We start from the raw sequence: 287,658 nt of genomic DNA, 5'->3' as shown, positions 1-287,658 counted from the left end.
ACGCACTGATGGACGGACGGACGGACAGATGGACAGACGGATAGACAGACAGACAGACAGACAGACAGACAGACAGACGGACTGATGGACGGACGGACAGACAGACAGACAGACAGACGGACTGATGGACGGACGGACAGACAGCCAGACAGACAGACAGACAGACGGACTGATGGACGGACAGACAGACAGACAGACAGACAGACAGACAGACGGACTGATGGACGGACGGATGGACAGACGGACAGACAGACAGACGGACTGATGGACGGACGGACGGACAGACAGACAGACAGACAGACAGACAGACAGACAGACAGACAGACAGACAGACAGACAGACAGGGTGCTTCATGTGAAGAGGTTAATATTGCCATATTGCACGCTGGCAATTAACCACTCCTAAATAATGTGTGGATTAACACGTGCCAAGCCCTAAGCAACTCGAGCGCAATTTCTCAAAGGAACTGAAACTTACACCTCAGACGTAGACTGCAGGTTTGGCATGTCCGCGGGAAGCTTTTGTGGTAAAGCCAGCAGTTCACACCTTTAATGAAACGCATATGCTTAACATGTACGGTAGCAGCGCAAAGTTAATTCGCTTTAGCTTTGCGATATCGCGTTGCCAAAGCATGTCGCCAGAATGCGTCGACATAGGCGCTTACTGATGAATCGCACTGACATGAGCACGATTTCTGCTCAGGCAGTTCGTTTTAAAACTAAGTCGCTAGGCTGGTGCGAAGTCAGAGCCAAGGTTGGCCACCTTCTGCACGAAACTAAGAGCGCTCAGTTGCTGCACGAATGCCCAGGACCGCTATAGTGTACCGGCGTGGCGCGTTGCTGGAGAGAGCTCACGCATTCGAGCGTACACGAGCGATCGCGATCACGATCCGATATTGTCTGGACACGAACGCGACCTGCGCTTTTGTGAAGCCAATCCCCTTCCATACGAGCCCCAGCCGCAGTAGCGCGCTCAGCAGGAAGCAGGTCGCAACGGGCGAGATCACACACGTTGCGTACTCGGCGGGTCACTTCGTTCGTTCCCACGTCCGACTAAAGACCAATTGCGCCATGTTTAGCGCTTGAGCGTGACAAATAGCTGGTTGAGATTCGAAGTGGATCTAACAACAATGTGAGCAATTTCCTTTACCAAGGTCAGCTGGAACAGGAAACGGACGTTACATTTAGCCACTGCGCAAACTGTTCAGGTTCATTGCTACATGAGGTGGTCTGCCCTACAGTGGTTATGTTACGTTACGAACCGTCGAGTGTCACCGTGACCGCATGAACGCCAATGAGATATGCTAAGCCTAGTTGTTTGAGCTCACCGAGACACTTCGCTATGGTCTGAAGGATCAGTCTTACCGTTTCGTGCATTGTAGTCCCCGTTTTCTCTTAGGTGGCTACTGCGCGTTACAAGAAGCTCAGAAGACTGCGAGCGTGTACGATCTGGGGAACAAAATTTCTTCCTAGATAACTACCGTACCAGACTGAGGATTATTTGCTTCCAAATCAGCGACTCTGGTTTGTTACAACTGGTAACCAACTTGGTTCTACCTGACTAACCTCCCTGTCTTTTCCCTTACCACCTTTCTCTGTCGTCATCTGGCCCCAATGCGGCGAAAGGATTATTTATGCACGGCGAGAAATTCACTGTAATGCGACGCCCTCAAAGACGACGAAGCAGGCGGATTAGACAAAGTTCTATTATCGGCACTAAATTTGAAAAATAAAAGATGTATTGTAAATACCTGACAAGAAGAAAAAGCAAAAAAAAGCACGTAATTGGAGAGAATTAGGTGCAAATAACAACATAAATGAGACAGAGAGAGAGAAATAATACGTTTATGCCTGTAGTCGACAGGATTCTCAAAAAAACGTTTTCCACGGCAATGCAGGATGCTCTCCTGTGGTCATCTGACCCAGCATGAATGCTCCAAAGGAAATTGCAGGACGGGAACCTTCAAGAGCAAGGAAATTTCTATCATTCCCTCTCTCATTACTGTTTTTACTCCCGGAGCTTGTCTTGAGGTAAAATATGAAAAAGATGCCACGGCCAAGAATGGAAGACGCACGAGACTATAGTTCCCAAAGCTGCCAGCGCGGCTCGCCGTAACTGAATCGGGAACAAAAGAAAAATCTTCCTCACGAAAAACCAAAATTAGTTATCGAAGTTGACTGGGGTTATACATACTAGAGAGCCAATGGAATATTCTGGTGAAAGACAACGGCAGCGCTGTTGACCTTGGCGTGGGTCAACAGCAGCGCCCATTGGTGGACTTGGGATTTCAGAGCAGGGTGTATTTAACCTTTTCCTGAACTAAAAGAAACGTAAGTCGATGGGCCCTGACGAAATCCCGAATGCGTTTTTAAAGCGGTATATGTCACAATGGTTATTCTTGAAAGATCACTGTCTTCAGGAACTCTTCCTGACGAGTGGAAAATTTGCAAAATATTTCCAATCCAAATAGGCACCGATGCTCAATTAATTTCGAACTATAGGCCAACTGCCCTAACGTCAACATGCTGAACAGTGTTCTAACACATAGCCTCCAAATATATGAGGGAATTTTTGCATCGGGACAAGTTTGTCAGTGAGTTTCGGCACGGATGTAGTGATGGCCTATCGACAATGACACAGCTTGTGGAAACTACACACTTCTTCTGTGAAGTGTTTGATAAGTAGATTGACATCATTTACTTAGATTTTAAAAATGCGCGTGATAAGGTCAGTCATCATAAATTAATAATGAAATTGGGAGGGGTGTTGCGAAAGTGCAATGGCTGTTGGCTGAATTGAGGCCTTTCTAACTAATCGCCGGCAGCTCGTTACTATTCAAGAAAGTCACTCTGTCATAGGTAGTATTGTGCCTAGGATGCCGCAGGTTTCGGTGTTGGGACCCCTGCAATTCCTCATATTTATCAATGACCTCATATATATCCGCACCGGCTCAGGTCAGATTGTTCGCAGACGTCGGCGTAAGTTTTAGTGAAATCACATCGGTAGCCGACCAAGCTAAGCTCAACGAGTGCTTGCATAAAATTGATGAATGGCGTGAGAAATGGCAAATGTACATAAATTTGCAAAACAATATAAATCGTCTGCATGGCAGTGACGCACAAAAGTACGCCTCAGGAATTCCCTTAGCTCGGGCAACAAAATATAGCTACTTGGGCGTCACTGTGACTTCAAACCCGAACTCGACAAAGCATGTACACAAGGTTGTTGGTAAGGCAAATAAAAGATTGGGATTTTTCTTGCGCATTCTCAAACTCGCGCCCGGAGCGACCAAACTCACCGCGTTCGAAATGCTAATACGCCCAATCTGGGAACATATGGGTGTGAATTGCAGGGTCCGTATGAACCAAAAAGTGTCGTAAAGCTATGGCGCGTGCAACGACAGGGTTAGCTTTTCAGTATTTTTTAAATATTGTATGGACGACTCAGTGCCACCTTTTTTACGACGGAGCGTACCTCCCTTTACTGAAATTACGAAGCAAATGAATATGTTCGATCTCTCTTACGGCATCATAAATGAATGCGTGCTAGTAAACAAGCATAGCTATGTAAATGAAACGAAGTCAGAGGTGACAGGGAATAAACTTACCGGCTATAACAAGGAAATCAGGTTTTCCAAGCACTCTTTCTTTTTACGAATGGCCCGTTATCGGAATAATGTACCGGACTGTGGTAAGCGCGAATGGCCGAGAACAGTTTCCTTGTTTCCTAAAGAGTGCCCTCCTTAGTATAGGGAGTGTTTGTCCCGTCTGATTGCAGCGTTTCTGATTCGGGCTTGATACTTAGTGCCACAGACTGAGGCACAATTGTAATTGCTTCAAAATCTCGTATTCTCGTAGCGCTGTTGTGACATGTAATACTGTCGCAAATTGCAATATTGTTCGTTATACCATATTGTATTGTTTTGGTAGTCTATTACAACGCGTGATCTTGCAGCATGCGCTTTATGTAGTTATGGTACTGTCGCACAGATTACACACTGCAAATGTAACCCGCTCGTATCTAGGCTCTGTAAGGGGCTGATATCATGTCAGTATAAATAAACAAATCAATAAATTACTGAAGCGTGCAAAAAGCGCGTAAGTCACCAGGAAATTAAGCATTTTACAGCTCAGCCTATGAGAAGCTTATAGACTGTGTTGCAAATTATTCAAATCTCCTTTGGCCTTACGTGCTTTGTCCTAGGGAGTTCTCCTATGGAGTGTTCTAGGGAGTCTCTAGTATGTATAACCACGAGTAATTTTCGATAACTAATTTTGTTCGTGAAATATGATTGTTTTTGTTCTGTTGCCACACGTCCAGAAATCCCGAGGATGTGATGATGACACTTTATTTATTGGCATCATTAAATAATGATGGGGGCTAGGCCACGAACCGGGTGGTAATACGATAAAAAACGAACAATGGAGAAAAAGGTAATCGATGATGGGAAATAAATCGATAATGAATGAAATAAAATTGCCTGTAATAAGGTAGTCAGCTTTTCGTGTACGAGTAGAGTAACATGAACTTAATATTAAAATGCCTAAAGTAAAGTGTCGATGCAAAGAAAAAGTTAAATATTGAATAATAATATTAATAATATTATTACTTCTGAATTTGCCTCCTTTTTGCTATTTCAATTTTCCAATTTTCTAATTTATTGAAGGAGAAATAAATCAATCATGGGAAATTGGAAATATTAATAAGGTAATCTTTTGTTGCGGCATAGGTACTAATGAATGGTTCGGCAAACGTTCCTGTGGCTGTATCCTATCACTGACGCTCCAAGTAAGAGTAGAAGAGCACTGCATAAAGGCAGCCCTAGATCACAAAGTGGAATTCTCAAACATCGTTTTCGTTGAGTAGGAAACCGCCGGCACGATAGTAAAATGTGATCGATGGATTCCGGCTCCTTGCAGAGGTAGCACAAAGGGGATACCGCCAGACTACATCTGTGCAAGCAAAAATAAGTGGTGGGATAGGGCAACGCAGCCTTTTGAATGACACTTCGAATGGTCGGTTAGGACAGCGTTGTCGGTTACAAGAATAATGTAGATGCATAAAGTCCATAGATATTTCTAACGAGGGGCTTTTCTTGGGAAGGGGGAGGGGGGGCTTCGGTCAAAGAAAACTGCCTATACATAGCGGCAGTGGTGCACGTAGTTACCGGCAGCACCGATATCACTGGCTCGTGCTAGAGAATCGGTTGTTTCATAAAGATTAATGTCTCGGTGGCCTGGTATATATAGTAAATGAACTAAACTCAAGTGAAGACGTAACTAAGGCGTAAAATGTGCTCAAAGCTGCGGAGCTTATAGACGCGTTAGGCGCACTGCACATAGAAAGAGAATTTGCAGCAGTAACTACTTTTGTAGCATAAAGTGGTAACTTTCACAAATCAAGACCTATTGCCAGGAGTTTGGACTGAAAAATTGATGTATAATCTGGCAGGCGAAGTGAAAAAGACCACTCCAGGAATGGCGAGCAGATTCCCAAGCCTCCCTTCTCTTCACAAGGAAACATCTACACAAGGAAACATGAGGAAACATCAGTCGCTATAACATTTATTGAGAAATGGGTCAAATAGTCTCGCAAAAGGGCATTCAGATATGTTGGGTGCAGCAATTTAGCTTTGTTGGTAAAAATGTCTGGCAAATTCAATTTTGAACGACAACGTGGCCCTATCAAACGGAACTATTTTCCCAATACAAACATCTAAAGGTGCCAATTGTGCCTGCGCAAGTACAACGTGTGGGGCATGCAACCGCGGCTACGTGTTCTGAAAAAATGAATTTGATTCACAAATAAATGTATATTGTGTACGTCGTGGAGGTGATTCATAAATTCTTAAGTAGATTTGATCCGTAGGCATGCGGAATCTCCTGTGAAGAGAAGGTAAGCGCGCTTCCTGGTATAACACATTGTTTGCAACGAATTTAGGGACCTAAAGATAGTCGAAAAGCTTCTCTCTCTAAAAGAACAAGTGGTTTTATTTTATATTTTGCACTTCCGGACAACAAAGCCCAGCAATATCACAGAATCAGTCGTACATAGGAATGGTACATCAGGATTAGGGTGTCCCTTCGCATGTCGTAACGCCGGTTACTGATTCTACTTAATATACCTATGGCTTGTGTGTCCCTTTACAATATTTTCTATGTCCTAATACCAGTTAAGTTTTCCGTCACATGTGATACCCAGCTACTTAAGAAACTCTATCTGGGTAATGGTTCTCTGATCATATACTAATAATAAGGCTTGCATTTCTGTTTACCTTTAATGACAGATGAAGATAGTGAAGTCACGTCTCTAGGGTGCAGAGGGATGCTTGCAAAAACAGGTACAGGGAATTGATGTCTCCTGCTGCCGCGAAAAATGCGATGTTGTCTGCATAGACACACTGATGCACATCCTGGCGCAGCGTAATCGAACTCATGAACAGGGTAAACAGTGCATGAGACGGTACCGCCCCCTGGGGCACACCTCTTGCCCGCTTGTACATTGTTGACGAAAAGCCGTTTTGAAAACAATCAAATTCTCTGTTCCCTAAAAATTTAGGAATCCATGCCGTTTTATAGCTAGAAAAATTGTAGGAATCTATTCTGCCCAGCAGCAGTCTACCAGATCCTTTCCTAAGCCTCAGCAACCACTTCTTCCTTGTGGTCTCGTTCGTCAAAGGTATAATGGAGCATGCTTGTGGTACCTGCATAGAATTTCGCTCCTGATAAAATTAGACAATAATGAAATCTATAACTGCTGGGAGGAAGGTAAGACTCGAGAGAGAGAGAGAAAGGGAGAGCAAATGATAAATGAAAAGCAGGGAGCTAGGTTAACCAGGACTGAGCCCTGCTGGCCACCCTACACTGGGAAAAGGAAAAAGGGGAGGGAAGGATTAAAACAACAAGAGAAAGCCCACTGGCGATATCGATCGGTCACTCAGTCCGGATCACAGACGTTAACTCAATCCGGTAGCTTTCAAATATCACAGTAGCGCTTTTGTAGCCTTTTGTAGCTACGATATGCGAGGTCATGGTCCCAAAATCTTGCTCAAGGTAAACGGTTTTCAGCCTAACTGATTTAGACCTGTGCAGAGGTCGCGTCTTTCATTTTCAAAAGATGGGCAGTATCACAGTAGATATTCTATAGTCTTCTCGACACCACAGGCATTGCCCTCGGCGCTATCAGCCATTCCAATCAAACACGTATATGCATTGGTGAATGTGAGGGTCAAGCGTAAGCCACACAGCGTTGTTTCCAGTTGGTACTGCGCCGGCGAAGGAGGCAAAAATTGAAAAGTCGCTCGTGGTGGCGAATTAAGAAGGTAACAGAAAATTACAAACTCAGTGAAGAGAAGGCAGGCGTGGGCATTGTTTATCACCATATCTGAATTCGTCTTTTTCAAATCAACCACCTGACATCACGCCTATTTTTCAAGCCGAATTTCTGGCGAGTGTTTTAGCTTAACGCAAATTAACTTCATCTTTGTCAGCAGTAGTAACTTTAACAGGTCATCCTTTTGTTTGTTCTTCGCCAACCACACCTGCTTTATCATACGCCCATTGAAAGCGTTTCATTCGCTTGTCGTAAGACATTTATGACTCGTTCGTTTGGTGTGGTTACCGGAACAAAAAGGCCAAGTACTAAAGGAATCTGCTATTGAACTTGCAGTTGTATCACATGATGGTCCGGTAACCCCTATTTGCATTTATACAGCGGTGCGATTCAGAAAATTTCAGATAACTTCAGATAACTTCGAAAAGTCTTCATTTTCCGCCTCTGAATTCCAGCATGTAATTTTTTGTAACAGTAGATGGCGCTCCCCTAAAGGCTGTAGTGTCGTTTACGAGACTACGTTTGCTAGTCCCCCTCTGAGATTTTACCTTCACAGGTCTGGTTTGACAATGTCACCTTTGTGTCATTTCTGTAATAAGAGTGAATCTGTAAAACATTTTTTTTTTTTGGTGTCGCCGTTTTATGGTTGAAAGGAAAATATTGTTAAAAGAACCATTACGCAAACTTCGCTTGACTGATTCTCCCGGTGGTCCTTTCCCTACCGAACAGATTTTCAGCCTCAGAAACGTTTGTGATGTCTTCCGCAGTCTTCTGTGCGAGACGGAAAGAATTCAATGCTAAATATTTTTCGTTTCCTTTTTCTTTTTTGTTTTAAATTTTTACACTCTGTATACAACAGATTTCATATCTGTATCAGGTAAATCCTAATTAACACAAGTTACAGTTGCCAATTGTGACGGAAATAACTTTCTTAAAAAATCCTTACTATTTTTTTAACCATTGCACCGCTCGGTCACGGCCGATACCTCAGAGTGCGTTGCGCCGGGTCACTGAGGAACAACGACAGTGAAAGAGAACAAAGAAGCGGGGCGCCGCATGCGCAGCATGGCCGGCCATAGCAGTCCCATCCTTCCCGCGCCCTGCCCGTCGGCACGCCTGCAGACGCCGAAGCATGGCAAGCAGCGAAGGGACTACTTCCACTCACTTCCTTCCGTGCGTCCTGCGCAGTGTAACAGTTCGCGGCCGCGTCTGCCGGACGTTGAGGATGGGGCTGCCGCGTCGGCTGCCGCCACGCCCGGGCAGTACCATCCCGCGCTGTCCTCGGGCAGCGGCAAGAAGTCGCAAGACCTCGAGTCGTGGCACCCGCGGTCCGCGCGACAAATGGCGGCCAGCGATCGCAAGCCCGTCCGCGTGCCGGTTTCGTGGCCCCTGCGCGGCCCGGTAGAGGCGGCGGCAAAAACCTTCTCCTCACCATCCGGTGCCTTGTCGGGCGAACCGCTGGTGCCGGGGCGTGGGACGACCACCGATGACCGCGGGAAGCCAGACACCGCGAGGCAGCCGAAAGCCCTCTCGACGGTGGTGAAGACCGTGAACCTGGAGGCCTCCCTTCGTCTCGTGCCGCAGGCGACCTCCACTCCCACCGTCATCGCTCGCGCGGAGGATGCTAGCCAGGCGCCTTTGCAACGATCTCGTGGAGAAGCCGTCGGGGCATCGAGGTCGAAGAAGAAAACCTCTCGCAGCTCTTCCCGGCGGCAGAGCCAGTCCGAGAGACTCGGCGACGTGCGCTGGATAGACCGAGGTCCCGTTGTTTCACCCACGCACGCGGTGGTCCTGCGGAGCCCACTGAAGATCTGGAGGAAGGCTTCGTCCGTCGGGGAGCAGCAAGAAGGAGGCAAGGATGCATCCAGTCTGTCTGCTAGCCATAGAAGTCAGCAGAAAAGCGTAGTGAGCGTCAAGGCGAAGACCTGGCAGCATGACGAGGCAGCGCGACGTAGAACGGCCGGGACAGATTGCGTGAACGCCGTGCCCCTGTGTCTTTTACTCGTGGTTCTGTGCCTGCTCGGCTTGTGGGGACTGCACGTGCTCAGAGTTAACAGAGGCAAGAACGTCGCCTACTCGGCCCTGGGCGGTGGCAAGAGGGCACCAAGGCGATCTGCCGGAGTCGGAGACTCCCTGACCGTGCGTCCCGAGATAGACGACTCGGAGGCTGCCGTTGGAGCACGATACCGAAAATGGGCCCAAGAAGACAAGGACGAACACCTCGAGAGAGAAGGGGCCGTCATCAACAGCGCCCTCTCGCAACCGGATGACAGGTACCATGACGACAAGGAGGACGGGCGCCTCACACAAGAGGGCGTCGTCGTCAACAATGCCCTTTCGGGACTTGACGCCGGTGCCAGTGACCTCACTGGTGACAGTGGAGCCGATTCTCACGGAAACACAACAATGCACCCAAAATCAGAATGATGCATTTTGGTGCCAGTTTCATCGTCGTCCTTTGTGAAAGCCCGCTCGTGCTCATCGATGTGCACCTGTCGTGCTCCCCGTGTGCACCTGTCGAGTCCCTCATCCACCCTCCGTTTTGCTGCTGCATATTTCGCTTACGGGCTCCCGGAATACATCGTCGCGTATTCTCGCCAACCAAAATTGCCTTTGTTTCGCATAGATTACACGCCGTACACTTTGTTTAGTATTGCGGCTCTGAAGAGCATCTCACTGCTTGCATGGTGCCTTCAGGAGGACATTAAGCACAACTGATCTTTCTCATGCGGATACCAGGCTGCATGGCCAAGTGCTCCAGTGCCTGTTCAGTGCTCCAGTGCCTGTTCACTGCTGCAGTGCCAATTTTTTTCGGCGCTACAAATTAGCACCCCGGCGAACTCCCCGGTTATGCGCCCACAGGAACACGTAATAGTACGATAAAGGCAAAATGGCCTGAGCAGTTGCCACAAAATTCATGCTTAACTGCAATGTTCATGCGTGCGCGTGTAATCACGAAGGAGCTATATATATGGAGTGTATACGCATCGGTACGAGAAAGTGCCAAATGAGATGCGCCAACAGTTATGTCGTATATGTTCAATGAGTTTGACCTAGCATAGCTGTCATTTATCCAATTTAACTTTACCTGTGCGGTCGTGAATATTCGTGTGTCTGGTTTCCAGTCAGTCTGAAGTCATCGGTATCAAATGAGTAGTGGGAAAATGGCATGATGACATGTCATCACCTGAGAGGTACGGACAGTGGTAATGATGAGCTAGAATTAGGCCAAAGAGGCAAGTAGCGCGTTTGCCTGGCAAGTGCCGTGCGTGATAAGATGATAACGAGCATGAGCCCGTGTGACTTGGTTCCGCTGCATACGTCAGGCCTTGAAGAACAATATTCCCTTTCTATGGAATACTCGACAACGTTGCTCTACATTGTGTCACACCGAATTATATCGGACTACCTCGCGCGGGGCTTGTTACGACCGAAGAGATGCTTAGGCTACTCAGACCGCCATGACACAAAGTGAGTGTGAGCGTCCAGTCGTTCGATATACGGGTCTAAGCTCACCGACAGTGTGGCATGAGGATGGAATGGTAACCGTTGACCCAGCACAGACCCTAAATATCGAAAATTCACTTTCCTGGTAAAACTTCTACCACAGTGTTCGGGAAGTATCTAGAAAAAATTAAACGCTGATTTCGACCTAGCTATTCGCAAGCCACCGATGGTGCCAGCGTGGCGAAATACCAAGTTGTACATGTAGCACAGGCATATATATAAACGTGTTTGAATGTTTATTCTGAAAACAAATGACATATAGCGACGAAACGAGACTAAAAAATTCCGCAGGCACTCGATTTCTCTGTACCAGACATATATCTGCACTATATACGATATGACCCCACTATATGTAGTGATAGTTTTGCCCGTAGCAAATTTTGTGCATGGTACCGGGTCTGGCGTTTAAGCCTCGCCGTCACAAAGGCTACTTTAAAGCACAGCCTTCTTTGCCTCGTCTGGTGCTATGGTCCTCGTCCGCTACAATATTGCCCGCATTTGGACCCTGTGTAAATACATGCAGGTAACACGCAAGCGCACTAATCTCAGCTACGCATATTCGTTGTACTCAACCACCCTTTCCCAAGTTGAATCTTACCGTTATCTTGGAATTCACATCACCAGCAAACTCACCTGGTCCAAGCACATCACGAAGATTGCATCTGATGCATCGAAATCACTTGGGTTCATCAGACGGCACCTCAGCTTCTCCCCTCCCTCTATTCGCAGTCTAGCTTACAAAACTTTTGTCCGAACCAAACTAGAATTTGGCTCCCCGATTTGGAATCCACGTCAGGCTTACCTAATCGATAGCCTAGAATCCATTCAAAACCGTGGAGCCAGATATATTTCATCCGACTGCGACACTCACTCCAGCGTTACCAATATAAAATTATCGCTTGACATCGAGCCTCTGACACACAGGCGACAAATCGCCCGTTTGTCATTATTTCATAAGCTATACTTCTGTTTTCCATCGCTTCGGGACTCTCTTCTGCTACCGCCTCTCCGAACATCACGCCGTCTTTTCAACTCCATGAGCATTCTACGTCTGCACGGCTCCTCTAACGCATTTAACAAGTCATTCCTGCCTCTTGCAATTGAAGAATAGAATTCATTACCAGACCATATTGTAATAGAACGCGATCCATATAAGTTCCGGCAATTGCTGACATCCTATTTGAAAACATGATGTGGAAATTATTGCCTTCTTCTGTTTGCCTCTGTTTACTTTACTGTTGCTATTTTTATATTTGTTGATGCTTATTTAAACGGTTCTTGTACTCTTTTTTTCTGTATATATCCTGCTGATCACTGATTGTGACAATGTTTGACAGTGACCTGCGTTGTTGTGTTCAATGCTTCCCCCCCTTATGTAATGCCCCTTCCGGGGGTCTATAAGGACCAATAAATGCTGATGATGATGAAATGCGTGCATATACTACAAGAGTCGTCGAATAAGAGATGTTTCTGAAGCGAAAGCTTTGACTAAAGGATGTGTCTTTGTCAGGCCTGAAGACAAGACCTCCGGCGACAGTGATCACTTCGTGCCGATCTTCTCACGACACTACAGGCGAATCGGCAGTATTAAGATACGGCATACAGGCGAACCGAAGTGAATGAATAGACGTACCGATAGGCGCAGAATGAAGTAGGGCATCACGCTGTGCTAGGCGCCGCGAACCGGAACTCTCAAAGACGCAGAGGAATCTGGTGATCTGTTTCATGTGCGCCTGCACAGGCATGTGGGGGTATAACATGTTCAACCTTGCGGGAAAAATTAGCAAGCCACGCCGGAAACTCGTCAAAACGGGTCCATTATAACTGCCGCCATCAGCGGCTGGTGAATGGGAAATCTTAGCTTCACCTTGAGGTCCAATAATGTCGCAAGCGACGAATGCAAGAACAATGAAGGTGAATGGTATCCTTCGCTACACGCACAAAAGCTTATAAATAGATCAGTACTTTCCAGACGGTAATGTTAATTACCAACTTATGAGATAACTAAAGTTCAGCAAATAACTTTTTCATTGACAGACTGCCAGATCCGAGCACCAGTTTGGACAAACATGTCTTCAAAACCTGCAGAAAAATGCATTGCTTTTATAGTTAACACTCATCAGCAGTGTATTTTTCACGTTGCTAGGAAGTGATACCGTAGGGGGTGGGGAGGGGGGGGGGGGGGCTGTCATGTCTGTAAGTTGTGTGTAAGTCGTAGTTTACGATTTCTCCGCGAATATTAGCGTGATAAATTCAATTAGTTCAGCCAAATACTTGCATCACATGGAAAGCCTGGGTATGCGTGGGTCGAAAATAGTTTTGCCGACACGACGCCAGACGCCGACACCGGATTTTCTGCGATTGAATACACAAATGCTGACGCACTAATTTACACCCGCCGCAGTTGCTTAGTGGCTGTGGTGTTGGGCGCACGGGGTCGCAGCATCGGATCCCGGTCAAGGCGGCCGCATTTTGATCGCGGCAAAAGCACCCGTGTACTTAGATATAAGTGCACGTTAAAGAACCCCAGGTAGTCTATATTTCCTGAGCCCACCACTAAGGCGTACCTGATAATCAGATCGTGGTTATGGCATGTAAAACCCCATAATTTATTTTACGCATATTTGCATTAGGAATCGTCATTAAACGCTCATGCTGAACAGGCAGTCAACTATCACGTACAACGAGAATTCTTGTAAACACAATATCGATACAACCGTTATGAAAAGAACTGCACGAATATGCGCTTGACACCTTTAGATCCTGGTGTGCAAACGACCTTTCCAAGAATGACAGGCTGCTGTATGACAAACTTTCCAAGAATGCAAAATAAATAGTTAATGAAAAATCATCACAAGTTATGAAAACGGAAAACAAAAAGCTAATGAAGTATTTGTGTGCACTAGATGCAATAAAGGACCTGTTACATGGAAAAAATGACCCGTTGTAACATAAAGAATACATAAAAAACTGCTGCATGACTAGACTGCAAGAAAGACTCATTGGCAGGCCACAAGCAAAAATAGCTGGTTGTCATGTAGTGGACGAAAAGAAGGGGAACCGAGGAGACCGGTTTTTTAAAGACACCGTTTTTGTAAGAACGCTCGCACATATTTGTTAGACAACACCATTGAAACGAACAGACAATGAAGAAAAGGAAAAAATAGGCTACATTTGTAGGTTTTAATTGAAGTCGCCAACCTGCTGGAGCGGCTGGCTACTCGGCGCGGCCTAGGACAATCGCGTGACGCGAAACTGAACGAATAACGACCTCCGATCGCGCCTATGAGAGGCTAATTAAAGGAAGAAATAACGTGTTGACGTTGAGAACCGAGCCCACAATTTCCGCATTACGCGCGCGTTGCACTACCAATTGTGCTACAGAGACGGCAGTTCGCATGTCCATGCATTCTTGAGTATTTATGTATGTGTGTGCATGATCTAACCCAAATAGTGCTAACCTGCGCCAACTTCCACGGCACAACAAAAAAAAGCTTCCATATTACTGCTTTTGTTTCTGCATTGCTTCAGCATCTGTGTCGCTGTACTTCTGATAACTATAATTTGCCATACTTCGTTAGGCAGGTGGAGAACACTAACCCGATTTTAACAGTTGGCTCTTGCGAAACATTTTGTAAGTTTCGATATTTGAAAATACCGACTAGTTCATTTTGGAATACGAATAAAATATTGTACACCAACTATTCGTATTCGAAACTTCGAATATTCGCGCGACCTATAGTAAATACAATAGTAAAGCCAAAGGTATTAAAAGGTAATACAAAGTAAAGATAAAGCTAAACTAAAACTAAAGCAACCTGCTCCGTCAAGCTGATTGGAGGCGCTAAGATAGATGGCACACCAACATGGCTGCATTTCCGGCTTCTTCAAAAACTTGACGTCAGGGCCTCTCCTATTTCGTTTCTTTCTTCCTTGTTTGCATCGTTTTTGACTTTGATTCTGCCTTCATGAAGCTGTCTACTTTAAAGTTATCGTGTCAGTTGGAACAATACTTGGCCGCTGTCCGCGTAGCCGTCTACTTTGCCGTCTACGGCGAGTATTGGAACACAGCCTCTATGACATGTGCAGCCCTTTATGAATGCGCGTCGTATAGGGCGAAAAGACTGCGGCGTTACCGCCGGTAACCGTAATTGCCACCTTAACCGCGATTACGTAGGAACATGGCAGCACCGATGCAGCCCTGACCACCCTCTATACAATCCAAATTTGCGCTTGTTAGTGCCTTTGAGCCCTGACCGCAAGAAATGGTAACATCAGTCATCGCTTAGTGTAATTGCATGCAAAGGGCAAAGCATCAGGTATATTTTGTCCTTATTATTGAGATCAAATGTTTGTTTTGGTACTGCTAGGACTACACAGGTTCAGTCCAGCCGTAAAAGTGGTTTCACTTCCACTTAGGTGATGGTGCCACAGCAAAGGCACTGGTGATTCGTTGATGTAGTACTCTATAAAGGCCTATTTGTTCATTACATCATTAAGTTATTACTCCGCTCTACTGTGGTACGTGATGCCAGGCGAGCAAAAGCCAAATAGACGCCGAGCATACGACGCGGCATTTGTACAGGCGTTCGTCATTACTACTGGCTAAGGAGGCGGCAAGGAACTCCTGAGAAAGCGTATAGAAGACGCGGAGCACCGCTGACGCGTTCAAGTGAACGCAGCTTATGGTTAAACCACGAAAACATTTGTTGCGTCAATCCACCAACCGTGGAAGATGGCAGAGCAGACGCTGAGCAGACGACGCGGCGCGGGTGAGCATATCTTGAGGTGTGTTCGGCCCTCCTATTTTCTAAAATGGCCTGTAGCTTCCACAGTGTGGCAAGCAACTACCGAGATAGAATATAGAATGGTCTAGTACACTAAAATAAACACACGACGTACAGTGCGAATGGACAGATTTTTGCCGCGCTAAATTTAAATGACGACCATGATGATAATTTCCTTACAAAATGGCAAAAACAAAACTTTGGATGGTGGGCCAGGAATAAGTAGAAAAAAAGAACGTAGAGCAAGGAAAAAGCAATAAATGGACATTTTAAGAAGGAAGACCCCCAAGCCTATTATTGTTCTTCCCCTTAAATGCTTCATAGCGAATCGCTAGATGTAGGCAGGTTCCATTGTCCGAGATCATCATCAGCATGTGCACGTGAGCTGCTTCCGCATCAACCCAGCTGTAGATTTGGGCCACCAGATATTTCGCGGCCATGCCACCGAAGCGTTCTTACCTCGGTCTGTCAGCATCTCAAGCGCAAAAGCGGAGCCGTGGAGGTGGAACAGGGCAACCACGAGGAAGGCGTGAGCCGGCAGCTTCCTCTCCGACTCCAGGTGCGCGTCATCGCTACCCCCGAGTGGACTCACCGCCGGTGTCTACCGACACGTCAGACACGGTGCCAATATCGCTGTCCAGTGACGACGAGTCTGGAGTCGCTTCTTTCAACTATAGCGATGCTTGGGTCTCCTATCCATCGTCCAGTGATGAAGAGGACATAGAGACCATGCGATGCTCGTCATTCTGCGAGGGAGGCTCCGGTGTGGCAGCCATGGCGGGCTCCTTCAAGTATGACTCTCCTCCTCGGGTATTCGTGGCACCACCGTACCGTTTGTCAGGATATGGGCCCCTAAATTCTACAGTGCTCGAAGGTGAGGTGCCCATAGATATGATGCCCTCACCGAACACTTCTGCAATAGAAGTGCCACTTGCACCTTCTCCACAAGACGTCGAGGATGAGCCCAGCACTTCTGCAAGGGAAAGTCCACCCGTGCCTCCTTCACAAGACGTGGAACATGGACCCAGCACTTCTGCAGGGGCAACGTCACTCGCTCCTCCTCCCGAAGGCGAAGATGAACAGTCATCGACGATGACTGAGGCGATTCCACGATGTCCTTTCGGATTGCACCGGGAGATGCAGCTTCGCGAAATGGGACGCTATGGCGTACACTCAGCGGGTTTCTGCCGCGTAACAAATGATAACGTCGGTCAACGTGCAGCTTAATTTTTTTTCAGTCAATTGCAGCTTTTGTTTTGTTCTCTCAAACACGACATCATGCTCGAAGTGTGTTGCATTTCTTTGACGGCCCGGTTTTCCCGGTCGTGAGTCCAATTTTTCCTATGCGCGTCGAGGCTCCTCACTGCCCCAGCACCTTATTCAGCGCTTGTAGATGGCAGCCATCTTTTCCTAGGCACTGTGCGAAAACAGGCGAACGAGCGAGAAGGCTACGGCTGAGGATATACGTCATTGCCGCGTGTGCGGCGCGCAGTCACTCCAAGGGCCACGCCGACAGGTGGTGACTGAGGTCGACATTATGTGGTGTGCTTGCTCTAAGCGTCGCATTGAAATGCATCGCAGCGAAATCTAGGGAGCTGAAAAGCATTTTTATCAAAGGCACCCTCCTATACATTTTTGATGTCCGTGCCTCTAAATCCCTTTGATAATTTGGAAGTAGCGACACTCTCCTCCTCGATTCTCCTCGCCCGTCGGCTTCGCATGGCACGCTTTTAAAGCGAAAGCTTTACTGGCCGCGAACTTGCGATTTTGCCGTGGCGGTGCTCCGAGGAGACACATGACGCCAAAACGCGTGCCTCGCCGCGGATATCTTTCTCTCGCTCCCTAGTCACTACTGCGCATTCGCCACTAGTAGCACCGAGCCACAGGTGTTCCGCCGCTGCGCAGCGCCGCGCCTTTTCACCACCGGCGTTTGGTACGACATCACACTGCGTTCCTCGTCGCTGCGATCGCCTCCGCTCGCTTCGCCAGCTGCCTCGCATGCCTGATAACATGTCAGAGGGTTTAAAAGGAGAGCTCGCGTGCGCCGCAACCACAGTTGGGGTGGCAGTATGGACGGCGACAATTGTGATAAGCAGGAGGAGGCCTGGAATCGACATCGGATTGAGATGAAGAGGAAACGAATCGCCCAGGAAATAGATGAAAAGCGCGCCGAACGACTGGCTAAACGCCGCAACATAGCTAGAGAACCACACTAACCTGGACTTGCAATCAAGGTTAACCAATGGCAATCATGCAATGCCTTAGCTTTTGGTACGTATTTCCTGGCATAGCCGAGCTAAGCCACTGCCATTTTTTTTCTCCTGTGTTCCCGCGGATGGGCCGCAGCATTCTATGGAGGCGTGTCATTTTGGTCCAGATGCGCGCCCCAGTAGTGTCGAAAATTTTGAGAAATGCTAATAACAGCATCGATAATGCTGAAGCCAATGTTTATGAGGAGGTTGGCTTTTTTCTTAAACCTGTATGAACGGAGTATACTGATGTAAAAGGAGCTTTGAGGCGAGTTCTATACTCCAGACAATGTTTCTGCCACATGATGAGATGCTTTACTTCGTGCGTCTGATCAAGTATTGCTTTTGGCACACCCCTTCGTGTATGGCTCATTAAGCAATAGCCTTAGGTCTCTGTTTCAAGGTCGCTTTGCTAGCTACCGAAAATATAACGTGACCGAAATAAGGCTGAAAGCGAACCAAAGCACGTGCAGCCGTGTAAAGAGATGATTAATGATTAGCAAAGTAATGATTGATTAGTGATTGGATTAAGATGAATTAAGGTGAAGTAGGATTAAGCTGATGTAAGTGGAATTAAGATGGATCAAAGTCAATGAAGGTGAATTAGGGTGAATGAAGGTGGATTAAGCAGTGTTGGCGAAGATTATGGTGGAATAAAGTGAAGGAACAAGGGCTTAGAATGATTACAGTGAATTAAGAGGGATTAGGGTGAGATAAGGTGGATGAAGGGGGATTAGGATGGATGAAGGTAGAATCAAGTAGGTTATGGTTGATAAAAATGTAGTAAGGAGGATTATGGTGGACTAAAGTGGATGAATGAGGATTAGGGGGATTAAGGAGGATTAAAGTCGGTGAAGGCGAATTATGGTCAGTTACGGAGGATTATCGCGGATTAGGGTGGACTAAAGTGAATGAAGGAGGATGAGGGTGGATTAAGGTCATGGAGGATGAAGTTGGTATATGGTGGATTAACGTACAATAAGGAGGATTAAGGCCTATTAAGGTGGATTATGGATTAATATGGAATAAAGATTATTAGAGTGGTCGTTGCAACGTTCATCCACTTTAATCCTCATTTATCCTTGTTGATGCACCTTAATCCTCCTTATTACACCATAATGCACCTTAGTCCACCCTAAACCGTCTTAATACTGCTTCATCAACTCCAATTCACCTTTATCCGCTCTAATCCACCCTAATGTTCCTTCATCCACCTTAATCCTCTTTCCTACACCCTAATATTTATTCATGCAGCTTAATCCTGCTTAATACACCCTAATTCGCCTTAGTAAAAGCTGATCCACATCCATCAACGCTAGTCCACCTTAATCTACCCTAATATATCCTAATCAGTCTTAATCCTTGTTTACCAACCCTAATTCGCCTTAGCCTATCCTAATCAACCTTAATGCCCATTCATCAAACTTAATCCTCCCTAATCCGTGCTCATGCTCGCTAATCCATTCTTATCCACCCTAATCGGTGTTGATATTTCTTCATCAACCCTAATACACCTTTACCACCCTAATCCGCCTTAATCCTCCTTCATCCCCTTAATACTCTTTCATACAGCCTAATCCTTATTCATGCACCTTAATCCTCCTTTATGCACTCTAATCAACCCGCATCCTCCCTAATACATCGAGATTCAATCACTAATGAATCATTAATTGGCTAATCATTCTCTCATACAGGGTTGGACATGCTTTGGCTGAGGCTGAGTGGCTGAAGAATTCTATAGAAATTTATACAGTACCAGCGGCATCCACGACAATAATGGAAGGGGGAATGGTCTAGAGGAATTTCACCATTCCACAAGTAATGCCGAAAGAAGTAAAGAAAGCCTAGATAGCTGTGCAAAACTATGCAGCTGGGGAGGATCAGGTAACAGCAGATTTGTTGAAGTATGGCAGACAGATTGTTCTAGAAAAGCTGGCCACCCTGTATAGGCAATGCCTCGTGACCTCTAGCGTACCGAAATCTTGGAAGAACGCGAACATAATCTCAATCCATAAGAAAGGGAACGCCAAAGACTTGAAAAATTATAGACTGATCAGCTTACTGTCCATTGCCTTCAAAGTATTTACTAAGGTAATCGCAAATACAATCAGGAACGTTTTAGACTTCTGTCAGCCGAATTACCAGGCAGGATTTCGTAAAGGCTACTCGACAGTAGACCATATTCACACAATCAATGAGGTGATAGAGAAATGTGCGGAATACAACCAAGCCTTTTATATAGCTTTCATTGATTTGCGAGAAAGCGTTTGATTCAGTCGAAACCTCAGCAGTCATATAAGCCTTACGGAATCAGGGTGTAGACGAGCCGTATGTAAAAATACTGAAAGATATTTATAGCGGCTCCACAGCTACGATAGTCCTCCATAATGAAAGCAACAAAATCCCAATAAAGAAGGGCGCCAGGCAGGGAGATACGATCGCTCCAATGCTATTCACAGCGTATTTACAGGAGGCATTCAGAGACCTGGATTGGGAAGAATTGGGGATAAGAGTTAATGGAAAATACCTGAGTAACTTGCTATTCACCGATTATATTGCCTTACTAACTGAGGGGGCCAAATGCAATGCATGCTCACTGACATGGACAGGCAAAGCAGAAGGGTGTGTCTAAAGATTAATCAGCAGAAAACTAAAGTAATGTTTAACAGTCTCGGAAGAGAACAGCAGTCTACGATAGTTAGCGAGGCACTGGAAGTGGTAAAGGAATACATCTACTTAGGGCAGATAGGTGACCGCGGACCTGAATCATGAGACTGAAATATTCAGAAGAATAAGAAGGGCTGGGGTGCCTTTGGCAGGCGTTCTCAGATCATGAACAGCACGTTGCCATTATCCTTCAAGAGAAAAGGGAATAACAGCTGTGTCTTACCAGTACTCACCTACGGGGCAGAAACCTGGGAAAAGGGTTCTACTTAAATTGAGGACGACGGAACGAGCTATGGAAAGAAGAATGATGGGTGTAACGTTAAGGCGGGATAAGAAGAGAGAGCATTGGGTGAAGGAACAAGCGCGAGTTAATGACATCTTAGTTGAAATAAAGAAAAAGAAATGGGCATGGGCAGGGCATGTAATGAGGAGGGAAGATAACCGATGGTCTTTAAGGGTTACGGACTGGATTCCAAGAGAAGGGAAGCGTAGCAGAGGGCGGCAGAAAGTTAGGTGGACGGACGAGATTAAGAAGTTTGCAGGGACAACATGGCCACAATTAGCACATGACCGTGGCAGTTGGAGAAGTATGGGAGAGGCCTTTGCCCTGCAGTGGGCGTAGCCAGGCTGCTGCTGCTGATGATGGTGATGATGATTTCACAGACGGGGCATGTACGCTTGCGCGTAGAAATGATACGTGGATGGAGCAGATCCTACAGGAATTAATTGACAAGGACCATATAGCTGGGTCTCACAAAAGAGTTTCAAGCAACTTTGTCGCGCGAAAAGCAGGGCCACCGTGCTCCAGTATTTGAAAACACTTCGCAGTTTTGTATGCGTGCGCCTCAAAAAAGGTTTAACGAGCTATTTGAGTCGTTTGCGTAAGCCACGAAACGCATACACTCGTATATATTTTCAGTTCCAAGCTCTCACGAGCAAGTCCGTGAGGCATCGAGGAGACAGGATCTCCGGAACTCCTCGGGGGCGGCCTAGGCCCAGGCCACAAATTTGGCGGGTTTTCAAAAAAGTTGCTACTGCCACCAAGCTCTCACGATAAATTGGTGCATGATACATGTTGGCACTACCCTGCCGAAAGCGACATTGATCTGATCGCACGTTAACTTCTGTCGAGACCACTCAGCACGCCAAAGTGACAGGTCGGGTCAGTATAGCGAAGGACCTCGTTGGAGGACGCGACGTTGAAGAGCGTGTAACCGGGAAGGATATCAGAGAGGATAGAACGATAAAGAAGCGCATGATATATGTGGACTAGTGCAAAGAAGGAGCAGCGTTCCAGCGTTGTCCAAGAACGCATGCCCCTCGATCAAGCTTCTTTTGTAGCTGCGCACGCCGTCCACGTACTAGTTGCTGGTGTTTGGTGCTGCCAAATTTCGTGCTGTTTACACAATGCCGACCAATGCTGAGTTGTCAAAAGAAATGGACGCTTTACGGGCTGAGGTTGCTGTGATGCGTGACAGCCTGAACATGTTTAATGAACTTTTCGAGACGGTTAAGAAGCAGAATATAGATCTTGCTGTTGAAAACAGGGCTTTGAAAGATGAAAATGTCGACTTGGCGCGCAGGGTTTCTGAACTGGAACAGTACTCCCGACTAAATAACGTAGAAATAAAAGGTGTCCCTGCAACTAAAGGTGAAAGCTGTCTTGCGGTTGTTCAGTCTATGGGTGATGCTATAGGATGCAAAATCGCTCCTGAGGATATCGACACTGCACATCGTGTACCAGCTAAAAAGGAAACAAATATTATTGCACGCTTTTGCTCCCGAGAAAAAAAAACTGAGTTCGTGAAAAAGGCACGCAAGGCTCGCTTGACCACTGTGAACCTTGGGTTTCCACAAAAGGATCAGAAGCCTTTATACGTAAATGAACATCTTACGCAAGAAAGAAAGCGGCTGTTTGCACAAGCTCTTGAGCTGAAAAAGGCAAGAGGCTGGAAACACCTCTGGACAGACCACTACGTAATCAAGGCGCGAAAGACAGATGACAGCCGTGTGTACCGGATCTCTAGTGCGGGTGATCTTACTGTTTTCACCTAGCTTACTAGTGTTTGCGGCTGCATATCTTAAACCTGCGCAAGAATGTTTTCTTGTCAGGATCTTAAAAAACATTTCAGTGATGAAACTTCCAAGTTATCGCTAATACATTTCAATATTCGTAGTCTACGAAAAAACTATGACAGCCTCATAGCATTTCTTTCCATAACTAATCACAACTTCTCTTTTATCTGTCTATCTGAGACATGGTTGTCACCGGACGATAGAAATTTATATGCGCTACCAGAGTACAATGCAGAGTACTGCTATCGTGCTACGCCACGTGGCGGCGGATCTGCCATATTTATTAAATCATCATTGCCATACAAACGCCGCAATGATCTTGCCTTTTGTAATCTGATCTGCGAATCTATATGGTTAGAATTTGATCAGAGTGTTTTTTCAATTGATGGCCGGAACACAGTGTTAGCGTGCATTTATCGTTCACCATCATCGTCATACTCTGAGTTTTGTCTGCAGTTTGAAAAATTGTTGCACACTGTTGCGAACGAAAACAAAAATGTCATTATCTGCGGAGACATCAACATAAACATTATCGACCCTAATAGTCCATCATGTTCTGATTATCTTGCGTCTTTTCTTAGCTATGGCCTTGCTTCTCTAATCACTTCTCCAACTAGATGTGAGATGACAGGATCTAATACGTTAATTGATCACATACTAACCAACTTTACTACAGATCATACGGCAGGAGTCATCGAGCACAGCATAACCGACCACTACCCTGTATTTTTGACTTTAGCTGGAGAAAATTCTAAAGCGACTGAAAAGAAAGAGAAAGTACATTTCGACTCTCAAAAATTTATTTCTATGATACAGTCAAATGACTGGACCGCAGTACTCTGTGAATCTTCCGCGGAAGAGGCTTATCAGTTGTTCTTGGCTGAAGTTACACGCTGCATTCATGAATGCACTACTACATCTATCCTAACTCGTTTCTTCAGTTCCCCTCGAAAACCTTGGGTCACGAAAGCGCTACTTCGATGTATATTGAAGAAAAATCGGCTCCACAAAAAGGTAATTTGTCAACCATTTAACTGTGAACTTAAATCTCGTTTCAAAAAATATTCTAACACGCTTGCAGCAGCACTTAAATGTGCTAAACGAGATTACTTTCAGAACAAGATTTTGAATAATGCCAATAATACGAGGCGCAACTGGCAGGTCATTAACGAATTCTTAAATAATAAATGCCGTGAACATGTAACAAAAATAAAAACTGAGACACATACATACTGCCACCCAGCTGATATCGCGAATGCCTTCAGCGAGTATTTTAGCAGTACTTGCGATTCTCAAACAGATCCCCCATTACCGACATTGCCTCGTCATCTTCATTCTTTTTACTTGCGACCTACGAATGCAAAGGAAGTTCTTCATGTTATATCTTCGCTTAGGTCTACTGGACCTGGCCTAGACTCTGTTCACCCATCACGTATCAAGTTAGTTTCTAATGAACTATCTCCTATCATAGCCGATATTGTTAACAAAATGTTTAAAGCAGGCATAATTCCCAGTTCTCTGAAAGTTGTAAAATAACACCTGTTCACAAAAAAGGCAATCGTGAACTTCTGAATAACTACAGGCCTATTTGTATTCTTTCATTTTTCAGTAAAATCATTGAACGACTAGTTCATACACGTTTATCATCCTACCTAGCAAAATTTAATCTACTATCACCTAAACAGTATGGCTTTCGGCAGGGTTGCTCAACTGAGCTTGCGCTTCTAACCTTTGCCGACAAAGTCAAGAAGGCAATCGACCAAGGCCTGCTGGTTGGAAGTGTATTCATAGATTTAACAAAAGCCTTTGACACCATTAATCACAAAATTCTAATACATAAACTTGAATCTTACGGCATAACTGGCCCAGCACTTCAGCTTATTTCTAGCTACCTAACTAATCGTACTCAAGTTGTTCAGATTGACGGCAAACTCTCATCTGCTAAGAACATATATCAAGGCGTTCCTCAGGGCTCGATCCTTGGCCCGCTGCTGTTTCTGCTATTTATCAACGACCTACCTAATGTTCTAACCACTACAGACTGTATATTATATGCAGACGACACCAGTATTTTTACTTGTGCTAGCGATGTCGACGAGCTACAGCAAAATGTTAACGTTGATCTGCATAACATAACTTCCTGGTGTCAAAAGAACATGTTGTGCATCAATCCTCTGAAAACGGTTTTTATGGTTTTTCATTCCTTCCCGACACTAATTTCGAACTCTATATCGGTGCGTCTTGAAAACAACTTAATACCAATATCTGTTAGCACTAAGTTTCTTGGCGTAGTTTTAGACAGGCATCTGAAATTCAATCTTCATGCGCAGTCACTTGTCCGTAAGATATCGTTTGGAATACGCGCCATAATCAAAACCCGCTCGTACTTTCAGCCACACATTATCCATTCCCTTTATCATGCACACATTCACAGCCATTTATCTTACTGCATATCAGCCTGGGGAAACACATACCTCGCTCACCTTAGCCAACTTCAACGCATGCAGAATCAGGCGATTCGCCTCATGACTTTCAGCCATTTCCTATCCAATGCAACGCCACTTTATTGCAGTTTAAACATTCATCCTCTTCATCAGCTCTTTCAGTTAAAGTTAACAATCGTGATCTATAAGTTATTTCGTAATATTGCACACATAGATGGCTTTGTTACTGAAACTTTTGTAAATACTAACACTACTAGGTTCTCTGAACTCGATAATCGTCTTTTGCCTAAAGTGCGCACAAACTATGGTAAGTTCACGACCACATTTGCGGGAATAAAACTATGGAATTCTATTCCACATACCATAAAATCATCCCCCACAGAGCACATATTCAAGAATCAGGTTAAGAAATACTTTATGCAGCAACTCTCTTCATCCTAACCACTGCCTTTGTGATTGTAATCATAATTGACTTAGCTATTGTACTACGCGTTTATTACTCATATTTTTATTGTATTTTACATTTGCATTGCTTGTTCACTACAGAAATCTTCTTCGCAATTTTTTGCCTTACAGTTTTGAGTTCTTCTTTTTTCGCGCTGTTTCTTATTTAGTCTGTAATGCCACCGTAACCAATGTTTGATCTGTATTGTCTTTTTTATTTTTTCATGTATGGGAGTCCCCCTGACAGTTTGTAACTTTGGGACTCCCTGTGTAGTGTTCATTTTGCATACAATTCTTGTAAATCTGACATCACTGATGAATAAACTTGAACTTGAACTTGAACTTGTTTCCCTGCACAGTTCAATAATGGCAGCCCGCGAGCTCGCAGCCGTTAGGAGAAGACGACGAAGTGAGACACTGCCAGCAAAGATGCCCGGTCGCCGTCACCCCGTCCTCGCCGTCACCGGACCACTACCAAATCTGGCGTCTCCGTCGCCTAGGGGACAGCTGCCTTGCGACGGGTTTCTCTCTCTTCCCGCCCTGCAGCCGACGGAACGGGAGGGCGAGTGGTTCTCACTACGGCAAGAACACGCGGATGGTACAACAGCCGCGGCGACCAGATCGGACCCCGTCACGGCACAATCGACGAAGCCCGCGCAGTCGCATGACGTCTCGCCTCAACGCCCGCTATCTCCGCCATTACAGGTGGTCAAGAGGCGAGTACCGATAAGCGCGCCTTTTCTTCTGCACCGGAGCTACGTGCAGGAGGAGACGCTAGGAGCCGAGGGCGTTCTGCTGGCTACGTCGACGAAACCGCACGCGCGACCGCGGAAGTCCAAGCGAGTTTCGAGGGACGCCGTTCGCGTCAAAGAAGACCACGAATGGCCCGCATACACGCCGAAGTCGGCATATCTCGTGAACCTGGGCGCAACCATACCGTTAGAGCTACAAGTGATCGCCGCTCAGGTCACCCCTATTCCGGATAACAAGGACAGCCTGCAGTCTCAGAACCGCAGCAAGAACCCGGATACTTCAGTAGTTAGCCGCGCCGCCACGAAGGTGGTGCCCTCGGCAGACTCCAGCCATCGACGAGACAAAATTACAGAAACGCCACAGCAGGTGCGTGTCCTATCTATCGAGGGAGGATCTGTCGCCTGGTCAAAGCGTTCGGTCGTCCCCAGAATCCAGTCGAAACGCTGGGAAAAGTTCACACCCCCTGAGAAGGGACACTCTACGAACGACGACGTTGAGGTCCACCGGACGACCTCCTCGAATGTGGCGAGGGACAGCGGCACCACGGCCAAGGGCGAGCGTGCGCCGCAGACATCTCTGACGGGCTGCGTCAAATCGGTACCACTGTACATCCTGCTCGGGGCAACGCTTATGTTTTGCTTCTGGGTGATGCACGAAATTAAGGACGACTCTGGCGTCGCGCTCCCGGCATTTGCCGCAGGTTGGGGCAATCCTAGCGACGGCGCTGTAGAGGAAGGCTCGATTACCGTACCTCCCGAGAGCGACGTAGAGGCGGCCGTGCGAGAGCTCCGCGGAGGACGCGGCGACTGGAAGCGAAAACGCATCGTCATCGACGGCTTTCCGGGCCGCGAATCCGGCGTCGAAAATTTCACCGGCATCACCGACGACTACTTCAACGCCACCGTTTTATCATAGAGGAACACGACGCTGCGACTTGATAAGAATAAAGAAACGTCGCGTCGTATTTAGAGTTGTTGGCTGAAGCAACGAATGAGTCGCGTGCCGTATACGTTTGCGTCGCTTGCACCGGATTGCGCGACAGTTCGCGACACGCATTGGCTACCTCCACTTCTCTCGCCTGTGCTTGTAAACGAAATTCGCTCATCCTGCTATAGGAATGACGAGGTACGTAAGTGCTACTATTCCATGCATCCGCCAACGATTGTTTGTTGCGAATACACCGTACCTTGCCATAAAGTGTTATAGATTCCTATGCGATAACATCAACCAACGGCGTCATCATTTCGGTAAAGCGTGCATTCCAGTGCACTTTTTACACACGTGACGAATTATGTTACCTCCGACGGCTACCCGAGCTATGCTAGGGCAGGTATAAATGTATAGTGCATCGGTCGCTCGGAAGTACTCGTATATCGCCATCTTACGTGCTTTTACTGGATAGGTTTCAGAACAGAAAAGAAAATTAGGTCTGTCCTAATTTTAATATGCGAATGATTATTATTAACTCTAGCAAGGGCCTACTACGGAGTATAAGCCTGGAATCGGGTGACAGGAGCAAATATATAGAACCAAAAAGTAGCGCAAGCGAGATTTAGAAACGTAGAAAGTATTGACGCTTCTTTTTCAACTCTTCCGCGGCTTGAGGAGGTCATGAGGAGTGAATTCCTTGAACGCGTCCCACGTGACCATCCCCTGACAGGGCTCCTTCCAAATCCAACACGCTATATAGTGTACGCGCTCTAGCGGGCTGAAAACGAAGAAGACGAGCAATACAGTCGCAGCTCCGCCATTGGGCGAAACTGCGACTTTTATTTTGTAAAGTATGCCCTACCAAAATTTTATTGTCCTTGTGTAACGCAATGTTCCTTCCCTTTATGACTCTTAGTTTGTTTTTGTTGGAATTACTCTTCACAAGATCCTGTGTGGCCAATACGCCTCGTAGTTATGAGCCATATTTCAACGAAATAGAAAAGAATTTAGTGGCGATTTAGCCGTAAATGCGAGAGGAGGAGAGAAAAATAGAAGGCAGGGATGTTAACCAGGAATGCGTCTGATTGACTACCCTACGCTGGGGGACGATAAAGATGGAATAGAAACATGAGACAGAGAGAGGATCGGAGGAGGGGCGGGAGGGAGAGGAAAGACGCGGTGAGTTCTTGCACGCTCGCGCGGAGGGCACCCCAAGTCAAAGGCGTTCACACAGGTCAGTCGTCCTCAGGAAAGGCAAAAGTGCGCTAGCCATATGTCGCATCTCTTTGAGGCAACGCACCCATGATTTAAACCGCATTCACTAGATTGCAAAGTGTCCTGCCTCTTTGAGCAGTGGTCCAGAGCAGACCATATTTAGTTCCACAACAGGGTGTTACACGTAACCTTAGGCAAACCTTATGAATGAATAGAATTTATTGATTGGAAAGACAGAGAGGTCGACCTGAGCTAGTGCGCTCTAGTCTGCTACTCTGCACTGGGGAAGAGGGAAGGGGAGTGAAAGTATTGGGATGGATGATGATGATAAGAGAAGTGGTGAGTGCTTATGTATACATGAGACAGTTGCCTCGCTAGAGCCGCTCGTCGAGCTTGGTGTCCTGCAGGAACTTCAACAATACTTTTGTTGCACGCACTGAAACTGCAGTGTCGGGCCATGGGCCGAGGATAGCTTCCTCCGACCGTAGTTGTCTGCCCACGCTGGCTAGGAAACTGTCTAACGTCCTTCGCTCCAGCATATATGCTGTGCAGTCGCACAGTACGTGTTGCAGTGTTTCGGGCATCTGGCAGTGTACACAATCGGGGTTGTTCGATTGGCCGATGAGGTGTGCGTAGCGACGGGTGAAAGCAACACCGAGCCGAATCTTGTGTATCAATGATGTTTTGCTCCGTGTAAGCTTCGGGGGCAAACAGAATTTACCGTCTGGGTCAATCGTATGTAGACGTCTGTGAATATTGTCAGAGTGGGCTCTGTAAGCCTTTGTAAGGTCCTGCAATGAGTGCCTTGATCATGGAGTTGGTGTCAGGTCGCGAGTAGGCAATCCGTACTTCATCAGAGGAAGAGGAGGCCGATCTTGCCTCACTGTCAGCGAGTTCATTACCAAAGACACCACAATGGCTAGGCATCCATTGAAAGGTAATCACGTGGCCACTTAACTCGGCACTGTGACAAAGTTCGACGATTTCCAGCTCGAGCAGATAGTATGGTCCTCTCTTTAAAAAGTATTTTAGCGACTGTAGCGCTGATTTGGCATCGCACAATATCGTCCATTTATGGGGTGTCTGCGTTCTCATAAAACGGACAGCCTCTCGTATTCCCGCAAGTTCTGTAGCCGTAGATGTCGATTTGTGGTCTAATCGAAATCGTTGAGCGATTCCAAGTTGTGGGATGACAAATGCGGCCGTTGTGGCAGATGGCGTGACCGAACCATCGGTATATACTTGTACAGTCCCACTATATGATGTAAATATATGGGACAGGGTGAGCTGCTTCAAGCCAATGGAGGAAACGTGAGATTTCTTCCTAATTCCGGGTATCTGAAGCCTCACTAGTGGTCTTGGCAATGTCCATGGAGGTGTCACGGGGATGTCGGTGGCCTGGAATCTTGCAGGTAAAATGCTTGCGTGACATGCAATAGCTTTAGAAAAAGCACAGTCAAGGTTGGTGCTTGGAAGTGTTGACAGTGGATGGTGTGAGTGTCTGGTTAGCAGGCGAAGATAGGTTCGCACAGGTTCACAAGACCTGTATATGTCGATAGGACAAGCCCGTGCTTTCGCTATTGTGCCCTTAGTTGACGTGCAGCGTGGCAAGCCAAGACATATTCGTAGTGCTTGTGCCTGAAGGCTCTCCAGCGTGCTTATACAAGAGGACCCCATGTTAGATAACACAGGCATGCTGTAGCGTATGTAGCCCACAAAAAGTTCCTGGTACACTTGGAGCAAACTTCGCTCAGAGGGGCCCCATCTCAGTCCTGATATTACACGAAGAACGTGTATGAAGTTGGTCAGTTTAGCCCTAAGCGCAGTAACATGTTTGGTCCAGGAAAGGCTGCGGTCTATTATCACGCCAAGATATCTCTGGTGGGTGACTAAAGGGAGCGCTGTTCCGTCGACAACGATTGGATAATGTGACATTGATTTGCGCGTGAATGCCAGGACTGCACACTTAGTTGCTGAGAGTTGCAGGCCTCTACGGCGCAAGTACTTCGCCGTTATGGTAGCCGCACGTTGGAGTCTTGCACGCACTTGTGGACGTGTGACCCCAGATGACCAAATACAGATATCATCCGCGTACGTACTGATACGCACTGTTTCAGGTAGCTCGTCTGCAAGGCCCACCAGTATGATATTGAACAATATTGGGCTAAGGACACCACCCTGCGGAACACCCCTGCGAACGTCATGTCTATCAGTCTCGCCATCCGAAGTGGACATGAAAATGGTGCGGCCACTGAGGTAACTCTGCAGCCATGCATACATCCGGCCACCAACACCAATATCCTCAAGCGCCTGAAGAATCGAATGGTGGAAGACGTTGTCGTAGGCACTTTTGATGTCCAGAAAAATTGCGCATACCAGACGACGGCGTCTCTTTTCCTGTTGAACAGAAGATACTAGGTCGATCACACCGTCAATTGATGATCGGCCTCTTCTGAATCCATTGATGAAATCAGGAAGTGCACCACTTTTCTCGAGTAGCCATTCCAGTCTGCTCAGTACCATCTGCTCCATCACTTTACCGACACAGCTTGCCAAGGCTATTGGCCGATAATGTGAGAGATCATGTGGGCATTTCCCAGGTTTTAGTAAAGCCACAAGACGACTGCACTTCCAGTGATTAGGCACAGTTGCTGTGTCCCACGTAGAGTTGTAGAGCGCCAGGAGAATTTCTCGAGCTTCTACTCCAAGATGACAAATCGCGGAGTATGTAATTCCGTCTGGTCCTGGACAAGTTGACCGGCGGGAAGAAGATATCGCAGCGTCGAGCTCGTGCATAGTAAAAGGTGCGTCCAGACGGTGATCACTAGATGACGGGAAAGTCAGTCGTGAATGGGTTGGTATATCGTTCGAAGAGCTCACGAGTAATTTGCAGAAGTCATCGGCGACCTCAACTTCACGCCGGCCTTGCCGTATGGCCACAGCGCCGAACGGATGAAGCTGTTGTGGAGGCGAGCGAAGGCTTCGTACAATTTTCCAAATTCTAGAGAGAGGTTTTCTCGGATCCAGAGAGCCGCAGAATGATCTCCAGCGTTGTTTGTCAAGCTTGTCAAGGTGTCGCAGGACATGACGCTGAGCCCGGCGTGATGCAGTGACGTCTAATGGTGATTTGGTCCTTCTGTATTTCCGTTCTGCTCGACGCCGTATCGCGCGAAGTCGCTCGTAGTGGTCATCAATAGATGATCTCGGTGAGGGTGCGCTGAGGTGTTTTGTTCTGTCACGTAAAGTTGCCGCGATGACGTCTTCAATATTGGATGGTGCTTGGAAGGCTTGACATGCATTGGTCACAGATTCTCGAAATGTTGGCCAATCGATAGAACGCACAGTGTGAGGAGCTGGGGGACGTAACCATTTCAGCTGAACATATGTTGGTAGATGGTCACTTCCATGGGTGTCGAGATCAGTACACCATCGTGTAGCAGACAGCAGGCTTTTTGAAACAAACGCAATATCAAAACAACTGCTGTAGTTAGAGCCCCGAAGGTATGTTGGCGAGCCATCATTGATCACCATCAAGTCTTGACTAAGCATGAAATCAGCCAAGTCTCTACCGCGGGCGTTCGTCGAAGCAGAGCCCCACATGGGATGGTGGGCATTAAAGTCACCGATGAATATGTGGGGACCCGGACAAGCTTTCAGTATGGACAGCAAATATGAACAGTCTATGCTCGATGTTGGGGGTATATACCCGCCAATTACTGAGAGTGTGCGCCGCTTGTACTTCAGCGTTATGCAAACGTACTCGTTGGAAGCATGTGCAGGAATGTCTTTACGAAGGCACGTTAAATTCCGACGAACAAAAGTGAGCACTTTGCTTGAATTGTGATCATTCTTTGACCACAGTGGCACATATCCAGATACACGTAGTGAAGACGTCATGTTTGGTTCACATATTACAGCCACGGGAAACTGGTATTTAAACATCCATTGGCGAAAGTCTGCGAGGCGGCCTCGTAGGCCTCTGGCATTCCACTGCATTATTGCACATCTTCGTAATTGGTTTTCAAAAGATAGCGCCATGATGCCTTATTGTAGAGCCGCGAGGAGCGGTTCCAAAGCATCTAGAACATGTAGCGCGGTCTTAGCAACCGGCGTCTGTAGTCCGCAGAGAAGTGAACGCATCGTAGTTATCAGGTGTTTCAGCATACTTCGTACATTTTCATTTTCTGTCCTATCATTCTCAACCACCTTTGCAGACACATCACCCGACGCGTTTAAGCCTGTTTGTTTGGGTGGGAGCGACGGCCAGTCAATGTCAGAGTCGGTCGGCGGAGGCGTCGTTTTATGCAGCGCATGTGTTCCACGTGCTGCTGCCGAAGAAGGTACGTCAGGCCCGCATCTTGATCGCAGAAGCAAACTTGGCAAGCGAGGAGTTTGCCAAGCGGCCGATGGTCCATCTGTACGGGAAGCACTCTTGTCTTGCTGTCGTCTGTGTCGCGATCGACGTCTGCGGCGGCGTATCGATGTAGCAGCCTGTCTGTGAGTGGAGTTGTCCCGCACCATCTTTCGAAGCACTGACATTTCGTCCTTGATTTTCTGGCAGTCTTTTGATGTCGCTTCATGTGGACCGGCGCAATTGGGACATTTTAGGGCAGTAGCATCGCAGCTATCATTTTGATGGGCCCCTCCACACCATTGGCATGTTACGCCGCCCTTGCAAGCTGCGCTTACGTGTCCTATTTTGAAACACTTCCGACACTGCACCAGTTTTGGCACGTAAGGGCGCACACGGTGTCTTACGTATCCTACTTTTACGTAGTCAGGTAATGTTTCAGAGTCAAAGACTATTTTAATACACCGGGATTGACCGAAGCGGTGAATCTGCACTATTGGTGCGGTGGAATTCAAAAGCTTCTGGAGGTCAGTGTCTGCGATGTCTTTGTCCACATCAGAGATAACGCCAGTCGAGGTTCCTTTTCCATACGCAAAGAAGGAGCGCACTGGGATGTTTCCTAGTAGTGTGGCAGCCTTTAACGTATCCAGAATTGACTTGTTGTTCACGTCCACCGAAAGGATGTTCCTCCGAGCGTTAATTTAAGGCAAACCTTAAAAATATACAATGGCACGCAGCTGGACAGAACGAATGCAAAGTTGTTTGCCGTCGCTTAGAGATGCTCAGGTTATATCTCGCATTCCGCCTAATTACATAGTTAGTCTTAATTATTTAATAAGCTCCTCAAAAATTATAATTATAGGAAAAGTGTCAATGAGAGAATGGTAGAGCAACACGAAACACTCCCGATACACCTTACTCCCGATCCAGATTACGCAATGCACCAGCAACTTTTGAAAGGTTTATGGACACAGTGCTGCGCTGATTGAAATGGGCGATTTGCATGTGTTCCCTCGACGACGTAATCTTTTTGGAAAAACATTTGAGCACAATCAGCGACTTGGCGTCGTACTGGACCGCATGGACTGATTTTAAACTCAAAAAAGTGTCACTTCGGTGAGGGCCAGATTCTCGTGCTCGGTTTTCTCGTCGACACAGGTTGTATTCGACCTGACCCTGAAAAGATTGCTACAGTGCGTGATTTTAGCCAACCGAAGACAGCGAAAGACCTCCGTAGTTTCGTTGGCCTGTGTTCGCACTTCCGTCGGTTAATTAAGAGCTTCGCCCAACTTGCTCACCCACTCACGTGCCTCCTTCACAAAGAGATATGGACTACAGGGTACGAGGACGCGCGTTCCGTCCGCTGAAGTATCTACTAACTTCTGGGCCTGTGTTGCGCCATTTCGATCCCGAGGCCATGACTGAGCTGAACACTGATGCTAGCGCTGTCCATGGGCGTTGGCCCCGTCCTCGTTCAACTTCATCATGGGCGCCAGCACGTCGTTGCGTACGGAAGTCGGACACCGACGAGAGCGGAACGCAATTACACTGTCGCCGAATTGAAATCCCTGGCAGTAGCCTTCGCCATATAGAAGTTTCGGTCATAACTGTACGGTGGCCATTTCAAGATAGTGACGGATCATCATTCCCTTTGCTGGCTTGTTGGACTGGGGGATCCTTCTGGACGGCTAGCACGTTGGGCGTTACTCCTTCAAGAATATACCTTTCCTGTTGGCTATACAAGAGCGGTCGGTGTCACACCGATGCCGACTGCTTGTCTCGTCTCCCGTCGCCACACTGCACCCCTAACAATGGCGACTTCGACGGCTATAGTGCCAGCATTACCGAGTTACCTCGCCTCGGCACCTTTAAGTGTGAATAACGTCGTAATCGTACACTCATACAACTACTGGAGGCTGCTCGCATGTCAGGTCAGACAACGCCCTCATGCTGTGCGACGGCCTGCTTTACAAAAATGATTACTCTGCCGAAGGCGCTTCCTTGCTCCTAGTCGTTCCCGAACGCCTGTGTGCTGCTATTCTTCGCGCCATGCATGATGACATCACATCGGGCCACCTTGGCTTTGCTCGCACGCTTCATCAATTACGCCAGCGCTTTTACTGGCGTTCGATCCCACAACCTTCGCATGCGAAGGTTGTGGGATCGTTCCCCACCTGCGGCAAGTTTTTTCATCCACTTTAATTTCCATAAATTTATCGTTTTTCTTGATTTCATTAAGCACAAGTAATTTCCCCTATGTTGTCCTTGGTGTCAGTGTTTGTTGCCTTCATATGATACGACTAATATATTACGAAAACGCATTTCATTCAGTAGATATTCCAGCAGTCATAGAGGCATTACGTAATCAAGGAGTACAGACCGCTTACGTAAATACCTTGGAAAATATCTACAGAGGTTCCACAACTACCTTAATTCTACACAAGAAAAGCAGGAAGATACCTATAAAGAAAGGGGTCAGACAGGGAGTCACAGTGTCTCCAATGCTATTCACTGCGCGCTTGGAAGAAGTATTCAAGCTATTAAACTGGGAAGGCTTAGGAGTAAGGATCGAGGGCGAATATCCCAGCAACCTTCGGTTTGCCGACGACATTGTTCTATTCAGCAACAATGCAGACGAGTTAGAACAAGTGATTGAATACCTCAACAGAGAGATTGTAAGGGTGGTGTTGAATATTAATATGCAGAAGACAAATGTGATGGTGAATAGCCGGGCAAAGGAACAAGAGTTCAGGATCGCCAGTCAGCCTCTGGAGTCTGTGAAAGAGTACCTTTACCTAGGTCAATTAATCACAGGGAACTCTGATCATGAGAAGAAAATTCGTGGAAGAATAAAAATGGGTTGGATCGCATACGGCAGACATTGTCAGCTCCTCACTGGAAGCTTACCATTATCATTGAAAAGGAAGGTGTACAATCAGTGCATTTTACCAGTGCTGACATATGGGGCAGAGACTTGGAGACTGACAAATAAGCTTGTGAACAAGTTAAGGACCACGCAAAGAGCGGAAGGCAGTTCTGGGTGAACTGTCTGATTATTGACAGTATTAGAGAGTTCTATTTTTGCTTGGTACATGATACGTTACAGTCATACGTCGTAAATACCGCGAATTAGTGGCGGTGAGCAGACGACGCGGCGCAGACGAACACATCTTGTGGCCCTCGGCCTTCCTATTGTCCGAGGAGTTCTGCAGCTTCCACAGCGCTGCAAGTGACTTCTGAGACGGAGTATTGCATTCTTGATCTCCGCCCTTACGTTGCCCCCGACCAAGAATTCAGTGATACGATCTTGTATTACGCGAAGCTACACTTGAACTACGCGCGAAAAACAGTAGAGAGCTTCGAACAAGCATCGGGACGATTCCGCATACAGTGAAATACTAGTACACAGGCGTTCACCGCCTTCTGCTGCCACTGGAACGCGGCGCCGCGCTGTGACAGGGAATCGAACTCAGGACCTCGTGTGGCGAACACCACACGCGCTCAGCAACCGTGACGACAACGCGATAAATAAGGAAAGCGCACGTTTCGTCTATGCCGGAGCTGGTCAGCCGGAAACCATCAGGGACGTCAACACTGGCCCACTCCGGCCGACGCCTCCGGAATCTGTGCACGCACAGAAGCGTCGCACACGCGTGATTCGAGCAGCCGAGGGAAAAAAGACAAAAAGCACAAACGCCACCCGGCGTGTTCCCGTTCCTAATAGACCCATCAGACGGAGACCGCTCGCTTCATTAGGCGAACCGGGCGCCGCGCCCAACCATTAACATTCTCCGGCGGAGCCGTGGCTTCCCTGCTTCCCGCGTTGCGCGCACGACTCTAATTGCAACGGGGCTCGCTTAATCACCGCTAACGCGATGGCCCCGTCTGCGCGCGCGGATCTTCCCCGAGTCGCGGATATCGTGCGCATGCGCTGTGCGTGCGTGTGTGCGTGCGGGGCCGTCGAGGAAAGCTCGGCGTCGTCGGTTCGGGCGGGCGTAACACCGCGCCCCTCATCTGTGGATCTATATGGCCCCCGACCTCGTCGGTGCATATATACGCAACTGGCGTACCTATAACACGCGCACTCCGCGAGGCCATTACCGAAGGGCCATCATATGTACTAGACCCGAGAAATGCAATCAGGACCGCCGCTTGATCCGCCAACCATAATTGTTATACGCCATATGCGGTATGATGTTTATATATATATATATATATATATATATATATATATATATATATATATATATATATATATATATATATATATATATATATATATATATATATATATATATATATATATATGTTTGTCGGTATCTTCTAATTAGGGTGGGAAAAAAAAGAAAGTGAGGAACTCACCGTAACAATTAAGCAAGTTAAGTGAGGAACTTATGGTGCAGGCTTTGCAGTCGGCTAGAACAGTCGAGCCAGATCTCGCATTGCACGATTACTAAATTTTGCAAGAACTTATTTGTGTTTGTGCGCGGATATACGCGCGTGTGTTCTGGATGCAGAACTGTGAGACATACGTAGCACAGTTCTCGAAAGCATTCACGATGCCCGTCCTCCCAGCGAGACCCGTCGTGGTGCGTGGCCAAGAGCAGCGATGGTGCATCGTCCAGCAGCCGCAATCACCCGAAGTGGCTTCTATCTTCGTCTTTGCCGCTTTTGGATTCGTTGACTTCATTCCGTTATAGCGGCAACGACATCTGTAGGTGCCGGATATCTCTTCGATTTATCTGCTGTCATTTCCCCATCAATGGACGGGGGTCCCTCTATAGATAACGCGGTGATTCTACCCATTTCTGAGACAGCGCGTCGTCGGAGTTGGGTGCAGTGGCTTTCAGTGGATGTCCTTTATGAGCAGCATCGACTTGCTTTGGTCATTAGCGAAGATCATGCCGGTGAATTTTCTCTCCCAATCACAGGTGTCCCACTAGAGACATCCACAGCTTCACTGACGTCTCCCTGAAACGGCCATCATGTGCCTTGCCTGCACAGCACCTGACGCATGCTTTCGGGAGATGTCCATAGCGATGGCGCTTGGTGAAGCATGGCACCCTCAATTGCCATCCTAGATGTCCCAAACAACTGTCCCTCAAGCACAGCGATGGGCAGCCTGGGACCAGGATGAGTATCAGGCTAGTAGACACCCTGTCCTTTAGCGTGAACGTGCGTGAACGTCACATCATGGTTAGTGATCTGTCAGCCTTCCACGGTATCACAGCACCACTTTTCGCGCGCAACAGATTGAAATGTGTCATGAGGTACATTGGCGCTGCCACGACGCGCCTTTGCTTCAAGAAGTTTCATTTTTATGTCTCTGTTTGCCGGATGTATGAGAACGCATTTACGGCTCGTCACTTGGAGCTATAGGTCCGTGGCATGTGACGCAGGTATAACAAGTTACACGTGACTCGTTTAGTGTGGGCGAGCTCTGAGAATGTCCGTGGGGTCAAGCGCCTATAGGACAGCATCTAAAAATTACAAAGCGCGATATGACCGGCCAGCAGACAGTGTGCAAAGCAATAGGAAGTAAGTGTTCCCAGAATGTAAGCGATGCATTACGATCTTGTACATTGCTATATAGTTACCGCGTACTTTACACCGATGGCTAGCTGTTTCGATGAGAAAAAGCACAACGACACAACTGTCCGAAACGTCGTTTTACTTTGCTATAATGCAACATTCGCGTTTGGCGACCTTTGTGGGGCCTTACTTCAACGCGGACTCCCAGATTTTATGGACCAGGGGTTATACGAAAAAAAGTGAATTTATTTGCTGCACTGGTATACGACCTAAAACTGAAGATTGCAGGTCGGACTTGGCATTCCCAAATATCGCAGTGCATTCGTTCGTTTCTGGTTGTCAAAATGAGTAGAAAAGAATTAATTTTATTTTTGTTTTTGCGCAGATCCCCCGGTTCACATACTTTCGATCACGGGTGTACTAGCGAGGCCAGCACAGGCAGTACTGCAGACGGCGTTGTGTGCATCTAGAAGGAGTTGCTCTTTAGGAGGTGGCCGCGTCCACTGCTATAACCTCCTGCTGTCGCAGCAAATGAGCTGAGAAGAACAGCTGAAATGCGATGCTTTCTCTTTAAGCACACAATTCGGCGCGTCGCCTCTGTAAAAGAAAGATACTCAAGGTGGCCGGCCGGCTCGGTTGACACGAGCATTCACGTGCTTCGAACGGATCGGGGCCCGTACGTGTACACATGATAGGCAGGCGTCTGGCGGTCCACCACTCATGATGGCGATCGGGCTGAGAACGAGACAAGCGCTGCGATGAGTGCGAACAGCGAACTACGGTTGCAGAAGGTTTGTGAATGCGTGCCCAGCTGCTCTTTCTTTGCTTCCTCTTTTTACGATTTTGCTCAAACTCAATAGTCGTGTCGCACGCAGCAATCGTACATGTAGCATACACAGGTCACACATACACATTGCAAACGTGTCCCTAAGTTTCCTAGCATGAAGCCAATTAGTTTTCATATTTCCGTAGAAAAAAGAACACAGGAACCCGATTCACAACGATTTTCGTTCGTAAGTGTTGTCTGCATGCATTTGGCCAACCACCTCTAAAGATATATCGGACATTATGTTTGGCTGGCGTGTGGTCTTACGGCCAAGGGCGCAGGTTTGTTTTCAGGGAAACGCTGGTTAACCTGCCAAACTTCGCTTTAGCTATTTGCCACTACAAATGAGCTCTATCCGTCACGCAAACACGCACGCACACGCACGCACATTTGCTGACAATTGCCGCATCTCGAGATCATTTTGTACATGTACAGTCGACCAAAAAAGTTTACGGACCACGGGATCTGAGAAAATGCTAAAGATACGAGCAGCCCTTAGAATCAGCCTATAAAAGCGTGCATCACAATGTTGTTCGCACCTACCACTAAAGACTGGAAATGGGACTAACAAGCCGCGTTTTGAGGGTGAGGAGATATTCAGCTTTTTGTCAGATCTCTTGGTCCGTAAACTTTTTTGGTCGACTGTACGTACTCGTATGAGGCGTTCATTTATCAATTAATTTATTTATTTATATTATTAATTATTATCTACTCATTTGTTCACTATAACATCCATATCTCTAGCACCGCAATGCTTACTCGGTTAGCCTACTAGCAATTTTTTTCCCTTACAGTCATATGCCAGTTTCGCAGAGTATGACACTGACCCCTTTTTCTAACATTCGGCAGGTTCTGTCAGTGAGCTTAACTTGTCCTTACCGAAGATATCAACGCCAACACGAAAAGACAGATTTTCGTCAAGTCATGCGTTTCTCTGCTATTTCTGTTCTCCAACATACTAATACTCATATTTCCCAGTTCAGAGGACCACTGCTTTAACACATATTTATATACGCATATTAGACCTCTTCGCAGTCATACGCAGAGTGGTTTCCCGGCATAACGGCACTTGGAAAGCTGCTAGTCTAAGCTTACTGCCATTACTTCGTAGTAAGATGCCACTAAAGGCGGTTGTAAACAGCAAGACGGATGTTGTCGCGTACTATAGCTTGAGGGCGTTTGACAAGGCGTCCAACACACATGCCTTCTTGATCTGAAATTGCCGCTATGTAGACACGGCAGCGGATTGTGAACATATGATGAAGCCAAGAAAGCCTAGAGCGCCTTCGCCGTTCTTTTTTTTTTTTTCATTAAAATATGGGATTAATTGTCACTGATGAATAACTTTGCAATAACCTTTGCGCTTTCGTAAAAGGAAATGGAAAAAGAAAGTGGAAGTGGAAGAAAAAAAAAACAATCTGCTGCCGATGGGCGCCGGAGCCACAATTAACGCATGACGCGTGTAATGTTGTACCATGTAATTGAACTACGGTGGTGGCTGTCCCCCACCGCGTCCGCTTTCTTGTGTATTTGTGCCCACATTATTATAAACCTATAGTTTAGGGGATGTTCTCGTGGGGGCCTGTGGCTACGTGATGTCGTCAACTGTTTGCTCTGGTCTCCAGCATCATTTATGTGTTCGATGGAAATAAACTTATTCTTTATACAGTGCCAACGAAGATCGTGGTCTAAGCCTAATGTCGGAAGCCTGCAGTTTGGTATCGGCCGGTGTATAGGCACCGGGCGGCCGACGTATATAAGGCGCCAGCGGCACGTCAGCAACATGCCGGCGAATAGCGCCGCCCACGGCAGAAGTCAAAGCACTGTCATGTGAAGCAGACGACAGCACGAAGGCGCCCACAGAGCTTCCAGTGGTTTCGCATTGCGGGTTTTAGGGCCTAACGTACCGGAAAACGAATTTTAGTGTGCCTGCTTTTGAGAAAGGTCGCCACTTGTACGAGTCAGGCCACATCCACGGCACCAGGTAATATATAAAGCAGAAAACTATAGTGCAAATTGCGATGCAAATGCAACCCGCCAACAGAGCTCACAGCGGTGAGTTAGGACGTGGATCACCAGCATTTATATCCCAGATATTACCTTGCTGTGCACGTTAACATTGCCGCGAACTTAATCATGTAAATAGAGGAAGAGCAAAAAAAAAGATCATCGACGATATATGAAAAATGAACAAAATACATAACCACTGGGCCCCATACTACAACACAGACGATTGGGTATGTATTGTAGTATGGGGCCTCTGGGCGTGCATGTCACTGGGTATCTGCCCCAAGGACTAATGGGCATCTGCTGCTCTTCAATAAAACTTTTTGAAGTCAACTTGGGTCACTGCAAGTATCACTACAACATCACACCTACACGGTGAAATTCACGTAATGCGATCTCCTTTGGAAATGAGGGTCGGCGTCGACTTCTTTTTTTTTTCGGCTCTCAATAAGCGCGTTCTTCCCAAACACGACCTTCAAAATCACATTCGTGCTCTTTAAGGGCTTTGCATGGGAGATATTGACCTAAGAGGCGTTCGCTGCTACCGAAGCGGTTCATGAAGATTGTTCTCATTTTTACGATAATCATACTGTGACGAAGTATTTGTCAGAAGAATACAGAGACTACCAGAGCGACTGCAGTTGTTATGAACGATAACGTATAGGCTTGTGCGTGTATTGTTCGGCTCCACTAGCAGTGATGCAAATTGCAATATCGCGGTGGTTGGATCGAAATCCCTGACGCCGTAGGCACAGCAGCGCTATGTTCAAATTGTACGCAGGCTTCTCTCATTCCGGCCGAACACGTCTACAACGAACGCCTCTAGAAAAGGAGTAACTCTGTCCCTGTCCTTGTGTGAGCTGTGCGATGCGCGACCTTTACAATGAGGCGACCTCTATAACGAAGGATCCTTGCCCTTCCCTGTCAAAATGTACTGTCGCTATGTACATGACACTTTTGTCATCGTCGAAAAGAAAAACCTGCATGCCATGCATGAGGCGCTTAATGCCGTCCACCATGCCATTCAATTTACCTGCGAGACGGAGAAAAGTGGCAGCCTAGCCTTTCTGGATGTGCTGGTACGACGGAGCGAAGGAGGTTCAGTGGAGACAGCCGCATATCGCAAATCTTGCGATAGCGGTTGTGTGCTGAGTTTTGACTCTCACCACTCTACAGAACCCAAACATGCCGTGGTACGTACGCTCCTGTCCCGTTGCGATGCACTCTCGTCAACGCAAACTTTGAGGGAGCAAGAATTAACGAATGCTGTCCCTCTTTTGCATAAACGGAGTTACCCTCAGCGCTTTGTCAATGATACGCGACGCCGCATGCAGAGACCCCGCGTGAGCAAGGCCGAAAGGCCAGCATCCTTTGTGTGCATTCTGTATGTCCACAGTGTATCAGACGCAGTGCGCAGGGCTTTACGGCCTTTGGGTGTTCGAACTGTGTTCAAACCCTCGTACACATTGGAAAACGTGTTACCGAAGCCAAAGGACCGCGCACCTCCGGACGGACAAAATGGTGTAGTCTACAAGGTTCACTGCTCGGACTGTGGTGCCAGCTACATTGGCGAGACGGGGCGGCGACGTCGCACTCGACTGAAGGAACACTAAAGGGACGCTACGAAAGCCACACGTGCCAAGATGGAAATGGTGGATCATTGCTTAACAAAAAGGACACTTGTTCGATTTTGATAATGTAACCCCGTTAGCACAGGAACACCAACGGGGCCCATGAAAACTTGTGGAATAACGGTATCCGTCGCGATCAATCTGCATGCAATTCTAAGCGTGGCCCCCTGCCGGATGTTTACGGCAGTATCATACATAAATTGGATGTATTTTTCTGATTTGTTGCCATTTGCATACTGACGATGCCACCCGCATAGGTGGCGAAACGTCTATGTTTTTGTTATTTTATTGTTGAGTAAAGCCAGTGAAAACAACACGTTGAAGTATGAGTTCCCCTGGCTTTTGGAACATTTTTTTCAAAGGTTCTCGCTTTCTCTGTAAACTGTAATGGTTGGGGTCGGGCATGAAATAGATAGTGGCTGGCCCATGCCGTCGTCCAACTTATCCACGCTGAGGACGTTGTTGAAAGGAGGGACTTGTGCTCGTCGAGAACGAGGAATATGTGTTTATTTACAGTATTTACATGAGAACGTTACAATTCATCAGTCTAGCATTACTGAAAAAGGAATGCACACTGAGGAGCCACCAACGGCTCCTTGAATACACTCTGTCCTCCCTAGATCCCTAGGTGACGGAATAACGGCCGTTCGACCAAACGGAGCGTTCAAAGTCATCGTAGCGGACCCGCATTTTAGGGGGAGGGTTTACGCACTCACTCCGGCACAGGTTTCACTGACCACACCAAGGTGAGAGGGTTCTCGCAGACACGGGCCCTGCCCCGAGCAGGCGCCTCTTCATCCCAGTGTTGACCCTGCAGACAATGGTCGCCGCGTCTGTCCATGACTTCTAAGCCCCGTGAGACGGTCGCAAGACATCTTCTCCCAGGAGCTCCACCGCTTCTAGCAAGCCGTGGCGGCCACGGCGAATCCACTAACAATACTTGGTCTACCGGTTGCGTTTAGTCATAGCGGCGCCGAGGGGGTGTTGATGCGGCACATTGTCGTCCCTACAAAACGAGTCGCCGCAGAAGGTGGGGAAGAACTCCAAGGTCGCTTCTGGGAAACTCGTCACCTCCGCAGCTGCAACTGGCTGGGAAAATTTCGTAGGTCGGTACCGTTGCAGGCCGTTCGTAACAATACAACGATGCATCAGCTCGGTGTCCCCACCACTTACAGTCGGTGCAAAAAGCGCCGGCGACCATGCGCTTGGAGTATCGCGTTTCAACTGGCGAGCACCGTACGTACTGTGCAGACCGCGCGTATTCAGTGTTTCCACGGTTCCACCTATTGAGGCCGCTATGTAAAATTACTGAAATGAATGGCTTAGCCAGCTTCAGTCATGTTTCAGTAACTGTTTGTGCACCCGAAAACGCAGCATGTTTGATCACATTTGGTTTCACTTGGTGTTTTATCTCGGCAACACAAAACCGAAAAAAAAAATACAACGGAACATATTAAATGCAGTGCCTGCTGAGCCTGATGGCGACTTTACAATTGCTAGTATAAGTACAGCGGGGCGTGGGACTTCCGGAGGCGCCCGACGTTTGCGCGCATGCGAGAGTAAGAGCGGACGCGAGAGAGAAAATGTGGGGGCTTTTGCTCCTTGAATATATGAATCTGACTAAGCACTACGGAGAAATTTATTAGCGCGTGTTGTATGGGTTTATCCCTAGGCGTTCTTGCATTGCGGAGTGGGGTTGAGTTTGTTGGCGCGGCGCGGTGAAATAGGTGAAGCAGCGGGCACTGGCTACCACTGTGTCGGACAGACTGTATCGCGCCTGCGGCGCTTGTCGTAAGTCACTCGTGCTAGATCATAGCTTTCTCACGCCTTACGGCGATGTACCTTGAAAATAACATGACGGATGCTTCCGTGGGAGCAGCAGGGGCCGTAGTAAAGGCGGGCTGCATATATCGAAAATGTTGAAGGCAGAGCGGCTTAGCAACCCCCGTTGAACTCAAGTAGCTGAAAGGCTGCCGGTAACTACCGACGCCCTGCAACCGCTGTGAGACTACGCCGCGCCACCCTAACGGCTGTTACGCTAACCTAACCTAACCTCACGTAACCTAAACCTAGGATAATCTAACCTAACGCGGGCGAGACACAAAGTCATTCTTTCTCACCGTGTGATATCAGGCAGTGGCGTTCAGTGCTAAACGTACAGTGCTAAGCGCTGTACGTTTATTTTACTCAAAAATGCTCCTGAAAAGTCGTGGACAGCAGCATACGAAAATCCTGCCAAAAGCGAAGATACTGCACCGGGAGGGCAGGCCCGCCCTCTACTACAGCCCTTACTGCTCCCCCATAAAAATAACAGTGATGTTTGTAACGTAATGCAGCAATGCCAGCAGGCCAAGGGGACTAACACGTACACGACCAAGCCCAGTCGTCAAATGCTGTTACAGTGGTGGCGCCGCCGCACTGTAGGGGTTGGAGGACGGGACTTCGGGATGAAAACAAACTTGGGAGGGATTTATTCTACATTATGTACAAGGAGGTGAGCGACAAGTAACAGTCGTACAGTCATTACGGGCCGGCAGCAACTCGGACGCTGCGGCCCGCGGCAAGAAGTTCGAGAGAGGTGAATCAGGGAAACAGGGCATGTCCCAGAATGATCAGGTCTCTCTGGAAGGCTTCTTATAAACCCTTCGAGCACTGTAAGTCACGTCATGTTTGACCAATGGGAGAGTCCGCTCCGATGACGCCACTTTCAGCCAATGGTAGGCGCCCGTGTCGCGGTGTCGCACCTGGCGGCTCTCTGCGGTCTTGCCTCGCAGACTGGCAATCCACTTCTTCTAGGCTGGAGAAGGAGGGGGGGCGCTCATGCTTCATTGCACAAGGGCCCACCTGCACCCGGTGGCTCGGCTCCGCAGCGGTTGCAGATGCCTTCTTCAAAGCCGAAGGGGGACGATTGAGCTCCATTGTACGAGGCCCCCTTCTAATCCCGGCGACGCACGAACTTGTTGGCACGTGAACTTGTTGCCTTAAACTTGTTTGCTCGGCCGCTTCTCTGGAATGCACTTTCCTGCTTCTGCATTCCTCAATTAGCTGTGCTGCAATCCGATGTGGTCTGGGGAACTCGAAGTAATCGCAGGAAACAGCTCCATATCTAACAGCACGAAGGCGCCACTGGTTCAAACTCATCCCGTGCCCGGTGCCTACATCTGTTGTGAAATATGCACCACGTGCAACGAGTGCACATCATTCTTTCTCTGGTGGTCGTGTTCCAGGATATATACGACGCCCACGGAGTGACCGCTTTCAATCCGTGCTCGCTCCTCGTGCGTTCTGTGATTGGCACTGCGGGGATCATGCGTGGCGATATGCTCGGATTAAGTTATGTTGAAGCGAAGGTCGCTGCATGCCCGATGGTCGCACTAACTGCGCTTTTCTCTATATACGCCCAGAATCCAGATTTTCTCACAACACTTGTTAACAATTCAGATAGTTGTGTGAGCAAGTGTGTGGAAAGGGACAAGAATACGCAGCTGTGGGAAATAGCGCTATTCTCTAACATAAGTTGGGTTAATTGAGGAGGCTATGCTACTTGCACGTTGCACGATAAATGGCAGTGCTATGATATAGCTACAGAGATTCAATAAATGTTTCTTTTATTCACTTTACGGCACATGTCCCGATTGCGGAACTGAAGGCGAGCTAATCACTCGTCTTCAGTTGCGCGATCGGGACTAGAGTGTTAATTTAGAAATTCATGCATGCTCCACTCCACTTTTGCGAACAACGTCCTCCTGTAATTTGGTGGCTAAATGCATACTAGTGTTTCAACTGACACTTACTTCTCAGGATTGTATTTTTCCCCCATCTTAATCAGCGTTAAACGAAACGTGTCACCAGATTTGGAAGAAGTATTTCTCGAAACTGGTGCCAATGGCCCATGACCACGGCTTATGCTGAAAGAGTATACGACTTCATTCCTGCTTGTGGTAAATTCTGCAATTGGGACCTGCGCTCTTAAGTGCTCGCGCTGGCGCCTTGGGCAATTTCCAATCTTTTTTTTAAATATCGTGTAGGCTGTATCAGGGACACAGCTGTAGCTGAACAGCGCGTGAGATGGCTTGTGCGTGCTGCAGACCGTGTATACATGGGCACTAGGGTACAGAAATTATGTTCATGTTTATTTGCAAGAAGAATACAAAATTTTCTTGCGGGAGGCAAAGACTAAAGGCGAAAAAGCCTGACGAAGTCTTGGCACCCCGATCAATAATACAGACATCATATAATATACATTTCATCAATAAGATAGCGTATGTTTTTTTTTTTTTTTACGTGAGATCGCATGCGTATTTTATAGATGTGCATTTATCACGCTCTACATAATTATACGTCGAAAAACGTATACATTGGAATGGAATCAAGACAATTTTGCGGTATTTTATTATGATTTCCCGCAAAAATTCAACCAGAAAAAAATTTCAACTACATATATACAAACATAATTTGACAACATTTGTGGATCGACTATGAGATTAGTAGTGTGAAGGAATGATTGATAATGACGTTTGAGTTGCTTGGCCTGTAATGCAAGGTCAATATCCGATTACTGGAGGTTTATTAATTAGACTATTCAATGGGTATTCAAAGGCCTGCTTTGCCATAGTTTGCACGTATATTTTAGTTTTTCGGCTATAACTTCTGAGGCCATATCCTGTGGATACAGTGCTTAGGAAAGCACACTGTAGTTTGTGTCTACGTATGCCTTGCATCAGCTTTCGATTATATACTTTTTTAACACATAGGATTTCCTGTTTAAGAAAAAGTGCTTCAGTGACTAGGTCCTTGGCATGACCTTTATATTTTTCTAAGATACGAAGCACGCGCTTTTGCAAGATTATTAATCTATAATAATTGGTTTTTGTTGTTTTTCCCCACACCAACATTCCATATAGTAGTTTCGAGTGGGATAATGTGCAGTACAGTGATTTAGTTAACCATGAAAGGAGAAGAAAAGCGATCCTACTCAGACATCCTACAGAACGAGCTAGATCTACCAAGAAATGATTTACGTGCGGTGTCCATGACAGGTGTTCATGGAACCAGACTCCTAGGAATTCCTGTGCGCTTGTTCGAGGCGTTGGTCATTATAATAAATTATATTATCGCTGATGTGCTTGTTAATAAGCCTGAACATAATAAATTTAGTTTTTCCTGTGTATAGTTTCAGTTTCTTTTTTTTTAGCCAACCTGGGAGTTTGGAGACGTATAGATTTGTTGAAGCTTCTACTTCATGAATTGTGGATCCTGTGAAGAACAGGCTAGTGTCGTCAGCAAACATCATAGTTACCGATGTATGTCATTGTCACATTGACATGTAAATGACATTGTCACAATGTCATTTATATTTAGAAAGAAAAGCATGCGACCTAACATGGGTCCCTGTGTAACTTCTTTTTTTATGCTTAGGTACTGGGACACTTCATTGTCTATGCCAACAAATTGATATTTTGATAAGTAGCTTCTAAATAAGTCCAGGACAACACCACGAGTTCCGTAGCGGCTTGATTTCAGGAATAAGATAGTATGGCCAAGGGAATAAAAAGCTTTACGCAAGTCAATCCAACGTAAACTTTTTATTTTCAGTATTTTCTATTATACGGTTTTTAAAGCCTATTAGAGCTTCTTCCGTAGTTTTCTTTCTTCTTTTTCGAAAACCATTTTGATATGGCGACAGTAGATTTTGTTTGTCGATATATTTCGTGAGACGCTTATTTATACATACGTCATGTATTTTTGAGAATACAGGCACCACATATATCGGTCGATAATTTGTCAATCCACAAGCATTGCCGCCTTTATGAATGGGAGCAATTTTTGCCACATTTAGTTTTGTCGGGAAAGTTCCCATTAGAAATGAGAAATTTATAAAGATATGCTAATGATGGGCTAAGTATAGATGCGACAGTCTTAACTGGTGCCACCTTTACATTATCATACCGGCTTGAAACGTTGGTTCTGTGGTAGCGTGCGGCAACCGAGAAGCCGTACTCCAGAAAACGACAGTGGCCGGTGCAGAACAAGGAATCGACGTTTATTCTTTAGCACACGCTTTTCATAGGCAGCGGTTACTTATTCGCTGCTGATATCAGTGCCCGTGATGACGAAGTGGCACGGCATGCGCTTGGCGTTACGTCATCACAGGTTCTTAGTTTTTTTACGTATCTGTAGACCTCTTCTAGTGATACTTCGTGTAACACGAGAGAATTCAGCTGGTTATCTATTTCTATTTCATATTGAATTGTATCCTCATCATCGACAGCCAAATTCACAAAGTACTGGTTAATTCGCAGGCTCCCTACCCTTTAGAATAATATCGTTAACTTTTACTCGTTTAGGTTCATTGCATGGTACTGTTCTTCCAGTTAAAGAACTAACTTTCTTCCATATTTTTGCAGGATCCGACTTAATGCGCGAAAAAACGGCTTCATGATATGCTATTTTTTGCTTGTTTAGTATCGCTGTTTAACCAGTTTCGGAATTGATTGAACTCTCGCAGTAATGTAATATCTCTGCTAGCGAGAAATCTGTGAAAAGGTATGTTTTTTTATGCTTGATTCTTTTCAAGAGGTCGTTATTTATCCATGGCTTTCTATTTTTACCCTTTCTGATTTTGAACTGTTGTAGCAGAAAAGTAGTGTTGTAGCATTCAACGAAGATCTCTAGAAACATTTCATATGCTTTGATCTAGATTTTTTGCAGGTACACACGTGACCAGTCGGCTAGTTTAATTAATTCACTATACTTAAGCAGTGATTTGTCATTGATACATCTATATCGCGATGGGTTGGACGTTTATCTTTAAGGAACAAGTTTTGCGCACAAATATATATAGGTAGGTGGTCACTAAGGCCTGAGCCCAATATGCTTCCATTGTAGTCGTATTTGTTTAGGCTTGTTATACAAACTTCAATAGATGTGGAACTAGGATAAGTAACACGGGTAGGCTCTAATATAGCATTTTCAGATCCATAGGGTGCCGTGAGGTTTTTCAGATCAAGCGCATATAAATCTTCATCCATCATACCAATGTTCACATCCCCCACGATAAAATATGTTCTTTTCTCTATGTGAGTAAAAGAATGCAGAAGTTGTTCCAAATGACTTAAAAAACGGCGCTTATATCCACTTGGGGGTCTGTGCACTAGAGTAAGCAGAAACGAATTCGTTTGTGTTGGTAGGCATTCTATGTCACCATTACTAATAGCAAAAGCATCAAGTATTTGAAAGGAATGTTGGTGCTTCAGGTATACAGCTAACCCTCCTCCTCTACCGGCGCGATTCATTCGTACTCCAGAATAAGTGGTTAACTCGGGGGACATGTCAGTATTACACAGCCATGTCTCTGTAAACAGCATCGCATCAAGGTGTGCGTGAAGAGAACTCAAAAGTAAATCAAACACTTCCTTCTTATTCTTAATACTCCATATACTTTGATGTAGTATGCTGAAACCAGATCTAAAACAAACATCACTACTCATCGGTGTTGTTTTTTCCACTGACAAGAAAATGGAAGCAAAATTTTCCTCTCTTTTTTCTTCCTTTTTCCCCTAATGAAATCTAAGTGAGCAATGCTCGTTATCCGGATTACATCAGAAGTTCCATCTTCGCGTGCGAGAATTTTTCCTCCACTCATCCACACATGCGTCCATTTGCGTTTTTTTTTTTTTTTTGCTAAGGTTGATCCAAGGAGTTCCTTATTTTGCCGCGTCAGGTGCTCGTTAGCCTAGATGACACTTTCCGCGCTCGTGTGGCCGAAGTCTGTCGAAGCCATCTTTGACTGACTACGCTGCTCGCGTGATACGTTAGCAGCGTATTACGTTTTGTGCGTGAAATGAATCGCGGACAGCGTTTCGTTCATTCTTTTTTGCCGTGGATACCCTGTGGCAGATGCTGATATCGGTATCAGAGATAGGCTCGCCTACGAACTCACCGATCTTTTTTACCAATTACGAATAACATTTACGCAAATTATATTTATTCATGCGTTACAATGGTTCTACTTGCCTAACAGATGCTGCAGCTAGTGAGGGTCTCACGGTCTAATTTTGCAATCGTGCTCGCTCCTCATTCGTAGTGGGTTCACTTTCGTTGTTGTCGTTGTTGCCGAGGGTGTTTGGACACTACGGTAATGAAATGACCCTTCGTGGCTTCCGAGACTGCCCTGCGGCGCTCTAACTCGCCACACTCATAGATGGTTGGGGATTCTGTGCTTGCTCAATCTCCTTTACACTTGCTATTGAGAAGGACACGTTCCGTCATGGTCAAACTAACTGGCTGTCCCTCTGTCTTCCTGGCCGAGTCTCTCCATGCCATTTTTGGACCGTACGTGTCGAACGCACAAGGGAGGGGGGGGTCATAGTGGTGCAAGCGTGCGATTTGTGCAACGTATTGCAGACCTGTAAGCCTTACAACTCATGATGAACACCAGTTTGATCAATCATACCCACCATGGCACAGCGAGCTCTCTCAAACGCGACCATTCCTGCTCTGGGTGGACAAACAAACGTGCTGTCGAGCTCCGCCTCTCTACGCCCCGTTCATTGAACGCCAGCTAGCTCTTTCGCGATATACGTTTACATGAATGCGACAGTAGCGTATCGCATTCCTTAGCGCGTCACGGTGATTGCTAAGCGACAACGTTTACATGGGGGCGAATCCGCCCTCGTCCGAAACCTGTTTCAGGAGATCTGCATTCCACCGGCGACTGGAGGACAGCACATGGCGGCAGCCCTCTCTCTCTCTCTATCCCTCAATGCGACACGCCAGCGTTTATGCGCACCGCGCGAAACGAGTAGCCCCGTCTGGAACTACCCTCTCTTGTCGCACCGATGAGATTGGTCTTCCTAGCGCGTCGCCACTACTTACACGAATGCGATTCACCAGAAAAGCGATGCGATGCGCCACTCGTCGCATTCAACGCCGCTTCTATTTAGGCGAATGTGCTGTCGCTCGAGAGCTTAGTTGCGTCTCGGCCGGCCTGGGTTGCGTCCGGAGGTTTACATGCCGTGATCGGTGGCCGCGTTGTGTCACGTTCCTCCATCGCCTGGACCGACGTTTGCTGCGTGCGAATCGTCGCCGCAGTCCGCTATACGCGTCCTTTGTGGACAGGCGCCATTTCGTCTTGCCGGATCACCGCAGTTTCGCTTGGACCGACCCCCACAGCGTGTGGTATCTGCACGATTTGTTCTAACGCGTATAGTTCGGAGGAGTGTCTGGCCCAACGTGAAGGAAACGAACCGAGAAGGAACTGCAGATGCGCTGCCGTTGCCATGTCATCGTTGTCACGATGTTGTCGTTCCGTTATCGTCCTGCCACCGCGACGGGTTGCGTATCGAAATTGCGTTATCGTCAAGCTGTCTTGGTCACGCTGGCGACGCGCCACGCCATCTCTATCGTCGTCGCATTGTCACGCCATCGTATGCCAGAAGACGCTGACAATAATTTCTGTCGCCATCATCAAACACCTTTATTGACGGCAGCAGTATACTTCGGAAATATAGCTAATGTGTCATTTTGATATATGCGGTCCGCATGAGCTATTCGCTGACATGGACAATGATCTTCAAAGGTTTCATCATATATTTTCTTTTGGTGCTGCGAGCAAGAGGGTGTAAACAAATGTATAACATCAAGCTCGTTGTGTCCCACATGTGCTATAAGCAGTGTAATGGCGAAGGACGAAACGAGGACGGATGGCATGAGTCATCAAAGAAAAAAAAAACAGAAAAAGCTCGGAAAGCACGATATTTTGTCGTAAACTTCGCGTAATCAACTGCATTTTCTTTAGTTGACTCTATCGCTGTGCACCACGTGAGACAGACTCGTCTTCCTGCATGATGTGTCCTCGTTGAGCAACCGGACACTAGGCGCCGCGAGCGTAGTGGAAGCAAGGTCCCGACGGCATTATACGGGCGTGGTTTCGGCCGCTTTATAATGTTTACGTCCTTGAGGACTGGCACTGCGCCAGTGACATCGTTAGAGATGCCGTCACGGAACCCCCATCAGACTTATACATGATGCTCGTAAATATACTGAAGTGTGCACGTGCTTCGAGAGACTTAAAGTAGCGTTTTAATGCGACTATACTCTACAAAAATTTCACCTAGTTTGCGGTGTTTGTTTACCGTATCCAATCTCTTTCACATACCTTGTGACCCAAAATGTCCGTTAGCTTGGGCCATAAGTGTGTGCTAGCTGCCGTCTTCCCGAGCAGACAGCATAGGTTCACTGAGTATGTGCCCAAACAGTCGGCATTGCACATGTATTGATGTACGCCTATTCTTGAGTCCATACCCGAAATGATTCTGCTACGGTTACACAGGCGCTATGTCGCATTAAATGTATTGAAGTAATAGCGCTCCATCCGAAACCGAAACCTCCTCGTCGAGTGTGGCCGCTTGATGTACAGCCATTGCAATGAAGTTGCGTTATTAGGGATATAGTGGGGGCCGCTACACACTTTCAACTAGGGTGCAGCGATTAGTGTTGTGCGGGACGCGATGGGGGGCCGTGTTGTTGACTGCCTGCAGAGGCAATGTGTTCGGGCGCTTTCGGTCCGCGGGCGGTGCTGGGAGTACGCTCACTTCGGCGCCTGTGTCGACGAGGAAGCGGAAACCGCTGTTGCGGTCGGTTAGGAAAAAGACTGATGAGCGACGTTCCTGCACGGCAGAAGCGCTGGTCGCCCTCAGCGCCTGCTCGGGGCGTTTCCCAAGAACTCGCAGGGTGGTACGCATTTGCGTGTAGCATTGCCGAACTTGCGATGGTACCAACATAGTTTTTGGCGTTCCATATAGGTGACTGCGGAGCACTCCGACTGGTTGACCGTGACGCGGTATGGAGGGCGACCACGGAATCCACGAGACGCGAGATTTCGTTCTTCATCTCTCGAAGCTGCTCATGTGGAGACGGTTCGCTTGTGACGGCCGCGACAGATGTGGGAGCTATACCGCCGTGAGCTTGTCGGCTAACTCGGCCAGCTCCGATAGATCGTTCTGTTTTGAGGCAGTCATGACCATTCTGACGTTCGGGGGATTTTCTGTAGAAATATTTCTCGGAGTAGCAGGCTGTCAAGACCATCCACTTTGCTGCCCAATAATTGCTGCATATGACGCAGCAGCTGGCTTGGCGTTCTGTCGCCGAGGTTGGCTTCATGGAGAAGCTGTTGTAGCCGTTGGCTTTCGGGGGGCGTAATCCTGCGAATGAGTTTTGCCTTCAACGCCTCGTAAACGTTGTCTGCTGGTGGGGAAAGCAACAGGTCTCGAATTCGGCTAGCAGTTTTTGGGGGCAGACTGCTCACCACATATTGGTATTTCGTGGAATCTGTTGTGATGTTCCGTGCAGCGAATTGTCATTCTACCTGAATGAACAAATATGCACGTTCCGCAGTCTAAAACAGAGGCAGTTTGACGTCGACGCCGGTGCGTCGGAATTTCGGTGCCTCGAGGTGCGTCCATAGCACTTGCTGCTCGTCCGGGTCACCAATGTAGTGCGGGACGCGAGCGCGGCTGGAAATCAGCAGATAGAAGCAAGTAGCGCGTCCCTGAAGAACAAGCAACAACTGACTTTATTTTGATATCGTCCAGCATCTACGGCTCGGTTGCGCACCCTCGCACCACTTCCCTTTCCCGCACACAACGCGATAAGATTTTACCGAGTCAAAAAAAGGGGAAAGGTTGTCTGGCTGTTGCTGTGCGACCGTGAGGCCGCCACAACAGCAAGATGTACTGCGTCATGGTACCGTTCGGCATTGTGGCTGACAGCGAGATTGCCAATTCGTGTGTCTGCTGAAGTGCGACAAGGTTTCGCTATTCACAGATGGCACGGGGATGCGGCACGAAGATACAATAACCACCAGAATAATCAGCGTAATATATAAAACGTATCCTCACCAATTATACGCCTGTCATAAGAAAGATCAATAAACGCATTAACGTCGCCAATCATCCCTTAAAAATAGAAGGGCCAATTTTTTTTTTCTTTACAAAAGTTCTTGAGGCTGCACTAATGCGTTTGCGTGTTATATCTTTAATCGTGTTTAGCTGTTTTTATATGCGCGTGCCAGAAGTGGTGCAAGAAAGTGTTTTCACACTTTAGAGTAATAATAGAGTAACCATGCTAGGGTGTCTTGAGTGCGTGCTTTATTATTCTGCTTTTGTAATAATATGCACCCTGCATTGCAGAATACCTGAACGTTGAGGAAATTATTGGATTCCCCACTATTTTCTTCTTGATGGAACAAAGTAGGGTTGCCATGCGCATGCCTGGACAGGAAGCAACCCTAGCAACGAATATCATGCTCTCCGACTTCTCTTCACTAACGTCTCGATCCTGTCTTGACGCAAAGCGACATACAGGTAATGCTTTCATATGCATTATTATCTCAATTTACCTACTTTGTACATGCTATTGTTAATGAACCGGAAGTTTCGGCAAACACATTGGCAATTGACGTATTAGTTCTGCGAAAACCCGCAAGGTGGTGAAAATTATTAAAAGGAAAATCAGACATCCACCCGTTCGTAGCAATTGCTACAAAGGAAATCCATACGTGTTAATTGCTCGAAAGAAAAGCCTCGCAGTAGAAGAAAAAGTTGTGGTATCTGCATTTCTTTCTGCGACAATTTTTCTTCAAATGCGAGGCTTTTCTTTCGAGGAACCCATACGAGTTTCTTTTGTAGCAACTGCTATGAACGGGTGGATGTCAGATTTTCCCTTTAATAGCAGATTGACAATCAATCTAGATCTTGTTTGTCTGAACAAGTTGATTTACCTCGTTCCAGAAATTTTAAGACGAGAAGATCTGTGCCTCAGAGCATTAATGTGAGTAATGGATGCTAGAACTGTGTTCATAAAATGTGCTAGTGTGGAAAGATGCCCCCTGTCCCCAAGAGCCTGTTCAACACTACTACAATTTGCAAAGCAAGAGGAAACAAGGGACTTGGCGGGCGGATGTTACCTGCCTACAAAGATGCCTGCATAAGAACCTGTCTAAAGGTAATAATTCATTTAAGTCATCAGCATAAATATATTGCCAGGCATTGTGTGTACTCAATTGTGCACTTCTTATAGAAGTTTGCATGACACAAATTTCTCCATTGGTGGTATCAAAAAAAAAAAGCGTAGCACCACACAAAATGGGCAGTGAAGAATGTGCTAGAGCTGCAGCAACATTTGCATACAGAAAGTACCACTACACACATATGGGCAATAACCGAGCCAAGCAAGCTCGAAGAAACTCATGGGACAACAAAAAACAGTTCAACAGCTTTAGAATGTTATTATCGAAAACACTGTCAGAGAACACACAAGAAAGGAGGGAGAAAAGTGGTACAACGACAAAAATAACAATAGATGGATTCAGTACTATGCCATACCCTCATTCATACTGGCTGCAATGTATTTTTTTCTGTACTACTCTCCATATATATTACTTTTTCTAACAGTGCATTTTCCTTGAGGAGCCTGGCAACTGCAGTGTCGTAGTACTGAAGCAGAAGCATTCTAGGCTCATTTCGTTCCTTCGTTTACTTTCCCTGAATCATACGGTTCTTAACTCCAGTCTTCTGTTACTCTATACAATGTGAAAGAGGTCATGGTCGTGCAAAGCACGTAAGCAATCTGCACAGAGATAAACAAGAATCAATGGCGATACTAGCTACATACCCGCAGAACCGAAGCTTTTAATATACACACACTGTGATATACTCTTACCCTCAAATAACTGTACTTGCATGCGCCTTTGATCTTTAAAGTGACCGACAACAAATTTGCAAGGATGTCCTCACTTTTAGTGCACTGGAAAGTTCACTGTCTAAAGCATCTATAACCATGACAATTCATTAGAAAACATTCAGTAAATTTTGCAGATAAGATTTCTTGATCTCGATATTCTGAATAATTGTGTATGAACGTCAGCAACACAAATGGCTGATGGTGAAGGCAATAGCACACCACAAAGACATAGCGCCAGGAAACACATGCCGTTTTGGCATAAAAGGTGCAGATATTTATGAATCGATGTAACATCAACGCTCATATGCCTTCACAGCACAGCATATTCTTGGCATTCTAATATATTCACACTGCTCAGACAGTGCCTCAAACAAGTACAGCAATTATTCATACATGTTACCAGGTTATTAGGACACATTTATGCATTCTGTTCTCATGTGCAGAGAGTACAATTTTTAACTGACGCAATCAGCTTTTTACAATAACACAACTGAGAGCACAAATGCCATAAGAACATCAAAGGTTTTTTTTTTATCTGCAAGAAATCCATCTGAAAACAGCTGAGGCATCTACATTTAGGAAACCATACACATATTTAATGACAATGTTTAAGTGCAATCATCGCACATCATTTCGTGCAACATCATCGTCACACTGTTAGCACCAGGACCTCAAAACACAATATGGTCAGTTGTCGGTCCCTTTAACATCACTCGCCTTTTGTTTTACTGTCAGAACATGTACATGTGGTGTTACACAAAAATCAACACCTTGTGATATATGTTGCTGAAAGTGCACTTAACAGTCATCGCAGTTACCCAGACAGAATAATAACCTCGAGAAGTGCAACACTGTTTGGGTAAACATTCTGGACGTATATTTCATTTGTACTTTATTGCAATGCTACAAAAAGTCAGTATGCTTCACTGCAGAATCTATTATATCGTTCTTGTCAGCCGCAGCAAGCTGCATCACTTGGTTCCAGTGACATGCTCAAAGATGCAGTTTGAAAAAGTCAGTAGTGCTAAATTCTCATACATTATTCTGACTTCCATATTGAGCATCCTAACAATTCTATGTACATTATTCCTGCTCCTGCTCACTTGTTTTACCCACAGTATTGATGTCTTACTTTGTCTAGTACAATTCACCTTCTTTATTGTAATTTAGGTTTTGTCAACTCCTGTCCTTTGTCATGAGTGATAAGAAGGCATGAAAAGGGAGCACTTAAATAGATAATGGTAGTCATTGTAGCTGCATCAATCAGTAGTCTCCAACCTCTATGCGACCAGCATACAAGCTGCCAGGTAAGCATTTGAGATATCCCATTACCACTCTTGAAAGGTCTCAGTAAATGCTAGTGTTGAAATAATAACCACCAGCAGTTGCCTGTCCTATTATGTCTACAAGAAACAGTCATTCCACAGTGGTATTCACACATTCAAGCAATCCATGGGTGCCAACCAGACATAAGAAGACAGCAAAAGTAGAATACGAAACTATAAAATTTTAATAAAGACTGCAAACTTCGTACAGGATAGAGGCTAGAAAATAATGAATATCAAGGAAAGCAGCATGTTATTGCGGACTTTTCTCATGCCAAAGGTCAGCAAAAAATGAAGCACAAACAAAGAAATGCGTGGCACCTCAAATCTATCCGAGATACAGTGCAGCAAATACAGTAGCGTCAGCAGAAAGATGACGGCACAAATTGTGATCAGCACCATACAATGGAATGTTAACATGGGCACCTAAATCGTGCTCCTTAACAATGGAGACCACATATTTGTCATTGTTAGATCTTGTTAGCCTTTTATACTGTTATTTCTGTTATCACACATGTATTTTGCTTCCATCACGAGTAAGTGCCTCTCTTACATTTTATACATTCTGCGCCATGAGAGGGCGCAGCGAAACAACTTTTGCATATTGTTGACCAGCTCGTGCTTGACCTAGTGTGGCTTTGGCACGAAGCAAGCAAAAATGGTACAAATAGTGAAAGGAGAAAACAAGCAGGTATGATAAAAAAGAAACAGGGCCGCTTGCAACTGCTTCACAGAAGATAGCTCCTCTAGTAGGCAGTAGGCTTGCAAAAAAGTTTAAACAGACAAACAAAGTGTAACATAAACTAGGCAATAGTAAATTGAAAGAACCTTAGCAGTTAAGAGAGCAGTGAAACGAGGTGTAGTCCCCAAGCAGATCACGAGACAGGCCACTCCATTCTCCACACAGCTGCGAGTGCAATTTTGCCACTGATGGCAAGACCATGCCACACTAAGCTAATGGGTGATTTGTCCCATGCTGCAGCGTATTCGGACGAAGTACACCACCTGGTAGCCGAGAACGGCAGCTGTCAACTGTACCTACTCGGACAGCAACGATGAGACAATGAAGAGAAAGGAGGATGACTATCCTCCCTTTTTCTCTTGCAGTGGCTTTTCCTTCACCAATATCCTCGTTTCACAGACTGCAGGTTCTTGAATTGTCCCACGCAATGCGCCTGGCTTCATTCTGGGGAGGCTACTTGGTCTTCTTTTTGACCAGCTTGTTGGTGGCGTCCCAATAATAGAGAACCTGCACAAAAGGACCGAGCAAAGATAGAAGTGCTGTAATTGAACACGGAAGAACTTTAAAGAGGCACTAAAGAAGAGTGTCAAACTAAGCTGTATCAGTAAATTGCAGTTTTCCATTTGCACTTTTCCAACAGCTTTTCACTCTTACCATGACAAAATGCTTGGTAAGGCAGGAGAAAGAAACGGAAAACAGGTGGCGCCACAGTCCTGATGTTAGCAAACCAAGTTGCCGTGACATTGCAACAGCATCTACTTGAGTCTTGCTAAGTGTTTACCAGTAATGAAGGACTACCTCGCATTTTAATGAAACCAGAGACTGAACTAGTCCGAGTTTTGAAAATCTATGAAAAATTTCTGGGGTATTAGGTGCCAAAACCACAATCTGATTATGAGGTGCGCTGTAGTGGCAAACTGCGGATTAATTTGACCACAGCAAAATACGGCGAGAATCGTTCCTTCTCCAAATGGCTCAAATATCAGAAAACGATCTGAAATTTATGACGTCACAGTGCGGCTTATCAGTGGTGAGGTTTTGCCGCGAAATTCCGAAAAACGAAATTCGGCCTTCATTATTTCTTGGTGCCCACTTTTTACTGCGAAACAAATGAAAACAGTTTTGAAAGAATGCCAGTATAAATTGATTTAGCGTCACTTCTTTGTCTTCCCCCTTTATTTTTTAATGGAGACAAACAAAGTAAGCACTGTGCCAATGCGTCAAGGATTTCAAGAGCAATTGAAGCATTTCATAAACCTCGCTTGGGGCAATCTTGTAGCACATGTTCTGTATGTTGAAACATGGTTAGAACTTGTCTTCTAAAGCTTGGTTCCTACTCGCGCCAATGTTATTTCGGAATGAGAAAATATACTTTAAAGAAAGTGCTGCTTACGCGCATACTGCACACAGGTGTACAAACAGAAAGGCAAGTGATCACCGACACCGCTGACGGAACCCGCACCTGTCCGAAGATGAACGAGTTGGCGATGGTGGCGAGGCAGAAGGTGACAACGATGAGCGGGTCGCCGGTCTCGGTGAGCGAGGTGAAGATGCGCGCGACGCCACCCAGGAAGAGCAGCGCCGTGGTGATCAGGGACAGCTGGCCCGTGTGGCCTTGCCGGTAGTTGCTCCACACCTGCATCAGCTGGTGAGGAGGAAGGCACAGGGTATGTAAGGGCACGGTGGTCCCCTTACAAACCCTCGAAACGACCATCACCACAAAGGATTCACGAATTCACACAGCGTACGGATAGTATAGAACACGTAATAGGTCAGCGTGGAAAGATGAGGAAATGAGATGGGGAAGTCAGGGAAGTTGAATAATAATTGGAGGTGGGTCAATGAAAAACTTTTTTTTTGAATGCGAATGGAAGACGAATAATGAGTATTGAATATCGAATCGAATATGATGCAGTCAAATGCAGGTGAATATATTTTCAGCGGGAATATTCATTTCGGTGTAGTTATGTACCACGCTTGACCTGGCTAGGGAAAAAAATACAGCCATCGATCAAGGACAATCAGGATCAGTTCTACAAAAAATAAAACTAAATGTCATTAAAAGAACTACTCGAATAGTCTTACAAAATATTAAAGCCTCGTTGCAAACAAGTTTTCCAAGAATTAATGGCTGTTGTAGGACAAGCTTGTTAAGTACGCTAAAGAAATGGTCCGCAAAAATATAATCTTAAATTGTGAGGAAAAAAAGAACAAGCTGATGGAGGGCTTATGTGCCATAAGCACAAATAAAACGGCCCATTGCAAACAAAAAAGTAAAGCGTCACTGGCTGTAGCGTAAAAAGACGAAACTGCGACTTGACTAGAATGCCAGAAGCACTAAACGACAGACTACAAGCAATAATCACAGGTTCCCACATGCGCACTGAAAATAAACCTTGCATTATCCACTTTATCTATGCATTGTCTCTAAAACTTATGTCACGGTCCCACTTGTGAAAATGTACTCTGAAATCGGTGGCGTCACATTAACGCACCGACGCTGATGTGTCGTCACGAAATTTAAGAAGGGGAAGTTTTTATAAAGTTATCTGCCGTAATAAACATCGTTTTCCCGTCAAATGACGAAACAGGTTCTGATGGAATGCTTTGCCATTCTAAACTTATCTATAGTCTACCTCTTTAGTGTTCCTTTAACCGATTTACTACGCTGCACCGGGATGCTAGTTAATGATAGACGAAAAGAATAAGAAGGAGCAAGAGAAAGAAAGCGGATAAAGCAGACGCACGTTAAGAGAGCGTAGGTGTGTCGAAAGTAGGGATTAATTTCGACCGCTTTTTCAGAGATCGCCCAAGGCACGATCGTTCCCGCGTTGAGCCTCGATAGAAAATGCGGTCGCCGAGGCCGGGAGTCGAACCCGCATCTTCGTGTCCCGCAGATGAACTACGGCCACAAAGTCATCGCTGTGGGCCGCAGCAACGATTAACCCCTTCGTGAAAAGCCATCGGCATGGTTGTAACGAATTTAAGGAAAACCGAGAGCCGTCAGCCCGCAACGCGCATCCGTGATGCTGCGCCGCAGACGTCAGCGATGAGGCCGAAGGACCGGCAGTGCACCATTAAAAACAAATAAATAATAATAACACCAAAACAGATAAGTGCGCGTCTTCCAAACCGGCCTGCTCGCGTAAACACATTCTTCGAGCAACAGGTATACTGTACGGCCCCGCCTCCTCGCAACGCTTTTTTTTTTTTTCCGGTCGCGGCTGAAGCAGGCCCTTCGCGGCTCGCTCCATTAGGCCACACTCTCGCCCCCTTCACGGATACGCGAAACTACCTCTTCGCTTCCACCCGTAGGACGCCGCGGCGTCTATTATCATCACTGGCTCAGCGTGTGCGCTATGTGCTCCGATCTTGGTTTGCTGGAACCATGCTTATCCGAGGTATACTTGTGGCAGATGCCACAATTCCGTGCAATAATAATAATATTATTATTAATAATAATAATAATAATAATAATAATAATAATAATAATAATAATAATAATAATAATAATAATAGTGAGTGATAGCGATCGTGATATAAACTGTAGGCCTTAACATCTCGAAGTTTCACAGTGCGTTACGAAGGACGCCGTAGTGGAGAATTTCGGTTAGTAGTATTAACCACCGGGAATGTTCTTTAAAGCGCACACAAAGCACGGCATACGCGAGTGTTTTTTCTTCTTTTTTTTTCATCTCGCCCCCATCGGTATGCGACCTGCCGTGGGCAGGGAATCGAACGCGCGACCTAGTGCTCAGCAGCAAGACGCCGCGCCGCGGCCACTCAGTCATCACAGCGTGTCTTCCGTGCACATCAGTTTGGGTGGCTCGAAGAGGCAAAGGTTACCTGCACGATAGATGGTGCTATAGCCACTTTTCCCTAATTATCTAATCATTCGCTTTAGGTCGCACGTCTCAGTTAAAAAAGCTTTAAGCCTATAAACGCAATGAAGCTGTACACCTATCGAGCAGAACTAATCTCTGTTCCTACAGCGGCAGTTTCCGTCAATGATGCAAGCCAAGGCGCGTCGGTGAGTGAGTGCAACCGGCCACATTTCGCAGCGATGGAGGATAGCATTTCCACAGCGTTCAGTATGTCGGCGCCTCCCGCTTATTACACACCTACACACACAAAATGAAGGTGAATGCGATAATTTGCCCGAATCAGTCAGGTTCGAAACTGTACTCGAACAATAACTCGCACCTGCGAAATTGCCTGTACTCTTCTCTCCAGCAGCGAACGGAGCTCGCGAGCCTAACGGACGGAACGGAAGCTGATCGACATTGAGTGCTACAGGGTAAACACGTTGTGATTTTTCTCTTTAGTGTAAACGTTAGGTATAACTCATAACTAGCCTTTTCTGGGGCCGGGCATCTCGCAGGCACATATGACACACAAGAGGCTCCAGACATCACGTCTTCACGAACCAGTACGAACGCAACGTATAACTTGCTATTAATTAAACTGCGAGCTTGGAATAGTTGCTAACTCACGGTACAGCTGATTAACAGCGCGAGCAAATGAAGAGGACCGAAGACAACAACAGCGCTAGCCCCGTCGCTCGCTCTGCCCGCATATTTTGGCGTCGAAGTTATTTTCCTACGATAACTTTCTATCACGCAAGTATAACAAATGCCATCACGGGGCGTCTCTGGGCTCTTCGAGGCCCACATAGGCGAGCGAGCAGCAGGAGCAGCCCATAATGCAACACACACGAAAAAAAAAAGCGCGGCCGCGACCGGATGACGTCTCTCTTCCGCCGCTCGTTGCGGTGATCGTGTCTTCGCGGAGGGCCGACCTCCACGGGCAGACGTTCACGGGGCCACCCACGCAACAAAAGCGAGACAGTGTGGTCAGCTGTAGCGGGCAGCGGCGTAGGAAAAAGCGATTTGACTGCTCGCCGACGAACGACTGGGAGGCCCGGAAGCGGGGGTCGCGCGGACAGCCCCGAGCGAGCGACCTGCCGTCGACTTCTGACGACCGCGAGAGCCTATACGCGGACGCGGTATACGGCGACACCGTAAAGGAGAGGGCGCTATACACGATAAAACCGTCGTTAAACCAACAGCAGCAGAAGTGAGAAATCGCAAGGCGGTGGAACAACTAAATACACCAAGTCGGAAGGCCTCGCAAAGCTTCGGAAAACATTGAATGCTTGCAGGTCCCAAGTCGCCACGTATAAGTGCCAGAACAGAGAGAGAAAAAGCTTAATATGTTCATATACACAGCTAGACCAGCGCCTTCATGTGACCGCTGACGAGCGTATGGCTAAAAGAAGTAAGGGGGATGGGAGGAATTCCCGTGCAGCCTAGCGGCCGACCGCCACATATATTGACGAAAAATACGGACAACTCTTTCCGGGCGGCGGCCTGGCAAGTCAAATGACAACGCACGCACACGCATGCACTCATAAACACACACAGAGACGCACATCAACGCGCAAGCACAGATACAGAAGGAAAAAAGTGTGGATGCTCTCGCGAAACACGGTACGAGTCTCGCGAGAGAACACATACACGTGCGCCTTGAGAGCCTCGCATCAGCAGCAGCGCCTGTGGCGCAAACACACACACGCACACGCTCCTCGCGCGCAGAGAGACGTCGGCACGCGCCGAAGAGAGCGGCACGCGCGCGCGACCGGCGGGCGAAAGGGGTCCCGCGTATTCAAAACGAGCCCTGATGGATGGCCCCGCGGCGGCGGCGGCATCGGCCCCCCCGCACAATCGGATCAGCTGAGCAGTCGAAGAAGAAGGGGTGGGGGTGGGCGCCATGTCGTCGTCGGGCCTCATTAGGCAGGCGGAGGCAGAGGAAGCACGACAAGGCCGCCAAAGCCGCCGTCAAGCGGGCCATGCACAACGCGTCGAGAGACCCTTTCTCTCCCGACGGCCGCTCTGGCGCGACCGATGCGTCAATCGCGCGGCGGCCTCAAGCACAAAGAGGCGGCGGCCAAAGTCTGCGACGCCGAGGAGGGGAACGCGAACGGGCCGCAGCAGGCCGTGCTCACTCACTAGAGAAACTCGACGCCGACCGCCAACGTTTCGTTTACGGCGGTTGTATCAAAATGGTCGCTCGGCGAACATTTCGCTAAAATCGTTCGTTCCCTGGGATCGAACCCAAGACTGCGCAGTCCAAGACGCACGGCGTATACACAGGGGCCTCTGTTACGTCATCCCACAAAGATGTGGGGGCGAGAAAACGTCGTCTCTGAACTCCCGCACACCCTGTTCCGCTTTTGAACTAGTGTCCACGATGGTTGATGCAACGAACCGGAGGAGAGATTGTGACGACGATTAGGCAACTATCGTTCGAAAGATTTGCACACGCAACCAATCGGTGCCCGTATCCCGCGCGCTCGAGCTTGCCAAATATTGGTTTCACGACAGGTTGAGACGTGAATGTGGGGAAACGGCATAGAGGAACGAACTACGGCGAAAATTCGATGCGAGTCCTATAGCAGTTACATTACGATACTGGGGTCACTGTTTTAACAGCGCAAGCTGCTAAATAACATACCCCGGATTCTCGGCCGCAGATCGGCCATCGTCGACGCTTGCGTGCCATCAAAACAAGATCTCCACGGGCGCGGTCACCAGCGCTGCGCGATGCGAAAGCTTCTTCACCGCAATACACGAAATAAATGGCGCGATTGTAAGCTGCAGTAGACGCGACTCGTGTCTATTCAAATCAAACGCACCGGAAATCAGAAGCCACATTTTAAACGATGCAGTTCATCTTTTATTCTTTTTTCGTCCGCCGAGATCCGCTAGGACGCTGCATGCCACGACGCCGCATTGTCGTTGAGGTCGGCCACTCGCCGCGACGAAATCGAAACAAGAGAACGAAACAAAACGGATCTCTACAAAATACGGCCACTGATTTCTCAAAGCCGAAAGACGCTTTCCTCTTTCTTAGGTAGAAAGTCTGCGGATGGCGCAGCGGCAAATCTCGCCATCATTCTCGCGCCGTTGGCCGCCCCGTGCAAAGGAATGTGAACAAAGAAGCGAAGCGATTTGTCGGCTAACAACATACGAGAACGATCAGCAAACTATACTGCGATTCCTCATAACGTGAAATCGCTTACCGCAACAGCAGCAAGCGCTCACGGCGACCACCGCGCCATCTTCTTAAAACAACCTATTTGCCATGTACTGTGCTCGTGGATTCAGACGCGATAACCCAAGCACATGCTGTTACGGAGCTAGGTTGTGTCTCGAGCCCGGCTCCGTTTCGGATTGAAGAAGTCAGAAGCTCGGAAGTTGAGAAAACGATAACCAACAGGTTTACTGGCACTTGAACAAAACTTATTTACATCAATGAATAGGAAAAACTGAAAAAAGGCGCCGTTGTCAGATGGGAACAGGACTTGGCAACCGGAGGTGCCGCGTCCCAGAGCTTACACGTACTCATCAGCCAAACATCATTCGGTACACTGGGCCCGGCACTCCCCCTCTACCCGGGTTGACTGGGCGGGGGGTTTTGGTTCGGGCCAACGGTCCTTCCCGGACAAGCGGGCTGCTTGCTGTGGTGCAGCACGACTGAGCTACTGCCCTGAACAAACAAACAGCCATGTCGGTCTTACAGGACACGAGCCTGACAGACCCTCGGACTGCCTTAACACAAAAGAGGTCAAGGCATACAACCATGGAGACCACCAAAGCCATCCGCGGGGCAGCGCGACCACACGAGGGTGCGCCACCACCGGTTCCGGCTCTGCGTTCGACTGAGCCAAGCAAAACTCTGCGGATCGATTGGCACACACGGCCAAGTCGAGCAACCTTAGGACTACGCATCACAACTTAATAGAGAGCTTTTCACCTGACTCATAAAAAATCACGGTAGGATGAGCCCACTCCTCGAGAAACTTCTTGTCGCCCAAGTGACGCGGTTCCCGGGTGAGATGGAACCAGATCTCCTTCCGTGCTTTCGCAAGCACTTCGCGAAGGCCCGGCGCCCGCCCCCCAAAAACCGCATCACAGCGTGCCAACCAAACCTGGCATGAGCACTCGACAAGAAGAAGCACGAACTGGTTGATCGCCTGCTTAGCCAAAGGGTGCAAAAATCGAACAGTCTGACATGGAACACCTGGGAGATTAAAAAGACTAGCAATCCGTTGGAGATGAGCTGCGGGAAGCAAACACTGCGTAAAGATATGAACCGAATCCTCACGACCGCCACAAGAAGGGCACACTCCACGTGCCAGGATGGCTGTGAAGGGCCTGCAACTCAACGGCAGGCACCCTCGCGTCAGGCAGTACATGAAGATTGAAGTTTATTTTTCTTTCTTTGTTACACAAAGAGGAAACAAGAGCTAAAGGCCATATGGCCTGCTCCTAAGCGCGTTCGGCTTACATGATAATTCAATGCACGAAAAATTCAAATATGGCACAAGAACGAGCGAGTACGATGTAGAAAATACAAATAAATAAGGTAGTTTGTACATCATACAATTGCTATGTGACAAGACATTTTATGCTTCAATTTCTTTTTGTACATCCACATTACAGCGCAGTTTAAAACATACATATATAGTGCATAAAAAATGTTAGTGCGATTGCATTTTATGTATAAGTAATTTCATAATGTAAGAGAAAGCTGGGGTGAGGATATCGACTAGTTCTTGGAATGGAGTTGAAACTACATCGATGCCGGGGTGAACCTTGCGGAGGCTATACCAGAGTTGGCAGCCGCCGCATAAATGGTGGACGGGGAACCTGAGCGAGGCACACAGTGGGAAAATGTGCTTTGCGAAAACAAATGGAGTCGGTTACTAAGAAAAAAGGAAGTAAAGCTTCGAGTCAGGAGAATTTTCGAGTTAAGAGTGACCTTGGTCCACCTGACGTGTAGTGCAGTAGACACGATGGCCAGGTCGGGAATTGCGAGTCCTCCATTATACTTAGGCAACTTAAGCACCTGCCGAGCTACACAACCAGTTGTCCCTTTCCAGAGGAAACGAAAAAGGACCCTCTCCAAGATAAGCATGGTTCGGGTTGGAACAGGAGACACACGTACGTAAAGAAGGAAAACAGAAGTGAGCGAAGAATTGTCGCTCGAGCTGCCAATGGACATGACAACGCGCTGCTGGTTTGCTGGTTTGCTTGGCTTGCTGCCAGCTTTCAGGAGATAAGACCGTCTGGATCGAATTGGAAACCTAGAATGCGCAACCGCGTTTTCACGGGAAGACCATGAACGGGCTGCGGACTGGACGGAGTGGAGTTCAAGTACATGGTTGCACTTTTCGACCTAATCAACCTTGCACCACTCGCCGCGCAGTAACTGTCCATGACATCCAAGACGGTGCAAGCTAATGCCTCGTCCGGGACGACAATAGACAAGTCATCCGCAGAGGCAAAGAGTACAACCGGAGGGGAACATGGTGTAAGAGGAAACTTCCAATTCTACTGTCAAAGGAAAACCTCTGCAGAAGCGGTTCAAAAGCGAGCACGTAGAGGGCAGGCGAGAGAGGATCCCCCTGCCGTACACCATGTCCCACAATGAATGCCTCCGAGACGCGATCCTGTATGAGAACAGCAGAAGTCGGTCGAGAACACAAAGCTTGGACCATCTGCCAAAAACCCACGCTAAAGCCAGCCTCTTCCTAAAGCCAGCCTCTTCCGAAACCCAGAACAGGTACCTATGGCTAATGATGTCGAAAGCCTTTCCCTGATCGAAAGAGCACAGAATACCTGGAAGTTTCCTGGCATTTGCCCACAGGAGAAAGTCCCTGACTGCTAAACCGTGAAGCTAAGTGGAGCGTCCCTGAACACAACATGCCTTGTATGGACCGAAAACAGTGTTGAGTACTGGAGTGAGGTGCATACACAGACACTTTGCTATGAGCTTGTAATCGCAGTTCAGAAGTGTGATTGGACGCCATGCTCTTAAATCGGTGGTGCTTCTCAACTCATTCTTACAAAGAGGAGTGATTAGCCCCTCTCTTTAAGACGCTGACAGAGTTCCTTCACTGAGTAGCCTGTGCACCAATGATGTGAACGGCTTCCCTAACAGTGTCCAAAACTTGACATAAAATTCAGCTGACAGACCATCGGATCTTGGACTGCGATTATGCTTCACAGACTTCAAAGCCGAAAATAGCTCGTCCTCGACTATGGCTGAGCCACAGACTTCCAGCGGCTCAGCTGGTGAAACGAATGGAAAGACAGCTGGAGTGGCAGCTGGTTCAGCTTACAAGTTCGCGTAAAACTTCCTCGCCAGTGCGAGAACTCCGTCTGGTGAAATTGACTATGCTTTCAACACTTGGATCTACTAGGGAAGAGATAGTTGTGCTCTTCCTTCAAAGATGTCTACGTAGGACATTTTTGCTGCACCACGCTTCCGTTTCCCACTGGCTCTGCTCGGGTTGTGACTCTCAAGCCATCCCAGCGTGGATGCAGGGGGATCCGAAGTTCCCTTCGGAGTGAGGCCAGCGCCGGAGCAACACCAGGCCCGCAGGACAGTGGCCTCGAGAGCAGGAGGATCGCGCCCGAAACGATTTTAATCTCCTCGCGCTCCTCGCATGCTCGACGCTTGCCCCAAGACCTGAAGCACTCGCGGACACAGGCCTCCACTTCATCCCATTCTATGCCATCTAGATTCTCTCTGTTGTGCAGCGATCGAAATAGAATGGATGATACCTCTGCGGTTGCCTGCCTGTCCTATAGGAGCCGTGGATTCAGACGCCACGATCTCTTGCCTTGCGAGACTATGTCCGAATTGGCAAACCGCAGAATTAGGAAGCAGTGGTCGCTAAGAGCAGAAGGAAACAACCGTGAAGAATGCACACTGGAAGCCAGTGACGATGAGACGTAAAAACGATCAATGCGGCTGTGCAAGCCCCTTCCAACGGGCGACCGTTGAATGTTTCACGTTCAACGGTCGCCCTCCGTTCGTTTTCTTTTCTGAATCAAGGTCTCGGCAACTGCTGTTAGGAGCGACATAGGGAAACCTGGAGCCAAAAGTCGGCGCACCTGATCATCAAAACTAGGCTGCATTTTATGCACAAACGATTTTTCGACAGCCGATTCCATACAAGAGGACGCAATTCCTCCTTTTACAACTTTGAAATAAGCCGACTTCAACGCCAAGAGCTCCTTTTGTGCACGTGGTTGGTAAGCCCAGCACACATGTATATCGCGTACCTTGAGCGTAAGGTCCAAAAACTGCAAAATGTTCGCGCGGCTCGGGGAGATCAGGCAGCTCGTGAGTGGGTTGTCGTGGGTTCTGCGCTGAATTTTTTTCTCCTTCAAAATACCATGTACCAGCTAGCCCCAACCGAAGTTTTACTGAAGTTTTATTATAAACGTAAGTGGCAACTTGGGAGGAGCGTGTCGTTTCCCAATCACATTTATTTTCTGCAAATAAACGCGGCAAAGTTGCGCCACCTTTCGGAGGGCGCATATATAGGGGGCGTCTATTCCGCGCCCGCTCCAACGGTCGCCGACACGCACGCTAGAAGGAATGGACCGCGAGCCCACGTCAGAAGAGGGGGTAGGGGGATCGCGCGCCGAGCCTGACCAGCGGCGCACGAGAAGTCCACTCGGGGACGAGAAACGAGGCGTAAACGAGCCAAAGCCGATGGCCACGATCGCCTCCCACCACGAGTGCAGGGAGGGGGGACGACGCCGTTAATCGGTTCAACAGGCACCGCTGGCCTGCCCGACTCTGTTCCTACCGCAGGGGGGTGACCCAACGCGTCAGATCAGCCGGTTAATCCGAGACCGCGGGGACGCAGTCAAGCACCGGGCGAAGGGCGCGCGCGCTGCTGGAATATGGCGTCGCTCCGAGAACGCGGAGGGCGGGGGGAGGGGACTTGACCACAGAGAGAAGGCAGAGCAGCGGCGAGCACGTGCCACGATGAGTCAGGGAAACAGCGCGACAGCGACGCGGCACCGGCGAACGAAAAACAAAAGACCCAAACGCGGGGGGGCTCGCTGCTTGATTGACAAGGCGCGGAGAGCGGCGCGCGGTCGTCGCGCTTAATCCCACGTCCGAGCTCGGCGGCGACCGGGTGGACGGACGTCGCAGGCCGGGGCAAGGGTTCGGTCGGCTCCCTTCCGAGACCGCGCCTCGCGCGCGGCCAGATCGCAGCCGAGCGAACCCAAGAAGAAGACAAGCTGCGCGCGCGGCCCCGCGAACTTTGACCTCCCTTCGCTGCGCGCGGTGTTTCTTTTGGAGTCTTCTGCACAAATGCCACCGCGGTTGCCGTCACACGCGCAGGGCCCGGTGTCACGCGTCAAGGTCGCGCGAGCCAAACCGATCCCCCCTCCGACGTCTGCGAGACCCCTCGCGCTTGCCTCGAAGCTTCTTGCCCACTCTCGTCGGCGGTGTTTCCGAGCCGCGTGGCGGCTCGTCACCCGCCCACCGCTACAGCATCATCGTCGTCAACCGCTGCACCGCCGCCGCGCAGCGTCCCGCTCGCTAGGCCTAACGAGGCCGCCGCGACAGGTTTTCCGGGATTCGTCACGGCGTCGCCCCCTGTCGCAGATTCCGCGGTCGGTGGTGCGCGGCAAGGAGATTAAAAAAAAAAAGAAAAGGAAAAGAACGAAGAAAACAGAAGAGAAAATTGCGGGGCGCGGTCGCGCGACAGGACAGGCGAAGTTGTCGGTGCCGCGGCAACTTTCTCGCTGGGCGATTATACCGCCGAGGCATATGCGGCGGCGGCGGCGGTGACACTTCCATGTGCCCCGTCCGGCGGAGCGACTGGGGTCATATAGTGATCGCGGTAAGTATATGCAAAGGCGCGGGCCCAGGAGAAAATCGCGCGGTTCTCGACCAAAATCACCAAAGCAGACTTTTTTCGAGGCCGCGAACCAACAGAATTAAAAGCCTCACGCGGAGCATCTAGTGTGACTGACAAGCCGCGCGGGCGCGAGCTTTTCAAGCGTCCCCTATACAGTCGCCTTGAAGAACGCCCAACAATACCGCGAAACATAGCAGGTAGAACATAACGCGGCAGCTTGATGCGGAATCGGCTTGTATAATAAGCACGCACGACAGCGGCGAAGGACGAATGACAAATAACGTGACATGGCACATTTATGAAGGGGGTCGGTGCTGCCCGTGTGGCGCTGTCCGTGGGCGAAAATTTAGCACTTTTGTATAGAATAGCCCACTAAATGTCACTGCTGGCCTGTTCTCAACCTTCCTGCTTTTTTTCTGGCGCGTTCACTTGTCTTGTGTTTGTTCGCCCAGCAGTTGTTTCACCTCGGCACTTCCTTCCGCTGGTAAAACCCGATTGCCTCCCCGAATGCTGACCAACTCGATGTTTCCAAAGAAGCCAAATTTCTCACCATGCACTAAATTTCTCACCATGCACTGCCACCTCTCTCGAGGAGCACTACGGCTTGGATGCTCGCGTTAGGAAGACCCCTCCTCTGTAGGCCGCCAAGCGGCGTCCTTCTTCAGAGGTTTTACTGTGGGCACACCCAATCGTCACCTATTTCACCGCATAAGGCGCAATTTCACCAAATGTCCAAAGACTGTCCTGCCTGATGTAAAGACGCATCCGTGTATGTAGACAGCGCGAGTAAGCCCTCATGGGCAGACAGGGTTTTCCGAGCGTCCGAAAATGGTTGCGGAGCCGTTTGAATGCCCGTGGGCGCTGCCACCGTTGCACATGCATGCACGTTTCAACTCAGGAGCTGCGCCGCTGTCGTTATGGCGGCCACCCTTCGGACAGCCGCAGGCCATCCGCGGTCATGCTGCGCAACGGCAGAGCACAGCTTGCGGCGAGCGGTGCTGTTACCGCGTCATTCTCAATAAAGAGTGAAGCGACTCGTTTTGTTTAACAATTACGGCCGTTTCCTTACGATATAGCGGCGCATTTCCTTGAGACGTCACAGATATGGCAAGCGTAGACTATCTGTTGAGGTCAACGATTTGTTGACATATAATCAATAACGTTTCGTTTTGAAACAAAGATCTACCTGGTAACTTTTTTTTAAGTTTTCCTTTCTACCGTCGACAAGTCAGACACAACGACCTCTCGCGCTGCACGCATTGGAGAGTTGAGCGCTGTCCTTAAATGTTTTTAACAACTGTCGATTTCGTTGCATTTGCTGCTACTGCGTCCGCGCAAAGCAATGTTCCGGCCCCTATTAGGCTAACTTTTTTTTTCTTTTGTTTTGGGGGGGGGGGGGGGGGGGTCCTTGACTGACACTGCGTCGTGGCCACTTCTTCTGCGGACCCGCTGTTTGAGATCGGTCCGCCTGGAGACTAACTCTAACTGAATCCTTGTAGTCCGCTTCTTCGCCGGTGATGTTGGCCTCGTCAGCTATAGTAACGCCAAGAAGTGCGTGTGCTGATTTTTCTTTTTTTTTTTCCAGGAAAGTTGATGGTAACGGCTTCGTTTTCCCGGCACTTCTTGGCGAGCAGACGCAGCTTGGCGTCGGGTTGTACTGAACACCCACACTTGTCCAAAACAGGGCGGCTGCCCGACAAAATACAACTTTCCGTTCAGTGCAACGTCCACAGTATAGGTTTTGTCGATTTTCTCTTACTGATGGCGCGCCGCTGTGGGAAATCAGCCAAGAGTCGGATGACATCAGAAGGTATAGCCAAACAATAAGTAGGGGCGTGCAAATAGTCTTTGTTGAGACCCAATAGAATACGAATCGAACAGTAAGAGAAGCGAATGGAATCAAATACCGAACACTTTTCGAATAATGGGCAGCTGTTTTCACCATTACCATAAAACAATTTTCGCATTCTAGTTAGCAAGTTTTCCTCTTCACATGGCATGCACGTCGTGAAGGGTTGCTTATTGAAAGCGTAAATGGAGAATTAGGAACAAACCTGCCTTGTTCGCACACCCAGGCCTCTTCGGAGATTGCTAGCGATCGTGGGTCATCTGGTACAGACTGGTTCACTGAGCGACGTAGCCTGCTCCGCTACCTAACTTCTCATGTGTTATGCCCATATGGTTGCGGGTATGAAATTCATCGTACTTGTGCTCCGATTTCACGCTCGATTGAGCACAGTTGACGATTGCGAAATATGTGCTAAATATATTCGTATTGGCCAATGGTGACCATTCGATACGAAGACTGAGTCGCATAGGGTAATACTCTATTCGAAAGTCTCGAAAATTCGTGCACGCCTAATTTTAATTGTTAAGTAAAGAATGCTTCATATTTGTCTCTCCTTGTCACTCTTCCTATATTCTGTTTTAATAAGCACGTATTTTGCTGGTCGTTACCAAAGACATCGAAACAGACGTTCCAGAGCTCATTCGGAGAAGAAAAGCGCACGGACGGGACACACAGGGCAAGACACAACGAAGCACTGCGTTTGGTGTGGTACTATGATCCATGTGTCCAGTGTTCGGCCCGCTTCTTGCCTAAAATAAGTGCAGGCGGTGTGTAGGCATACTAGAAATTTCGAATAGGAATCGAACAGCCTCTGTTAATAATCGATTAGGTTTGAGAATTACCTGCTAGAAATCGTCGAATATTTTTTTCTGTTCGAATATGATGAAGAGGCAACGACCTACGGGAGTAGGTGGCGACTGTTGCGAGTGATTCTGCGGCAGGAAATCTGAGGTTGTTGCGCAGATATGCAGAAGTTCCGGAGAGAACGCATGGAGCAGGTAACCTATGCTCAATACTTTCCATTGGTACAAGGAAGGGTCGTTTGCTTTAAAGTAGCCTACAAATCTGTTTTATCATCTTAGGCGCGGAATTTCATTTATAGGGCCAATGTCCCCACGCTTAAAAGGACGTGCCGCGTTGCAGCATTACACTTTGCTCGTTCGACGGAACACAACGCTCCGCGTGCGCCGCCGGTGACGTGCACTTCCACATCAAATACGATGCACTTTTCGCCAGTTTGTCATTTACGAACTCCTCAGCTGAGTGGAGTTCCACCTGCGAACGGCTGATGAAATATTGCGAGTAAAGGAGTTTCTTTATTTAGGCGGACTCCTCACCAACGTTTAAGTACACTTTGGTAAGAAACGACGGCATTTCACTCTATATTTGACGGTTGTTCTTTTTTTTTAATCGAACATTCGTACTCGATACCATTCGGAAATATTGCGATGTATATAGATACTCAAACGGGACAACTAATAAGCCACGCACCAGCCAAACCAAACGAACGCACTCTTGTACGTTTGAGACACTGCACTATACTAGTGTAAAACTGATGTCGGGTTTAGTCTTTGGCGTCCCTTTAAAAAAAGGCAGGTATGCCGTTGTTACGCGTATACACAGGCGAGCACCCGCACCCGCGCTGCACGTTCAAGAAGCCGCACACACGGCCGCGCCATGCTATATCTTTTACGGGCGAGGCGAAGCAGGTACGCGGCGGCGCACATGCAATGCGGCGTGCGGTCGCGGCAGCGCTTCGGCCATAGATCACCATCGCCGGCGGCGGGCCAATTCCGCGGCCGCGCAGACAGGCGGCCCGCCGGAGAACTGGACACGCCTGGCCGACCAGCGCCACCACCGACCGAGTAATAATTAATGGATCGGCGCCTAATTGCCTCCTCCGAAAGGGGGGGCAGACCGGCTCTCGAAATGAGCGCCCCCACGCTCATGATGGGGCTGTATATACGCGCATGCGCCGTCTCGCAGGAGAGATTCGGGCACGCGGAAACGCTTCGTCGTATATGCTGTCCATAGCTCCCCGCTGAAAGCCTCGAATTCATGGTGTCAACAGAAATTAGTGTGCGGAGTTATCAACCGGTTCGACGCATGCGTACAGCTGTTGTCGCGACGGGCGCACCGCCCACCGAGGAGGACAAAGACGCCGTTAACGCGGTTAATAGGCCCTGATGCGAGCCTAACACGATGAACGACGCCTTCCTTCCTTGGCACAAGGGAAAACGCCAACAACAGACGCACCGGAAGGACGTCACGTTTCCGACCTTGGATGCGCCACCTTCTCAAGAGGTCACATGGGCGAGCGGTGGCGTGTGCAAAAGAAAAAAAAGGGGGGCAAGAAAATAATTTTTTTTTTAGAAAAGAATGTCACAGCGATACCACTCAAGCAAAAAAAAAAAAGAATGAAGGAAGAATGCCGGTTCCCCTACACCAAAGCACGAAGAGTCGCCTATCTGATTAGTTCACAGTGAATTAAACTGAAGCCGAGTGCGTATACCCGCAGTGTGCAGTTCCGCAATGTACCATCGATAACACTTAAACTTCAAGTTAAGTTGGTTTCCCGCTATATACTTCTGAGACACCCGAAACGTTAGCCTTACCGTGCGCGGAGTCTCGCTTGAGTGAGGAAAGGCGAAAAAAAAAAAACGAAACACTGGTGGCCGATCGCACCTTGAATTTCCCGTACTATATGTACAATAGCTCCCGATGACATCACAGATGTTAGCAGCGTCAACTCGGAACTGTAGTTGGCACTTTACTGATCAACCAAAATGAAAGTGACCATTCATTTGTCTTTTTTTTTTCTTCAATAACAAGAAAGAAGCACAATGCATTCGGCTGAGTTCTGCATCAATAACAGCGCCATCAAGTGTACTGGAATCTTGATTTAGATGCCAAAGACCACTGGTTGACTTCCACTCAAATTTCGCACAGAGGCCGGCTTTTGCAGTGGGTTCGTTCCGTTACCGTATTTACGAGCGTTACGAGCCTGTTTTCTCCACAATAAGGTCCAAATGCGCGTTGTCTGCGGCGTCACCAACCAACCTGCAAGATGTCGAGTTTGGTACAACGGGACGGTGCTGCCACCTGTCGCCGCGGCGATGGAGCGCCTCGAGTACAGCGAACCGGACCAACCAGACCGCCTCACAGACTCCGACGAAACTGCGTTTTATATTGTTTCTCTCCTTACTTTCCTTTCTCTCGTCCTTTCAACATCTCCTGTGGTATTGGCAAACGCCTGCCCAGAGTCAGAAGGGATCACTCACTCACTCGCTCACTCACTTACTTACTTAACCCTTTGAAGGTTTTAGCCGTACATGTACGGCCGCGGTTTTCTGTCCCGCAAGGTCTTCGCCGTACGGGTACGGTTTCGACCCTCCGTTTGAAATTTCGCGCCATAATGACGATGCACGCTTACTGGGAGGTGCTGCCACCTCTTAGGTCTTACAAGAAGCGTTTGAAATGTGTGCTACCTTCTTGGGGAGATAAACAGAACTGACTTGAAGCTTCAGCGCGTCGCGCAGACTGCGGCCACACCCCTTTTGCGGTTTCGGTTTCGCCGCGTGATCGCAACGGAGGCGCGCAAAACGTCATTTTTCTCTTTGTCGGCACTCTTGCAAATGCTGTGGAAGTTGATTTCTATCTTGATTGGCGCTGCTCTTAGCTTGTTTATAACCGCCGCTCGCGAGGTATTCTCGCTCTCAGCGGCAACGCGCTTTCGCGGTTTCGGTTCCGCCGCAACGGAGGCGCGCGAAACGTGATTTTTATCTTTGTGGGCACGCTATCGCAGGGGCGGCGGAAGTTGATTTCTATCTTGATTGGCACGGCTCTTAGCTCGTTTATCACCGCCGCTCATGAGGTATTGTCGCTCTCTGCGGCTGCGCGGAGACTCGTGTTTCAAGGAGTACCACACTCTAAAATACTATTGAACATATTGCAGTTCTGAGTGATGCCGACACCAAAATACTGTTCCCTAATTTTTTTTACTATTTATTCCCGACTTTATACATCTTGTACATTCAATATCCGCAATAAAATAATTTGACCCCCCGGGAAAGTTTTTTTCAAAATAATTCGACCCTCAAAGGGTTAATAGCGCGCATTTGGCTCAAAACACTTTCCCTTTCAAGAAACCTCCTCCACATTGCGGGTTCCCACATAACTAGGACTGTGTGAATGTTTTGAAGACTTTGGCGTCCCCTTTCTTATGGATTAAGACTATGTTGGCGTTCTTCCAAGGTTCCGGTAAGCTCGAGCCCACTATACGCATATATACTTTTGTCTTCAACAATGGATTCATTTCTTGCTCCTTTTCTTTCCTGCGGCCAACAAATTCGAATAGAACAATTAAACCCGTAACAAAAATTCAATTTAATTCGTAAGAAACGAGTTCTGCCGCGAAAGTGAAACGCGCTACGGCCCATGATCGCGTCCTCATTTCGGGGGTCCGGTGCGTTCTTAACATGCGCAAAAAAAAAAAGGTCAATATACGAGGTAATTCGATACATAGCTTATAACAAGCATGCGCAAAAGAATGGTTCAGTATACAAGGCAATTAGGTGTATATGTTATTGAACTATTTTGTTGGGCACGCTTTCTTTTACATACGGGGTCGACTGCACGCCCAGATAACGATTCACCTTCCGTGGCGGAAGAGAGCACGAGAAGCGCATGCGCCGCCAGCGAAAATACAGCGCTCGCCTTTCGAGAACGTGCGAGCGCGCGTGTTTCCACAGACACGGCGCGTACTTCTGCGTCCGAGTCCGGTTCATTTCTCCACGTCGCGATTTCTCTCTCCCCCCCCCTCCTCCTTCCGACGGCCGAGCAAGGAGTTCGGCCGAGCAAGGCATGGTGGCGCCAGGAATCCGCGGGTCGCAGAGCGCGTGCAACCGCGTTCGCAATTAGCCCTACGCACGCTCGCACGCGCGCTAACAGGCCTGGCCACCCGCGAGCCGATTGGGAAAGGCGCAGCGGCAGCCCGGGCAACTGAACCCCAAGTCAACGAAGCATGCCTCCCAGTCGAATGCCGTACACACGAGACTGACTTATACACGCAATGACTCTTCGAGTTTCTTTTCTTTTTTTTTAGCTATCGCTGCACGGTGGAAACTTCGAACACGCTCGCGATGTCGGGCAGACCGAAACACTTTCGACGCGTAACGAGCCGCTCGGCATTTCGTCGATTAGCCTCCACCACCACCGTGCCAGCGGCGTTATACGCGAGATGCGGCCGCCGCGGATGCTGCAAGTTTCGGCATCGCCGCGTGTGCGTATACAACCACAGATCGAAGACCGATCACCTGCAAGTCCGTCGAGCTCGTGCTGTGGCTTGGCTCGTGCAAAGCGTACCGTTGACTACATTGCCGGACAAGCTATAGGTCGTCTGCACGTATACTTCTTTGTTCAGCGGGCGTAAAGTCAGAAGGCTGTGAGCGAATGTCTCCTAGCGCAGGATGCTGGGCGCGATTGTGCAGTCTACTCTTGATTTGAGAGGGAGTTCAGAGAGCGTTTAGCAGACTAAACGGGCGGCATCCAGGGGCTGCCCCTCGAAGTTTATATCTGACAATGCATAAACTTACGGAAGGCGGATGCGCATGTCTTAGATACGTGGTTATTCCAACTGAGATTCTTTGTTATTGTTACTTCAAGGTACTCATATTCGCTGAGATCTTTGAGTGGGTGAGATGATACAGTGTATGGAACAGACTAGACGACGCAGACGTCAGCGTAGCAACGTCACTGCGAAAACGCGCCAAACGCCAGTTGTGAGGAGAACCTTACTTGATTCGCAGTCAAGTCCTTTTCAATTCAAGCTTAATGCATACATTATAATGGTACGTACCTGTACATTTTACCTGTATACCTTTTATATGTACCTGTGCAGTGTAGGTGACGTGTTCGTCACGTCACCTACGCTGTTACTTTATTAGTTGTCAACGAGATTATGTTACATGTGCTTTCTTTCACGACATTTATGCACATGTAATTCTTCAAGTTAATGATTTGTTGGAACTGCTGTAATTTGTGTTTTATTACGTTTACTTTGTAAAGGAGGTCCCATTGCAGTACTTGACTTCGGGACCTCCTCCTGTACATTAACATCTTTTAATCTTTCTAACCATCTCAATAAAAGCCGATTCTGATGCTCATATACAGGAGGAGGTCCCAAGGTTTACTACTGCTCTCCGTCTGTCGCACCCGTTCCGCGAAACAACCCCCACTGTTGGGCTCACCTTTCCGCAGATGATGACGGGCAGGCTGAGCAGCTGCGCCGACCACAGCACGGGCACGGGCACCACCTTCATCATCAGCACGGCCAGCAGGCAGGCGTAGGAGGCCGTGAAGCCCATCACGCGGCTCGTCTGGCCCCGGTAGCGCATCACGAGCGCCGCGATCAGCGCCGTCTCCAGCATCAGGAACAGGCCCTCGCCCCACGAGCTGCAAAGCAGGCAGGCGGGCGGGCTTATCACCACGCGGGCACGAGAGACTGTATGGTCGCTGTTCCGCACGCCGTTGATATCACCGTAGTACGTTTATTGCACGACGGCTCCGCGCGTACAATCATCCGGGCTTTCTGTGTTCTTTTATTTTGTTTTAGCAGACGGCGTCATCTCGCTCTTTGAACTTCATATTACCACGAGCATAGAGCTTCATTACTGTACTGCCGAAGGCACCACCGGGGGACACTTAAAATGTAAATAAGCTGGTGATTCGGAGCACGAGGATTTAACCACATTTGCGGAAATTCGCGTCGGATGGCGATTCATTACAGATAATAAAATTTGTTACAGTCGTACGACCGAAACAGGCGCGAATTGAGCTACTGCGGCAACAAGTTTCATCAGATGTCGTCTGTGCGTGCGTGCGCGCGTGGCGTAGTGCAGTGGTTGTAGAAAAAATAAAAACAAACAGGCTGCAGCAAGATAACTTCGCCGCATTGCAATCGAGCCAGGCGGATAATACCAACTTCAGAAAAAAAAAGAAAGAAACAGACGGATGCTTGTAACTGCTTGCTTTCTTAGCCTTTGGAGCAAAGCAACCAGCAGATAACTAAACTCTATGTTCCATGGAGTAGAAAGTCAGTCCGATGCGAAATCAAAAGAATCCTCAGTTTTATTACAGAAGAACATAGAAAATCACTGCCTCCTAGAGCACTCACCAAGTTATAGAAAAAAAGGAAACGACAAAAAGAGAGAGAGAGAGAAATGTTTGGCACAGAAGCGGAAAAGCTGCAGTGTTATGCGCATGTTGTGCCTGTAGCCCGCTTTAGTGTACGCAGTGGTGCGCGTCATCTAAGTAACTTGCACACCATGCATATGTTATTCTCTGTTGTGGTGTGTTTTGCGCATCCCGTGTGCCTGGGCCCCTGCCGTGCCGTGCCCTGTGCGTTGCGTTTCATTCACAGTTTTCATCCGCAGTATCGTGCTAGACATGTCCACGACAAGCAAATGTCTCCATTAAATGTCTCATCTCTATCCCGTTCCCCAAGAGTTTGGAGCAGAACGGGTTCAGACGTAGAGGTACGCCGTTCGTGTACACGATCTGCGCCGAAAATCCAGGACTGCTCGGCCTGAGTTCCTGACAAGGACGCTACCCTTCTCAGCGCACCGCAGGATATTCGAAATGCACACAATACAGATTCGAGGAGCGCCATTCTTCGCTATTAACTCAGCGCGCACGAACTCTGCCTGCGAACGCTGGCCGCCATCACGTGCCGTTCTTTCAGCACAGGCCCACCCTATGGACGCCAAACAATTAGTCAAGAGTATAGCGGCCACGATGAAATTAACAGAGGGGGGCTACAGAAACAGCTCACCGGGCTCACGTCACTCGACATGCTCCAAAATGAGGGAGCGAAAGCGAATACAATCTCTGGTTCGCGTTTGAACGATGTAGGCAACTGCGGCGTCTGGAGTATACGCGTGACACAAAATAGATGTGGCTAACGTGGGTAGAAGTCGGCTCGCACTGCCAGCACGGCTCCAATATCCAGGCTAAGTACTACACAGCCCGCTACGTATGCCACATACACTGGCCCTCTTGGCTGCCAATCGTCTCGAGAGCGAACCTGCCGCAGAGACAAGATGCCGTGAAACAAACAGCGACAAAGTGCGCGGGCCGCCCCGGATGTTCGTACCCGCAGAATTTATTACAAAAGTTACACAGGAAAACGGGAATGATGGTTAGTGCATGGATTTATCTACAATCCTCCTACGTGTAGCTTCGAACGTTGTCGTGATGTTACTCAGTACGTTTAAGCTTTCAAAAATTTCCAGCTGCTCACAGTTTTCTAAACATATCCCGGCAACTAGCCTGTGCGCGCATGCGCAGTCAATGCGAGCAGTTGCATTTATAGCGCAATATTTCGTTTGAAAGTAATCAATCATCAATTTTCAAAGTCGCAAAGCCGTCCGAAGCCAGAAGGACAAATCTTGGGCATACGGACCACGCGCTGCCCAGTAATTACCACGTCGCCTGAACCACCGCATGCACTTGCAGCTATCCGCAAGACGCTAGCGCCAGAGTTCCCTCCAGTATAATCATTGCAAGATTACTGCGTTCGCATCCGCCACCGGGGATCACGCGCTGCCCGACGACGGCCCACCTCGAGCGTCGCGACGCGGCCGAGCCGCCGTGATTGGAGGAGAGAGCGGGATCGAAGAGGCCCCGGCGCACATCAAAGGGAGACGCGCCGCGGGGCGGACCCCCAGCTCGGCCGTCTCCGTCACGTGGGTTCTGCCGCCGCCACAACGACGCGCGCGCGCGCACAGAGACGGAGGGATCCATCCCCATTACAGGCGACTGCACTTAGCACACCCGCGGCTCTCCCTTCTTCCCGCTATCGGAGCGTAATTAGTACACTCTCGGCGACAGCACGCTCGTCTGTGTGTGTGCCTGGCGGTGCAGAAGGCAGAAAGGGAAGAAAGGTTACCAAAGGGAGAAAGAAAAAAAGCCGTCCCTGCACGGCGCTCGCAGCAAATGAGCCGTGGCTCTGGAAACGCAATTAGGGATCCGGGGAAAGGCGCTCGCCTTTGCTTTCTCCCCCACATCCCACTCTCCGGCTGCAAGACGCCGAGGGTGTACAGAAACGGCCGTCGCCGCAACGCGCTCGCCTGGCTCCACGCGGGAGCGAGCGAGCGAGAAGGCCGGCGACGGGAGGAAAAGAGTGGCGAACGGCTCCCCAAAAGGGTTCCTCTTTACCCCCCTCCTCCCCGCTAATGGATTCCCTTACATAACGCGAACACCCAAAAGAAGGGAGGCCTCGCTGCCCTCACCGCGTAATGGGGACCGTGCGGCGCGGCGTTTCGCCTTCGCGTTGCCGCCGGCGGAAACGCCGCACTCACGCTCCTCCGGTTTTGAAAAAAAAAACTGAGTAAAGAAACAAAAACAGCGCGAAACCGCAACCCCACCACTCCCGCCGCCCCACAGGCACACACACACACACATACCCGCGCTCTCGCATCGTTGGCCACACGGTCATTGTTCTTGCGGTCTCTCTCCCTTCTTTTAAAAACTCCCGAATCGGGAACGCAGCAATGACCCCTACATCACAGTTCAACCCTATATATATGTGTATATCTACGCACACATTACGGTCGTGTGTACTTCACTGTTTGCCCTTCTTCCCCCCTATCTTCCTCCGCGTGAAGATATATGCAGACAGACCCCGTTTGATAGATACTCCGGCCACTGGCACCCGCAGCGGCATCATGCACGCCATCCCGTAACCCTGCTGGCAACGGGAGCGCGGGAAGAGCGACAATTTGTTATGGGGGTTAAAGGGAACGGGGAGGCGGCGTCCCCACTGTTTGCGTAAGAGCGGCGACGCGTGCCAGCGGTGCCCGAGAACGATGGGGACGAAAGGGCGCCCCGAGCGCGCGATTTGCCGGTGATCGGGGCCCGCGATAGCGAAAGAGGCGAGAGCTTGCCAGCCGCGGAGCTCAGGCGGTGCCCACGCCGCGGCCTGTGCACGCTATGCATAAAGTGCGTACGATTGCGACGTATAACAGCGACGGAGATGCGGCCGGGGCTCAGTTCGCGAGTAGGTTCGCGTCTAGCGGAACAGACAGGTCAGCGAAAAGTGATTAACGCGCGCCCTCTGTCAGAAGTTTACAAACAAAACGTCTGACTAAAGCTAAAACCTCGTTATACACGTTCCGCTGAGTCTCAAGCGTCCGTGAACCTGTGCCTGCTGGGATGGATCTTTCTAACGACTACAACTGAGCTTCATCATTAAAACACATCCTTACGAGGGCAAGAGTGCAAGACCTTCCATGTTATAGACTGAAGAAAAAAAAAGAGTTACTATAAATAGACTTGTCCAATGCTCGCTATGCAGAATTCAGGAAGTACCGCTTACGACAATTTTACCAGGAGGCTTTTGGGCCTAGACTATCGAGACACCTCTCCCAACCCGCAGTGTTGGGAAGCACTTGGTTAGCGAAATCGGAAATAAAAAACTTTTATGCACTATTCCATTGTGTGCTCTTCTATGTATCGCAGGTCATTGTAACAGTACTAAAAGCGTACCACACGGCACAGTTGGCGTACGTCAAACCTAGTGCGATATTACCTGCTTACAAGCTGGAGAACGATATTTGAATCGGTGCGGAGGCACAGATTTGCGTTTATACTCTACTTGGTTTGCTTTAGAAAACAACGAAAACAGGGGAAGGGGGGGCTGAGAAGCGATCAGGATCTCAGAAAACGCACGGTAGGTGTGATAAAAACTTCGGAAACCTAATGTGCATTGATTGACTGATTCTCTTCATTAAACGGGATGGCGCTTTGGCCTCACGTACGGCATTGCTCGGGAGTACATCTAAACGCTCCTCCACACACAGAGATAACAAGATGTGTAACATCAAAAGCAAGCAAATTGCCTTCGAACTGAGTGGTTTTGCTGAACATTTGCCCAACGCTTTTTCTATAATCACATGTATACAGTACGGTCCCAGATTCTACAGATTGTTTCTTTTTGAAAAAGTAGTGCTTTGAAAGAAGTGCCTTGCAGGAAGTGCCAGTAAGAAGACGCCGCGGTTAACATTGGTCAGCCATGCTTTCATTACAAGTCTAAAGCGTACCTCACTGCACGCTAAATTTTCTCATCGCACGATTTTTCTGTGCAACATGTAGGCCAAGTGTCAGCGTATGTGTTGGGGGCTAATTGGATATTGCAGGCAGACGCCTTCTTCCGTCTGATGATGATGTCTTGAGAGGCAAGTGGGGGGCGGGGCCGTGCCTCGGTGGAACTCCTTTAGATCCGCCATTGACATCAGGGAGCAGTACAAAAAGCAACGTCTACGAGCTTATCTATCGTCCAACGGGCAATCAGCTACGCTGTACAAACCCTTTCATGTGTTGACAATTGGCGATAGCAGCAACGTGTGTACGCATTCCTTAAATGCTTGGTTCCCGACCACTATACATAGCCTTGCCACCCACTGTGCGCTGTGTAGTTCGATAAGTGAACCATACTAAGAAACACGAAGACGCCCGCAAGCGCGATATGAGTGAGGTCCTCGCAATGTTTAAGATAGCATCGACGACCTTTGTCAGCATTCTTTGAGCTTCAATGTCAAAATATCATAGTTATCCGTCCAACGCCGTGATGTAATGAGGTCTGAAATAAGTAAATCGCGACATCTTTCTTTCTTTTTTTCATTTCTGTGCCTTCCATTCCGTCTCTTACCTTTTTGTTTTTCAATGTGCCACTGCAATAAATTAAGTTACCCGTTTTTTTAGTTGCTGCTCTTCGTTCTTCTATGTACTGTGCCGAGCTCATTAGTGAAGCGTATATATCGTAGTGCAACCTTCCGCCGTTGCTACACTGCGTCAACTCGGCGCGTGCCAGATTACAAAAGAACAAGATTCTTCCAATATATGCTCGTCACGTTCAAAATGCCAGCCTTCGTCGCACCGACTAGAACATTACTATACACAACGGTAAGATTGAGGACCACGCCGCGATTTCAATCACAGGCTGCGCTTCGACAAATGCGACATGAAAGAACCTAGAAAGGCTAACGTTAATCAGAGTTAACATCGCTCCGTTGTCTCTCGCATAGCCAAGCAGCCGCAGCTTCGGGACGCAAAAGAGATATTCTTACAATAGTGCCTGGTGCCACCGTCCATGCGAGTTTCGGGAGCTGTGCCACCATTAGCTGGAAAATAATTTACACCTTTAAAAAAGTGAATAATGGTGTAAACCGGTCTATAACTCACACCCTTACACCCAAACATTGTGTAAGGGTGCGAATTCGCACCCAAAAGAGGGATAAGAATGTGAGTTATAAACAGACTTACACCCTTATTCACTATGAAGGGCGTAAATTATTTAACAGCGTAGGAATGCCGAGACATGGGTGGTTAGGCTTGATTCAAGCGTGACTCGGCCAAAAACACATGGTCGTGGCTGAACAAATAACGCTTTCTTCGACTGAAACCTTAGACAAATGTATTCGATTTATCAGTAATGCATCTTTCGCTTATGCTTACTGAAATATACATCAAATGAGCGAACAAAAAATGGCTGTGGCTTAGCTAAGGTTAAGCCCAGGATGCGAAGCATACTAGCCTTTATTTTAGTTGTTGAACCACTGTTTAGCCTGGTGAACTGCTGTTGCTAGGCTATATTTGGTTCGGCTAGACGAAGAAACAACTCATGCAGGCGAGCGCACGAGCTATGCACGAGCACCCGGCTATGTAGCTACGCGGCCGCAAGCGGCGAGCCTCCGCTTTTGCAGCTGTTATGACGTCATATGGTAGCTACGCGGCCGCGCGCGGCGCAGCAAGGAAGAGCGCGGTTGTGCGGCTAGTATTCTTCGCATAAAACGTGTTAAATGTAATGTGTAGCGAAACCTTAATGTTACTAGCTTAACTAGGAGCTTGCAAATAATTATTGAACCCTTACTTTTTCTCTATTTTCATGCGTTATTGACCCTTTTCGCCGAGCAATTGGTTCTAGAGAAACGAGATGGCGCTTTCGGCGGTGCGCCGCACGTCGCCTCAGCGACAGCGCACGAATACGAAACCATTACCGCTTCCATGCTTGCTTCTGTGTAATCAGCTGTCGGAAATGCAAATTAGTTTTCGCTAAGGCACTGTGCTCCAATCATGTCGGATTGAATCATGTGGATTAAAGACATGTGCAGAAGTTGGCTGCAAAAATAGACACGGCATATTGTCACCCAGCTATGGCAACTAAAACAGTTTAGCACCGACAGACTGGGACAAAACGTCTGCCTTTAGCGTTGGCTGGTCCTCGGAGAGCCCGCGCGCAACCACGAACTTCGTCGTTCTCGCCTTAAGGGTCCGGTGTCAACACGTGCAAACCTATTTCGCTTCATTGCTCCCCTCTCAAGAGCGACCGGCCCGGTCGCTTCAATGAACCAAGCGTCCTTCCTTTCCCTAGATCACTATCAAGGGCAGCGGGCGCGCACTATGGGCAAGAGTGTCAACATGAAAAGACAAAAAACACATAAAGGAATGTACACAATGCTGAAGCGGTTGGTGAGGGTTTCTTAGCCCTGGCGTGCGTAGTACGGCTTCATCCGTACTACGTGGACGACTTCAGCACGTGGACGGCGTCGGTTCGAACCAGGATCAGAGGTTCGAGGCACCACCTCGTAGTTCACATCACTGAGGCGGCGTACGACTTCGTAGGGGCCGAAGTAGCGGCGCAACAATTTCTCTGAGAGCCCGCGGTGCCGGATAGGCGTCCACACCCACACGCGGTCGCCTGGTAAGTACTGGACATTCCGTCGGGTCCGGTTGTAACGGCAGGCGTCGGCATTCTGCTGGGTGCGGATGCGATTCCGAGCAAGCTGGCGAGCTTCCTCGGCTTTCTCGACGAAATCTTCAGTGTTGTCATTCCTTGTGGTTCCTTGGTCTACCGGCAGCATGGCGTCTAAGGGGGTTGTAACGCGACGTCCGTAAACAAGCTCGAATGGTGTAAACTCGGTGGTCTCCTGCACAGCGGTATTGTAAGCAAACGTGACGTATGGCAAAATTTCATCCCATGTTTTGTGTTCCACATCAATGTACATGGAGAGCATGTCGGCTAATGTTCTGTTTAGGCGCTCTGTTAAGCCGTTAGTTTGGGGATGATAGGCTGTGGTCTTTCGGTGGTCGGTGTGCGTCAGTGTGACGACTTGTTGCAATAACTCCGCTGTAAACGCTGCACCGCGGTCAGTAATGAGTACAGCGGGTGCACCGTGGCGAAGCACGATGTTGTGGACGAAGAAGCTGGCGACTTCAGCAGCAGTTCCCCGCGGCACAGCTTTTGTCTCCGCATAGCGAGTTAAATAGTCAGTTGCCACGATTATCCACTTATTTTGCAAGGAGGACGTGGGGAACGGCCCAAGAAGGTCCATTCCGACTTGCTGGAACGGCGCCGGAGGCGGATCCAAAGGCTGAAGGAGGCCGGCAGGCTTGACGGGTGGAACTTTACGCCTCGGACAGTCACGGCATGTTCGCACATAGCGCTGAACCGATGAAAATAGGTGTGGCCAATAGTATTTTTGCCGTATGCGCGCTAATGTCCTCGCGAAGCCTAAGTGGCCGGCACAGGGATCGTCGTGACACGCCTGTAAAACTTCCTCGCGCAGTGTCGTCGGAACGACGAGAAGGAACGTTTCCTGGCTGTTCTCGAAATTTTTCTTGTACAGGACATCGTTTCGCAGGCAGTACGACGTCAATCCTCGTGAAAGTGGGCGTGGGACAACAACGTCAGCTCCCTCGAGATATCGGATGACTGGAAGCAGCTCAGAGTCTGCACGTTGATAGTCAGCCATGCGCACCACGTCGACGACACCAAGAAACGGCAAATCTAGCTCCAAGTCGGAGGATGTCAAGGGAATAGGAGAACGTGACAAGCAGTCAGCGTCGCTATGCTTATGGCCGGATCTGTAGACAACAGTTATGTCGTATTCCTGGAGGCGGAGGCTCCAACGAGCGAGGCGACCTGACGGGTCTCGTAGATTGGCAAGCCAGCAGAGCGAGTGGTGGTCACTGATCGCTCGAAATGGCCGGCCGTATAAGTAGGGTCGGAACTTGCTGATGGCCCACACGACTGCTAAGCATTCTTTTTCGGTCGTTGAATAATTAGCTTCTGCTTTTGTCAGACTACGACTGGCGTACGCAATTACACGTTCTGCGCCATCTTGCCATTGAACCAGAATGGCCCCGAGTCCTACGTTGCTGGCGTCGGTGTGTATTTCAGTTGCCGCGGTGGCATCAAAATGCGCCAGCACTGGAGCGGATTGAAGGCGTTTACGCAATTCGGTGAAGGCCTGCTCTTGTTCTTCCGTCCACGCAAAGGGCACATCTTGTCGCGTCAGTCTCGTGAGCGGTTCAGCAATCCTTGAGAAGCCTTCAACGAAACGACGGTAGTAAGCGCAGAGGCCCAGGAACCGCTGAACAGACTTGTTGTCTTTAGGACGAGGAAACTCGGCAACGGCAGCGAGTTTTTCTGGGTCTGGTCGTACTCCTTGGGCGCTGACCACGTGGCCTAGAAACTTGAGTTCCTGGAAGCCAAAGTAACATTTTTCAGGCTTGATGGTGAGGTTGGCCTTGCGTATTGCGGTAAGAACACTTCGTAGCCGGGCGAGATGTTCATCGAACGTGCTGGAAAACACAATAACGTCGTCTAGGTACACTAGACACGTCTGCCACTTTAGTCCAACGAGTACAGTGTCCATCATTCGTTGGAACGTAGCAGGGGCGGAACAGAGACCGAAAGGCAGCACTTTAAATTCGTACAGCCCATCGGGAGTCACGAAGGCGGTTTTTTCACGGTCACGCTCGTCCACTTCGATTTGCCAGTAGCCTGACTTTAGGTCTAACGAAGTGAAGAACTGAGCATGACGCAGACGGTCCAAAGCGTCATCGATCCGTGGCAGGGGATAAACGTCGCGTTTGGTGACTCGGTTAAGCCGTCTGTAGTCAACGCAGAAGCGGAGTGTGTTGTCTTTCTTTTTGACTAGTACGACAGGCGATGCCCACGGACTTGTCGACGGCTGGATGACGTCATCATTTAGCATTTCTTGAACTTGACGCTTAATCGCCTCCCGCTCCATAGGTGACACGCGATACGGATGCTGACGAACAGGCCGCGCCGACTCCTCTGTAACTATCCGGTGTTGCGTAACGGAAGTGCGCTGGACTTTGGATTCCGTGGAAAAACAGCCGGCGAATTCTGTCAGTAGGCCCAGCAGCTGATCCTTCTGGACATCTGCTAAGTCAGCATTAATGTGGACGCGGGTATTCAGGCTGGCGTGAGCTGTTGCGTCCAGTGAAGTCACTTGTAACGTGCCGATATCGGAGAAGTCAACAATTTCGTTCAGGAATGCCACAGCTGTACCTTGAATTGTATTCGAACAAGGCCGCGGGCGATGCAGATGTGTTTTTCAAGCAGCAGCTGGATATTTGCCTCGGCAATACCCTCATAGCCGTCGAATGCGTCGCAGGTGACGAGGGTCAATACGCTGCTCCTTGGCGGCACCGTGATGTTCTCGTCAACAATCCTCAAGGCGTTGACATACGTGTCGTCCGTGCTGCTCCCTGCTAAGGCCTGCGCCGTCGAAAACGTTACCCGCGACTTTTGTAAGTTGATCACAGCTCCATTAGCCTGCAGAAAGTCCATTCCCAGAATTAGGTCCCTCGAGCAGCTTGGGAGGATAACGAAATCTCCGAGGTACGTAAACCCACGAATGCTCACTCGGGCTGTGCATCTTCCTACCGGGGTTAGCAGATGTCCTCCTGCAGTTCGAATCTGCGACCCTGTCCACTCGGTAGAAACTTTCTTCAGCTTGCAGGCAAGGTCCATGCTCATAACTGAGGTGTCCGCTCCAGTGTCGATTCACGCCGTTATTTCTTCATCGTCTATGGTGACGGGAATGTTCGACGTTACTACCTCTCGTAAGGTGTTCGACTCCGTCTGTACGTCTGCGTCGTTCTGTTTTCGTCGTTGTCGTCGTAGTGGAGGATATTGCGTACGGTCGTCGTCAGCGGCCTCACCTCCGGAGGTCGCTGAACTCAGTTTTCCCGACCCGCCGGGCTAGGCGAGCGGCGTCTCAGAGCGCCGCGAGTAAAGGATTGGCTTGGTGATGGAGACCTGTAACGAGCAGGAGACGACGAACGGGGCTCCGGCCATCGCTGATCAACATTGCGACGATTTGCGACGAAACTCTCTATATCCGGCGGCCGCTCACCAGGTCGTGGACGAGGTGCATTCGGCGAGAATCCACGAAGCCCCACATGACGATAAGGACACATTCTGTAGATGTGCCCGGCTTCGCCACAATGAAAACAAAGATGTTTGTAGTCTGGGGTGCGCCAGACGTCGCTCTTCCTAGTCCTTGCTTCGGCGATGTGTGGTGGGTTGCGAGGCGGCCTGAAGCTTACGTCCATTTGTTGAGTGGGGTGTACCATGCTGCATGCACTTGAGGGTGGCGGACGGCGTACTGCTTCAGCGTAACTCATTTCGGCGTGCGGTACCTGCTGTGGTGCCTCGTACTGTCCAGGAACATGGACGGCCTGTCGGACCTCGGCGCGCACCATTTCCGCAATGGAAAGTTGTCCCACAGGGGCCGTGGTCGTCTGCATCTTCTGCAGTTCCTCCTTGACGACAGCCCTGATGAGTTCTCGCAAGGCGCCAACGTCGTTACCGAGGGTAACGGCAGAGAGCTCCCTTGAAATCACGGCGTCGCGGTTGTTTTGCCTGGCCCGCTGTTGAAGGGCCTTTTCCATAGTAGTGGCTTCGTCATGGAACTCTGCAAGTGTCGTCGGCGGATTTCGAATTAGGCCAGCAAAGATTTCCTCTTTGACGCCGCGCATGAGATGGCGCACCTTCTTTGTTTCGGTCATCAAAGGGTCCGCACGTCTGAACAGCCGATTCATGTCTTCTACGTACGCAGTCACTCGCTCATTGGGGCCTTGAATTCTTGCCTCCAACGCTAACTCCGCTCTCTCCTTCCTGTCCGCCCTGGCGAAGGCATTGAGGAACTGCCTACGAAATTCTTCCCATGACGTCAGTGTCGCCTCGTGGTTCTCAAACCATATTTTCGCGGAATCTTCAAGAGCGAAGTACACGTAACGTAGCTTACGCTCGTGGTTCCAGTCGTTGAGGTTGGCAACCCGGTCAAAATGGTCAAGCCAGTCATCGGCGTCCTCGGAAGCACTTCCGTGGAACAGATTCGGCGTCCGGATGTGATTGACGACAACGTGCGATGCTGCAGGAGTGGCGGGAGGTGGTTGGGTCGTCATTTTAGTTCGTTCAGGTAGCAGACCGTGCTGTGGCTGGAGTCCCTGGAGGCGTCGGCTGGCACGTACGTGCACAGGGGTAAGCTCGGTTGAACTACTCGCCGGGCTTAGGTCTGGGGTACGCTCCGGAGATCTTAACATCGACCGTACCCCGCACCTCCACCAGAAATGTCACCCAGCTATGGCAACTAAAACAGTTTAGCACCGACAGACTGGGACAAAACGTCTGCCTTTAGCGTTGGCTGGTCCTCGGAGAGCCCGCGCGCAACCACGAACTTCGTCGTTCTCGCCTTAAGGGTCCGGTGTCAACACGTGCAAACCTATTTCGCTTCAATATTAAGGAATGGAATGAATCTGTGTGGCCAAGTTCGCAGACCGCTGCTGCGTCCGTCCGTACACGTAACCGGCTCTTCCGAGATGTACGGCTTTTCTCGAGGATACAGACGCTTGCTCATCTGCCAGCGTTGTATCGCTAACATTCAAAGAAAGCGCTTCCACCCTGGAACGTCGGCAAGAGTGAGTACCGCTCGTTAAACAATGAAAAAGGGAGCAGCGCCGCTTTGGGTCATAGTACGTTTCGCACACAGTATCTACACACATCTACCCCAACTGGCGCGAAATCGTACGTTCACTTTATCGCCAACGTGTCGTTAAGTGAATGCACGTACACTTGAATATATTCGCACCATATACGAACAATAAAAGACGGATTACACCGATATAGCGCACGAATGGTCGAAGCTGAATGTTTCGTGACGGTCCACGAGGGTAAGTGAGTTACTAGCGATAATACATATTTGCTACAAGGTATTGCTATGTACAAAAGGGCTACGCTTCAAGCCTTGCGCGCAGCAAGAACAAATCTATCGGAACTGAGAACATCCGCGAGCCATCAGCCAGGAAATAATGAGGCACAGAACGCACCGAGGAAATTTACTGAGTCAGAAATGTGACAAGCTGTTGCTTCAATATATTTGCCAAAGAAAGAAGAAAGAGCAAAACACTAATCCTGATTCAATACATGGGCGAAAGTTTGGATAGTTTAGAATACATATTTAACCTCGCTTTAAAGCAAGCACCACATACGCTGCTCGCGCCGTTTGAACACAGCTTAATCAGGCTCCAAAGCGTTCTTGCATATTCTCTGAAGCTGTGGCGGAGGTTTCGTGCCGACCACCCAGTCACCGTCTACGATATCTCCCGAAACAGAGGTCTGCTAAGCCGCACCGGCGTCATACATACCCATTGTAAACGCGGAGGCAACGGAGCTAGTTGAGGCAATGGACATGTCACCACGTGATTAAACATGGCAGCGCCCGAGGGATCGCCGCGAAAATGGTCAATACGAAATTCGCATTGCGTTTCGCCAGTGATATCGGGTAAATAAACAAGGCACGTTGTTTATACTTGGTTAAAATAAGGGACAGGTTATCGGTGATGTGTAGGTGGAAGTTCTAAGTGTAAGGGCTAATTAGGGCCCTTGTAATAAATTGCGTAATGCAAACGCACCGAAGCGATAAAGGTATGTTTTGCGAACAGTCATGGGTTAATTTTAGTCCGCTACACGGGAGAAATACAAATTTCACCTAGATCAAATTTCATGAATATGGGGAGAACTCTATCGCAGATGAGCATGCGAAGTTATACATGTATGGTTCAAATGCAGCCATTGAGAAAAGTTCCTTTAGCAAGAGCGCTATAGGGCCGTTTTCTGCTATCCATGTTACCCACTGTTCCGATATAACTCTACAGCTCACGCCAAGTTAACCATTTGGTGAAAATGTGGGGCACGTTAAGAGCAACGTGTGGCAAACCTTCAGAGTTTATTGCTATAATAGCAGTATTTCAAATAATTATTGAAACATCGTTTTCCCCCTATTTCATGCGTTATACGAGGTTGCGTTCACGTTAATTGTCCGGCGTCCTTGCTGAATTGAACAATGCACGCTGGTTACATACTTCGTTAAAGTGAGGCTCAGGTAATAGGTGGTGTGCAAGGGAAGCTAAAAGTGTGTGGGTTAATTAGGGCCTTTGCAATGAATTTATTCAGCAAATGCTTGGAACCATTATATGGTCGCTTCCTGTTACGTTTCCCAGTGTTTTCTGAAAACTCTACGTGGCAGCGTGTTCATATTCGGAGGAAACGAGAGGTACGTTTACTGCAATGTGTGGCGAAACACTAATGTTTCTGGCTTAATTACGAGCCTTGAAAACAATTACTGAACACATCGTTTTTTTTTCTCACTATTTTCATGAGTTATACCAGGTTCGACTCAGGTTTCCTAGGAGCCCTCAGTGAAATAAACGATCGAGGCAGTTTGTTTATATTTGCTAAAAATAAGGATAATGTTATGGGTGATTCGTAGGCGCATTTAAAAGTGTGCGGGTTGATTACAACGGCATTTTCAATAAATTACTTACACAGGTGCACTGAAGTGTGTGTTACGAACGCCGCAGAATTTGGCCCGCTGCCCTGGGAGAACTACAAATGATAGCGAGATCAAATTTGCAAGAAATGGGGAGCACTTACCTCGAACGTGCACATGCGTTGCTCAATGGCACTCTCCGTAGAAAATTCATTTCAGCAAGTGCTCGAAAGCGTTATGTGGGGCAAAGTGTCAAACTGACGAGTCGCGTGCGGGCGGCGTTCGAAAGTACGAGGTCTGATTGCGGGCAAATTAAGTCCTTGCTTCAACTACTCGAAAGAAACTTCTTCGCTGGAAATTTCGATGCGATTCTGAAAAGTGGATCGAGTCTGCCGTCTTCTTTATATTTTTCCTCCTCTGTGCATTGTCATACATTTCAGTCTGTTTCGCTGCAAGCTGCATCGAAGAACAGTTACTTTGGTTTCAAAAACACGTCTTCCCCGGTCACCGTTTCATGCGTGCTATGCGGCGAAACTAACTCTTGGGTGACGTTGAATCCGCTGCCAACGCCACTTGTGAACATACTAAATAAGCTCTGTTGTGTCGCACACCCTATGGTGATTCGTATATTTTTTTGCGCAAACTGTTCGTTGCCTTCCAACCGACCGGTGAAACGTTTGACGATGCCCATTTGGTGCCAAACAAATATTTATTAGAGTACCTATTTTATCGGGAAGTAACCCCGCAGCCACTCTCGGAATGCAAGCTGGTTTGCGATTGCCTTGTCTGCTAATGGCTTCTCGCTTTCTGGCCACTCTTTTGGCAAGGTAAATGGCTCGCCAAGGCGAGAGATCGTGCGCCAATTATTATTATTATTATTATTATTATTATTATTATTATTATTATTATTATTATTATTATTTGTTTTGAACACATATACACATACACACAGTTTACAAGAAAGGGAAAGCGACGAGCAGGCTGGCAACTGCCACCGGAAGGGGCACAACGCCTGCCTACTCATCTGAAGGGAGGTGACAGCAACACAGAAATGGAAGATACGAAGGAGGGGAGGAAAGAGGAAAGGAAGAGCAACAGGACAAATCTAAAGACTAAAGTAGAACACAGCACACTACGCACGTTGTTCTGCCCAGTTTCGACTATGCAGCCGGAATTAAAGTGACGCCGCGTCGAACAGCCTCCACAATTATCAATCACATCCATGGCTAGTTCGCTATGCGGCTAATTGTGCGCTCCGCGACGAGACGCCAAGTACAGCTGCACGCCAATGCGGGCGCCGACGCTACTGAAGCACACCCGAAAAAGCCTCCGCGGGCCCGAGTTTGGAATGCGCAAGTTTTCGTCGACAGCTTCTCATAAGCTTCTGCTTCGCGTGATTACTTGACCCCCTGAATACAGCGGCGTGAATTAGCAAAGGCAGGTAACGACGGTCATTTATACGGACGCTCCCACTGCCACGACGAGTTTGACGGACGCTATAATCGGTTCAATATAGCTGGATAAAGAATACATTCGGAATGACCCCGTTTATAGTGATGAATCGTCCCGTCGCTAACATTTAGCCCAGATTCGATCGTTTTCGCAAAAGTTGCTGCCACCGTCCTTTCAAAAGGTGTGCGCATTACACTAGCATCAAACGGAAGACGACAGTCCGCCCGCTTACGTGCCGACGGCGCACTACCGAGCAGTACCGGGCAATTCAGGCGAGACAAGGCAGAAAAAAAAGAAAAGAAGAGCGTCAACGCTCAATGTATCCGAAAAATTCAAGTATAACCTCTCCTCTGATGGCATGCATGTAGAGCGCACATCCTAGCAACGCTGGCACGTTGTATCTAAATGCAACGCATAAGCAGTCCCGACTTTTGCGCCAATATCCACGACAATCATTATTTCCGTGACCAATTGCTAAATGCGCAAAATTGGGAAACAGGACACCACACAAGGGACACAGAAAGATCGAGCGTAGTAGCCCAAACGCGCAGGCGCATAAAGGATATGTAATACTCTTCCCCGCATCCCCACAGGACTTTCTAATGTGCATCTGATTGATCAAAGAAGAGATTCCTGCACTGAACAATGATACAGATGTGTCCCTTTCACAGGCGCCTCTTCTTTTGATGTAAAAAAAAAAAACGCTTCGATCTTTCCGCTGCGCTCGATCTTCCTGTGTGCTTCTTCTTGGGTGGCGTCCTCTTTCCCAATTTTGCGCACTTAGCAATCGGTCACTACAACGAACCAATTAGGCCCTCAAGTCATGCAACAAGTAAAGTGAGAAATAACGCTCCCGTGCACAGCCGTGCGCGCCGACTTTCAATCGCAACCGCGCGCAAATTTTGCCGCTACACTGGAACGCAGGGACGTCGCGCCATCTGTCGGTCGTTCAGCCAAGCGATCGAAGCGAAAGTGCGGGAAATCTTGAAACGAGTTTTGGCGAACGCTCTTACAGGGACAGTAAAGGCAAATACGAAGTCAACCTAAAGTGATAGATTAGTGCTCGAGAATCGCTAAGGCGTCAATATTAACGCGAACTGAGCCTTAATAATCGAGCAATTGAGGTAAATGAACGACATTAGAGACTGCCCCGGGACATTCAAGCACTTGCCCCCATGACGAAAGCTCTCCTCAGTTAAATTCTGTCACTAGTAGTCAACCACTCATTGCACAAAACATCCTCCTACTGCATTATAAGACGAAATAAAATGCTACTTGAGCAGTTCCATTTCATGTTTAGACAAAAGAACTGATTGAAATCACCCTTGACAACGGCGCGGTCTGTCGACCGGTTTCGTTTTCTCTCGGCTGCGCACCGCCCACGCTTTCGCGTTTCACTAGTTATCGCGTAGTGCTGCGCTGGTTTTGCTGGCTCGCGAAACTCGCACAAACTGCAAGCAGCAGAGAATTCACCTTCCATGTGGTGTCACGAGATGCCCGAACGGCCTACACCACTTGGCCAAAAAGCAGCTGCGGCGGAGAATCCGCCGCTCTGACTTTATCTGTCTTGGCTCGGTACCGCCGTCTGTCGGACGCCGTTTCACTCACCGACGGCAGCAAAAGGCGTATGCAACGTCACCACTCCCGCGGTTGGGTGGCGGCAGATTTGAATTTCGAGAAAGGTATTCGTACCCTTCAGATGCAATTTTCTCGTAAACTAAGTCTTTTTTTTTTTTGGCACAAAACGAGCGTTGCGAAGCTTCTGGAACGGCATTTAAACAGTCCACGTCGACTTAGTATTAGCTTTCTGTGTTCCTTTAAAAAAAAAATGCGTTGACTTCGCCGAAGTTTTCCTCCTCTCCTCGTCATTATGCTTACTCAACATTACAACAACGCTGTTCGCGATAACATTAAACGAGCCTTTAGTGTTCTCTTGAGAAAAAATATAAAGACGACATAACACAGACTTCAGTTTAACTTCGTCAATTTTGGCAGTATTGTAAAGGCAATTTTACGCCACCCAGCGCGACTGACAAGATGCCAGCAACAGCTGCACAAATTCCGACGTTTAGTGAACCGTAATTTCACACAGTCATCAGGTAAGGCGTAACTTAAGCTCTGCACAAAATGAAAGGCTTGTGTCACGAGGACCAGCCATCGAACGATCATAAATAACAACCGTTTCACGAAAAAAAGAAGGAACTTATCAAGACATCCCGATGGTTTATAAACGTTTGAGGCAAAAATGTTCAAGAAAAATTTCCATGAAAGGGGCTATAGTCGTGCCTGCATAGCTGGCTATTAAAGATGTCCTGAACCACTCCTCAGGCTTGGTAACACACACACACACAGAGAGAGAGAGAGAGAGAGAGAGAGAGAGACCGCGGATAACATACGCCGTTGTGAGCATGAGCATCTCAGCCAAATTTTGCAGTCGTATGCGGCGTGTGAAGTTCGCAATCGACAAGCACACTCAACAGACGCCTTGTCCTCAATCTTTTCAAGCTGACCACATTTCGTCACACAGCAGATTCCCATACGCAGCTGCTATTGACCAATAGATGACATCAGCCAAGAGAGAGGCTGAAATAAACGAAAATATGCCTTTCGAATTTTAATAGGAAATACGCACTTCCGGAATTACGACTATCGTACTATCGCCGACTATTGCCTGCTAACGCTCGGCCGCGCCCCACCGCGTAGCTATGAAACTTTGGCCACACTGCCTAGCAGTGCCGTAGCCGTCGGGTCTCGCTAATTTCTACAGTAGACGTCCGTTCATTGGACTCCGGTTAATTCGATTTGTCGGTTGATTCGATCCCAGCCGGCACCCACTCATTTTTATCGGCACAAAGTTTCGTTAATATGATTCTAAAATTGGCTTTCGCCAGTCTGCACGCACGTGCCTGACCCCTATGGTGACCCCCTTGGCAGCAGCATCTCTCTCGGCGGAGTTTAGGTTACAGAGTAAGCGTTGGGCACACGTCATCTCTCGTCAAAAACACCTATTTTCAGCTCGCCCTAGGAAGCATTTTCAAGAAATAGACGTAGCTCACAAGGTCCGATTACGGTACTTTCCCGATTACAAACGCGCGACTAACGCGGCTCACCTGAACGGGTATCGCTGTGCGTAGCTGTAGGCAGCCGTCGCCGTCATGCCCATCAGCTCCATGAGCACCGAGGTGACGCTGATGCCCTCACCGCTCTGCGTCTTCACGATCTTCATGATCTGCGGCACTTTCACTGCACATGCGGGGAAAAGAAGTCACCGGTAAGTTTCCACGAGGGTGCGAAGGGCCTATACACACAGCCGGCTGTCTCCGGCAGTCGCCCGGGTCGAAGCCTTCGATACCCTATAAACTGCCTCTGGCTCATAATTCACAACCAACCTTCTAAATGCTTTCAATATGCCCGAGGTCCCATTTTCGCACTTAATACAATTCAGAAATCAATACTGAAAGATAAAAGTGTCAGCACGGCATCTGTTCTGCTATCGGCAAGAAATTTGAATGGTTACCTTTTAACCAATGACCAGATGCATTTACCGTGAGCATGCACTGTAAGTATCACCAACACTTGCCTATTTTTACGTTTTCCCCGTATTTGATACCTCTGACAACTCGCTCTAGCTTATATAAATGTTTGTATGACGCAACAACAAAGCAGTCGATGTAGAGGGCAACGTGTCGTTTCCATGTGCCTTGACATGAGTTCATGTCTTTAGCGCTGTTCCCGCTTGAACATGAATAACCAACTACCCGACGTTTTCACGTTAATTAACCCGACAGCCACTGCTGCCGCAATATACACGTTTTGGGCCGTAGCGCGCACAGCCTTTTGTTCCGACCAAAAGGCTCGGCGAAGACACAATGCAGCACACGATGATGGTGATCACACACACAGGTGACTAAGAAGAAATATATACGGCTGATAGAGCGAGAGAGAGAGAGAGAGTTCATTCCTAACAAACAAGGGCATCAAGGACAACATAGGATAAATTACTTGTACTCACTAATTCCATTAAAGGAAATAATAAATTAATCCAAATGAAAGTGCATGAAAAAACAATTTGCCGCAGGTGAGGAACGATCCCACGTCTTCGCATTACGCGTGCGATGCTCTTACCAATTGAGCTGCCGCGGCGCCGTTTTCCCATCCACTTTCTGGGGTACTTGTTTTACTACTATAGCTAACCCGGGAGTGTAAGCCAGAGCCACCACTTACAAATCCTTGGCGGGGGATGTGGAACATCCTTTCTGCGGAAGGCGTCACGAGTACGTGATGTTTTTCGGGTGAATGCAACTGATCAATAAACCCCCACATGCTACCTGAAGGTTGTAAGAGTTGGGATCGGGCATGTCAAAAGGGATAGCTGGCCCATGCCGTCGTCCGACTCATCCACGCTAAGGACGTTGTTGAAGAGAGGAACATGTTCTCATCGAAGCACAAGGATCCGAGTACTGGGTTTATCATGAGGAGTGGAGAACGTTACGTCTCAACAGTCTAGCATGACTGAAGTGACGTAAACCAAGGAGTCGGAAAAGTTCCCTCTGTCCTCCCTAGATCCCCTAGGCCAGGGAAAACTGCCGCCCCACCTTCGTCCAATCGGAGCGTCAAAAGTCGTCGAAGGACCCGCATTGAGGGCAAAGGTTCATACAATCACTCCTGCATTTGTGTTCACTGAGCACACAGGAAGGAGGGGAACTTCGTAGACGTAGACCAAGCTGGCGCGTCTTGGTTCCTGGGCTGACCCACAGCTAGCGGGAGCATCTGTCAAACGACCGTGGCGTTTAGCGGAGTCCGCGAGGGCACGCCGCAGAAAACTCCTTTCCAGGAATTTCTCCTTCCCATTGGTCCGTGACGGCGACAGCCAGCCAACAAGCAACACTCGATCCGCCAAACGTGTCTCGCCTTGTTGTCGCCGCAGATCTGTCCGAGGTGACGCATTGTCAGCTTCACGAAGCGATTCGCCTCAATGGGGCAGGAGAGGCTAGAAAGTCACTATACCCCCGCTAACCGATCGTCACAAGGCATCAGTGTTGCCGGATTCGAGACAGTGGTTATGTAATGAACGAGAAGAAAGGGGGTTAACCGAGGGGCTCGATTTCTATTAGTCATATAAGAAGGCACCACACAAGAGATAGAATTCACTGACGGGAAAGACATAGAGGTCGATCTGAGCTAGTGCGCTCTAGTCTGCTACTCTGTACTGGGGAGGAGGGAAGGGTAGTGAGATGGGTAGTGAGATGGGTGATGGTGATAAGAGAACAGAATGTCTACCAAGTTGACATTTCCAAATTCCCTGAGTTTTCCAGGTTTTCCCTGAGTACCTTTGCAAAATTTAATGAGTGACACAGAACTTTGTTTTACGTCAAGAAAGGCTGACACTATGTCGCCCGATGCTGTCACTCTCTAGTAAAGATGCGAACAAACGACTTAATCCAGTTTTAATAGTAAGGAGTATCATTTATTTTATTCGAAAAAGAAAAATAAGGGAGGGGTTAGTAAAATGCACCGGGAATAAGATATACTTGAAAAAAAAATGGGAAAACTCATTGCAAATCGAGTGGAACATTTTCAAATACGAATAAAAAGGAGATGCACACATAAACAAATGTTTTCGAATATCCACTTCAGCCACGGCTTATGATAGACTGTTGATACATATGTGTATCATACATACGCAATGTATCATATCATACATACGCAATGCCTCATAACGTCGAGCGTACCGGAATCTTGGAAAAACGCTAACATAATCCTAATCCATAAGAAAGGGGACGCCAAAGACTTGAAAAATTATAGACCGATCAGCTTACTGTCCGTTGCCTACAAACTATTTACTAAGGTAATCGCAAATAGAATCAGGAACACCTTAGACTTCTGTCAAGCAAAGGACCAGGCAGGATTCCGTAAAGGCTACTCAACAATAGATCATATTCACACTATTAATCAGGTGATAGAGAAATGTGCGGAATATAACCAACCCTTATATATAGCTTTCATTGATTACGAGAAAGCATTTGATTCTGTCGAAACCTCAGCAGTCATGGAGGCATTACGGAATCAGGGTGTAGACGAGCCATATGTAAAAATACTGAAAAATATCTATAGCGGCTCCACAGCCACCGTAGTCCTCCATAAAGAAAGCAACAAAATCCCAATAAAGAAAGGCGTCAGGCAGGGAGATACGATCTCTCCAATGCTATTCACAGCGTGTTTACAGGAGGTATTCAGAGACCTGGATTGGGAAGAAATGGGGATAAAAGTTAATGGAGAATACCTTAGTAACTTGCGATTCGCTGATGATATTGCCTTGCTTAGTAACTCAGGGGACCAACTGCAATGCATGCTCACTGACCTGGACAGGCAAAGCAGACGAGTGGGTCTAAAAATTAATCTGCAGAAAACTAAAGTAATGTTTAACAGTCTCGGGAGAGAACAGCAGTTTACAATAGGCAGCGAGGCACTGGAAGTCGTAAGGGAATACGTCTACTTAGGGCAGGTAGTGACTGCGGATCAGGATCATGAGACAGAAATAATCAGAAGAATAAGAATGGGCTGGGTTGCGTTTGGCAGGCATTCTCAGATCATGAACAGCAGGTTGCCATTATCCCTCAAGAGAAAAGTGTATGATAGCTGTGTCTTACCAGTACTCACCTACGGGGCAGAAACCTGGAGGCTTACGAAAAGGGCTCTACTCAAATTGAGGACGACGCAACGAGCTATGGAAAGAAGAATGATAGGTGTAACGTTAAGGGATAAGAAAAGAGCAGATTGGGTGAGGGAACAAACGCGAGTTAATGACATCTTAGTTCAAATCAAGAAAAAGAAATGGGCATGGGCAGGACATGTAATGAGGAGGGAAGATAACCGATGGTCATTAAGGGTTACGGACTGGATTCCAAGGGAAGGGAAGCGTAGCAGAGGACGGCCGAAAGTTAGGTGGGCGGATGAGATTAAGAAGTTTGCAGGGACGGCGTGGCCACAATTAGTACATGACCAGGGTTGTTGGAGAAATATGGGAGAGGCCTTTGCCCTGCAGTGGGCGTAACCAGGCTGATGATGATGATGATGGCATATGTGTGAAACATACGAAGTGCTTGAGACTCCACTGAAAGCAAATCAAGGTGATAGAATGACATTGAGCATTTTATGATGAATAATAATTACAGAGCAACTAAATATTTGAACATTGTAAACTCAGTCATGCTACGCTTCTTCATAAAAAGGATTAAATCCCCCGCTCGAATTACATGCCCAGGTTATTCATTGGCCTCAAGCATTTCAAGAAAGAATATATATATATATATATATATATATATATATATATATATATATATATATATATATATATATATATATATATATATATATATATATATATATTTCAAGGTTGCTACCGACATGCCCCACATCAAGCGTCACGTAAAACATGGTAGTGCCTTCCCCAAAGCGATATTTTGTAGCGATACATATCACTCAGAAGCAAAATGGAAGTAATTTAGGTTATCAGAATGGTTAACTGGCCATAAGCTTAACGTTTTTGCTCTATTCCTTGCTACTGCACAGAAATTGCAAAAATAGGTCGCGTCTACAAATGTGGACGCCGTGAATGAAGGGGATATGAGTTATTTTTATCAATTTATAGCAAGCTCATTGGTATGCGGCCCGAACTTTGTCACAAGTGAGATTCTCAACAGCTGGTGTGTCAACCTCAACTGTCCTGACATACTCTCAGCCCACGAACGACGTCTCAGTGTTGCGTTTCACTGCTTTAAAGAGTTTATTTTGGTTTGGATGAGGGATACCTGCATTTCGGCGTCAGCCAACACTTCGTTTTTTGAGCTCAAGCTCCTTGAAAGAAGCGTCGGCAGGCTTCCTTTCCCGTTCATTCCTCAATGAGTAGGTCCTTTCTGTTCTCATCCTCCTTCCACCACGCATTCACCCCACCGACCACTAGAAGCATCCTCTTCGTCAGCTGTGCAGTCAAAGTCCGATTTTTACGACTCCTTAAAGGCCGCGAAAACGTCCGTAAAATGGGGCAGTCCGAAAAGATGAGTGCATGTCTTTTACTGCCATTAATGGCCCAAATAGCCACAGGCGCATTCAAAGAGGCCTACTAGCACACTGATTAGGCCTATCGGTGCTCGTACTGTGACAGGAGATGACGGATGGACACGTGTATAATTAAGGAATAGATACTGTGTCTCGTGACAATTGCCCACTTCCCACGCTTGTTATGCTTCACCGCAATACCTTCGCGTGTGCTTCACCGCGTAACATTCCTGTATTGAGGCGTAGCTGACTGGGGAACTGGCAATATGAAACTCGCCGTGCTTTCCGAGCTTCGAAGCCAATCGCAAGGACCACAAAGACGGAGTCGATGCCTTTGCTTACAGCAGCGAATTCTTTCAATCAAAAGCACGGCGCCGAACGGCAAGAAGCTTTATAACGAACGTTGAAGCAGTTAAGCCTAGGGTTTACCACGGCGGCGAGGTAATAAAAAAATTGGAGGACGCTTAAGCTTCGCCTTCAAGAGTGCAACACGATAGCGTTATCGCACCCCGTTCGCACCACCCACTCATTCGCTCGGCATGCTCTTGAGTCACACAATGACGAAGCGGGCGCCTGAGCAAGCGGAACGAACCAACGAACTCGGTGTCTTGGAGGGAGAAACGATCTACACGAGCCAAACGTCGTAATCGGCACGGACAGCCGGGCCGCGACGCGCCATGAAGGCGGACGCGATCATGGGGCTGACGCCTCGATGGGATCGTCCTCTATCTCGCTTGGGAGCACCACGCAGACATGGCTCCTCGCCAGCAGCACGGCACATATCGCAGGGGACGCTTTCCCACCAGACGCGCTACGGCGCACCGATCACGTCAGAGGCGTCCCGCATCGAACGCTGCACCTAGGAATCGCGCTGTGAGCGGAAAGAGGAGCCGCATCGCGCGGGCTAAAGTCGCTCAATAATTATAGAAGGACCTTAGCGCGGGCGAGTGGCGCGCCACCTGTCGGGGCAGCGCCGTGCATTGCGACGAGGGGGTCTTCTGTGTTTGCCGCAAGATGGGTCTGCGTGTGCGCAGAAGAAATGTAGCGGAAACGTACTTAGCTACTCGTGTAACTGCGATTTCTGTAATTTACATGCTCATAATTACCGATATACACCGCAGTATAACTTTCTACGGCACGTTTCTAAGGCAACACCACATTCACTAGAGGCGCTTTTGTCCTACTTTAAACCATCGAACTCGTGGCTGATTGGAAGCGTCTCCGTCTCACACTCCGGAGACCCTGGTTCGATTCCCACCCACCATCTTGCAAGTTGTTAATTTATGAAGTGCCTTCTGGGATTTATCACTCACGGCCAAAGTCGCCGACGACACCGGCTTTTCTACGACACGAGCTCCTTAACGCTATCGCGTTAGAACGGCGGCAGGGGTGGCTTTGATTAATGCCGTTTCGGATGGGAGGTCAAGGCAAAAAGTGCGGAAAATCGGACGGCGAAGGGCTCTTGCGTCCTAAATTTCCGACGTTTTTATACCCCGACTGTAAGTGTTCGCGTAAAGCGAAGCAGTGTTGTGCAGAGTTGTTTATATTGCGCTTCTCGACGTCTATGAAGTCAAGCTAGGGGGCTGGATCTAGGCGGAGCTTACGCGCCGCTCAATCTTTCGGATGCACGCACCATGTGCCCCGAATCGTCGTATGCCACATGCCGGAGCATGCGGCGCCGCACGTCCGATCGGACGCCGAATCGTACCATGTGTCTCCTGCTTAACTTCGGCCGCCAGTGTATGTTTAACTTGCCCCCAATGCACGGGACACACACATTTTTCCATTTTGTCCCCATCGAAATGTGGCCGCCGTGGCCGGGATTTGATCTTGCGACCTCGTGCTTAGCAGCGCCACACCATAGCTGTTAAACCACTGCTGCGGGTCATTCGGGCAACTCATGATTGGTATCAATCAAAAAGTGATTAGATGGTTCCTCAATGGCTATGGTGTTAGGCTGCTGAGCACGAGGTCGCGGGATCGAATCCCGGCCACGGCGGTCGCATTTCGATGGGGGCGAAATGCGAAAACACCCGTGTACTTAGATTTATGTGCACGTTAAAGAACCACAGGTGGTCCAAATTTCCGGAGTCTTCCACTACGGCGTGCCTCATAATCATAAAGTGATTTTGGCACGTAAAACCCCATATTTGTTTTTTTAATTTTAAAGCTTGGTTTTTCCCGCGTTTTGTACAGTATGGAGTCATGCATATCAAATGAAAAGTCACATAAACAGTGACTGAATTGTAACTAGGAGATTGCAGTATTGCTTCAGTAGCCACCACGAATTACTGTTTAGTATCGCAGTGGTAGCTTTCATTCGTGCACATCGTCATTGATATCAACCACGCAGTGATTAAATGAGTTTTTTTTTTTGTTACCATTTCGAAAACTGATCATGCAGAGTCATTGGTGATCATTCATGATACGTTCAGTTCGATGTGCTCTTACTTTTAAACAGCACAACGTCATAGATATGAACTGAAAAGTCATAAAAATGGCGATTGAAGTATGCTAGCTAGGAGATGAGATGATTGAAGCACTAGTGATCATGAATAACTTCGTTTAGTATGACAGTAGTAGTCTTTATTCAGGGTGTCCACCAAGTTGACATTTCCAAATTCCTCGAGTTTTCCAGGTTTTCCCTGAGTGCCCTTGCGAAATTCCCTGCGTGATGCAGAAGTATATTTTATGTCAAGACGGGCTAAACCCATATCGCCAGATGCTGTCACTCTCTAGTAAGCATACGAAAAAAATTAAAAAAGAACTACTTAATCCAATTTCAACACTAAGGAGTAGTGTTTATGTAAATCAAACAAGAGAATAGAAGGGAGGGGCTAATAAAATGCACAGCAAATAAAATGACTTAGAATTAAATTTCAAATCAAGTCGGACATTCTCAAACACGAATAAAAAGGAGATGCCTACAGAAGCAAATATTTTCGAATATGAGCTCAGTGGTATGAGGCCCGAACTTTGTCACAATTGACATTCTCTCTCCACAGCTCGTCAATAACTCTTAACTGTCCTGAATTACTTTCAGCCTCACTGTGTTTCACTGCTTTAAAGAGTTTATTTTGGTTTGGATGAGGGACATCTGGATCTCGGCATCAGTCAATACTTTGTTTTTTGAGCTCAAGCTTCTTCAAGACGGCGGCAGCACGCTTCCTTTCCCGTTCATTCCTCAATGTGTAGGTCATTTTTGTTCTCTCCTCTTTCCACCCCTCGTTCGTTCCACGGACCATTTGAAGCATCTTTTTTTTTTTGCGACAGCATGCCTTCTGGCATAAAAAATTATTTACACGTGTAGATACACGCCGGATTCTCGGAGGAAGTCCAGCAGCATTCGGCCTTCAGCATCTTCTTGGTCAGTTGTACAGTCAACGTCTGATATTTCCAACTGCCTAAGGGCCGCGAAAACGTCCGAAAAATCGGCCAGTTGGAAAAAATGAATGCATGTCTTTTTTGCCCTCAAGGGCTCAAACCGCCACAGGTACATTCGAAAACACTCTGAAGGCCTGTCGGTAGACGTATTAGGCACATCAGTGCTCGTACTGTGACTGAGATACCGGGTGCACGCGTGTATAATTAAGGAATACATACTGTGTCCCGTGGCAATAGCCCCTTCCCACGCTTGTTATGCTTCACTGCAATACTTTTTGCGTATGCCTCACCAAGTAACATCTCTGTACAGAGGCGAAGCTGACTTTCAGAAACCGGCTTTATGCAACGCACCGTGCTTTCTAAACTTCTAAGCCAATAGCGAGGACCTGAAAGGCGGAGTCAGTGCCATTGCTTACAGCAGCGAATTCTTTCAATGAAAACACTGCACCTAACGGCAAGAAGCTTGATAGCTAACGTCGAAGCAGCCAGGCCTAGCGTTGCCGCAGTAGTGGCTACCACTGGCAGCGGATCTGCGTGCGAGAGCGCTGGTTCGAGGCGGCGAGGTAATCAAAACGGCAGCAGTGGTGGCTTTGATTAATGCTGTTTTGGACCTGCGAACACGGCAAAAAGTCCGGAAAATCGGACGGCAAAGGGTTCTTGCGTCCAAAAGTTCAGGCGTTATTATACATTGACTCTGAGTACGTGGTGGTGCCAAGCCGTCTAAATTATCGGGCATCCGGAAAGTCGGTCGTTGACTGTACACTGGAAACCCCTCCAGCCGACGACAAAGCGTCAAAGACGATTCCTTACGATTCCTGTCTGCTACTCGAGTCAGCTTTACCGGGACTTATGGCACTTTCAAGAAAATTACAGCTAATTTTCCCTTATAAAGGCACAAATTCCCCGAGTTTTCCCTGACTACTCAATATCCCTAAGAATTCCCGGTTTTCCCTGCTTTCCCGGTTGGTACACACCCTGCCCATCATCTTCCGATCGGGGCTCAACATCGTGGAGGAGGCAATAGTCGCGCCTCGCCTTCCATTTGTATGCATACGGCGTTTGACGTACGGCAATGGACAGTTCGCCATAAAGGGGCCCACATACACAGCTTCGCTGGTCATCCGCCTTCACAGAGTGGAATGGCACTGATTTCTTTATATATATATATATATATATATATATATATATATATATATATATATATGACTACTTCCCGTAAATCCGAGTACTGGGCGCCGGATGGGGCAGATACGTTTTATTTGTTTGAAGCGGCAAGCAGGAAGTTTACATGTCTTTCCGTCTGCGTTTCGCAAGACCTACTGGTGTAAAACTATATGCGCAACGCGAGATACATGCTACCTGAAGAACAAGGTAATTATTTGCTCTCCAACGGGAACCGTACAATGACATAGTAGAATGAAAGCCGACACTGCGGCCGCAAGGCACGCGCAATCACCGAGCGGCATTAAAGAAAATGAAATAAAGAAGAGAAAGGCATCTATTCCTAAGGCATGAATACGTGTCATATAGAATTATGAACCCCGTTCGGGCGGTATGAACGCCAGAGCGCGAATAAGTACGAATGGCCCTTCCGAGAAGTATCGCCAGCATTTTCCAACGGTGCGACCTTGATGCAGCCCAGTCAAATACGATCGCTGCCACGCCAGAGTATTTTTCGTTGTCGCGCGAATCCCTGCAAAACATGAGTCGCCCCAGCCACTCAACCTTATTCTAATACACTACTTTCAATACAGGGCCCGCGCGGCCGCGCCATACGCAGCCGCCGCTGGAGTAGAACGCCCCCTCCCTATCTCCCCCCGGTGCCTTGCGCACGACGGAAGACGGCGCGCTTCCTCCACGCCTTACTCCCTTGCGCGCGCCAGATTGAGCCGTGTTGGATCTGGAGGACAATGCCAATTGCTGTCCCCCAGGTTTTGGACCTTGACGTTGGATGCGGGAGTTGGCCGAGGTTGAGGAGGACTTTGAAATGAAAACTGGAGGTTTATTTACATTATTTACAGTGAGAGTAAAAAGAAATTCACAGTCAAAGTCATTACGGGCCGGCAGCAACTCGGACGCTGCGGCCCGTGGCAAGAAGCTCGAAAGAGGTGAATGAAGGAATGCTCCCTTGCTGCTCCCGGTCTCTGGTTTTTAACCCCTTCGGTGTCTCGAAGTCACGTCACGTTCGGCCAATCGGCGAGCCCGCTCACGTGGCGTCATTTTCGGCCAATGGTAGGCGCCCATGCGATTGTGTCACACCCGGCGCAGAGGGTCGCTCCTTGGGCTCCAATCGTCCGAGGGCTCACTTCTCTCTGCGGTATTGCCTTCCTTGCTTGCAAGCGCCGTCACAATAGGCGGATGGGGGGAGACGGGTTGTCTTTGAGCGAAGTTTCAGTGCTGCAAAGCAGCTTTGCTCGGGACCTACGTTACCTGGAACAGTGCCGGGCTCCTGCTACACTTTTGGGAAGAGTCAAGCAGTGACTAGCTACACCTGCGGCGCACGAGGTGGGGGACGCCAACTTGCTTGGACGTGCGGCGCCTCAGGAACGTGGTAGATGTAATTCTGCGCTCCTTAATTAGCTGTGACACGATTCGATGTGGTCTGGTGAACTCGTAGTAGGCTCAGGAAAAGGTCCCGTATCTAACAGCCGCCACTGTCGACTCACCCCCGCATGCATTACTCGCACTTACGGCACGCTGCAATGATGTAATCGCCCTTAGCCTTTATAAGAAACATCACGGCGACGGCGTTGCCAACAGCGTCAATGGAAGTCCGAGGGAGAAGTGTTCGTGGCTATGTGGGTGTGCGTTGGAGGCAAGAAGCCGGCCACTTTTCTTGATACACACCTTTGTAGTTCTTTTTTTTTTTTGCACGGCCGTCATTGTAACGGCCACCCGTTTCAAAGGGAAAGGCACCACTTTGTCACCATCGAGTGTGAGCTATAGCTATTTGGCGACACAAGAGAGGCGCAGGGGTGTTCGCAAAGAAAGTTTATGTTTAATAATCACCTATAGAGTCTGGCAAATCAGTTTTGCGGAATCCCTCAAGGTGGAGGAAATGACATGAAAGGGAAAGAAGTCATCCACCCGGATGTAGCATGAAGCTACAAAGGAAGTCTGAACGAGTTTTTCAGAAAGAAAGCTTTGCATTTGAGGAAATTCATCTTGAACCTGGAGCAAGACAAGCTTTTCCACCACTGCAAAGCTTTCTGTCTAAGAAACCCGCATGGGTTTCCTTTCTAGCTTCAGGCTACATTCGGTAGATGACAATTTTCCATTTCAGTCATAAAATCATGCCCTAGCCATAAGTCACACCTTGTTCATCAAGTGAAGAGGATCCCATCTATTGGCCACGTCTTCAATTTTATCACGGGCAATACATGGAGATCATCGGTGGGATGCACGCTACAGTTGTAACGACCACTTTTTGCGAGATTTCTATGCTATAGCTCTGCTGTGCTTTCTAAAACTTGCAAGTCAAATCTTCGAGCACTCCAGAGCATGCAAGCACAGGCACTATGCATTTGCCTCGGCCCTCTGCAGAGTGCCTCAGCAGCAGGAACAGTTATAATGGCTCAAGACCATCTGATCATGACTTACATTAGCACCTACACACAGAGAGCGCATATTCACCGCATTTCACGGATACAATCAAGCTATCTTGCTCGCCTGCCAGAACGATGACCACAGGCGTCATTCTCCAATGTAGTCAGCACTCATCGTGCCTCCCTACCATTATGCTTCACACCCTCGGCACATTCACAGTCAGGTTTGTGGTGTTTACGACAACCTCAAGTGCACCTTTCCGTTCCAAGAATGAGGATGAAGAGCGACCTGTCTACCTTGGCCTTGAAGCAAGCAACTCTGGATTATTTGCATAATTTTACTTTGACCAAGTCTACATATATAGGGAAGGCGCTTCCACTCAGACTAGCTCCACTGGCACAGTGGTTATCCCATCGCGACCAATAAGCATCCGATACAGGATTTCTCACATCACAATGTCAACCGTTTGGAGCTTGTTGCTCTCTAAGGCGCTGTTGATTACATGAACCACCAACCGGCTGGCAATATTCTGCGATTCCAAGGCGGCCCATCAATGTCTTTTGTCAGCACTTTGTCGTGGGTGCTGGAAACAACTCGTGTATGAGATACGTGAAACACGCCATCATGTGATCGCAAAAGGACACGACGTCACGTTTCACTGGTTGCCAGGTCATTGTGGTATCTCTAGCAATGACCTCAATGACAAAGCTGCTAGGAAAGCACACGAAGGAACAAACCTTGATTCTGTACCTTTATCGAGGACTAACACAGGCCAACACATACGCAAGCTAGCACATCGTATGACACTGGAGAAGTGGCACACACCTCACCTCACTCACCATCGTTTGCATTCTCTCGACTAATCTATGCAATTGCGGCTGTTACCTGGGCTTCCGCGAAGTGAAGAAACAATGCTGTGCCATTTATGCCTGGGCGTTGCATTCACCAATGCATATACCTTTTTGGATTAGAATGGCTGATAACACCGAGTGCAACGCCTGCGGTGTTGAAGACACTGTAGAACACCTCCTGTGCTACTGCCCATCCCTTGAAAATGAATGACATGACCTCCTCTGCACCGCTCTAAATCAATTCGACAGAAAACAGTTGGCCTTGAACGAAATCTTGGGACTGTGACCTTGCTTACCAGAGCTACCAAAAGGCCACAAACGCACTGCTGCGATTTCTGAAAGCTATCAGACTGAGTGATTGCCCGTGATCCAGATTGAGTGGCCGTCTGTGACACAGCGCAGAGATCTGTTACTACACCGGCGTTAACCAAAGCAAACTTTCTCTTCTCTTAATCTTTCCCTCCCATTTTTCCTTCCTCCAGCGCAGGGTAGCCAGCTGGGTTCAGTCCTAGCTAACCTCCCTGCCTTTCATTTATCTTTTTCCTCTCTCTCTCTCTTTTTGTTCACCAAATCACTCATGATCAAATGACTCAAGAATTTACTTTAACTGGTGTTGCGAATAAGGGCGACAGCTGTGTCAACCATAAAAAATTAAAGAAAATATCAGTACATCAGGTAACCTAGTTCACACCTGCACTAGAATACAGGTTCCTTGAATATTTTGTCAAGTGGCTAGCAACACAAATGCAGCAAAAATGTACACATTACACATGGCAGTACACATGGCAGCATTGCAAAACTCCTTCTGCATGAATTCATAATGTCCTCAAGTCTCACAGACACTTCTTGCCATTTGAACAGAGACCAAAAAGTAAAAATGTGGGAGAGAGGAGGAGGGAAGAGCTTTATCAGGGATGAAATGGGAATGTTCAAGCAATAAGTGCCATCTAAAAGAGCATCATGTTTTGTGCACTACAAATAAATAACATTGAAAAGCATAAATGTAGTTTCACCCTTGTCTGCGCTTGAATTTTCTCTTGAAACAAAAGTGTAAAAGTCAATGTAACATGTCTAATGCAAGTGGTTAGCACCAATTTTATCCAACAATTCTAAATGTGATGCCCACAATCTTTCAACAATTATTTTGGTTAAGTGCCACTACCCTTAAAATATGAAAGTCGGAAAAAGGGGCTACCGAAGCCTAAACGGTAACACAATATGACCATGTGTGTACAACAGCCTTGATCTCAATTCCCACAGATCAATACATAAAAGAAGACTGTCTGCACAGCATTGTTTACACATCATATTGAAAGCTATGATCAAAGTTCTCTGACAAGTTTTTCAAAACTGGTATTGCTCACAATTCCAGGCTCGGAGTGGTGCCTGACACTGGCAAAAGATGCCGAGGGTGAGTAGGGCTATACTAATCCAGGTACAACCAAACTAGGAACGCCCATTATGCTTCAATAAAGACAATCCCTCACCAGAACAGGAATTGGCCTCCAAGGTGAAGTATTTGGCCACTACCTCCCTCATGATTCCTACATTTAACCCATGGCCCCGTCCCCAGCATCTGTGGAGCACTTGACCAAGGCGGTCAGACCTGTAACGCAGCAAAGGGTGCTAAGAATTTCCGGGCCCGGACAGGCCGCCAATGGAAACTGACCCTGTCAACCTTTAACACTCGAACTCTGTCGAGTGAGGCTCTTAGTACAACTCTTTGAGAACTATCAGACATTGTTTGTGACATCGTCGGCCTTAGTGGGATTAGAAGAACTGGACAGGCTTATACAGTGCTGACTGATGGCCATGTCTCCTGTTGTAGAGGTCTTCCAGACAAGAAGCAATATGGGGTAGGATTCCTAATCCATAAGAACATAGCGGGCAACATTGACGAATTCTAGAGCATTAGTAAGAGGGTAGCCGTAGTCATAATCAAACTTACTAAGAGGTATAGATTAGAGGTAGTACAAGCCTACGCACCAACATCCATTCATGATGGAGATTAATTAGATCAGTTTTATGAAGATGCTGAATTAGCGATGAGAAAAGTGCAAGCTCACTATACTGTAGTAATGGGCGACTTCAATGCAAAAGTGGGGGAAAAGCAGGCTAGTGAACAAAGAACTGGCCACTGCGGCATCGAATCTAGAAATGCTAGAGGAGAGATGCTGGTAGAATTTGCAGAAAAGAATAAGCTGCGAATAATGAACACCTTCTTCAGGAAGCGTTGGAACAAAAAGTGGACCTGGAAAAGCCCTAATTGCGAAACAAGAACTGAAATGGATTTCATACTTTCTGCCAATCCCAGCATAGTGCAGAACGTAGAAGTGTTAGGTAGGGTAAACTGCAGTGATCATAGGTTAGTGATGGCTAGGATTCATCTCAAGTTGAAGAAAAAAAGAGTAAAATTGGTCAAGAAGAAACAGGCCAACCTAGATGCAGTAAGGGTACAAGCAGACAAATTCAGGCTGGTACTTGCAAACAAATATGTAGCCTTAGAACAGAAACTGAAGATGATATAGAGGAAGTGAATGAAGGCTGGCTTCACAAGCGCCAATTGTGGGAGGTAAGGTGCCAAAGCAACCAATAGGTAAGCTCTCCCAAGTAATGAAAGACCTATTAAAGAAACAACAAAGAATGAAAGTGTCCAACTCAAGAGATCAGATAGAATTCGCGGAACTGTCAAAACTGATCAACACGGTGGAAATAAGGGATATTCGAAAATTATAGTGTGAGAAAGACTGAGGAAGCCGTGAAAAATAGAAGCAGCTTGAAATCAGTAAGAAGGAAATTTGGCATTGGACAAACCAAGATGTATGCACTGAGAGATAAGTAGGGTGATATCATTAGCAATTTCTAAGATATTGTAAAAGCAGCGGAAGAATTCTGTACTGACCTGTACAGTATCCAGAGCAGCCAAGCTAGCTCCATGTGAAGTAGTAATGAACAGGATACAGAGGCTCCTTCTATAACTAGCAATGAAGTTGGAAACGCGTTGCAAGACATAAACAAAGGTAAAGCGGCAGGAGAAGATTGAATAACAGTAGATTTAATTAAAGATTGAGGAGATATCATGCTTCAAAAGCTTTCGGCCCTTTACACAAAATGTCTCATGATTTCAAGTGCTTCAGAGAACTGGAAGAATGCCAACATTATACTAATCCACAAGGGAGATGTTAAAGAATTGAAAAATAACAGGCCCATCAGGTTACTTTCAGTATTTTATAAAATATGCACCAAGATAATTTCCAATAGAATCAGGGCAACACTTGACTTCAGTCAACCAAGAGAACAGGCTGGCTTCAGGAAGGGGTACTCTACAATGGATCACATCCATGTCATCAATCAGGTAACTGAGAAATCCGCAGGGTACAATCAGCCTCTCTATACGGCTTTCATAGATTACTAAAAGGCATTTTATTCAGTAGAGCTACCAGCAGACATTAAGGCATTACGTAATCAAGGAGTACAGGCCGCTTACGCAAATATCTTGGAAAATATCTACAGAGATTATCCTTGTCCTTGTAACCTTGTCTGACCCCTTTCTTTATAGGTATCTTCCTACTTGTGTAGAATTAAGGTAGCTGTGGAATCTCTGTAGATATTTTCCAAGATATTTGTGTAAGCGGCCTGTCCTCCTTGATTACATAATGCCTTTATGTCTGCTGGTATCTCTACTGAATCAAATGCCTTTTAGTAATCTATGAAAGCCGTATAGAGAGGCTGATTGTACCCTGCGAATTTCTCAATTACCTGATTGATGACATGGATGTGATCCATTGTAGAGTATCCCTTCCAGAAGCCAGCCTGTTCTCTTGGTTGACTGAAGTCAAGTGTTGCCCTTATTCTATTGGAAATTATCTTGGTGCATATTTCATAAAATACTGAAAGTAACCTGATGTGCCTGTTATTTTTCAATTCTTTAACATCTCCTTGTGGATTAGTATAATGTTGGCATTCTTCCAGTTCTCTGAAGCACTTGAAATCATGAGACATTTTGTGTAAAGGGCCGAAAGCTTTTGAAGCATGATATCTCCTCAATCTTTAATTAAATCGACTGTTATTCAATCTTCTCCTGCCGCTTTACCCTTGTTTATGTCTTGCAACGCGCTTCCAACTTCATTGCTAGTTATAGAAGGAGCCTCTGTATCCTGTTCATTACTACTTCACATGGAGCCAGCTTGGCTGCTCTGGATTCTTCCAGAATTCTTCCACTGCTTTTCCTATATCTTAGAAATTGCTAATGATATTACCCTACTTATCTCTTGGTGCATACATCTTGGTTTGTCCAATGCCAAATTTCCTTCTCACTGATTTCAAGCTGCATCCATTTTTCACGGCTTCCTCAGTCTTCCTCCCGTTATAATTTTGAATATCCCTTATTTTCTCCTTGTTGATAAGTTTTGACAGTTCCGCAAGTTCTATCTGATCTCTTGAATCGGACACTTTCATTCTTTGTCGTTTCTTTATTAGGTCCTTTGTTATTTGGGAGAGCTTACCTACTGGTTGCCTGGGTGCCCTACCTCACACTTCAATTGCTGCTTCTGACACCAGGCTAGTTACGGTTTCATTCATTGCCTCTTTGTCATCTTCATCTCTCAGTTCTAACGCTGCATATTTGTTTGCAAGTGTCAACCTGAATTGGTCTGCTTTTCCCTTGCTACATCTAGGTTGGCCTGTTTCTTCTTGATCAATGTTACTCTTTCTCTCTTCAAATTGAGGTGAAGCCTAGCCCTCACCAACCTATGATCACTGCACTGTACCCTACCTAACACTTTTACATCTTGCACTATGCTGGAATTAGTAGAGAGTATTTACTCAATTTCATTTCTTGTTTCACCCTTAAACCATTGACTTTAAAACAGTTGATGATCAGATTCTGCAGCACAGTACTTATTCCTATTTTTTTTCTCGATAAACAATGAAGTACTGGTGCAGTTTTTTTAAACATAATAATTTAATCGACCGCTGTAACGTGAAGGCATCTGCAGGTAGGTACCAGTATAATGAAAAGACAAAAAAAAAAAAGAAGAAGAATAGAGGGGAGGCACGGAGTTTCTCAAATCGGTGTATCACCCGTCGCTGCCGACATTTCACTCGCTTCTGGCAGGAAACACATCTGTTCACATCTGTTGGCAGAAAACTGCCACCAGATGTTCTGCGCTGATACGTGTGGCTCGGTGAGCAGCCACATGCGGCGCGCCCTTTCAGCTCACCCAGCGTGGATCCGACTATGATGCCGTAGCCTAGACATTTGCTCAGCGCCAACTTGAGACAGTCCACTGCAAAAGAAGAAAAGAACGGAGATGATAATTAAGCAGCACTCGGCACGAAACATAGTACGTGGGCTTTTAGACGTGATTATGGGGCCAACAGGAAAGCGGGTGCCTTCAAAGCGGTTCGGGGCAACAATGGAACCACCGGGAAGGCCGAACAATGCAAGTTTTAAAACTTTCACGAGGACGCACTATCGCGCGATAACACATGACCGCCGACGACGCAGCTTCGTAAGTGGACGGACGTTGCCCCTGGGCAGTACGATACAGGTTTTAAGTTTGCCCCACCAAACAAAGTACTTAAGAAACAAAAGTTCGATAAAGCACATGTCTGAAGCAAGTGCACGTTCATTCGCAAATGAGCACCCCGTAATTTCAGTTCCCAAGAAAACGACCATTTAAAGTGTCGCCTTGCGCGTTTCATCGCATTAAACAAACGTAAGTCGAGACTCGCGCTGTCACTCGATAAATTTAGGTGAAGCGAAAACAGGGGCGATATGCATATAAAGATGCGCACGCGTTTTTTTTTTTTTTCTTTTTCCCCCGAGGACTTTTTGCCTTCGTTATTTCCTCTACGGACACGGCGATCATCCGACACACAGCAGACGACCCCGAGGGTGTCACTGTGTTCCAGATGGGTAAACAAGGACGCTGCAGCTTTGTTCGCCGACTCACCATTTCCGAAGTTGTGCCGTACGATTATTTCGTCGTAGCATCTTCCAGGGAAGAAGGCTTCTAATATTTGCTTCACTAACGTGCCCATATCGCGCGATTACCGCCACGGAAACTCAACAACTGAACCGAAGTGCGGTGACGACGTGCCGTAGCGTTTAAACCACCACAGTGGCAAAAATGTGGACAGCAGTATGCAGAGTGCGAAACCTTCTGTTAGTGTTACAAAGTCGTTCACTGCAAAATTATGAAGCAAATCGCGACATTTAAAATTATCACCTCTTATAAAATAATAAATTAGTTTGTAAGTTTTAGCTGGAAAGTCAAAATAAATGTTTACGGTTATATTTTTATTATGCAATAAACCTAGAACTTTGTAACACAGTAAAATAAGAGTGTTTCTACTACAAATTCAGTCAACTTTGCTACAGTGTTGCATGACTACAATACTTTTCATTCTGCTGTTTTACATGCAGCATCAGAAGAGAAGTTATAAGCCAGCAGTAAATCGATATAAGTAGTAATCAAATATTTTAGCAAAGTAAAAAAGTATAGAACAATTTACAACGTCTAGCAAGTTTTAAAGAGTGAACTTCGTCATTCGATGTGCGTGAATGTCTATGAATAATTATAACTCGGTCGTTGTCTGCGTCTTGAAATATCAGCACTGAATGAAGTATTTTATAAAAATCAACAGCTTGGTGAGGCACAAAACGACTGTTTTATTAGTAGATTTATGCCCATAAGCTGTCAACATTGATGGACACAACCTTTGTCGAAGAGCGTTTCTAAAATGGCGACCTGCGCTGATGAAAACTGTCACGACGACCCAAACTTTGCGGTGATCTGTTCGTTTATATTGAATTTCGGCGAATTATGTGGCTTAAATATCTCCATCTCCGAGCTGCAGTCTATGCTGGAGGATACCAAAAACGGTACGTGATCTGCTGCACTGTCGTAATGCCGCTGACGGCCGTCCCCCCCCCTTCTCCCCTCTTGAAAATTGGTGGCCCGTTAGCGTCGTATTGTTTCGTACCTCAACGACGCAACATCGACAGGCGTGCGCGAATCGCGAAATCGCACCATCGCAGGCACCTGAGCCACGAACGCGCGCCTCCGAAAACAGTGCTGCCGAGCGTCATGTTTCCGTGTAGCAACGATCGCGAGTCCGACCTCCATGGCTCGACGGCGACTTGGCCGTCGCGATCGCGTTGGTCGCGCGGCGCTACGGAGCTGGGCATTTTGCAGCAGCAAGCGGAAGAATCGCTTTCTGCGCCTCGGTTCAAATGCCGGTGGACAGCCCGACGCGCGTAGGTCACCCAGCAGCTGCCGACTTTTGCAGGTTAGCGATGATGGGTGCACCGTAAAGCCGACGGAGTAGTACGGCTCGCCGACCATCGGCGCCCGCCGCTGTTAGCAGCCGCGCAGTTTGCGCTGACAGCGTGGTTGGGGGCCTGGGTTCACGTGTTCATCGTCGGAAATTTCCCGTTTGTGATTGTAGCAACCTGTCGTTTTCGCCGCAGCGGCAGTAAAGGCGTTGCTGTGCGTGCCCGGCGCGCTTCGAAACGGCGGATCGGGGAGACCTGTTTGTTCGAAGCTGACCGGAACGCACTGGGACAGCAAACGGCGAAAAGAAAAATAAGCGGAAGCGCCTCCCGCTGGCAAGAGCGCAAGAGTCCGACACGCGGGCGCTGCTGCCAGCGAAAGGGGGAAAAAGGCGGCTTTGAGAGTAGTATGTACGTAACGTTTATCACATCGACGTGATCGCCGCTAACGGCTAGTGCCGGGACTGCGCTCTGCCGAAGGACTTGGGCGCCTCTTGAGACGCGTTGAGTAACGATATTGCTAGCGCCGGCGTTAGAGCCGCCTTCTGCGCACGCCAGCAGTTTTTGTCGTCTGCACCGCCGCCGGCGCTTCGACACCGTCGTCTCGTGCGCTGGTTGCTTTGCGTGTCGTGTGTGTTCAGCGATTTCCGCCGCTTCATTTACAAGGGTGCTCTCCGCATAGACTGACCACGGCTTGTAGATCGCCAGGGAAAAAAAAAAAAAAAGCTAGTGTAAGCGGCCGCTGTGGTGTGGAAACGTTGTGGGCGGGCCGACACTGGAACGCGCGGCTGTCGGCTCCACCGCATTGCGCGCGCCGCATCCGAAAGCGCGTGTCATGTGGTGCGTGCTGATGCGTGTGATCGGGCTGCATGTTAGTTCCGCTTCTCGTTTCAAGTCGTCACACTGGGCGTTTGTGTATACTCCGTGGTAAATACAGCTAAATTAATGCTAAATCTAAAGCTCTACATTGCCTTCGGCCTTTCCGGTAGCCTATGATCTTTGGAAATTACAGATTTTTTCTTGTTATGAAGAATGTTGCTGTTGTGTGCCCTAAGGAATATTATTTTGGGACTTTATCATCATCAGCAGCAGCCTATATTTATGTCCATTACAGGATGAGGGCTTGTTAAACAACGTTTTGTGCACATCAGTCAAGCTCATAGCTTCTATATTTCTTAATTTGTCTGTTGGCACTCTTGTACAGGTGTATGTCAACCTAATTGGTTATTTGCGATTTTGTACCGAATGTAGCAAAAATGTTTTTACCAAACTTTATAATTTGTTTCAGTTTATTTGCTTAACTTTTTTTACACACACTGCTAAAGGATCCTTCATCAATGCCGAGGCGACATATGTTAAAGTAAAATTACATCATAGGCTGTGAACAACGCTAGAAAAATCTTTTATTTTTGTATGGCTACCAGCCCCTGTTTTTTCAATAAATGTAGCATTCTTTCTTTTTTTTTTAATGTCATGGTATCATCACCTCTGCATGTATTAGAAATCACCTTTTCTCATTATATATGCATGCTGGTATGGAGACACTAGAGAGGAACAGTTAGCTTGATTGCTAAATTAAACTTCTAAAATATAGCGAAAAGGTTGTCACTCTTCCCAAAAATGTTGGTGTGGTGAGCCAAAAAAAAAATGGAAAGCTTTAAAGGAGAACTGTTTCCAAAACTGCTCAAGTTCTCGTGCGACCTCCCCATGGTGTCTCGGATTTTGGTGATTGCTGTAGATATGTGCTTGGAAGCAGTTACGTGTTTATCTACAAATGACATCACAGAATCAACGCAGCCTCTGTTGAGAACTTTCTTTAAAAAAAAATGAAATAAGAAAAACGCATTGAAACAGTTGACTTCACACTTACGTCCAGACGGTGCAGTGCGTACATGATATTGCGATAGGAAGAGTACCTTTTTGCTGGTAATAATCAACCTTTCTTTGGGAAATTAACGTGAAGGTGGTTTTGAAAGAATACTTTGCGATTCAAAGCAATTTAATGTGCCTTTAGTGGTGACATCATCTGCTCGTTTAATGCCCAAGATTATTTCAGATTTAAATGCTTTGCTGCAGGTGTGTGTAATGCACCTTATTAATTCTTTTTTCATGCTTTCTATGTGACGTCTGACTGTATGACATGGCCTCAGTTCTTTTCTTTTTCTCTTGTACGCCTTTTCCGGCAATGCCAGTACTGATAACACATAAATAAGTGAGTAAAGAAAAAGAGCCTAATATTGTGCTGCAATTGATGTGAAGCGCACCAGTCATTGGTCGGTCAACTTTCAGTGTTCATGGAACAATAAGAAAACTCGAATATCAGCATTAGAAGAGTTCATAGTTTGTTGAACCTTGGCAAACCTTTGGATGTCAAAGCATTGTGCTCAGAACCTTGAAAAACCTTCAATTTTCGTGAGATGCTTAAAAAGGTCATGGAGTTTCTTTTCAGCCAAGCTTAAAAGCATTTATTTTTTTTTTGGCTTTCTTACATCTGGCTGTCCCCTCTACTGCAATGTTAATATTGTCACGTGGTAGTGATGTATAAAGACCACAGTAGCAATACTGTGAAAGACGAAACTAGTTTTTATTGGGCAAACCTGTGCCCACAAAAACAGGCTACACTTAAAGAACAGCGACAGTGGCGAACACAGTTGGCGATCATCAAAATATGATCAGCGGGTCGAGCGTGGCGGCTTTTAGGGCTCATTCACACCGGCGACTTGAGGAGGTCGCGCGACCATTTGCGACTCGCAATCAAAAAGCGACCGAAGGCGACTGATGTTCACACCGGCAAGCCCGGCTGAGCGCGACCCGCAAGTCGCAATCCCGGAGATTATCGTTCTCAGCGAGAACTCTCGGAATCTACGCGGAATTTGAACGCGACGCGGGAGGAGGCCGGATGTAGACACATGAAAGATCACTTCCGGTGCGCCGCTGATTGGTTTATCAGTTTTGCGACCACAGTCGCGCGACTGAAAAATCGCGCAGAGAGCGACTGGCCCAAAATGGTCCCTTTTCAAGAAAGGCGACCATTTGCGACTGGTCGCATTGCGACCAACTTGGTCGCGCGACCACTGTCAGTCGCCGGTGTGAATGAGCCCTTATACATCAGTCATCGGACGTTCCACAGTAATCGCTGGAACCCGTGCGTCTTCCATAAAGTCCTACACTATTCGCATCGCGCATGCAGGCAATCACATTACGCAAGGTTCAGTGACAGACAGCAGATGGAACCATCGATAACATTCCAGAAACTTCCGATACATGCAGGTGCGTCCTGCGCTGCGCGTTAACTTTTGTTAGGCAGTGAAACGTGGTTGCCCGAGAAAGATAAACAAGTACATGTGTCAGTATTACAAGGGTTAAACATAATCTCTCTTGTCAGCCATTCTTTCCGTGATTGGGAATAGCCTTTTTATGTGTGACTATATTTTGTTCCACCACCGTTAAAGCAGCACACACAAGAAATGCCAAATCAGTTTTGACTGATAAAGTATTCCTTAAAAGCAATTTTTTCTTCAATTTTATAGTAAGAGGTTGAACAGTAAAAAAAAAATGAAGGCGAAACTTTCATTTTTCAGAATTTCATAATGAAACCTGGTGCCTGTATGTCACTGTGACATCACAGAATTCAGAGTGTTTTCTCATGTTTGCGATATCGTGACCCAAACACAAGTGCTCATTGTGGTTCAGTGTTTTCGAAACTTACCTAGTTGAGTCATTGCCTCTTTTGGAATATGAGGTAGTCCATCTTTAATGACTAAAGATTAACTAGGACTGAACAAACAGTGTAACAATTCATGATGCTGTGGCAAAGCGTCACCTCATGGCAGGAGGGGCTGGCTTTCCTGATACATTGTTAAAGTTACGAATACATCTGAGCTTTCCTCTTTAGTGACCCTTTAAACTGCGATGCATGAAAAGAGCTTTTTGAAGAACAGTCAACAGTCAAGAAGGAAGCCATCAATTTTGTCCTGTGTTCCTTTTTAGTCCTCTTCTAAGGGTAAAGTATTAGTCCGAAAATTGAGCCAGTCCAATCCAGTTAACAGCTTTGTAGTGCTTTACTTGCTAAGCCTTTTTTTTTCGTTTCTATTTTCACTTGTTTGCAAAAAAAATGTTTGCTCGTTGAAGACAGTCCTATTTAAAGGTGTGCTATTTTCCACCAGAATCGCTACGAACTTTGATGGTATCTTTTTGCCATGTGGGACGCAGTGGACCAGACCCTGATAGACCTGCATGTTCACCTCCTGAGGAAAGCAAACCGGAGAGTGCAGCGAGACCGTTGGGAGAAAGCACTCATCAAGGTTGGCCCTGCTTGTTTCACAGTGTTTGAAATGAGAAACTGTATGAAAATATGTCTTGCTTTTGCTGTTTGAACTCCCGTACTGACTGACAACATTTTCGTACTATGAAGGGAAAGTTACGCAACCGACCGATCATTGCTTTAAATATTTTTTTTTTTTCGTTTCCTTCATATTTTCTTAATGCGAGAAATAGAAAAAAGAAATTCGTTATGCTTTAGCATAGCATTTCAAGGATGTGAAATATTCGCTAGTCGGCATGGTTGTTTTATTCTATTCCATCGTTTGCTGAGCTTTGGTAGATATGTGGGATTGCCGCATGGTTTATGCATCACTCACAAGCGAAATAGTACTTGCATCTTTTCTGCGGCCATTTGTCATGAGCTATCCCACTATTCAGCTCGCCCTGGAGACTTGCGACAAAGCAGATGGTGCGCATAGTATATGCTGATTTAACCGTGGCTGTCTTCCAGAAATTGAACAGGCTGGGCAAGGTTAGAGAATCATAAACCTGTGTCACACTCCATCGTACAATTTGGACTACGTGCGCTGAAGCTCAGCATCCGTAGTTTCATTATAAGAGGCGCACAAAAATAATTATGCAGGTCCGACACACATAATAAAATCTCTTTAAAGTAGCGCTTTGTTGTCATTTATGCAATGTGTAATCTCATACGATGCTTATGTTTATGCACCATACCAATCACAACTTCAGTGTGACACAGCGTTTACGTTTAAGTACTAAACCGTTCACAGTCTAAGCATAGATACAAACAGCTGTTCATGCAAATGGGCACGGAGGGATTTCAGCACAGTGATGTCACAAGGATGAATGTGATGTTTATCGAGGGAAGGATGATGAGAACAGATGTATGGTGAGAGAAACACAATGCGGAAGACAGGGGTAAAGTTGACTTATTTTTCGTTTTTTTATTTCTATGTTCTTGGCCTAAAGGAAGCTGGCACCTGTGCACAGGCTCTCGCGCACTCATGCTCTCACGCAAATGTGATCTCACATGCACATGATATGTGACGTGAGGCACGCACTTGTTCGGCAAGACAGCCACAAGTCAGGAAAGTCTGGAACGGTTTGTCAGGAAAGCTCGCTTTAAAGACGGGGACACAAAGCAAGGAAGTCAAGGACATAACACTCTCGTGGCAGAACCAACATTTGTTCCGGGGCAATCAGCAGCGTTAAAGTGAGAAAGAATGCATCGTCACACATCCCCCTCCAAAAACAAGGGAGACGATACAAGGTACGTGCAAACGTCTTACGTGGCCATCAACATACTAAAAGGTTATAAAGATAGAGCAGACCTCACCAAAATTCACCCCACATTTACAAGCATCTTAAACAAATCTCTTTTCAGTCAGGACAGTCTTCCTTACATTGTGTTCTTATTCCTTTGTGCATTATTTATCATAGATGCATTCATACTTTTCGTATTTGCAGTCATTCTCTGTAGTTCCACCTTCTTGGCCAGAAAATGCTGTAGTAGTACATGATGGCAGGTACTTTCTGTTCAAACCTGTAATCAGCAGATGCCTCATCATCTCTCCTGTGATGCTGCATGGGTGAAATCATTAAGCCTCCCTGCCTTCTAGCAGTGACGACCTGAGAGCGCTGATCAGACAAAGTGGTGGAGCGAAGTCGCTCAAGTAGCTGTGCTCCAACACCCTAACCTTGCCCTCATAGGTTATTGGCAAGTGGTGGCACGATCGTTTTGGCCATACACTGCCATTTAAAGAATGAGAATTCACAATGAAAGCCTGCATTTGCTCCCTGGCCGATGCTTGCCAGCGCCTTTACCCCTTTCTTCAGCACAGGGTAGCCAGCCAGTATTTACACTAGCTAACCTCCCTGTCTTTCCTCCCCTTTTGTCTCTCTCTCTCTCTTGCCAGCGCCCACAGTACTGGCGCTATGGTTAGTCACGTGACTAGATTAACCATTGATTATGAGAAACCCTACTACAAGACACAAATGTCATCACAGACTCAGTGTGTGAAAGTGTTGTAGCTAGCAGGACCGAGACAGGACATAGTGAAAACAGAATAGATGCCATTGTGATGCGAGGTTCCAACTTATTGGGCATATTTCTATCTCATTTCTATGGAGACAATCCTCAAGGAGGCATGGCCTGATTTTCTAAAGCAGCTGGAGGGAAGAAACTTCTCTTGTGATTTGTAGCATTGATGCGCTCTCCGTCAGTCATCGACAGAAGCACCAACTTCAGTTTGCCCATAGATTGTTTAGCAGGGTGTGGTCGGGGAGGTGAAACTTCCGCAACTTCTACGCAAGTGTCTCATTGGATTGCAGGGTTGGGAAATTGGTTCGTTGCTGTTGCATGGTAGCTATGGAATTAAAAATGAGTCTGCAATTACAGCTGTTTGCAGAGCTCATTCCACTGACATCTTCTATCTATTTATAAAGCATTTTGCATTGTTAATGCAGCAGTCACTCGCACGTCTGTCAGCAGAATGAAGGTAGTGTGGACAGACAGCACCAATGAGCATAGTCATACAGCAAGCTGTTGGTGTGCAGGCCCTTGTTGCAGGGGAATAGGCCCTGCTGTTCGAGCCAATTAGTGGCGCTCATCAGTAACGGGAATTGTAACAAGGCCTCACAAACAAATCATAACAAGGCCTCACCCACACAAACCTTTATTCCGTTTCATACATAGCAGGCAGTGCTACAAAGACGAGGGAGCCCACTCTCACTGCTAGCATTCACATCCAAACAAAAAAATAGCGCATCACAGATGAAAGAAAGATGTAGCTATGCATCATGTAATTCATTATAGCATTAAGTATTATGTGTCATACAGATAAATGTGGCGTGTTTATTACACGGAAGGTGCTGGAGATCGGAACCTATATATACGACCAAACGAGCAGAGTTATGTTTTCTGCAACTAGCAGCTACAGCACACCACTTTCGCTCCCAGTCAAAACATACCACGTGGCACACTGGAAACGGGAACATGCACAACTCCTATGTGATTTGACGTAATCTTGTGTGCAGAAATTGTAGTTCTAATATATGAAGTAATTGGCTTCCAGTTGCTTACATTAGCGGACTACATGCAAATGCACAGTAAAAAAATATGGGCTTCAGCTCCGTAGCTTTGGCTGTGCTGCCATAGAAAGTTGTCACCGAGTATAAGCTGATCTTACGCCCTAGAAATGTACCTGAGAGAACAGACAAAGACCTGTTCTTTGTGGCAGGTCTCATGTTTTTAATCTTTAAAATGTTGGTGGGTGCTATCATGCGCAGTGGAGCACCTGCATGCACCGTTGGTGCTACAGAGCGTGCTACAGTTGTGTTGCATGTGATGCTAGTACTGTTCGCACCACAGCACTAAAACAAAGCAGCCTGTTGCTCATTTTGAGCACATTCAGTGTTTATTGAGAGGGAGAGAAATACTTGTAAGGAGAGAACACTGAAGGCTTTCTTTTTCTTGCTGAATTTATGTTGTGCCCATATTGTGATGCCATCGTGTAATGATGTGGGTTTTTATTTCCCCCGATTCGGGATCCTTCACAGGCAGAAGCCAGTTAGTGCGCTGCATTGGCGGCGCTAACACTTTATAGGCAGAAGGTGCAACATAAGACTAGTGCATAGCCGTGGGTGGGGGAGCAGAGTGAAGGGAATCACTGTAGAGTAAAATCAAACTTGAGGGCTAGTAAAGGAACTGGTCAACTACGTACACAGTTGAACCTCAACGTAACAAACCTGAATATAACAAATTGTTGGATATATCAAAGGTATCATAATGTTTGGTTGCCCATGTTTTTTCTCAGTGAGTATACTTGGGCTATAAGAAAACCACAAGTACAAGATACAAAACAAGTATCAGTTACAGCAAAGCGAATATTTGCTCACTTGCAGTTGTAAGTATGTATTCTGGTAGCAAAAATGTCTAATACTCAGCAAGAACGACTCGAAGCGGCACATTCTGGACTCGCATGTGCATTGTGGCCAGTGCCTTGGCTGGCCTGGCTGACACACAGCCAAGCAACAACATTCAAGGAACTTTCAGTGTCAATACACCGCTCTCGTGGATCAAAGAGGCTGCAAGGTTGCCTATTCAGTGCAAAGCACATTTGCAATTTAGGGTTGTCCATGTGCCACATATTGGTGAGCTGCCAACAGGCCATCAAACTCAACAGGAGACCCTTTAATGTCTCATGAGAGACATCACGCTTGCATTTCTTTCGCATATACCCAATCACGTTTTCATTTTTTCTTCACTAATATCACCATGTTTGCTTATTAATAAAGGGAAAATAATGAATAAAATTGTGAATGAAATAATGAATGAAATTAATAATGAATGTCGGGCACAGCAAAGATATTTGATATGTCCGCTCACTTATGACAACCAGTTAGCCAGCTCAGTTCAATAACAATGAACGAAAGGAACCATGAAGCAGCATTTCAACGAGTTGGTGCTGAGGAGAATGCTGTGCAGGCATTCACCAGCGTAAGGTGCGTAATCATCACTGTGATTCCTGGAGAGGTGCAAAAGCTTCCGAAAAAGGAGGCCTCTAGTGGCGAGGATGACCAAAAAGCTAGCAAACCTCTAGCTGCACCCCCCAGTTGTTAGGGGCTTCATCTCTTACCTCCTCAATAGCTTGGTGAACTTCAAGAGTGTGATTATCTCGGTTACGCTACATAAACTTAACTCAGCATTTTCTGCCATTAAGTGCCGTGCACATCAGTTTTAGTAAAAAAGCATCTCTCCTGCACCTCGTTCAATTTCTTTTAGGCAGTTTTGAGTGAAAGTTCAGTTATAATATACTTCTGATATAGTGAAGACACTTTGTGCAACAAAACTGTTCTGGCTAACTCTCTCCCCCCCTTGGCATTGTCACTGGTATCGTCCGACAGTGCCGTGCAGCTGAAACCAATTGGCAGACCTTAACAGAATTTGTTAAGTGCACGCAGACAATTTTGGCGACCATGGGAAGTGTTATTTGTTGTTAGTGTTTCGACAAAAATGTAACGCTTTCATTTTAGTTCTTATGTACGAGTTCCAACCAGGTCAAGCTCTTTTGTTGTTTACTTTTTCCTCTGGTTACGTAAGTTTCTTTTGCAGAATCCAATATCCGTATTCAAATTGAAGCGTTAGGGCCAGTACCAAAGAAAGCAGAGGGTGTCTGGCATGCTGCTGTTGCAATCAAGATATTTTGACTCCTGCTATCTCGAGCTCTTGTAGACGCTTTTTTTTCCCCCTGCGCATGAACACTCTGTCAAATTTTTCAGCTTTGGTGCAAAATGCTTGAGTTTCAGAACAGAGAAAGTATGTCTAAATTGTGATTCTTGTGAAGAACTCATGGTTTATTCAGTAGAGACATCAGTGAGGTTGGGAGAGCAGAATATAGAAAGGGAAAAAATGGAAGGTAGTAGTTTATAGAATGATGGATTTTGCCTGTCATGTCTTTACAGCTCCAGTTGAAGGTTAGTGAATTTTTTTCTTCAGGAAACGTATACAGAAGTTATCTGGACAAATAGCATAGTTTACTGTGACGGGAAAGGTTGGTGATTTGACAGCTTCTGGCTCAGTACCAAGTTACTGTTTACACCGAAAAGAGATCATATTGCAGCCAAAGTTGACAGAAATTGAATCAGGCAGCTCTTTGTAGACTTCTTTTTTTTTTTCCAAAAAAAGGAAAGACCCAGATATGAAAAAATTCTATCAAATCCCTTACTTCATTGGCACTGTGGTTTGAGCCGAAATTTAAAGCAGAAAGTTCAGGTATCATAATCCTCACTAATAATCACTTTTGTCTCATAAAAAAAAAGGCTAATCGAGTTTTTAGAAAATGTTTTACCTGTCTCAAGGAAGTGATATAGTGTTTCCCTTGAGGTCCATTTAATAATATTTTTGCTTCTTGGTGACGATGCATTAGATATGTTTCAAATGTAGACATAGCTGCCTTGCCGTCTTTGCCAGACAGTTGCTCTCTTAAGGCCTGTTTTAATCCGGACATACCGAACTGTAAATAACATATATGAAGAGACAGCGTCAAAATTAGCAATGATGTAGGCCACTTTGCTGTCTAGCAAGCACACGACACTGACAGCTGATACTTCAGGAAGTGCATTTGACCAGGCTTGCAGTAGTGTTTAAGGCCCACTGATGTGACAGGCATTGAACCTTAAGCTGGAGTTATGTTTCGGTAAGAAGTTCCCATCCTAGGGTAATGCATCTTCTGCTAAGCGATGTGAGTTGTCAAGCTGCATAGATCTGTAGCCAATAGTTTATGAGTTGACTAAGCAACGTCAATAGCCTAAGATAAAATGTGAGAGAAGTAAGTGGGCTCCTATTCCCATGGGTCTCTGAAAATCACTTGCTTAATGTTTTGGTTTACCTTCGCATCAGAAACTGGCCATTATGGAATTAGCAGTGTGAAGCGATGTTATGTCTTTTGGCACACAGAGAAGGCACCATCCTCACAGACGTCAAGTTAGACAGTTTTGCTTTCTGAATTGACCACACCAACTGACTGTTCCGACAGTGCTGTCCATAGTTGAGCACTGATCTCTGCTGCGGCCTCGTCCTTCCAGTTCTGCCACCAAGGGTCCAATGTCGATGGCTGGGAGCTGGAGCGCTTTGGCTACCGCAAGGCCAAGCTGTCGGTGAAACTGGCCGTGCTCAAGCGATTGCTTGAGTTGCAGTTTGACGCCAACAGCAAGTTCAAGGCGGAGCTCAACAAGCAGGAAGCGGACGTATTGCGGCTGCAGCCCATCGGGCGCGATGTACGCGGTCACCTCTACTGGCTGCACCGCGACCCACAACTGAACCTGCGTCTTTACCGTGAACACCCCGATGATGAACGCTCTTGGATACTCATCTCCCGGTGAGTGTGTGCCCGAGTCTTCAGCTTTCTTGATTTAAGTATTGAGGGACTACAAGGAATGTTTGCCTTATCCCAAGTCTATATTACAAAGTGGATTAGATGAAAAGTCAAGAAATACACCTTTTGCTGCCATAGACTTTGTTTTAATGAGCAGTGCCATTGTGTTGGATCTTTAAAGCGAAAATTTCTTTGCTTCTTCCCCCTTGCTTCATGGGTGCTGGAAGTATTCTTGGCAAGTAGACGCAAGCCCATGGCTAACTGCCGCACTACCCTTTAGATTTTCCACTGTCTTACCTGTGTGCGATGCTAGGACCACATTAGTTGGCCCTCCACAGGTAGTACCATAAGTTGCTTTAACGTTTGGGTAAATAACCTAATATCAAAGGGATGTTTACTTAATGCTAATTTTCACATGTTCGTGAAATCTGCCAAATTTATTTTTTCATAAAACTTTCTGGGAACAAGTCTTTGTTAGCCGCCATGGGATGTGAAGCTTGCAGTGTGTTGAGAACATCTATCCAATGATAAAGCTGCAAGCTGGGTGAGAGTTATTGCATTGATTCTTAAAGAGCCCCTCACCAGGTCTGGCGATTTTGAGCTGACAAGCGCAAAGCATACAATGCGCGCCAACGATCATGTTTCCAAAGAATTACATTGCCACGTGCCATGGAAAGGTCCGAAATTTCAACTTGAACGCCATTTTCCCTTCTCCTCATGGCCACTGCGCTCCAAGCCGGACAGTGACGTACTCGCGTCCCTGCGCCTACGTACTCGGGTCCGCAGCGTGACGTCGCTCGTGGTGACACGTGACTTCAAGAATTATTCAAGGCACCATCTGTTATTTGTATGATTGAATTGTATGATTGAATTCTTGAATTCACGAATTTAAGTTTAGACAACTAAGAAAACACACAAATGGAATGTCTGCATGTTTTTTGTTTTACTTTGCACCAAAGCAAGAGAGATGTACTTCCACTTTGTTTGCTTGTTCCTACGGTCATGCATTCATGTGCGCAGGTACCGAAACTATGCCATTTTCTACCGTGTTCCAACGTCGTGATCATGCTCTGTGATCCGCTTGTTCTGCCTTAGTATTCGTGTAGCACTTAATTATACTGCTAGTCAAGTGTCCTTGTGCACAGCGCGCAAAATCATACGCTGCGTGAAACCAGACAATCGGAAGAGGCCGTGCGCAGTGCCGAAAAAAAGAAAAAAAGGACCAAGGAGGCAAAAAAAAAATAAAGGCAGGGCCCATCACGTATGCATCACGCAATTCTCAAGGTCCAGTATGGGAGAACGCAAGGAAGGAATTTCACTTACGGGGCGACGGAGAGAGTGTCTCGCTATGCAGTGGAGCTCGCTTCCTAAAATCATGGGCTCGCGGCACTGAAATATTTCTATCTCAGCTATTAATAAGCCGATGTGAAAATTTTTTTCTGGCACAACGCTCCCTAGAGGACACGTAACTTTCAGCATATAACCAAAATTTACTACGAGGCCTGGTGAGGGGCCCTTTAAGACTAACACACAAATTTTGGAAGGGCTGCAGAATTTTGAGCATCTGCACATCATAGAAACTGAACAACTGCCAGTATAACATTGCTTCTTTTACATTTGGAAAGATTGGATGCGCTTTGTAGACGATCACAAAGAAGAAGACAGGACAGGCGCAGGATGGCGCAGACAGGCGCCTGTCCTGTCTTCTTCCTTGTGATCGTCTACAAAGCGCATCCAATCTTTCCAAATACAATGAACCAACTTGCCCAACAACGCATTCTGCTAAACTACATTTCTTTTACATTGTTGCTGGATTAAAACTGCTTTGTGCACTTTGGTGCAGTGGGTGGCAAAGGCTGCAGTGCATGTGCGTTTTCCTTGCTTTCAGTTAGCAATTCGAGGCCTCGTGTGGTTGGAGGGGTTTAAAGGCCAGTAGTAAATCGGCGTCGAGTGTTGTTGAAAACAGCCGTCGTAAAACAAAACTGAAAAAACACAACACAGGATGTGCATCTATTTCTCTAGTGCTAAACATGATTTCTCTGTGACACTAGAAGCCTTGCAGCCACCGTTTCTGGACAGTCAGACGATGGCTCATTGCACGCTGCTTCATTTTAAGTTCCTTCATTCAAGTTTCCTTGCTGAATGTACCTGCTGCAATGTAAGCTGAGAGTTGAAATGAGCTGAGAGCAATATCGATAAAAACGACGACCGAATATTGCACGTGCTTGCAACGATCGTTGAAAACTTATAAAGCTCATCTTCTTTTCGCACTCAAATGCATTTTTTCGTTCAGCTTACATTCCCAGGAAGGTCTCTCTCTCTCTCTTCCTGGTCTTTGGAATTTTGAGGGGTCAGCCTAGAATGGAGACAAATCTGCATTCGAATAAATATGGTGTGTGGCGTAGGAACTGTAGCCTCATTGAGCCAGCCAGCCAAGGCCCTAAAGCAGGCCGCACACATAACTCATGCTCTTGACAAAGAAAGACATACGCCAACCAAGTAAAGCTTCATAAAAGACTAGCCGTTTCAGCTCCCATACGGAAGCCTTGTTCACAATGGGGTGAAAAAGGTTGAAGTGCTTGTTTAAATAGACCCATGCATTATGTGTGGCGCAAGCACCACGCGTAAGATAAGGGAAGGGTTCCTTCACTTTGATTGTGTGTGTGGGTCCTGTTGATTGTGTCTCTCCTTGAAGTACAGATGTCACTTCCAGTTTCTTTCCTGGCCGATTGGACTAGCCTTCGTCCAGTCACTATTGTGTGTAGTCGTTGCTGCGCGCTGCAGTGCCCGTCTGAAGAAACGCGCTTCCATTCCTTACATGCCTGGCATAAGCAAGAGCTTATCATGCGTGCTGTGTAAGTATGACGTTGAGGTGGCTCACGTTCCTGTGGGCAAACTGAGGCACACACTTGTTGGTGGGAAGGGCAAGCTGCCGAAGGAAGCCTTTCCTGTATATTGGGTCCACATAGGGGAGACGGGTAATTTTAAACAGCGGCTGTACCAACATCAAAATGATGTGGATAAAACAATAGTGGTTTAGAGTGCTTTGGCAGAGCATGCAGCAATGACTATGCACAATATTGACTAGATGAAGTCTAGTCTAATTGGCCAGGAAAGAAACTGGAAGTCATGTCTCTACCTGCAGTCCCTCAAGATACAATCAACAGGACACACACTCAATCAAAGCGAAGGAACCCTGCCCTGTCTTATGCGCAGTGCTTGAGTCACATGCTAAAACCTATTTAATTTAAGTAGGCACTTCAACCTTCTTCACCCCATTGTGAACAAGGCTTCCGTACGGAAGCCAAAATGTCGTGTTTTTATTAAGTTTTACTTGGTCGGTGTACGTCTTTCTTTGTCCTGTCTCATCCTCACCAGATGGGCTTCCGTCGAACTCTCGACTAATTCTTGTTCTAGAAGTGCATTTAAGCTTATCAGGGAAATGTTATGGGTCTCGGGTGGCAAAGTAATTGACGGCCATAGTATTCCGAAACCATGGACCCTGAGATAAGGTCATGTCATGCACAGTGCAGATTTGGAGGTCAAACAATTCCATTTTGCACATGTACAGCTTCAACAAAACGTCACAAAGTCAGAAGGGACATTGTAAAAGCATAAAGCCTTACATCCGTTCCTGTTCTACACGAGCACATCAAGGCACATCTTGCAGCTGTCCCTGCATTTTCTTTCTGCCATTGTCCTTCCACTTCCCATGGGTTTACATTGTGTGAGGAACCCTGAATATGGTCTATGTAGTTTGCAGGCTGCATCTATTGCAGGCTCTGTTGCAAGCCCAGCATTGTATGTCTGTTCCTTCCTTGCAGGAGGAACTGAGTGTGTGTTGTGATGTGATGTGATGTAATGCTGGTGGTGTCTGCGCAGGACACGCGATGAATTGGCCAAGCTCATTGCCGACCTCGAGGGCAGCTTCTCGGTGGTTAAGAAGGAGGAGAGCTCCTCCATGGACAGCGAGACGGGTGAGAGCAACCTCACCGAGCCAGACGGTGCCAAGACAGAGGGTAAGTGGGTGCCCTTGGGCTATCAAATGAGTTCAGCAACAATCAATGAAGTGGAGATAGAATAAGGAACTAAGTTACAGCATAATGTAACACAGTGGTGGTGGCATGGATTTAGCAGTAGAGCATGAGATTCATGTATTCGAGGTGCTTGGTTCGAATTCCTGTGCAAGCCACTTCATTTCTCGCCCTTTGATTGGTACCCGATTCTGGGAAAAGAGCTGCTAAAAGCCAGTGGGGTTATGCTAAGTAGGTATGCCACAGTAGGAAGTCCCACTAAACTACCAAAGATGCTCTCTTGCTAGTACATTTGTATCACGGAGACCCATGCATTATGTAGCAATACCTCTTAAGTGGAGCACTTGAGGTAATAAATTAAGCAGTAAATAAATAAAATTAGCTGCGTTGACGAGTTTGGTTCGTTCCGTCAACGTGGCTTCGCTTTGAAACTGGTTAGTACTAGTGGCATAATCAACACTTGCTTGTGTGGTCAACACGAAAACTCACTGCAGCAGGGGCTTTGCACCCTACACCGTTGCAAGAAGTTTGCCACTAGTGTGTTCATCCCTTAAGAAAAAAGGGCATTTTCTCAAGTTCTCCACGCGGCCAGAAATATAGTTGCCTGCAGTGCCCTGCTGCACACGTACATTGCTGCAACAGAGTAAATTGTATTTACACCATAGAGATACGATTTGCCCAAACGTTCGTTCATTGTAGCTGATAGTACGTCATAGCCATGTCTGTTAAAAAGCAGAATTCGTTGCGATAGTAAATTTTTTCTAGCGTTTTCTGCCGAAATGTATGAACGAGGTTCTACTGTATTCGCTGTGCTGTAAACACTAGCTATTTCCTCAGCGACACATTGCAACGAGGCAGAGCAGAGGCCTAGTTGAGTAGCGTCATCAATGGAGCAAAGTTGGCAAGATGTAGATGCTCTTCACATTCCTGTATGTCACTGAGAGATAGGGGCCAGTATCACTAGCTTAGTGGGCTGAAACTAACGCGAACATGCGAACCTTGTGTGCTGCACATTTCTACAGAGGAATCCTTCAAGAGACGTTAAAGGCAATATTAAGTCAGTGCAGACTGTTAGAATACCATTCTAAAAACCACACAGTGCTTGTTTCGTGCCAATAAAATACCTAATCTAAGAGGAAATCGCACTTGGGGGGTTCACATACCTTCAGCACAATTCAAATTGCCCCCACCCGAGTGGGGGAGCGGTGACATTGGAGGCGCCATCACCACCCTTTAGTGCGACAGGCGAGTGCCATAGGTAAAATCCATAGGTAAAACGGCACCCAACAGACAGAGCTATGGTTCTATGTGCAAAATGCAAATATGCAGCTATGGAGAAACTGAGCAGAGACAGAGTGTTGGAATATTCGCTGCTGCATCTGCTTTTGGTCAGGTGGCATGGACTGTTTCGGCATCTCACGGCATCACATCAACACAATATTCTCTGCTACAGCAGCTTGTGTGAATTTCACGAGTCTACAAAATCAGCACAGCACTACGTGATGATGAAACTGCGGAGACGCGAAAGCATGGGCAGCACAGAGCCAAGTGAAAATGAAATCTTTCAACCACTTGCGTCGTTGTTAGGGGTAAAGTCATTGAGTTTTTTTTCTAAGCAGCAAATAGAACTAGACGAGTAGCATTTTCTTCTGTCTTATAACACATTTCAATTATCTTTTCATTACGAGAGGTTGACTACTGGTGACAAAATAAAAACGAGGAGCTCCCACGTCATTGGACTAGTGCTTCAATGTTCCGGTTGAGTTGCAAATCGTGTCTTGTATTTACCTCAATTTCTCTATTACGGTGAAACCTCATTAAACTGTAGTTGCCTAGATCTCGGAAAAAGTATGTACTAAACGGTAGTACTGCTTAACCGAAATAGCATGAGATCGCCCACTTACCTGTCAAAAACGGAACTCAGAGAGAATGTGATGAAAGAGAAAAAAACATGCAGTAATTAGTCACATTGCGCAACAAAAGTGTTATTTTCGTTTGACGCTGCGGCGGCCTAGCAGCGACGACAGCGGCCTCAAACTTACTGAAGCTACAAACCAGCTTTTCAGCCAAGCCCCTCTCCTTGGTAAACATTTGCACGGCAGATTCCTTGTTGGCGTTGCAAATTCTCCATGCACGGGTACAGTAGCACTGCAGAAGTCACAGGGCGCCTTTTTCATTGCGGGTTGCTGTTCTTGTTGTGACGCCTGCAATCACGAGGCTGATGTCATGTGCATCTTTGGCCACTGTCAGGCCTAAATCGCTCGTGGTGTCGCTTTCTGTGTCATCCTGATCACTGTCGTTAGGCGACACTTCGGCAACAACGGAGGCAACGGTGGCGAAAAGTCGAACCTCATAGCCGGCATCTCTTCGCGGTCACAGCAGCACTGCTAAGCAGCTTCCTTGCATTCCAAATGCCACACACAGTAGTCAACAGTAGAGTCATGTCGCGTGCCAGCGCCGACTTCTTCGTGTCATGTTCGATAGCACGAACGGTGTCCAATTTTTCTTTTATGCTGAGCACCTGGTGCTTTTTATCCGAGCATCGGCATGGCACGAGTCCTAGCTTGTCCGACGCCACAACGCTCTCTGGCACGACACCGAAATGATGTTGATGTTAATGTGACTTCACGTACAAACGTAAAGGGCGCTTGGAGGCCATTGTTCTGCCAGGCCATCCAATGGGGACAACGCACTGGCGTGATTGCGAAACGAAAAGTGGAAACACTATGTGTTAACCGATACGCACGCAATAAGCTGGTACGATTTATCTGGGTACAAAACACATTATGTTCAATGGCCGGTGAGTGGGCGATTTGACTTTATTACTTTTAAAACGAAACTACTGTTCAAGCGGGTAAGGTTTAACGAGGTTTTACTGTAAGACCAACAGGACCTATTAGTCTTGTAAACTAGTAGACGTGCAACACTGCTCGTATAAGACTTACCAAGTCCAATGTGCAGGACCTGTTGGTCTTATAGGCAAACCTATGCAACTAACAGAGTATCCAGCAATAGCTACCACAAGTATGTGGACCAAGTTTGCCTGTGTGATTTAAACTCTCACGTAAACACAAAGCTGTGAACTGCATGAACGTGCATGCGTGAACATGCGTATCTCGTACGGTAAACATGCGTGCTTTCTGGTGGCTAGTCGACCCTATCTTCGTATGTGCTTTCACGCTTGTCTTTGTTGCTGTTTCCTCTGTCCGCATCACATTATCTTTTCAATCGGTCCTGTTGATGTGAGTGGACCTTATAGCAACAGAGACGACGCGCTGTGGAATGGCTGTGCTCTGTGGAAAGGCTCCGACGACACCCGGTCTTTTGTCAAACATACTGTAGTGGATATCCTATTCACAGATTGAATTGTTCGAACGTTCACTATTCGATTTTCGTTCATATATTTGAGTGTTTGCGTACATATTCTGTGGAAAAAACTCGCAGTTGAAGAAAAACTGAGCTGCAAAGTTCTGAAATGTTAGGTCCACTTTGCTGAGTTTTGTAGGACTTGCTCAGTTTTAGCATTACCATAAAATTCCGAACAAGCGCTCCCATCCGTGCTAGCCCCCCCCCCCCCCCCCTCCCCTTTACTGTCAATTTCATATTTCCGTGCCGTTCCAGGAAAGCGCCCCCTCCCTCCGCCTGCACCCTTATCACACACCGCGCCTGAGCAACACTGGTCTGCCCCACCAAGTCCAAGAAGCTAATCCAATCCAATCCTTCCTTTCAAGCCATTCGCATGCTCGTTCACATGCGCCATTCGTAGTGTTGTTCTGCCGTTGTCAAGTTTGCGATGCCGATGCATTTGTACACAGTGGTGAAGAAAGTTGAGGTTGTACAATGGCATTGAGAAAACAGAAGAAACGTGCACCAAATGTTTCGACATATTGAGCTTAACCGCGAATGGATACGGGACTGGGACAGTAATTTCGAGAAGTTGCTTCAGCAAAACTATGGGAGAGCAAAACTTCGAAGAAAGCTGAGTAACGGCGCCCCAGTTTTCAGTGAATGCGTGGACGATGCGCTCTTCGAGTTCTTCAAGCGGGAAAGAACGGCAGGACGTGCTGTTAGTAACCGGCTTCTCTCATAAGAGGCTGTCAGAATAGCCAACAACATGCAGTTGGGAAACTTCGTAGCTTCCAGCCATTACAGTAGTCAATGGAAGCAGTGGTTCGGCGCGTCAGTACGCCGTTCTACGAACGAGAGCCAAAAGACGTCCGAAGAGTTTTCGGAGGCAGCAAGTGCCTTTCGGTTTGCCGCAAGCTCCCTGTGACGGCGCAACGACTACACGTTGTCCAGCATCGCCAATATGGACGAGACGATGGTCCGAATAGAGAACCCAACCAACAGGACAAACATCGTGGTTGGCGAAAGCACCGTACGAATCGCAAATACTGGATGTGCCTGATGAGGCTTCATGGTTTGTCTAGCCGCACGTGCCACCGGCCGCAAGCTCCGGGCATTCGTTATTTTCAAGGAACAAACGGGGAAAATTCCAGCCGGGGTCTTCGTGAGCCTTTGCATACCAGGCGAGAATTTTTTTGTTTTTTTCAATGGGGTGAGGAATCACATGATGCCGCTAAGTTCGTTGTATCAAAACGCTGACTTTCCTTTTCTTTGACTCGTAGCAAATGTTCGTTTCACCGCCACAAAAAATGGCTGGAAGACATCGGTAAAGATGCAGGAGTGGCTGTCAAGAATCTAGGGCCCAAACGTCGATGACGTGCGGCATTTACTGGTACTGGACCAGGTGCCCATACATAAAACGCAAGCTGCCAAGAATGCTTTCGAGGAGTGCGATACCAACGTGCTTTATGTGCCTGCGGGGTGCACGAGCATCCTGCAGCCGGCTGACATCTACTGCGACAAGCCTTTCAAATTCACCCTACGGCGTTTGTAGGTCAGTCATGCTTGCTGGTGGACATGACATCTGCCCCAAGGATCATGCAGCCACGCAGCCAAGCTCTGTTCAGGTTGACAGGGGAGGCGGATTTGGTGCACGGATTAACCATTATTTGGTCCTTCAATATCAATAGCCCGATGATAGTTTATAGGCTAACTAGGTCACATGAGATCATTTGTACTTGCGTCAATGCTCACAACCTTCATTTTTTCTTTATCCCGATTATTTTGATTGCCACTTAATTGGATAATAGTCACCGGACTTGTAGCCAGTCCCTGCCGAGTCTAAATTGCGACTTTATAACTGGACTCGTTCCAGAATGAGTGCTTAAGCACCTTCACTTTTTTTTTCTTTTTAGCTGCTGTATAAATTGGAATGTATGTCAAGATTCTTTCACGAAAAAAAAAAAAACTTCCAAGGTAGCCACCTTATCTTGGATGGCGGTATTTAGCACATTGTCAGTTGTCGTCTGTCCAAGTGAAAATTGGGGGTCAACCTATATTCAGGACCGACCTATATTCTGATTTATACGGTAACTGCTACACTCACTTCTTAATAATCAAAATTTCTGATGACAGTGTTAAGCGGGTGTATAACATATGGTGCTGCAACCTCGCACATCTTTCTACACAAACGGAACTCCTGTTTCTCGTAACATGTTTCTCTGGTCCCTTGAGGTTCCGTTTCACAAGATTCTACTGTAGATTAAACAGATTGAGACCAGAAAAAAATCAGCAACTGAGACTTTGAAAACTGCAATGCTGGCAATGGAAAGGCGGCTATGCCACTCAGACTCGGTTTTTGATAGAAAGGAGTAAATAAGCAAGTTTGTACACCAGTAGGTAACGTCAACATTGTATTGGTGATCGGTGCTCATTGACAAGTACGAGCTGTACTTTATACAGTATACCAGTATTTCTGGCTTTATGTTCCCAATTATAATTTTATCTATCACTTCTTGCATCCTAATTAGTTACTTCTGTCATTCAAAAAACTGCTTTGGTTCGGCAGCAATTCCATGTTTGATGTCTAGGTAGGTGTGACTTCTTTTTCACCTGCATGGTTTCTTGCCAAGGAAACAGTGTATAGTTTTCATGACATTGTGACACAATCACTTGTATGGTAATGGCACACAGCTGTAGTGCTGTTATTGGGCTTAGTGTAGCTGCTGATTTTAACTATTAGTAACTAGTAGTAACTTCTACTCTGTTTCATTTGCTTGTAGAAAAACCAGGCTCCGGGCTACCAGGTGACGAAAAACCTGCAGTGACAGACACGGGGCAGCCGCCGTCAATAAAAAATGAAGAGCCTCACCACGAAGAAACTCTTTCTATAACCCTCTCTGCATCTGGTACCACAGACAAGACAACCTTCCCCAGGTTCGTCATCAAAAAAGAGCCGCTAGAAAACATCACCTTAGAAGAGACTTCAAAGTTGGATAAGCATGAATCGCCGTCAGAGGCGGAAGTTGTCCACGTGAACAACGAGAACGCCGAAGCAAGTGAAAATGATCTCTCCAAGCGCCCTCCAGGAGAAAGCCACGAGGAATTGAAGAAGTCCACTCCACCTAGTGAGGACAGTGCAAAAGACAAGAGAGGTGACGGTGGCGGCAAAAGCAAAAAACCATCCGTAGCCGAGCAAAACAATGCAGAGGACTTGTGCACACGGGCCTCAGCTGAAGACGGTGAAACCAAGCCGCCCACCAGGCCATCGTCGCCACCACCACAAAACCAAGCACACAGTTCTGGGAGTCGAACTGCGCCTCCACCGACCTACAAGCCAGCCGCCACTCACGGGTTTGGAAATGCCAACGGTAATGGCACGACAATGGTGTCAGAATCCCTTCCATGTGACCTCTCAGTTGTCCACCGGGAGGAGTCGAACTCTTCCACAGGAGACCCACCCACATCCTCAGAAGTGCTCCTAGCCGCAGAAGTCAGGCGGGTCGTCGACGTTGGTGCTGAGGACTTGCGAACCGGTGATAAACCGGAGGAAGTGCATGTATCCGAGAAGAACGGCCAGCCGGAGTCGCCGAGCAGCATTCCATATGCGCACGAGGGAACTCGCCACACGCCAGTGGTGTCTTCAACGACAACGAACATACGGCGGGTTGGTGCCATAGAGCAGCCGCTGGCACTCGACCTCACCAGGGTCCCGCCAGAAGCTTCTTCAGTAGATGCGACGACGTCAGCTGTCTTGGCCTCCCAGGATTTTTGCACATCTGGCGACCTGCCGGGAGTTAGCAAAGAAGACAAACCTGCGTCCGCCCACGGGGCTTCCTCAAAGCCATCTTCGTCACTTGGAGACAAGGCATCGGCTTTGCTACCCACTTCCAGCCCTTCTGCGAGCACGGGGGGTGTGGAAACTTCTGTGCTTGGATCCGATAATGTCACATGTGCAACTGATGCCAAAGCTGTGGTGCTTCCCATGTCCTCTGGTGTTGGTGAAGGGAGTTTGCAGCCTCTTGCTGATGCAGTGACTCCAAGGACGCATGGAAGTGCGGCAATGTGTTCTAGCGGAGGTTCGGTGCCATCAAGTAACCAGCCTGAATCTGCTAAGCCAACCAGGACAGGACAAAATAGGGAAAAGAAAGACCTTGCCAGCATGGTAAAAAAACTAGCCAGTGGCGCAAAGTCTACTGATGCGAATTCCAAGAAGCTCGATAGCAAACATCCATCTCCAGGGAGCAAAGGCTACTTGGGGGCAGACCACTCAGAACATGGCTCAGTGGAGACACCCAGCACTAAGGTAACCGATGCAGTGGCTACTCCTGAATCAAAATCATCGGCAGCTGCCCAACATGTAGAGGAAGGTGCTAAGCTTTCGGCTGCATCTGCTAGTGGAGATGTTCGAGAGAAGGGAAGTACCATCATTACAGCATTGGCTGCAGAAGCTGAAAGTGAGGGGAAGGATGTTGCTAGTGAGAAAATCACTGCTGGCAGCTCACCATCGAAAGACACTGACGCATCAGTCAAGACAGTGGAGGAAAAGACTAGTGCAGCCCATGAAAAAGGGGCAGGAGAGGTCACTAATTCCCCAAGCACAGTTCTCTCAAAACCAGCCGAGCCACAGGCGGACGCAAATGCTCAAAGAAACTCTGAAACTTCGCCAACAAGCTCGACTGCAAAGCCATCGAAACCTCACCTACCTGATGCATGCAAGGAAAGCACAGTGGCTGTTGATAAAACCTCAAGAAAAAGCAAAAAGCAACGGCATATTGAAAGAGTTAAAGATCAATCTCCAGACTCTCAACTGATAGATTCACCTACCAATAAAGCGGCATCGTCACCTTCAGATGTACCAAGCAAATGTGCCTTGGAAACGTTAAAGCCTGACGCTAAGAGGGTCCATTGTGAACTGGAAGAGAAAAGTCAGACAAAGAATGCAGCAGAGGAACTGCTCGTGGTTGATCCCACCAGTGAAAAAGTAGAGACAGAATCAGAAAAGAGCGTGTGCAAAAACTCTCCACGCAGTGAACAAGCTGTCGACGTGCAGTTGCCTACTTCTGATCAAGGAGCCAGTGTAGGAGACAACAAGAGCACAGTGGATTCATCGAAGGTTGTGGCACCAGAGCTCAAAGCAGTTGGCAAAACTTTCGACTGCAATAAATCTGACCACGTAGATGTCGGTGCAAGCAAGGTGACCTCGGAATCTCCTCCGAGTGCGAGTGTTTCATCTGGTGAGGAGGGTGGGAAGCAGAAAAGCAGTGTTACTACAGATACAGGCAATGATATGCCTAACTCAAGAAGTGCTAACAAAGAGCACTGTGAGGACACCTCAAAGATAAGTACTTCTGTAAGTGCTGCGAAAGGCAAAGCTAGTGTGGAGAGCAGTAAGGTGTCTTCTCCCAGCACCCAGACTGAGGATTCTGAGGAACAAAAAAGAAAGCAAGGAGACGTGGGTGCCAGTAAAGCTGAATCCAAACCCACTCCTGAAGACCAACCCACAGTTAGGACACTGGGTGAAAGCAATGTACAGACCAAAAGTACAGCTGATGGTGAGGCTGCACAAGAACCTCAGACTGAAAAAGTATGCAACAAAGAAGCCACAGTGCAGGAGAAGGCTATGCAAGCAGAACAACACAAAGAAGATCCTCAGGTGAAACACGTTGGTAGTGGTGACACGGTGACGCCAGAAGGAAAGATCGGCGGTGATGCCACTTTGGTAAAAAAGAGAAGAGGCAGGACACTGTCATCGTGTGTTGCAGATTTAAAGAAAGGCAAAAGGCAGAGAAGAGGGCAACAGGACAGTGATGGTCGCAGTGACAGGGAGGCAGCAGGTGAATTGAAGAGTGACGCTCCATCACCATCTGTGTGTGATACTGTGAAGGCTGGTTCACCTGAGGCACCTTCTGGGAAGACATCCATGGAATCTAGCAAGGAGCAGCTTGTGTCTAGTAAGTGTACAAAGGCAAAAGAAAGCGAAAGTGATATTCCAGCTTTAAGCAGTGACGCTGTGGAGGGTGATAAAGAGAAGGCAATGGACACTATTGTGGATGCCACACCCAATGCTGAGAGCAGCACCAAGCAGCCTAGTGAAACCGAAGGCGCTCGGGACTGCGGTGTCGAAATTGGTCACAAAGATGCAGACGGCACTGACAAACAGGTGGTGGCAGAGGCAAAGAATGAACCCAAGAGTAGATTGAAGGGCGAACAGGGCTCCAGGGCCTCAACAAGACTCAGAGCAGATGCCACAGCGAGGAGGGACAAGGCAAAGACACCCAGCGACGAGAGCATCACTCATTCCGCAGCTGCCGAGCACAGTGAGGGAGCCAAGGATGGAGCTGTCATGGACGATCCTCCGCTTCCTACCATGAACAAGACGGAGCCAACATCAGTAGTACGCGAAGGTTCCACAGCAACACCCCGTGATGAGGAAGCAGTTGATGCTTTAGAGGCGCCCGCTGAGCTTTTGCAGGACACTCCATTGGGAGCTAGAAAGCGAGGCGGCTTCCGAGGCCGCGGAGGTCGCGGGAGAGGTCGGGGTAGGGGTCGTGCTGGCCGCTGGAGCCACACGAAGCGGCGCGTTCGGCCGCTGGAAGGGCCCTCGCCCAAGAAACCCCGTGAGGAAGAAGACAAAGATGCCGGTATCAACGGCGACGCTGCGACACCCGCGGAAGGTGAACCCGCCCCTGCAGCTGCCTCTACCCTTAGGGGCAGTGGCAGGGGCAGGTCGCGGGGAGGTCGGGGCAGGGGCCGCGGCGCTTCAAGGGGTAGGGGTCGCGGCCTGGCCAGAGAGCTGGGTGCTGCTGCAGCCTGCCTCCTGGGAGCACCGGAAGGCGAGCCGCCAGATGAGGACAGCCAGGGCCGCCGTCGGAGTTCGCGTATCCAGCGGGAGCAGGAAAAGCGGCTGTCAGAGCTGGCTCAGCAGATGGCTCTGGAACAGCAGCTGGAGGAGACCATTTTGCAGGAAGAGGCTGCCGCCAAGGGGAAGACAGCGGTGGTCACCAAGAGCCCCAAGGTGCGTTGGCCTGTTCTATAGACTGCTGCAGCATGGCAACACCGTTTCAGTTGTATCCCGTTTTAGCAGTGTTTTCAAACCAAGAGATAACCGACAAGCATATGCACTAGCTTCCAGCTGATTTTCAGAAGGTACTGTGTGTTTTATGGTAAAATAAACTACTTACTACAATGCTTCCATGCCATGTTATCGGTTATAACAATTATATCTGCCTACTGGGGTGCCATGCAGGGTGCGTGGCACAAAGACACTTGTGACAGAACAGCTCATATATATATATATATATGTATTTTCCTGGATTTCACATTCTTTTTTTTTCCGGTACAGAAATTCAGCAGCCAGATTTAATTGTTATAGCCAATAATGCAGCATGGGAACATTCTAGCAAGTGGTTTATTTTACCCTAGAGTACACACAAAGGTTCACAGTGTAGCGACTGCTCATATTTACATCCGACTATTGTTAAGACCAGAAATGCCATAGGTGAGTACGACTGTACTTCTTTCGTATAACTTTAGTTTAAATGTTTTATGCTTGTCCCCTCTGCTTTTTTCATGCAACCCAGCTATAACAATTATCGATTCTAATAATGGCATTTTCTTGGCACTTTAATATTGTTATACGTGAGTTCGACTGTAGTGTGCCAGTGGCAATAAAATGAGACAGAGCACATGAGTACTGACTCGCTATGCATTCTCTGGATATCATTAGATACAAGAAAAGCCAGGCTGCAGTGAAAAGCCAGCATCATCTGGTCTAGCCAGCACTCATGCCCTACAGCAGGGCTTCAACTTTCTGTCCTTGGGGAATCCCACCAGCTTTACTGGAGTGCCACGGAGCCACTCCCCTCTCCCTCCCACCACAGATGTGCTTATGCACATATCAGTGGTGTGAGGGAGGGGGCAGTGGTGGGAATTCAGTATAAGGGCTCATTAGAGAATGAAAAGGGGGACAAGGAGGGTCTTCTTGCATGCACGGTACTGTGAGCACTCAAGTGCCGCCATGTCTCAAGGAGGGTAGGAGAGACCTCGTTCCTTCAAGATCCACTGAACCAATGCATAGCAACGTTGCCACCTCTACGTGTGGCCTCCATTGGTTATGGTTCAGCGGGTTATCTTCAATCTCAAAAGCCATCACTCTCGACGAGGCATTCACCGTAATACTACATAGACAAGCATAGTCCTTGTTTTTCTTCCTTTCTGCGCCACTTCGAGCACCATCAGAGTACGCTGGCCGTATGGCCTCCACTCTAGGCACTGCATGCCATAAACAGCACGGCTTCATCATGAGAACAAAGTCGTGGGTGCACAAATGTTATTATTTCTTGCAAACAAATGTCGCAAGTCTTTAGTGCTGCGGAGTGGTCTCTGATGTACCGATCGCAAGGCTAAGCCGAAATGCCCACATTGCCTGGCATGCAGCGGTGCCTCGCAGTGCGGTAGCAAGCCAGCCTGCATCAAAACTGCGCTGTATCGACACTGATGTGCCTAAACGACAAATAACATGTGAACAATATGTTTAAATAGCTAATTTTGTCATCCATCAGCAACAAGAGTCAACCAGGCAGACAACGCTTAATTAGAAAGCGACTCTCAGCTTGCAGAACTTCAAAACTGTGCCCATGAGCGTGACTTGAAAGCTCTCGGAGCAGCGGCCACTGCAGGCCCACAAGATGAGTCTTGCACACTGCTGCTGCGTGGGTCTTTCGCAGCTCACAGTATGCCAAAGCGTGGATCTGGTGTGCAGTGGCTTAGTTAAATCCAAAATGCAGTGCAAAATTTCTTCTCTAGGTCGCTAAATTGTCCACTGGAATTAAATGGGGAAAAAATGGGATGGTGTCAGATTTGTTCTGGCTGCTCACAGAACCCTTCTGCTCATGGAACCCCTGGGTTCCGCAAAGCCCAAATTGAACACCCCCTGTCCTAAAGCATGGGCATCACACTTTTCCGGCATGTTTCAAGATCTTGCCCCTTTCCGGCTGTCACGCTCAGTGCTATTTATCCTGCTATAGCATATTATTAATTTATTAGCCTAATAGTATCTAACAAAATTGTGTTTTATGTGCTTGCTTGGTTATCACAAAGATGCAAAGGCTAAAATAAAATTCTTTTTGTGGGTTTCAAACATGCATGCATCGCGTTTTTGCCAGCTGCTTGCAACTTGTTTTACGACAGTTCTTGCAAATGATGGCTATAATAATACAAGCTCTTTAGGGCCAAATGTTCCTCAATATACAGTAACACACTTAAACCTTACATTATAATGGTTGTTTAGTAAAACTGGCAGACGAATACAAAGCGACATCGCTGTAAGCATGTAATGTTGACAGTGCAAATGCTATAAATGGTAATGACAATGCAGAAACATCAACTAATGCGGAAGGTCTTGTGGGATGAAGTAACTGATTGTGCTTTTCAAACAAAAAGAGCACCCAAACACATTTTTAGATGCTCAAGGCAAAAATATGCCTATGTAGGGACAAAGGACAGAAATAGTCATTTATAGACACTACAGAGTCACTTTTAAACCACCACTTATCCCATAATTTGTGCCCGTACACCAAAAACGTGGGGCCCTGGCATGCAGGAATGAATAGGTGTGTGCCTTTGAGCTGGTCTCTGTTCACCAGCATGCCTCAGAATGCATACAAGGTGGATGGATTACACAGCCTGAATGCAGTTTGTGTGCTGCCTCATGGTTAATTGCGGTGGCAACTGAACCTAATGCCATTAGTGATATCCGAGTTCTAAAGAAATTTTGTAGCCATGGCATGCATATTCTCCTTTTAAATGCCTACATTGAACATGTTTAGTTTGCATGCGACTTTGAAGTGATAGGTTGGCAAGTCCAGACTGTTAAAGGGAAATAATTGTCACTCAGCTGACAGTAGTGCAAAGCTATAATTGAAACACGTGCAGATTCCTCAGAAAGTAAGCTTTGCATTTGAAGAAAAATTCATCCTGGTCTGGTGTATTGAACCCGAGACCAACGCCTTCCCGAAGTGGTTGCTCTGCTGTCACTAGGAGGTTAGCCAAAACAACCACCTGTGAAGCTTTTTTTTTTCTTTGAGAAACCCGTTTAGTGTTTCCTTTGCAATTTTCTTCTGCTGACAGGTGGATGCAAATCTCCCCCTTTCACCACTCCTTTTGTGAGGCTAACCTATCATTGGCGGCATGTTTAATGCTCAATTCCCATCACTTTTGTCATGACTCCTGTGTTATGGATTTTGTTTTGCAGAAGCGGAGTCGTCAAGCTGACAAGGATTATGTTCCTCCAGAGAAGAACAAACGGAGGTCGAAGGTGAGAGCCTGTTGATTGGTGTTTCTGGGTCTAAATCTGAGTAGATAGGGAACTCTTGTGTACCCCAGTTGCAAGTGCAAATTTAGTGCCACGGGGCATGAACACTTAGCCTCAGTGAGCTTTATTTTAGCCAGCATTCTGCTACATGGGAATGGAACATCTTTGGAACTGATTGCAACGTTGAAGGGTAAATCAGCATGAAAATTATATTGTACATATTTGGTATTTCTGGCAGTATTCCTAAAATAGCAGTGCATTATAGTTAAGGAACAGTATTTGGCATGAATTTTAGTTTAAGTAACTCATTGCAACTGCATTAGCATGAACAATCATCACAAGCCAAGGCAAGACAGCATTGAATCCAAGTTTGTAAAGGAAGAACTTGTTTTCCATTGTAGATGGCACAGGGTCGCTTTGTTGAAAAGTTAGTACTGATCGTGTATATAGGATTATATTACTGTAAATCTTGATATAACGAACTTCGGGGACCACAGCAAATTGTTCATTATTCTAAAAAGTCGTTATAGTGAAAGCCCCAAAATTAACCGTTCCGTCCATCAACCCACCAGTTGTCATCGTATGGACTACCCACAACAACGTTGCTGTTGGCTGTTGGCCTATGCTGTTGCTATAGGTTCTATCGTCACGCACCATCGAAGCACTGTATAGTGAGATTAGCATGGGCAGTTGAGACACTGACGCCAAGAAGACCACCGACAATGAGGAAGCTCCATGTTGCTTCCAAAGCGCAGCGTTTCTTTTGTTTGTTTCTCACATTCTTTGCCTCGGATACCGTAACTGTCTCGCTCGAGGTGGATGCCTGAACTATTCCAAAGTTCAAGCGCATGTAAATGGCACCATCCAGGCAGTGCAACCATGTGGCACCAGTGCGAGACGTTCTCCGCTCGCGCCGAAAAAGGCGTGAAATAAAGAGGCATTCGCAGTAAGAAAGGCAAAAGAAGAAAGGGACACCCCTCTGTGCACCTCTGTTGCTAGGCGACACTTGTCTGGCATACAAACACACAGGCAAACAAACAAGCAAGCGTACAAACACAGACACGAATAGAACAAAATGCACAAATAGAACGGAAAGGGCGGCGTTTGGGCTGTCCTTCTTGTTCTCCTTGTGTCTGTGTTGGCATGCCTGTTTTTTCCATGCCATGTGTCACGAGAACTCTTAGCATTGACAACCTGCGAATGGCACCAATGGCAAAGTGCCTGTGTTCATGGTGACACTAACTTCACCCGTCTGGCAGCGGCAGTATGATTGTGGCAAAAGCAGTTGCAACAAGCGAGTGTTGAAGCTCTTTTTGCGCCGACTCTGAATTTTGAACTCATGGTTTCAACTTCATTGTATAAAGAACAAAATATGACAATAAATGGGTTAGTATATGCGTAGCTCTAATGCAGTATGGAAGCAAAAAAAATTCAGTGAGAAACTTTAGTGTTGACATGATACAAGTGGCTGAAAAGGACATAGCTGTGATGGAAATGTAAAGTTACAAAGATGGGGTATGGAAAGGCTTTGCTCCATATGGTGTGGCCACACAGGCTCCATCTCGAAAGCGAAATGTGATGAGTACAGAGTCTAGGTTCACCAGGGGCTCATAGCTTCGTGTGTGCCATGTTCTCGCCACTAGTTTGCATTGAAGCAAGAGGCAGCACAGAGGTCAATTCGCCCGCTGCTGCTGCCGCTCTTCCTCACGCCAGCATTCTGGCATTCTGACAGCGAGTGTCATCGACTGTGATGTGTCTGTGCTTAGCTGTGTGTGTGCAGCACCTTGCTTGTTGATTTAGTTTGTACGCAAACGTTTACGAGTTTATACGGCTGACAAAGCTGTGCACTAATTTGCTATCGCAATCAATGCTTCGCCTTTCGGGCGAAACTGCGGCTCTTTCTGTTATTATTCTGACACAGTGGCCAATCGATAATTTGGACTCGATGCGAACTGCCACAACGTAAACATAATCCGAAGCCCAAATTATTGGATTTAGCCAGGAAATAAGTGACTTTATTTCTCAGGTACTCCATATTTCAACCAATGTCATGCTGTGGCTACAGATAGACAAAAGTACAGTCAACAAATGCACCGAGGCTCCATCCTCTAGTAACATAACAGAAGTTGACCACGCTATGATTGCTGAGTGATCTTAGGTCTCTTCACAACAGTCATTGTCCAGCACTTCCCTCACTGCGTGTGGCGCCCAGTTTGGGGGTTCTTTTTTTTTTATGTAGCAGAGCAGAGCAAGAATACACGTTATCAGTACTATATCTTATAGCACAAATTTTTCTACTCAAATCGATTGATATGTAATGCATAATAAATTTTAACAATGCTTTTCTTTAATTAATAAGTGTGGGTTTCACGCCAGCCAAGATAACTTCAATTTAGCTCACCATAACGCAACAGTTTTAGGCGGTCAGACAGGAGAGACCTTGATCGGTGCAAGGAACCAAAACTAACGAGGTCTGACATATCATGCGAGTGTAAATATGAAATAACCAAAAGAAACATGATTTTATAAGAGGTAAGCCTTGCTGTAAAATGGAGAAATGTCAAACATTATCGTACTATTGTATTTTTGGTTGTTTACCACATGGCCAATTGTATAATAAATAATTATACAATGTTTTATGTAAATATCTTTATTAGAAAAACAGTTATGCACACTGACATATAAAGGAATTGAGAAAAAATGAATTCTGAGAAAATCTTCAAAGAAATATTTGAAATATATGAAGCACTAACCCAAAACATTCAGGATAGCTAAAGTTCATATTTTTGTAGCTTGCCTCCTCCGCAATCTTGTTAAATCTTGCACAAGGGGCCCTTGAGCTCTCTTTTCTTTTTGTTTTTCTTTCCCAGCTTGTTTTGCAGCATCAGTACTGTAACGGAAGGCCTTTGCACTGAATGGCCAGTGATTTATGAGAAGAGTTCTGATTGTGTAAAGGCCAGGTTCTATTCTAATCGGTTTGGCACATCAAGTGTGCCTTTCTTGACATTGCTGAAATGACAGAGAACGTCGAATACTTCAAACTTGTGTGTCGGCTGCCCTTTGCCAATTCGTACTGTTGAAGCACTTGTTCAGGGCTAGACAGCGTTTGACAGGATGCCAAGATCTATGAATGTTTCTTTCCATTGCGGAGCTCGACTACAGAATATGGCAGCCACCCACCCTCCAAATTAATTACAAAGTCTCACTGCACTTTGTGAAGCAGTCCTTCCACTGGGTCCTTCGGCCGTTACGACTTTCGTGCATTGATTCTGGGAAAAGTTTTGCTCTCCTCGCTTATGCACTCGAAGCCTCACCATACTGTAGCTGCTACATTGAACTCTCACTTGAGTGAACTTCAAAGGACCGAAGGAAATAATTCACTTAACTGAAAGTTCACTAAACTGAATATTGACTAGACCAACATAAGACATGGCATACAGAGAGAAAAGTTTAAAGTGCAATTCATGGAGCAATAGACATGGCATCCATAGTGTTAGAAATTTGTGAAATGGAATTTGTACATATCAATGAAAAACACACCACGTGGGGCGTTTGTGTGCACACACGGAACCAACGAGACTGGAAAGTGACGACGACCATGCCATGACTAGCCGGTCGGAAAAAAACACACCACGTGGTGTGGGGTGTGACAGATCGCCGCTTTGCTCTGGCGGCGTTGTAAGCGCCAGCAATGTTACTTTGTTCATGGCCTCCGAGATTACATGCTTGCTCGTTTTGTGCGGGCTATCTCGGAGGCCATCCCTCATTGCTGTTCGTTTTCCGTGCCGCCGCTTTGCCCCAGGGGCGCTGGAGCGCCAGCGACGTTACTTTGCCGCTGGAGCAGCGGTTTGATGAGGGCGGGCATCGGTTGCGCCTGCAGTGCAGTGCAGTGCAAGCCTTGGTCCTCTGAGCGAGTTCGTTAAAGCTAAAATATTGACTGTTCCGAAATTCGTTTAAGTGAAACATTTCTGCATAGAATCTATAAGAAAACTGCCAAGGATATTTAAAAAGTTCGGTATTCTGAAATATTCTATAAACCGACATTCGTGCAACTGAGAGCTTACTGTAGTAGAAATGAGAACGTAGTGTATAAGCACAACAAAAAACGGCAATACGCTGCTCCTTCAATGCACGAAAAGCCTACAGAGTGTAAACAACATGTTCTGCAAGTAGTGCGTCCCCCATGTGAGAGCTGTGTTGATCACGGATGGTGCAATTACTTTTAAGCTGCCATAGATGTCTGAGCTTAATAGTAATGTTCAAAAAAAAAGATGCGACACAATTAGAACATTTTTATGCTACACATGAAACTGGTACCTTCAGTTTCGGTTTCATTGGCACTTGGTGGACTTGCAAGTTTTGCTATATCCTTTCAAGGAAACCGGGTAGAAACATAATTTTTGCTCCAATATGTTGCCCAGTGAATGAAATTCAGGGTTTGGTGGAATCTCATCTGGTCGGGAAAAGGCATGATGAATGAAAGAGAATGCCGACCAAGAACTAAAAAAAGGAACATTTAGTGAAAAAATTGAAAGGCTGTTTTGGCTCACTTGTTTGCAGTGTAAATGTTCACAAATGTCAGTTTAATTTTTTCCCTAAACGTTTTTAGTTCTTGATCAGCGTTCTCTTTTATTCATCATTCTCCAGTGAATCACCCATCTAATTAGACAATAAATGGAAGAATTGACTGTCTTGAAAAAAAAAAATTGCCTGTTTCTACTTGGTGGCTTTCCTTAATTGCCACTCTCGTAGGGCACAGACATCGAGGGTGGATTTGATGCCTCTTGAAGCTGCTTGATGATGCCGAGCAACAAAAGTTCATAATGGTAATTCAGAAGGTCATGCAGGATCTTGTCACTATAATAAAGTGTAAATAAACTGACCCTTGATGTGCTGAACCCTTACTGCTGACATGACTAACAGTGCTTGACGTGTCATGTCTATGGCCCTGGCCAGTGACTTCTGGATTGACTAGGCTTCACTAGTTTCGGTTTCGAAAAGGCGCTGGAACATGGCGAGGACCATGCCGGCTACCATGGAGCCAGTGCTACATCAAAACAAGAATATTGCTCTTTCCACCCAACGCGACGTCCAAATTAGCGTGTGGTCGTGCAGGCATTATTTAAATTATCAAACTGTGCTCTGGTAAGGTGCCTGAAAGTTTGGTCGTTCTTATATGTGAAGTCTGTGGGGCCAGTAGTGGTGCTGTGAAGCTATCCGAGAAATTGAGCATGTCCAAATTATTGGTCGGCAACAGTAGATTATGCATTAAACATCAATGCATTAAACAATGCATTAAACAGGCAACTGATTGCCTGTTTAATGCTTCGCTTAACTTGGTCATGTTCTTCTGTGCACTGAGTCAATGCCACATAAAGATAGCGCTGTTCCAGCTGGTGAGGTCCACGCTTGGAAAAACGGGCAGTTACCCAAGCACAGGTGACATTTTGCATTTATGGTTGTGGTCATTACACAAAAATACTATACGGTAACGGTTTGATTTGCACATTGGATGATTTTGCAGAAGGCCGAGGGCCACCAGGGCACCCAGGGCTCAGCCAAGCGCGGTGGCAAGTGCCGCGGGGGGGAGGAGCAGGAGGAAGAAGACGAGGCCAAGGGCCGCAAGGCGATGAAGAAAAGGAAGAAAAAGAAGCGGCGCCGTGGCGGAAAGCATGGTGGTGGCGGCTCCGGGGTGAATGGCACGTACCGGCGCCGGGCGCACCACAACCCCTGGGAGGCTTCGTCGGACTCGGACTCGTCCTCACAGCTCGAGGATGAGGAGGAGCCCTACGAGGAAGAGGCCTACGAGGAAGACGAGGAACTGCACTTTGACGACAACGAGGACGAGTTTGCCTGCGAAGAGGTGGACCCCAACGCAGAGGTGGTGGTAGTCAAGAGGGCGCGCACTGTCAAAAAAGGTACGTCACTAGACATGTCGTAGGCGTACCTTTTTTAAATGATTTGGAACCGTACTTTATTAGTAATTCGCAGTTCTCATTCTTCTTGCCCGTCGTAATTTGCTGACGCACTCCCATTATTCCTTTTATGTTGTACTGAATAATCGTGAAGGTGCTTGCATAACCATGAGGTTCACTGTTCTCTGGACATGCCAAGATTTAAGTCACTCATTACATGTAATGATGTTAAGAACTTGGAGGAAAGACACAAGTTCTCTAGGTAAAGGAAAGCTGCCTGCCTTTTGTTCTTTTGAAGCCAGTTTGTGCCATAATGCTGCCTCACATAGCCAGTGTTCTTTTAAAACAATGCTTATTGGCTCTTTGGCAGTGGCTGCTGTAATTGCCACCTGCACACCTGCTTCTGCGTATAACTGGCACTGACTGCTACAATCCTTGGCACAGGAGAAAAGAGTGTGCACATATGACTCGCACGAACACCTTCACACAACAACATTCGAATTTTTGTGAATGTGACCTGGTGCAGTTGTCACTGAAATCAAAACTCAAGAAACTTAGCCAGCAGTGCCCATGGAAGTGCAAGCTCACTTTGCGCCCATTACCTGCGTGTAAACACATCATCCTTCATTTCGTTTGCTGCTTTTGCAGTGTTTGTGTTGTTCAGTCCCAGTTGTGTGCTTGCTCCGCGAGGCTCGCTGTGTTGCTGATGGTGGAGTTGCGCGCGTTTCTGGCAACTTGTGCAGCACGCACGGAAGAGGAGAAGGAGGCCAGTGGCAGCAGTGGAGGAGAGGAGAGCGAGCAGGAGCAGGATGAGAAGCCCTGTGCCAAGTGCGGCAAGGGGGACCACCCAGAATGGGTGAGTGAGCTGGGAGACAGGCAGGATAAAAATGTTAGGGCTGTGTTCTGTAGATTGCAAATTGGATGTCGAATTGAATCAAGGAAAAAAAAAGCCAAATGTCGAATTCAATATTTTAATATAAGAATATTAAACGTTAAGTTTTTATCCTTAGAAACTTTGTGCAAGAAAGCACAGTTGGTGTACTTGCTCAGGATTCAGCTATCTATGAACTAGGGATAGGCAAATAGTAAATTTTAAGTTCGAATCAAATTCGAATTGAATACTGCTTTGGTGGAATAATCTTTAAATCAAATAGTTTGAATCTTAATACTTTGTATACCACACATTTTGGTGAAGGAAAATGGGGCAGCATTTGCTCTACAAATATACAAACACAAATCTTTTGACTCAAAGGGAATAGTTGTGGTCTTTGCATAAAATCTTAATGCAAGAGCCAGAAGTTGGAAAATGGAGGGCGGGCAGGGGAAGAAGCACCTTAGTTCCATAGATGGCAAGTTGAGTTTCAGTGCTGTTATGCAGATACTTCATGCAAAAACGCAAGTTCAACATTTATTTACAGTGCCAGCAGTATGGCCAGCAGCGCAGAAAATTAACTTACAAGGTGCTGCTCAGTGTTGTGTTTCAGTGTAGAGTGGAACCCCATTGACACATATTTAAATAGACCCCACAAAGAAAAAATAAAGAAAGGAAACAAGCCAAGAAAACAGCGAGTTTCGTGCGCGTGCGTTATTAAACGACCCATACTATGGTCTGTGACAGTGGCCCCTATCCACTCGTACGTGCTCAGTTTGCATTGCAGTTGCATGTTATTGCACCAGGTAGAACGCCATGTAGAAGATGCACAGGTAATGGTACAAGGCATTTAAAGAAGGTTTGAGGAAGAAAAATAAGTTTAAGGAGGTGTATACAAGAATGCTAGAAAATATATATATTGTGTAACTGATGAAGTCAAGCTGGCTAAGTGATTATGTCATCGCTGTGTTTCAAAGGGGATGCCAATAAATCATCATCATCTTCTTCATTAGCATCACAGTGTATCAACTGTCACGCGATGTGAGATGCGCTCCGCATAGCGTCGTTATGTGCACATTTTAACGCGATAGCGTTAAGGAGCTCGTGTCGCAGAAAAGCCGGTGTCGTCGGCGTCGGCGTTTGCGGCGTTGACCGTGAGCGATAAATCACGGCAGGCGCTTCATAAATAAAAAGCAACTTCCAAGATTGGCCCGGTGGGAATCGAACCAGGGTCTCCGGAGTGTGAGACGGAGACGCTACCACTCAGCCACGAGTTCGATGCTTCCAAGCGGTGCAAACGCGCCTCTAGTGAATGCGGTGTTGCCTTCGAAACGAGCCGTGGAAAGTTATACTGCGGTGTATATCGGTAATTATGAACATGTAACGTACAGAAGTCACAATTACATGAGTTGCGAAGTGCGTTTCCGCTGCATTTCTTCTGCGGTTTCCGCACACGCAGAGCCATCTTGCGGCAAACGCAGAAGACCCCCTCCTCTCAATGTACGGCGCTGCCCCGACAGGAGGCGCGCCGCGCGCGCATTGGGACTGCTGCCAGGCGCGTCGCGAGACTCCCTCTCCCCTGACGACGCTTCGCCGTGCTCCCGGTTGCAGAATCAAGCGCCGTTCCTTTCTTTAGATTACTATCTATCTCTCTGCCCGTGCCGATCACGACGTTTGGCTGGCGTAGATCGTTTCCCCTCCGAGACACCGAGTTCTTTGGTTCGTTCCGTTCGCTCAGGCGCACGTTTCGTTGCCGCGCCGAACGCTGCGTTGCTCGGCGCTCACCGCGTGATAGGTGGGCGCTGAGTCCGATGCGGGGCGCATCGTAAGTGATCGCTGTGCCGTAGCGCATTGTCTTATACCCCTTGGCGGGTCGACGGGAACGCTGTCGTGTCCCACTCTTGAAGGCGAAGCTTAAGCGTCCTCCAATTTTTGTATTGCAGTTGCATATTATTACACCAGGTGGCACGCCATGTAGCCATTGCATAGAGTTGTACAAGGTAGATAGAGAATGCTTGAGGAAGAAAAAGGAGGTTAAGGAGATAATATGCAAAAATACTAGAAAGAAAAACACGTATAGCATACCTGATTATATAAATCAAGCTAGGTGGCTGTTTGTCATTGTTCCGTTCCAAAGGGAATGCCGTTAGATCATCATCATCATCATTACCATCGTATTGTGTCCTTTGTCACACGGTGTGACATGCACGCTGCGTAGCATCAATACGTGCACACTTTGCATTGCAGTTGCGTGTACCAACATACAGTCATTGACCGTTTATTCAGAGCTCACAGGGACTGCGGAAATGTTCGAATAAACAGGTGTCCGAAAAAGCAGATTAAGAAAAAAAGAAGAAATCCTTTATTTCCATGCACTTATTCGGGCTCGGCAGTAAGCTTGAAGAAATCGTGAATGCGCTGTTGCATACTGTTCCGTTTAGGCACAATCAGATAAGCCTGAATCTCGGAGAGGGTCATACGGTCACTATATGGGGCTGAAAGCACAGTCACTGCTTGTACACGCTCCGCATGCGACGGAAGCATAGCACATGGTGCGTCATCTTCCAACTCGGAGTCATCGTCCAGCGGCGCAGCAGAAACCTCACGAATGATCTCACCGTCGTCGAGTTTTACGCATGTCAGTACAGCAGTGTCAGCACCTGTGAAACTGTCAAATTAGACGGTGTCCGGAATCGCAATGCAACCACTGCGCAGGTCTTGGCAGAACATTTTCGGCATCAGTAGGGAGCACATCACAAGGCGACAAATCCTAGGCCTCCTGGCACCTGCTTGCCACCTTCCCCAGCGCAGTCTGCGCAGGCACTGTCGGTGCCATTCGACAATTGATGCGATGTTTCCGTATGCCGCGTTGCATCACTTCAACCTCGACACAACACACAAAGCAAACATCACCACGCCGTCACGCCGACACCAGTCCACAAACGAAAAAGGCGGCCCACTCGCAGCGTTGTGCACAAAGAAAGAAACAAATCAGCTGCTGGATTGTCTTGACATGGCTTACTAAGCTGAGACCAGAACTGCTGTAGCTACGAACCAGGCAGAAATGATGATGAGCGGGGATTTGCAGTAGTGCCACTTTGTGGGGCAGCAAGGAGGCTCCATTAAAAACAAAAATGGCGTTCAGCAAGTCGAACCATGCACCGATCAGAGTCGGTGCATGGTTCTCGTTCGAGTTGGCTCAAGGAGCGCCCGAAAAATCAGACGAGAGGTTGCAAGGTGTCCGAACTTTCGGGAGTTGTTATACACAATGGTCTATGGGGAGAATGGCAGTGCCGCGAAACAGACCGAATAATCGAGCATGTCCGAATTTTTGGAGTCCGAAAAATCAGTCGGTGACTGTATAGCATTTGCATATAGCAGTTACATGTTGTTTGTGGTTATCCTGGGTAACTCAAGGAGGCTAGGTGAGCATTTGTCACCACTCCATTGCGGAGCGGATGCCAATAAATCACAATCATCATCAACAGTATTGCATCGTGCCACGTGTCAAGGGATTTGACATGTGCATCATGTAGTCTGGATACCTCTGTTTGCTCTTTGGTACACGTTATGGCACCCCCTTGCAAGTTACGGACCACTGCTGAACAAGTGAATCGTAAAGCTACATGCACGCCTGCAGCCAAGCAACATCAGGCTCAACAGACCGCTGTGCAGAGAGCAGCACAAGCTGCAGGTCGCCGTCGACACAGGGTTGATAGTTCAGATTGTTCTCGTGAAAACCATGCCAAGAGACTTCGCAACTTAGAGCCTGTAGTGCGTGGTTTCGAAAATGGAGCTGCTATGGAGCCGCTCCTCCAGCTTACGCTGTGACTGTGCTGCGCATGTGAGTGTTAAATTTTTTTCCATAAAAATTAGTTTGGAGATTGCTTGTGCATTAATATCAGATGTGAAATCGAAACAACGCTCCACCGTCAGAGCCAACGTTGTGAGCAGCAATGTCACAGAATGGCAACAGAGCAAGATTTCATGTAGATTGGTGATGATGCACCGTGTTCGTTGCCAAAACTCATTAAAAAAATTATTATTTTACATGCTCAGTTAGCAGCAACAGAGCCGTGGCACGTGTTTTAGGTGGTCCAGAGATTCGCGTGCATCACAGGAAGAACTTAAGTGAAGTCACGTAAAGTGGTTAGCTGAAGCATGGGCCACCATCCTGTTTACAGTAGTTACGGAGTTGTTCAAGAAACGTGAAATATCACATGCAGTGATGACGATGCACATTAAGCATGAATAATTTTTCCTTCTGTGACAATAAACTCTGCAGGTTTCAGTATTTTCTATTTGCAAAAATCGAAGGCAAGCTACTTTTTTTTCTTTTCACAAGATATCTGGTGTCTATTAGGTAGATTCAGGTACTATTGGTTTTTTTTTTTTTTACTTTGGACCCACAGAACTGGGTACGCATTAAAATTAGGTAAACAGTCCACTTGAAAATTTAAGGATTATGTGAGTGAATTAAATTCCACGACTAAAGTGCATATTATATGACATAAAAAAATGTCAAGTGATCCAGACGTACCTTGCTGCCAGTAAACGGACTACGATGCATTTATGTTTTTCACTATTGCAACGAATAGGCACGTGCCCACATTTAGTTAACCAGTCCCTTCACTCTTGTTAAGATGCTTTACGTCACTTGACTGTGGCACCGCTGACTGGGGCTTCCATGGTGCAGTCTGATGAACCAGCCAGACCGGTAGCTTGGCAGACTATTTGCCCTGGTTAGGAATATACCCTGAAATTATCTTTGAGTAGTGATAGGGGCACGTTGCACTAGGCCTTATCCACGCTTTGCTAGTGTGTTTTAAGATGTGCACTTCCTTCAGCCAGGATGGCATGGATGATGTTGGCATACCAAAGAGCAGAAATTCTTAAAGGAGTACATACATACTGACATCATACTTTCTTTTTTTACTCGTCAACCTTTTCCAATAAATGAAGGCCAGAGGCTTTTAAACCCTATAAAGAGTACTAGTAGCAAGCCTCGAGGCACCCTCAACAGTTTACTGTCATAGCTTTTCTACAGCCATTTACAGTTTCGTTTTCCAGGAGCTGATTGTGTCGAGACGTCACGATGAAGAAGGTGGTCGCATGGAAGGGGGACCTCATGATGTTTTGGCGCTTGCTCTGGCTCGCTTGGTCGCACCCTGTGTTGGTATTCATTGTGAAGCTCGAAGTAATGGCATAGGCGACAACTGAGTGAGCCAAAATGAGCGTCATAACATTACAGTTTTCTGTTCTATTCCTTTGACGTCATGACACTGACATCCTGGGAAATGAAGCAAAAACTGTCTCTAGAACAGCGGTTGTATTACATTATTCAGGGTGCCCAGGGCATTGTGTTTTCTAGTGTGTAGAGGTCCAGGAGGTTTATATAGCGTAAGAAAATTGAAGAGTCCAAAATAATATCCCAGCACTCCTTCAAAGTGCACTGACACGAATAAAGTTGCGATGATACAGTTTCAGTCAGTCAAGGAACCCGAAACTGCCGTAATACAAAAGTCCGCTTCTTGGCCACTGTGCTCCAATTCCCTCCTGAACCTGCCAGTGAGAAAAATCTGGCAAACCCTGAGCGTTGAAGCCAGTTAATGCAAAGTTCTTTGTAGCCCATGCACAACTTGTGGGTTATAGAGCCCACTGGTCGTGTTGCGTCAGGCACTTTATGAAAAACGAGCTTCTTGCACATGCATTCCAGATCCTGCTGTGTGACGTATGTGACGCGGGCTACCACACCTCCTGCCTGAAGCCTGCACTGATGATCATCCCGGACGGCGACTGGTACTGTCCACCCTGTGATCATGTGAGCTTCCCACGTTTTGCCCTCGTTGTTGCTTGTCGTGCAGTGTAGCGTCGTTCGTGCTGCGTGATCGGTTAACGTTCATTAGGCACACAACATCGACTTGGCGGCTGTAGCATTCTGCTGCTGAGCGCAAGATCGCAGGTTCCATCACTGCCTGCGACTACCACGTTCTGACTGAGGATGGAATCAAATAACGTATTTACTCTATTCTAACGCACCCTCGATTGTAACGCACACCCATTGTCCGTGACCCAAAGAAATAGTACTTTATAGTACCATGCACCTCATGCTTTCATACAGAAATACAACTTTCTCTTATTTAGAAAAACATTGGTTTGTTCCCAGTGCACTAAAGTTGCAATAAAAAAAAAAGGGAAACTGCAGTTTCACTCGAAAGGCAAAGCATCGACTGTGATAGCAAATTAGTAGACAGCTAGACAAAGTAAGGATAGTAGCTTTGTCGGCTGTATAAACTTGTAAACATTTGCTTACTAACTAACTTAACAAGCATGGTGTCACGTGTGCACAAGCAAACATGAACACGTCTCATTCGATGTCCACGGAAACTCGCTATCAAAGTGCTGTTGCAAGGAAGTGCGGTAGCAAGCGTGAGGGAGTTGACGTTCGCGCTGCCTCTCGTTTCAACGTGAACTAAGCGACAAGAACACAGCACGGTGCACCTAGATGCTTAGACTCTGTCCCCGTTGCAGATCGCTTTCAAAATAGGCCCCGTGTGGCTGCGCCATACGCAGCAGCCACCGGAGTAGATCACTTCTCCTTTTGTTTGCGCCAGTCCCGCACTCAAGTTTCGGGAACTCTGAACGCCCACGATACAGCCCATTCTTTGTCCGTCTCTCCACCCGTGATCACTTTCCTTTTAAATGTGGCACGATGACGCACTCGTCATGTCCTCGCAGTGCCGCATGCTGATAGAGCAAACGCAGAAAACGGGAAGGCAGATGGTTGACTATCCTAAGCACACGTACTACAGCACATGGAAAAAGCTACGGCAGCTAGGCTCGGGATACAAGGCGGCCATTTCGAAATGCTGATCGCAACATGGCAGCGCAGATTTACGGTCATATTCATTAAGGAAGGAAAGCATAGGAGAGGCCCCTGCTGGCAGGGACACATTTGAGAAAGTGTGGCGGAAGTCACATGCTGTTTTTTGCAAAGGAGCACTGGGACTGGTACCCCAAACAACGTTGCCATACCAACCGCACTCTTAAAGCTCTCGCTGCTGCTCCAGGCCTCAGAAAAGTGAGATAAGTTTCTCTGGCTCGCTTCTTTCTCGTAGCGCATTCTATTCACAAGACTAACTGACTTTGGGGTTTGGCGTGTAAGCTTGAAAGTTGTGTTTGAAGATGACTGTAAGTGTCTGCCAGCTACGGAGACACTGAAGTAATTGCTGCACGTGTCTTCGTCGTCTTCTTCAACGTGCCAGCACATCTGCTTCACGAACACTGTTACAGAAGTTTCATGGCCTTTGTTCTGACGCATGTCGGCAGCACACACTTCCGGCGACTCATAGCAATGCAAATTCGAAGCTCCCGCCTATCTGCTCTGGCGAGCTGATTATACGCACAAAGGGGATGGCACACCAACATGGCTGCACTTCCTGCTTCAAAAACATGATGTCAGGGCCTCTCCTATTTTATCTCTTTCCTCCATGGGTCGTACTCGATTCTAACGTACACGCAATTTTCCGACTCGTTTTATCAGAAAAAATTTTTCGTTAGGTTCGAGTAAATGCAGCAACTACTGCCAGCCTGGATATTGTTGCACTTTTATGACTCTCAGCTGAAGATAACCAGTTTGCCAAAATGTGACCTAGATGCCTTCTACTATGTCATCCCTTGTGGCATCCTAGTACAGATATACCTCGCAATAACGAAATCGATGGGGAACACGAAAAATTTCACCTTCGCGAGAACTTCGTTGTTGCGAAAAGAGACAGCACAGATAAGTAATGTATCGCTGAACAGAACTTTAGTGTCAAAAATCCGTTAGCCTACTTTGCAAGCTTTGCTCGAGGATATATAACTGCATTGCCGACAGTGCAAAGTGCACCGCATGCATCGACCAATAGTGGCAGTACTGCCGTTGCGCAGCATTCTCGGTAAATTGCTGTAGGAGTTGCAACAATGCGAGATTTTGCGTAACTCGGCACCGGATGCAGAGCAACAGCACATGCAACAACATTTCTCCAGCGCACGCTGTTGTTCGTAGGCGCCGAGCACAAAAGAGATCTCTCCTGTACCCGAAGGCAAACGATTGAGATAACCATTTTGCGCAAATCTATGTCCAGCGCAGAATCCGCAAGTGATGCCTGTCGGGTGGCACCACAACCAGTGTTCTTGAAGCAGTGGATGCGTATTCCCGGATAATCGCTAATCATGACCCGATGCATGACACTCCATAATTATTACACACAGCGCAAACTAAAAGACATGGACGAAGCATAGAGACAAAATACGAGCGCTGACTCACCAGTAAAAGTCGTGTGTCAGCGCTCGTATATCATCTCTATTCTTCGGCCGCGTTTTTGTTTTTTAGTGCGTGCTGTGTGCAATAATTACGCAAATGTACCGACTTGCACAGCTAGCTACCGCACTCCAATGACACTCCATATGCTGCGACCGGCATCTCAAGTGCCATAAACAATTCCATGTCGATGGGACGTGGATTTCCTTGTCTTTGCTGCATTTTTCTCACTGAGACGCACTTTATGCAGTGCACTGCCGCGATCGGCGATTGTTGTTCTAAATGCGCATTCAGATTGCGTTAGTTTCGCCTCACGCAATTGGCATAGGCCTCGCCGAGTCAGCCGCGGGGAACGCAAACTGAATGCGCGTTTGTAATAATGATCAACGATCTCGCCTAGTAGGCGTGCAAGGACAGTCGTCACATGTCGGTAGCAACATGTGTGCTGCTTCAAACGGGCACTCAACAAACAACATGGCCGCCATGATGTGTTTCCGGCACACTGACCGTTTCCGGCACTTGCTTGGTTTTGTGAACAAAAATGGCGGCGCCTGCACAAGTGTAGTGTGGTGGTATTTTACACAATTTTAGTGCAAAACAATCGCATTTTAGCATATTTTGGAGCCTGCTAGCCTTACGCAAGTAGGTAATATGCGGTGTTATGTTCTGGCAAATTTCGTTGATGCAGAATTGCAGTACAGTGGCATTTTGTTGCCAAGAGATACAAAATGCATTGAATCCTATGGGCGGTCGCCGAGGATAGAAAATGTTTCATTGGCGCAAGGATTTCATTGTTTCGGGTTTTCGTTATCACGCGTTTCGACTGTACGCAATCACCAGTAATCACTTCAGAATGTAAGGTGATAATATTAACAGGAAAAGTTATAAATTTTAGTTATAGATTGCTTTTTTTTTTGTCTTTGTTGACATCTCCCCTGCCCACATTGATACTGTGTGTCAACACTATTACTATTTACCTCATTGGTTGCTCCAATGCTCCAATGCGCAACATATCCAATTTCTGTCTATGTAATACATTATCAGGCTCTAAATCCAAATGCTATTTAGTGGCAATACGTAGCAGACACATTCCTCATCTGAAAATTAAGATAATTAGGATTTATGCTAACTAATAATAGTAATTAAGATAATTAGTGTTACTTGGGGGACATGGCCTCTTCATTGCCGTCATTGTCCCTTTAAGACACCTTCTAATCAACAACAAAGACCTCTTAATTGGAGTTCATAAGACGTTCAATTTCTCCATCGTTCAAAGTTCTTGAATTCCTGGCTTTTTGCACTGGTTTGGCATGTCAGGAAAACAAAAGACGAAAGAAACACCTACAGCTAAAAAGTTTTGTCGCGCCACTTGTCATAAAATAAAAGCCTACCACAAAATTTTAGTTTACCTACTTGTGAGTTGATGGTACAACTGGTCTACGGATGTTTCACGTTAGTGAATTATTTTGGGTCTGGACCTTGACTGTACATCAACGGCCAGACAAGTGTAATAGGGCCCAACCTTTAAAGGCTTCACCTTGCCTCTTTCTGCTCGTACCTGCCTGTAACAGCCTTATCAGCGTTGGGAATGAAGCTGGTCACAGAATGTAATCTAAAGAGAACAAGGTATCAAGATCTATGCAGACCTTTGTTCACACTGATTTTACCTGACCTCATAGTATTCCATCAAACTCCTTACAACTGCCTTAACAGTGTGCATGCTTTCTGTGCAGATTTAGCAAATTTCCAGTCGCTCCTGCTAACCCTCGTGTTGCCTTACCAGTGTTGTCTTATCATGCCCTCCTTGTAACTGCAGAAGAAGCTGTGCGAGAAGCTGATGGAGGAGCTCAAACTGTACGACCAACTCTCCAAAAAGAGGGACCGGGAAGAGCTCAGGTAAGTAGCTCCTGTTCGCACCCCCTGCTTTCAATTTATTTTAAAATCCTGTGTTTCTGCAATGACAGTTGTCTACATTGACAAGCAATCTTTCAATTGTTGACTCTAAGGGGCATGTTGCAACTCCTGAATTGAAGTCAGCCACTACCAAAAACCCCATGACCTTTTCCAAAAAGAAAGCTTACTTTGTGTCTAGCACCACTTTGGAAAAAACGGGCTCAGAACGTGCTGGATAATGCATTGCTGACTCAGTTCACAGTTATCTGGACTGCATTTTTCCACAGTATGAAAACCTATGGTCATGCGTGCATTGTCTCACTTTTCTGCCGGTCACCATTTTTCACTGGAATGTCACTCTTTTCAAGTTAGCGCTTAGCATAATATGAACCTACTGTTTTCGGAAATTGTTGGATGCTGTTGCCTGTGTTGTATTGAAGGAGACTGTCTAATCAGATTTCATCAATGACACGAGCAATGTTGTAGATTCTCAAATAAGTGCAATCGCCATTAACCACTTCTGAATGCATGGTGGTAATAACAGGCATAGTAATGCATTTTGCTTCATAATTAGGTGTTTCTTTCTCAAAACTGGGGCAAATTAAGTGCAGTAAACTCTCGTTAATTCAACCTTTGTAGGACTGCATCACTTGGTTCAGTTATACAACACATCGAATTAACAAACAGCAGCAAAAAAATGAATGAATTCAAATCTTCTTGATTGCTTGAAGTAGCCTGTAGCGTCTTTTTGTTTCTTGCTCCTGAAGCACGTCTCAACCAGCATGAGGCGGAGGGCACCAACATGTTTAAAAGCTGCCTCAGTGTGACACATGAAACAAGTTGCAATGAGTGGCTTCACGGGTAAAGAAGCATTGGCCACCAAAAGATTAAAATAAATTTAAATACAGTAAAACCTTGTTAATTCGGTTTTCACGGGACCGAAAAAAAATTGACGACTTATCAAGGGCATCAAGAAAACAACAAACAAATGCTTCCTATGTCAACACACTTTTATGTACTGAATGAACGAACCGATCCTGTTGTTAATTTGCACAAAAGCAGTGTGGAAGCTGCGATTCCCATCGTGTCGTGGCTGATTAGCGCTCTCAGTGGCGAAGGCCTCGTGACTTCCTTCTGAGCACAGCTGCGGCGCGCATCTTCATCCTGGTGCGTTCTGGTGTTGCTGTCACTCGTGTACGATTTCCATTGATGACTGGCAATGCGGACTCCGCCGCTTCGTTTCGGTGCACGCTGACGCCATTCTTGCTATTTTTTGTTGCACGTTTGTGGCGCTCACCAAGCTCCGAGAGTTGTCCCAATTAACCGATGTGTGGCCAAATACATCTGAATTAATGAGAGTTTCATTGCATTAGATAATGCACACGCCTTGAGGGACCAAAAGTACCAGTCAGAATTATCTGGTTTTCTGAATTATGAAGGGTCAAATTAACGAAGCTTTCAGCATAATGTGTTGGCGGGCCAGTTGGTGCGAATCCATAATTACTTTGTCCGCTTTGTCCCGTCGTCTTTCTTGTGTCGGTTGTTTTGCGCTAAACAAAGTAATTATGGATAACGAAGTTTTACTCTGATAAAGCTCCATGCCTAGTGAACCAGTAGCACAGTCTGCTGAATTTCTTTTGTTTTCAAGCTTTTAGTAACCGCTGCAGGCATGAAGGTGCCCCTGTGCGGGTCAATTTAACTGAAGCGGCATGCTTTCGAGTTCGAACTAAATGAGATTTCCTTTCATAGCAGCGTATGCTTTTTCACCAGGGCTTTCCAGTGCGTTCGAATTGAGTGAAAAGTTTAATTGATTGAGGTTGAATTAACGGAGGTCGGCTGTACTAGTTTCTAGCTAAAAACTGTGCTTTGAGTGCCGGACGACTTCAATTCTGCAGCAACAATGTGTTCTCTATGGTCAATAATTAAAAGGTTAACAAAATTTTGGTAATGATTAGTCATGTTGCTGCTTATCACGCGATACCTGCCACTGCTACAAAACTTGGTCTGTAAAAATGATTGTTTTGTCCTTAGTCCATTATTTTCATATTGAAAAGAAATAGTCATTACTGAAACAAGTGGCACACACTGCCCTACACAAGTGCATACCACTTGTTTGAGAGTTACCCTGTCACCATTGATGCACGTTATTGCATCATCAGGTTATTGAAGGCACAGTGTGTTGCTTTTTGAAAGTGTGAAATTCTGAGAACCATTCTGCATATTGTTTACTTGTGCCTGCCATGGACAACGGAGCAAATGGCCTTGTTGTTCTCTCTGTGCAGAAAGCAGAGGCTGGCTTATGTGGGGATCAGCTTGGACAATGTGCTGAAACCGGTGAGTGCGAGGCAGTTACACTTCTTGCCAGACTTGATTCCAGTGTGACTTGCATACCACCCATATGTTGTCATCCTTATTCGTACTGCGGTTCGCAAGTTCTCAGCAAATCTCCAGCAGCTCGTGCGAAGTCTCCCGAATTTGTGTGTCCTATTCGTTGTGTAATGTTTATGTGGTATGAGAAAACTGAGAAATGTGCCACGAATGAGCATTTGTCTAATGAAAGCCTAAGTGGGACGTGTAGTGAGGCATTTTTCGGCCTTCCTGTGGGAGGTTGTGCAGGACATTGGCTCATATAAAATCGAAAATGGGGCTCATGGTGAGCCAGTTGTGTAACCCTTATATGCTGCTCATAGTTAATAGTCTGCTCATAGTTAATAATCCCAAAGTTAAGGAGTGTTGGGAGACTCCAATAAAAAGAACGTGATTGTAATATAGATAAGGCATTCAGTAGTTTGAAACGTTATGGTACTGTAATAAAGGAGCACGTCACTTTTGCTCACAAAGCATTGACAGTTGAGTGCAGGAATAGCTCTAAATCAGTGAGGGCATCGCTCATGTTCTTCAGGAGAAAAAGGAGGAAGAGGAGTCTGCAGTTGAGGAGGAAGAGGAGGAGGAAGAAGAGGAGGAGGAAGACAGCCGGAAGCACCTGCTGTTGACCAAGCGGTCATCACGCAAGCGCAAAACCATCAGCTATCAGTTCAAGGAGTACGACGAGCTGATATTGCAGGCCGTGCAGCCGGACCTTGTGGCCGTGGAAGAGTGTGCCAAGCGTAAGCCAGTGTTTCGTCTTCTTAGTTGTGAGGTTGACAAAGCTGACTGTACAGTTGTCTCCCCCCCCCCCTTCGCCCCCCTCAAAAAAACTGAAAATTGTGTTTGCAAACTATCTCTCACGTAGCAACTGTCACCTACTGGCCACCACCACAGAAATCATTTCATTAGTGTGCTATTTGTTATCATGAGTGCACCTAAAAGCTAGTCATTGCGGATTTTGATAAGACCCTTTAGGTAAAAGCCGTGTGCCTTCTGTCTTGAATCGGTCTAATCGTGTGTGCCTTGCTTGTACAGTCTATCGCAAGAAAGTAAGGGTGCGTTAATACTGATAAGTAGATGTTGAATCTAATATCGAATCAAATAATGAAAGAAAAACAATATCAAATTGAATATCAAACATCAGAAAATTCATCACAAAGATTGATGCTTATAAATTTTCTTGGAGTGTGCAAATACTGAATAGTAGATTTTAAATAGAATATTGCATCGAATGAAGAAAAAGAAGTGAAATATTGAATGGAATATTGGAAAAGCTTTCACAAAATTTAATGCTTAAAATATTGGCACGGAAATATGGCGTTTCACATGCTCGGGAGCCTCCAAGCATACCATAGCAACAATTTAGCAAACTCTCAGTAACATAGGTACATATAAATCAAGATAAACAGTACGGTCCAGTATTATTAAAAGGAACACTAAATTATGGAGACGTGCAAATAGTGATTTTTGAGACCGAATCGAATATTGAATATATTTAAAATAGTTTTCAAATAATGAATAGCCGTTATCATAATTATTGTAAAACGATATTCGTATCCCAATATTCTTAAGTTAGCAAGTTTCTGTCATTACACAGTATGTTATAAAGCTTTGTTTCTTAAAAGCACAAATAGAGCATTAGGAGCAAACAAGCAGATTCTCCACATGCACGGGCTCTTAAGAGAGTGCCAATGATGGCTGTACAGCCTGTAGAGTATGGCTACCTAAGTGACGTAGCCTGCTCCACTACGCAGGTTCTCATGTTTTATGTCTATACTGTACCCATGTTGGTGAAAATTTACCGTATTTTTGCTCCAACATTATGTTTATTTGGGTGCAGTTGACGTTTTGAAAGATTTGAAAGGTGTTCGAAACATATTCGCCTTTACGAATAGTGACTATGCGATTTGATGACCGAATCGAATATGACACTATTCGATTTGTTATTCAAAAGTTTCGAATATTCACACACCGCTACCAAATTAGTATGCTAGTGCTGATTATAGCTCAATTCTAGCATACGAAAGTTTCAAAATATTATTTTAGCACTATGAAATATGTTGAATAGAATCAAGTGCTTTTTTCTCCCTCTTAAAACTAATGCATTAGTGATATAAAAATTGTAACAGCGCAAACACATGCAACCACAAAGTACCAAGGATGAGACACAAGCGCTGACTTTCAACTAAATTTTATTGACGTAATACAGATACCTCATATAAGGGGAAATGCAGAAGTGAAGGGGGGAGGGAGTTCTCACCAGCTCCTTTACCGACGCAGCATTTTTGCTTCTGTTCCCGCAGCGCCACGTGTTCCAGGGGTGAGCCGGGGCAAGGACATGTCCAACCTTCTGGGCCCGGACGACGAGGAAGAAGAGGAAGAGGGCAAGGATGAGGACGGAGACGACGAAGACTACGAGGACGGGGAACGGCACGCAGCCACGGGGGGCAAGAAACGGAAGCGAGGCCGCAAGCTCACCAGCCTCGATTTCACGTCTGAAGAGGAGGGAGACGACGAAACTGACGAGTACCAGGGCTCCAGGTGGGCGACGGTGGGCTGGTTCTTGTGTAGAAAGGCGTGCACTGCAGTGTAGCCAGCCACGCAGACAAGTGCCTCTTTCAGCAGATGAGAGCAGCGGAAACTGAGGAGGGATTCGAGTAGTAAATTAGCGGGTGCATGCAAATACTGGAATGTACAAATCTAATAGGGAATGTTCAAACAATTTTATTCACAAAACAAATACCTAGTATATATTTAGTTTTAAGGGGCTCCCGATCCACTTTTTATTGAAGTGGAGAAGTGCAGTTAAACTTAAAATAGGCTCTTTGAGAAATAATTTGCTGCAAAATGTACTTCAATGCATTCAACATAAGCGGAGTCATTGGAAATCAAAGACCCCCTTCGCGGTGCTTCCACTCCTTCATTGTCTTGCACTGCGTAGGCTGCGGGTGAGCGGAGCGCGCCCACAATGCTCCGCCTTATGAACATCATCGTGGCACCTAGTTCAAATTTGATTTTGAATGTTCATGTAGACGCCACTGCTTACGATTTTGGCGCCTATGATGTGCCAAACGTGCTACGTGGTGCGGACTGGCTCTGTCCTGCACCAGCTTGACCGACAGATAGTAGCCAGATCCAACTGCATTTTGAAGCTCTATGAATAGAGAAAAGCCTGCCAAGACATCTAGCCAGAAGCGGCCAAGAGTGAATGTGCGCTGGCAAGCATGCGTTTGGTTCGACCTTAAGTTTCACCTGGTTCAAGGCCAACTGAGTGTTCAAAATTAGTCGAAATTGCTACAACACCGATAAACAGGGTGGCCAAAGTTTAATTCTTACGTGGGCAGCCGCAGCCGAGCATTAGCAGATGATAGTCAGCTTCCTCCGGAAGTACGTCATCGAAAGTATATTGAAAGTATCGTTAAGTATGTCATCGAAATTCAAAAGCAGATTTTCACTTACTTCAACCTGTTTATTAAACTTCGTTAATAAGTTATACACAGTAAGAAGAAGTGCACTGATCCAAATGCCCTTTTTGATCGTTGTCAACTATTGGCCAATAGCAGCCGCATATGGGAATCTGCTATATTACGAAATAAAGCATCCAGAAAAGAGTGAGGAGCAGGCTTCTGTCGAGAAGAGAGCATTTGAGAGAAAAGTGGCTACGCGCCACACACGACTGCAAAATTTGGTTGAGATGTTTCCAGGAGCATATGCTATCCGCAGACTCGTTTTTCTATTTTTTAACCTAGCCCGAGGTGTGGTTCACTACCCCTTTAAGAATTAAAGAGAACGAGTGAGGCTCGATTGTTGCTAGTTAAAACGACATGAGGTCAGCAGGCAATGAAGCAAAGGAATGCTCAAGGGAAAATGAACTGTTCTATTTGGTTGAAATGTGGCATTAATAAAGATATGGGCAATGAAAGCAGACAAAAAGGCAACTTGTCACAGGTGGGAGAAAACTTGCATCTTCCATATTATGTGTTTGTTGCTCTACCCCATCCATCTGTCCGCTTTCTTGGCTGTTTGTGTAAAAGTGGAAGACTGTCCCTGGGAGTGTAAGCCAGTGCCACTAATGGCCATGGAAGCAGATGTGGCTTTGGCTATCATCAAGGCAATCATTTCCCTTTTCCTTAGTATTTTTACATTTCAATTAAGAAGAATAGTTAATTTCTCCTACACTTCCCTCAGCTTCATTGTCTGATGACCTCATGTTGTTGTAACTAGTACCCGGTTTGCACTACGGTCAACTTCCACTAATTCAGCCTTCATAGGACTGGTGTAATCGATGGAACTATCCAGTGAATTGAACTAAAAGGAAAGGCAGAAGAAAATGTATAAATGCACCACTGCTTTATTTGGCAGTGTACACCTGATTTAAACACACACGCCCTTTCTTTATAGCTTTGAAGTACGAAACAATTGCACCCACATCCTACACGCACCTGATTTTGTAACAGGAAAAATACCACACGCTTCCGATTCTGGCCATCCCGAAAAGAGATCTGCTGAGTTTACTCTCAGAAAATTAAAATTCATTTGCAGTAAATGCCCATTATTGTCTCTCTTAGGCATCTCTTTATCGCTATGGGCCACAAATACATGTTTCCTCTGTGCAGTTTACTTTGACATTTCACATTTCTTGAATGAGCGTGCAGCCATTACGTGAACTAACCACTTGGATGGTAGACATGCTACACGAGACTCCAACACTTCAAAAACAAATGATACGGTGTTGCTGTTGTTAGCTTGACATTCAAAAATAGCTGTTTTTATGAAGGAGCTTTTCTAATGAAAGGGGTGCATCATCATTGCTGCACTATGCTACCTATGTGAAGACTTGTCCTGTCACCACCTTGCAATAACTTTAGAGATGACAATAGCTCTGATGAAAGGCTGCTGGCAACATTGCAAACGCAGCTTCAGTTTTGTACCTGATCGTAATGGGCAAGTAATTTTTATCCTTTAATAGTTTTTTTTTTTCTTTTAAAGGTTCATGCTAATATAAAGTAATCATTGTAGTCATTTACGGCTAGGTGCCGCTATTGTCAGCCAAAGGCGGGCCTGGAATCTGGGTTTTTTGGTGGTAGATAAGCGGGTCTCTGGCACATCCATTCTCCCCTAGCACCACCAAGGCAGATGCCGCAGCCGTTGGAGTCACCATTTCGGTCGGACGCATACACGCCAACCTGTTGAGTTCAAATTACCTCACGAGGGCTAATCTTTAGGTCTCGCCCTCCTATCCCATCAACCTGGAACTAAGGTCCCGAATCCAATAAAGTTGAAATAACGAAAGTCTTGGCACATAGTCTCGGAAAGTCGAAAGTCTTGGCAAAAGTGCAGGCACCAGCTGAGACCTTCAGTCAGAACGAAACTAATTGAAAAGTATAATTAAGTGAAGTTAAATTTATGAAAGTCTACTGCATTTCGTTGTAATGCATTTGCAGAGCATTAGGTGCAGCAGCAGAAAACTGCACAGACAGACAGACAGACAAGGAACCTTATTGAGAAAACTGCACACACCAAAAAATGACAGCAGATAAAAAGAAAGCACGTACAAGTCTTGTCATGGCAGAGGCCAATTTTCACTAAGAATCGTACATTTTCTATCAGCTTTACTACGTTTATACAGTGTAGACTTCTAATAACGTCAGCCGCTGGAGTTGCAAATGCCCCTTTATAGGCGGTAACGGTAACGTTGTGCCAATCTTTCACGTGCTCAGTGCAAGCCAGTCGGAGGCGAGTGCATCGACCGTGATGAGCGACGGCCCTCCGTCGTCAGGTTCAGACTGGCAAGCCGGCTCGAGGCGTCGACGTCGTGTAGGGGGCGCACCTGCTCGCAAGAAGGGCAAGACTACCCGCTCTGGCTACCGCCGAGATGACTTCGGTGAGCCCTTGTGCTTCGGCATCCGATTGCGTGGACCTTGCGGTTGTTGACCTGTATTTTGCATGGGGGGTTTAGGAGAGAGCGCATGAAATTCAGGCTGTGCAACAAGAAAAACACGATTCTTGCTGAGAATATCCAGTGAATTGGGCAGGATAACGAACCTGGCAGGGCCTTCATTATTTGCTTGAATCATGTCGCATACAAGTCATACTTTTTGTGTCAAGTCTTGCCGGTCAGTGGGAAACATGCGGGGTAGCACTTTGCTTAGCAGTCCTGGGCATTATGCATTGCTTGCAAAATGAATGTCAGTTGTGTGAGATGTGACCTGAATGTGGTACTCTTAACAGCAAAAGTTGGCACTCATGCGAACATCAATAAAGCTACACTGGCACATAATGTAATGTGCATCGCTGTCCAGGTCCACCTTTGAAATAGATGCAGTTTTCTCTTTGCAAATGAACACGTGCGTTTGCGTACTTTCCTTGGACTCACTGTCATTGCTCAAGATAGGTGTGAGACAGCCCTTCATGAGCTTCTGAGCTGCATGTCTCAATTGTATGCCTGTGATAAGTGAGCAGTGACGGTTCATCCACCGCATAGCTCTTCACTGCAAGCCAAATAAGCTTGCTTTTCATCTTGACCCTCTGGTACCAGGTGTTCCTTTTTTTTTAGACCCTGCAGAATTTTGTTTAATCGCCTGGGGCCGACTGCACAATTCTAATCCTTGAGCTGGATTTCTCGAAGACACAAGCATTACTTGCACAAGAAATCAAAATGCATAATGACGAATAACAATATTTCACAGATTAACTTTTTAACTAATCACCTTATGGCACATTTACGAATGGTAGCTGGTGAGTTTGCAAGGCGTATTCACTCGGAACAAGTTCCGAAGACGGCACTGGTTTCGAGATGTGCGCCCTCGACCTCACGGCCAAAATGCACTCTTTAGAAAAGTGGTGTTTCATGCATTACAGCACAAAAATAACTGAAACGCCAATGTATTTCATGACACACTTATAGAATGAATGCCATCTCAAAACTGGTGCCATCCTGAAAATTCATTCCAAATGGATGCACCTCGTGAATTCACCGGTTACAATTTGTAAATTGCAGCATGTGCCATAAAGCACTTATTAATTACCATATTTACATGACTGCACAAGAAATTGCACCTGCAGATGTCTAGCACTACCTAGCTACACTTGTAAGGCAAATAGAAGCTTTCTTTGACTCCTTCACCCGTTTTCGTGGTCAGGGGTCAGCAGTTGGTCTTTCGCTGCCGATACAAAGGCACTGACGCAAGGGGCGCATACTCTCACACAACTGAGTTGAAGGACGCATTAGTCGCCGACCACCAACTGTCATAGCTCTTCGAGACCTGTGTGCTGTCGCGTGATAGCTTTGGGGCTTCTGGTTGTTTAGTTGCTGTGGGGAAGTGCTCAGGGGGGGAAGGCAGGACAGCCTTCCTCTTCTCCCGGTGCCCTCTGTCCCTGTGGTGGCTTAGGGAAGGAGTATGGCAGTGCTTCCACCGCTGGGGGCAATGCTCGCACGATGAATTGGCTTAACGTATAGCCACCTCTACTACTGCTACAAATGTACTCGTTGACGGCTTTGTTCTCGTCGTAATTACGGAATGAAACAACAAACACTACGTAAATGTCCTCACTGCAACGAATATATGCCTACGAGTCCATTATGATTTTAATAAAGCGAGTAGCTTTGTAAAAGCACTTGGCTATTTGCCTACATTGACAGTGATCATCAATGGTCTCTGCACAATTTCTTTCTTCATTTTCCCATTTTCAGTAATGGACGATGACTACGAGTCGGACAGTGATGGTGGCTACGGTGCCAGACGTGCAGCTACCAAGCAAGTCAACTACCGGGAGCTATCGTCCGATGACGAAGAGGCTCCCCCCGTAAAGAAGACCAGGTGAGTGACGGTACTACTGTTGGATAATTGCTTGTCATTCGTCTCCTGTTAACCCTGCCACGCCCCACTTGTCACACTGTACGCTGCACCGTTTTGATGCCTCCCTCAAAATTCTGATTCAAGCGCAAGAATCCTAATGCATAGCCTGTAGTGGTGTTTCTAACATGCTGGAGCAGGTTTCCAGTTGCGGATAGTACAGAAAAACAACTGCTAATTAATTTACTGTGCTAATTAAGTTGTTGCTCAAATAGCATTTTATTCTTGTTGTACAAATGTACTCTTCATGACCAGAAACGGAAGTCAACAAGTTGCAATTTTCCTTGTGTTTCTAATACCCAAAGCCTGCTTGGACTTTACAAGATTAAAATAAAGGCTTCGCAAGATCATCGCATATGGCAGCAAGCACATCTGCATTTCGAAGCACATGTACGTTTAGTTACCTTTAGCTCATATGTCACCTTAGAAATTCAAATCTAAGTTAATGAAAAAAAGTGTGTGGCCTTAACACAAGGATATGTTAAAGTATGCAGGTTTGGATTTAGATTTATGAATATTAAAATTGTGACCATAATTGTTGTTATTGTATGCTACTGGCACAAAACATTGTCATGTAACAGCTAGCTAGCGTTTGGATTAAATGCATACTTGTAAAATCATGATAAGCTTTTCCGTATCACATTGTTATGAATGTCCCTAGATGGAACACTTTCTCACCGTTGCCCCTTAGCAAAAATGATAAGCCTCTGTGTTCATGCATTGCGGTTGTGTTTCAGGTGTTGAGCAGTGGCCCACGTAAGTAAAAGTAGTAGGAGCTTATTTACGTGGTGGTTTTTGCTTCATGTTACTATGGTGGGTAGTGTCTTATTTCTCTAAGACTCACTGATACTTCATCACTCAACCTGTGCAGCAGACCTGTTCTCTGTTAGGTCAGCATCATTTCATTCAGTGTGATTAATAAATCTCACAAGTTAACCGTAATTCTCAAACACATTGGTCAATTCAAACTTTTGGTAAAACCAGTTTCAGGATGGTCCGTATAACGTGGCTTGACTGCCGTGTTTCAGAATGGGGTAACATAATCGTGGTCCAAAAGCACAGCCGTTGATAGAGAAGAAGAGCACTCACTGTCCGGATGCACCGCACACAAAATAATGTGCAGGCTTCGTAGTGGTCCTAGACACCTTTGGAAACCCCTGAAAGCGGAACTGCCCTTTTCTATTCAGTTTAGTTCATCATTATTTCAATTTTAGGGCAGGTCTTGAAAACCTTTTTAAGTTTTGCACAGTGTTTAAATATTCGGCTAAGCTTGGTAGACTTCATTTGAGTGTCTTCACTGCAACATTTATGCAAGCCAAGAGTCAAGTCAATCTAATAAGATTAGCATCTCTGCAGTAAGGAGCCATCTTGTTTGTGTTGGCTGGTATAACGAAAGTGTAGCGAAAGTTTAGCAGAAAAGGCCTAGCAAGCACCTCCTTTTTTTTTTTTCATTCTGTGTGCAGTGAAAAAGGATTTTCTTCTTGTTTAAAGCAGTGTTTTGTTTCCAAGCTGTCGGCATCATGGCGCTCTAAACTCTTGAAATTAGGGGTGTGCGAATATTCAAATATTAGATTTCAAATCGAATAGTGAACATTCAAATGATTTGGTTTGCAAATCAAATATCTAGTACTAGATTTTTCTAATATTTGGCACCGTTGGTGAATGACGGCCATGGTTGATGCCTGCTGGCATTCAGTGTTCCACGGCGCACAGTCTCTATCGGCACAAAGTTCGACCAGGTCAACTGGGCCGATCAAAACAATTAACGCTACACGAGCAGAGGGAACAACAAAATCCGTGCATGTGGGAAGCACGGAAGCATTTGTGAAGAACGGCCCAATTACGTACAAAAAGCCACATTGATACTATTGGATATGCAAGTTCAGTGTTTACACATGCAGATTCGTGCAGTTCAAAGCTTTGTACCCTCATGTGAGCACATGGCACATGAACGCCGCTTCAGCGGCCTTCAGTCTAATCTGTAAGTACAATTTTGTGGCCGATCACTGAAGAGCCACTGATAGAAACATATTAGTAGTGACAAGCTTTCTGCAACGCATTGTGGCCCATTGTCGGTGGCGAATTTTCATCAAGGTTGCACCATTGGCCACACTGTCTAACCCGCTGGGCTTAATCAGAGCTGCATTGTCAGGTGTCAGCAACAGAAGTTGCAGTTTCATACCGAATCAAAGCAGATATACTATTCACAGTGGTCGCATGACTCTCAGAAAGCCGGCAAACTGCCTCGCCAACAAAAGTGGGTGCATGGTATGACTGTTGTTCATAGCCGCCATCATTGCAAAATACCACGTGGTGGCTCCTTGTTCTGAACAGCATTCATAGGCTCGCACACAACGGTCTCTTTTCGCAGCTTTGAGCGACCCATCGCAGACCTGGCATTGAATTTACATGCCGGGTTCGAAAATATCATGTGACAGCGTACTGACCCGTGGCTGCAGATGCCTTGACACAGAGGGCAAATGGACATGGAAAAAAGGAAGGAGAGGGGACGTCACACCAACTTGTCGTCAGCCTCCTGATTTTAGAACTCTTTGCCTTGGGTACTGACCACAATCGACCCGTGCGGAGCAGTGCCGAGTGACATGATACGCATTTCCCTCTCTTGTCTGTCACACAGAGTGCCCTTAACAAGCTGACCATATCCCGCAGAAACCACCTGCCATAAAGATGGGAAAACCCTCCTGTCTTCTGGAAGAAAACTGGAAAGCAGTTCTTTCTAAGCAATAGAAAATTGCCATTAAGCACAGTATGGCCCACTATTGAACTGAAAACTCCCTTGGTATTTTGGACAACTGCCTTACTTCTTCAGCTTCAGGGGGGAAAGAGCAATTGTTCCTTTTTGACAGACATTCCGTCGTCGATAAAAAACATATTTTCCACGCCTTCGTATACGAACTGAGTTAACAGTGCTGGCAAACTAACTTAGCGTGCCCTCTATTAAGGGTAGAGCATGCTATACATTTCGAATCACAGGTACCCAAGTTGCTGATAGCTAGAGAGATTCTTTTTAAGGGGCACCAGAGGCAAATATCTAGTCAATGTGGACTGCTAAAATACCATTCCAAATAGCTTGCAGCGCTTGTATTGTGCCGTATTTTGCCAAGAAAAAACTTGGTAAAACAATATCACTTACAAAGAGTCTGCATTCCTTCACTGCCGCAATTCAAATCGCCCGCCCCCAAGCAGGAGTCATGGATGACGTTGCACACGACATCACCGCTCTTTGCTGCCTTTGGCGAGTTAAACTGCACTCTACAGGCAGCGCTACAGGTTTTTGTGCAAAATGCCAACATGCAGCTATGGACAGACCAAGCCAGAACGCAGCGTTAAGTTCGCCACTGCAGCTGCTCTCAGTCAAGCGGCGCGGACAATCCCACATCACATGGTCGTGGCATTCTCTGCTACTTGTAGTTTGCGTGTGTTTTGCAAGCCAGCAAAACCGGCACAACACAACGCGATGACGAAACTACTGAAATGCGAAAGCACGGGCAGCGCAGAGTCAAATACTAAAACATAACCTTTCAACCACCCACGTCGTCGGCAAGGGTAACATCAATGAGTTTCTTTTTTTTCTAAAATTCAAATAGAACTCGACAAGTAGCATTTTCTTCCATCTTGTAGTGCAATGCAATTATGTTTTTATTACGAGTTTGAGTACTAGTGACAGAATTATAATGAAGAGTGCCTACGAGGAGTGCTCAGGGGAGTCTCAAGTCCTGTCCTGCATTTACCTGAATTTATATATTACTAAAGCTCTGTTCACAATCATATTGGTGCGTTAGACATTCTCAAACATTAATCTGTTACTTCAGTTGGACCTGATATTTAACTTTACTGCACCTTAAAGTAATGTGATTAGCCTTCTGAGCACTTTGCAGCACCGTGTCTTTTGCAAAATATTTTGAAGATAAAAGCTGTGGTAAATTTTCTGGTATTTGATATTCGATTCAATATTCAGCTTTTTTTTTTTTCTTGATAGATTTGAAATGTACTACAGTAAAAGCTTCTTAATACGAATTCCGTGGAGATGCTACGAAAATTTGAATTATGCAAAATTCGAACTTGAAAATTCGAAAATGGCTCAGTTAAGGTGCGTATATGTCCGATGTGGTGTGAGCATGCGCACACACATGCTACGTCATGTTGACGTGAACAACATCTATAAAGCACTGGTGCAGCTAACATAACCGGATGCGGCCAACGCAGTCTGACGTGCCCAACATCGAGATGGCATCTTGCTCCATCCGTGCGCCGACTGGTGCGCAGAAACAAAAAAAATGTTGCAGTTTTGCCCGAAAAGCAAAGCATCGACTGCAATAGCAAATTAGTAGATAGATGTATGAAGTAAGGATAGTAGTTTTATCAGTCGTATAAACTTGTAAACATTCACTTACTAACTAAATTAACATGTGTCACATGCAAACAGGTAAACACGAAGACATCTCGCTCGATGACCTCGGAAACTCGCTGAAAAATGCTGGAGTGAGGAATCGCGGCGGAAGCAGCGATCAAATTGACCTTTGTACAGCTCTCGCTTCAGCGCGAACGAAACGTAGAAAGCACATCGCGTACACAGCTATCGGTGCTATGTGCACTCTGCAAACATTGCAGATCGCTTTGACGATGAGGCCCACACAGGCGGCGCACACTTTGGCCATGTCGCAGATCGCTTTCATGATACGGTGTCCGCATGGCTGCGCCGTAAGCAGCAGCAGCCACCAAAGAAGAACATCCCCGCCCCCCACCCTCTGCCTCACCCCCGTGCCTCGTGCACAGAAGAAGGCGTGCATCCGCCCCGCCTTCTTCACTCGTGCACGCGAGATAGGGCCACGTTCTCTGGCTCACCCTCGCACCCTTTCGCTCGCGCATACGGCACACGTCGACTATTTTATCATCCTTGAGCTTCATACGGAACCTCACGGGAGAGAGGACACCTGCAGCATTTGCGCCTGGCCATGCCTGGCCAAGCACAAATGCGTCTCTCTTTGGTCTGGCCCGAAGAAGGGGCCACAGATGGAAAAAGCAAAGCTGCGCGGCCCGCGCGATGACATCAGCATCACCAACATGTTCCCGCGCACTAGCAATCACCCCGTCCACAATGGCACGGAGTTCGAATTATCAGTAGCGGTGCGGATTTTAGTGTGAATTAGCAAGATGTGTTACACATTGCTTTCAATATATTGCTTGACGGACCGCAGTGGCTACTTCGAATGATACGAAATTCAGAATTAACGACTTGTGAATTGATGAGCTTTTAGTGTATTCGGTATTCACATATTCCTACTTGCAATGTTTTCTTAGGGCCTTCTAAGTCCTTGAAAACCCTTAAACTTTTTCCTAAAAAGCTGCCACGATTTCTGAGTATATGTGCAGCATCTGGCATCTGCCTTTTTTATAATTATTATTACTTATTTATTTTTTGCAAAGACATTAGTGTAGTACAGAAGTGTTGGTTTTCACAAGGAGCACGCCGTACCACTTGCCTGATGCATTTTTATCGTTTCAGTTCCAGGCGACGCCAGGCCAGAAGCAGCTCTGAGAGCGACAAGGAGTGGCGCTGTGGCAAAAAGCGGAAAGGCAAGGGCAGGCGTACCTGGCGAGCCAGCTCCACATCCGAGGAGGAAGACGCCGAGTTCACCGTGGAAGAAAGCTCCGACGACAATCGCAGGCGCAAGGCAGCCAAGCGTCAACCATGTTCCTCCGAGGAGGAAGAAGAAGGCATCAGCGAGGAAGATGACAGCAGCGCCGAGAAGAAGAAGACGAAGAAGGCCTTAAAGTCGCAGAAAGAGACCAGCAAATCTGAAAAGGAGAAGCCGGCACCACAGAAGTCAAAGAAGCAGCTGCAAAGCAGCTCGGAGGATGAAGAGACTGACGAGACCGAGAGCGAGGAAGAAGACGAAAACGAGAGCAGCGACGCCCCCTCCGATGATGGAGAAAGGAAGTTTGCCAAGAACCGCCGCATTATTCGGTCAGACGACGAAAGTGACGAAGGGGAGAAGGCTAAGGAAGCAGCAGATCCAAAGGCGACCACTGCTGGCAGCAAAGAGCCACTGCAACAAACTCCTTGCAATGCAGAGGTAGCTGATGTGAAAAAGCCTGCAGTAGCCTGTACAGACGCTGCTGCCACGAAACACCCTGCTCTGGAGCATCCTGTTCCTTTACAGCCTAATCCTCCCCAGGACAGTGCCCCTCCTGTTGACACAAGCAGCAGGCCAGTGGCGGCTATGAGACAAGGCTCCCCCAACTTGGGCCGACACCTTCTAACAGTTCCAGAAGCCTCCCGCAGTGTTTCCTCTTCCCCAATGCGAGTAGCCAGTGACGATAAGGGTTTCCCAGAAGACGAAGAGGAGGAAGACTCTAACAAGGGCTTTCCACCTGAAGAGGAAGACCTGGAGGAGAAAGGGTTTCCAGAAGAACCGCTGCCACATCCAGTCCCACCCACAGGCAGTAGCAGGGGAATTGCACCACCACCAGGCCACTATCCATCGGTTCGGCCACCGTACCCTTACATGGGTCCCAGGCCACCGTATGGGCCACAGGACCCGTACGGCGACTGCATTCCCATGGATGGCGCCTATGGGAGGCCACTGGCACCAACTCCAGTCGACCCGTACACACGTGGATCACCGAGTCCTCCTCAGTTCACCAGCCTCGACACTCCACTTCCTCCACACCCACCGCCGCCTCACGGTCGTGGTCGCCATCTGACGCCTCTGGAGGGAGGCCAGTATCGGGACCAGTACCGGCCTCCTGACACTTACCAGCCACCACCCGGTTACTACGGCGGAGGGCCTCCGCCACTCCCTCCTCCAGGCCCACACAGTCCTTACCGATACCCGCATCACCATCCGCCTCCATCGGGGTACCCACACCCACATCCTGGTTACTACAATCGGCCACCCGGCTATTACGGACCACCCCCTCCTCCAGAGGAAGGCGGCTATGGGCCGCCCCCTCCTCACCATCCCCCGCCACCGCCACCACCCCAAGGCAGTTCCTACTCGGAAGGCCCCCCGGGCCCTGACCAACCTCAGTGGGGGGCGGGACCTCCGCCTCCCTCTGGTGCAACCCCACAGGGCCAGGATGGCGGCTTCACCATTACCAATATCCTCCGGCAGCGGAACACCGGTGATGGAGAAGAAGACGAGCTGAAGAGCGTAACAGACATTGTGTCGTACATCACCCAAGAGTAGCATGACAGAACTCATCGTTCTCCACTGTGACAGGAGTGCACCTTTCTCTTGCGTCGCCATGTGGTGCACGTGCATTCATTTTAGATTTTTCTCACCGACTGTGAACATTATGGAGCAGCGGTGTCTTCTGCGTATGGTTGGCTGGCTGGCCCTTCCCTTGTGTGTGTGTGTGTGAGTGTGTGTGTGTGTGTGCGTGTGTGGGCGGGTGGTCCAGATGCAAAGCTGAAGTGTGGTGCGTGCACTCGTGTGGATTGAGAGAGTCGAGGACTGCATTTGGCATGCACATTTTGTGTGCCGACTCGCTGTGAACTCCCTCGCTGTCTGAGCATTTTGGCACATTTGCGGTAAGTGCTTCGACGAAGGTGGGGTGCCTAGAAATGCGGTCTGTCAGCCTGCCTCGCTGTTGCCTGGCGGTTGTCTTCCCTTGAGACGTGGGCTACTCTGTAGTTGTGTGGAGAAATCGAAGGGGGTATTGTAAACGGTATCGAAGGCAGGTGTTCTTGAGTCTGTGTGCTTTTTACAGGGAGTAAGAAAAGATGACGCTGTGTGTGCCGAGCTCAACTGTTGCCGCATGCAAGCCGTGGCAGCTGCAGTGCTTCTCAAAATTAATATTGTTTTCCTGTTAGGCTGTGAGCCATGCGAGTCTTGTTTTTCTTGGCTTTTAGTATTGGCAAATGGAATAACGGGGAATAAACGAAAAACAGTTCTTAGTGCTAGTCCCCATGCGCATTATGCTCAACAAGCATTTTCTGCATAGTGCAAGATATTGCTTTTAACTTTTCAATAAAGCTTAAAACGCGTCCTTGCTAACTGTTGCATTCCAAGGCATCAAGCTGCACCTACCAAGAGGTTCTTCTGATATCTACTGCCCACATTGCAAATTCAGTAGTGAACAAGCAGGTTGTGGACAACTCTGGCCAATTCTGAATGTACTGGTGTAGCAATGGTTTTGTGTGTTTGTTTCCAATCAGAGAACTCTAAAGAACCACTGGAAGAGCATAATGTTGTTCCACGCGTGTTTTGCGTAGGCCTCTTGTGTGCTGTGTTTCCAAGTCTGGCAAGTAGCAAGCTAGAAATGTATGCCAATGCTCTTTTTTTTTTTTTTTCAATTATGACATCTTACTAGCTCGCCTGTTGACGGTCCTACTGCAGAGCAGTGCTCTTTTGTAGTTCATGTTTACAGCTACCATTTAACTTCCGTTCTTCTATGAAGGTGCATGCCATTTGTGGGAGCAATTGAAGAGGAGACTAGCCAAAATTGTGTTTTCAAATGCCTGCTTGGCTTTAAATCCAGACGTTGTGGTACCGTGTCTGTGGTGCTCTGTGGTACAGCTGCCTCTGGTCCGCGGCAGCATGTGCAGGGGTGAGTGACCGCCGTTGCAAGTCACTGCATCACCCAGTTTCTTTTGCATGCTGAACTTGTGGGGTATTTATTGAGGCGCAGCTGAAAGTGCATTGATTCTACTGCAGTATGATCTGGTGTGATCCTTCTGCATTCTCGTGCAACATGCAGTTATGACCTTTCTGCTGCATGAAGTTGTTTCATACTTTGCGAGGTAGCAGTGGTGTTTAGGCACAGTGACTCACTCTCGTCACCCTACACCACTTCTGAAGAGGTAACGTAGGAACTGCCGATTCTTTATCATTGGTGGTGCTTCGATGCCTGTAGCGCTGCCCGAGTAAGGAAAGACTGGTTGACAAAAAGGCTAAGACTCGTGGCCTTGTAAGGCAGTGTGCAGATAGCATCCATGGCACAGGTGAATGTTAACCCCTGGCTGCTATCATTTTGGTCTAACTTTCGTGGTACACTGTGGTCGAGGCTAGCTGCAAGAAATGCCATACGGAGAATGACTTTTCTGCGAAGCATATTTTGTAGGAAGAAGTGATTGCTCAACTGGTTGTATGGGAAATCACATGTGGGGGAACTACGTGACCTGTAGTGAGAAGGAATTTTGCGAAATGCATTCAAGTAATTTTGCAGGGATCTGTTGTTTTAGAGGTTAAGCTTAAAAAATAACGAGAGACTTCATGGCTTTACCATCACAAACATTTAATCTTGCTGCATGATGTCGATTGCCAGCAGGTTAGATGTTGCAACCAATATGTGATGTGAAGCAGTCTGGAGAAAAATAAAAGCACAGGTGTTTAATAAATCCTCTCACTCTTGCAGACATTGTCCGGAGAGGGAGGTTCAGCATGCATACACCACAGCTTGTATGTTGCTACTTAAAAAATGTTGAGCCATGTGTAGGTATGAAGCCAACACGTACATTGTCAGCTGGCAACTTTTATTTTTACTGCTGTTTAAAGCACAAAATATTTTTACCATGTTGTAGTGCATGTTGTTGATGCATATTGAGCAAATATTACACTTTTAAAATTCATTCTCCTTTCTGTTTTATCATGGTGACCCAGGATTCTAGAACAAAGGAATAGAAAAACCCATGAAATTGTGCTGCCAGAGTGTTATGCTTGCAGTTGCGTTTGCATGTGCCTCATTTGTGCTTCTGTTGGCGTATGCCTTCCCACAAAAATTTTTGGAATGCAGAACACTGAAAAAAAAAAAAACTTAGTTGCTTTATATTTATAGTAGGGGTGTGCAAGTATTCGAATATTATCGAATATTATATTTTTAATATGCAATTCAAAAACAAGGTATTCGAAAATTTTCTAATATTGGATTGTGTACGAATATTCCAAAGCAAATCTAATGTATTGCTGGCCATGCGAGAGCAAACATGGTTCTTAGCATGCATTTGTATCTAATCTAACAAAGTGTGTCTGATTTGTGCTGAATTTTGCAATAATTTCATGCTGCTGGCAAAATTTTGCCTGTAAAGCACGCTTAGCCACTTGACATGTAAGCCTTATAGAACAGCCAGCCTCTCAATAGCAAGAGCCACGGCTTTGTGAACAGTGAGGGTGCACTATTTTGCAGGTTCCATCCCCAATCCTGAGCCTATTGCTTGACAGCAAATTAGGCACAGGTTGGTGAGAACAGACAACTAGCAGAAGTTATTCAATTTTGCAAAGCTAACATGAGCCAAATACACAATCCTTCAGTATAACGGCTTGCTAGTTCAATTTTTTTACCAATGACAATGTAATTGCACTGTTCCAACTTGTTAAGGTAAACCAACTTGCTAATAAATCCATGTGCATATTGTCATTCAATATTCGATGCTAAGTATTCGTATTGCATTCGTGTTTGAAAATTTTGATATTCGCACGCCCCTAATTTATAGCATTGATAATGCGGCAGAAGTTACTGCATAGACAAGTCAGCGGTAATTTGGGTTGCCTACTCGGTCAGTAAGAGAAAAGGAACGGAACGTTAAACAGACGACAATCGCAGCACACGTGTTTGTCATCTCCATGTTTTGTAAGTCACAGAGAGGCCCGGATACTGCATCTTGGTGTATGCTTAAGTGGGGAAAGAGTTCAGCATTTTTAAAAGCAACCGCCACATTCCAAAAAACTTTGTGGCCAGGCATGCTGTGCCGTTTTAAGAAATGCCTGCATATTTTGTACATACCATCTTAAGTTATGCCTACATATATCTTTTTTTATTGGATGCAATATGTTGCTGTTTGTGTGTCTGGTCCATGTCGCAGGTTGCTGGTGCTGCCGCAGTGGTTAATGATTTCTCGCTTACAATTTTTTTGACAGCAGTTTCATCGCAAGTCCTTCTGCATGTCACTGCAGCACCAGCAGCAGCCTGTGGAGTGCACGGCAGTGAGAAACAGTTTATTGAGTGTTGCAGGGCTTTGGGTAACTCGTGCACAGGGACACGAGTTGGGTATGCGTGTCTTGCTGATACTGCATAATGTACCAATTCAGCAGGTTACAAAACGAATTCTGCCAAGCGCGATGAATTCTCTTTGCACTCCTTGTGTTGCTGACCTGCTGAATTTGGTGCAATTGCAGAGCTTTCTCTTAGGCTTGTGTGAATATCTGATAATTTGAAATAATTGGTCATATATTGTGCTATTCGATATTGGCTTCGATTTTGATTTCAGTATTTAAAATTTTCTATGTATTCGAAACGAATTAATAGGTGGTGTCCGAATTAATGCCCAAGTGCCAGTCGCCCTGTGGATAACAAATGCAGATTTCAAAGGCTGTGCATTTGCTGGTTGCATGCCGCAAAAGTGATTGTGGCAGCCGGAAACACGTTAAAGAGTTATGTACACCACTTATATGAAGTTTAATGTATGGTCAATCAGCCTTTCTGCAAATTGCATTGGCATTAACATGGCTTATGGCCAAGACAAGCCAAAGACAAAGAATTCGTTTACAGTCGCTGACCGATTTTTTTAACCTGCTAGGTTATTCAAGCATGCTTGCGGCTCTGCCACCTCCTCTGTTGGACTAATGTACAGCAGTGAGTGAGTGTGGCTGAAGTTTAACACGCTGCACATAAATTTTTGGAACACGATTCGCACACGCCATGATGTTGGAAAAATTGTCTGTGAAAAATGTTGCAGCCATCAAGGTTATGCTCTTGCTTTCGTCGTTGAGGTGTTTTCTCAGCTTTCTGAGAGTCACACAGCTGCTGCAAATAGGTCTGAGCTGACTTGATACCAAACCATAACTTTGGTTCCTGATGACCAGCGAAGCAGTACTGGTTAGGCCTAACAACTGAGACAGTGCAGTCGTTTAAAAAATAACCTGTTGCCCTGCTTGTTGGCAAGCGGCAAATTGTTGCAAGAAGTTTACCTACCGCTCATTGGGTGGCTGGTTGTTGATCGGGCCAAACTCACATGTAGTCAAACAGCAACAAGCTGAATTTGCACAACACTGCCTAAACTGCCAGTGGCAAACGAACATGAACCTCTCCTGCCGCCTTAACAGTCTTCAAATTTCAAATAGGCTGAACACTGAGCAAAAGTTCCTAAACGAATTCTCTGTACTGCTGGCATTGCATTTCTCAATCCTTGCATAAAAATATCCGAATAACAGCACTACAAAAGATTGATCCCAGAGATATCATCCTTACAAATACCTCATTTATATATATATATATATATATATCGACCCTTCTCGCAGCAATCCTGTGGGCACTGCCATGTTTGATCACATGGTGGCACGTCCATTGCTTGCCTCAACTGCCTCCGTGTTTACAATGGGTGTGTATGACGCCGGTGCGGCTTAGCAAACCTTCGCTTTGGGAGATATCGTAGAAGGTGACTGGGTGGATGACATGAAACTTTGGCTGCAGCTTCAGAGAACATGCGAAAGTGCTTTAGAAGCTGATTAAGCTATGACCAAACGACGCGAGCAGCGTATATGGGGCTTGTTTTAAAAGCGAGGCTAAACATTTATTCCAAGCTATTCAAACTTTCTGATCATCAATTGAACAAGGATTAGTGTGTTTTGCTCTTCATTCATTATATGGCAAATATTTTCAAGCATCAGCTTGTCACATTTCTGACTCAGTAGATTTCCTCGATGCGTTCACTGTCTCATTATTTTCTGGCCAATCACTCACAGGTGCGCTCAGATCTGATATATTTGTTTTTGCTGTGAGCAAGACTTGAAATGTAGCTGTTTTGTACATAGTTATACGTTGTAGCAAAGATATATTATCGCTAGTAGCTTACTTACTCTTGTGGACCATCAAAAAACATTCATCTTTGATGATTCGTGCGCTATTGGTGTAGTCCATCATTTATTGTGTATAGCTGGTGCGCATATGTTCAAGTGTGTGCCCATTCACTTATCGGCACGTTGACGATAGAGTGGGCGTAAGTTTCATTGCCAGTTGGGGTAGATGTGTGTCAATACTGCGCATGACAGTTACTATCACAGGAAGTCACACTACTCCCCTTGTCATTGTTTAATGAGCGGTACTCACTGTTGCCAACGTTCTGGGACTGAAGCACTTTCTTCGAAGGTTAGTGATACAACACTAGCAAATGAGCAAATTTCTGTACCTCAAGAAAAGCCGTATGTTTCGGAAGAGCCAGTTACATGTGCAAATAGACGCAGTAGCGATCTTCAAATTTGACCACACAGGTTCATTCCATTCCTTAATATGCCAGTCACTATTTTTGCAGCCAACTACTGCACACATCTTCAATCCACATGGTTCAATCCAATATGATTAGAGCAGAGTACGTTAGCAAAAACTCATTTGCATTTCTGACAGCTGATCGCACAGAGGCAACGTGAAAGCAGTAATGGTTTGAGATTTGTGTGCTGTCGTTGAGACCACATGCAGTGTGCCACTGGAAGCGCCATCTCATTTCTACAGAACTGCTCTGCGAAAAGGGTCAATATATGTATATATATATGTTTGTCAACTTATGGCTCTTGTATAAGGGTATTACGCGAATTGCACAACTGTTCAAACTGGTCACTTCAAAATTATTGCTATTTGCTTCAATTTCACTTTGAACCCAAAAATTTATATTCACACAAGCCTACTTTCCTTTTTTTGTTTTGTTTTTCCAAAAAGCAGGCTGCATTTTATTTTTTTCTTCACTTCTGTGACTATCTGTCTGCATTTCTTAATCTTGGTGGACACCTGGCAGCAAGAGTGACAAACATGCAGCAGAGTGGGTTTGGCTGGGAAGGGCAACAAATACATCTCATTTACGTCTTCAAAATTTGGTGTCTCGCATGTGATGGCTGTGCTGCCACCATGGGCATGTGTGACCCCAACACTGTACAGTCATTTCATCTCTCCATCAACGGGAAAGCTTGGTCACGGTTTCCTTGGCGGGCCTTGTTGCTCGCTGCTGTAAGAAAGTTTTTTTGTACATAGATGTTTTGTCCAAACCGTGTAACCAAAGGCGTGTGTCATTAAAAGAAGAACATCTTTCTTTTTTTTTCCGCTTTGTGTCAGTGTTCTCCTTGCTGCTGCGCACGCGTTCAACATCTGGGGTCGTATTCTCAATCACTCAAGGTGATGCTTTCACTTGTGCAAGACTGGATGCGTCAACGACTACAGGCGACAGTGGTCCTGGCACAATGCAGAGGATGCTGTCGTTCCGCAGTGCCAGGCAATGCTAATGGCGATAGATGGGTATATGTATTCAGATGAAATTCTAAAGTATCCCCAAAAGTGATATACTGAGAATACTGCCCCTGCACTTGAATATGCAAGCTCACAAAGTAGTGTACCAGTATATAGTTCATGTGCTGCGATATCTTGTGGTGCACAACTTTTTTAAATGCACATGCATAGAGAGATCTCCACATCAGGTTCTCACTGAGGCACTGCTAAGGCGCATAATACCCCTGTCACATGGTGCAGTTTCGATTGCGATTGAGCCCAATCAGGATTGCCTTTCCATCGGGTAAGCTGCGGAAGGGAGTCAATTTCTTTCGAAAGTGCCCCTTGCGGCTGGGGTATTACGCCCTGCTGCGTCTGCTAGCTGACTTCAATTGATCAGTGGCAAGAACTGCAGTCCAAATAATAAATGCTATAGAAGCTTTCTTGTTCAATGGGCCATTTGATGCTTGCGCATCAAAACTTCATTTTGTTGAAGTTGAGAGTCCGTGACGAAAGGTATGGTTTCATGCCGTGTGTCGACATTATGTTCACATCAGCGGTATGAAGTGAAGCCAGCCACGTTTTCGCGTCCATCTGCCCCCACGGCCGATAGCATGTCACACTCGCAGTAGGACAACCCTGTCAGGAAAAGCGCCAGCAGTGGGGAGCAAATGTTTCATCTGCCTCTCGCTTCTAGCTAGCTAGCTAACGCCTCTCCAAAACTCTAGATTACACAACCTTCTGTGCTAAACACTCGGGAAGACAGCGCACATAATGCCAGTCCCATGTTTACACATGTGGCAGATTACCTCTAAAACAGGGAGCGCAGACTATGTACGCGCTCGGCTGCGCCAATACCCATGCGCTGCTGTGGCCCTGCTAGAAAGGGAAATGTGTGCCACCCTGGCCCCCAATCCTCCTCCCCCGCGCCCACACTCATTCACATTACCCCAAGCTCGCCCCGCTCCCCATTTCCTCTTGCTGGCACCGGAAGATGGCGTCCATCAAACCACCATCCTAGGGTGCCTCTATGCCACATGGTGCTGAATCGAAGTGCCCTACACCATCCTTCTCAGCTTGCCCCCGCAAGTTTTCACTCGCACCAAAAGCACGCAGCGCGTGGGGCGGGATAGGATATTGCCGCACTTGTACTTCATAGGGAACATGACTCTGCTCCACATTGGTGGTCGCACCTTAGCACGTGCAATTTGAGGTGCGCTTGCTAGCAGCTGTCACTTGTTTCAACATGACCATCTGCGGCCACAGAAGCTTTAATTTGTCTCGGTATTCCTTGCGGCGGCAGTGAAAGTTAATTATATTGAAATCGTTTATATAAGCACGCTTCGAAATATTGAGGTTCTGAGTATGTTTATAGACAAGAAGTTACGAAAACTATAGTTGGATACAACCCAAGTCTGCAGTGAAGCCACGCCCACACTCTCATAACCGCCAGCCACTGTTTGTCCACGAGGCTGCAAATAGTTTGTACTTCAAACTTTCCCTGTTACCTAAATAATGCAGTAACCACAAAAATAAAATTATAAGTCTGTAATTTTGTACGTTTTCACTCGTCTATTATAGTGGAACAGTGAAAGCCTAATTCTTTATTGGACTGAAACAAAATGCATGCTTCGCTGCAACTATTTAAGAAGAAGAAGAAGAAGTTTATTTTTACCACATAAGTACACTGATATATACAACGTGGTAGGGATGGCAGGATAAAAGCTGCATAACGGCAGCTTGACTAGTCCTACCTCCCCATGAACAACAGGCAGCAACATGGCAAGATATTCATAGTACATTCTTGTGGCAAGGTCAATATATAGATATTCACAGACGCATATATATACACACATTTATACATATATATATATACATACACACATGCATATACGCATACATGTATGCATGAAAAACAGAAATGACAACTTCGAAATAGCAAAGAAATACTTGCTATTGCCAAGTTCCACTTCAATTGGCAGTGAAGTTTCATGAGTAAAACGGGATCAGCAGTGAAATTAATGGTACCGCAGACTTTTGAAGAGTGAAACGCTCAGACTCCATACACTTTGTCCATGTCTGTTGCACACCTCATAGCACTCGCCCATGAAAAGACTCTTCAAGAACAGCAGACGCTCTGGAGGTATCAAGTACGACGCCATGTTGAAATGGTCGCATGACGACGATTTTGTCTGCTTCTGTGATTGGCTGGCAGAGTAACAACCTTGCTTGGTCAGTGTGCCTTGGTTGCTAACTACTGTTATTTAAGTTGTATCCTACTATAGTGAATTAGCCATGGTCTATCTGATTTCAGAACCTTTGACACGTGGCAAAAGACACTGAACCTGACAATGAGAAAGCATCTGATTTTCACCTTCACCGCACAGTCAACCCGCACACACCAACGATGACTGTGCTCAAAGCGGTGATTGAGTCATGTGATGCACATTCTGTGCTTTCATCTGTCACGCAGATAGGCCTTACCATAACCCACCTCCCGTAAGGATGGAAAAGCCCTTATTTTTGGATGAAAACAGGAAAGCAAAACTTTTACACAATAAAAGGTTGCAGTGAAACAGGTCCACTATTAAACTGAGAACCTCATGGGTATTCAGTACAACAGAACGTCACTAAAACTAGCTTCAGAGAGAATATTAACGCGATAGCGTTAAGGAGCTCGTGTCGCAGAAAAGCCGGTGTCGGCGTCCGCGGCGTTGGCCGTGAGCGATAAATCACAGCAGGCACTTCATAAATAAAAAGCAACTTCCAAGGTGGGCTAGGTGGGAATCGAACCAGGGTCTCCGGAGTGTGAGACGGAGACACTACCACTCAGCCACAAGTTTTTTTTTCTTTATTACCGGCTTGGCAAGTACATACAAATATTGTCAAATAAAACCGAATGTTAAAACGTCTAGTCGTTACTAAGACTGACGTGTCTTGTTAAAATGGCTTCATCGAAGCCAAACTGTCCAACACTGAAAGCCAATTTGGCGGATCACTTAGTATTTTCAACACTTCGCTTGTATAATTAACATTCTCAGTAAAATAATACATTGCTGGCCTTGCATCAACATCAGCATTGCGTACAGCCATACGAGTTCGCCACACACTTTCCATACACAATAGCATCAACATGTCCACCGGCACACCATCAGGTTCAGCACATGGCAAAAACCTTATTCCGAACGCAGTGATAGGAAGCTCCTTTTTTAATGTTCTTTGCAGGATGTCCCAAAGAAAGCGGGCATCGTGGCAGTCAAGAAAAATATGTTCGACAGTTTCTTCCTTGTTACATATAAGACGGTTGTCTGACCATGGGACAAACAAGCCCTTGCTTCTTAGCCATAGCTTAACAGGCAGTGTGCCGGTATGCAGTTTGAAAAAGAATGATTTTTACTCAGCCACAAGTTCGACGCTTCTAAGCGGTACAAACGCGCCTCTAGTGAATGCGGTGTTGCCTTCGAAACGAGCCGTGGCAAGTTATACTGCGGTGTATATCGGTAATTATGAACATGTAACTTACAGAAGTCGCAATTACACGAGTAGCGAAGTGCGTTTCCGCTGCATTTCTTCTGCGCTTTCCGCACACGCAGAGCCATCTTGCGGCAAACACAGAAGACACCCTCCTCTCCATGTATGGAGCTGCCCCGACAGATGGCGCGCCACGCGCGCATTGGAGCTGTGCGCCCCGGACTCTCTCTCCCCTGACAACTCTTCGCCTTGCTCCCTCTGCAGAATCAAGCGTCCTTCCTTTCTTTAGATCACTATCTGTCTATCTCTCTGCCCGTGCCGATCACGACGTTTGGCTGGCGTTCGTCATTTCCCCCTCCGAGATACCGAGTTCTTTGGTTCGTTCCGCTTGCTCAGGCGCACGTTTCGTTGCTGCGCCGAACGCCGCGTTGCTCGACCATATGGCTCGACGCTCACCGCGTCCGTTGCGGGGCGCCTCGTAAGTGATGGCTGCCCTGTAGCCCATTGTCCCTTGGCGGGTCGACGGGAACGTTGTCGCGTTCCGCTCTTGAAGGCGAAGCTTAAGCGTCCTCCAATTTTTACTTTATTCTATTCAACATTCTATTGTAAATATAATATTTTTCAGACCTTCATATACTAGAGCTCATCTGTAGTCTGTTCTGCCATACTAATTTGAAGTTTCCTTTAATAAGAGTTCACCGTTTCAGTAGTTCCCTGCAGCTGCAAAGCCAGGGCTACATGACCTGCGAGTGCAGATTCTTGTACATCGAGATGTATGTAAGTGTCATAGTTCGGAATAAATTGCATGACGAAATGGCCACTGCAGGAACGGGCGCCTAAGAGCTGCTCTAAAGCCGGAAACAACGCAAAAAAGCGGATGCCCGCAAGACTTTATTCATCGTTACTTCGAACTGCCGTCTCAAAATAAAGTGAAAAGGCGAGTGCTGGCGTATTTATCCCTGCCGGCGAGAAGGACGTCGTCGTCTTTAACAACTACCAAGGTTATTAGACAAAAATCAATTCACAAACGCCCGTGACACAGTTACACACGGCAAAGCCTTGCGCGGTGATGCACCGCTTACTTGACGCGCCGCACAACAGCGCCTAGGCTATCGTATCTTTCACGTGAATTAGTGGGTAAGCAGTTATGAATATTCATTACGCGCTCACATCACACACTCTTAGTTTGGATGGAGAGACCGTTCATAATTTAACCAAGCGAGGAATTGCGATTGGCGAAGCGTCCCGCCGAGTGCTTTTCTCAAAGCTTGCGGTAATGAAGCGACGCAGGAATATTTTTTTTTTTTTGTCGACAACAGCGACACGTATATGCGGTCTCATATACTTTCTAAAGGGGTTTCGTTTCTTTTTTTTTTTTTTCATCGTGGGACCATAAACACAGCGAGCGCATATATGCTGGAGCCGCGATTATTTACCATAGCAAGATGGCCGCCACCGGCTTGACTCGCTCCCGTATGCGGCGGCTGGGACTGCCACTCCAGAAGCTTTATATAACCTCATTGAACCGAGTGCTTCTTCTGAAACCTTGGCTTCCACCGTCTCGATCTGCAACCCTAGCTCCTTCTCTGTATCTCGAAAAAAGCGCGGGTCGTCTATATGGAAACAAAGCGCTGCATGAGCGGAGGTCTGTTTGCAGCAGCTGCTGTGAATCGCGCCTACTCGCTGCCTCTCGTGATCTCCCGATGGGCGAGGCAGTCGCGCTACACTTCGCTCCGTTCGAAACGTGCCGCACAAAACAGATTGTCCGCACCAGCCAACGCATCGCGAAAGGAAAACACGTATAGAGCTGCGCACAAATTTCGCGTTAGGGAGTGTCGGGATCAATGGCGAATTTTTGGTGTCAGAGAGAATATCAAACAAATTTTATGCAACTAATCTCACTGCGCAGTGTCAGTCTTCGTAGATGCTGCCGCCGCCTGCACTGCAGCGCTAGACGACAGGCGCAGAAGGGCACCTTTAAGATGTTTAGGTCGAAGAAGCCTGCAGCTTCCACAGTGCTGCACGGAACTACTGGAACAGAGTAAACGTACCTAAGTTACTAAGGTCATCATAAGTGTCGTACGGTATTACGGTGGGACTATACCACTCCATACAGTTACTGTATAAGCTCCCTTTAGCTGGAGCCTATACAGTAACTCTACCGCTCCATAACAGCTAGCACCATGCTACGGTGGTATTTGGCGCATTCCGGTTGTGCTGTTCCAGCAGTGGCATAACGAGGGTGCGGCTGACCGGGCTTCAGACCCACCCTCCCCCCACCACCGAAAATTTTCGGGCCGGCGCCTTGCTCCCTTACATGCCTGGCACGTCGCCTATGAACAAAGGCGCATATCCTTCGAACACCTGCCCCAGACAAGTACATCATGATATACGCCTTCAAGCAGACGAAGGCCCTGCTCAAGGTAATAGTTGTATTATTATGCACCAAGCAGGGGAAACTTAAAGGGCCGCTAAACCACCTCCGATATGTTTTTAAACGTTTCAAGTAAACAAACGCATCGACTTCAGAATGCCGTCATGACCAACGATGCCAAACGCGGCAGCGATACGCGTCGCGGGCGAGCCACAAAAAACAAAAAACAAAGGAAACATCTTGTTCCTATTCGGGCTTTTCCGGTATCCTCAGCGTTCGTCGTGACGGCACCAGGGTGCATCTGGTGATGTCACCAGGAGCAGACGCTGTCATTCAATTGGTCGAACAAGAACCTACAACTTCCGCTTAGTCTACTAGCGGGTTCTACGCGCGCTTCCTGCTTTCATGCGGATCGGTAACTATGGGACCGCAACGCAAGTGCATGTCGCTCGCGTTCCAACACAGTCGGTCTGATTAGCTACGCGAACAGAGTCCGACAGTGTTTTGCGATGGCTAGAAGGCATCCGTGTGCGGTGCTTGGCTGCAAGAGCGCCCACTGAAAAACAAACCGAGGTGACAGCCGCTGCCTCATGATGATTCGCTTGGCAGGCACGCAATCACGGTGAAACCGTGATTGCGTTCAGCTGTACTTGGCGTCTCATCGTGGAGCGCACAATTAGCCGCATAGCGAACTAGACAAGGATGTGATCGATAATTGTGGAGGCTGTTCGACGCGGCGTCACTTTAATTCCGGCTGCAGAGTCGAAACTGGGCAGAAAAACGTGCGTAGTGTACTGTGTTCTACTTTAGTCTTTAGATTTGTCCTGTTTCTCTTCCTTTCCTCTCTCCTCCCCTCCTTCCTATCTTCCATTTCTGTGTTGCTGTCACCTCCCTTCAGAAGAGCAGGCAGGCGTTGTGCCCCTTTTGGTGGCAGTTGCCCGACTGCTCGTCGCTTTCCCTTTCCTGTAAACTGTGTATATGTATATACGTGTTCAAGACAAATAATAATAATAGTAATAATGTTTGCCTTGAGCGCATTGGAACTGTTTCAATGAGTTAGCCTAGTAACGTTGTACTGAACGCCTATTTTGCTGAGCACGAGGTCGCGGGATCGAATCCCGGCCACGGCGGCCGCATTTCGATGGGGGCGAAATGCGAAAACACCCGTGTACTTGGATTTAGGTGCACGTTAAAGAACCCCAGGTGGTCTAACTTTCCGGAGTCCCCCACTACGGTGTGCCTCATAATCAGAAAGTGGTTTTGGCACATAAAGCCCCATAATTTTTAATATTTTGCTCATTTGTCTAACTCTCCTTTTATTTGCATGCCGAGCTCCTCGAAAGCGTGGTACGCCACCTCGAGGGCACCTAGATTCAGACACTGTACGCTGGGAAAAATATGGGTGCCATGAAGTGCAGTCATCGTTTCCTTTTGCCCCTCCACCACCTCCTTCACGAAAAAACAAAGAAGAAAAACGTGCGCAGCTTGCACTAGTGGTGCAAGGGTGGAGTTTGTGACCTGGAGTTTGGCAGCGGAGCTTGTGGTCACCTAGCGTTTACGTGGCTTGCCTAAGTAAGTTGTTTGTAGGTTTTGCGAAGCTATGCTAGGTTTTTTCTAAGCTGTTGGTAGGCATGGCTAAGTCGTTTCTAGGTTCTGCGAGGTTATGGTAGGCTTGTCTAAGTTGTTTCTAGGTTTTGCGAGGTTATGATAGGTTTTGCCAAGTTGTTATTTCGGCGGGCTTGATGCTGGAAATTTTTCGAGCAGTCTCAGGCCGGAATCGCTTTCTCGGCGACGTCGAGCGTTCAGGTGCCGACTCTCGCGTTCCCTGGACTACAACTCGGGATCCTCGACTCTGCGTCGCCTCTTCTCAGCCGCAGCTTCGGCGCGGTGTTCCGGGTCAGCTCGACGGCGACGCATCGCTTCTCGCGTAGCAGTACGGCGCTCCCCCTTGTAAGCCACTTCTTCTTCGGGGCGTCCGGACTTTCTTCCGTCTTCCCATGGCAGCAGCACGTGCGCACGGCGTAGAGGAGGCGAGAGGTGTGTCGCCGCGCCGGCTGTTTCGAGCTTTCAATCGCCTGTGACGTCACGACACCACCCTACGCACGCGTGGTGCGAGGAGGTTACGTGGCTCGTTGCTCTCGTAGGTGGTTGCCAGGCGGCGCACATCTGGGTTGAGTTTTCTGGTAACGCTCCACGGCGGAACTAACGCTTAAGCAGCTCCGCTGTTAAATATCATGGCACGCGCCTGTCTTCCTGCTGCGCATGCCGACATGGCACCAGAGCGGGAGCAACGTGTGCTGCAAGAGGACCACCTTAACCGTGTGGGTGTTACTGCACACGATATGGTCGTACCCTAGACAACAAAATGGCTGTGGCTTAGCTAAGGTTATGCCCAGGATGCGAAGCATACTAGCCTTTATTTTAGTTGTTGAACCACTGTTTAGCCTGGTGAACTGCTGTTGCTTGGCTATATTTGGTTCGGCTAGACGAAGAAACAACTCATGCAGGCGAGCGCACGAGCTGAGACCCGGCTATGTAGCTACGCGGCCGCAAGCGAGCGCACGAGTTGAGCCTCCGCTTTTGCAGCTATTATGACGTCATATGGTAGCTACGCGGCCGCGCGCGGCGCAGCAAAGAGCGTGGTTGTGCGGCTAGTATGCTTCGCATAAAAATGACCAACCCTTCCCCTACCGGCAAATGGTGTAAGCGAAGCTTTCCCGGCGTGCACCTGTCCTTCGTCACGGTTAAGTTGGTTAAGTGACCCACAAGTAACGGTGCCAGATTGCTTCGGCCTCCTGCTCCCTCTACTCAGGATTTCGTTGCTGTCGGATTGCCTGGGCTCGGGCAGCTCTAACGGCTAGATCGGAGCGCCCTTTCACGGACGAGTTCTCGCCGCCGCTCATCGAAGGCTTCCAGTTTCTCGGGGAAACGCAAACGCGTGGCCGTCCCACCCATTTTCCGAGAATGAACTGAACAGAAAGGAAGCCAGCGCAGCGCACGCCTATGCAGCTTGAATTCTTGCTAATGACTCACGCTCCCACGTCGGCGCAACTGTCAACTCACCAAACCGCCTTTTCCCGCAGCTGCTCTGCTCTGTGAGCATCGGGGTTTTTGCGTGACCGTAACGTCACCGAAACTTGTGAGCCAATACAAGCTTCACTTGAAAAAGAAGGCCAATGCACCATGCCACTATATATGTCACTATATATGCAATTGAACACTGAAGCAAACACCATATTTTTTTACTAGTTAAAACTCAATATAGCCAAGTCGGTAAAATCGGCACTTCGTTTATCAAATTTCCTTCATATTGACATTGACCTTTTAGGCAATAAGTACAGTCGTCGACGTCTTTTTCAAGCGGAGCTTGCATTGGTTCACAAGCGGCTTTGTCGTCACGCGAGAAAAAGCCAGTAGCTCCGAGAGCACAGCAGCTACGGGAAAGGGCGGTTTGATAAGTTGACAGCTGCGCCGGCGCGTGTCATTATCAAGGATTCGAGCTGCAGAGGCGCGCGCTCACGCCACGCGTGCAACCAATCAGAGCCGTTTCGCTTCCGCCAGGAAAGGGTGTCACGCGCGCTGCGCGGGTTTCATTCCGTTCAGTTTAGTCTTGAAAAACGGATGGGACGGTCGCGTCTTGTGCATTGCCCCGAGGAACAAGTAGCCTTCAACGAGCGGCGGCGAGAACTCGTCCGTGAAAAGCTCGCCATAGGCGCGCCGATGCAGCTATTGGCCTCGAGCTCCACCACTGGAAAAGCTGGCGCCACCGTCGGCGTGACGTGCTAGGAGGGATCACGTGGACATAGCGGCTGGGTCGGCTGCTTCGGGCGCGCCCAAGGAGGATGAGCGTGCCACGTGATCCCTCATACTACGCCAGCGAGGCGCTTCCGATAGATGGCGACTCCGTAACTCCTCGCCGCCAATAGTCCGACGTAGCGTGAGCGCGCGCACACGTTACGTCACGTTGGCGACCGATGGTTCGACGTGCCCGGCGTCAAGCGACGGTCGCGGATAACGTCGGACTATAAACGCGCCTTTAGAGCCGCCCGAGCGCAGGCAATCTGACAGTAACAAGAAGATCCCAAGCTGAGGGAGTAGGAGGCCGAAGCAATTGCCTGTGGCACCATTGCCTGTGGGTTACATAGCCGTGACGAAGGCCAGGTGCATACAGGACAAGCTTTGCTTACGCCAATTTTCCGGTAGGGGAAGCGTTGGTCATTTGCCTCTTGCAAGCGCGCACGTGCCGCGATATTAGGTAGTGTCCCGTAGGGTGTAGCTTTTCTTACCAGGAATGGGCCATAAAAGTTTCCGAATATTGGGCAACTGAAAAAAAAAAACCGTCCGAGCACTCCGTACGGATCAACGAAGCTGAAACATAGGCCCCAGTGTTTATCACTGGGTTAACCCCGACAGTTCATTAAATGATGGCTTAGTAGGCTGCCGGATCCTCAGTACGCAGTTGCTGCTTGCACTTGGCTGCACGAGCCTGTTCTTGTGCCCGGGCTGCAGCATGGCGTAGATGAACTCGTTGCCGGTTCTGTTCACGGCGTTGCTTATCGAAAGCTACCTGCTCCTAAGGAGTACCTATGTCGCGAGGCCTACCACTTTCGAAGCCGGAGAAATTGCTGTGTGCGCTCGGCTGCGACTGGGAGCAACGACGTCGCTACCGGCGCAGCTAATCCAACATCACCTAGATAGCACAAGGCCTTTCCATTCCGATCCGTGACGTCATGTTACCTGGCCCGACTGCCACAGAATCTGATGGGGATGCTCCAGAGTAGGGAACAGTAATTTTGGCGACACCGCTTTCATCATGCGAGCCTTGTCAATGGAAATTTCGGGCCAGGTAGCATGACGTCACGGGTCGGAGTAAACAGGCCTTGTGCTATCTAGATGGTGCTGGCTAATCGCGCGCCTTTTCTTCTTTTTTTTTTCGCGCATGCTCGTGGAGTAGCGACAGAGGAGTTTTTGGAGTACATATACGACTGACAGACAAACGAATCGGTTAGCCATATACAGCTTCGCTGTAAAAAAGAATCTCAATGACAAAAAAGTATACGGTTGCGTGCAGTGTCGACGATATCTTCACATCGGTGGTACAAAGCGAAACCTTCGACGCTTTCGCATCCACTCCGCCTCCGCGATTGATAAGTCGCGCGCAATGGGACGATGCTATCTCGCACAGTCTTTGCACCTGCTACAGATTGTCTCCAAGATACAAGGCGCAGCTGCGTATATGTGCTGACAGCCATGCGCAGCCACGGACGGGCTAGAGGAGATGCACAAATGGGGGGGGGGGGGGGGGGGGGTAGGTACGCGCGCGCACATGACACCGCCCCCCCCCCTCTTTCTTTAGTGCGCGATAAGACGGCGTGCCTAAAGTCACCGTCATCCTATACTCTGTTCCATACATCGCCGTCAATGCTGTGGTGGCTAGAGAGACTTCTTGCAGTGGCTTCGTTCGCACTTGGATATAGTTCGATGTGTCTTGACTGCAATCGTGTGCAACTGTTTTTTATATAATAATATATGGGGTTTTACGTGCCAAAACCACTTTCTCATTATGAGGCACGCCGTAGTGGGGGACTCCAGAAATTTTGACCACCTGGGGTTCTTTAACGTGCACCTAAATCTAAGTACACGGGTGTTTTCGCATTTCGCCCCCATCGAAATGCGGCCGCCGTGGCCGGGATTTGATCCCGCGACCTCGTGCTCAGCAGCCCAACACGATAGCCACTGAGCAACCACGGCGGGTATGTTTTTTATATAGGCTCAGTATTGAATGAAACAAGTTTTAACCCTTAGAAACAAACATTATTGTAGTATATGGCTGCTAATGTGTTATTTTAGATCTTTATTTTTGTTCATTCCGCGTTTTTTATTTGCAACCCATCGCGAGGAGCCTCATGTGCATGCTAGTGCGAGTGAATGCTGTTGGCGTGCAGCTAAGCATGGACGGACTTTTCTTGACCGAACTTCTTGCGTAGCTTCCACATTGTTGACTGTTATGTATGGAACAGAGTGTAGGCTCGCGCTCAGATGCGATAGGATATTATATGGAATGTGACGGCGAGAGAGTCTTTTGTATATATTGTACAATTACAGCTACTCGTGTTTATTAATGTTATTGCCACACAAGGTAGGGACAACTGGCCACAACAAAAACACCAAATCAAGCGCTGAGGCAACACACGCGGGGTGGATTGCATCGATACAAACGCACAATACTCTGCGCTGACACCGCACTCGCCTGTTATGACCTCCGAAATCAGGCGTTGCACACCGCAAGATTTTAGAGGCCGTGAACAGTTGAATTCGCCACTACTGGCGAAGACGCTGCTTCATTTCGGCGGTCGTTCCAAGGCCAATTCACATGGTTGCAAGGGCGAGGCTGAAATGCGGTTCCAAACCAATGAGCAGCGACATCAATTATGGTCGCACGATTGAAGTGTGGCTACATGTCGTGGGGCAGAACACTAGTTGATGAAAATTATGTATTCAATACTTCACCAATGGAAACATTTCAAAAAGTACAGACAATGTCATAGAATAGGAAAATGTGAAGTCAGAGGCTGTTTGCTTCCATACACAAATAATTATGAGTGCGGAACTGTGCAGGCTTTCTGAATTTTGCTCCTGACACCATAAGAGAGTTTTGAGTGTAATGTTGTCATAACTTTCTCATGCGTAGCTATAAAATGTAATGGCAATATATACTCTGTAGTATTAACCTTATAAGATTTGAACAGTAACATTATTTTTAACTGTCTTTTCACTAAACTTGTTTTAGCAATGTCTTCAGTACTAGATAAAGACTACAGGTGGAATGTGAGCTATGTTAGTGCAGACGAAAGTGTGGTTTTTGTGAACTATTTCTGTGTAATGTTGATTTTATCTTGACACTGAAATAACATGTGTGTTGGTACTAAGGACACATGCATGTGGTACATGGTTCATAATGTTGGTGAACCCATTGCTCTAAATTCTGGTGAACCCAGGCTCATTGGTGTAACACCTGCAATTACAGAATGAGGGCTATAAATACAGATGGGTCAATAAGTGAATTCATGTTGGACTGTGAAGCAATGTTGTGGTGAATATTCTCACTTACACTTTATTTGCGCTGTTGTGTGCTGTGTATGTAGTAAATGCGATGTGATGCGAGCTGCTCAGTAGAGGACTTCACGCAACAAGCTTAAAATGGCACAGTGTTTTGTTTTTTCAATGGGAAGCTGGCCCCGTGAAATGTAGATGGTGCTACCGTGCGTCAACAAGTGGAGTTACAGTATATGCGTCCAAAGGAAGCATACACAGGTACTATATTCACAAGCTATCATTGCAGGAGGTATGGGCCTCTATGGGAGTTTTGTTACCATGCGTACATATACCTTAGCAGCTCTCCATTACGTGGCAACCACATGTAATTCATCCATCTGACCATCTGCGCCTGCGGCAGTTTCAATTTACTGCCTCAGTATTCCTTTGCGGCAGCAGTGAAATTTCATTAAATTATATCATTTTTAAACGCAACTCGTTACATTGGTGTTCAAGATACATGGCATTCTATGGACAAGTTATGAATAGCTAAACATTTTATTATATCGAGGTTTAACTCTATTATTATTGCCAACTAGTGATTTGTTAAGCATTGTTAATCTAACATTACCATTACGGAAAACCACGCACAGTGCAATCTGCAGACAGCGCACAGAATGTCTCAAATCATGCAAATGTGTTGTAGTGACACCAGTTTGTGTTAACTGCCACCACATACATTATGCAGAAGGTTATTGTGTGTTTAGCAGCAGCACTCAAAGCACCTAGAGCAGGAATTAAGATACCCATCAAGCAGGAATTAATTTTTGGGTAGGGAGTGCCCATATAGCTTTCTGGAGGATGCTCATTACATGTTAATACTATGCATATGTAGCAAATCTTTACGTACCAGCCTGTGGCATGATGGCCACTTATAATTAATAATCCCTTGGGCTGTGACCAGTCAAATTAACGAAGGAAACAAAACATCGAAGTGCCTTAGACCTTGGGAGCAAAACTAAAGTGCCACCAAAGAAGGATTAGGCCCCTGCATGAAGTTCTTAAATGTAAGCCCGTTCACCTCCACAGAGTCATCACAAAGAGACACTGCTGATGTTACTGGCAAATTAAAAGATTAACTGAAGTGTTGACTGCGACTAACCACTATGAAATAAAAATTTTAATTAGCACAGTGGATGTGAAGCGTCTGTTTGGCTTACTTATAGAGTGCTTGTTTGTGAAAGTTCTGCACTTGAGCTTATCTTGAGAAATAGCTACTTACTGCAGCTCAACAATAAACAGCTTTTGAGTATAAATGGAGGCATGCGACAGCAGCTCTAATTAAGCGCTGCCATCTGTCAGTATGTGGCTCCTATAGAAAAATTACTCGTATCTGAAATCTTCGCAACTGGCCTTCAAGAGCCTTTGCAGCAACATAGTATATGCAACAGTAGGCATATGCGATGCAGTTTTCTTTCCGAGGAATTGGGCTTTTAAACATGGTGCGCCGTCCTAAGTACCATGTGAGGATGCGTTGGCCCCAACCGATTTCAGCCACTACTCCAGATGCATGCATACACTGCCAACCCATGGGCTTTAGAATTCCTAAAAACCCCATGGACACGACCCTCAGGGAGAAGGGAACGGACAGCACGCATTTTGTTTATAGCTCACCTTGAGCACATATCTTTTGTGGTATATGTGCTCAGTTTATTAATAATAATTTATGTTTCGATGCAGCACCTAAGAATTAGGAAACTTGGAAGAGACTGACAAGCAACACCATTTTTAGCTCACGCTGACTTTTTCAGTTAATTTCGCCAGCTTAAGGAACTTGACTGTATGAACTTGCTCGAAGTAACCCTTTGGCAAAGCTTCGCCAAAAGAGCTCAAACCATAGAAGACTGATAAGCCTAACTTTCTTGTGGAATAAAAAAGAAAGAAAAGAGGCAAGATTCGTACAGCTTGTAGAAGTTGGCAGGTATACAGGTGGCGCAGTGTGTTTGGCTCCAAGGTGTAGCATACGAGGCCTATAATTTGTCGCAAATGGTAGTGTACGCCAGTGGCGTAGCCAGAAATTTTGTTCGGGGGGGGCTACGCCACTGGCCCAATATATATATATATATATATATATATATATATATATATATATATATATATATATAGCTGCACGTTGCAGCTCAGCCTCCTCCTTAAGAGGAAGCTTTAGCTCGGGTGCTCCTATTTAGGTACATGTAGAAGGGGAATTCGTTTTTCCCTGCAACCACTTCACCAAATTTGAGGAGGTTTGTTGCCTTTAAATGAAAAAGTTTAATTCTAATGACTACTGCTTTCGAATTTTTCATTTAGGTGGTCAATTATTTATTAAAAATTGGCCAAAATTGAAAATTTTCAGGAAACGAAACTATCAAGTTTAAAACTCCATGACTCAACAATGAAAAATGATATCACAATTCTGTGAATTGCATCTAATAGTACATCTACAGCGGACAAAATAGATATGCTACACATGAATCTCAAAATTTAGTATTGTGGAAATACAGCTTTTGCAGAACCCTTGTACACAACGTAACCAATTCACGTAAGATACAAATAAACACAGCAAACTTGTCCGCTTTGACTGCTATAATAAATGCCGTTTACAGAACCACAATATCTGTTCTTCATGCATAGCTATTAGTTTGTAAACGTCGTGCTTCTATTCTTTCAAACTTTCGAATTTTTAAAAAATATTGTAAGCAAAATTCAGGCCCTAAATCGAAGTTCTGTTTCCAACAGACACTGGGATTTAACTTTCTCTCTCAAATGCAACCAATTTCAATAAAAGCGATTAGCAGGATTATCTCAGAAAAGCGTTTCTGCGTTTTACAAGTATTTGAATAGGCCGCGTCGGATTGAGCCCGAGTTAAAGCTTCCTCTTAAACAATTTATCGAGGGATCAAATACATGAATAATAACTGCATTGTCATTGCCAAAGATGCTGCAAACAAATTCTTGAAAGCTACGCACTGTAAATACAAGTAAAATATGTATTTTTTCATAAAATATTATACTCGTATGTGCCAAAAATTGTGCCCAACGTAACTGACGTCAATGCTTCCATGTTTTTTGTCTATTTATTAAGTAAAGAAAATATCACACGAACCTTAGAACTATATCAGTTCGAAACTAGGAAAGCAGTGCATGCCGCTGAAATGAAAAATTAAAAGGCAATGAACTGAACAAGTTGAGGACAAATATGTTAATGAAACTTTGCCATTCAAGAACCGTGCTTGCACTCTTGTATATATGCAATGGCCAGTGAAAATCTCAATGACGCTGTCGTTTGTTCCAATGCATTACGCAGGAGTAGCTGTGCCTAGTCGTGTATCGTGAGTAATTGCACTGAAGTTATAGTTGCGACAGAGAGCACGTATAAAAAGCAGGAGTTCTGCAATATATATGAGGGCAAGTCAAATGAATGAGCCAACAACGGGGTACTTTATTTAAAAGTAGTCTTCATGAGAATTTAGACATTTGTCCTATTGACTAACGAGTCGCGTGATTCCCGTCTTATAAAACTCCTTGGGTTCCTGCTTCAAAAAGTCTGTATCTGGTTCCCTTGAGCTGTTTTTTCGGTTGCCCCAAAATGTAGAAGTCGCAAGGTGACAGGTCTGAGCTGTTTGGCGGATGTTGCAGCGTTTCCCACTTGAACTTTGTCAGCTTTGTATTAACCACATAAGTGACGTGGGGACAGGCATTGTCGTGGAACAAGATGACCCCATGGTTTTGGCCCGGTCTTGGAATGTCTTTGCAACGTCCTTTGAACCATTTGCTCCAACGCTTCACAGTGGTCAATGAAATGAAGTGTTCAACATACACGGCAGTCATATGGTGATTAATTTCTGTTTTGGAAACACCTTCAGCTGTCAAAAACTTCGCGACACTGAGCTGTTCAACTTTTGAAGTGTCCATTATGTGACGCAACCATATTCAACCCAGTGTATGAGAGCATTAAAGAACATTTATCTTCACACCTGCGTGTCACTTTGTAAATGAGACATGCCGTTCTCCTACGCGCATGCCTCGCAGATAATGAACCGAACCATTATTGCGCGGTTAGGGTAGGCTCACTTTCATTTGACTCGCCCTCGTACATTAGAAATGCAAAGATACAATGGGATATACAAATGCGAAAATACGGCTTGATAAAGGACAAAAAAGTGTCACTGGAAACAGAGTTCACTGCATGTATACACAAAATCTCGCAACAAGATATTTAAGTATACGTATAAGTCTCCAATGAGTCTATGTATGTAAGAAGTAACTGTACATAATGCGTCAAACAAGGCAAATAAACATGTTGCACAATCATAGATTCACAGAATCCTAGATTCCGCCCCCATTCCATCCACTCCTTCCGATGTATTGCGCGCGATGGAAGGCGGCGCGCTTGCTCCCCGCTTTTCTCCTTTGAGCCCACAAGACTGAGCCACCATCGTCAGCTCACCCATTCCACCTCCCCTCTCACGCTTTCACTCGCACATACAGCATGCAGCGCGTGGTCACGATGTTATCACCCTTGGACTTTATACGAAACATGAGGGCGACGGCGACGGCAGCAATGCGCCTCGAGTGTCCATATAATTGCTTTCGCAATAATATAATAAACGTATCCGGCAACTCAAGCGTCCCGTCACCCATTATTTTCCGCAAAAGAAGTATCAAAATCGAACTTTCACCATGCGACAATTCGCTGCGCCGCAACAATGTATTTTTTTTCCTGTGAGGCGGAGGCACCGAAATGAAAAAAAAAAAAAACGCATAGGAAAGTATGTTGGCCAGAATCGAATGCCTACTTCGGGCACCTAATGGGGCTACGGAAGGAATACCGAAGAAAACATGAGACGCTTGGTCCACTGATAATCATACGCATACTGCTCAGTATCCTACAGCGGCGAAACAAGACTTTCCGGAAAGGTTCCGCTCGAGGAATGCGGTGCAATCCTTCGAGTCCCCATAGTGATGGCGGCGAGCGACCACTGTATTTTTTTTCTCGCCTGCTAGCCAGAAAGCGTCCAAAACTCTGTTAGGTGAAAATCCACTCGGCCAGAGCAAACCGAACGCGCACCGAAGTGCACTGCACGGTGGTCGGGGCCGTACGAGAAAAACGAATGCGCTCTGGCTGGCTCTGGCAGCCCGCGGGTAGGGTAGCGAGAACAAAAAAAGAAAAGAAAAAAAAATTGAAGAGGCTGAATGTGTCCTCGCTGGTAAAAGTCAAAGTAGAAAAAATAAATAAGAACTTAGTTACTTTGGCTGGCTTTAGTGTCTTGACATGGATGTTCTGGCGTAGGTTAAAAAAATGTTGATATTTTTTTATGTGACATGACAGCACAAATGAACCACCCCAACACTTCGTCTCATTGGAACTCGCCGCCTGCTTTGTCAACTCGTCTGCTAGTGTGTTGATTTGGCTTGTCTCGTTGTATGTTCCGATGTAAGACTTTAGAAAAGTCATTAGACCTTTGGCGTCAAATGTTTATAACAACAATAAACCCACAAAGTTCCGCAATTGAAAACCTAAAGCACAACTTTGGAAATGTCAATGCACCTTTCACATCAAGAGCTTATGAGATTTACACCCATAAAGTTTCACAATTGATATCCATGCGCTCCATAGATTCTGTGGCCTCAGTGAGATGCCGCGGCGAGCCCGCTCACCATCAAAGCGCCCTTGAAACTTTGTGCTCGGATGGGACTGCTTGGCGTTATGTGACTCCCGGTGTATGGGCGTTGCCACGAAATCCAGCCCGAGTTTGCAATCTTCGCGGTTAAATGTCTTTTCGAGCGTCAAAAAGACATTCTAGACAAAATCCAGAGTGATTTCCGGCGCCGGGGGTCGCTTTGGTCGGCGGTGCATGGACAGCACGAAAAAATTTCGGGGGGGGGGCTGAAGCCCCATAAGCCCCCCCCCCCTGGCTACGCCCCTGGTGTACGCCAGGGAACCCGGCATTGTGCAGCGTCGTGAGAGCAGCAAGTGTCATTTACCACAAGAAATTGCACTGTGGGACACAAGCATAAGGGATGTAAGCAACTTCGTATTCACACATTCAGTTACTTCATTTGTTCAAAAAGAGGTGCACATAGCTTTTATTGAGACGAGATTGCAGTTAATGACAGCTTTCCAAGGTGTGCCAAAAATTTATATGGAACAAAAGAAACAACCAACCATGCTGCTAAAGGGCATGCTTTACATGAAAGCTGAAATCGACAACAAAGTTTTTAACATATCACTGGATGACAGTCTGTACAGATTAGCTTCTAATCACAGCAATGATATTAATCTAGCCAGAATTGGTGGGAATGTTCAACTACTAGGAGTGCTTGTGCTCAAAGCTGATGGGAGCGTTAAATGGTCAGCGGTGGAGATCACGCAGCACGAACAGATTGTGGTCTTTATGGGAAAAGAAAGCAGGGAAGCAACAAAGAAGGAGTCGTCACAGGCATACCTAACATTACAAGACAAAGCAGAGATAGGCAGCATGCTAGAGACTGTAATAGGTATAGTACATCCTAATTAGCTAATGCGAGCTAAGTGATTAATTTTTTAACCAAAGGATGCCATTGGCAGTCATCATCAACACTGCTCTGCTTTTCACCTAAAATGCACCACCTCAAAACTAATGGCTGCACAGACAATAAACAGCAAGTTATTAGCTGCCCATTAACCTGTTTATCAAAAAACTTCTTAACCCCACATGACTGTGGCGAGACCGATAATCAAAAGTAGACAATTGGACTGCCATTTCTTTAGTCCTGCTGCACCATATTGTATACTTTGTTTCACTGCTTCTTCGACCATTCACACTCAAGGCACCACATTCTAAAACCACATCCACAGCCTCTGCTCTTAAGTCACTGCTATCCAATAGCACGTATTTACACCGCACAAGAGCTTCATCACTTTTGCCTTCTGTGATTCAATTATTTGAAATGCGTTCAGTAACTAATGTTTCTTTCACTGCCTGCAATAAATTTTATAAATATATAATGGTAAGTCAGCATAGCTTTGGTCATTTTAATATGTGTAAGCTCAGCAACCAATCACTCTAAATAGTCAACCTGCAATGACCCTGGCCAAGTGCATATCGTTCGATTAAACATCCTGCTACCTTTATGTACCCACACAAAACTTGCCTTTGCCGCTCACATTCTGTGCTGAGTAAATATCGTTTAGCGTATCCGATTTTTGCAGTTATGCATTTCTCTTTTTATATACATAATTTTTCTTCCAGCTTGCTCTTACATTTCAACGCATTAGCCCGGCTTACGTAATTTCTCAGGGCTTTCCAGGCAACATTAACAAAATGAAACATTAAAATGTCCACTGCACAGATAATGAGCATTAGCGGTACACTAGCTCATTTCTAAGAAGATTCTGTTAATGTCATACGACTGTGATGTGAATGAGGACAAGTGAAAGCCAATGCACAGGTTGAAGCTTGTCCCTGGTCCTATGCATGGGCTGGGCTGTTGGGAGCTCCAGCTTCCAAAGAGTGTACAGTTGTGCAGACAGCAGAAAAAGCCTTGCAGGACTTTTGCTGAAGCAAGCACTAGAGATGCGCCAATCATTTCTTGGCAAAGAAGCTTGAAATGCTCTTCATGCCCGTCTTGTCCGCCTTCTGCAGTTTCTTCTGGCTGGCCGTCAGCTTTGGCGTCTGGAACAAAACACAGAATGCAAGTTGCAAAACAAGATGCCCGTGCGAATTGAGGTTCAGGCTACATGCTAGAACAGCAATGCTTATTCTGTGTCTAAGTCGATTTACCCTAATACAGCCAAACCTTATCATAACAAAGCCGCATCTGACAAAAGATACCTTAATTTTATTCAATGTTATCTATAAGCATGGTGATGAATCGGCAGCGGGGGGAGGGAACAGTTTGGTTTGTATTTGAGTTCAAGCAGCTTTGGTTTCATTCTGGTTTGGAAAAATCTGAAGCTATACCCATCTGTCTGCAAACTGGTTACACACAGTGCACATACAGTCACCTGCCGATAAATTGGACACCGATAATCCGGACATGCTTGGTCTTTCGGACAGCTTCGTGGCACTGCCGATGGCCCCATAGACTTAATGTGTAAAGACGACCAATATTTCGGACAGCCGCCAGCTCTACATTAGGTTATCTGGACTCCATCCGTGGCTGTAGCGTACATCGACTCGGCCGCCATTATCTCCTCTAGCAACCTTGATGAGACATCAGGAATGGCTTCAGAGATGTGAGACATCAAGTATGGCCTTGGAGATTACACGCTAGATGGTAATCCCCGAGGCCTTGCCTTGGTCACAGCACTGCACCTCAAAAACATAACTGCAAATGCCAATCTTTGAGGCTTTGCCTGAATTGTGAGGCCGCATAAACATCGCAATCATCACATCCATTCCGGTAGCACTGTGCATGGCCTGCTCTTGTACGTTGAATTTGCGTTGTGCACAGGCTCTGCCTTTCTGCGCTTGTTTGTTTATTATGCGCTCCAGACAAAGCTCTGCTGGCTCCAAGGAGTATTTCTCGTGAAGTTATCGACTGTCTGCGTCAAATGGCACCAACGGTGCCCTTGCAGTCTGACTCCAAATGAGCCCGACACCACAATTGAAGAGCCTGAACTGCCGCCTACCACAAGCTAAAATGCGAACCTCATTGATGACCTGCTAGGCTGCGGTTAGCCGATTCCTGCCGCCGTTGCATTTGAAGACTTTGCACACGTCAACAGCACAGTGTCGTCGTGTGCCGAACTGAACGATGATGAATCAATTAAGCAAGTTCTCCCACCGTCAAAGAGCGACTCTAACTTGGATGATGATGATATGCCTTGTGCTCCGGAGCCTTCACATGCAGATCTGACTCAAGCTTTTGCAGTCCTTTCACCGACGTACAGAGACAACACAAAACTGGCGGAAATACAGGTGGACTTGGTTGCACGTAAGCGGAAGTTTGTGCAGCAATGAATTGATGACTTCATTGCAAAGGGGCCTTAAGATGTAAATAAAATTATCTTTTTTTTTTTGGATACACTCGTTTTTTTTTCGGGCATTACATAGTTTGGACTTATGTACGTTTCCCGTGGAATCCGAATTATCGGCCGTCGACTGTAATACCGCGACTTTTTAAAAATGTTTCTATCCAAATGTGCAAAACACATCACGAATAAGCATAATCAATAAAAAGAGAAAAAAAAAGAGTTTTGCAGGAACTTTTTTAGCAACACGGGGGAAACTCCATGCAGTAAACTGGGAGTGGGCTTCACCCCAGGCCGCCTTAGGCTTTATTTGGAATTTGTACAGGAAGCTCTCACCATATGTGAAGCATAGGTGTACATTTGATCTGCTTTACGTTACATGTGTGACACCACCACAGCTGGAGTTGTTGCATCAGCCTGTTGCCTGTGACTGTGTTCTCAAAAGAGAGTTGCGTGCCAAACTTCTTTTTTTATCATCCTATGTTCCTGCTCTAAACCAACAAATGATGCTTGCTGCTTATTATTCTGTGTTGGCCAAAAACAGTTAGCGAAAAACTTTTTACCCAATACAGAAACATGGCAAGAAACAATTTTTTTCTTGCCCATAAAGGGTTAAAATTGTAAACATATTCAATAGAGATCTGTCTGAATGGGTGGGAAATATTAGGAGTGAGAACTGCTCCAGCCAAGGTTAAAGAGTTCCCGACTTTCGGCACCATCTCGGTCCCTTCTTCATGGGGATGACTGAAGTGGTTGAAGAAACAGCATTCTTGAAACTCCCGTCTTCCTTGTGTTACGATTCCCCCTCTCTGTATTGTTGCGAAGGCCGTAGGCATACTCAGGGGGGAGCGTCCCCAACAACCGATTAATGTTGCCATGAAATGAAGCTATATTACGAGGTCATACGCAATTGTCCAACAAACGCATGCCAACGTTACAGTGCAAACACTTGGTCTGTAGGACATTCATGTCAAAATGTCTGTGCACCATGTCAGAGACCAATAGGACATCCACTAGACTTCCATTTTTTGAATATCCCACCATGGACATCCCAAGGTAATTGTACCTGGACCTCTTTTGGCTTACACATGAGTAATTGTCCTCCAAAAGACTTTGAGTTTCCTCGTAAGAGAATCACGTAACAGAATTACAATCCCACACTATCACTTCTGTGGCTCAAGTGTGACAAGTACATGGCAAATTTTCTGATGCAATTTATTTTGATAACTTCAGCTAGTCCAATATGTCGATTACTTGTACCTAGCGGATGGCCTACAACAATGAAGAGGAGTACACTGCACTTCCACACACATGCGTTTGAAATGTGCACGCAACTAATGTATCTGATGTTGCTGTAAGGGCACCCTGCCTGTTGCATCTGTCACACTGAGTGTGCTGCAGAAGCAAGCATAGTGAGAAAGACTGTGACATGTCAATGAAGTGTTCGCAGCATGTCCCCATGATGTACCTCAAGGACAAGCAAGGGATGTCGTTGCATGTCCTTACATGCAAACGAAAGCGTGGCCAAAGGTTCATGCAAGGGACGTCTGCTGGATGTATTCGACGCATTCCTATACTATATCCATGTCCTGACAGTGGACATCTAGTGAACGTCACTGCAGTCACTGGGATGTCACTGTCAAATAAAAAAAAAAGTTCACATCATGCAATGTTCCCATTGGGGCTGAGCCCTCCAAGGAGCTCATGCAACTGTATTCATTCAGGTGCATGAACTGCAGCCACCTCCACAATACCAACTATTTTTACAAGATGACATGCAATCCATGGCAATTTGCTTCCAAGTAAAAGGCTGTGCAATTTAACACCTGTTTTTCTAACAAGCCCCCAGATTTTAACCTAGAATAGCAAATAGTGTGAAACTAATTTTGGTACTTTCACATGCAACCCTTGCAAGCTTTCACTTGCACCCAAAGCATACAGCATGCAGGCCGCCATAGGATCTTATCGCACTTTGACTTCATAAGGAACATGACGCTGCTCCGGTTCAATGATCCCTCTTGGTTGCACAGCGTGCTTGATAAGCTTGTTTGCAAGCAGCTGCTTGTAATTCAACCATTTGACTATTTGTGTCCGCGGAAGTTTCCATTTTTTATCTCGGTACCCTTTCACAGTGACCAAGAAATTTCATTATATTGAAATCATTTATATATACACTTTCTTATACTGAGGTTTTAAATACATTGTGTTCTATAACAAGAAGGTATAGAAAGTTACGTACTTTGTTATGTGGAGAATTTTGTTACACTGATGTTTGTTATGTCGAGGTTTAACTGTGTTTACCTTTGCCGATTTCAACAGGCCGTTCTTTGGTGTGCCTTGGCTGTAGTCTTCCAGTGGCTCCACTTGCTCAGTCTTTTGTTTCTGCATGGAAGAACAGGTCCACTCAAGGCCAAGTCTGTTTTATTGGCTTAATTAAAGGGGGAGAGAGGGACATGACTTGAGAAAGCCTGGAAGGTTAACCAGAATGAATGCCTCTGGCATGCTGTCCTACACTGGGGAAGGGAAAGATGGAAAGCGCAGAAAGCAATGCGGGGAAAAAATGGGGGAGAGGACACAGGAGAAGTATCAGAGTTTCTTTAATTGGTTAACTCAATCGTAGGAACTTCACTGGTGCCATGACTGACCTCTGGTGTGACAGGTGTACAGACTGGCACTTGAGTAATGCCTGTTTTAAAAGCGGCCGATCATCGAAGAACTCACACTACAGTTGAATACTACCACACTGAAATTGGCACGGTGCATGAAAAATTTTATTGCTGCAGAAATCCACTGTGACAATTAAAAATAGCCACGAAACACGTTGTTTAGTGGCACAACATTTAATTTAAAAAGCTTCTAATTCTGACATGCTTGTGCTGGCTAGTAAGCAGTGATGTGACGTGATTTTTGCTGTCTGTCAGCTGAGCCGTTGTGACGTTGCTGGCAAGCACTTCAACGATACTTTCAATTGCATCAAAAGCGTCCATTAGGCGAGATGCCACTGGAATGAGTGCGAACACTCTCGACGATTTCGTTTTTCAGTGAACAACCACATGGAATTTGGTCTCAACGATCACATGGGTGCAAGTACAGTGATCGCATGCCAACAGTCAATTCCGCTTGAACTGACTCAATCAGGGAAAAACCAGACACATGCGACACAGCTCTGTTGCCACTAGCTTAGCATGTAAAATATCTTATCCTTTCAATAAGCTTTTGTAGTTAATGGCAGGTTGTTGTCGCTCATTATCAGAGACTATGCGAACGTTTCTGTTGCCATCTTGTGGTGACAATGGCATTGATGCTGGCTCCAATGACAGGCTGTTGCATGGCTGTTGCCAGAGCTATTATTGGAGTATTCAAAGACAGCAGATGTCTCCATTTCCTTCAGTTGTCAGCACATTATTAGTGTTAGTACTCGCAAGAGTATCTCTCTCAAGCACTTTTTCTGTTTCGGGGATGGTGGGGTTTGCGCTTACTCTGCAAGAACTTTAATGAAGCAAAAGTGCCCCCATCATGGACTTTGTGATGGTAATCAGTATGCAGTAAATTCTATGGGACACTCTTGGAAAATAAAAGAAATTTTGTTGTGAGGAAAATTTCATATAGCCGGTGTTCCTTATGCAGGAATTTGGCAATGCGATGTTACTACTGTTATACACAGATGCAGAACCTTTAGAATGGAGGACAATGGGCTGGTAATGATGAGCTGCAAAAACCACAACTTGAACACACACGCAAAGTAGTGTCCCCAACCATACCTTAGGTGGAGGTGAGCTTGGTGTTTCTGCCTTCTTCTCAGCCGCAGGTTTTTTGTCCAGGCTGCAAGTGACCGATATGTATGAGGTATATTTTACATAATTATCACAATGGTTATGCGAGCATTGCGACGACATTTATTCATCTCTGTAGCTCTACACGCACACACAGATGTTGCATGCAGCAGTGCTGCTTTAGCAGGTTAGTGCCAGCAGATTTGCCAAAAGCATCGATAGAGCTGAGCACCCAGCAGCAGTGCATCAAGAATTCCATTCAACAATGGGCCATTTAAGGTGAAGCTTAACCTCGGGAGCTCCCATTTAAATGCACAGGAAGAGAGAGATCGTTTGTTCTGCTCAACCTACACTTCACCAAATTTGATTAGGTTTGTTGCCTTTAAAAGAAAAGGTAACAATCAAGTCACTGTAAGAAGCGGATTTTTTTATTTAGGCTGTCAATTAGTTCATAAAGATGTTTTAATATCGTAAAATTAACGACGAAAAATGCAGCTCAGAAATAAAAATACTAGTACCACGATTTTGTAAAGTGCACCTGTTGAGACATCTAAAGCAGACAAAATTGTTGTATTATACACTACTCCAAAATATATCAGTAATTTGTGAGTGAAATTTAAATTGGATTCTGCAGTTTTATGCACCAAAACCACAATACGATTACCAGGCACACCCATAGCGGGAGACTCTAGGTTAATTATGAACACCTGGGGCTCTTCAATATGCACTTAATTCACAGTACATAAGTGTTTGTGCATTTCGCCCCCATCGAAACGTGGCGGCAGCAGCCGGGATTTGATGCTATCGTCCCGTGCTTGGCACTGCAATGCCAAAGCCACTGAACAACCAAGGCGGGTCAATTTGTGAGTAGGACTTCTGCGAAATGCTATTACCTGTAAACTCACAATCAAACTTGTTTGCTGTAGATGTTCTAAGAGATGTTTACAGAACTGCAATATCTGTTTTCGGTGCTGAGATACGAATTTATAAACTTAGAGCTCCAATTTCCTTTACACTTACCATTTCTCAGAAATTATTCTAAAAAGATTGAGGCCCTAAAACAAGACTGCAGTGGCCAGTAGAATTCAGCTTTCTCTCTCAAATGCAAACAATCTCATTCAAATCAGTTAACACTTTCCTGCTCGTGGGAAAAGCAGCAGTTTTTGGGTAAATACCTTTTTTTAGTTTTTTTCCTATCACAGAGCATGCTTGATACTAAAGTGTATAGTATCAAACTAAAGAGCAAGAAATTCTCTTTCCAAAGGTACTATGCCCAAAAGAGCATGTTTATTGAAAAGATTTAGAAAAAGAAAAACCTAAACAAAACTTTTGTACAAAAACAGAAAAAGGTATATAAAGATGCCATTGTTGCTTAGCACAGAAAAGCCTTTAAAAAATGTTAGAATATACTTTTTCAACGCAAAGGACCTGCGCAACATTCCAGCAAACGTTACCTTTCTATGTAAAAAATTTCTTGTCATAGAAAAGAAAATGTTAACTCCAGCGACTAGCATAAGCGTGATGCCAAGGTCAACTCTCGGCCATCTTCTCATGCGAAACTCAACCTGCTGTGCAGCTGCCGGCAAAAATCCCAACCGAAGATTGTTAACACCCTGCAGATAAGAACTGTGACCTTTAGAACATGCAGGATATCTTTATGTCGGCACGCAGCAGCTCTGAAGTGGTTCAGTGAAGAAAGCGGGACTCCCTCCGTAAATGTGACAAACCAAAGTTGTCTTCCATGTCAGTGCTGCTTCCAAAGTCCGGAAACTTGTGTGCAGATGCATTAGAATCAGTAAAATGCGATGTTTCCGTGCATGAGTGGCACATGCCGTTGCCGCCATCTTGGAAACTACGAGCGCTCAATATGCCGACCACGCGCTTCTTCCCGAGGCATGTTCGAAATCCACCCCTGGCGGGAAAAGAAAAACTGATTGAATAGTTCCTAAATAACCCAATAAATGGGGCTGGCAGTCCAAGAGTGCTTGGAAAGTGGCAAAATAAAAATTTGCAATCACTGATAGTGAGCTATAGATGGGAATAGGCGCAAACAGGAAAGTGTTACATAGCTGCCTAATGAGACCATCTTTACGTTTCACATACATTTGAATAGCGAAATTGGAGTTTGCCCCAAGGTACAACTTCCTCCTAAGCCAATTTCATTGTGATAAAGTATGTATATAACAAAATAGAAAAGTGACATTTTCTGATAAAGGCAGAGTGTTTGCAGATCCAGCTGCTCGAGCAATTTAGTCAGCATTAAAGTAGTGGTGTAAGAAAATAAAGTACGAGGGCGAATCAGGAAGTCTTTGCCCCGTTTTTTTTTAGCCACGTTACGGCTGTAAATGCTAAGTCAACATATCCATTTCCAGCGGTGTACTTTTCTTGGACTGCCCCGGCCTTATCTGCCAGTAGATCCGCGGCACAGCGCTGCTGTCAGTTGTTGAAGATGGCGGTTGTGCTTCACACGTCCGCGGCGTACGAGCAACTAAGTGTGATTCGTTTTCTGTGGAGCAAGGGATGAATGCCCATCGAAATTCACAGGGAAATGCAGCCCACATATGGGGAAAGGTGTCTCGCTTTGAGAAGTGTGAGGTGGCAGTGTTGCGAGTTCGCAAAAGGCCGTAAGGACGTGCATGACAATGAGCGTCTGGGGAGGCTGCATGCGTCGCTGATTGACGGCTGCGATGGGACAAATGTAATACTGTGATGAGGCAAATGCCTAACCCGGTGTGGGGACTAGGTGGAAAAACAGTGCAAGGTATGTAGAATGATATGCATGTTTGTAATTACCTGTATGTACCTTATTTCCGCTAATAAAAATTAGGGGCAAGGACTTTCTGATTTGCCTTCATAAATGAGTGACCAAATGCACGATTTCATACATATACTCGAACCCATATACAGTCAAACCTCGATATATCGAACACGGATATATCGAATTATTGCGTATATCGAACACTTTCTATATCACGTCGAAAATCGCATGCATTTTTTATTTTTTATTTCGAACGGGGCCGGATGTAAATTGGATACATCGAACTCCGCCGCCCCAGACCAAGTGCGCTCTGTTGACAGGAGGCGAGCTTTCCCGCAACACTACTCTCGAAGATAGCGGCGGCGCGATGGGCGTTCCAGACTGCTGCGTACGACAGCTCCCACATCGGTTGCGCCGAGAGCGCCATTTGAACGTAGCGGCGTACACACGCGGCGGCTTGGAGCCAGCCACGGCCGGTCTCGAGGGGAGCACGCGCTTCGCGCACTTCTCTAAAGCGCGCGCTCCCCTAGAGACCGGCCGTGAGCCAGCCCGGCCGCCTCAATCACGCGCGCCCGCGCCCCCGCCGTGCGCGCGTGATTGAGGCGGCCGGGCTGGCTCACGGCCGGTCTCTAGGGGAGCGCGTGCGTGATCGAGCCGGCCATGGAGCCAGTTGGAGCGCTTTGTCGGTGCTGAGCCACACAGCATGTGCATTGAGGACTTCGTTGGCGGTGACGACAGCACCGGAACAGTGGCGGAGTTAACAGACGTGAGATCGCGGCAGAAGTGACTGCTGAGCGGCCAAACGAAGACGCTGCCGAGGCTGATCCAGCAAGCGCTGATGTTGCCCCGCTCCCGACTGCAACTGAGGCTGTAGCTGCTTTGGCCGTTGTACGCCGCTACTGCGGCGCAATAGAAGGCACTGGACCGTCCCTTGTGGACCATTTGGACTATGTTGAGGACGCCGTGGTCAAGCGCGCGGTTTCCAATATGAAGCAGGCTACGCTGCTTCAGTACTTTCAGCGAACAAAATAAATAATTTGTTTGAAGCTTCGTGTGAGTATCTATTGCGCCACGATTAGTTCATTGATTGATTTGTGCTAGTTTTTGACGCGTTTTTTACGTGATTTTATATATCGAATTCTGGCTATATCGAACTATTTTGCGATCACCGCGCTGTTCGATATATCGAGGTTCGACTGTACTATAACAAACTTGACAGTTCCACGAAAGTGGTCGCTATATCCGTGGTTCGTTATATATGGACTCTCCTTAAATGACACTAAAAAAGAAACCGCATTCACTCTGGTGTCAGTAGTTGCAGTTCAGCAGCACTTTGGTCCGAAAACCAGATTTTCAGTTCATTTTTGTTCCCGGTGCATTCCCGCAGCTAGCCGTAAACTTGCATTAGAAATGTCTGTCTAATGAGCAAAAGGCGCCGTCGTACATTCTGAACAGCAAGCGCAGCCAGCATTTTTTATTCGAGAGGTTATGATACAGTTTACTACCAGTGGGATATCACTGTATTCTGTACAAAAGAGCAAATCATTCTAGCTGGCCAGGTGCGTAAACTGGACGGCTCGGGTCGCGTCAACAGGAATGCTTGAACGGCAATTGTTCCCATTAGGTAAAAACATAGATGGTCATTACAAATTGTATAAATAGGCGTAATGCATGCGGTGCTGCACGGGCAATTGCACAAAAGAGAGAGTTATGTTACTGCGGCATCCCATATTGCACTGGCTTGCACTGGCAGGCACCAGTGCAAGCCCGCGCCATGCTTTTTATGCTGTTGTAGATGCTGTATGCCTCCTCCTTAGAGGCATGCCTTGAAAGCGCGTGACCATGGCGCAACCTTCTTCGTGGCTTCCGAAATCCACATGCAGTGGTCGCTTGCTCATCTCGAAAGCCACATCATTGTTGCGGTTGGACTGGAGCAGGGCACGCACTGCCCTGCGCCCAGTTTCGTTATGCTCCCTTGCTTTGGTACTTTGCGTGTCCTTTATTTTTTTTTTTACCATGAGTCGGTTCGAAGCATTCGTACAGTACGATGATTGAAAGAATGTTCATTATGCAGTCTATGCTCGTTACAACGGACCCATGTACAACAGACTTTCGGATATAACGGACTATATTTCAGCCTTAGTTTGTTCTACTTATTTTATTAAAGCAACGAAATTCACTTTGAACAGACCCCGCTACAACAGACTATTGGCTACAGCAGACAAAATTAGCAGCAATTTTTGTAAAAATCGGGCATATAAAACGTACTTTTGCCGCGTTGACACGGGCTGACAACGGACTTGCAAGGGTCAGCTGACTATCACGGCTCAATATCGTGCACGCGAGGGAGGAAGGTGGGGCAGAAACGCACCGCCTTCTTTCATGCACGAAGCATGGGTGGGGGAGGCAAGAGAGAGGGGGGTTCTACTGCTTACAACGGCTGCTGCTTACGACACGGCTGCCATATCTTGAAAGCGATCTGTGATGTGGACAAAGTGTGCATCCATGTGGGTGCCATATCTTGAAAGCAATCTGATGTGGACGAAGTGTGTGCCCAGTGCCGGTAGCTTTGTATGCACTGTGCTTTCGACATTTAGTTCGCATTGAAGCAAGAGACAGCATGAAGGTCAATTCGCTCGCTGCTGCTGCCGCGCTTTTCTTGCTTAATTTGCTATTGCAATCGATGCTTTGCCTTTCGAGCGAAACTGCGACTTTTTTCGTTTGTTTTTTACTTTGGACGTTTGTCACTCACTCTTTGCAATGAAATTGCTAGACATCGCGACGAAAGTTTTGGAAGTGAGGCGTTTTGGATATTACGGACATTGGATAAAACAAACGTTTTTTGTAGGATTATCAGGGTGTGTTTAATGAGAGTCGACTGTATCTGGACGCAGCTTCAATAGGCAGCGTCAAAAAAGTCATAAATGCACTGAAATGTGGTCGTTACAATTGACAGATTATTATGTCTGAGATCGTTCTAAGTGGGTTCGACTAGTTTTAGTTTTGTCACAATAATCAACATTGTGCAAGGCATCATACATGGCACTCTGGGAGGTCAGTTGGCTACAGCACTAAAAACTTAACAGGGAGCCATTATAAAGTAACAACTAAATGTACACAAAGCAAGAAGCTTTTGAAATATTATTGGCAGTTCTTCTGAACACCCATAAAAATTCAACCAGCTAAATGCCAAATTACTAAGGAAGGACAGAAAATTCGAATAATGAATTCCAAATTCAATATTCCCTCAGCCAGCAATAACTAAAGCACAAACAATGCTTAACAACAGTTCATTAAAGAAATGTTTTGACTTTATTAGGCATTCCATGCTATCGGTCCATATTGAAGAGTTTTAGTATTTATTTGAACATAAACAACATTAACTTTGGTGGAATGGGTGAGAATCATAAGTGCGCATTAAGCAGGTGTGAGTTAGAAGTACAAGATGCTCATTCTGCGGAGCTCTTTCTCAGACATCTGAAATCATGTAGCAAAAAAATGCAGTGTAATCATCTTAAATGAAGTGCATAGATATCACATACCCCAGCGATGTTTTCAGCAACGAGCCCAAGGTGGGTGGAACATAGTCGGCCACTATGGAGTGTGCTGTCACCATGTAGTCCTCTAAAATGAATGAACAGAAGGAAGCACGTGATGCGAGATATACCATAATCTTCAAAGAGAGGTTCATTGGAAGGGAAGAGCTGAGATATTGTCTCAAGTCAGTGCACTCTGGCCGCGCACTAAACATCAAGGCGAGTGAAAAATGAGAGAGAGAGAGAGAGAGAGTACTGATGTCATTACCACAGAAAACACCTGTAACTATGGACACTGGCCAAGCTCTGCCACAAGAAATTCACAATGACACCTGCTGCCTGGTGAACACACTTTTGGTTACAGGCCACAGATGGCTGCATCAGAAAATGGCTGACTGTATACATAAGCCAAAGCAACAGTGTGCCTGCTGCTCTCAGGAGCACCAAGGACACTGATTTTTGAGAAATCATTGAAATAAAAATGTACGGTACTAAATGGGCACCAAAGGCATAACTTATCAGCATGGACTCTGAACTTTTAGTGCAGCACTGCATGGGATTCCTGCATTGCACTGACACACATGCCACATCTCTTCGTCTGTCTTACTGTGTAATGCGTTCCAAGTTCAACTTTTTCAGCGACGCAGTCAAGCCTTGACTTTGATTGCTGAAGCATTTTCGGGACAGCAACCTATCACCTTGACTAGATTCCACTGTTATATGCCTTCGCCGCCCCTTTAACAGATGGGCAGGAGATGAGAAATTTACCACTTGTAGGCCTGGTGTCACGTTTGCTCCTGACCAGAGCAGCGCTGACGCATGCTGCGCCAACCTGGATGTCAGCCGACTCCAACGCGGTTGCAACGGCCTTCACTTTCTTGGTGAGCCAGGCAAGGCACTTGGACTCGTTGTAGCGGTACACTCGATCCTCACCCAGCTCTGTAGTTGGGTACAAAAAGTGCAGCAAACAGAAAATAAGGTAAATATATAAGTGACTCATAGAGTTTTACATTACAAAACAACTTTGGCTATGGGGGCAGCTGCAGTTGCGGGCTCTGGGTTAACTCTGGTCTCCTTGGGGTTCTTGAGCAAGCACCAATATTCCAGTACAAAGTAAAACCTTGTTATTTCAGATTTCATAGGAGTGAAAAAAAAAAAAACAATGTCTGAATTAACTGAATATTGAATTGACGATATATCGGGAGAACAATAAAGAAATGTTTACTACATCAACACACTTTCATTTTGATCAGCAAATCCTGCTGCTATTTTGCTCAAAAGCATTGCAGAAGCTGCAATTCTCGACATCTCGTGACTGAATAGCGACCACAGTGGTAAAGGCTTCATGATTTCCTGTGCAGTGCGGCTGGGGCGCAAGACCCATGTCTCCACCCAAGAGATATTTTCACAACTGCACAAACATCCTGCATAGCTTATCGCTAGTGAGCTGGTCGGCAACGGCATCGCAATGTAGCCAACGAGTTTGATGTAGTCGTGTGGTTCGTGGTAGAATCGCTCTTCCTCCTCGACAGCTTTCGCAGTGTTTGACATTCCATACACAGTGCACTGAATAAAAATTAAACGATTGTTTGCCACAATCACTGTGGATGAAATGGTGGTTACTACGAACGTGATCACGGATGGCAGTTACACAGTTCTGAAGGCACGCGGCTAACATGGTGTCCTGCATGGCACTAAACACAATAGAGGCTATAAATACATGAATAGGCATAAGGAGTTTGTTCCTGCACTGTTTCCGCTGATGACTATGGTGATGCAGACTCTGCCGTTTCGCTTTGGTTGGACACTAGCACTACTTTTGCTCTTTTGCATCACACGTTTATGGCGCTCCACGCTCGCTGCATCCTGAGGGCTGTCCAAACTAACCGGTGTGGAGCCAAATACATCAGAAGAAATTAAAGTTTGATGCAATTAAATAATGCATATGCCTTCTGGGACCGGAGGACGAGTCCAAATGACTTTTCCCCCAAATAAGCGAGGGTCGAATTAACACGGTTTTACTACTAAAGAATCATTTTTGCAATCTAGCTTTTTTAGAACAAGGTTGCCAGGAGCTGCACCTATGATTTCATGCTTAGCAGCAAAGTGCCATAACCACTGAGCTATGTCGTGTGCAACCACAAACGCAAAATAAATCAGACTGCAAACATGAAGAACAAGACACTGTAATGAGGCTTGTTGTATGCCTAACCTCCCTAACCAGTGTTCCTGGTAAGTCCCCTTCCATTGACCTAGTGATTGATGACCTGTGCAGTGGCGGCATTGCGATTCCCAGTAAGATAACAGTTGAGTAATTTGCTGACGCTGACAATGAGCTTGACCTCTGTGTGGGGTTAGCCGACGATAAAATCGCTCGTGAAGTGATGCTTGAGCGCAGGTAGCTGATGCTACCCACCTATGGGCCCCGCCTACGGGGTGTATGTTGCGAAGCCCTGCGATAGAGAAATAATTCAGTGATACTGCCAGCTGGCCTGCCCAGAGTATTTAGTTGCAAATGCAACAGATTTTCTCAAGTGCGCACGTTCTCATCCACTGTATCATTAAGCCTAAACTGGGCCATGTTTGTCGTGCAGATGTGCGGAAATCATGATACAGTGAGGTGAGGCTTGTCACCACTGGCGCCCTGTGACCTGAGCAGTGGAGTCACTCCACTTTTCACCAGAGTGTAGCAGTGAAAGCAGTGATGACCATGTTAAGAAAATTTTTTTTCCACAACTTTGCTTTGCGCCAATAATTAGGCAAGCCTGTATTTCAAAACAACTTGGTTGATGCTGTAGGTGACTGTTCGTGCAGGTAATATGCATGGTTCACTATTTTTTCCTTTTACAAGCGTTAACATATTTCCAGCTGGGTTATGCACACAGAGATATATAGTACCTTGCAGATAATCTGACACTGTGCTTTTATCGTAGAATATATATATTGTAGATATGACGCCTTACAGATACTCTGATGTCAGTAGCTTTTATCATACAATGTACTTGGCTTGACCTTCGAAGTTATAAAAATAAAATAAACTTAAGGGAATAGACACATCTCTATCCTCTGCCAGCGTTATAACATAAAAAGAGAAGGGTTACTAGGTTGACCCAAGCGTGCACATAGAATATTGCATCAGATTATCACAAAAAGTAAACACACCTTTGATATCTGCAATGTGTCGCATACGACTGCTGCAGGAACGGATGACATTGACCAGGTGAGGATACAAGTTGTCCTCTACAAAGTCCTCCAGTGGCCGGAACTTGTCACTCTGTCAAAGAAGAGCACGTATGAATGAAGTGTTGATAAAAGGAAAAGAGCAAGCCATCAACAAAGGGAACACCGTTTTTAACAAAATGACACTATTATGTATACCCCGGTTATACTGGACGTTTTAATGTAATTAAAATCAAATGGCATTGGCATCAAATGACATTTACTTGCTACACAGCGATATTTAATGCCATGAGAATCGAACAACTTCCGCAATCGAATAAGTTCGAGAAACTCATTCGGCTTGGCACTCGAAGGTAATGTATACTCTATCCCAGAGACAAGGCAAAATATGACACTGACTGTTCATAATTTGAGAAGCATTCAAGTAAAGAGGCAATTAATTTGGCGTGGTTTAAGGCATTTGTAATTTTAACTAGACAAAAGTTGTACGGCAGGCTGTCCCAAAATATTTTTACACTCCACCTCAGTGGCGTCTGGCGGCCATCACTTTACTAGTCACCCATGCTGTAAACAATCGAGCGTCTGTATGCATATGTTTTCGACGTCTGGAATGGCGTTTGCATCTATTTGATGATAGAGCCTCTTCCTCTGATTAGTATGCTATGCTCGCAATGCAAAACACACAACTAACTGCCTCACCTACTGCAAGTGAGTTCAGAGCTGTCATGTCAGTCATATTGTTTTTCTTCAATTTACCGGCTATGGCTACTAAGCTGGCTATGCCTTGTTTTGGCTTATAGTGGCCAGACATTCAGGAATTAGAAGTTTTATATGCATGTTATTTCAGTGAAGCGATGCCCCACACTTATATTAAAATAAATAGATTTACTTTTCAATTATTCTACGTATACCTTGTTCTAGGTTTCTCCCTATTTTTTGTGGGCATAATCACCTTTGATATCATGACCGAATGACATTATTTTTCCTGTGTAGCACTACCACGAGTCGAATGGCATTCGCTGTCTGAATGTCATTCGAATCTAATGACATTGAAATGTCTCGTGTGACAGGTGTATTAGAGAGATAACGCCCAGTGACAACTGTTTACAGTATAGTAGAACATAGGAAGGCATGAACAGAGGCTTGGCGATGTTGCATTGCATGAAGACATTCACTGCTGCACCCACTGTTAGGAAACTGACCACATGTGTGTTGTGGACATGCAGGGCCTTAGGCTGCAGCTGGTCGAGCCACAAACCTAGCCTCTCTTATGAAGTGCAGAGCTGGTGGTACGAGACCTTGCTTAGTGCTGAATAACTCCCCTGGGATGAGCACTGCTGACCCATAGAGCATCTCCCCTATTCCAAATCTGAGGCTCAATTGATGCACAGAGCCTGAGGGGCATGGGAGGCAACTTCTACCCATACTGTGCCAGCAATATGAGCGCACAAGTCACACTTGTGGGGAAGGCGTAGTACAGTAGTGACACCATTCAAGGACCTGAATCGACACAAGGCCGCCAGTCACCATTGTCCTGCTTCAGTACCTGCATATACTACTGCTACTACTACTACAGTACTGCATATACTAGAGGTACAAAGACCAATAGACATTTTTTCAGGCAACCACATAGTTCCCTGCAGGTGCACTACGGAGAAAGAGCGGATGTCTAGTGAGGAGGACCGCAGATATGCTTTGTCAGAGCACTTGCACAACATTGCGGAGCACATAAAAAAATTTTACATTTTCACTCTCAGACGCGGAACTATAGAAGCTTGTGAAATGGTGTGCTTTACATTACCACACAACAAGTGCAACAAAATTAGTTGTTTCATTAAGCTTTAAAAAAACAGTGCGAAAATGCTGCGAAACGAACTCCTCTCCCTCCACCACGTACTGAAAAGTCAAATAATGTTCACTTCTGAAAACGGAATATTTTAGAAGGCAGACCGTAAACCAAGTCTACCTGACAGTTGCTTCGGCAGCTGTGGAACATGCTGCTGGGTTTACTATGCAATCTGCACATGAAGAACAGGCAGCTTGAATAAGGGCCAATGACACATGTTAGCGACTGGCTAACACATTTCCTTCCATGAGCAGGGCTCAGGGCAATGACTGGCTTGTTCACAAAAACAACGGTAGTAGCACCAGCACAAACTTTGTTTTTGATCTCTTGAGTGGTTGCAGGACCTCCTAGTACTTAACGAGGCATTTGTTGCAGCTGGGCATGGACAGCTACTGTAAGTTAATCATGTCTATAGCTTTAGCCCAAAGAAACAAACACTGAAAAGTGTATGTAACATTAACTTGAGCACTAATTAATGTGTATGCTCATGTGTAATGGCCTGCACCCGCACCACAGCTGCACCTCAAACTTCGAGAAAAGAATACTTCAATAACGATAACTTTACATCTTCCCCATGTGTCAGAGTAGGACTCCAAACTGTAAAACATGAAAAAAGACTTTTGGGGGCATAATTGCCATTGATATCATGATCAAATGACATTATTTTTCCTGTGTAGCACCACCACGAGTCGAATGGCATTCGTACTGAATGTCATTAAAATATAATGACATTAAAATTTGCATCGCTTCCTTTACTTACTGTGAAGGAAGCGGTGAAAATATCCTAGCGATGAAAAGCTGCAACTAATGCAGTGTTCCCGAGTTTCATACTTGTTCATGTTAGCCATCACAGCATATGTCAGTCCATACAGCACTCTAATCATTTGAAAACTATTGCGGAAAAATATTAACATTTAGAGAGAGACAGACAAAGGGGCCATTTTACAAGGGAAAAAGAATACGCAAAAAAAAAACACATTTTTTCACCTGAGCATAGCCACACCTTGTGCAAAACCTTGATAAACCACCTTCTCCTTCTTCCAAGTGTTGTTTCAATCTGCTTGCTCCAAAAATTAAGTTATTTTGCTCAGAGGGAACTGACACAGAGCAATACTATGGATAAGCAGGCAATCACGCAAGGCTTTCACAACACTGATGCACAACTCGTGCTCAAAATAAACCTGTACCTTTTGCAAGAGAGCCACAGCAAAGAAGAGGGGATCCATCGGAGTGGCGACATACAGTGACCCATCTGTCCATGCAAAAAGAGAACACACGTCACACACACACTGTCACTGCAACAGTCAAGAATACAATACGCACCCTTGACACAGGAATAGAAATGACGTATGGTCTCAGTTCAGTGAGAACCTTTTGAGATAATAAACAACTATCATCCTGGAGGGTGTCTAATCTTTTCCAGGGGTAGCCAGGAATGGAATGGCAATAGTATAGTTCTGCACAGTGCAAGGCAAACTGGCTGCAGGGCTGAAAATGATGTGTACTAATCTTCGAGCAAGACCGTCTTAGGTATAGCGCATGAAAGTGGCTTGTGCAGACTAGACGTACCTTAGCACACCCACCGCACAGCATTGTAAACTGAAAATGTGTATAACCCTATCCTGCATCGCACATTAATAGCACATGCTAACTTTGAGTCTGGTTTTGAAAACACACTGCAAGTATGACATTCCAAGTGTGAGACAATGTGCCAGCCAGCTGCTTTGTGAAAAAACAGCAGGCGGCATTTCTCTTACCAAGCTGCGAATACTGGGGTGGTTTAAATTTAAAAAAACAAACAATATGTTTGATTGCATCAGGAATGATTTGCAAAGGTTATTAATGGTAAGGCATGGTCGTGCATTACCTGGTTCTACAAAGTCATCCACGATCCAGGATCCACGCTTCTCCTTGAATTTGACTAACTCTAGGTATTCACCAGAGTCAGCTTTTAGGTACAGTGAAGATGCCTCTAGAGGAACAAGTGAGGGATTACTGTGAATAGTCTAATGTATTACACCAGTTCAGCCACTATATTCAATTAGAAAAATGTTCATAGAGTAACTACTAAACAAGCTAAGGCAACAAGGAAAGGAACACGTGCTCTTAAGGACAGCAAGCGTGTTAATATTTCCCATTATTATTAAGAAATTAATAATGAAATTCTTATTAAGGAAACAAAGACATTAAACTAAGGATTGACAACATAAGCCAAAACTATTTAAACAGGAACCTGCTAGGTCTAAACAAATTAAACTCTACTTTTGATTATGGCCTGTTATAACCGCTATAAAAAAGCAATAAACCAGCAACTATCAGCTGTGCATTAAAAAAAAATTCAATTGAACGGGTAAATCTTTGCCAGGGGAAGTATGCTATTTAAAGAGGACATGTCAGGCCAATACAGTATTACTGTAGAATCCAAGATAATAGGTATATCGGTCCATTTACCCATTGTACATGTTAGTCATAGCGAGACACAGCAAGGTATCAATAAGAAATGCACAGACGCGAGAATTACCCGTTTTTGGATGTGGCAGTGGTACAATATTGTGTGTTTGTTCGTCTTCTGCTGCGTAAGCATCTACAGGGGAAAAAAACGGGAGTTATGAAATACCTGCGGTGATTTTTACCTACACTTCGTAAGCTGTTTCAATGAAGACAAGTCGACAAGAAAGGCTACCAAATGGTGGCATCAGGAAACACTGTGTTATAAGCATACGATGGGCTACCGATGAAACCCTCAAAGTATTGACGGATACAATGCGCACAGAGGACGCCAGTAGGATACATTCATACGAGCTCTTTCGATGCCAAATGTGGAAATATTGCGTGGACGCTGCCATAAAGCATATGTGACAACATGTGAACTGTTTACTACTACGGCTTCAGGGAAAGCGAGAAGTGCATAATCGCGCGAAAGGTCGCTTCTTTTTTTTTTTTTTTTTGAGAACGTTAGCTACATTAATACAGCGGACATCATCTGAGACCTACAGCCGTCTAAGCATCTCTTTAATGCACGCACAAGAAAACAGCCCATCATGAAGGCTGCACAAGCCCTATCAGAACCTTTTCATGCAGTTAACAAACGTATGGTTCAAAAGAAACAAGAACATTGGAAAATGCGCAACAGGTCGGTCTCACTTGGCAGAACGAAGAATCTCAGTGGCTCCTTAGAACTTTCCGACGTAGTAACATCACCATTCCGCTGACGAGGCATCACCTATGAGATGTGTGGCGGTTTAAACGAAGAAAACGCAAATGTGCTTACGCCGTCACATTTAGCGAGCACAATACAATCAGTTGAAATGTGTCCGTTTGAATCGTTGCACGGTTCTCGACCGAGCACACTTTACACGGCGCCTCTTTTTTCGCGCGAGTCCGCGAGTCCGCGGGAAAGCGCCAGCCCAGTGTTGTGTTGCCCGCTCTCAGATCGGCCATGCTCAGCTCCTGCGATACAAAATCCATAGGCACTTTCGTTCACGGAAAAAGAATATGTGCGTCGTTGCCCGGGAAGTTGGGCAGCACTTTGTGGTGTCTCCAATTCCGAAAAATATGAGTCCTACATTTCATGCGGGGCACCGAAAGGCCCGAGCGAGAGCCTTGCACGAGAGGTTTAGAAGGAAACCGGTCGTCAGCCAGTCGGGCAGGGACAAGTATGGTGGTCAGTGGCGTAGCTAGGTCGTCTGGCACCCGGGGCTCTTAGCTCTTCTGTCACCTCCCCCCCCCCCCCCCCCCTCCCCCGGGTGTAGTCGAGGAAGGCGAGGATATCGACAATTTTCGGGGTGTCTTCAGACGTATATGACACCCCCCCCCCCCCCCTACTGGCCCCGTGCACCCGGGGCCCACGCCCCCCCTCCCCCCCCCCCCCCTGTTGCTACGCCACTGATGGTGGTAGCCACAACCAAAATCGCGTGTTAGCGGCATCTGTCCGGGCAAGATCTGTCAGCACGGCAGAAGCTGCAGCGATTGCACTTGCAATTAGGGACGCGGAAAATAGGCACATATCGGCGGCCATACTCATGGACTCACAGACCGCCTGTCGTCTGTATCTCTTCGGGACGGCGGCGCGCTTAGTACTCAAAGTTCTAGGGAATCAAATCAGCGGATTCCACAACCTCACTTGGTGCCCTGCGCACGAGGGAGTGTTATACAAGGGCGGACTGGCTAGCTCGCGTACTAAGCATCCGAGCTGCGGACTAACCGAGTGACGAGCGCCCCTCTACACCGCGCGACATCGTCGAACACGGAGACGAGCGGAGGCAATTTGGCTCTCCTGGACCAAGCCCAAGGAGCCGCTCGCGCCATTCGAGCCCTGGACTAGGGGCCCTAACCACGGGACCTCAGATTTTGTTTTATTCTATAACGTTTCTCTTTCTTTCTGTCCGCAAATATCAGGGCTATTTTTTTTTTACCTACACTTCGTGCAGGCTAGTGTAGTCGAGTGTAGTGCTGGGCAGAGGCTATGACCTCGTGTGCTGTACTTGACTTGCTGAGCTTTAGCCAATCAGAGCAGACAGCACGCCGTCTTCTGCATCAGCAGGCGGAAAGTGCCTGACTTCGCACTTACTGGCTGCGTATATGCCCTTGCCTGAAACTAAACGCCAATGTACGAGTTTCCTTTCATTAGCATATCTAGACAAACCGCAGCAAAATACATCGTAATTGCGCACTGTACGAAGACAACTTCTCAATGCGTATATATAACAGCGCGGAGTCGGAAACAGCGCGCACAATCTGTGAGTAAGATAATTTTATCTTCTTGGAAAGTTAGCTCAGCTTCCTCTGTGACACATGGTCACGCCGGCACTTGGCTGGAGTCCTAACAGCGAATATTCACTATTCACTGTCTGCGGCGGACGCTGCATGGAAGACTTCCTGTGACCTGACGAGGTGATGATACAGGGGGAATCAACCAGCGACGACGACGAGAACGAGGAGAAAGACTCAGCAAGGGAAGACGACGAAGCCAAGAACGGTCAGTGGCAACTTGCACTACCGTTGCGCGAGCGAAAAGGTTTAAGAAAACAAGTGCGAGCAGCCTGTGATCGTAGCCGTGCTCGAGGTGGCGGTGAGGGCAACAGCTTCAATGTCAGAGCATCTATGGTCAGAGCGCCTGCGGAAGAGAGAGCGAAACGCGGGGTAGCGTCTACATGGGGCCGACGGCGAACGCGAGCGGTGCTGCTACCCGAAAACGACATAAAATGCGGTCCAGGCCAGGGCTAGTTGTGAAATAATTTAAGATCTATAAAGTTGGGCGAACGATAGAACGTGCAAGCGGCGACCTGGAGACCTGTAAGAGCGGCAAATTTCTGCTTCTCCTCCGCAAAGGGTGAAACACAATCATTGCAAGTGCCCCCTACGAACAAGTGGCGAAGAAGATCGTGAAGATCAAAACACTGGAGCTCAAAAACACTAAACAAACCTACAAGCCACCTATGAAGGATACCATAAATGAGTGGTACACGGACTCGAACATGGAACTTCGGAAGATGAACTCCTAAGTCATCTCCCAGTGCGCACGCAAGGAGTGACAATCGTCCAAGCCCGGATGCATGGCAAGTCTGAAACCGCAATGATAACGTTCGCTGCACCAATAGTGCCACGCTTCGTCTGCTATTACAGTGGCGAAATGCCATGTCTGCCTTATCAGCCACGCGACAGTACTACAAACTGTGCAAAAGCAAGGGACGTAGAACGGACGTTTGCCCAACGGCCAAGACGTGCCGAAATAGCCGGCTAAGGGACCTCTCTGAGGACCACACATGTGAACCAGAGTGTCGCCTGTCCGCCGGGGGGGGGGGGTTCTTATTTGCCTCTACCGGCGCTTGGCTTGCGCTTCCCGTTCTCAAACCTCGGCGGTAGCGGCTTCCCTTCGCTGGCCCTTTGCTTGCACTTCTAGCTCACGAAGCTCGGGATTTGCGCGACGTCGGCGCTGCCGCCCTCATGCTGGCTCCCGCTGCCGCTATCGCCTAGCGGAATCCATGGGGCGAAAGGGCGCGCGCCGGCGAAACACCTGCTCCTATACCCCTCCCGTCCGCCCTCCCCAGGCACGCGCTCTGCCCTCTTTCCTCCTGCGTGATAACGGACGGCGAAGGCTCGACTTATAACAGCTCCGCTGTTAATATGAGGAACAAGTGCGTAACAAACGCTTTGTCTCTTTGTCTGATTTATATATATATATATATATATATATATATATATATATATATATCTGGGCAATTTAAAGCTTTCGAGAATGTTTAAAAATCGCCTGCTGCCAAATACATAATTGTAGTCCTTGCGCTGGATTATTCATACATGAGGACATTACTTGCAAAATGACATATTCAATTAATTAATATCTCTTATTAGCTTCTTAATTTATTACTTCGCAAGCGAGCCGTGTCTTATCTCTACACCAGTACACTCGATCTGTAGTACGTGTGAAGCTGGCAGGTGGCGGAACCGGCATCTGTAAACGGTAAAGCGGTAGCGCAAGGCTAAACCTTTCTGATTTTCGTGAAGAGAAGTGTTTAGTTAGAAGCTCAATACAGGTTTGCGATTCTGCAAGGTAACAGATGTTTGGTTGGATTTTATACTAAATAATATACATACCCGCAGCACTATCGCGGATTGGGCAAGAATCGGATGGAATTTGGAAAATATATAATGACTACACATTTTAATTTAAGAAGGAATGTGCGTTGCAAGACGTCTACACGGATTTCATGCCTGTCTGACACGTTTTCCTCGCTTTCTTTTGCTAAACAGGCCACAGTCTCGCGCGCCCTAACTCCCAATAAAGGCTTTAAATCATTTACCCCTAAACTAGTTATTTTCAGTGCGCTATGCCATGGATGTTTTGCCGTAGATGGGACGTGTATATGAGAGTTTATTAGCGGGACTTAAACAAAATTCGCACGCCTTCTTGTATGTGCTTTCACTAAAGAAGTGAAAGAAGAAATGCAAAATTCGTTTGTGTGTTTACATCACGCTTGTGTGCGATTCGTTTTTTCTTCGTAAATTGTTCTAGCAAAATGTGACATTCGTCATGAACTTGCGAGCGCGAATATCCACCAGATGCGTTCGCGGCACTTCGAATGAATAGCGACACATTGAAGCCAAGGTGCTCAGGTAAGCGTGAATGGTGATTCTATATAAGTGGCGTCTGCTGTATGAGAAGCTGCGGTACCGCTTGTCAGATGGTGCGCAATATACGATGACTTCCATGACATCAAGAGTGAAAGAGCAAGATTAAAGGGATGCTAAAGAGTCTGTCGAATTCAATAAGACGCTCATATACGGATGCGGGAACCTTATAAACCATGTAGGTAAAATTTGGTTTTTTTTTCAATTAGGAGCGACGTAATCGTCGGTTGAAATTGCGCTGTAGCTCCGCCCTCCGTTGAGTGAGCGAGCGGAGACCGGAAACTGCGGTGTTGTGACGTCAACTCTGTTTCGTTCCTTCGCAGCGTCCGCGACCGTGCCTGACCGCGCTTGTTTCTGCGTGCGTGTCATCGTAATCTGCTTCGATCGACCCTGCATTCCTTTGTTGGTGCGTCTGCGTGTATGTAGAGTGGTGGTAAACGTGCGTGGTAGTCAACGTGCGTGGTAGTCAACGTGCGTGGTAGTCAACGTGAGTGGTAGTCAACGTGAGTGGTAGTCAACAGATGAAGGTCACTACACGTGCTGCATGAACCGGGAAGCTTTTCACGCGTTTAAACCGTCTTTGTAGATTGCCGACAGCTTTGGACAGCGCACAAATGCCGACGATCGCATCCCCGCTTACGTTCCACGAGGAGGCATGCAGGAACACAACACTACAGTTGTTTGACCGGAAACGAGCTCACTAGATCGGCGAAAGATCGGCGAGATCACTAGATCGCTTTGCAAAAGACATACTCACCAAAGAGCATTTCCAACACGAGGAGATCCCAAGACTTTGCTTTCACTCGCGTCGAAAGCACTGCTCGCACCAGCATCGTTTGCTTCTTCGAGAGGCCGGCTCTTCGCAATCGGCTCGTACATGTAGGGAGTAACACCGAACTCCTCAGAAAAACGCAGTCTCTCTAAATTTTCCATTACCGTCTCAGAAAGACAGCACCAAACTACCTGGCACAGCGCTTCATGTGTAGCGGCAGCGGTCGGTTACTAGAGTTGACGTCACGAGGCGCACCGACCAATCACAGGCGGAAACGAGACGCACGAGCTGGGCGTGTCCGCTGCTGCGCTTTTCGTCGAAATAAAATATATTTGCGCTTTCTTTCGCTCAATTTCGATACGATATTCGAATTCGGAGGGTTGAAAACCATTATGTACAGATGTCCACTCATTTTTTTCTGGAAAACCTTTCAGCTTCCCTTTAACATACAGCTCCATAGCAGCGGCGCATGTTAACTGAAACCGATTGCGAATGCACACGCTAAGGAAAGCATCATTAAATGGCAATGACGAAAGAACCAAATGATGCCACGCAATGAAACAAACACATGCTATAATTTTGTTGCCGATCTCAGAACCGTCGTTATACGTATTGAGTCGAAGTGATCCTCTGCGTGGATGAGGTATTCTGGCTCAATAATATTCATTAAAAATATATAAATATGAATATAAAATAGCACTCTATACGGGAACAATAGGACGACGAACACAAAGGACAGGCGTTACTCGCAATTATATTTTATTTTCAGCAGATAGTAGGGAAAACATCTTCATTTTATTGCGCTAGCAATTTACGGACGCTCGAGGCGTTCTCTCGTCGCCGCCACCGTGATGTCACGGGAGATGTGCGGCTTGGAAGTGGAGGATTAGGTATTTAGGGGCGTTAGGATTAGAGGGTGTATCCGAAGACGGGGCAGTGCGTTTGGCTGGAAAAGCGAGGAAGTCACGTGGATGCAATGTCACGTTCCGCCCGATCGGCTCTGCAGCGGATCAGTGCCAACGAAGCGGCGAGAACACATCGCTTCAGCGGCGCCTCAGCAACGCCGCGCTCGGCCACTTCCGCAGATCGCTTTTCAAGACACGGGCTCTCACTACTCTCTGTAGCGCTAATGAGAACACAAAGCGTGAACCTCTATAAGCAGTCTCTGCTCTTTTTGGGCATCGCAGATCGCTTTCAATTTATGGTCGCCGCACCGTGACTGCTTAGTTACGTACGGCGATACACTCAAAAGGTGCCGGATACACTGAGGCCAAAGAACGACTGCGCAATGAAATGTATGACTGAGTCGACAAAAAACACATGCGTTTGAAGACGATATGATTGAAGTCGGGCACAAAAGTTGCAAATAAACGCATTGCGAACATGCGGCACTTAAGAGAGCAAAAAACTAACGCATCCGTGTACAAGTGGAAGCATGTGAGATTAGTGATGAGCGAAGAATGGCTCGTTTACCTCACACAGCCGGGGCCATTGCATTGGGTTGAAATCAGTTCGGCTGATTCTTTGAAGCCAAACCTTCCTCTGCGCCGGGTCTCGCTTCGCAGATATAGCATAGATATGAATATAGTCCGGAAGAGTCGCTCGCGGCCCGTTTCACGTGTGGTGCACCTGGCGGCAGAGCAAGGCGGCATCGCGAACACGGAACTACGCTAGTAAAGCACCAAGGAGGCGCGAAACTTCGCGTCTGCATAACGCCCCTCATCGCTTGTGCGTACGCCGTACGCAATGTCTGGCACCGCTATGCCGATGGAAGCAAAAACAAGCAAGCAACGCGTGACGGCGTTCGTCCAATGGGAGGACCGAGCGTCGACGGAAAGCGCCGGGGAGGAGGACGGCGGCAATCTTCAAAGGATGGTGCTACCTTCATTAAGTAATGTTGGCCTGCAGCGGCCACGTACTGGTGGCATTTGTCATCATGCCAGCGTTGTGGGACGCCTGGCAGCTGCCAGGGCGCTGTTTACAGTGCGCAGGACAGTGGCTGGGTGGCGGCCCCTGTCCAGCTCGGATCTCGAGGAGCAACGAGCCCTTGTTGAAAGACCACGGGCAGCAGCTTTTGCCAACGGTGTCCCGGACCAGGGACCTGACTAATGTCGCTGTGACCCAAGCTCTTTTTTGTTATTCAATAAAAAAGTTTTTTATCAGCATCATTTATTCTCATCTCGTCCACCACAGGGATGCGATTGCGGCACTCCTATTAACCACGCCCGCGGTATGAGACACTTCGTAGCTGCAAAAGCGCTGTTCACTCTGCCCAGCAGTACTTGGCATGCATGCTGCGTCGCGCCAATATGTCGCACCCGCATGTAGTTGAACGAAGAGTTTAAGCGCAACGATAAACATCGCTGTGGTTCTCAATGCTGCGCCTTTCGACTAAACCAGCCAATTTTTGTTTGTCCCGCGCAAGTTCCGACCTTGACGAGACGGACGTCTGCCGGAGTTCGCGTTGTTTATTCTTTCGGCAATGTATACACTCTCTTCCTAAAGTCCTTTTTGTTACGGCACATGATGCAGAACTCTGTTCGGTATCTGTGGCATTACGAAGGAAAAAAATTCTCCGACCATGCACATTTCGGCAGAACCCTTACGCATAATTGAGTAAACAGCGCGGCACGCAGCCCAAAGTAGGACATAATGAAGGCAACGCCATGGAACTTATTTCAGGCGTATTACCGGCGTTGCACCAACCGGTGTCGGCGCGCCCATATGAAGTCGCGCAATAACTGCATCGTAATCCCGACCGAGAGTCTTTCACGCGACCACCGACTCTATATATATATATATATATATATATATCATCAGCCTGATTACGCCCACTACAGGGCAAAGGCCTCTCCCATACTTCTCCAACAACCCCGGTCATGTACTAATTGTGGCCATGCCTTCCCTGCACACTTCTTAATCTCATCCGCCCACCTAACTTTCTGCCGCCCCCTGTTACGCTTCCCTTCCCTTGGGATCCTGTCCGTAACCCTTAATGACCATCGGCTATCTTCCCTCCTCATTACATGTCCTGCACATGCCCACTTCTTTATCTTGATTTCAACTAAGATGTCATTAACTCGCATTTGTTCCCTCACCAAATCTGCTCTTTTCTTATCCCTTAACGTTACACCTATCATTCTTCTTTCCATAGCTCGTTGCGTCGTCCTCAATTTAAGTAGAACCCTTTTCGTAAGCCTCCAGGTTTCTGCCCCGTAGGTGAGTACTGGTAAGACACAGCTATTATATACTTCCCTCTTGAGGGATAATGGCAACCTGCTGTTCATGATCTGAGAATGCCTGCCAAACGCACCCCAGCCCATTCTTATTCTTCTGATTATTTCCGTCTCATGATCCGGATCCGCCGTCACTTTCTGCCCTAAGTAGATGTATTCCCTTACGACTTTCAGTGCCTCACTGCCTATTGTAAATTGCTGTTCTCTTCCGAGACTGTTAAACATTACTTTATTTTATGCAGTATAATCTTTAGACCCACCCTTTCGCTTTGCCTCTCCAGGTCAGTGAGCATGCATTGCAATTGGTCCCCTGAGTTACTAAGCAAGGCAATATCATCAGCGAATCGCAAGTTACTAAGGTATTCTCCATTAACTTTTATCCCCAATTCTTCCCAATCCAGTTCTCTGAATACCTCCTGTAAACACGCTGTGAATAGCATTGGAGAGTTCGTATCTCCCTGCCTGACGCCTTTCTTTATTGGGATTTTGTTGCTTGCTTTATGGAGGACTACGGTGGTTGTGGAGCCGCTATAGATATCTTTCAGTATTTTTACATACGGCTCGTCTACACACTGATTCCGTACTGCCTCCATGACTGCTGAGGTTTCGACAGAATCAAACGCTTTCTCGTAATCAATGAAAGCTATATATAAGGGTTGGTTATATTCCGCACATTTCTCTATCACCTGATTGATAGTGTGAATATGATCTATTGCTGAGTAGCCTTTACGGAATCCTGCCTGGTCCTTTGCTTGACAGAAGTCTAAGGTGTTCCTGATTCTATTTGCGATTACCTTAGTAAATAGTTTTTTGGCAACGGACAGTAAGCTGATCGGTCTGTAATTTTTGAAGTCTTTGGCGTCCCCTTTCTTATGGATTAGGATTATGTTAGCGTTCTTCCAAGATTCCGGTACGCTCGAGGTCATGAGGCATTGCGTATACAGGGTGGCCAGTTTTTCTAGAACAATCTGTCCACCATCCTTCAACAAATCTGCTGTTACTTGATCCTCCCCAGCTGCCTTCCCCCTTTGCTTATCTCCCAAGGCTTTCTTTACTTCTTCCGGCGTTACCTTTGGCATTTCGAATTCCTCCTGACTATTTTCTCTTCCATTATCATCGTGGGTGCCACTAGTACTGTACTGCACTAGTACTGTCTCCAGCCTGCCTCTTGCCTACCTTGGCATTAAAGTCGCCCATTAGTTTTCACTCTACCCATCGCGTTTCCACGTCTTCATAGTTTCACAACAAGACCTGCCCCCCTCTCGTTAATGCTATAGAATTCCTGTATGTTACCAGCTATATAATCCGACTCCTGGTTCTCTTCTCTCCGCTAAGCCTCGGTAGCACAGGACGTGCCCGCTTTTTAGCACTGTATATGCTTCTTTTGGCCTCCTAGCTTCGCTGAGCCCTATTATATCCCATTTACTGCCCTCTAATACCACTGTAGACTCGCCTCACTAGATAACACTCTAGCGTTAAGCGTTGCCAGGTTCATATTCCAATGGCGGTCTGTCCGGAGCTAGCGATGCTTAGCACCCTCTGCTGCGTCGCAGTTCTGACCGCCGCCATGGTCAGTTGCTTCGCAGCTATTGGGGACTGAGGGCCGGGGTTTGATTGTCGTGTTCATATAGGAGGTTGTGGCCAAGTACTGCTCCAGGTTGGCCAATCCTGCTCTGGTGAGGGAGTGCGTTACTGGTTCTGGTCACCGGGGTCAGGCCACACTCCAGGCCTGTTTGTGCAATTTTATCAACACGCGGATTTTTTTTTTAATCCGGAGGAAAATTGCCGGCACTGGGATTCGAACCACGGACCTCTTGCACGCGAGGCGGGTGTTCTACCTCTACGTCACCGCTTACACTATGTATATATATATATATATATATATATATATATATATATATTTATTTATTTATTTATTTATTTATTTTAAATACTTTCAAGGCCCATAGGCGCTACAGAAAGGAGTGGTACATATACATAGAAAAAATGCAGATGAATGAATAAAACATTTGTTAGATGGCATGGAGAACAGCAGTCTTGAACCCCGATGAGTCTATAATAGTAGCGACCGAGGCGGGGAGGTGGTTCCAGTCATTGCAGGTGCGAGGTATAAAAGAGTAATAGTACGCGTTCGTGCGACAAGATGGCACGAAAACTTTATGAAGGTGATCGCTGCGGGATGAAAAGTAGGAAGGACGAGTAAGAAATTTTGCTTTTAATACCGGGTTGTGGTAAATCTTGTGGAAAAGGCAGAGGCGACTGTATGCACGACGTACTGAAAGTTCCGGTATGTTAAGGGTTTGCTTCATGAGTGTTACGCTAGCATGACGAGAGTAATTAGATAGAATAAAGCGGCACGCGCGGTTCTGAATGGCTTCGAGGGAGAGGGTTAGTGATATTTGAGGGGGATCCCAGATGGCCGAGGCATACTCTAATTTTGATCGAACGAGTGTTTTGTAAAGCGTCAGTTTAAAGATGCAGGAACCGCGTAAAAGTTTCTGCGTAGGTAGCCTGGTGTGCGATTAGCGTTAGAAGTTATAAATTCAACATGCTTGTGCCATGATAGATCGTGAGTGATGTAAAGGCCGAGATACTTGTAAAAATTAACTTGACTGAGAGGAGCGCTAGTCAGAAAGTACATGCGTGTGTCAGTATTGTTAGAGCGGCGTGATATGCGCATATATTTACATTTATTTACGTTTAGTTTCATGTTCCACGCATTGCACCATTTAGATAAATTGTTAAGGTCTTCTTGTAGTTTAGTGGAATCGGCGGGGTCACTAATCCTATGATATATTACGCAGTCATCAGCAAATAGGTTAATGGAAGACGATTTCACGCAATCAGGGAGATCGTTAATATAAATTAAAAAGAGCAGAGGCCCGAGGACGGATCCCTGCGGGACCCCTGATGTAACTGATGAAAAAGCAGAGGAAGCGTTATTGGCAGTTACGTACTGAGTTCGATTGGAAAGGAAGTCCTTAATCCAGGCTAATACTAAAGGATCAATGTTAAGCTGATCGAGTTTAAGGTTTAGTAGATCGTGTGTTACGGTATCAAAGGCCTTAGCATAGTCCAAGAAAATACAGTCAACATCAAAGTTATTGTCAGATGCAGCAAAAAGATCATTAGTAAAGCAAGCTAGTTGGGTTTCGCACGAGTACATTTTTCTGAAGCCATGTTGACAGGAATGAAAAAAATGAATTGGTTTCCAAAAATTCAACAAGATGAGAGTAAATGATGTGTTCCAAAAGTTTGCATGAGATGCTTGTCAATGAAATGGGACGGTAGTTCTCGGGAGCATGCGCATTGCCTGATTTTGGGACTGGAACCACCTTTCCTTTCTTCCAGTCACGCGGGAGCGAAGAATACTGCAACGACTGCGCAAAAATTTTAGAAAGAATAACAGATGAAAACACCTCAGTGCATTTCAATATTTTTGAATTAATATTATCAGGCCCACTGGCAGACGAAATCTGCAGATTATTGATTAGCCGGCTAATGCCAACCCAGTCAATTATTATGGGATCCATCACAGGGAAGTTTGAACTTGGTGCACTCGGTAAATCGACGGTGATATTGGCATTAAGGAAAGAGACAAACGCCTCATTCAAAACGCTGCAACATTGATCAGATGGAACACTGGTGCCGTCAGGGTAAGTTAAGAGTACAATGTTTGTTTTAGTGCCATTAACAACACTCCAAAACTTGCGCGGACTCGTTTGAAGAAAGGAGGGCAGTGTAACATTCAAGAAGGTAGTTTTGGCGTTACTAGACACTTGGATGTACTCAGTTTCCACTTCACGGTACGTTGACCAATGAGCGGGGAGGTTTGATTGCTTAGCCCGGCGGAATAACCGTTTCTTTTTGTTGCGCAGGCGTTTAAGAGAGTTGTTAAACCATGGTGATCTAGTGTTTGAGGGTATCTTTCGTTGAGGTATATAACTGTCAATTAAAGATAGTAGTTTATTTTTGAAAAGTTGCCAGTTATCCTCAACTGAGCGTTCGTCGAAACCGAGGATGTAAGCGGCTGTGAATGATTCCATTTCTGCCGTGATAGAAGCCGTATCGGCGTGCTTGTAATCGCGAACAACCTTAAAGCTCTTTTTAGTAGAAACATGGGCACGCAAAGTGAAATGAATAATCAAGTGGTCACTTAAACCAGGGATATATGTAAGTTTAGAAACCAGATCAGGTGTAGTCATGAAAACGAGATCAAGGATATTAGCGGAAACTGAAGTAGTACGAGTAGGTTCATCAACAAGTTGTGAGAGGTTGAAATCCGAACAAACACCAAGAAACTGTGCGCATTCCGAAGAATTTTTTGTGATAGTGGCGTTACCACTGTGCCATGATATGTTTGGAAGGTTGAAATCTCCTAACAGAAAAAGAGGCAACGTGGGGTATCGCGTAACTATATTATTTAAGACGTCATGAAGTTCGTCACAGAAAGAACGGGGTGCAGTTGGGGGTCTGTAACACACGCAAAAAATGCAATCCCTATTGTCAATGGTAATACGCACGCACACCACTTCTAAAGCTGACACGACTGGGACACTTGAGGAAGGAAGCTCTTCATTGACAGCGATCAAGACACCCCCACCGATACGAACATCGCGGTCATATCGATAAATAGCGTATTTCTTTTCACAGTCAAAGATTTCACTGCTTTGAACTTTTGCAGAAAGCCATGTTTCGGATAGAATAACAATATCAGCGGAACATGAATCAATATGAGCCGAGAGCGCTGCTCGCTTGTTGAGCACACTACGTACATTGGTAAAAAGAAGAGACACATCATTTGCATGGCGGGAAGATAGCTACGCAGACGAATTGCCAGCATTGTTTAAGGGTGGGTTGCGATTACCATGTGACTCACGAGGGGAGTCAACTTCACAAACGTTATCTGTGGATGCGCAGTAGATGTAGCGCTTTTTGTTGATGATAAGTTTGTTAAAGCGCAGTGAAAAAGGTTGACCGCTAGATTTTCCATATTCAATTAATTTTTTTTCGTGACAAGCGTGTTGATCTGCAGAAGTCTTCGCCTACAGAGATGCCAGCTGTTTTCAGCTTCGCTTTCTGAGAAAGAACAAGCTCTTTGGTTTTAAAGGACGCAAACTTGACGATAACTGGGCGTGTCTTTAGTTGCACAAAGGAACCCAGCCTGTGCGCTCTGTCGATCATATTATCAGTAATGTTCAAGCTTAGATGACGCGACAGTAGACCTTTAATACAGTCTTCGGACTGTGCCCACGTCTCGTTAGCATTGTCAGCTATGCCATAAAATAATAAATTGTCCCTTCGAGGCCGATCTTCCAATTCGTCTAGCCTTGAGTTGAGTACGGCACCTTTAGTCCTAACAGTTTCATGAACAAGGCGGTTAATTTCAGTTGGCGCCGACGCATCTTCAATAGATTCAACAACAGATTCTAAAGTTACCAATCTTTCTGTAAGATCTGAAACTTTTTGCGTAAGTGCCCCTTGGTTTTCCTTTAACTCGGCCAAGGATTCCATTACTTCCGCATGACGCTTGTCAAATTTTGTCGACAAGGCAGTAATGGCGTCAAGCAGTTCCTTGTGCGCTTTGCTAGGGTCAGGCTGGGGAGGACCAGGGTTTTGTTCTACGTCACCGCTTAGCATCAGAAGTTTAACGACAAATATACAGTCATTCAAAGTATCACAAACAACACTTGGGCACGGGAAGAGCAAGAGACATCGGTTGCTTGAACGTTTACAATGAAGACATGGGGCTGCACCAACCTGCATATGAAAGCAGAAGGGGATTTTGAGCAACAACATCGTCGCTGCTCTCCCGTGCCCACTGAAGGCGGAAAGCCGATGCAAGTCCTTTAAATCCTGGCGGTAAAATGCTGTCGGTGGCAATGCTGATGCCGTGCTTGACCATGATGGGGAGGTGGCACCAGGGCAAAGCTCGTACTGGACATAATCGCTCGCTGTCGCCGAAGGTATCAAGAGCGGTGATGATAACGGCAACGGCGTCGATGCAGGGGAAGTTGGTCCAAGCGCAGGCGCGGATAGCCATCCGAAGAATAAGGCGATGAACTGCATATGAAAGCAGAAGGGGATTTTGAGCAACAACATCGTCGCTGCTCTCCCGTGCCCACTGAAGGCGGAAAGCCGATGCAAGTCCTTTAAATCCTGGCGGTAAAATGCTGTCGGTGGCAATGCTGATGCCGTGCTTGACCATGATGGGGAGGTGGCACCAGGGCAAAGCTCGTACTGGACATAATCGCTCGCTGTCGCCGAAGGTATCAAGAGCGGTGATGATAACGGCAACGGCGTCGATGCAGGGGAAGTTGGTCCAAGCGCAGGCGCGGATAGCCATCCGAAGAATAAGGCGATGAACTGCATATGAAAGCAGAAGGGGATTTTGAGCAACAACATCGTCGCTGCTCTCCCGTGCCCACTCTATATATATATATATATATATATATATATTGTAATAATAATAATATATAATATATAATATAATATTATAATATATATATAATATATATAATATTATAATATATATATATATATTATATATATATAAGTATATATATACTATATATATATACTTATATATATATATATACGTATATATATATATATATATATACTTATGAACTTATGCTCTCTTTATATATATATATATATATATATATATATATATATATATATATATATAAAGAGAGAGAGAGAGAGAGAGGGGGAGAGGACGTGTTGACCGCTCTTCCTGAACTGGAGCACTGACGCCGAGATCGAGATGTCTAGCCAAGAATACGTCATATATACGATTCGTGTGTGTGAAGCTTGGTTGGACTTGACCTTGCACATATGAAGCCAGAGAATAACCTATATCATAGAATGAAAGTTGTGCTGCATTGGATAACTTGCGTTCATAATTTCCTTATCGCATTGCATAAAAGATGTATAGGAAACGACGGTGAGAAAGTAAATATTTACATTTCTTTCAGGATCTGTTGTTGAGGACTACTGGTGCGATACGGGACATTCATGGGCCTAACGTGGGTACCGCTCAGTATTAGTCATTTTAAGACTACATGCTTTGAATAGTCTACAAAGCTGTAAAGCCTACGTTACACAATGCGCCTCGTTTCCAGGGTCCTAAGCGACGCATCAGCTAGCACAAGATCCTGCCAACGGAACCAGCTCAACTATGCGAATTACCTAGCGCAAGGTAAGTCAAAGCGAATTCAGATTGAAATGGCAAAAAAATATAGTCATTACATTTTGATGACACGTATATTCGGCTTCAGAACTCAGACCAAGACGTGTAAGAAAACGTTGAACATTCGACGAGTTTGTGACCACAGCCAATGAAATCGCACGGTACAGCGTTTAAAATAATATCACTGTGGTTATTTCTTTCAGCATGAACCGACTAACCCAAGAACAAGTCTTGCTAAACACAGTGTTGTTTCAATATACTAGTATACATGCAGCAAAACGGGATACCACAATCCGTGGGGCTCAGGGTATGGACAAGGTTAGCAATATTTTTAAAATACTGCGATTCGTAAGCCTTCCGTGCTGAATTTACGCTTGACTTGAAAGCATCGGTTGGTTAGTTATTCATATTCAGGTGGGGAACAGCGTTAAGGAGACGGAGAAAAGTGAAAGCACATTGGAAACGACAGGTTGTACTGTGGAGACGACGGCAAGAATTGTCGCTTTCCATGTGCCTTCACGTTTGTACATGTCCTTAGCACTATTTACGCTTAGTTTATGTTATTTGAAGACGGTGACATCTTCCGAGGAGTGTATCCGGCCACAGGTTAGCGTTAGAGAGGGTACCACAGAACTTCGCGCCTGAGAATTCCATAGTAAGTTATCCCAGTCGCCATGTCCCTGTGCCCGCTTCCCTTAAAATGCTGGGAGCCGTCATTTAAATATTCTCTTGCGACCTGATACGTTTTGTCTTCCGAAAGTCGCAATAAGCGGGAAGCCGTAACAGAGCGACGACGCGGTAGCAAGTTGTGCATCGGACGCAATAGTGCTTGCAGCTTTTGAAGCAGTGCTTGTAATAAACGCTCGCAGAAGTTGTACGATTGGCCTGCGCAGCGTTGTCGGACTGGGGCGGAGCTTTGTATGTGATCGTGACTCGTGTAGTGCGACATACGGTACAGAGCCCTAGAGGGGGGAGAGTCAGACGGGCCCATCCAGGCCCTCAGGACTGCTCGCGTTCGAGCTTTCGGTTCAGCTCGAGTTTATGCTAATGCTTGCGTTGGCTCAGTGGGTACGCAAAATCACGACCTCTGAGTTTTCACGCGGTAGTTTTGTTCGATAACGTCAATTCATTTCATTCTAATCTGTCAAAGACCGCTCGGCGGGGGCTATATTACGTAAGTAGTGGGCATACAACACATTACTAATATATAGGTGCATTGTAATACAATAGAAACTTATCAATATCAATCATTATAAGTCTAACTGGTAGTAGATTTCAGTGTACACACAATAGTACTGTGAACAGATTTGTTCATGCAGAAGAAATACGGAGTCAATAAAATGATAAAAAATTAATGAAACTAAAATATGCTAAAATGTCATCAATATAACTTTTTCTCAAAATGCGAGGAAGATAGAGGATTGGGCAGCACTGACTGCGGATTCCCTCTTTGCGTGCCCTAGCACCCATATATCCTAAGAATACAAGACGTCGGACATTGCTTGATAGTCTCATTTTTAGTCGATATGAAAAGTTGAAATAAAAAAAGAACAGTGTCGCAGGGATAAAATATACGGTAAGGCTGGCACCCGTATATGTCGTTTGTGTCTCACTTCGTGCTCTTATGCTTAGCGCGGTAACCTTTGCTTTATTTTGTCCTTTTCTTTCCGTGTCCCATTCTTGTCACGCTGTATTCGCTGTTGCCATCTCCGAACGTGCCCTACTCACAGTCATGCTGTATAGTAAATGACTTCCCATCGTCTCTAAAACAGCACATTCAGAACTATGCCACAGGTGCTGTTCAGAAGTGCCCGTGGCAGCTCTAACAGATTAAAAAAAAGTTGGGTGCTTTTCATTTTCTCAAAAGTCAAGGCTAATCACAAGACAGCACTCTAGTACAGCTTAGGCGTGGTAAAACCCTTAATTCCTTTTGAAAAGAAAACATAATTTTCCGATTAGTGCTTACAAGTTGTGTCAGACAAGTGAGATGGCTGAACGAGAGAGATTTGGGACCACGAGCTCTTGAGCGTATATATATTTTTACTAACACTTCATTAATGTTTTTTTTTTTCGTGTTCAATTCTGGAAAAGGCATTGGTCGCAGTGGAATATTGGTCATCTTGGTTTTGATGTACGTAGATGTACGTGAAAGACGTTTGGTGACATTACATGCAGTTACATTTGCCCTACCTAAAGTTGTCCGTACTAAAGTAGCTATCGATATTTTTTAAAGTAAGGATCTAGACTCTAGGCCATGAGCAGACCTTGCCGTTAAGAGAACAAGGCTTTAGCCAGGAGACAAGTATGTCTTCCAAATTCAAATATGTAAGACGAAGGAATGCTTTTATCCGACAACCGCCGGACAAATATGATTTAAATCTTTCGCATTTAGAAACAAAGTTATATTCTAGTGACTCTATTAAGCGACATTAGGTTTTATGACTTGGAAGTTTTTACAGAAATTACTGAAAAGTAGGAAGCTTCAATATTTGAAGCAAGAAGTTTATAAATACAAACGAAAACAGATATCGCAGTTCTGTAAACTGGAGAGCATCTAAAACGGACAAACATGATATTCAACTTACAGCTTACATAAAATTGTTAGAATATTTACGAGACTATTGCAAAAGCCCTACTCTCAAACTAGTGGTGTAATTCAGAGCAGAGTATAGTACATCAAGTTTATTCGCTTTATATGTTATATAACGTGCAGTTTACAGACTTGTGGTATCATTTGTCATTCCTGAGTTATAAACTTGAAAATCTAGCTGTCTGAAATTTCGCTGTTTTCCCAACATTTTCAGAAATAATTGATGGTATAAATAAAGATATGCTTCGTACAGTCACTAGATATTTACTTTTTCATTGAAATTCAACAAATTCCTTCAAAGTCGGGGCGGTAGTTGCTGATGAAAAATAATTTCTTCGTCTATTTAGATAGAAGCCTCCGTCCTAAACAAAGCTTCTCGGGGCCTCCTACTTAAGTACACGGAAAAGGATAAATCGTTTTTCTCGGCAACAACTCCACTACATTTGATGAGGTTAGTTGCACTTAAGATGACAAGTTAAAATATAGTGACTGTTTCTATGAAATTTCAGATTTGTGCTGTCAATTTTCGAATAAATATTGTCAAAAATCTCACATTTTGAGAAAACGAATCTATCCAGTGTACAAGAGTACCTCAGCAACAAAAAAAATATTACAATTATGTAAATTGCATCTAGTAGTACATCTAAAGGGGACAGAATTGACGTATTATGCATGCCTCCGAAATATACCACGAGTATGCGCGTAAGACTTTTGCAAAAGCCTTGTTAACAATGTGACAAATTCATTTAAGATATAAACCAATTCAGTTTACAGAACTGTGATATCTGTTCTTGGTGCAGTGGCTGCCAATTTGTAAAATCTTGCTTCTCTTTTTTTCAAACCTCGCTTCTTGTACTTCAAACCTACCTATATGTGAAAAATTCTTTTAAAAAATTTATCCCTTAAATAGAAATTTCGCCTCAACAGTCACTAGAATTGAACTTTTTGATGTCAAATTCAGCAAGTTTCATTAAAGTCGGACCAGTTGTTATCTCAGAAAAGAGTTTCTGTTTTACATATATTTGAACAGGTGGCATCGGGATTGCGCCCGAGCTAAAGCTTCCACTTAAGTAAGCCCCTTCCCTCCTTCTTTGTTGTCACCAATCAGCCGTACGTTCTTAGAGACTTTCTATCCCTTCTCCAGTGGCGCAGCCAGTTTTTTGGGAGGTGTGTGGGTGTGGGCACCAACTCGGGGAGAGGAGTGGAGGTGGGGGGGGGGGGTTCTGGGTGGGCAGGCTGCATACTAACCCAGGAATGCCGGTCGGGGGAGCGTGCCTGGTGTCGCCTCTCCCCTGGCTACACCACTGCTCCACTCCCTCTTCCCCCGTTGCTCACTAGCTGACTACTCAGAAATCTACTTCAGGCCAAAATATCTGCTCTTCTTATCAATCACTAGACTTTTCTTTGTCCTCTATTTCTTTCATAAAATAGATTCCAGGAAGCGTCCGCAGCCAAGCTTCAGCTTCAGCGACAATGTTCAGAGGCTGTGATTTACATCCGTCAGGTACGATTTTTCTTACATTTCTGGAGCCGTGTGCTTCCTTTTTATAGTAATCCCTCCAAATGTTGCCCATCGATCCCATGCCTACAGCGCCTATCCTCGTTGCAATCATCGGTGGCCAATATCTTCTGGTTAAATAGCACACCGTTGCTCAATGCAGTCGACCGCAAAAAGAATACGCAGACACACCACGCGTCTTTCTTTTGTGGTGGTAGCTGTTTCGCGCAATAATATAATTACTCACCGTTATGCACCTACTAGCCAAGCAGCGAGTTCTATATCATGTCCACTGTAAGACGAAAGCCTACCCCCATTTCTCCTACTTCCAGTTACTCGTACCTGACGTTAGCCAACTCAATACTACGCTTGCATACTTCCTACTCTCACTACACTACCTATAAGCCTCGGCTGTCGTCGACTGCACATCCCTTTACTCGACACTGCAATGGAACACATGCAACCTTGTTCTACGCACTACATGACAACATGACATGCTGAATTCCATGTATTCTTCATATTCCCAACAAGAATATTAGCTACGCCTGTTTGCAGTGTAAAAAACGCGGCCTTTTTTTTTCTCTTTATGCTTTGGTCCAACAGGAAGAAGCAGGGCAGTCTACAATAGGTGGCTCTATTGCTTCGTATACACCCACAGAAATTGCGGGAGCTGCGGTCGTGCGAACGGAATGCAAGCCAGAGAACCAAAACCCCGAAATTTAGATATGGCGCGCATGGGAGATAGCTCGTGGTGGCGCTCATGCCTGTCACGTCATCGTAATTTTACAGTCCCTGTGTACGGCTTTCTCGCATGCCGCTTACTACTGATAAAGGGCGAAGCTGATCTAAGCTTCTGTCGTGTCCCGAGCGATCACTTGCAGCCCCCCCAAAACATCGCCCCACTATCCACTTCTGAAGCAAGGTATTTTCCCAACACCACACGCAGATGTCATGCATCTCCGCATAAGCATCACAAATAACGCAAATATACCGCGGCTTACAGCGCACATTATGCAGCTGCAACTTGCAGCAGGAACCACTGGCGATATGTTGTTGTTTACACGTCTGTGGTAAGGACGCGCCACAAGCAACCGCTTATGAAAACACTTTGGCTGTTAGCCGTTCATGTAAATATGCACACTTATTAACAAAATGGTACGGTTCTTAGAAAGAGACATCGGCCGCTCTGTCTTTTCTGACCAATTTTTCCCACTAAATGCACTGGGAAACACGGAGATACGCTAACTGGGAATATTGAAATACTCCAGTTTTTCAATATAGTCCCTGAATAATTGAGCCTTCATGGCGTGCATTATGCGTCGCTACATAGAAATGCGCTCTCGTAGCAAGCAATTGGCTTATGCATAGAATGCTGCGTCTGGTAGCATGTAAGGCAGAGTCAGTACTTTTATTTTTCACAGAATAACTTACTTGTCAGTTTTGTAGGCGCCGTAGACATCGAACGAGGTCACGTGGGGCCAATGCATTGTGCCTTGCTGGCGGCCATTAAGGCAGTTGACACAAGGTCACTGTGTTTAAGGGCCTGCAGGTTAAGATTGCATAATATTTATTTCGCGACCTGCTTAATCATGCTAATTGTTACTACATGATAACTAAAATAACTATGAATCTATTTATACCAACTGTAATTATAACACTAATATTGTAGTAACTAATAGTAATATGGAATGCAATAGTTAAGTTAGATTATACATACACATATATCGGGAACCATAACGGTGCATTCTCCTGGTCGTTTCACACTGCTCCGACGCGGCTGCGGAGTTCATGCAAGACGGCACTATAGGCGTAATTTGGGAGCATAAATGGCCTCGAACGCGTCGATTATGACGCCAGATGCATGATCGCGACTGAGCCTTTCGTTTTCGTAATGAAACTACGAAGCTTTCTTCCATGACTTCCGTAGCACATATCGATTATGTTGTGATGAAACATCGATATAGGCATCCTGAACTTTTGTGTTATTCAAGATCTCCGTGAGTTTTTACGGGCCTCCCTTGCCGAATTGAGAGCTCGGAGAAGTATTCAGAGAAATTAGCAACCCCGAGTAAACGCCAAATGCGCACGAATCTGTGCCACGCATCGCTAAAGCTAAAACGGTCACACTAAGCTGTACAGTTTATGGAGCAATTGATTCAGTAAAGTCAGCCAGCTCAGTGGATAGGCTGTAGTCCTGCAGTGGACATAAAAATTGGCTGCTGCTGCCGTTGGCGTTGATGCTGTAGCGTGTTTTCTGTTGCATATTGGTTGGGCATCCCACCGTTCCAGAGACCGAAGGACCGGTGCCCTACTGCCAGCTCGGCCGATGGCCGACTACGGCCCGATGTGGCCATTGCGGAGCCGTTGTCCAGACGCTTACGCAGAGCCGTCCCAGCACCCTGGCGTGGCTCTCCTGCAGTCTGCTCACCCTGCTTTGGTAAATAGTTTTTAAGCCGGGAGTCCTGCGTGTCGAATAATCACTCGCGCTGCGGAAAAAAAAAACCTTTAGCAGTTATATATCTTGTTCGGGCAGAAATTATTTTGTTCTGCTGATTATTTAATTTCGCGACTTATCGCTGGCGTTTCGTTTTGTAGGATATGTGATGAAGAAGACGCGCTTCTGGGCGGTCGCTGTGTCAGAGATCACAGCTCGTGCTTATGCGGAATTGGCCAGGTTTCTCCAAATCAAATACATTTGGGGCGATTTATTTAGGCCTCAGAACATCGAGAAAAGTCAGGTGCTTCCGGCTAAGCACGAGCTCTGATATCGCGAACAACGACATCCCAGGAGCGCATCTTCGTCTTGATTAAAGAGGAAATGCTTTTCGGCCATTTTACCTTACTTTCTTAAACTCCTCGGTCGCAACTTCCGAAAGTTTGACGCTTATGTAATGTCGTAATAGGCGGTGTCACCACGCACGTCGCGTCTGACCGTGTACACTAAAAAAAGAAAAAAAAAGACGCACCAGCACTAAAACCAGGCAAAAGTTCAGTGCTAAAGGACACCGATGTGTGAGTTGCATTAAACGAAAACAATACGCAATATCAACAGACCTCATCGACTTTTGCGGCTCCTGACTCACTTAGAGCGACAACAGCAGTCAGTCACACAGTGGACGCCGGCCATCTGCCCAAGAACGACATATCACCGCGAGAGCATTGAGGCTCCCATGTCGCAGAATATCTGGTGTCGGCGTTCGGCGTCCCCGTGAGTGAGAGTTCACAAATATATTTAGGTGTGTATATATGCCACGCCTCGCTATATGTCATGAGGTATGTGCGGGTTATGTTGCGCACCATTATATCCCCAAAATTTGCTCATACGCTGTCTTACATTCTTGACAAAGTTATTCCTCGTATTTATGAGAATGACAGCCCATAAACAAATGACATGAAACGAAAACATCGACAGCGCATGCGTTTTATATTAAATCTTCTGAGACTGAAATATTAAAAGTGTGAAGCAATAACGGATACTTGAAAATGACGTAATTTCTTTTGGCGCGGCTGTGCATTACCTCCGGGATCGGCCCACGCAACAGGCCGAGTTTCTGTGAGAAAGCTCGCCTTCGTGCATAGCGGTCGCCGCCAGCGTTTCCCGGTAAACGTTGGCGGTTACATAAGCTGCAGTTGCCGGGAAGCGTGGGAAGCAGTCAGGGATTTTTGAACGGCATCGATTTCCTGTCTTAAAGGCGGAGCTTAAGCTTCCTCCAACTTTTCTGCCTACTGTAACCTCCGAAATATATATGCACAAAAGAACTTGTTGTTGCCCTAGTATAATGAACGAAAAGGGTAGCACGACTTTTGTTACTTGCCGAACCACGTGAAGCCAACAGATAATAAAGCTAAGGAAGGCATAGGGGAAATGATTTTCTGTTCTTAAGCGATTGGTATTCTTTGCGAACTTCACCCCGTTTGCGACATGTTTGCATATCTGCGCGTAACCTCTGCCTCTCCAACTTGGGTCGATAGGCAAGAACGGCAACGGCGAGCGGCGCTGCTGTGCCTAGAGTCACTGACTCTAACTGCTTTGGCATGAGAGCGCCGTATTCGGAGCAACATTCAACTAGCGACTGTACGCCTCTCCCATCTCTCGTTCGCACCGCCTTGATTGCCTCTTGCACTGCGCGTGTTTGGGCACGCTTCGTACCGCGCGGGGTGTGTGCCCACGTGTGTGCGAGTGGACGTTTCATTCGAAGGACGGTGTACACGCTTCTATTTGCCTTTAAGAAGATGGGTAATTATTTTTATGGCTGCAATGCGGCGAAAGGGCAGCGTCTGCTTAGCCATATAAGTGACGCCGAGCAGGTGATTGGAAACGAAATCGTATGTGCCGCCGGAAAAATCGTCGGCACATACGATGCGCGAGCTAAAGTCATTTTTGCAGTTTCCCACAAGATGTTTGCTGCAAATCCGTGTTGTCTCTGATGGCGGCAACGGACTTCCATCGACACTGTGGGGAAATAAACAAAATATATCACCGCATAGCAAAAGTACGACATGCGCACATAATTTTAACTAGTACGTCCCCTACAATACAGAATAGATGCAGGAATGTAAATAGCTTGGGCATTTTTTAAGAGAGCTCAAGAGACGAAAGTTGAAAGTATTACTAATCATTTCTGCCTTAGCAATGAGGCGCGACCAAGACGCGGGCGTGTATCGTCCAGTAACTCGATCGATCGGTACAGTGGTGATGCAGGAATGAACTCCGGTCATGTTCAATGCATCTTGCACATATTCAATTCCTCGGCACGCGCGAACTTCGGCCACTACTAGCGCATGCAACAGAAGTGGCTTCCATTCTTGGGCAGTGCACACAGAAACGAAACACGAGAAAGAAGACAGGACAAGCGCTGGTCGAACAACTGAAAATTTTTATATGAATAAAGGGATTATATACCGAATAATCATGAAATTCATGTGGGTTACATATCAAAACCATCATACATTCACGAGTGATCAATGAACGAGCTCGCTTCGTTTGCCAGTTGTTTACTTCTTTCAGCGCACCGCAGTAATCCATGTCTGTCGTCTGCTTTTGTCGCACTATTTTCTTGTGAATCGGCAAAATTTCACTGGTGGCATCAACCCCTTCGTGTTTACATTACTGTCGTGACAGTTAACAACACAATAATGATTTCCGGTCATTCGAAGAGGCACCGTCGCCAACAAGAGACGTTTCGCGCGCAGCGGGAACTGAACGCGGGCGCGACCGTGAAGGGAAGCGGTGGCGGAAACATACACCTATGGTGACTCCATAATACGCCCGTTGGAGGTGAAATCGTTCCGCCAGGGGAGAAACGAGCGCTGGCGTCTAGGATGAAACTTGGCGTGCGGACGTCTGTGGGTAGTAAATGGTCAACTGTGTAGAGCATCGGGCTATTGTACCGAGAGAACCGCGTTCAAGGCCAACTGTCGAACCAACTTTGGTCATCGGGTATGTGACACGGGGTATGTGCTGCTCTTTAATAAACCTCTTTGGCGCGATCTTGGACGACAGAGTATGTGCCAGTGGGTATGTGCCGCAGTTAATTGATTGATTAAAAACAATATATTTGCAGAATATTCGTAGAACTCGTGGGTGGGCCGCCTAGTCCGGTAGTCCACTGGTTATTGCTGCTGCGCCGGCCTTCCCCACCAGCCAGTGCTGACAGTCAGGGTCATCGCTGAGCAGAATAGCCTCCCAGTGCTCATCTGAGGGATTTGGAATGGGGTTAATTATGGGATTAAAGTGGCAAGCCCACACCATGTGGTAGAGGTTTGCTACCTCTCCACAGTGTGAGCATTGCGGGGAGTATAGTGAGGGTACCACTGGTGATACTTAGCTGGCGTTGGGTATGTGTTGGTTTGTAGTCTCCCAAGAGTGTTCTCTTCTAACTTATTGAGGGATTTATGTGGTGTTGGGTACTTCTTCCTGGCTGTTCTGTATGGTGCGAGATTGTCAGCATAAACTGCTAAAACAGTTAGGTCGCAGCACCCTTCAAGGTCATCAGGGGGAGACGCCCGGTATAGAAAAGCTCGGGCATGCCTTTGAGCGGCTTCATTTCCTCCAGGTAGTTCCAGGTGACCGGGAAACCAGATGACTGAGGCTTGGCTGGGTGGGTGCTTAGTAAGCAATGACAACCCTGACCTGTGAATTAATCCATTATTGAAGTTGCGACAGGCGTTCTGGGAGTCAGTGAGCACATTGGCGTTGGGATTAGATGCTATAGCTAATGCAATAGCTGTTTCCACAACATACACCGAGAAAATCCTCCGGATGATACATCGTATCAGAAATAAGCAGCATGGCATGACGGAAAGGGACGACATCCGCTTAGTCCAGGCTTTCGTGATTTCTCGGATAATGTACGGGACGGCATTCCTTAACCTCTCCAAGTCGGAAATTGAAAAGTTGGAGACACTGATCAGGAAGGCCTACAAGACGGCACTGGGGCCACCAAACTCCAGGACAACGGCAAAGCTCATGGCTTTAGGACTACATAATACCCTCAAGGAGATGTGGGAAGCACAATGCCTCTCACAACTCAATAGGCTCGCACTCACCAAACCAGGTAGAGGTCTGCTCGAAAAGATCCATATTAATCTGCCCCATACGATATACCAAAGGGAGGAGGTACCACGTGATGTGGAGAGACGCGCCAACGTGTACCCCATTTCGCGCACATGCGTCCCGCATATAACATCGAAAGGAGAAGAGCAAGAGGGGAAGCCCTGCAGAAGAAATGGGACGAGCACCCTAACATCCTTTACGTGGGCGCCGCAGGGCCAAAGAATGGAGTGATAACTATTGCCGCAGTTAAAATTTTGAAGTCTTTATCTACAATGGTCTAGCAAAATATCAGTAGACAGCTTGGTGAATGTGTTTGGTATCGCAAACTCACATGTGCTGGTTTGTGGGGACTTCAACGCACATAACGTCATCTGGGGCAGTGAATATAATGATTCCCGTGGAAGCATCATAGAGTCTGCCGCAGAAAAAAGTCATCTTATCGTGTTAAATGATAGCTCTCCAACGTTCTTGCGGGGGTTTCGTTACTCAAGCTGTATAGACGTCACGCTCTGCTCACAAGACCTTCTTGATGGCGTTGAATGGTCAACGGACATAGAAACGGACGGTAGTGATCATCTTCCGATCCTGGTAAAACATCGCCTCATACGGAGTGAGGGGACCCGGCGCTACTTAAAATATACTAATTGGCAAAGTTTTCGTCACCACGTAAGTAACTCATTGGGCGAAAATCCAAGCTTTCAAAGTTTTGCAAATATCTTGTGTGAGTCTTACGAGATCTGCACAAAGTCAGCCATTGTTTGAAATGAATACGCTGCAGTCGACGGGGAATATGAATGTCTAAGAGCAATTAGAGGACGCGCAGAACGGGCTTACCGCCGCAGTGGAAAGCTGGATGACTACAAGATGGCACAGAAAGTTCGGTCAACTTCACGCAGACGCTTACAAAAATTAGGCACGAGAAGGTGGCGAGAATACTGCGCGTCGTTGTCTCCCTTTACTCCATTTCCCAGAATATGGTCAATTGTCCGATCGTTTAGTGGTCCAGTTACCCAGAGCCATCCCTTCCGAGCCCTTGCCGTAGCTCGAAGCACTCTGGAAACATCTGTTGCTGACGAATTCTGCCAACTTATATCCAGACCAGGAATTCCGTCCACTTGCCTACAATTTACAAGTTCGATAACACTAGCAGAACAGAAAGTTCGTGCGTGCTTTATGTCACAACATCCTCAACGTGACTGTGAGTTTAGTCTAAATGAATTGACATGTGCTCTTTCGTCATGCCGTACAAAGACAACCGCAGGCCCAGATGGTGTCACGTATATGATGTTAAAGAACCTAGGTCCTGTAGGAAGAATGACTCTTTTGGAGATATTTAACGACATCTGGATAAGAGAGACTCTGCCAGATTCATGGAAATTAGCCCGGGTAATTCCAGTACTAAAACCAGGAAAGATTCCCCTTTGTCTTGACTCCTACCGACCCGTCAGCCTCACAAGCTGTTTTTCCAAACTAATGGAGAAGATGATAGACTGTCGACTGCAGTGGTGGTGTGAACACACAAATATATTTTCCAATTACATGACCTGTTTTCGACAAAATCGGTGTACTATGGATTCAGTATTAGACATTGCCACATGCGTTGAACATGAACGAAGTTGCGGAAATGTGACAGTAGCAGTATTTTTAGACATTCAAAGAGCATTCGACACTGTAAGTCACATACACATCTTTGCTGGTATGTTCGAGCTTGGCCTACACGGTCGAGCACTACGATGGGTATCAAATTTCTTGAAAGACAGAAAAATATTTATGGAAACAATCGAAGGCGCGAGTAATTATCACAGCATCACACAGGGCGTTCCGCAGGGCAGTGTTCTCAGTCCGTTTTTATTCAACTGCGTCATGGCAGCCTTGCCACTAAAACTCCCGTCTGGTCTACAGTATTCGCTGTATGCAGATGACATCTGCATATGGGCCTCTGGATCTCATATACAAGACATTCAAACAACGCTGCAAGAGGGTCTTGATAGTATCGACACCTTTTTAAAAGAAAGAGGCATGAGTCTTTCATACGCAAAGACAGCCGTACTTCCTTTTACTAGACGACAGCTGAATAATTTCCAACTTACGGTTAATGGGCAAAATTTGATGTTTGTGAAAGAGCATAAATTTCTTGGAATTATTCTTGACCGCCAGCTAACATGGGCTTCACACATCCGCGCAATTGAAAAGCAGACCAATGCAGTAATAAACGTACTTCGGCGACTCGCAGGTACAACGTGGGGGGGATCAGTCTCTTCGCTACTACAAGTTCATAACGCACTCATAAACAAAAAAATTGCTTACTCGGCACCTATTCTCCATGGTTTATCGCAAACTTCTGAGGAACATCTTCAACGTTTACTGGCAAGAGGGCTGCGAGTGTGTCTTGGGGTTCCGCAGGCTACCTCGAGTTCTTTAGTAATTGCTGAAGCTCGTCACCCACCATTTCCAGTCATACGAACGGTTGAAACATGACGAAATATTCATCGAATCTTAACCCAGCACGAGAATCATCCATTAAACCTCGCGCTTACCGAAAGAAACAAAAGCAAAATTCACGATGTTGTTCGAGAACATAAAGCATTATTACCAAGATTTGAATTATGCAAAGTGGATGTTTGCTACCCTCCCTGGATGTTAACATGTCCTAAAATAGAATTATCGGTTGACGGGATTATATCTAAGAGAGACATGTTCATAGTAGCCGTCCAACAACTGGCACTCTTCCAAATTTACTCCTTATATCCCCAGTACATACACGTTTATACAGATGGTTCGTGTCATAAAAATTCCTCGACTTCAGCATTCGTCATTCCACATTTAGCGCTAGAGCAAACATTTAAATTATCCCGAGAGACGTCTTCCACTATGGCAGAACTGTTTGCAATCCTGTGTGCTTTGCGTTTCATAGCATCAAAAGAACATTCGCAAAAATGGGTTATCTTTAGCGATTCGCAAGCCGCTCTCACATTACTACAGAGCAATAAGAAAAATTCTTTGAACACTTTGCTATTGTATGAGACACTCAAAGAACTTACAAAAGCAAGCGCAATGAACCATGTAATTGCATTCCAGTGGATACCTGGGCACTGCAATATTCCTGGAAATACTGCAGCGGACGCAGCTGCGAATCGGGCGCACAATAACGCGGAGACAACCAATCTTCCTCTATTGCGTAGTGAAGTCTGTGTGCTCCTGAGACAGATTTCTTATCGCCTCAGCAAAACTACCTGGTTTGATCAGCAAGCTAAAAACTCTGACTTATACTCTATAGACCCATGTATAAACTTAACAATGCCGGAAAATCTAAGAGACAACAGAAAATTTGAAACATTGGTACACCGCCTGCGTCTTTGTACTGCATTCACTAAACACTTCTTGTACAGGATAAAACGTGTCTCTAGTCCACAGTGTTCTTGTGGCCATGCAGACGAAGATGTGCATCATCTTCTCCTCGAGTGCACTAAATACAATCCACAAAGAAGGGTACTGCAAGCAAATTTGTTGATATTAGACAGAAGACCATTCACTCTAAAAAAAAAATGCTTGGCCCATGGCCAACTGCGGGCCTTCAAAAAAAGAGCGCTACTTGCTCTGAAAAAGTTTTTAGAGGAGACCAACATTTTGGGAAAATATAAGGTATCAGATGATCCGAATGCGCTAAATGAGTAACATAAACGTTGTTCGTGATTCATAATTGGTTTATGTGGCGATCGCAACTTTTATGCAATATGTATAATTCTGTTCTGTACTTGCAGTGCATTACATGTGTTGTGTGTTATGGCTGTTCTAAATATCTGACTTTATATATGCGTACGTGGACTGAAGTAATGCACAGAACTATGCGACTCATGTACTGTTGGACTGTATATTTTTTATTCATCCAGTGTTCTACTGAGTGCCACATTTCGTGTCGCTATTCTCCCTTTTTACGTAAATTTGTTTCCTTTGCCAAGTGACAAGGAGTAGCCGGTGCCACCATAAAGGCGCCAACCTCTCCTAATATTCATTTCAATAATAAATAAATAATCATACAAAACAGATCATCACCAATTATACACCTATCGGAAGATAGATTGCTAATCCCTATATGGCCGCCAATCGTATTGCAAAGAACTGATGCGCCGCAATTTTTTTATTGTAGAAATGATAAGCTAAAGCGACATGACATTGGACGAAAAAACAACTTGCCGTCGGTAGAATCCTAGCCCACACTCTCCGCATTAAGCGTCCGTTGCACTACCAATTGTACGTGTACGAGATCTAACCTTGGGAGTGTTAGCCAGCGCCACTCGTAGCCACGGTCGCATATGAAACTTCTGACCGATGGCAGGTGGGCACGTGCTGTGAGACACATATTTGCCGCTAAAAAGACGCACACGAAAACAATTACCACACCAAAAAGAAAATAGTCACGACGACGTGGTTTGTCACGATTGATTTTTGTCGGGTCAGTGCTTCCTTGTGCATCCTCTTAGCGGCAATGATGCCTCACTCACATACGCACAGCAGCCTCCACCACCTTCGGGTTCTACAAGTCCCGCATAAACAGCCACGTACGAATGTTGAGTCGTATCTCAGTGGTTAGACTGCCCGGACCCAAAATGCTCATTGCAAGAGGGACATATATTCGATGCCGAATTGTGTTCATACCCAAAGTCTTGTTTTTTTTGTCCACCGTATGTTTAGGGTAAGGCTCAGTGCGAAGATGTTATGCGACGAGGGAGCGACGGTGGTGCGACGGCGATGGTGAAACGAAAGGGACAGACGAAAACAACCAATGTAGTGTCGAGCTCGCAACTACAGCTGCCGTAAAATTAAAAAGTAAAATAAATTCAACTTACACGATAGCCAGAAACAGACCTAGATGGCTGACTACAAACAATGATGACGATTGCGTGAATGTAATACATCATCGATGCAAAAAAAAGTGTTGACAGATATCTAAGTACTGAAATGCGGAACTATACTTCAAATGTCTCTTAAGGTAAAAAGTCAGAACTATACTCTCTTAGGCAAAGTTACACCCTTTGGTTCGCCCCTTCTGCCACACAACGATAATCGTTATCTGCCGTGATGCGTTTCCTTTCTTTAACGCTGCGAGCCCGGAACCTCCCAGTAACGAACGGCACGCGCGTTATCAGAAGGGGCACTCTAAAGGGTGTAAACTGTTCTATGTTGATAACGCGCGTGCCGTTCGTTACTGGAAAGTACCGGGATCGCAGCGTTAAAGAAAGGAAACGCATCAAGGCAGATAATGATTATTGTTTTGTGGCAGAAGGGGCAAGCCAAAGGGTGTAGCTTTGCCTAAGAGTGTAGGCCCTTCACTAACGAAGCTCAAAGCACACCTTTTTAGGCATCGAAGTGGCGCTGGCAAAATAAAAATCAAGTAAAACCTCTTATTATGACATGCATCTTGACATTATGACGCACGCACGCACGCACGCACTCCCCCCCCCCCCAAAAAAAAAAAACATACGATTCTTTGTGTGGGATTTCACCACAAGTAGTACGGTAACGAATATATCTGTGACTACTGGGCCTTGTAAGTGATAAGTGATTTTGTAAGTGATAAGACGACTTGCGACTCACCGTGAAAAATGATCTTCAAGCAGTTATTTGAACGGACGAACGACTTTTATTTAGGAATCGATGGCTCCGTGTGGCCTTTAGTGAAATTCCGGAAGAATGAAATGGGTTTATAGATAACGGCCGATGCGTACCACCTGCTCAAAAGATGAGATGCTCCGAGACTTCGGGCTTCGGAGCAGCTGATTGTAGTGAGGATGCAAAAAGAGAACATTGTATCTAGTTCATCTTAAGTTTCACTTTAGCTTATCAAATAATCAGCTGCCAGAATTGGTGCAAGCTTAACGGCAGACTTTTAGCAGGAATTCTAGCATGTCGGGAAGCCTAGCCTTTTGAAATAATACTAGTTGCTAAATATTAACCCTTGATGCAAGGACAAACCCCCGCAATAAAGGAGCAAGACGAAAATTGCGCTAACTCTTTAAAAAAAGTTATGGGGTTTTACATGCCAAAACCACGATCTCATTATGAGGCATCCCGTATAGGGAGACTCCGGAAACTTGGACCACCTGGGGTTGTTTAACGTACGCCTAAATCGAAGTACACGGGTGTTTTCGCATTTCGCCCCCATTGAAATGCGGCTGGCGTGGCCGGGATTCGATCCCGCGATGTCGTGCTTAGCAGCCCGACACCACAGCCGCTAAGCAACCACGGCGGGTGCGTTAACTCTTTAAAGAGACATTCAAGATTTGTAGCTGTAATATTAAATTCCATTTACGCAATACCGAAAAGGTCGCTCTTACCGTAAGAGCAGGCTTGATGCGCCAGGAATGAAGCAAATACGAAATAAGCGTTGCGACGCATCTTTGAAGCAACGGATTTAGCATACTGCGGCGTCAAGAATTTTAACCCGGCCTGCTCGGGCCCAGGCAATTACTTATTCGTGAAGATGCGCTGCATTGCACTTTAGGAGAGCCAAAGACGAAGCTTAGCCAGTCTCACAAACTCTTACTAAGCCACGGCGGCCCAAATGTGAGGAAATAGTTTTTAATTCGTGACGTCACACCGTCGTATCCTAGCAAAGGTTTCGGCGCAAAAGGCATCAAAGGGAACTTGTAGGTTAAATTTTTCTTCTAATGACCAACCAGTTAAGGCGAAATTACGCAGAATGAACCTTCGAAAGAATACTTTGTTTGCTTAAAGAAATTACGTGCTTCTATTTAGTGTCCCTTTCAGTAGACGTTGGTCAGCAAACATTTATTACATGATAATTGGAATAACAAGTTCTTGTGCAAACATCTTAGCAGGTGTACACCAAGAACGTGAACGGAGAGTGAAATCCCAAGTGACCGGAAATATTTTCAAATTCAGCCTTACCTTAAGCTGATGCTGAATTGTACCCAAAAATGAGTTGAATCCTCACAAGTTTGCACGAAGATCATCGAAAGCTTTTGAGAAACCTCTCCACAAGCTCCAGAGGCGCGCGCCTAGTCCACCAATATTGCTTGACACTGCAGTAATTAATAAGCGGCGGTTATATTTTAACACATGCCCTTTGGGACCCTGACAAGCCTGCGCACAAGGTCTTCTCGGTTCTTGCGAAGTTTCGCCTCGACCCGTCTTTGTCTGCCTGCGGCGAGCCTTCCAAACTCCTGCACGCGGCAATGAACCCTGGCGAAACGGGACGTATTCTAGCTGTTCGCATATTTTACGGCCGATTCTGCAAAATGAAACAGTAGAAAAGTCTGTCATGCTTGAGCGTGACTTAGGTTGCTTGTAGGGTGTCGAGCGCATATATGCCTCGTTCCTCAAATAACGGACAACCTGTCCGACTTTCGCTTTAGTTTTTCCGTAAGCCAGCAAAGGTGTTTATTCTAGTTAGTGGAACTCTGGACTTGTTGTTTCAGGATCTTCGGGTTGTATGTAGCGCAGAGGGAACGACCACAAAAGAAGGAGCGGACGACACGCTTTTTCTGTCGTCTGCAAGTTATTCTTTTTTTTAGTGGACGTTCCCTCAGTGCTGTACAAATAGAAGATACTTCTTCTACCTGAAGGTATTGTCGTAGCGTTAGACTACGACATTAATAAGAAATAACGGTTACTGTTTCGTCAAGTAATACCCCCCCCCCCCCCAAATCATTGTTTTAAAGAAAGAAGAAACGTACTCCCGTTTTCGGGTTATTACACTTGCGTGCCCCTTTACGCATTCCCTGCGCACTCGTTCTTGCGCAGCTTTCCTTACTGCTGCTGTTGCATACCGCTGGCGCCGCTGTTCGTGCCTGGCTGCCAGCAAGTCACCCACCGGTGCCCCAGTTGTGGATTCGTGCTGGCAAGTACCGGCCCCTGGTAGTTGGGACGTCGTCACCGTCCGGAGGACCTGCCGCTGTACCCGTCGTCTGGCGGTCGCACTTCTGGGCTGCAATGACTGCACCTGGGACGCAGGGCACATTGCTCTTGAATGCGATTCGGCTGAGCGGAGAAGAGTGTAACCAGCCGACGTGTATCGACGCAAAGTGCCATTGAAACAAAAAAATGCTAAAAGAAAAAGGAGTGCAAAAAATTCTGTCGGGTTAAGAGCGCACGTATGGGCACGAGCGATCGGCACATGGTAGCAAGATTGCAGTGAATAATTATAGATTCACATTTTTTTAATCGAAGTTGGTTGTTGTTTAGTAAGTTTGACTTCGTAGTCCTACAACCATTAGCATTTGTATTTTATTAACTGGTTCAAACTTATGCTTTGCGTCTGATGCAATTCTTAAATCACGTCAGTATAAGTGATATTGAGTGTGGTGGAAGAGGTGAAGATAAAAGAGGCAGGGAAATGAATTACTTTGAAGCTGTCGCCACGCTACGGCATCCCTTCTCGGTTAAGGGAATTATGTGGTAGAGGGAAGTGTCTCCTGGTATCTCTGTAATATTGTAGAGTTTCAGATTACTTCGGTGGTTCTCTCGGTGCGTCGTCTGGGTCGGACATCTCTTCCAATGGCGCCCGGTTAGCGAGCTCTCGGGCTGACGCATTAGCGCGTTCATTAGCATGGAGCGAGGCGTGTCCAGGTGTCCAGACAATACGCACCCTGTGTAATGCTGTGGGGTTTAATGATGTAAGGATGTGGTGTGTGTAGGGTGTCACCCTCCCTTGTGACAAAGTCCTGCAGGCGGTCTGTGAATAAGTGACCACTGTGATGGTTCCATCCGGTGCCGGTATGGCTGAAGCGTGTACGATGCCTAGGGCGATAGTAGCCTCTTCCGCCGCGCCACTGTCCACACTGTTGAGCGTGGCCGGAGCCTTCAGAACGTCTGTACTATCTAGTACGAGTAGACATAGGGCACATTTCTGTGGGTAGCGGGCCACGTCGGTGTATAGGACCCGTGAGTTCTTTGTGTCATCGCGAAATAGTCGAGCCAGGGTTCGTGCTCTTGCCTTTCTTCGGCCTTTATGATGGTCAGGGTGCAGATTCCGGGGAATTGGTGCCACGTGAATTTTTTGCGAATGCTAAGCGCAAGAAGTGTGTGATTTTCCTATGGTGGTTTTCTTGGTGTTTGGTATCCTAGCCGAGATCGAATGTGGCACCCTTGCATTGTTCGTTGCAGACGTTGCAATTGGCTGTTAAGATGGTCTTCGATTAGTTCGCGGATGGTGTTGTGCACCCCGAGTCGTAGTAGGAGCTGCGTAGACGCATGTTGGGGTAGTCCCAGCGCTGCCTTTAGTGCCGTACGGAGGAGGGTGTTCATCTGGTGCATTACGGTCTGAGTCAGATTATGATATGGGAGGTGGTAGGTTAATCGGCTAATTATGAGGGCTTGCAGAATTCGGTGTGCATCTTTTTCTTGGAGTCCTTGTCTTCGGTTTGCAATTCACTTTATTATGTGTGTTACTTGGGTAAGTTGTTGGAGGAGCATGTGTAGGGTATGTGTAGCCTTCCCGCTGTGTTGTATGTGAAGGCCTAGTACACGTAGTCTGTCTACCCTAGGAATAATATTGCAGTTTAGTTGTAATTTAATGGCTGCTGGAATATCGGCCTTATTGCGTTTTTTGAATACAATCAGGAGCTCCGACTTCTCAGCTGCGCAGGTGAGTCCTCCGGCTGTTGCGTACCCTTGTACTATATTTATTGCTTCCTGTAGTGCGTCTTGAATGGCGCCGTCTGACCCTGTGGTCACCCAGATTGTAACATCATCGGCTTAAAGGGCGTGCTGGACATTCCGAAGTTTGTCGAGGAGCGGTGGTAACCTTGCCATCGCCACGTTGAACAGTGTGGGTGAGAGAACCGAACCAGGGGGAGTCCCTCTGCCGGAAAGTTTTGTGATATGTGACCGAATATCACCTAGGCCGATGGTGGCTGCGCGGTCAGATAAAAAGGCTCGGACATAATCATGGATACGTTTTACGCATCGGGAGAATGCAAGATTGTTTAGTATGAGGTCATGTGCGACGTTATCGAAGGCCCCCTTGATGTCCAACGCCAGAATGGCTCTTGTTTGAGCTTTACTTGGAAAATGCACATCATCATCATCATCATCATCATCATGGTTACGCCCACTGCAGGACAAAGGCCTCTCCCATACTTCTCCAACTGCCCCGGCCATGTACTAAACGTGGCCTCGTTGTCCCTGCAAACTTCTTAATCTCATGCGCCCACCTAACTTTCTGCCGCCCCCTGCTACGCTTCCCTTCCCGTGGAATCCAGTCCGTAACCCTTATTGACCATCGTTTATCTTCCCTCCTCCCTACATGTCCTGCCCATGCCCGTTTCTTTTTCTGGATTTCAACTAAGATGTCATTAACTCGCGTTTGTTCCTTCACTCAATCTGCTCTTTTCTTATCCCTTAACGTTACACCTATCATTCTTCTTTCCATAGCTCGTTGCGTCGTCCTCAATTTGAGTAGAACCCTTTTCGTAAGCCTCCAGCTTTCTGCCCCGTAGGTGAGTACTGGTAAGACGCAGCTATTATACACTTTCCTCTTGAGGGATAATGGCAACCTGCTGTTCATGATCTGAGAATGCCTGCCAAACGCACCCCAGCCCTTTCTTATTCTTCTGATTATTTCAGTCTTATGATCCGGATCCGCAGTCACTACGTGTCCTAAGTAGATATATTCCCTTACCACTTCCAGTGCCTCGCTACCTATCGTAAACTGCTGTTCTCTTCCGAGACTGTTAAACATTACTTTAGTTTTCCGCAGATTAATTTTTAAACCACCCTTCTGCTTTGCCTCTCCAGGTCAGTGAGCATGCATTGAAATTGGTCCCCTGAGTTACTAAGCAAGGCAATATCACCAGCGAATCGTAAGTTACTAAGGTATTCTCCATTAACTCTTATCCCCGATTCCTCCCAATCCAGGTCTCTGAATACCTCCTGTAAATACGCTATGAATAGCATTGGAGAAATTGTATCTCCCTGCCTGACGCCTTTCTTGGAAAATACACAAGATCCTCTTTAATTTGTTGGAGCATGTCTGGCGCAGACAGACCGAACGTGCTTACCACCACCAGTCGACGGATCTTAACGGGTGGAATCTTTTGAGACCAAGATATCCCAGATCCATTGAGACGTCAGCCCTTCGACATTTTTTTTTCATTTTCGTTTATTTACCCTAAAGGCCCAGCTTGGGCATTACATAGACACAATAGAGACAACGTCTTTCGCGGAGATAGGCCTTCACGTTCGGTATGCGCGCAAGAAAAGAACACTAGAAGGAAACGATAAAAGATTTGACTGAGTGATGTGTGCCACTGACCCCAGTAGATTTGTTTCTTGTACCAGTCGGCCGTCCTCAGAGCGCGAACGGTCGAGCGCTGGGATCGTAGGGGGTGCTTGAAGATGGGCTCCGTGCTGTCAGTTGACCGGATAGGGGTCTTGCCAGCGCAGAATGAATTCTCCATGGTAATGTCGCGTGAATGAGTCCAGTTTGTATTGAGCACAATGTTCCATAGGTTGTCCGCTATTATGAAACCTAACTCCGCCATCGGAAGCACAGCCATCGTTCGATCCATTGTAATAGAAATGTACACCAGCAGTGGAAGGGCTAGGAAGCACCCTGACTGCACTGCGTACGCCGTGTCAAAAATTCATCGCGATGCGCTTCGGAATACCAGAAGGAGCCCTGTAACTCCACAAATCAAGTCTGTACTTTCTTATTTTGAGGATATTGGAGAGAAAGGGGCTGCCTAGTTTCAGAAGAACCAAGTCGAATGGGAAAATATGATAGGGAAGAACCAGCTTAATTTTCTTTAGGAAATGGCTGACAGGCAGGCGAAGGTTGATTTCAGGCGTTTCTTCTACTTCAGTGCCGATTGTGTCTACCAGAGAGTTGAAAACGCGCATAATCACTTCATTGTGTTCCGTTTTAGGGGCAAATGATATAATATTGCTCAGAATCCAAAGTGGGTAAAGGTCGTTCGAGGACAATGTACAGAATCCAAAGGGATTGTATCCTAGACTTTCTGCCGTGTTATCCAGTGCGAGCACGAAGCCTGCATGAAGCATAACCAGTGGAGTTGCTAGTTGTTGCGTGTTTCTGTTTGTCAGAAGAGCGAAGCGGTGCTTGAGAGCGTCGATAGACGAATGCAAGATCACTTGGCTCAGCGGCGTCCCTGTGATTTCTTCCACAATATCCTTCCACAACCTCGATGATACGTCCTCCACAATTCTTCCCAAAATGCTGGCGTTGGATTGGATGAGATCTCTACTCGTGACGCTGCAAAAATGTTCCATGAAGTTTCTGAGCTGATCGAAAGTGATAGTTATGTTGAATGCCGGTCCAAGTTCTACGAGACTTTTAGTGTATATTCTCCTTATTATCAGATTATCGAAATTCGTCGCGCATATAGTGTTTTCACCGACTAGAAGGAAGAGATCTTGCGCGCTATCTAAATTCAGTGCGTCATACCGGCTTTCCCTATCAGATATCAATTTCCCAATTTGCGGTTGTTTTCCTTGAAACCTCTGGTAAATTATCGGGTCTGTATGGATACCGTATAGGAGGTTTAGCTTTAGAATCAGGAGGAACATTTGTAGAACCATGTCCGCAGAAACGTGAAGTCATGTCCGCAGAAACGTGAAGTACTTCCAGGATGGCTCTGACGGCATCTCTGACCAGGTTTATAATGTTCCATTCAGTTAAAAGGCAGGTTTTATAGTAGGCAGGCCTTCCAACACCTGACTTGTATTTTGTAGATTGTTGAAGTAATGACTTGCCTCGTGTACTGCGAAGGAATTGTAGCAGGCGTACTGGTGGAAGTCCTTGCAGGGATCGAGGGTGTTGTTGCCCGTCAACCATAGCACCTGCAGCGTTGCGTCCATGGTTGTGCTGTGGGAGCGAGGTGCTGCGTGTGTGGAGTCCGCGTCTCTCGGGGCATGTAAGTACTGGAGGAAGATGGCGGCACCAGTGACCACAGCAGCGATGATCGGACAGAAGAAGGATAGCAACGCACTTGGACGATGCGCGATGCAGTTCTTGGTGGGCGAGACCAGACCCACGGGGTCGCGAAGTAGTCTCGGCCGAGACGAGCCTACGACGAGCAGTTGAAGGACGGTGTGATGTTCTTGATTGCCTGATGTCGGTTTTGGACTTCAACATTGTCGCCGTAAGGAGAAGGAATAACTGCGGCTTCGTGGGCCGCGTTCCTCCTTGAAGAGCTTCTTCTTCTTCAGCGTCTTCCAACTCTGCGGTTTTGGATGGTCAGTCCTATGCGACAATGAAATCGTGATAGACATTATATGGTTAGATAAAAGATAACGCGTTGCAGAACATAGGAATACAGTAAGAAAATACATATTTTGTTGTTTGTTTTATACAACAGGTGTCCCCACAAAGACGGCTTTCTGCCATCGTATTGCGTTCAAGAAAAACAGCTGCTAGAAGGAGCGCCAATAAGGTAATATTTAAGCTTGGTTTCCGAGATGCCCATGTTGTTTACTAGGCGCGAAGGAGTGGTTCGCGTAGTATTGCATCAGGGATAATTGTGCGTGAGCCATGGAAATTTGTTTTGTCGAAAGGATAATCTTTGGTAATTGTGCGAAACAATATTGAGTCATTGCGGTGCGAAGAAGAGTAAGATATTTTTCCTTGTGCAGAACCTTGTGTGCCATTGACTCGCAACTGTGATGGTGAGAGTGGTGAATTTTCAGTTGGCGTGTTCTACGCTATTCTTGAGGTACGGTACACAGCAACTAGTGTGATGAGTTCTTTATTATAAGTTGAGAAGTTATGTTTTAAAGCGAAGCTTTCTATGTGTCGCATGGTTAGTGCCGCGGGGCACGGGCACGCAGGGACGGACCGATACGTAGAGCCACTTGCTTAGATGAAAAGGGAATCACCCTCCTTTATTGGGCCCGAACATATATACACAAACAGAAGTCACAGGGGGCGCCACACTCCGGTGGCAGCATAAGAAACGGGGCTGAACTGCGGCGACCTCTACATCTCCCCCCTTGAAGCTTTGAAGGTTGGGCGGGAGGGACTCGGGAAGCCAAACGCATCATAAAGTTTCACAAGTTCAAATGGCACGGCGGAACAATAGGCCGGCCGTAACGTGTTCATGTCACACCGTCACTGCGGTCCCTGACTGCAGGGGACTGTTGCACAGTCTGTCCGAGGGGGACCGTTGATTCCACAATGTTGGCAGGCTGAGGTTTTTGACAGCGAACTTGCTGCAGTGGTTGTGGTTCCTCTCCGGAAGCAGTAGGCCCAAAAGGCACTAGGTGACGCCGGTTGCGTTGTAGGATGCCACCTCGCTCTATTTCGACCACGTAGCTTCTTGGTCTTTGCCCCGGACTGAGGACCGTAGCCTGCACTTGATCAGGTCGCATCCAGACACGCTGATCTGTTTGGAGTCGCTGTAAGTCTCGAGCTCCATGATGCCTGTTCTAGTTGTCGGCCTGGTTCTGCTTGTAAGCCACATACTTGGCGACGACATCTTTCGTTAGCGGCCAGTTGGGACGTAGCTGGGAGTCTAGCTTTGGGACTCTGGTTCTGAGTTGACGTCCCATCAACAGCTGGGCTGCACTAAGGCCGTTGACTCCTGGAGTATCCCCATAGCTGAGCAGAGCCAGATGGGGATCCTTTGACTTGCGAAACAGGTCCTTGATTGCACGCACCATCCTCTTCGCCTCTCCGTTCGATTGAGCGTGGTGTGGGCTGCTGGTCCCGCAGTTAAAGCCGTATGACGCTGCAAACGCCGCGAACTCTTACGAGGAGAACGGTGGGCCGTTGTCTGACCTGACTTCTTGCGGCATTCCATGGCGGGCAAAGATGAATTTGAGGGCGTCGATGACTTCCTGAGCTGTCGTGCTCCTCAGGGTCACCACCTCAGGGAACCCTGAGTAATATTCCACCACGAGGATGAACGTTTGGCCGTTGAGGTGGAACAAGTCCATTCCAAGGAATTCCCAGGGATGTCCAGGTAGGGCAGTGGAGAGCAGGGGCTCGGCAAAGTTCACGCGGGTGGGAGCGCACTGTTTCCAGTTGGTGGCTAGAGAGGCGATGTCTGCCGAGATACCAGGCCACCAAACTGACTCCCGAGCTAGGGCTTTGTTCCTGTTGATGCCCTGATGACCTTTGTGCAACTGTGTCAAGACCGCCGGTCGAAGGGACGATGGGATGACCATCTGGGTGCCTTTCAGCAGAACACCGTCGCAGACAGACAGCTCGTCTGCCACAGAGGCGTACTTTGAGAGGTGCAGTGGCATCTTGATCTTTTGTGGCCAACCATGCTGGCAGTAGGAGGCGAGGGCCTTGCACTCGCCATAGGACTATTGTGTCTGTCGCACGTCTTTAGGGCTGAGTGGCAAGACTTCCGACGTGCAGCCGACTATCTGTGCTGCAAAAAGTTAGTGTCCAGAGGAGTGGGGGGCTTGTAGGTGATGCGCGACAACGTATCGGCTGTGGCTAGCAGCTTTCCTGGCACGTGCAGCATACGGAACTGGTATCGCATGGTCTTCAGCTGTAGTCTCTGAATACGAGGCGGCAACATGTCCAGTTCCATCTTGCCCAGAAATGAAACAAGTGGCAGGTGGTCACTTTCGACGTCGAAGGGGATGCCACGGATGAATGCGTCGAGCCTTTGGATAGCCCACGTCGTTGCCAAAGCTTCTTTTTCACTCTGGCTGTAATGCTGCTCGGTCTCAGTCATTGACTTCGAAGTGAACGCGACTGGGCGGCGCTCTCCTGAGGGTTGCGTCTGTAGCAAATTTGCGCCGAGTCCGAATGAGCTTGCGTCTGCCGACACCGTAGTGGCGTATGACGGGTTGCACTGGCCATGCACCTGTCTGACGTCAAGATTTCCTTGATTTTTCTCAAATACTGCCTTTCGCTCGTGCTGCCACACCCAACTCGCAGACTTGTTCAGTAAGGCTCTGATGGGTGCTGTGACGTCCGAGATGTGTGGCAAGAATCTGGCAAGATGATTCACCATTCCGAGCAGTCATCTAACGCCGGAGCTTGCATGGCTTTGGCTGCTTTGACCTCGCCCGGATCTGGCCTGATACCTTGTGCTGAGACGACGACTCCAAGGAAGGAGACCTCGGGTACCCCAAAACAACACTTGTCCTGTTTCAATGTGATGCCTGCTTTTGCAAGGCGAGATAGCACCTGGCTCAGTCTGGCGTCATGTTCCTGGCGGGTGCGTCCAAAAACCAAAATATCATCTATCATATTGGCGTCTCCTTCTTGGCCCTCCAGTATTCTTTCCATCTGCTTTTGGAAGTACTCTGGTGCGGAGGTGATGCCAAAGGTGAGCCGGCAGAAGCAGTATCGGCCATATGGGGTGATGAATGTCGTAAACGCTTGGGAGTTTTTAGAAACGTGGTGGAAGCTTTCGGTCGCGTCCAGCTTCGAAAAAACTGTTGTGTCGCCGAGGAGGCCAAGGACTTGCTCGACAGTTGGTAGAATGTGTCGTTCCCGGAGGACGACCTTGTTTAGTTGAGTCAAGTCGACGCAGAGCCGGTAGGAACCATCGCCTTTCCGGACGACGACGAGACCCGAGCAGCATGGTGTTGGCTTGTCGACCCTACCGATCACGCCTGCGCTTTCCAATTTGTCAAGCTCGCGGCGGGCGATCTCGAGCAGCGGGATGGGGATCCTGCGAGGTACACTTAGCGAGAAAGGTACGGCAACGGGTTTCAACCGGATGTTGTATTCGTCCTTGAGAGTGCTCAATCCATTGAAGAGCTCGGCGTGCAGCGTCGCTTTTGAAGCTTTGAGTTGATCAGGAAATCGAACTACTTGGAGGGCTTGGAGCGCAGGCAGTCCCAGAAGAGGCACAGTGAGAGACTGGATCACGTAGAGGCGCTGACAGCTTGTTTTCCCTTGCCACCGAAGTCGTCCCAGATACGAGCCCAGCACGCGCAGTGGCTGTCCTCCCAGGCCAGTGAGCAGAGTGACGACTTGGTCGAGTTTGTCGGACAACGTATGAAAGTTGCTGGGAACGGCAGATACTTCGGCTCCGGAGTAAACCTTGAACTTCGCTGTGTAGTCGTCAACGGTGACGTCGACGAACTTTGCTGCGGCGGGCGTCCCGACGGCATGCAGGTGAACGGAGCTGAGCACTTTCTGCTTGAACTTCTGCGAGTGGCATACTTCTGCAAAGTGGCCTTTCTTTTTGCAGAAGGTGCAGGCGGGGCGTCGGGCCGGCCAGTCTGAACGTCGATGAGGCGCGCGGCCACAGAATTCACATGTGGACGGCTCGCGTGAGCGCTCTGCTGCGGTGAACGAGGTAGCGCCGGAGTGACAACGAGATGGCAACTTGTTAGGTTTTGTGGCGTCGAGGTTGAGCTCGCGGGTGTGCTCGGTGCGGTTCTGGGGCAACGCCTTTTCCATGTCGGCGTCTTCGGATTGACTGGCTTGTGTCCAAGCGTCCTGGAGTGTCAACTTCGCGTTCCAGCACAGCTGGTCCGAGAGACGGGAGTCGCGGACGCCGACGACGAACCGGTCGCGTACGAGCCTTTCCTCGACAGCAGCTGACGGATAATTACAGAGCTTAACCATCCTGCGCAGTTCTGCGTAGTACGTGTCGACGCTTTCGTCGGGTAGCTGAACACGTCTGTGGAACCATGACGACTCGCAAAGCTCGTTTGCCGGGTGCACGAAGTGCTCAGTGAAGCGGGTGGCAACGGCTTGGCATGAAGCGAGCGACTGGGCGTCGAGCGAAAAGACAAGAAACACGGGGGAGGCGGACACGCTTCGGCTTGCCCAAGCCTTCGTCGTGTCTCGAATAACTTGCGCTATTCCATACGCTCTACTCGACGCAACGGAACTCAAGAAAGTCAACACAATGATCGGAAAAGCGTATAAGGAGGCGATGGGCCTGCCGATTAGTACGTCCACAGAACGCTATTACGACTAGCTGTGCACAACACGGCCGAGGAGCTGATCGAAGCACACTTATCCAGTCAGCGAGCAAGGCTGGTGGTTACGGAAACGGGGAGGTCTATTCTCTTACGCCTGAGGCTCTCAGCCCCTCTGAGCCATCCACCCACTTAGACTGTGAGCAACATCACCGTACGTCCTCTACCTCGTAAATGCACCCAGCACACCACGCAGAGCGAAGGGAGGCCCGGGCCCTGGCCATAAACAAGCGATACGCAACTTTACCCTCTACAGCCTACACGGACGCGGGTTCTTATCCCAGACGCGCAGCCACAACAGCCACCGTAGTCGTCAACATAGAAAATCGGAGCAGCATTTCGCTCACCCTAAACAATCCCCTCCAAGCCGAGGAATCCGGCCATAGCCCTCGCGCTCTCCCAAATAGAGGTTGAAGTCATAGTGAGCGACTCCCAACAGGCGTGCTGCAACTTTTCTAGCGGCAGAATTAATAAAACCACACTCAAGATCATCAATCAAAAGCCGCCAACGAGATCAGTCATGATCATCTGGCGCCAGCTCATCACGGCATTCTTGGCAACGAGGTCGCCAACCACGTGGCTCGAGATCTGACCCACCGAGCCGACGTCGAGGAATCTGAACCCGAGCGCATGCACTCTCTAGTCTCGTACCAAGACATCGCACAACACTACAAGCTAGCCCGCAGAACATATGCACCCCCACACAAGTCACTACCTAGAGAGCAGGAGCGATTGCTTCGAGCTCTACAGGTTAATACATTCCCCCACCCAACCAGAAATCTCCTCATAGCCCCTACACAATTCTCTCTGCAATGCCACTTGTGCGAAGAGCCCGGGTCCCTCAGGAACATAAAAGGGGGTTGCAGAGCGGCACCGTTAAATCCTCCGAACCCTTACCCCACCAACGAGCTTTGGGAGGGAGCCTTGGCCAGCTCCGACCTCGAGGATCAGCAACGGCTGATTGCGAGGGCCCAGGACGCGGCCCGAGCTCAAGGCATTCTGGATTGAGGACGCCTCTCCAAAGCTGCATTCAACCAATAAAAATGTTTATTCTCTCTCTCTCCTTTACTGGGCCCGAAAATATGTGCACAAACAGAAGTCACAGGGGGTGCCACACTCCGGTGGCAGCCTAACAAAGGGGGCTGAACTGTGGTGGCTGTGGTAACAAACTGTGGTGGCTGTGAACTGTGGTAACAAAGGGGGCTGAACACTGATTCGTCCGGAACGCCAAAAACGCACTGCAGGAAAGCAACCTATACATCTGCGTAGAACACTGTAGTCTACATTCGCAGTACCGAGCCAGCGTCGAATTGCTGGCCGCTCAGTACCTAGCGCATGCGCACAGAGTTCACTGGAACCGCACGTTGCGTCCGCTAGGCATGACGCCACCTCCGTCGCGATTAACTTAGCTTACGAGCAATAAAAACAGCGCTAAACGACGGGACGAGTTTTTATTGCTCGTAATCATGGACTAACCAGCCCAAATGCGTACTCTTTTGTAACTTAGCTTCCCTGCTTAACGGAGACAGCGGGTGCGCGTGAACACGTGCTCGTTTTAGGATCTTGAAAAAAAGAAAATCAAAGCCCCTTTCGTAAAGAAAGATGGTTAACGACCACGCTACCCATACGAACTGTATATATCTGCACTGTATTATGCGCGTCATGCAATCCATTCCCTGCCGTGCAACTTCCTTTCAATCCAATCCTTCAGCAACTCCTGCTCCGTGTAGTCCCGACACATCTTATGGACCAGTTTACCTATCACAGTCCGCTGATTAGATTTAGTGTTTGTCTCATCTAGTAAATGTCTGAGCAAACTCCAGGCGCCTCCCCTCTTAATGCGACCGTCAATAAAATTGCATACCTCATCCCATTGCTGCTTGCAATGGCAATGGTCTTCGATTTCCCGATTAGCCACTGCTATATGCTTTCTAAGTCTTCTATTCAGTCTCTGACCCTTCCATCTCGCTAATATCGACTGCTTCGCTTCGAACAAATGCGCCAGGTGACTATCCATGTGTCCCGTGTCAATATCGGTCTGAACCTCTTTAGGGGACTCCTCAACGTCACTTTTAAGCTGACTAGTCCACTGTTACAAGGCCAACTCATTTCCCCAATCTTAGATTCTCTGCGCTCTTCGTTTCGTAAAGGCATCCTAGTCAACCATCCTGAATGTGCGCTCCTTTTTGTTAGCCACTACGAAAGTAATCATAAGTATGTAATGATCGCTTCCAAAAGCTATATTAGAATTGGGCCAGGACGAATTGACCATCCCCCGAACAAAAGTGAGACCAGGTGTCGAATCTGTATATGTCGACGTGCCACATCTGGTGGGATACGAAGGGTGTGTAATCAGAGTTAAATTCAAGTCTAGTGCCTGCTGCCGTAGTCTCTCCCCTTTAATAGTGCTATAAGCACACTTCCACACATGATAGGCTCCATTGAATGGGTAATGTGGATGGTTATAGGGATAAGGATATGATTGCGCAATTGGAGATTGAGAATCATAGCTTAAAAGCAGCCATTGACGGGCTTATCAAAGAGATAGCTGAACTTAGGAACGGCTTACCTTCCGGCAACAGCGGTAGCTTAGGACAGGCTAGGAAACATGATGACTCGATCGGAGTGCCGAGGTCAGTGGAGGTCGCAGCTGCCGATTACTGATGGCCATGTACTTTTCGACATGTTTTTTTTTCTCACGGGAATGAGCAGTTCGTGTAAAGCGCGAATGATGGACCGCAACGTGATGATGACCTTGCACTTAAAGCTCGTTAATGCTCATTGTGATATTTAACCTGACTGGCAGCCCATTTTGGTGGGGTGCTTATACCACCCTTCTAAAGCGGAACCATCTTTTTCACATGAAGTATGAACAGCGCCTCTCCGGTGTGTGACTTTCACGGTGTCCGCCATTCTATTACTATGCGCGATTGGCGGATGTTTTTTTAGCGCACATGTTTCTGTAATAAATATCACCAAAGAAAAAGACATGCGCCTGTGGCGTAATGGCTTCAATATCGGGCTTTTGTACTAGACATACTGTGCTCGGATCCTGCCATCCAATGACTTCAATAGTTTTCACTTCATCATTTATACAAGCGTAGTTTGTCTAAAAAGATGACGCTACGAAGTCACGGAGCCGTTTCAAGCCGGTAGGACGAAGTTCATGTGAATATATATACTAACCATAGTTCCCATTCTGGCTGAACCACCTGGCTTGCAGCTCCCTTAGACACCTGAGCCAGAGTTCCTTCTAGTAAGTGTCGTATGAAACACTATGGTTTGGGCTTTGGACGGACGTGTGTCGGCTGCTTTCTGGCAAAATATCGCGTCAGAGGTTCGTGAGGCCACAAGTAGGTGGCGGTAAGCGTGCGAAAGTTTGTTTACTCACAGTAATTCACCTATTCAAGGTGAATTCTGTAACAATGCACGTACTTTTGGGGGCTTGAAGAACTGCATGAGTGATACTACATATCTAGTACGATGTACTTTGAGCATCATTTCTGCACCGCGCGCTACCACGACACAATGCGCTGCATTTTTGCCCTTCTCTGTCATCTCGATCTTCGTGTGCGTTTAGAATATCAAAATCGGTATGAATGCAAATATCTTTAGCATGTTTCCCACGCTCTGCGCCATTCACAGAGAAAGCTCTAGATCACGCATAACAAAGCGAGGCTGAAACGAAGCTAGTATCTGAGCAGCATTTCGCACCAACAACGGACACACTCAGCAACATGACCAGTTATTTCGGAAGTGTAGTATGCACGAGACAAGCATTACATTTTATATCGCGTATGCTGCCAATTACAGAAGCTTTATTATTTTCTCCTCCGCAGTCAATATAGAAAACACAATTTGCTTATGCATGCACTACATCGCTGGAGAGGGCACCAGGTCTGTTAGGAACGATTGAACATGCTTATCGGGTTCCTTGCACAATTATAGCAGCTCAAGCACATATACATTGTGAGAGAGAAAGAAAGAAAGTGCAACTGAGCCACTGATGCGCGCTAGTCGTTATGCGCGCTAGTGGCGACTACTCGAATACGGTTCATTCACGTACATAAACAAACACAGTACACGCAAACCGTCAAGTTCCATGCATGCTTATTTATTTGCCGTCGAGAGTAGGCGCATGGCTAACACTCCCGCTACGAGGCTATAAAAAGTCTAGTCTATAGTTCTCGGCTCCGGGAGAGGCGGCGGTTATCATTCCACCACTGTCACAAAAGTGCGCATAATCAAAGGGCGCGCCGCGAATCACCCAAGCCATCAAAGGAGACGTCAGACCCTCGACATATTCGACAGAGAGAAAGGTAGCGCATACGCCGCAGACAATCGACGCCATCAACAAACGCTAAAAGCGTCGGCAAGACGCGTCAAGTAGAGGAGAGAGAGAGCGCGCGCCACGACACCCTCTCGGAGCTAGACAATGGCGAAGGGAGGGAGAGGAGTAGAGCGGCAGGCCGAGCGTGCGCCAACGAAGGACTGACCACCCTCCTTCAAGGCGTTTGAGTGGCCGTGCTCGAAAACTGTTTTGTTCGTGCTATGGCAGGCACGACTGCGCGAGAAAGTTCGAGAAACAACGGCGAAGGTGATAAAAGCGCCCTGCGTGAATCAGTGGGTGAATCAGACCGCGCTGATGAAGAGATGTGACGCTTAGACCGACCGTATACAGAGAAAGGGCACTCCCTGACAAGCTAGCGGATGAGTTCTTCAGGCGCCAGCATTTCAGTAAGAAGTCCCTTGTGCGAGATTTGCCTCCAGTAACGCCGAGGACGTCTGGCTCAAGACCAGCACGAGTGCATACGAGTGGACAAGTGGTATTCGTATTCATTCTGCACGTTACGTGTTGAACTCTCAGTGCTTGTCGTTCATTTGAACGCGATAGCGTTAAGGACCCCGTTTCGCAGAATACCGGAATCCTGCGTCAGACGTCTCTTAGGGAAAAATGATTAGAACCAAATTCCTACCACGCACCACCAACCACTCTTCTACCACTAAAGTCGCTGATACCTTGTCTTGCATTCTTTACAAAGTTGTTCCTCAGAATTTGAGAACGGCTGCCCACAAAAAGATGTTACAAAAAAAAAAGACAGACAGCGCAAAGTGTTTTGTTAGGTCTTCTCAGACTGAATTATCAAATGTACAAAATACTAACAGGAGGTCGGCCCACGTAAGATTCCGCGTTTCTACTAGAAAGTTTGCATTCGTGCAGAGCGTTCGCCGCCAGTGTTTGGCGGTAAACGTTATGGTTACATAAACTGCAATTGCCGGGAAGCATGAAAAACAGTCAGTGGTCTTTGAATGCTATCGCGTTCCGCTCTTAAAAGCAAAGCTTAAGCTTCGCTTTCCGCATTGAATTGGGATGCGCCTAGCCGAAGTGTGCATGTGTTTATTTAACCGCCTTATTTGAAGAATAGATTTCTTTGAGTTTCGACAAGTCTGGGATCTGACTTACCACAGGCGCCGTTCGTTGGCGCAACAGAAGGCCTCTTATTTGTTGTCCATGTTTTCGTGGGGTTATTTCCGCAAGCCAATAAGACAGCTATGGAATATGGCTTGGCGCTGGTGCTTCGTTCACGAGGTGTGTTACAATCACATTCAACAAGCCACCATTGTTAGGGAGTTACAGACGACGGCGTGGGGGCGCTAATCTTTCCTGTGACAACCCGGTACGGTAGTCAACTACTGCCTTTGTCGACACTTCATAGGGGCACTATAGTGACACCTTCAGTTACGTTAACACTCCGACTCCGACATAAAATCTATTAGTAGGCCGAGTAAAGTAACAAACGTTTATTGAAGAGACGCAATATTTTTTATTGCTATCTTGTTCTTCGTGATTTCTTCATTTTTAATATAATTCTCGCTTTGCTTGCTTTTCTGCAGTGCCTGAAGATCAATGTTGAGCATAGAGCGCTTGCGTTCGCTGTAAATAAAACAGGCATCAACCCTGTCTTTTTTACAGTAGTTATCAATATGCAGCCTCAACATTCAAACGAGTCCGAAAAGTCAGTGCCTTGAGAAAGAACAAAAGTTACCTGTTCTTGTAGAGACGAACCATCATACTTGGTAAATGTGCAGTAATAAAACACTATTAGCAGGCGATAAAAGATTTGACTAAGCGATGTGCGCCATTGTCCCCAGTAGATTTGTTTCTTGTGCCAATCGGCCGTCCTGAGAGCCCGAACGGTGGAGCGGAGGGCATGTTGGGGGCGCTTGATGATTGGCTTCCAGATGTCGGTTGACACGATATCGGCCTTGCCTGTGCAAAATAAATTATCGACGCTAGGGTCTAGCAGGTGAGTCCAGTTTGTATCAAGCACAATGCTCCACAGTTTGTCCGCTATCATGAAACCTATCCCTGCCATTGGAAGCACTGTCATCATTCGCTCTAATGTGGTTGTACTGTACGCCAGCAGTGGAAGGACTACGAAGCACCCCGACCGCACTGCATACCTCGTTTCAAAATTGAACACGATTCGCGGCGGTATCCCAGAAGGAGCCTTGTAACTCCACAAATCAAGTCTATGCTGTCGTATCTTGAGGACATTGGCGAAAAAGTTGCTGCCTAGCTGCGGAATAACCAAGTCGAATGGGTAAAGATGATATGGGAGAACCAGCCTAGTTTTTTTCAGCAAATAGCGGACAGGTAAGGTATGGTTGATCTCCAGTGTTTCTTCTATTTCAGTGCCGATTGTGTCCACCAGAGCTTTGAAGACGCGCATAATGACTTCATTGTGTTCCGTTTTAGGGCCAAATGATATAATATTGTTGAGCATCCAAAGTGGATACAAGTCGCGCGAGGAATGTGTACAGAATCGAAAGTGATGACTGTCTTCTGTTTTTCTGGGAGTGTAATCCAGAGCGAGCACAACGCCCGCGCGAACCAGAACCAGCGCCGTTGTAACCGGTTGCATGCTTTTGTTTGTCAGAATAGCGAAGCGGTGCTTGAGAACGTCCACAGAAGAATGCAAGATGACTTGGCTCATCGGCGTCCCTGTGAACTCTTCGACGATATCCCTCCACAGCCTCGCTGATACACCGTGCACAATACGTCCCAGAATGGTGGCGTTTGATTGAATTAACAGGTCTCCAGTGGTGGCACTGCAAAAAGTGTTCGTCAGGTCCTTGAACTGATTGAAGTTGACGCTAACGTTCAATATTGCTCGAAATGCTAAAAGACCTTCACTGTAAATTGTCTGTATCGCCAGGCTATCGAAATTTGTAGCGCATGTTTCGTTTTCATCAGCTACAACGAAGAGATCTTGGGCGCCATCCCGATTACCTGCCTCGTACCAGCTTTTACGATCCGTTAATAATTCCACGAGTTTCGGTTGTTTTCTTTGAAACCTCTGGTAAATTATCGGGTCCGTATGGATACCGTATGCCAGGTTCAGCTTTACAACTAGGATGAACATTTGGAGTGGCGTCATGTCCCCAGAAGCGTACAGTACTCCTAGAAGGGCTCTGACAGTGTCCTTGACGATTCTTATGGGGTTCCACTCAGTCAAAAGGCAGCTTCTATAGTAGGTGAACAGAGCTCGACCGGCTTCGTTACTAGACAGGCCTTGCAAGACGAGGCTTGGGGTTTCTAGATCGTTGAAGTACGCACTGTTTTTGTGTACTACGTAGTAATTGTAGCAAGCGTACTCATGGAAGTCCTTGCAGGGATCGAAGGTATTGTTGCCCGTCAACCACAGCATCTGCAGCATTGCTTCCATGGTTGTGTTGTGGGAGTCAGGTGCTGTGTGCGTGGAGTCCGTGTCTGTCGGCGCCTTGAGGTACTGGAGGAAGATGGCGGCACCAGTGACCACAACAGCGATGACCGGGCAGAAGAGGAGGGTAGGAACGCACTTGGAGGTTGCGCGATGCAGTGCCTGGTGCGCCGGAGCAGATCCGTGAGGTCGCGAAGCTGTCTCGGCTGAGACGAGCGGATGACAAGCAGCCGTAGGATGGTGAGATCTGCGTGACGGCTCCATGTTGGTTTCGGACGTCAACTTTGTCCAGTAAAGATCGAGGAACACTACTGCTCCTTTTGTGGCGTTGCTATACTTGAAAACCTTGTTCTTCTTCTTCTTCAGCGTCATTCCACTCTGTGACTTTGGATGGCCAGTACGAAGAGAAATCCTGCTGCACATAACATGCGTAAGTAAATAAAAATTCTTCAAGAGAAGAAGAATGCACGAGGGAAAAGTCGCCGAGTTTCGAGGATTGTTTGTTGGAAATGAAACGTCCACACAGAAACGCCTTTCTGGCAGCTTTAATGTATGGTACACAAAGCCGCTTTTACCGGGGGTGCAAGGGGGGCACTCCCACTGTCAAAAGTAGTGGGTAAAGTGTGTAGGTTTATTACAGCTTCCAAAGAAAGTTACTCATTGAAGCGTTCCAGGCTGTCATACCGATGCTAATAAAGATCTTTCCTGGACTCCTAAAACAGCGCACGAGATACAGGCATGAAATTCCATGAAAGTAGGAAAATTTTAAGCGAAATGCGCTCGGAAACTTTCACTTTCCTGCTTAATATGAGAGAGTCGCAGATAATTACCAAAGTCTCGTGTTTCCATGTATTTTCATGAAACCGATTGTCGATAAATGTGCCGAATTTACATAAATGAATTCAATGAATGGGCGAATGAGTCTGCGCATTTTATAGTGAGCCACCGCAAAATCATAGCCACTAAATATTCATTTATTGTACAGGTAGTCATGCTACCTTTCTTCACTAAATATATTCAATCACCCGCTCGAAGTACTTGCACAGGTCACTTACTGGGCACAAGCATAACAAGGGAAGAAATAATCTGTCGCGATTACTACCGAAACGCCTCACTTCAAACGTCCCGTCAAAGATGGTAGTGCCTTCACGAAAGCGGTAGTGTGAGGCGATGCATTTCACTCAAAAGTCAAATGGGTGCACTTTAAGAAAGCATAATGTTATATTTACTCAAAGCTTAATTTTCATTATATATTCTTTGCAGCCACTGCACAATAATGGCAAAAATAAGTGGCGTTCACAAGCGTGTCCGCCATGACTGAAGCGGATATTACGAGATTCGTAGTTTTTTTCTCCGGTGCCCTCGGTGAGTTAAAGAGTGAATCGTGTTTGTATCTAGGGGAAATTAGGGCCATGGTATGGACGAGGTGTATGAAATGTTCGAAATGGGTCGGTAAAATGCGCATTTTTTCCAGTGGAATACGTTTGCAAGTGGTTCATGGCGTCATTAGTCTGTTTTACGAGTGGTGTAAGACTTAGACGGCTGAGCTGGCATAGTTACAACAACTGAGGCCAAATTTTGCTAACATAAGGGTAACAATACGCCAAGTTGATATGCGATGGTAAATACGTGTTGATCAAGTACAGCGCTAAATAAGTAATTGTAAGCAAGTTTTGGAAAGTATCGCGCTACCGCTATTAGCTAGGTTTACCAATGTCCCAAGAGTGCTCTGCGTTTCAGATATTTTATACTTTGAAACGATAGGCAGCGTTGTAAGTGCAATGTGTCGCGTAGTGTTGACGTTCCTGGCTTATTAAGAAGTGTTACGAATAATTACTCAACCGTCATCTTTTTCTTTTTACTTCTTCATGCGCGATATATTAGTTCAGCCTGGTATCATCACTGAACTAAAGAAGGCAGCTTTGTGATGTTTGGTGACTGTGAGGACAGGTTAATGGTTGATGGGGAGGTGAAATTCAAAACAGATGGGTAATAGGAGCTTTCGCAATAACCCACGTATGCAAGCACTCCAGCCCATTTGAGCGTGTCAAGCGAGCGCGCAAGCACAGAGTCCGCTGTCCTGTAAGAACTATAAAAGCCGCCAAGTCGAAATTTAGCGAAAAATTGGTGGAACACTATGGAAACTGTCTGTCTTTGCAAGTCTCTGTAAAAAAAAATTGTTATTCAAGTGTTACAGCGTGTGATATAGCCGCTACCAACTATGCTTCCCAGTGTCCCGACATAGCTGTAGTTTACAACAGGTTTATATTTTGTAGAAAGGGGAGGGGGACATGTTGACTGCAATGTGGGACAAAATTTTTTTTTTCGTTCCTGGCGCGGCTTGCACGAACATTTAATAATCAAAATAATAATAAACTAAAGAACGCGTTCTTGCGCGGATTAGGCGTTGTCTATGGAACATCTAAAAACGCGTTCTTAAATTCGTTATTTTTTTCATAATAAAATGTTCGTGCGAGCCGCTCCTGGTCCGTTTACAAGCGTTGCAAGAAATTATTGCGTTGTTTTTATTTCCCTATTTTCAAGCGTCGTAACACTTTCCGGCTTACATTCAACGATGTCCTCGGTGAACTAAGCAAGACATTTCGTTCATATTTGGCTAATATACAGGGCGGGTTATGGGCAATATGTAGGTAGACATCTAAGGTAGCGGACTAGTTAAGGAATTTGTAGTAAATTATGCATGCAAGCTATGCGCAGCTTTATGAATGTGTTTTGCGAACAAATTGATCCCGCTATCCTAGAAGAACTGCGAACTCAACAGGTATCAGATCTAGCGGAAATTTAGCGGGGGGAGGGGAGGGGGTGTTATAAAGCAATAAAGCATTGAATAGCCCCCTCAGCATTTGGTAGCAAGTGACTCCTAACAAATTCGATGGACATCGTCTGTCGCATGGGCGTTATGGCGATTCAGCAATTTTTTTGTGTCAATATTGCCAGTAAGTTATGCCGATAGCACGTGGTCGTGTACAACCTCGACCATATGATTACCGAAACTAGCGATACATTTTTGCTGTAGGCTCAAACAGCAAGTAAAATTCTTTTATGAATTATTCAAATTCTTTGCAGCAAATGCGCATTTTTCGATACGCGCTGTATTGCTTCTACTGGTCGAGATCGGGCACTACTGTGGGGAAGTGACCGCCTTTTGTCGTGGTATCATCTCGGGATTTTGTATAGTTGCAAGAGATAAATGCAAATTGAGATCATTTTTTGGGCCTCGATAGTTCACCATATGTGATTGATAAATAGCTCCCTGTCTATTAAATATAGATATAACTAACAGATGCCTTTCCAGGCTATTTCAATTATTGTAATAGTGATTCGGAATATATGTATATCAAGCAAAAGTTCTGCAGGTCCGGTGCATAGGTAGTTGAAACGAAGGGGAGCGCTTGCGAAAATTGCATGTTCAATGGTTTAAGGTTTCGTATATGTATCGTGATCTGATAGTACGCTTACCAGCGCAGCGCACGTCATTATTTCTACTCGGCACGAGCCGTGACCTTTCTTTTTACTTTCTCCTCTTTGTTCTTGGCGGGGCGTTATAAGCAAGCGCAATAAAGGACGCAAGCAGTTTTTCGCCCTTCACCATGTCGCCCTGGCCAATGCTTCGCACACGCCCATAACGCACGGAACGTTACAGTATATATATATATATATATATATATATATATATATATATATATATATATATATATATATATATATATATATATATATATATATATATATATATATATATAGAGAGAGAGAGAGAGAGAGAGAGAGAAATACGCGTAGTTGGTACTCCACTGCATGGTGTATAATACTGCGAACGAGAAAATCGCGTGTTAGGAGCACTGCTGGTAGGGTGATGTGCAAGTTTGTCTTCCGAAGTGCCCATGTGGCCAGGCATCTTTCTGGTGCCAAGGGCAGGCTCCGTATATTTATAGAGCAGGAGATTTGGGCGTATGAGGGATGTTTGCTTTTGCAGAAAGCGCAGCCTTTGATGATTGTGCGAAATATTGCGTCTTTGTAGCTTGAGGGTAATGTGAAATATTTTTTCATGGGCAAAAGATTAGATGCGATGGCGCTTGGAATGCTGAGACGTGACTCTTGCCTGAGGGGAGTACGGCACTTTGAGATATGATGCAGATGAAATGATGTGATAGGTTCTTTATATATATGGTGACTAGTTGGGTGCTTCATAGACGTTCCTCTGTGTAGCACAGTTTTGGGAAGCCTATTTTTATCGTGACATACTCACCTACCTCACATCATCATCATCATCATCATCATCATCATCATCATCATCATCATCATCATCATCATCATCATCATCGTCGTCGTCGTCGTCGTCATCATCATCATCATCAACAACAACATCATCATCATATAATAATAATCATCATCATCATCAACTTGTTTTCATGTTTAGTGCAGGACAACGGCTTCTCCCAACGATCGCCGATTGCGCCTGTTTGCGCTGGGTGATTGCAACTTGCGCCTGCAAATTTCCTCATTTCGTCACCTCACCTAAATCTCTGCTGTACTTCAGCACGCTTACCATCCCTTGGCGCTAATGGTCGACTGGTGATCTGCCCTACACATTACACTGGTTGATTGATTCGTTATTGGTCTGTCACATATTCACAGTAGTTAACAATATTGCTTTGTCTCCTTCTTACGTTTCTTCTGTTGCGCCTCAGTGCTGTGTTCTGGGCCCTTTACTCTTTCTAATTTACCTAAATGATTAGCCACTTAATGTTTCTTCTCGCTTACGTATTTTCGCCGACGACTGCACTATTTAGAGATCAATTAACAGTATTTACGACTACTTGGCCCTTAAAAATGATCTCAGCTTAATTTATAATTAGTGTAACAGCTGGTTAATGGCTTTTTTTGTACCAAAATGTCAGGTACATTTTTTTAGTCGTAGGCATGACAACTCACATTTCCCATACAACATCAATAATAAATAATTATTACATACAGTAGCATATAAATATTTGGGTGTTCACCTAACCCAAAACCTCTCTTGGACAGACCACATTGCAGCCATCTGCGCAAAAGCTTCAAGGACATTACGTTACCTACGTCGTAATCTGGGTAATTCACCCTTCCAACATGCGCAAATTAGCCTATTAGACATTTGTTCATCCACAGCTCGAGTATGTTTCATCCATTTGGTCCCCAGATCCTACCTACTTAATCGACATGCTTGAATCAGTCCAAAACCGAGCTGCCCGTTTCATCTCACGTAATTATTTATTTTTATATTTATCAACACAGTGCGTAATAACGTAATAAGAAAAAAATAATATACATAATAAACATAATATGGCAAAGCATGGTAAGGCATGGTGACTCATAATTATACAATGTTAGCTAAGGCAGATTTAAATCGGGTGTTATCATTAACGGAAACAATGTTGGAAGGAAGGTGAGTCCAGTCTTGTGAAGTTAGAGGTAAAAATATTAAAGAAAGGTTTTAGTATGACGTGGCTCGATGCCAACCTTAAAGCGACGCTCAACACGGTCAGATATGTAATGCAGAGGAAGAACGAGTTCGTCACGGAGGGTCAGGTGAGAGTAAAGCCGATGGAAAAGGTGCAAGCGAAAACTTTTTCGTCGGGATGCTAGAGATGGAAGAGAGATATCAAATTTGATAGAAGTTATACTGGCAGAACGGTTATGACAGGAAACGATGAAGCAAGTAGAGCAATTCTGCCCCATTTCTAGTGACGCAACCAAATTGTTAGGGCTTGGATCAGAGACTGGAGTGGCGTATTCTAATTTAGATCGAATGATTGTTTTATATAACAAGAGCTTTAAAGATGCAGGGGCTGCTGAAAAGCTATGGAGTAAGTAACCTAACATGCGATTAGCGTTGTTAATTATCTTCTCAATATGGAAAGACCAACTTAGAATAGATGTGATATGAACGCCTAAATATTTATAGGATGAAACCGCGGCTAAGGGAGAGTTGCTTAGGCACTATGAAAAAGGACTATGAGAGACACGCATCACTTTGCACTTGTTAATATTTAATACCATTAGCGAAGTATTGCACAAGTTAGATATAGAATTTAAATCTGACTGAAGAATGTTAGCATCTTTATCAGTAACTATTTCACGGAAAATGACGCAGTTGTCAGCGAAAAGATGTAAATTAGAAGAAACTAAAGAAGGAAGGTCGTTAATGAAAATTAGAAAAAGAAAGGGGCCTAATACGAATCCTTGTGGGACTCATGATTGAAGAGAACATTGGTTAGAGGAAAGTTTATTGGTTACAACAAATCGGCAACGATTTGAAAAGAAATCTTCGATCCATAAATAAAGACTACTATCAATATTAAGTTGACTAAGTTTATGAAAAAGAAGTATGTGGGAGACCTTGTCGAACGCTTTAGAAAAATCTAAGTAAATGCAGTCAGCTAACGAAGAACGATTAAGAATGCGGTGTAGGTCATGAGTAAATGATATGAGCTGCGTTTCACATGAAAATGATTTCCAGCAGCCATGATGAGCTCGTGAGAAAAAGGAGTTAGATTCAAGAAAGGCGACAATGTTCGAGTATGTAATTTGTTCTAAGAGTTTGCAGCATGTGCTAGTAACGGAAATGGGCCGATAATTATATGAACTTTTATTGCCTGATTTGAAAATTGGAATCACCTTCCCAATTTTCCATTGAGTTGGAAGAGTTGATGTGTCAAGTGATTGTTGAAATATTTTTGTTAGCATGATTAACCTGTAGACACAAGTATTTTTCAGAAAGTTGCAATCAGTAGAGTCATAACTAGGGGAGGAATGGTGCTGTTAGTAATTGATGAGTTTCATAATTCCAGCCGTGTCAACAGTAACGGGAGGCATGAATGGGTAACTGTAATGAAAAATGTGAAAGATTGGTATTTGTAACTACGGAGAAATTTCTCGAGAAAGTGTCATTAAGAATAGTAGCACATTGGTTAGGTGGAACGGGCTTGGCAGCTGTGTCTACCAAGGCAATGGAGTTATCATGACAGGGGTAAATCATACACCAAATGTTTGGGACATTAGGTTTCAGAAGGTGGGGTAAAGTATTCGACATGAAGTTATCTTTAGCTTTCTGTATTGCTTCAATGTAAGTTTCAGATGGAGATTTATAGGCCATCCAACGCGAGTGTAAGGATGATAATTTGGCCAAGCGATACAGACGTTTTTTTCGATTAGAAAGCCGTTTCATATGGGCGTTATACCAAGGTAATCGACGATTAAACGTGATCATACTAACAAGGATGTATTTTTCAATTAATTTGTTTACGTTAGTTGAAAACATGTCCCAGTTATGTTAAATCGAACGTTCATCGAAGTTAGTCAGAAATGTGTTAGTGACATCAGCTAATTCATTCTTGATTGTTTCGAAATTAGCTCTAGCATAATCGCGAATTGTTTTGCGTATATTGCTGATTTTTGAAACTTGCG

General features: G+C 46.5%; 3 protein-coding genes, 1 long non-coding RNA gene and 1 pseudogene across 4 annotated transcripts; 3 read left to right on the top strand and 2 right to left on the bottom strand.

Moving 5' to 3' along the window:
* Nucleotides 1-56,014: 56,014 nt before the first annotated feature.
* LOC135905617 (mannose-P-dolichol utilization defect 1 protein-like) lies at nt 56,015-117,238 on the bottom strand. The gene is made up of 6 exons (XM_065436574.1): nt 117,040-117,238; nt 116,305-116,370; nt 98,354-98,486; nt 79,395-79,599; nt 60,024-60,206; nt 56,015-59,068 (listed from the first exon to the last, which is right to left on the bottom strand). The coding sequence occupies exons 1-6, from the start codon at nt 117,125-117,127 to the stop codon at nt 59,015-59,017; spliced, it is 729 nt and encodes a 242-aa protein (XP_065292646.1). The 5' UTR covers nt 117,128-117,238; the 3' UTR covers nt 56,015-59,014.
* Nucleotides 117,239-117,790: 552 nt separating this feature from the next.
* LOC135905615 (microtubule-associated protein futsch) lies at nt 117,791-188,475 on the top strand. The gene is made up of 16 exons (XM_065436571.1): nt 117,791-117,971; nt 122,574-122,665; nt 129,234-129,526; nt 133,406-133,542; nt 139,686-143,920; nt 147,158-147,220; nt 152,742-153,135; nt 153,876-153,988; nt 159,720-159,824; nt 164,125-164,204; nt 166,484-166,535; nt 167,104-167,308; nt 168,872-169,109; nt 172,289-172,452; nt 174,262-174,388; nt 179,952-188,475. The coding sequence occupies exons 1-16, from the start codon at nt 117,830-117,832 to the stop codon at nt 181,636-181,638; spliced, it is 8,127 nt and encodes a 2,708-aa protein (XP_065292643.1). The 5' UTR covers nt 117,791-117,829; the 3' UTR covers nt 181,639-188,475.
* LOC135905636 (uncharacterized) lies at nt 137,357-138,457 on the top strand (annotated as a pseudogene).
* Nucleotides 188,476-207,615: 19,140 nt separating the features above from the next.
* On the bottom strand, nt 207,616-229,232 carry LOC135905616 (ribonuclease H2 subunit B). The gene is made up of 10 exons (XM_065436573.2): nt 228,754-229,232; nt 228,131-228,193; nt 227,477-227,581; nt 226,797-226,861; nt 223,746-223,857; nt 221,352-221,522; nt 220,590-220,671; nt 214,278-214,338; nt 212,818-212,898; nt 207,616-209,215 (listed from the first exon to the last, which is right to left on the bottom strand). The coding sequence occupies exons 1-10, from the start codon at nt 228,827-228,829 to the stop codon at nt 209,126-209,128; spliced, it is 906 nt and encodes a 301-aa protein (XP_065292645.1). The 5' UTR covers nt 228,830-229,232; the 3' UTR covers nt 207,616-209,125.
* A 3,322-nt stretch (nt 229,233-232,554) lies between these two features.
* LOC135905634 (uncharacterized) lies at nt 232,555-262,776 on the top strand. Its single transcript, XR_010565435.1, has 6 exons — nt 232,555-232,725; nt 243,729-243,779; nt 243,876-243,952; nt 247,965-248,037; nt 250,321-250,468; nt 262,352-262,776. It is a non-coding gene; the product is annotated as an uncharacterized lncRNA (long non-coding RNA).
* The last annotated feature ends 24,882 nt before the right edge of the window (nt 262,777-287,658 follow it).

Source organism: Dermacentor albipictus, chromosome 1, assembly GCF_038994185.2.
Source record: "Dermacentor albipictus isolate Rhodes 1998 colony chromosome 1, USDA_Dalb.pri_finalv2, whole genome shotgun sequence".
Taxonomy (NCBI): Eukaryota; Metazoa; Arthropoda; class Arachnida; order Ixodida; family Ixodidae; genus Dermacentor; species Dermacentor albipictus.
This window is presented reverse-complemented; position numbering and strand designations above follow the sequence as displayed.

Excerpts from the sequence above, each read along its gene's own strand:
- LOC135905616 (XM_065436573.2), bottom strand. The coding sequence starts at position 228,829 with ATGCCTCGTCAGCGGAATGGTGATGTTACTACGTCGGAAAGTTCTAAG. Across the intron at positions 227,582-228,130 it reads ACTGCCACATCCAAAAACGG|AGGCATCTTCACTGTACCTA; the intron begins GTAATTCTCGCG and ends TTGTTCCTCTAG. Across the intron at positions 212,899-214,277 it reads CAAGCTCACCTCCACCTAAG|AAACAAAAGACTGAGCAAGT; the intron begins GTATGGTTGGGG and ends TCTTCCATGCAG.
- LOC135905617 (XM_065436574.1), bottom strand. The coding sequence starts at position 117,127 with ATGGGCACGTTAGTGAAGCAAATATTAGAAGCCTTCTTCCCTGGAAGA. Across the intron at positions 116,371-117,039 it reads ACGGCACAACTTCGGAAATG|TGGACTGTCTCAAGTTGGCG; the intron begins GTGAGTCGGCGA and ends CTTCTTTTGCAG. Across the intron at positions 59,069-60,023 it reads ACTCGTTCATCTTCGGACAG|GTTCTCTATTATTGGGACGC; the intron begins GTGCGGGTTCCG and ends CCTTTTGTGCAG.
- LOC135905615 (XM_065436571.1), top strand. The coding sequence starts at position 117,830 with ATGGCGACCTGCGCTGATGAAAACTGTCACGACGACCCAAACTTTGCG. Across the intron at positions 172,453-174,261 it reads CTACCGCCGAGATGACTTCG|TAATGGACGATGACTACGAG; the intron begins GTGAGCCCTTGT and ends TCCCATTTTCAG. Across the intron at positions 174,389-179,951 it reads CCCCCCGTAAAGAAGACCAG|TTCCAGGCGACGCCAGGCCA; the intron begins GTGAGTGACGGT and ends TTATCGTTTCAG.